This window comes from Phytophthora ramorum (genome assembly GCF_020800215.1).
Source record: "Phytophthora ramorum isolate Pr-102 chromosome Unknown Phyram_PR-102_s0001, whole genome shotgun sequence".
Classification (NCBI taxonomy): Eukaryota; Oomycota; class Peronosporomycetes; order Peronosporales; family Peronosporaceae; genus Phytophthora; species Phytophthora ramorum.
In genome coordinates, this window is record NW_027150647.1 from 5,036,542 (window position 1) to 5,243,833 (window position 207,292).

General features: G+C 54.5%; 71 protein-coding genes across 72 annotated transcripts; 33 read left to right on the forward strand and 38 right to left on the reverse strand.

Annotated features, from left to right (window-relative positions):
* Positions 1 to 23,960: 23,960 nt before the first annotated feature.
* Positions 23,961 to 24,312, reverse strand: KRP23_1283 (uncharacterized protein; the record flags this gene model as incomplete). The annotated part of the gene is made up of 2 exons (XM_067883360.1): positions 23,961 to 24,093; positions 24,146 to 24,312. The coding sequence occupies 2 exons, from the start codon at positions 24,310 to 24,312 to the stop codon at positions 23,961 to 23,963; spliced, it is 300 nt and encodes a 99-aa protein (XP_067751855.1).
* Positions 24,313 to 27,235: 2,923 nt separating this feature from the next.
* On the forward strand, positions 27,236 to 29,799 carry KRP23_1284 (uncharacterized protein; the record flags this gene model as incomplete). Its single annotated transcript, XM_067883373.1, has 2 exons — positions 27,236 to 29,275; positions 29,344 to 29,799. 2 exons carry the CDS (start codon positions 27,236 to 27,238, stop codon positions 29,797 to 29,799), a joined length of 2,496 nt encoding a protein of 831 aa, XP_067751856.1.
* A 526-nt stretch (positions 29,800 to 30,325) lies between these two features.
* KRP23_1285 (Serine/threonine-protein phosphatase 6 catalytic subunit) lies at positions 30,326 to 31,429 on the reverse strand (the record flags this gene model as incomplete). Its single annotated transcript, XM_067883385.1, has 3 exons — positions 30,326 to 30,382; positions 30,451 to 31,074; positions 31,148 to 31,429. 3 exons carry the CDS (start codon positions 31,427 to 31,429, stop codon positions 30,326 to 30,328), a joined length of 963 nt encoding a protein of 320 aa, XP_067751857.1.
* A 164-nt stretch (positions 31,430 to 31,593) lies between these two features.
* KRP23_1286 (Leucine-rich repeat-containing protein 74A) lies at positions 31,594 to 34,956 on the forward strand (the record flags this gene model as incomplete). Its single annotated transcript, XM_067883396.1, has 1 exon — positions 31,594 to 34,956. The coding sequence occupies one exon, from the start codon at positions 31,594 to 31,596 to the stop codon at positions 34,954 to 34,956; it is 3,363 nt and encodes a 1,120-aa protein (XP_067751858.1).
* Positions 34,957 to 35,021: 65 nt separating this feature from the next.
* Positions 35,022 to 37,016, reverse strand: KRP23_1287 (Threonylcarbamoyladenosine tRNA methylthiotransferase; the record flags this gene model as incomplete). Its single annotated transcript, XM_067883407.1, has 1 exon — positions 35,022 to 37,016. One exon carries the CDS (start codon positions 37,014 to 37,016, stop codon positions 35,022 to 35,024), a length of 1,995 nt encoding a protein of 664 aa, XP_067751859.1.
* A 926-nt stretch (positions 37,017 to 37,942) lies between these two features.
* Positions 37,943 to 41,448, reverse strand: KRP23_1288 (Ubiquitin-like modifier-activating enzyme 1; the record flags this gene model as incomplete). Its single annotated transcript, XM_067883418.1, has 3 exons — positions 37,943 to 41,121; positions 41,186 to 41,288; positions 41,356 to 41,448. 3 exons carry the CDS (start codon positions 41,446 to 41,448, stop codon positions 37,943 to 37,945), a joined length of 3,375 nt encoding a protein of 1,124 aa, XP_067751860.1.
* A 333-nt stretch (positions 41,449 to 41,781) lies between these two features.
* Positions 41,782 to 42,315, reverse strand: KRP23_1289 (uncharacterized protein; the record flags this gene model as incomplete). Its single annotated transcript, XM_067883429.1, has 3 exons — positions 41,782 to 41,994; positions 42,064 to 42,164; positions 42,231 to 42,315. 3 exons carry the CDS (start codon positions 42,313 to 42,315, stop codon positions 41,782 to 41,784), a joined length of 399 nt encoding a protein of 132 aa, XP_067751861.1.
* A 32-nt stretch (positions 42,316 to 42,347) lies between these two features.
* Positions 42,348 to 45,894, reverse strand: KRP23_1290 (Myosin ID heavy chain; the record flags this gene model as incomplete). Its single annotated transcript, XM_067883440.1, has 5 exons — positions 42,348 to 43,501; positions 43,565 to 43,874; positions 44,833 to 45,346; positions 45,411 to 45,787; positions 45,844 to 45,894. 5 exons carry the CDS (start codon positions 45,892 to 45,894, stop codon positions 42,348 to 42,350), a joined length of 2,406 nt encoding a protein of 801 aa, XP_067751862.1.
* A 184-nt stretch (positions 45,895 to 46,078) lies between these two features.
* On the forward strand, positions 46,079 to 46,596 carry KRP23_1291 (Serine/threonine-protein kinase Sgk3; the record flags this gene model as incomplete). Its single annotated transcript, XM_067883451.1, has 3 exons — positions 46,079 to 46,124; positions 46,189 to 46,330; positions 46,392 to 46,596. The coding sequence occupies 3 exons, from the start codon at positions 46,079 to 46,081 to the stop codon at positions 46,594 to 46,596; spliced, it is 393 nt and encodes a 130-aa protein (XP_067751863.1).
* Positions 46,597 to 46,770: 174 nt separating this feature from the next.
* KRP23_1292 (uncharacterized protein) lies at positions 46,771 to 48,165 on the reverse strand (the record flags this gene model as incomplete). Its single annotated transcript, XM_067883463.1, has 1 exon — positions 46,771 to 48,165. One exon carries the CDS (start codon positions 48,163 to 48,165, stop codon positions 46,771 to 46,773), a length of 1,395 nt encoding a protein of 464 aa, XP_067751864.1.
* Positions 48,166 to 48,548: 383 nt separating this feature from the next.
* KRP23_1293 (Protein-tyrosine-phosphatase MKP1) lies at positions 48,549 to 50,526 on the reverse strand (the record flags this gene model as incomplete). Its single annotated transcript, XM_067883474.1, has 3 exons — positions 48,549 to 49,873; positions 49,985 to 50,169; positions 50,258 to 50,526. 3 exons carry the CDS (start codon positions 50,524 to 50,526, stop codon positions 48,549 to 48,551), a joined length of 1,779 nt encoding a protein of 592 aa, XP_067751865.1.
* Positions 50,527 to 51,203: 677 nt separating this feature from the next.
* On the reverse strand, positions 51,204 to 52,162 carry KRP23_1294 (uncharacterized protein; the record flags this gene model as incomplete). Its single annotated transcript, XM_067883485.1, has 2 exons — positions 51,204 to 51,748; positions 51,832 to 52,162. The coding sequence occupies 2 exons, from the start codon at positions 52,160 to 52,162 to the stop codon at positions 51,204 to 51,206; spliced, it is 876 nt and encodes a 291-aa protein (XP_067751866.1).
* Positions 52,163 to 52,595: 433 nt separating this feature from the next.
* KRP23_1295 (Palmitoyl-protein thioesterase 1) lies at positions 52,596 to 54,031 on the reverse strand (the record flags this gene model as incomplete). The annotated part of the gene is made up of 7 exons (XM_067883496.1): positions 52,596 to 52,948; positions 53,015 to 53,077; positions 53,143 to 53,179; positions 53,257 to 53,400; positions 53,465 to 53,509; positions 53,584 to 53,715; positions 53,786 to 54,031. 7 exons carry the CDS (start codon positions 54,029 to 54,031, stop codon positions 52,596 to 52,598), a joined length of 1,020 nt encoding a protein of 339 aa, XP_067751867.1.
* Positions 54,032 to 54,221: 190 nt separating this feature from the next.
* Positions 54,222 to 54,902, forward strand: KRP23_1296 (Peptidyl-prolyl cis-trans isomerase H; the record flags this gene model as incomplete). The annotated part of the gene is made up of 1 exon (XM_067883507.1): positions 54,222 to 54,902. One exon carries the CDS (start codon positions 54,222 to 54,224, stop codon positions 54,900 to 54,902), a length of 681 nt encoding a protein of 226 aa, XP_067751868.1.
* A 665-nt stretch (positions 54,903 to 55,567) lies between these two features.
* Positions 55,568 to 57,181, reverse strand: KRP23_1297 (Isocitrate lyase; the record flags this gene model as incomplete). The annotated part of the gene is made up of 1 exon (XM_067883518.1): positions 55,568 to 57,181. The coding sequence occupies one exon, from the start codon at positions 57,179 to 57,181 to the stop codon at positions 55,568 to 55,570; it is 1,614 nt and encodes a 537-aa protein (XP_067751869.1).
* Positions 57,182 to 58,648: 1,467 nt separating this feature from the next.
* Positions 58,649 to 61,361, forward strand: KRP23_1298 (Pleckstrin homology domain-containing protein 1; the record flags this gene model as incomplete). The annotated part of the gene is made up of 2 exons (XM_067883529.1): positions 58,649 to 59,253; positions 59,324 to 61,361. 2 exons carry the CDS (start codon positions 58,649 to 58,651, stop codon positions 61,359 to 61,361), a joined length of 2,643 nt encoding a protein of 880 aa, XP_067751870.1.
* Positions 61,362 to 61,803: 442 nt separating this feature from the next.
* On the forward strand, positions 61,804 to 63,039 carry KRP23_1299 (uncharacterized protein; the record flags this gene model as incomplete). Its single annotated transcript, XM_067883540.1, has 1 exon — positions 61,804 to 63,039. One exon carries the CDS (start codon positions 61,804 to 61,806, stop codon positions 63,037 to 63,039), a length of 1,236 nt encoding a protein of 411 aa, XP_067751871.1.
* A 390-nt stretch (positions 63,040 to 63,429) lies between these two features.
* Positions 63,430 to 64,956, reverse strand: KRP23_1300 (Inosine-5'-monophosphate dehydrogenase; the record flags this gene model as incomplete). The annotated part of the gene is made up of 1 exon (XM_067883551.1): positions 63,430 to 64,956. The coding sequence occupies one exon, from the start codon at positions 64,954 to 64,956 to the stop codon at positions 63,430 to 63,432; it is 1,527 nt and encodes a 508-aa protein (XP_067751872.1).
* Positions 64,957 to 65,456: 500 nt separating this feature from the next.
* Positions 65,457 to 66,731, forward strand: KRP23_1301 (GDP-mannose 4,6-dehydratase; the record flags this gene model as incomplete). Its single annotated transcript, XM_067883562.1, has 1 exon — positions 65,457 to 66,731. The coding sequence occupies one exon, from the start codon at positions 65,457 to 65,459 to the stop codon at positions 66,729 to 66,731; it is 1,275 nt and encodes a 424-aa protein (XP_067751873.1).
* A 607-nt stretch (positions 66,732 to 67,338) lies between these two features.
* Positions 67,339 to 69,577, reverse strand: KRP23_1302 (uncharacterized protein; the record flags this gene model as incomplete). The annotated part of the gene is made up of 2 exons (XM_067883574.1): positions 67,339 to 67,351; positions 67,704 to 69,577. 2 exons carry the CDS (start codon positions 69,575 to 69,577, stop codon positions 67,339 to 67,341), a joined length of 1,887 nt encoding a protein of 628 aa, XP_067751874.1.
* Positions 69,578 to 69,953: 376 nt separating this feature from the next.
* KRP23_1303 (Thioredoxin domain-containing protein 17) lies at positions 69,954 to 71,057 on the forward strand (the record flags this gene model as incomplete). Its single annotated transcript, XM_067883585.1, has 1 exon — positions 69,954 to 71,057. One exon carries the CDS (start codon positions 69,954 to 69,956, stop codon positions 71,055 to 71,057), a length of 1,104 nt encoding a protein of 367 aa, XP_067751875.1.
* Positions 71,058 to 71,310: 253 nt separating this feature from the next.
* Positions 71,311 to 72,298, forward strand: KRP23_1304 (Ribosome biogenesis protein BRX1-like protein; the record flags this gene model as incomplete). Its single annotated transcript, XM_067883596.1, has 2 exons — positions 71,311 to 71,683; positions 71,754 to 72,298. 2 exons carry the CDS (start codon positions 71,311 to 71,313, stop codon positions 72,296 to 72,298), a joined length of 918 nt encoding a protein of 305 aa, XP_067751876.1.
* Positions 72,299 to 72,518: 220 nt separating this feature from the next.
* Positions 72,519 to 75,122, forward strand: KRP23_1305 (Arf-GAP with coiled-coil, ANK repeat and PH domain-containing protein 1; the record flags this gene model as incomplete). Its single annotated transcript, XM_067883609.1, has 1 exon — positions 72,519 to 75,122. The coding sequence occupies one exon, from the start codon at positions 72,519 to 72,521 to the stop codon at positions 75,120 to 75,122; it is 2,604 nt and encodes an 867-aa protein (XP_067751877.1).
* Positions 75,123 to 75,221: 99 nt separating this feature from the next.
* On the reverse strand, positions 75,222 to 78,245 carry KRP23_1306 (Voltage-dependent calcium channel type D subunit alpha-1; the record flags this gene model as incomplete). The annotated part of the gene is made up of 2 exons (XM_067883620.1): positions 75,222 to 77,288; positions 77,361 to 78,245. The coding sequence occupies 2 exons, from the start codon at positions 78,243 to 78,245 to the stop codon at positions 75,222 to 75,224; spliced, it is 2,952 nt and encodes a 983-aa protein (XP_067751878.1).
* Positions 78,246 to 78,711: 466 nt separating this feature from the next.
* KRP23_1307 (1-phosphatidylinositol 3-phosphate 5-kinase fab1) lies at positions 78,712 to 80,271 on the reverse strand (the record flags this gene model as incomplete). The annotated part of the gene is made up of 1 exon (XM_067883631.1): positions 78,712 to 80,271. The coding sequence occupies one exon, from the start codon at positions 80,269 to 80,271 to the stop codon at positions 78,712 to 78,714; it is 1,560 nt and encodes a 519-aa protein (XP_067751879.1).
* Positions 80,272 to 81,045: 774 nt separating this feature from the next.
* Positions 81,046 to 82,734, reverse strand: KRP23_1308 (putative 1-phosphatidylinositol 3-phosphate 5-kinase; the record flags this gene model as incomplete). The annotated part of the gene is made up of 1 exon (XM_067883642.1): positions 81,046 to 82,734. The coding sequence occupies one exon, from the start codon at positions 82,732 to 82,734 to the stop codon at positions 81,046 to 81,048; it is 1,689 nt and encodes a 562-aa protein (XP_067751880.1).
* A 1,110-nt stretch (positions 82,735 to 83,844) lies between these two features.
* KRP23_1309 (Phosphatidylcholine transfer protein) lies at positions 83,845 to 87,737 on the forward strand (the record flags this gene model as incomplete). Its single annotated transcript, XM_067883653.1, has 2 exons — positions 83,845 to 83,965; positions 84,037 to 87,737. The coding sequence occupies 2 exons, from the start codon at positions 83,845 to 83,847 to the stop codon at positions 87,735 to 87,737; spliced, it is 3,822 nt and encodes a 1,273-aa protein (XP_067751881.1).
* A 185-nt stretch (positions 87,738 to 87,922) lies between these two features.
* On the forward strand, positions 87,923 to 88,969 carry KRP23_1310 (Thioredoxin domain-containing protein 17; the record flags this gene model as incomplete). Its single annotated transcript, XM_067883664.1, has 1 exon — positions 87,923 to 88,969. One exon carries the CDS (start codon positions 87,923 to 87,925, stop codon positions 88,967 to 88,969), a length of 1,047 nt encoding a protein of 348 aa, XP_067751882.1.
* Positions 88,970 to 89,132: 163 nt separating this feature from the next.
* On the forward strand, positions 89,133 to 90,809 carry KRP23_1311 (uncharacterized protein; the record flags this gene model as incomplete). The annotated part of the gene is made up of 1 exon (XM_067883675.1): positions 89,133 to 90,809. One exon carries the CDS (start codon positions 89,133 to 89,135, stop codon positions 90,807 to 90,809), a length of 1,677 nt encoding a protein of 558 aa, XP_067751883.1.
* A 133-nt stretch (positions 90,810 to 90,942) lies between these two features.
* Positions 90,943 to 92,322, forward strand: KRP23_1312 (uncharacterized protein; the record flags this gene model as incomplete). The annotated part of the gene is made up of 1 exon (XM_067883687.1): positions 90,943 to 92,322. The coding sequence occupies one exon, from the start codon at positions 90,943 to 90,945 to the stop codon at positions 92,320 to 92,322; it is 1,380 nt and encodes a 459-aa protein (XP_067751884.1).
* Positions 92,323 to 92,476: 154 nt separating this feature from the next.
* On the forward strand, positions 92,477 to 94,069 carry KRP23_1313 (uncharacterized protein; the record flags this gene model as incomplete). Its single annotated transcript, XM_067883698.1, has 1 exon — positions 92,477 to 94,069. The coding sequence occupies one exon, from the start codon at positions 92,477 to 92,479 to the stop codon at positions 94,067 to 94,069; it is 1,593 nt and encodes a 530-aa protein (XP_067751885.1).
* Positions 94,070 to 96,224: 2,155 nt separating this feature from the next.
* Positions 96,225 to 97,904, forward strand: KRP23_1314 (uncharacterized protein; the record flags this gene model as incomplete). Its single annotated transcript, XM_067883709.1, has 1 exon — positions 96,225 to 97,904. One exon carries the CDS (start codon positions 96,225 to 96,227, stop codon positions 97,902 to 97,904), a length of 1,680 nt encoding a protein of 559 aa, XP_067751886.1.
* Positions 97,905 to 97,974: 70 nt separating this feature from the next.
* Positions 97,975 to 99,735, reverse strand: KRP23_1315 (Phospholipase D A; the record flags this gene model as incomplete). Its single annotated transcript, XM_067883720.1, has 1 exon — positions 97,975 to 99,735. The coding sequence occupies one exon, from the start codon at positions 99,733 to 99,735 to the stop codon at positions 97,975 to 97,977; it is 1,761 nt and encodes a 586-aa protein (XP_067751887.1).
* Positions 99,736 to 100,629: 894 nt separating this feature from the next.
* On the reverse strand, positions 100,630 to 102,408 carry KRP23_1316 (Phospholipase D A; the record flags this gene model as incomplete). The annotated part of the gene is made up of 1 exon (XM_067883731.1): positions 100,630 to 102,408. One exon carries the CDS (start codon positions 102,406 to 102,408, stop codon positions 100,630 to 100,632), a length of 1,779 nt encoding a protein of 592 aa, XP_067751888.1.
* A 1,290-nt stretch (positions 102,409 to 103,698) lies between these two features.
* On the forward strand, positions 103,699 to 104,193 carry KRP23_1317 (uncharacterized protein; the record flags this gene model as incomplete). The annotated part of the gene is made up of 1 exon (XM_067883742.1): positions 103,699 to 104,193. One exon carries the CDS (start codon positions 103,699 to 103,701, stop codon positions 104,191 to 104,193), a length of 495 nt encoding a protein of 164 aa, XP_067751889.1.
* A 323-nt stretch (positions 104,194 to 104,516) lies between these two features.
* Positions 104,517 to 105,879, reverse strand: KRP23_1318 (C-factor; the record flags this gene model as incomplete). The annotated part of the gene is made up of 3 exons (XM_067883753.1): positions 104,517 to 104,818; positions 104,924 to 105,086; positions 105,160 to 105,879. 3 exons carry the CDS (start codon positions 105,877 to 105,879, stop codon positions 104,517 to 104,519), a joined length of 1,185 nt encoding a protein of 394 aa, XP_067751890.1.
* A 135-nt stretch (positions 105,880 to 106,014) lies between these two features.
* On the reverse strand, positions 106,015 to 107,766 carry KRP23_1319 (Phospholipase D A; the record flags this gene model as incomplete). The annotated part of the gene is made up of 1 exon (XM_067883764.1): positions 106,015 to 107,766. The coding sequence occupies one exon, from the start codon at positions 107,764 to 107,766 to the stop codon at positions 106,015 to 106,017; it is 1,752 nt and encodes a 583-aa protein (XP_067751891.1).
* A 216-nt stretch (positions 107,767 to 107,982) lies between these two features.
* KRP23_1320 (Phospholipase D A) lies at positions 107,983 to 109,680 on the reverse strand (the record flags this gene model as incomplete). Its single annotated transcript, XM_067883775.1, has 1 exon — positions 107,983 to 109,680. One exon carries the CDS (start codon positions 109,678 to 109,680, stop codon positions 107,983 to 107,985), a length of 1,698 nt encoding a protein of 565 aa, XP_067751892.1.
* Positions 109,681 to 111,128: 1,448 nt separating this feature from the next.
* On the reverse strand, positions 111,129 to 115,161 carry KRP23_1321 (Phospholipase D A; the record flags this gene model as incomplete). Its single annotated transcript, XM_067883786.1, has 3 exons — positions 111,129 to 112,795; positions 112,851 to 112,917; positions 113,545 to 115,161. The coding sequence occupies 3 exons, from the start codon at positions 115,159 to 115,161 to the stop codon at positions 111,129 to 111,131; spliced, it is 3,351 nt and encodes a 1,116-aa protein (XP_067751893.1).
* A 532-nt stretch (positions 115,162 to 115,693) lies between these two features.
* Positions 115,694 to 117,917, reverse strand: KRP23_1322 (Glucosidase 2 subunit beta; the record flags this gene model as incomplete). 2 transcript variants are annotated; one of them, XM_067883798.1, is made up of 7 exons in its annotated part: positions 115,694 to 115,859; positions 115,928 to 116,100; positions 116,172 to 116,361; positions 116,429 to 116,678; positions 116,752 to 116,864; positions 116,935 to 117,563; positions 117,630 to 117,917. In XM_067883798.1, the coding sequence occupies 7 exons, from the start codon at positions 117,915 to 117,917 to the stop codon at positions 115,694 to 115,696; spliced, it is 1,809 nt and encodes a 602-aa protein (XP_067751894.1). The 2 variants fall into 2 exon arrangements, with proteins under 2 accessions (XP_067751894.1, XP_067751895.1); XM_067883799.1 differs by having other exon boundaries at positions 116,932 to 117,563.
* Positions 117,918 to 118,034: 117 nt separating this feature from the next.
* On the reverse strand, positions 118,035 to 118,915 carry KRP23_1323 (uncharacterized protein; the record flags this gene model as incomplete). Its single annotated transcript, XM_067883810.1, has 4 exons — positions 118,035 to 118,232; positions 118,305 to 118,404; positions 118,472 to 118,597; positions 118,668 to 118,915. 4 exons carry the CDS (start codon positions 118,913 to 118,915, stop codon positions 118,035 to 118,037), a joined length of 672 nt encoding a protein of 223 aa, XP_067751896.1.
* Positions 118,916 to 119,259: 344 nt separating this feature from the next.
* KRP23_1324 (MKI67 FHA domain-interacting nucleolar phosphoprotein) lies at positions 119,260 to 120,000 on the forward strand (the record flags this gene model as incomplete). The annotated part of the gene is made up of 1 exon (XM_067883821.1): positions 119,260 to 120,000. The coding sequence occupies one exon, from the start codon at positions 119,260 to 119,262 to the stop codon at positions 119,998 to 120,000; it is 741 nt and encodes a 246-aa protein (XP_067751897.1).
* Positions 120,001 to 120,689: 689 nt separating this feature from the next.
* KRP23_1325 (Protein 2 in picA locus) lies at positions 120,690 to 122,045 on the forward strand (the record flags this gene model as incomplete). The annotated part of the gene is made up of 1 exon (XM_067883832.1): positions 120,690 to 122,045. The coding sequence occupies one exon, from the start codon at positions 120,690 to 120,692 to the stop codon at positions 122,043 to 122,045; it is 1,356 nt and encodes a 451-aa protein (XP_067751898.1).
* Positions 122,046 to 122,269: 224 nt separating this feature from the next.
* Positions 122,270 to 123,412, forward strand: KRP23_1326 (uncharacterized protein; the record flags this gene model as incomplete). Its single annotated transcript, XM_067883843.1, has 5 exons — positions 122,270 to 122,478; positions 122,551 to 122,662; positions 122,728 to 122,820; positions 122,899 to 123,078; positions 123,146 to 123,412. The coding sequence occupies 5 exons, from the start codon at positions 122,270 to 122,272 to the stop codon at positions 123,410 to 123,412; spliced, it is 861 nt and encodes a 286-aa protein (XP_067751899.1).
* Positions 123,413 to 123,480: 68 nt separating this feature from the next.
* On the reverse strand, positions 123,481 to 124,419 carry KRP23_1327 (uncharacterized protein; the record flags this gene model as incomplete). The annotated part of the gene is made up of 1 exon (XM_067883854.1): positions 123,481 to 124,419. The coding sequence occupies one exon, from the start codon at positions 124,417 to 124,419 to the stop codon at positions 123,481 to 123,483; it is 939 nt and encodes a 312-aa protein (XP_067751900.1).
* Positions 124,420 to 124,668: 249 nt separating this feature from the next.
* KRP23_1328 (5'-3' exoribonuclease 2) lies at positions 124,669 to 127,674 on the reverse strand (the record flags this gene model as incomplete). The annotated part of the gene is made up of 1 exon (XM_067883865.1): positions 124,669 to 127,674. The coding sequence occupies one exon, from the start codon at positions 127,672 to 127,674 to the stop codon at positions 124,669 to 124,671; it is 3,006 nt and encodes a 1,001-aa protein (XP_067751901.1).
* A 180-nt stretch (positions 127,675 to 127,854) lies between these two features.
* KRP23_1329 (uncharacterized protein) lies at positions 127,855 to 129,437 on the forward strand (the record flags this gene model as incomplete). Its single annotated transcript, XM_067883876.1, has 5 exons — positions 127,855 to 128,032; positions 128,139 to 128,224; positions 128,304 to 128,895; positions 128,990 to 129,163; positions 129,247 to 129,437. The coding sequence occupies 5 exons, from the start codon at positions 127,855 to 127,857 to the stop codon at positions 129,435 to 129,437; spliced, it is 1,221 nt and encodes a 406-aa protein (XP_067751902.1).
* A 343-nt stretch (positions 129,438 to 129,780) lies between these two features.
* KRP23_1330 (uncharacterized protein) lies at positions 129,781 to 130,763 on the forward strand (the record flags this gene model as incomplete). Its single annotated transcript, XM_067883887.1, has 3 exons — positions 129,781 to 129,802; positions 129,877 to 130,256; positions 130,332 to 130,763. The coding sequence occupies 3 exons, from the start codon at positions 129,781 to 129,783 to the stop codon at positions 130,761 to 130,763; spliced, it is 834 nt and encodes a 277-aa protein (XP_067751903.1).
* Positions 130,764 to 130,894: 131 nt separating this feature from the next.
* Positions 130,895 to 131,856, reverse strand: KRP23_1331 (Stromal cell-derived factor 2; the record flags this gene model as incomplete). Its single annotated transcript, XM_067883898.1, has 2 exons — positions 130,895 to 131,508; positions 131,580 to 131,856. 2 exons carry the CDS (start codon positions 131,854 to 131,856, stop codon positions 130,895 to 130,897), a joined length of 891 nt encoding a protein of 296 aa, XP_067751904.1.
* A 193-nt stretch (positions 131,857 to 132,049) lies between these two features.
* KRP23_1332 (C-factor) lies at positions 132,050 to 132,745 on the forward strand (the record flags this gene model as incomplete). Its single annotated transcript, XM_067883911.1, has 1 exon — positions 132,050 to 132,745. The coding sequence occupies one exon, from the start codon at positions 132,050 to 132,052 to the stop codon at positions 132,743 to 132,745; it is 696 nt and encodes a 231-aa protein (XP_067751905.1).
* Positions 132,746 to 134,318: 1,573 nt separating this feature from the next.
* On the forward strand, positions 134,319 to 136,043 carry KRP23_1333 (Phospholipase D A; the record flags this gene model as incomplete). Its single annotated transcript, XM_067883922.1, has 1 exon — positions 134,319 to 136,043. One exon carries the CDS (start codon positions 134,319 to 134,321, stop codon positions 136,041 to 136,043), a length of 1,725 nt encoding a protein of 574 aa, XP_067751906.1.
* Positions 136,044 to 136,328: 285 nt separating this feature from the next.
* On the forward strand, positions 136,329 to 137,609 carry KRP23_1334 (C-factor; the record flags this gene model as incomplete). Its single annotated transcript, XM_067883933.1, has 1 exon — positions 136,329 to 137,609. One exon carries the CDS (start codon positions 136,329 to 136,331, stop codon positions 137,607 to 137,609), a length of 1,281 nt encoding a protein of 426 aa, XP_067751907.1.
* A 115-nt stretch (positions 137,610 to 137,724) lies between these two features.
* Positions 137,725 to 140,379, reverse strand: KRP23_1335 (putative DEAD-box ATP-dependent RNA helicase 29; the record flags this gene model as incomplete). The annotated part of the gene is made up of 1 exon (XM_067883944.1): positions 137,725 to 140,379. One exon carries the CDS (start codon positions 140,377 to 140,379, stop codon positions 137,725 to 137,727), a length of 2,655 nt encoding a protein of 884 aa, XP_067751908.1.
* Positions 140,380 to 140,550: 171 nt separating this feature from the next.
* KRP23_1336 (E3 ubiquitin-protein ligase Topors) lies at positions 140,551 to 141,453 on the forward strand (the record flags this gene model as incomplete). The annotated part of the gene is made up of 1 exon (XM_067883955.1): positions 140,551 to 141,453. One exon carries the CDS (start codon positions 140,551 to 140,553, stop codon positions 141,451 to 141,453), a length of 903 nt encoding a protein of 300 aa, XP_067751909.1.
* Positions 141,454 to 141,577: 124 nt separating this feature from the next.
* Positions 141,578 to 142,733, reverse strand: KRP23_1337 (Aspartate carbamoyltransferase; the record flags this gene model as incomplete). The annotated part of the gene is made up of 4 exons (XM_067883966.1): positions 141,578 to 141,808; positions 141,872 to 142,438; positions 142,501 to 142,576; positions 142,642 to 142,733. 4 exons carry the CDS (start codon positions 142,731 to 142,733, stop codon positions 141,578 to 141,580), a joined length of 966 nt encoding a protein of 321 aa, XP_067751910.1.
* Positions 142,734 to 142,912: 179 nt separating this feature from the next.
* KRP23_1338 (Thermostable carboxypeptidase 2) lies at positions 142,913 to 145,129 on the forward strand (the record flags this gene model as incomplete). The annotated part of the gene is made up of 1 exon (XM_067883977.1): positions 142,913 to 145,129. One exon carries the CDS (start codon positions 142,913 to 142,915, stop codon positions 145,127 to 145,129), a length of 2,217 nt encoding a protein of 738 aa, XP_067751911.1.
* A 120-nt stretch (positions 145,130 to 145,249) lies between these two features.
* On the forward strand, positions 145,250 to 146,546 carry KRP23_1339 (Deoxycytidylate deaminase; the record flags this gene model as incomplete). The annotated part of the gene is made up of 7 exons (XM_067883988.1): positions 145,250 to 145,727; positions 145,794 to 145,818; positions 145,881 to 146,007; positions 146,072 to 146,137; positions 146,207 to 146,257; positions 146,321 to 146,367; positions 146,438 to 146,546. The coding sequence occupies 7 exons, from the start codon at positions 145,250 to 145,252 to the stop codon at positions 146,544 to 146,546; spliced, it is 903 nt and encodes a 300-aa protein (XP_067751912.1).
* Positions 146,547 to 146,729: 183 nt separating this feature from the next.
* Positions 146,730 to 147,983, reverse strand: KRP23_1340 (GPI-anchored protein 52; the record flags this gene model as incomplete). Its single annotated transcript, XM_067883999.1, has 1 exon — positions 146,730 to 147,983. One exon carries the CDS (start codon positions 147,981 to 147,983, stop codon positions 146,730 to 146,732), a length of 1,254 nt encoding a protein of 417 aa, XP_067751913.1.
* Positions 147,984 to 150,752: 2,769 nt separating this feature from the next.
* On the reverse strand, positions 150,753 to 151,373 carry KRP23_1341 (Protein LTO1-like protein; the record flags this gene model as incomplete). The annotated part of the gene is made up of 4 exons (XM_067884010.1): positions 150,753 to 150,893; positions 150,953 to 151,013; positions 151,082 to 151,186; positions 151,252 to 151,373. The coding sequence occupies 4 exons, from the start codon at positions 151,371 to 151,373 to the stop codon at positions 150,753 to 150,755; spliced, it is 429 nt and encodes a 142-aa protein (XP_067751914.1).
* A 655-nt stretch (positions 151,374 to 152,028) lies between these two features.
* Positions 152,029 to 152,625, reverse strand: KRP23_1342 (uncharacterized protein; the record flags this gene model as incomplete). Its single annotated transcript, XM_067884022.1, has 1 exon — positions 152,029 to 152,625. One exon carries the CDS (start codon positions 152,623 to 152,625, stop codon positions 152,029 to 152,031), a length of 597 nt encoding a protein of 198 aa, XP_067751915.1.
* A 16,608-nt stretch (positions 152,626 to 169,233) lies between these two features.
* On the reverse strand, positions 169,234 to 170,964 carry KRP23_1343 (Phospholipase D A; the record flags this gene model as incomplete). The annotated part of the gene is made up of 1 exon (XM_067884033.1): positions 169,234 to 170,964. The coding sequence occupies one exon, from the start codon at positions 170,962 to 170,964 to the stop codon at positions 169,234 to 169,236; it is 1,731 nt and encodes a 576-aa protein (XP_067751916.1).
* Positions 170,965 to 173,762: 2,798 nt separating this feature from the next.
* Positions 173,763 to 175,133, reverse strand: KRP23_1344 (uncharacterized protein; the record flags this gene model as incomplete). Its single annotated transcript, XM_067884044.1, has 6 exons — positions 173,763 to 173,812; positions 173,879 to 173,962; positions 174,058 to 174,183; positions 174,268 to 174,425; positions 174,494 to 174,797; positions 174,866 to 175,133. 6 exons carry the CDS (start codon positions 175,131 to 175,133, stop codon positions 173,763 to 173,765), a joined length of 990 nt encoding a protein of 329 aa, XP_067751917.1.
* Positions 175,134 to 175,226: 93 nt separating this feature from the next.
* On the forward strand, positions 175,227 to 176,348 carry KRP23_1345 (putative oxidoreductase; the record flags this gene model as incomplete). The annotated part of the gene is made up of 7 exons (XM_067884055.1): positions 175,227 to 175,293; positions 175,357 to 175,575; positions 175,650 to 175,705; positions 175,770 to 175,994; positions 176,070 to 176,160; positions 176,220 to 176,262; positions 176,336 to 176,348. The coding sequence occupies 7 exons, from the start codon at positions 175,227 to 175,229 to the stop codon at positions 176,346 to 176,348; spliced, it is 714 nt and encodes a 237-aa protein (XP_067751918.1).
* Positions 176,349 to 181,999: 5,651 nt separating this feature from the next.
* On the forward strand, positions 182,000 to 183,147 carry KRP23_1346 (putative oxidoreductase; the record flags this gene model as incomplete). The annotated part of the gene is made up of 6 exons (XM_067884066.1): positions 182,000 to 182,069; positions 182,137 to 182,355; positions 182,426 to 182,481; positions 182,542 to 182,766; positions 182,850 to 182,940; positions 183,032 to 183,147. 6 exons carry the CDS (start codon positions 182,000 to 182,002, stop codon positions 183,145 to 183,147), a joined length of 777 nt encoding a protein of 258 aa, XP_067751919.1.
* A 30-nt stretch (positions 183,148 to 183,177) lies between these two features.
* KRP23_1347 (FYVE, RhoGEF and PH domain-containing protein 3) lies at positions 183,178 to 185,598 on the reverse strand (the record flags this gene model as incomplete). Its single annotated transcript, XM_067884078.1, has 1 exon — positions 183,178 to 185,598. One exon carries the CDS (start codon positions 185,596 to 185,598, stop codon positions 183,178 to 183,180), a length of 2,421 nt encoding a protein of 806 aa, XP_067751920.1.
* Positions 185,599 to 188,265: 2,667 nt separating this feature from the next.
* On the forward strand, positions 188,266 to 189,582 carry KRP23_1348 (Zinc finger protein CONSTANS-LIKE 3; the record flags this gene model as incomplete). Its single annotated transcript, XM_067884089.1, has 2 exons — positions 188,266 to 188,650; positions 188,768 to 189,582. 2 exons carry the CDS (start codon positions 188,266 to 188,268, stop codon positions 189,580 to 189,582), a joined length of 1,200 nt encoding a protein of 399 aa, XP_067751921.1.
* Positions 189,583 to 190,711: 1,129 nt separating this feature from the next.
* KRP23_1349 (RNA exonuclease 4) lies at positions 190,712 to 192,116 on the forward strand (the record flags this gene model as incomplete). Its single annotated transcript, XM_067884100.1, has 4 exons — positions 190,712 to 191,188; positions 191,247 to 191,293; positions 191,352 to 191,474; positions 191,555 to 192,116. The coding sequence occupies 4 exons, from the start codon at positions 190,712 to 190,714 to the stop codon at positions 192,114 to 192,116; spliced, it is 1,209 nt and encodes a 402-aa protein (XP_067751922.1).
* A 291-nt stretch (positions 192,117 to 192,407) lies between these two features.
* On the reverse strand, positions 192,408 to 197,185 carry KRP23_1350 (Leucine-rich repeat protein soc-2-like protein; the record flags this gene model as incomplete). The annotated part of the gene is made up of 3 exons (XM_067884111.1): positions 192,408 to 195,459; positions 195,529 to 195,689; positions 195,755 to 197,185. The coding sequence occupies 3 exons, from the start codon at positions 197,183 to 197,185 to the stop codon at positions 192,408 to 192,410; spliced, it is 4,644 nt and encodes a 1,547-aa protein (XP_067751923.1).
* A 252-nt stretch (positions 197,186 to 197,437) lies between these two features.
* On the forward strand, positions 197,438 to 199,917 carry KRP23_1351 (Serine/threonine-protein kinase Nek1; the record flags this gene model as incomplete). The annotated part of the gene is made up of 2 exons (XM_067884125.1): positions 197,438 to 198,910; positions 198,991 to 199,917. The coding sequence occupies 2 exons, from the start codon at positions 197,438 to 197,440 to the stop codon at positions 199,915 to 199,917; spliced, it is 2,400 nt and encodes a 799-aa protein (XP_067751924.1).
* A 317-nt stretch (positions 199,918 to 200,234) lies between these two features.
* KRP23_1352 (Cyclin-Y) lies at positions 200,235 to 202,676 on the reverse strand (the record flags this gene model as incomplete). Its single annotated transcript, XM_067884138.1, has 1 exon — positions 200,235 to 202,676. The coding sequence occupies one exon, from the start codon at positions 202,674 to 202,676 to the stop codon at positions 200,235 to 200,237; it is 2,442 nt and encodes an 813-aa protein (XP_067751925.1).
* A 1,478-nt stretch (positions 202,677 to 204,154) lies between these two features.
* KRP23_1353 (Inactive glycoside hydrolase XLP1) lies at positions 204,155 to 205,462 on the reverse strand (the record flags this gene model as incomplete). Its single annotated transcript, XM_067884150.1, has 1 exon — positions 204,155 to 205,462. One exon carries the CDS (start codon positions 205,460 to 205,462, stop codon positions 204,155 to 204,157), a length of 1,308 nt encoding a protein of 435 aa, XP_067751926.1.
* Between the last annotated feature and the right edge of the window lie 1,830 nt (positions 205,463 to 207,292).

Here is a 207,292-nt window from a genome sequence, read left to right on the forward strand (position 1 = left end):
GCGCGACATATCGCCTGCGACGCTGATCACACGCACGCAAGATAATCGCCGTGACTCGCACCTATTTTCCGTTACAGCTCCGTCTGCGAATATGGCGGCCGGCTGGCTGTACACATGACCAGACAACCAACTCCATCTTACCACCCATAACGAGCGAAGAGGGAAGCGTAAAAAGCGACGTAGCGCTGCAGTATGTTCTCGACCGCTGGCGAAATGACCGACTAAGGCCTATGCTGCCGAAGATTGGGACAAGATCATACCTCCCTCTATAAGAACACCCGCGAGAAGGCAACAAGCCTAGATATGTTGTCACAACCTGGTTATTCAAAGCCGCCCTCCCCCACTTCCACCACCACCTTCGCTTACCGAAACGCGTCTGCCAGACCGAACCCACACGGATCCCACGACACGACCTGTCACGGCTTGGTGGACAATGCGCAGCCCGTGTTGATTGCCAGTCACGCTTTCATCGAGCGCACCTGTTTCGACATTGATGCTACAGTCCGGCTGGGCCTCTCTACCGTGTGTGTTGGGTCTTTCAGGTCTGGCTTGCACCTTTCTGTTTCGGTCGTGCGTTGGTGTTCGCTCATCCAAGGAGTGTGGTATCTGGCGTAACACGTTGAGAAGAGAGCTGAAGGCATTGTACGCGCGGCTCGAGGCTGAGGAGATACAAGATAAAGTGTGGAGCGCACCCGATGGATGGGAAAGGATAGCAAAAGTGTGCGGGAGGAGTAAAGAGAGAGAGGTGAAAACGACCCGCAGGCGCCACCGCGAGGCCACGCAAGGAAAGCAAACCAAACGAGGCGTAGCGGGGAGGCTCCCTCTCGTCAACGAGATGGAGTAGGCATGTCAGCGGTGGGATTTGAACCCACGAGTGCGAACACAGTAGAACTTGAGTCTACCCCCTTAGACCGCTCGGGCACACTGACGATAAAAATTACACTGCCACCACAAAATCACACCCACACATTGACACCAACCGCCAACCATGACGACGCGGGAAACGATCCTACACACACACCGAACACCAACCAACAAACACCACACACCAACCAACAAACACCACACACCAACCAACAAACACCAACCACCAACCAACCTACCGCCTGTATCGTCATCTCACACGCAGCCTCACCCCGTGCGCCACACACACGCCAGAAGACAGACTGCCACGGCCCACAGCAAAAACAACTGCACATTAATTGCACCATCTGCTACCACACTCCAGCGACACCACACGCCTTTCGACATCCAATGCCAACTCGCCGAGGGCGGTAGGCGCGATATATCGCCTGCGACGCTGATCACACGCACGCAAGATAATCGCCGTGACTCGCACCTATTTTCCGTTACAGCTCCGTCTGCGAATATGGCGGCCGGCTGGCTGTACACATGACCAGACAACCAACTCCATCTTACCACCCATAACGAGCGAAGAGGGAAGCGTAAAAAGCGACGTAGCGCTGCAGTATGTTCTCGACCGCTGGCGAAATGACCGACTAAGGCCTATGCTGCCGAAGATTGGGACAAGATCATACCTCCCTCTATAAGAACACCCGCGAGAAGGCAACAAGCCTAGATATGTTGTCACAACCTGGTTATTCAAAGCCGCCCTCCCCCACTTCCACCACCACCTTCGCTTACCGAAACGCGTCTGCCAGACCGAACCCACACGGATCCCACGACACGACCTGTCACGGCTTGGTGGACAATGCGCAGCCCGTGTTGATTGCCAGTCACGCTTTCATCGAGCGCACCTGTTTCGACATTGATGCTACAGTCCGGCTGGGCCTCTCTACCGTGTGTGTTGGGTCTTTCAGGTCTGGCTTGCACCTTTCTGTTTCGGTCGTGCGTTGGTGTTCGCTCATCCAAGGAGTGTGGTATCTGGCGTAACACGTTGAGAAGAGAGCTGAAGGCATTGTACGCGCGGCTCGAGGCTGAGGAGATACAAGATAAAGTGTGGAGCGCACCCGATGGATGGGAAAGGATAGCAAAAGTGTGCGGGAGGAGTAAAGAGAGAGAGGTGAAAACGACCCGCAGGCGCCACCGCGAGGCCACGCAAGGAAAGCAAACCAAACGAGGCGTAGCGGGGAGGCTCCCTCTCGTCAACGAGATGGAGTAGGCATGTCAGCGGTGGGATTTGAACCCACGAGTGCGAACACAGTAGAACTTGAGTCTACCCCCTTAGACCGCTCGGGCACACTGACGATAAAAATTACACTGCCACCACAAAATCACACCCACACATTGACACCAACCGCCAACCATGACGACGCGGGAAACGATCCTACACACACACCGAACACCAACCAACAAACACCACACACCAACCAACAAACACCACACACCAACCAACAAACACCAACCACCAACCAACCTACCGCCTGTATCGTCATCTCACACGCAGCCTCACCCCGTGCGCCACACACACGCCAGAAGACAGACTGCCACGGCCCACAGCAAAAACAACTGCACATTAATTGCACCATCTGCTACCACACTCCAGCGACACCACACGCCTTTCGACATCCAATGCCAACTCGCCGAGGGCGGTAGGCGCGACATATCGCCTGCGACGCTGATCACACGCACGCAAGATAATCGCCGTGACTCGCACCTATTTTCCGTTACAGCTCCGTCTGCGAATATGGCGGCCGGCTGGCTGTACACATGACCAGACAACCAACTCCATCTTACCACCCATAACGAGCGAAGAGGGAAGCGTAAAAAGCGACGTAGCGCTGCAGTATGTTCTCGACCGCTGGCGAAATGACCGACTAAGGCCTATGCTGCCGAAGATTGGGACAAGATCATACCTCCCTCTATAAGAACACCCGCGAGAAGGCAACAAGCCTAGATATGTTGTCACAACCTGGTTATTCAAAGCCGCCCTCCCCCACTTCCACCACCACCTTCGCTTACCGAAACGCGTCTGCCAGACCGAACCCACACGGATCCCACGACACGACCTGTCACGGCTTGGTGGACAATGCGCAGCCCGTGTTGATTGCCAGTCACGCTTTCATCGAGCGCACCTGTTTCGACATTGATGCTACAGTCCGGCTGGGCCTCTCTACCGTGTGTGTTGGGTCTTTCAGGTCTGGCTTGCACCTTTCTGTTTCGGTCGTGCGTTGGTGTTCGCTCATCCAAGGAGTGTGGTATCTGGCGTAACACGTTGAGAAGAGAGCTGAAGGCATTGTACGCGCGGCTCGAGGCTGAGGAGATACAAGATAAAGTGTGGAGCGCACCCGATGGATGGGAAAGGATAGCAAAAGTGTGCGGGAGGAGTAAAGAGAGAGAGGTGAAAACGACCCGCAGGCGCCACCGCGAGGCCACGCAAGGAAAGCAAACCAAACGAGGCGTAGCGGGGAGGCTCCCTCTCGTCAACGAGATGGAGTAGGCATGTCAGCGGTGGGATTTGAACCCACGAGTGCGAACACAGTAGAACTTGAGTCTACCCCCTTAGACCGCTCGGGCACACTGACGATAAAAATTACACTGCCACCACAAAATCACACCCACACATTCACACCAACCGCCAACCATGACGACGCGGGAAACGATCCTACACACACCGAACACCAACCAACAAACACCACACACCAACCAACAAACACCAACCACCAACCAACAAACACCAACCACCAACCAACCTACCGCCTGTATCGTCATCTCACACGCAGCCTCACCCCGTGCGCCACACACACGCCAGAAGACAGACTGCCACGGCCCACAGCAAAAACAACTGCACATTAATTGCACCATCTGCTACCACACTCCAGCGACACCACACGCCTTTCGACATCCAATGCCAACTCGCCGAGGGCGGTAGGCGCGACATATCGCCTGCGACGCTGATCACACGCACGCAAGATAATCGCCGTGACTCGCACCTATTTTCCGTTACAGCTCCGTCTGCGAATATGGCGGCCGGCTGGCTGTACACATGACCAGACAACCAACTCCATCTTACCACCCATAACGAGCGAAGAGGGAAGCGTAAAAAGCGACGTAGCGCTGCAGTATGTTCTCGACCGCTGGCGAAATGACCGACTAAGGCCTATGCTGCCGAAGATTGGGACAAGATCATACCTCCCTCTATAAGAACACCCGCGAGAAGGCAACAAGCCTAGATATGTTGTCACAACCTGGTTATTCAAAGCCGCCCTCCCCCACTTCCACCACCACCTTCGCTTACCGAAACGCGTCTGCCAGACCGAACCCACACGGATCCCACGACACGACCTGTCACGGCTTGGTGGACAATGCGCAGCCCGTGTTGATTGCCAGTCACGCTTTCATCGAGCGCACCTGTTTCGACATTGATGCTACAGTCCGGCTGGGCCTCTCTACCGTGTGTGTTGGGTCTTTCAGGTCTGGCTTGCACCTTTCTGTTTCGGTCGTGCGTTGGTGTTCGCTCATCCAAGGAGTGTGGTATCTGGCGTAACACGTTGAGAAGAGAGCTGAAGGCATTGTACGCGCGGCTCGAGGCTGAGGAGATACAAGATAAAGTGTGGAGCGCACCCGATGGATGGGAAAGGATAGCAAAAGTGTGCGGGAGGAGTAAAGAGAGAGAGGTGAAAACGACCCGCAGGCGCCACCGCGAGGCCACGCAAGGAAAGCAAACCAAACGAGGCGTAGCGGGGAGGCTCCCTCTCGTCAACGAGATGGAGTAGGCATGTCAGCGGTGGGATTTGAACCCACGAGTGCGAACACAGTAGAACTTGAGTCTACCCCCTTAGACCGCTCGGGCACACTGACGATAAAAATTACACTGCCACCACAAAATCACACCCACACATTCACACCAACCGCCAACCATGACGACGCGGGAAACGATCCTACACACACAAACACCATACACCGAACACCAACCAACAAACACCAACCACCAACCAACCTACCGCCTGTATCGTCATCTCACACGCAGCCTCACCCCGTGCGCCACACACACGCCAGAAGACAGACTGCCACGGCCCACAGCAAAAACAACTGCACATTAATGGCACCATCTGCTACCACACTCCAGCGACACCACACGCCTTTCGACATCCAATGCCAACTCGCCGAGGGCGGTAGGCGCGACATATCGCCTGCGACGCTGATCACACGCACGCAAGATAATCGCCGTGACTCGCACCTATTTTCCGTTACAGCTCCGTCTGCGAATATGGCGGCCGGCTGGCTGTACACATGATCAGACAACCAACTCCATCTTACCACCCATAACGAGCGAAGAGGGAAGCGTAAAAAGCGACGTAGCGCTGCAGTATGTTCTCGACCGCTGGCGAAATGACCGACTAAGGCCTATGCTGCCGAAGATTGGGACAAGATCATACCTCCCTCTATAAGAACACCCGCGAGAAGGCAACAAGCCTAGATATGTTGTCACAACCTGGTTATTCAAAGCCGCCCTCCCCCACTTCCACCACCACCTTCGCTTACCGAAACGCGTCTGCCAGACCGAACCCACACGGATCCCACGACACGACCTGTCACGGCTTGGTGGACAATGCGCAGCCCGTGTTGATTGCCAGTCACGCTTTCATCGAGCGCACCTGTTTCGACATTGATGCTACAGTCCGGCTGGGCCTCTCTACCGTGTGTGTTGGGTCTTTCAGGTCTGGCTTGCACCTTTCTGTTTCGGTCGTGCGTTGGTGTTCGCTCATCCAAGGAGTGTGGTATCTGGCGTAACACGTTGAGAAGAGAGCTGAAGGCATTGTACGCGCGGCTCGAGGCTGAGGAGATACAAGATAAAGTGTGGAGCGCACCCGATGGATGGGAAAGGATAGCAAAAGTGTGCGGGAGGAGTAAAGAGAGAGAGGTGAAAACGACCCGCAGGCGCCACCGCGAGGCCACGCAAGGAAAGCAAACCAAACGAGGCGTAGCGGGGAGGCTCCCTCTCGTCAACGAGATGGAGTAGGCATGTCAGCGGTGGGATTTGAACCCACGAGTGCGAACACAGTAGAACTTGAGTCTACCCCCTTAGACCGCTCGGGCACACTGACGATAAAAATTACACTGCCACCACAAAATCACACCCACACATTGACACCAACCGCCAACCATGACGACGCGGGAAACGATCCTACACACACAAACACCATACACCGAACACCAACCAACAACCACCAACCAACCTACCGCCTGTATCGTCATCTCACACGCAGCCTCACCCCGTGCGCCACACACACGCCAGAAGACAGACTGCCACGGCCCACAGCAAAAACAACTGCACATTAATTGCACCATCTGCTACCACACTCCAGCGACACCACACGCCTTTCGACATCCAATGCCAACTCGCCGAGGGCGGTAGGCGCGACATATCGCCTGCGACGCTGATCACACGCACGCAAGATAATCGCCGTGACTCGCACCTATTTTCCGTTACAGCTCCGTCTGCGAATATGGCGGCCGGCTGGCTGTACACATGACCAGACAACCAACTCCATCTTACCACCCATAACGAGCGAAGAGGGAAGCGTAAAAAGCGACGTAGCGCTGCAGTATGTTCTCGACCGCTGGCGAAATGACCGACTAAGGCCTATGCTGCCGAAGATTGGGACAAGATCATACCTCCCTCTATAAGAACACCCGCGAGAAGGCAACAAGCCTAGATATGTTGTCACAACCTGGTTATTCAAAGCCGCCCTCCCCCACTTCCACCACCACCTTCGCTTACCGAAACGCGTCTGCCAGACCGAACCCACACGGATCCCACGACACGACCTGTCACGGCTTGGTGGACAATGCGCAGCCCGTGTTGATTGCCAGTCACGCTTTCATCGAGCGCACCTGTTTCGACATTGATGCTACAGTCCGGCTGGGCCTCTCTACCGTGTGTGTTGGGTCTTTCAGGTCTGGCTTGCACCTTTCTGTTTCGGTCGTGCGTTGGTGTTCGCTCATCCAAGGAGTGTGGTATCTGGCGTAACACGTTGAGAAGAGAGCTGAAGGCATTGTACGCGCGGCTCGAGGCTGAGGAGATACAAGATAAAGTGTGGAGCGCACCCGATGGATGGGAAAGGATAGCAAAAGTGTGCGGGAGGAGTAAAGAGAGAGAGGTGAAAACGACCCGCAGGCGCCACCGCGAGGCCACGCAAGGAAAGCAAACCAAACGAGGCGTAGCGGGGAGGCTCCCTCTCGTCAACGAGATGGAGTAGGCATGTCAGCGGTGGGATTTGAACCCACGAGTGCGAACACAGTAGAACTTGAGTCTACCCCCTTAGACCGCTCGGGCACACTGACGATAAAAATTACACTGCCACCACAAAATCACACCCACACATTCACACCAACCGCCAACCATGACGACGCGGGAAACGATCCTACACACACAAACACCATACACCGAACACCAACCAACAACCACCAACCAACCTACCGCCTGTATCGTCATCTCACACGCAGCCTCACCCCGTGCGCCATACACACGCCAGAAGACAGACTGCCACGGCCCACAGCAAAAACAACTGCACATTAATTGCACCATCTGCTACCACACTCCAGCGACACCACACGCCTTTCGACATCCAATGCCAACTCGCCGAGGGCGGTAGGCGCGACATATCGCCTGCGACGCTGATCACACGCACGCAAGATAATCGCCGTGACTCGCACCTATTTTCCGTTACAGCTCCGTCTGCGAATATGGCGGCCGGCTGGCTGTACACATGACCAGACAACCAACTCCATCTTACCACCCATAACGAGCGAAGAGGGAAGCGTAAAAAGCGACGTAGCGCTGCAGTATGTTCTCGACCGCTGGCGAAATGACCGACTAAGGCCTATGCTGCCGAAGATTGGGACAAGATCATACCTCCCTCTATAAGAACACCCGCGAGAAGGCAACAAGCCTAGATATGTTGTCACAACCTGGTTATTCAAAGCCGCCCTCCCCCACTTCCACCACCACCTTCGCTTACCGAAACGCGTCTGCCAGACCGAACCCACACGGATCCCACGACACGACCTGTCACGGCTTGGTGGACAATGCGCAGCCCGTGTTGATTGCCAGTCACGCTTTCATCGAGCGCACCTGTTTCGACATTGATGCTACAGTCCGGCTGGGCCTCTCTACCGTGTGTGTTGGGTCTTTCAGGTCTGGCTTGCACCTTTCTGTTTCGGTCGTGCGTTGGTGTTCGCTCATCCAAGGAGTGTGGTATCTGGCGTAACACGTTGAGAAGAGAGCTGAAGGCATTGTACGCGCGGCTCGAGGCTGAGGAGATACAAGATAAAGTGTGGAGCGCACCCGATGGATGGGAAAGGATAGCAAAAGTGTGCGGGAGGAGTAAAGAGAGAGAGGTGAAAACGACCCGCAGGCGCCACCGCGAGGCCACGCAAGGAAAGCAAACCAAACGAGGCGTAGCGGGGAGGCTCCCTCTCGTCAACGAGATGGAGTAGGCATGTCAGCGGTGGGATTTGAACCCACGAGTGCGAACACAGTAGAACTTGAGTCTACCCCCTTAGACCGCTCGGGCACACTGACGATAAAAATTACACTGCCACCACAAAATCACACCCACACATTGACACCAACCGCCAACCATGACGACGCGGGAAACGATCCTACACACACAAACACCATACACCGAACACCAACCAACAAACACCAACCACCAACCAACCTACCGCCTGTATCGTCATCTCACACGCAGCCTCACCCCGTGCGCCACACACACGCCAGAAGACAGACTGCCACGGCCCACAGCAAAAACAACTGCACATTAATTGCACCATCTGCTACCACACTCCAGCGACACCACACGCCTTTCGACATCCAATGCCAACTCGCCGAGGGCGGTAGGCGCGACATATCGCCTGCGACGCTGATCACACGCACGCAAGATAATCGCCGTGACTCGCACCTATTTTCCGTTACAGCTCCGTCTGCGAATATGGCGGCCGGCTGGCTGTACACATGACCAGACAACCAACTCCATCTTACCACCCATAACGAGCGAAGAGGGAAGCGTAAAAAGCGACGTAGCGCTGCAGTATGTTCTCGACCGCTGGCGAAATGACCGACTAAGGCCTATGCTGCCGAAGATTGGGACAAGATCATACCTCCCTCTATAAGAACACCCGCGAGAAGGCAACAAGCCTAGATATGTTGTCACAACCTGGTTATTCAAAGCCGCCCTCCCCCACTTCCACCACCACCTTCGCTTACCGAAACGCGTCTGCCAGACCGAACCCACACGGATCCCACGACACGACCTGTCACGGCTTGGTGGACAATGCGCAGCCCGTGTTGATTGCCAGTCACGCTTTCATCGAGCGCACCTGTTTCGACATTGATGCTACAGTCCGGCTGGGCCTCTCTACCGTGTGTGTTGGGTCTTTCAGGTCTGGCTTGCACCTTTCTGTTTCGGTCGTGCGTTGGTGTTCGCTCATCCAAGGAGTGTGGTATCTGGCGTAACACGTTGAGAAGAGAGCTGAAGGCATTGTACGCGCGGCTCGAGGCTGAGGAGATACAAGATAAAGTGTGGAGCGCACCCGATGGATGGGAAAGGATAGCAAAAGTGTGCGGGAGGAGTAAAGAGAGAGAGGTGAAAACGACCCGCAGGCGCCACCGCGAGGCCACGCAAGGAAAGCAAACCAAACGAGGCGTAGCGGGGAGGCTCCCTCTCGTCAACGAGATGGAGTAGGCATGTCAGCGGTGGGATTTGAACCCACGAGTGCGAACACAGTAGAACTTGAGTCTACCCCCTTAGACCGCTCGGGCACACTGACGATAAAAATTACACTGCCACCACAAAATCACACCCACACATTGACACCAACCGCCAACCATGACGACGCGGGAAACGATCCTACACACACAAACACCATACACCGAACACCAACCAACAAACACCAACCACCAACCAACCTACCGCCTGTATCGTCATCTCACACGCAGCCTCACCCCGTGCGCCACACACACGCCAGAAGACAGACTGCCACGGCCCACAGCAAAAACAACTGCACATTAATTGCACCATCTGCTACCACACTCCAGCGACACCACACGCCTTTCGACATCCAATGCCAACTCGCCGAGGGCGGTAGGCGCGACATATCGCCTGCGACGCTGATCACACGCACGCAAGATAATCGCCGTGACTCGCACCTATTTTCCGTTACAGCTCCGTCTGCGAATATGGCGGCCGGCTGGCTGTACACATGACCAGACAACCAACTCCATCTTACCACCCATAACGAGCGAAGAGGGAAGCGTAAAAAGCGACGTAGCGCTGCAGTATGTTCTCGACCGCTGGCGAAATGACCGACTAAGGCCTATGCTGCCGAAGATTGGGACAAGATCATACCTCCCTCTATAAGAACACCCGCGAGAAGGCAACAAGCCTAGATATGTTGTCACAACCTGGTTATTCAAAGCCGCCCTCCCCCACTTCCACCACCACCTTCGCTTACCGAAACGCGTCTGCCAGACCGAACCCACACGGATCCCACGACACGACCTGTCACGGCTTGGTGGACAATGCGCAGCCCGTGTTGATTGCCAGTCACGCTTTCATCGAGCGCACCTGTTTCGACATTGATGCTACAGTCCGGCTGGGCCTCTCTACCGTGTGTGTTGGGTCTTTCAGGTCTGGCTTGCACCTTTCTGTTTCGGTCGTGCGTTGGTGTTCGCTCATCCAAGGAGTGTGGTATCTGGCGTAACACGTTGAGAAGAGAGCTGAAGGCATTGTACGCGCGGCTCGAGGCTGAGGAGATACAAGATAAAGTGTGGAGCGCACCCGATGGATGGGAAAGGATAGCAAAAGTGTGCGGGAGGAGTAAAGAGAGAGAGGTGAAAACGACCCGCAGGCGCCACCGCGAGGCCACGCAAGGAAAGCAAACCAAACGAGGCGTAGCGGGGAGGCTCCCTCTCGTCAACGAGATGGAGTAGGCATGTCAGCGGTGGGATTTGAACCCACGAGTGCGAACACAGTAGAACTTGAGTCTACCCCCTTAGACCGCTCGGGCACACTGACGATAAAAATTACACTGCCACCACAAAATCACACCCACACATTCACACCAACCGCCAACCATGACGACGCGGGAAACGATCCTACACACACAAACACCACACACCGAACACCAACCAACAAACACCAACCACCAACCAACCTACCGCCTGTATCGTCATCTCACACGCAGCCTCACCCCGTGCGCCACACACACGCCAGAAGACAGACTGCCACGGCCCACAGCAAAAACAACTGCACATTAATTGCACCATCTGCTACCACACTCCAGCGACACCACACGCCTTTCGACATCCAATGCCAACTCGCCGAGGGCGGTAGGCGCGACATATCGCCTGCGACGCTGATCACACGCACGCAAGATAATCGCCGTGACTCGCACCTATTTTCCGTTACAGCTCCGTCTGCGAATATGGCGGCCGGCTGGCTGTACACATGACCAGACAACCAACTCCATCTTACCACCCATAACGAGCGAAGAGGGAAGCGTAAAAAGCGACGTAGCGCTGCAATATGTTCTCGACCGCTGGCGAAATGACCGACTAAGGCCTATGCTGCCGAAGATTGGGACAAGATCATACCTCCCTCTATAAGAACACCCGCGAGAAGGCAACAAGCCTAGATATGTTGTCACAACCTGGTTATTCAAAGCCGCCCTCCCCCACTTCCACCACCACCTTCGCTTACCGAAACGCGTCTGCCAGACCGAACCCACACGGATCCCACGACACGACCTGTCACGGCTTGGTGGACAATGCGCAGCCCGTGTTGATTGCCAGTCACGCTTTCATCGAGCGCACCTGTTTCGACATTGATGCTACAGTCCGGCTGGGCCTCTCTACCGTGTGTGTTGGGTCTTTCAGGTCTGGCTTGCACCTTTCTGTTTCGGTCGTGCGTTGGTGTTCGCTCATCCAAGGAGTGTGGTATCTGGCGTAACACGTTGAGAAGAGAGCTGAAGGCATTGTACGCGCGGCTCGAGGCTGAGGAGATACAAGATAAAGTGTGGAGCGCACCCGATGGATGGGAAAGGATAGCAAAAGTGTGCGGGAGGAGTAAAGAGAGAGAGGTGAAAACGACCCGCAGGCGCCACCGCGAGGCCACGCAAGGAAAGCAAACCAAACGAGGCGTAGCGGGGAGGCTCCCTCTCGTCAACGAGATGGAGTAGGCATGTCAGCGGTGGGATTTGAACCCACGAGTGCGAACACAGTAGAACTTGAGTCTACCCCCTTAGACCGCTCGGGCACACTGACGATAAAAATTACACTGCCACCACAAAATCACACCCACACATTCACACCAACCGCCAACCATGACGACGCGGGAAACGATCCTACACACACAAACACCACACACCGAACACCAACCAACAAACACCAACCACCAACCAACCTACCGCCTGTATCGTCATCTCACACGCAGCCTCACCCCGTGCGCCACACACACGCCAGAAGACAGACTGCCACGGCCCACAGCAAAAACAACTGCACATTAATTGCACCATCTGCTACCACACTCCAGCGACACCACACGCCTTTCGACATCCAATGCCAACTCGCCGAGGGCGGTAGGCGCGACATATCGCCTGCGACGCTGATCACACGCACGCAAGATAATCGCCGTGACTCGCACCTATTTTCCGTTACAGCTCCGTCTGCGAATATGGCGGCCGGCTGGCTGTACACATGACCAGACAACCAACTCCATCTTACCACCCATAACGAGCGAAGAGGGAAGCGTAAAAAGCGACGTAGCGCTGCAATATGTTCTCGACCGCTGGCGAAATGACCGACTAAGGCCTATGCTGCCGAAGATTGGGACAAGATCATACCTCCCTCTATAAGAACACCCGCGAGAAGGCAACAAGCCTAGATATGTTGTCACAACCTGGTTATTCAAAGCCGCCCTCCCCCACTTCCACCACCACCTTCGCTTACCGAAACGCGTCTGCCAGACCGAACCCACACGGATCCCACGACACGACCTGTCACGGCTTGGTGGACAATGCGCAGCCCGTGTTGATTGCCAGTCACGCTTTCATCGAGCGCACCTGTTTCGACATTGATGCTACAGTCCGGCTGGGCCTCTCTACCGTGTGTGTTGGGTCTTTCAGGTCTGGCTTGCACCTTTCTGTTTCGGTCGTGCGTTGGTGTTCGCTCATCCAAGGAGTGTGGTATCTGGCGTAACACGTTGAGAAGAGAGCTGAAGGCATTGTACGCGCGGCTCGAGGCTGAGGAGATACAAGATAAAGTGTGGAGCGCACCCGATGGATGGGAAAGGATAGCAAAAGTGTGCGGGAGGAGTAAAGAGAGAGAGGTGAAAACGACCCGCAGGCGCCACCGCGAGGCCACGCAAGGAAAGCAAACCAAACGAGGCGTAGCGGGGAGGCTCCCTCTCGTCAACGAGATGGAGTAGGCATGTCAGCGGTGGGATTTGAACCCACGAGTGCGAACACAGTAGAACTTGAGTCTACCCCCTTAGACCGCTCGGGCACACTGACGATAAAAATTACACTGCCACCACAAAATCACACCCACACATTGACACCAACCGCCAACCATGACGACGCGGGAAACGATCCTACACACACACCGAACACCAACCAACAAACACCACACACCAACCAACAAACACCAACCACCAACCAACAAACACCAACCACCAACCAACCTACCGCCTGTATCGTCATCTCACACGCAGCCTCACCCCGTGCGCCACACACACGCCAGAAGACAGACTGCCACGGCCCACAGCAAAAACAACTGCACATTAATTGCACCATCTGCTACCACACTCCAGCGACACCACACGCCTTTCGACATCCAATGCCAACTCGCCGAGGGCGGTAGGCGCGACATATCGCCTGCGACGCTGATCACACGCACGCAAGATAATCGCCGTGACTCGCACCTATTTTCCGTTACAGCTCCGTCTGCGAATATGGCGGCCGGCTGGCTGTACACATGACCAGACAACCAACTCCATCTTACCACCCATAACGAGCGAAGAGGGAAGCGTAAAAAGCGACGTAGCGCTGCAATATGTTCTCGACCGCTGGCGAAATGACCGACTAAGGCCTATGCTGCCGAAGATTGGGACAAGATCATACCTCCCTCTATAAGAACACCCGCGAGAAGGCAACAAGCCTAGATATGTTGTCACAACCTGGTTATTCAAAGCCGCCCTCCCCCACTTCCACCACCACCTTCGCTTACCGAAACGCGTCTGCCAGACCGAACCCACACGGATCCCACGACACGACCTGTCACGGCTTGGTGGACAATGCGCAGCCCGTGTTGATTGCCAGTCACGCTTTCATCGAGCGCACCTGTTTCGACATTGATGCTACAGTCCGGCTGGGCCTCTCTACCGTGTGTGTTGGGTCTTTCAGGTCTGGCTTGCACCTTTCTGTTTCGGTCGTGCGTTGGTGTTCGCTCATCCAAGGAGTGTGGTATCTGGCGTAACACGTTGAGAAGAGAGCTGAAGGCATTGTACGCGCGGCTCGAGGCTGAGGAGATACAAGATAAAGTGTGGAGCGCACCCGATGGATGGGAAAGGATAGCAAAAGTGTGCGGGAGGAGTAAAGAGAGAGAGGTGAAAACGACCCGCAGGCGCCACCGCGAGGCCACGCAAGGAAAGCAAACCAAACGAGGCGTAGCGGGGAGGCTCCCTCTCGTCAACGAGATGGAGTAGGCATGTCAGCGGTGGGATTTGAACCCACGAGTGCGAACACAGTAGAACTTGAGTCTACCCCCTTAGACCGCTCGGGCACACTGACGATAAAAATTACACTGCCACCACAAAATCACACCCACACATTGACACCAACCGCCAACCATGACGACGCGGGAAACGATCCTACACACACAAACACCACACACCGAACACCAACCAACAAACACCACACACCAACCAACAAACACCACACACCAACCAACAAACACCAACCACCAACCAACCTACCGCCTGTATCGTCATCTCACACGCAGCCTCACCCCGTGCGCCACACACACGCCAGAAGACAGACTGCCACGGCCCACAGCAAAAACAACTGCACATTAATTGCACCATCTGCTACCACACTCCAGCGACACCACACGCCTTTCGACATCCAATGCCAACTCGCCGAGGGCGGTAGGCGCGACATATCGCCTGCGACGCTGATCACACGCACGCAAGATAATCGCCGTGACTCGCACCTATTTTCCGTTACAGCTCCGTCTGCGAATATGGCGGCCGGCTGGCTGTACACATGACCAGACAACCAACTCCATCTTACCACCCATAACGAGCGAAGAGGGAAGCGTAAAAAGCGACGTAGCGCTGCAATATGTTCTCGACCGCTGGCGAAATGACCGACTAAGGCCTATGCTGCCGAAGATTGGGACAAGATCATACCTCCCTCTATAAGAACACCCGCGAGAAGGCAACAAGCCTAGATATGTTGTCACAACCTGGTTATTCAAAGCCGCCCTCCCCCACTTCCACCACCACCTTCGCTTACCGAAACGCGTCTGCCAGACCGAACCCACACGGATCCCACGACACGACCTGTCACGGCTTGGTGGACAATGCGCAGCCCGTGTTGATTGCCAGTCACGCTTTCATCGAGCGCACCTGTTTCGACATTGATGCTACAGTCCGGCTGGGCCTCTCTACCGTGTGTGTTGGGTCTTTCAGGTCTGGCTTGCACCTTTCTGTTTCGGTCGTGCGTTGGTGTTCGCTCATCCAAGGAGTGTGGTATCTGGCGTAACACGTTGAGAAGAGAGCTGAAGGCATTGTACGCGCGGCTCGAGGCTGAGGAGATACAAGATAAAGTGTGGAGCGCACCCGATGGATGGGAAAGGATAGCAAAAGTGTGCGGGAGGAGTAAAGAGAGAGAGGTGAAAACGACCCGCAGGCGCCACCGCGAGGCCACGCAAGGAAAGCAAACCAAACGAGGCGTAGCGGGGAGGCTCCCTCTCGTCAACGAGATGGAGTAGGCATGTCAGCGGTGGGATTTGAACCCACGAGTGCGAACACAGTAGAACTTGAGTCTACCCCCTTAGACCGCTCGGGCACACTGACGATAAAAATTACACTGCCACCACAAAATCACACCCACACATTCACACCAACCGCCAACCATGACGACGCGGGAAACGATCCTACACACACACCGAACACCAACCAACAAACACCACACACCAACCAACAAACACCAACCACCAACCAACCTACCGCCTGTATCGTCATCTCACACGCAGCCTCACCCCGTGCGCCACACACACGCCAGAAGACAGACTGCCACGGCCCACAGCAAAAACAACTGCACATTAATGGCACCATCTGCTACCACACTCCAGCGACACCACACGCCTTTCGACATCCAATGCCAACTCGCCGAGGGCGGTAGGCGCGACATATCGCCTGCGACGCTGATCACACGCACGCAAGATAATCGCCGTGACTCGCACCTATTTTCCGTTACAGCTCCGTCTGCGAATATGGCGGCCGGCTGGCTGTACACATGACCAGACAACCAACTCCATCTTACCACCCATAACGAGCGAAGAGGGAAGCGTAAAAAGCGACGTAGCGCTGCAGTATGTTCTCGACCGCTGGCGAAATGACCGACTAAGGCCTATGCTGCCGAAGATTGGGACAAGATCATACCTCCCTCTATAAGAACACCCGCGAGAAGGCAACAAGCCTAGATATGTTGTCACAACCTGGTTATTCAAAGCCGCCCTCCCCCACTTCCACCACCACCTTCGCTTACCGAAACGCGTCTGCCAGACCGAACCCACACGGATCCCACGACACGACCTGTCACGGCTTGGTGGACAATGCGCAGCCCGTGTTGATTGCCAGTCACGCTTTCATCGAGCGCACCTGTTTCGACATTGATGCTACAGTCCGGCTGGGCCTCTCTACCGTGTGTGTTGGGTCTTTCAGGTCTGGCTTGCACCTTTCTGTTTCGGTCGTGCGTTGGTGTTCGCTCATCCAAGGAGTGTGGTATCTGGCGTAACACGTTGAGAAGAGAGCTGAAGGCATTGTACGCGCGGCTCGAGGCTGAGGAGATACAAGATAAAGTGTGGAGCGCACCCGATGGATGGGAAAGGATAGCAAAAGTGTGCGGGAGGAGTAAAGAGAGAGAGGTGAAAACGACCCGCAGGCGCCACCGCGAGGCCACGCAAGGAAAGCAAACCAAACGAGGCGTAGCGGGGAGGCTCCCTCTCGTCAACGAGATGGAGTAGGCATGTCAGCGGTGGGATTTGAACCCACGAGTGCGAACACAGTAGAACTTGAGTCTACCCCCTTAGACCGCTCGGGCACACTGACGATAAAAATTACACTGCCACCACAAAATCACACCCACACATTCACACCAACCGCCAACCATGACGACGCGGGAAACGATCCTACACACACAAACACCATACACCGAACACCAACCAACAAACACCAACCACCAACCAACCTACCGCCTGTATCGTCATCTCACACGCAGCCTCACCCCGTGCGCCACACACACGCCAGAAGACAGACTGCCACGGCCCACAGCAAAAACAACTGCACATTAATGGCACCATCTGCTACCACACTCCAGCGACACCACACGCCTTTCGACATCCAATGCCAACTCGCCGAGGGCGGTAGGCGCGACATATCGCCTGCGACGCTGATCACACGCACGCAAGATAATCGCCGTGACTCGCACCTATTTTCCGTTACAGCTCCGTCTGCGAATATGGCGGCCGGCTGGCTGTACACATGATCAGACAACCAACTCCATCTTACCACCCATAACGAGCGAAGAGGGAAGCGTAAAAGCGACGTAGCGCTGCAGTATGTTCTCGACCGCTGGCGAAATGACCGACTAAGGCCTATGCTGCCGAAGATTGGGACAAGATCATACCTCCCTCTATAAGAACACCCGCGAGAAGGCAACAAGCCTAGATATGTTGTCACAACCTGGTTATTCAAAGCCGCCCTCCCCCACTTCCACCACCACCTTCGCTTACCGAAACGCGTCTGCCAGACCGAACCCACACGGATCCCACGACACGACCTGTCACGGCTTGGTGGACAATGCGCAGCCCGTGTTGATTGCCAGTCACGCTTTCATCGAGCGCACCTGTTTCGACATTGATGCTACAGTCCGGCTGGGCCTCTCTACCGTGTGTGTTGGGTCTTTCAGGTCTGGCTTGCACCTTTCTGTTTCGGTCGTGCGTTGGTGTTCGCTCATCCAAGGAGTGTGGTATCTGGCGTAACACGTTGAGAAGAGAGCTGAAGGCATTGTACGCGCGGCTCGAGGCTGAGGAGATACAAGATAAAGTGTGGAGCGCACCCGATGGATGGGAAAGGATAGCAAAAGTGTGCGGGAGGAGTAAAGAGAGAGAGGTGAAAACGACCCGCAGGCGCCACCGCGAGGCCACGCAAGGAAAGCAAACCAAACGAGGCGTAGCGGGGAGGCTCCCTCTCGTCAACGAGATGGAGTAGGCATGTCAGCGGTGGGATTTGAACCCACGAGTGCGAACACAGTAGAACTTGAGTCTACCCCCTTAGACCGCTCGGGCACACTGACGATAAAAATTACACTGCCACCACAAAATCACACCCACACATTCACACCAACCGCCAACCATGACGACGCGGGAAACGATCCTACACACACAAACACCACACACCGAACACCAACCAACAAACACCAACCACCAACCAACCTACCGCCTGTATCGTCATCTCACACGCAGCCTCACCCCGTGCGCCACACACACGCCAGAAGACAGACTGCCACGGCCCACAGCAAAAACAACTGCACATTAATGGCACCATCTGCTACCACACTCCAGCGACACCACACGCCTTTCGACATCCAATGCCAACTCGCCGAGGGCGGTAGGCGCGACATATCGCCTGCGACGCTGATCACACGCACGCAAGATAATCGCCGTGACTCGCACCTATTTTCCGTTACAGCTCCGTCTGCGAATATGGCGGCCGGCTGGCTGTACACATGATCAGACAACCAACTCCATCTTACCACCCATAACGAGCGAAGAGGGAAGCGTAAAAAGCGACGTAGCGCTGCAGTATGTTCTCGACCGCTGGCGAAATGACCGACTAAGGCCTATGCTGCCGAAGATTGGGACAAGATCATACCTCCCTCTATAAGAACACCCGCGAGAAGGCAACAAGCCTAGATATGTTGTCACAACCTGGTTATTCAAAGCCGCCCTCCCCCACTTCCACCACCACCTTCGCTTACCGAAACGCGTCTGCCAGACCGAACCCACACGGATCCCACGACACGACCTGTCACGGCTTGGTGGACAATGCGCAGCCCGTGTTGATTGCCAGTCACGCTTTCATCGAGCGCACCTGTTTCGACATTGATGCTACAGTCCGGCTGGGCCTCTCTACCGTGTGTGTTGGGTCTTTCAGGTCTGGCTTGCACCTTTCTGTTTCGGTCGTGCGTTGGTGTTCGCTCATCCAAGGAGTGTGGTATCTGGCGTAACACGTTGAGAAGAGAGCTGAAGGCATTGTACGCGCGGCTCGAGGCTGAGGAGATACAAGATAAAGTGTGGAGCGCACCCGATGGATGGGAAAGGATAGCAAAAGTGTGCGGGAGGAGTAAAGAGAGAGAGGTGAAAACGACCCGCAGGCGCCACCGCGAGGCCACGCAAGGAAAGCAAACCAAACGAGGCGTAGCGGGGAGGCTCCCTCTCGTCAACGAGATGGAGTAGGCATGTCAGCGGTGGGATTTGAACCCACGAGTGCGAACACAGTAGAACTTGAGTCTACCCCCTTAGACCGCTCGGGCACACTGACGATAAAAATTACACTGCCACCACAAAATCACACCCACACATTGACACCAACCGCCAACCATGACGACGCGGGAAACGATCCTACACACACACCGAACACCAACCAACAAACACCACACACCAACCAACAAACACCAACCACCAACCAACAAACACCAACCACCAACCAACCTACCGCCTGTATCGTCATCTCACACGCAGCCTCACCCCGTGCGCCACACACACGCCAGAAGACAGACTGCCACGGCCCACAGCAAAAACAACTGCACATTAATTGCACCATCTGCTACCACACTCCAGCGACACCACACGCCTTTCGACATCCAATGCCAACTCGCCGAGGGCGGTAGGCGCGACATATCGCCTGCGACGCTGATCACACGCACGCAAGATAATCGCCGTGACTCGCACCTATTTTCCGTTACAGCTCCGTCTGCGAATATGGCGGCCGGCTGGCTGTACACATGATCAGACAACCAACTCCATCTTACCACCCATAACGAGCGAAGAGGGAAGCGTAAAAAGCGACGTAGCGCTGCAGTATGTTCTCGACCGCTGGCGAAATGACCGACTAAGGCCTATGCTGCCGAAGATTGGGACAAGATCATACCTCCCTCTATAAGAACACCCGCGAGAAGGCAACAAGCCTAGATATGTTGTCACAACCTGGTTATTCAAAGCCGCCCTCCCCCACTTCCACCACCACCTTCGCTTACCGAAACGCGTCTGCCAGACCGAACCCACACGGATCCCACGACACGACCTGTCACGGCTTGGTGGACAATGCGCAGCCCGTGTTGATTGCCAGTCACGCTTTCATCGAGCGCACCTGTTTCGACATTGATGCTACAGTCCGGCTGGGCCTCTCTACCGTGTGTGTTGGGTCTTTCAGGTCTGGCTTGCACCTTTCTGTTTCGGTCGTGCGTTGGTGTTCGCTCATCCAAGGAGTGTGGTATCTGGCGTAACACGTTGAGAAGAGAGCTGAAGGCATTGTACGCGCGGCTCGAGGCTGAGGAGATACAAGATAAAGTGTGGAGCGCACCCGATGGATGGGAAAGGATAGCAAAAGTGTGCGGGAGGAATAAAGAGAGAGAGGTGAAAACGACCCGCAGGCGCCACCGCGAGGCCACGCAAGGAAAGCAAACCAAACGAGGCGTAGCGGGGAGGCTCCCTCTCGTCAACGAGATGGAGTAGGCATGTCAGCGGTGGGATTTGAACCCACGAGTGCGAACACAGTAGAACTTGAGTCTACCCCCTTAGACCGCTCGGGCACACTGACGATAAAAATTACACTGCCACCACAAAATCACACCCACACATTCACACCAACCGCCAACCATGACGACGCGGGAAACGATCCTACACACACACCGAACACCAACCAACAAACACCACACACCAACCAACAAACACCAACCACCAACCAACCTACCGCCTGTATCGTCATCTCACACGCAGCCTCACCCCGTGCGCCACACACACGCCAGAAGACAGACTGCCACGGCCCACAGCAAAAACAACTGCACATTAATTGCACCATCTGCTACCACACTCCAGCGACACCACACGCCTTTCGACATCCAATGCCAACTCGCCGAGGGCGGTAGGCGCGACATATCGCCTGCGACGCTGATCACACGCACGCAAGATAATCGCCGTGACTCGCACCTATTTTCCGTTACAGCTCCGTCTGCGAATATGGCGGCCGGCTGGCTGTACACATGATCAGACAACCAACTCCATCTTACCACCCATAACGAGCGAAGAGGGAAGCGTAAAAAGCGACGTAGCGCTGCAGTATGTTCTCGACCGCTGGCGAAATGACCGACTAAGGCCTATGCTGCCGAAGATTGGGACAAGATCATACCTCCCTCTATAAGAACACCCGCGAGAAGGCAACAAGCCTAGATATGTTGTCACAACCTGGTTATTCAAAGCCGCCCTCCCCCACTTCCACCACCACCTTCGCTTACCGAAACGCGTCTGCCAGACCGAACCCACACGGATCCCACGACACGACCTGTCACGGCTTGGTGGACAATGCGCAGCCCGTGTTGATTGCCAGTCACGCTTTCATCGAGCGCACCTGTTTCGACATTGATGCTACAGTCCGGCTGGGCCTCTCTACCGTGTGTGTTGGGTCTTTCAGGTCTGGCTTGCACCTTTCTGTTTCGGTCGTGCGTTGGTGTTCGCTCATCCAAGGAGTGTGGTATCTGGCGTAACACGTTGAGAAGAGAGCTGAAGGCATTGTACGCGCGGCTCGAGGCTGAGGAGATACAAGATAAAGTGTGGAGCGCACCCGATGGATGGGAAAGGATAGCAAAAGTGTGCGGGAGGAATAAAGAGAGAGAGGTGAAAACGACCCGCAGGCGCCACCGCGAGGCCACGCAAGGAAAGCAAACCAAACGAGGCGTAGCGGGGAGGCTCCCTCTCGTCAACGAGATGGAGTAGGCATGTCAGCGGTGGGATTTGAACCCACGAGTGCGAACACAGTAGAACTTGAGTCTACCCCCTTAGACCGCTCGGGCACACTGACGATAAAAATTACACTGCCACCACAAAATCACACCCACACATTCACACCAACCGCCAACCATGACGACGCGGGAAACGATCCTACACACACACCGAACACCAACCAACAAACACCACACACCAACCAACAAACACCAACCACCAACCAACCTACCGCCTGTATCGTCATCTCACACGCAGCCTCACCCCGTGCGCCACACACACGCCAGAAGACAGACTGCCACGGCCCACAGCAAAAACAACTGCACATTAATTGCACCATCTGCTACCACACTCCAGCGACACCACACGCCTTTCGACATCCAATGCCAACTCGCCGAGGGCGGTAGGCGCGACATATCGCCTGCGACGCTGATCACACGCACGCAAGATAATCGCCGTGACTCGCACCTATTTTCCGTTACAGCTCCGTCTGCGAATATGGCGGCCGGCTGGCTGTACACATGATCAGACAACCAACTCCATCTTACCACCCATAACGAGCGAAGAGGGAAGCGTAAAAAGCGACGTAGCGCTGCAGTATGTTCTCGACCGCTGGCGAAATGACCGACTAAGGCCTATGCTGCCGAAGATTGGGACAAGATCATACCTCCCTCTATAAGAACACCCGCGAGAAGGCAACAAGCCTAGATATGTTGTCACAACCTGGTTATTCAAAGCCGCCCTCCCCCACTTCCACCACCACCTTCGCTTACCGAAACGCGTCTGCCAGACCGAACCCACACGGATCCCACGACACGACCTGTCACGGCTTGGTGGACAATGCGCAGCCCGTGTTGATTGCCAGTCACGCTTTCATCGAGCGCACCTGTTTCGACATTGATGCTACAGTCCGGCTGGGCCTCTCTACCGTGTGTGTTGGGTCTTTCAGGTCTGGCTTGCACCTTTCTGTTTCGGTCGTGCGTTGGTGTTCGCTCATCCAAGGAGTGTGGTATCTGGCGTAACACGTTGAGAAGAGAGCTGAAGGCATTGTACGCGCGGCTCGAGGCTGAGGAGATACAAGATAAAGTGTGGAGCGCACCCGATGGATGGGAAAGGATAGCAAAAGTGTGCGGGAGGAATAAAGAGAGAGAGGTGAAAACGACCCGCAGGCGCCACCGCGAGGCCACGCAAGGAAAGCAAACCAAACGAGGCGTAGCGGGGAGGCTCCCTCTCGTCAACGAGATGGAGTAGGCATGTCAGCGGTGGGATTTGAACCCACGAGTGCGAACACAGTAGAACTTGAGTCTACCCCCTTAGACCGCTCGGGCACACTGACGATAAAAATTACACTGCCACCACAAAATCACACCCACACATTCACACCAACCGCCAACCATGACGACGCGGGAAACGATCCTACACACACAAACACCACACACCGAACACCAACCAACAAACACCACACACCAACCAACAAACACCAACCACCAACCAACCTACCGCCTGTATCGTCATCTCACACGCAGCCTCACCCCGTGCGCACAAGAGTACGTACACACACGGTTCTTTGACCATGATAGCAGAAGCAATCGAAGGATTCGCAAGTGAACGTACTGGTATTATAGAAAGAATAGAGCTAAATGCATTGAATTTTGTTTGGAAAAGAGGGCACATCAGATAACATCAGGCCGAAAATTCTTGCAACATCGTCCTAAGTGGCGTCACCGGCGCTCTCATCCACAGCTTCATCAAGACGACACTTCTCCTCTGCAGCACTGCCACGACCGCCCTCCACCACCGTAGATTCGTCAGGTGCATCTTCACCCTCTGCAAGAGCGTCGAGACTGTAACAACGTTATGATCGAACTCTACCTCCATAACAAACCTCCCTCCTACCGAACTGCGCCGCAGCCACCCTCCATCTCCGTACCAGTAGCGTCACCGTCACCTTTCTCCGAGACATCGTCATCTGCGCGATCCGCTGCATCTTCTTGTATCTTATCAGCTAATGGAGACGCCCTCTCCTCATTCAATGGCCTGGCTTCTTGAAGGGCGGTAATCATCTTGCAAATCCTGCGGATATCGAACGCTCAGTCCATCTGGGGTAGACACTAAAAAATATATGTTAACATGTTGTATGCGTGCTGCCTACGCGAAGCCTTTCTCAGTCAGGTCCTTGTGGCTGCAAAAGAAAATCTGCGTCCACGTACTGGTTGGCGCCACGACACTTCTGGTGGCGGAAGAGGGGGATTAACCCCCATATAAAAATCAAGACTGATTCAATCTATAGTCTCGATCCTATTAACTCTGCTCACTCTGTTTCAGCCTTGCTGAATTTGGTTTCTCGCTTTGGCTGGCAAATCTCTTAGCTCCTTTGTGCCCAGATCCGGCGATCGTTTGAATTGGAGGGAGAATGTCGGTCTCCTCAAGATCTTCGTCGAGTTGTATTTGAATCCAGGTGTCCTCACATCCATACCCCTTGATATATGACTCAACATTGTAGCATCCATCGCATGCTCTCCAGTCCGTCGAACTTGATTAGAGCAGCAAGCAAGTGCCGACATGGAAGGCTGAACTGATGAATGAACGAACACGTGCACGTTCTGTATTCGATGTTCACTCACTTGTGTCGAGCATTCGTACGACAGTTTGACGACAGTGCTAACTAAGTGATACCATTGGTCAAAAGTATCCGGCAAGTACGACAAAACTGAAGCAGAGCGTTCAAGTAAGTGCATTTATGCTTGGCGTCCTCTCTTCCTCATCTAAATGCTACGTTGTTGTTCTGTTCATGTTCTGTCTCCCTAACTAGACAAAGCATTGTCGTGATCTTGAATTGTGTTATCCGACGAGAGCGACGAGAAGAGCTAATCGGCAGACCGTTCACCCCAGTAATACACAGCATCGATGCCTGCTGTACAGTCTTATAGGTAGGTGGTTGCGCTCCAGTCTCGCGTTCAATTGCTACAGAAACGTGCTGCATCATAGTTCGTCATTCTGAATAGGTTTGCCGCTTCCTCCTCGTAGATAGATCACCTGTGCTGACCGACTTCAGCGGAGGATATCCAGCGCTCTCATTGTCAAACCACCAAAGATGTCATGCGTGAAGCACATCTGTGCTGGGGAATTCGAATGACTCGGGAAGAGTATGCACCTTGCCATCACTCGGCCCGAAGGAAACGGTAATGCGAGTCCTGTTCCATGTGGCGATTGGATGATGGTGGACTCACATAACTGGCTGCTTTCTCCGATCACACGACGTAACGTCATTTCGAGCTGCTGCTGCGTAATTCCGCCTCCGCATATCCCTTTTTCTCTAATAACTTTGCAAACCGAACAGCAAGAGATTCCGGCAGAGCACATACTGTTGCATGTATCTTCTCCTGCAGTCCAAGCATTACCACTTGAGGCGGGATCCCAGTTGCTGCCACCCAGGGGAGTTGACATGCACAAGCTGCGCTTTCAGACGCTCCTCCAACCCGTCATCTCTAAAAAGAGAGATAATTTGAAGGGAATGCGTAGCTGGTAGTGATGCTTGTAGATAATCGATATGGAAGACCAATGACGCTAGGCATAGCTTCAGAATAGGTACCATGCTGCATTCCGATGCCAATGCTGGAAACACGATCTCGATGCCTTCTCGAACAACTGGATGGGAGCTGTCTTTAAAATGAGGTGGAAGGACAGAGAATTGAGCGTCATTCAGCGGAAGTTCTGCGACCACTCTGTCAAGAAACTGATCGCCAGCTGCCTCGTATCGGAAGTATATATCCTGAACGCCACCAAGGGACCAACCGCATCGCAGACAAATGCTAACTATCGATGGACCCTCGGTATTTCCGTTGCACGCAAATGTCGCCACGACCTTTCGCACTGAACGAGTTCCATAATTTTTGTCACCGTCGCCATGGCTCACGACACGGGCGAAAGCCTTTTGAAATCGGTTGCGCTGAAGCGATTCGGAAATAGAGGTCCCACACCGAGGCGTGGGCGGTACACCCAATAGATACCAAGCGCAGTAATACAGCACGTCCATGGCGAAATGATATGTCTCGGATCTTTAAGTCCTCCTCCATCCTGGTTGGCCTTGCTTTTATGAAATACTAATCCAATACTGCCGTCTTCGTTGCTGAAATGTCCGGTATGAATAGTTTCAACGAACTGGGAGCGACACATCAGACTCCACTGCAATATCAGGAACAGATGCACGAAGCCGTCATCATCGAGCGTCGCCATCTCCTTACATGCCAGCACATACACAGACTATGGCAAAGTCATTTTACCTGCCATGTTTGCTTTGCCTGCTCCTCCCTGGTTGCGCTCAGCTTCGATGCGCTTCAACAGTTAATGGTACCCCTTTGTCAACTATATATTTGTTGGCGCTACCTCTTCTGTCTTCTATTTTGGGAGGTGGTGGAGCTACCACTTATGACAGCGGCTGTCCAGTTTTGCCCCCCCCCCCCCCCCCCCCCCTCCCTCCAAATGGCCACCCCCTTTTGGCGAAAGTCTGTTCTGGGACATCTATTTTGGTAAGATAGTTTGGAAGCGAGTAAATTCAAGTCTCAAGCTGACCAATTGTTTATTGTTGCCGGTTATTTATTTTCTGGATGACGATGAAGTTCACTTTTCTCTTCATTGTTTCCAATCGATATATACTGTTTTTTCGGAGTGACGAGCTAAGATCACTCTTCTATAACCATTTTGCTTACACCAGCACCAGCGCCGTGGCCGCTTTCAACGCCCTACAACCTGAAGAAAAATGATACTACAGTAGTACGTGATTCAAGCAGTTCACTAATACACAATTCGTTTCATTTGAATTTCAGAGCTCACCGGGATGTCGAGTAGAACCCTAGAAGCTCAACAACAATCGAAACAGATTTCAGTACCAAAATTGCCCCTTCAAAAATAACCGAGCACCACGTCCGAATAGACACTACCTTCACAACGGTAAGACGAGCAATAGGCCTCTCGAGTCTCGGGAAAATGGAGACTTCACCGCCACCGGGGATGGCGGTCTCAGGGCTCATGCAGCAGCTAAAAAGTGGCGAAATTTCCAAGATGCAGCTCTTCCAGCGACTTGCCAAGCTTCAAGCAGCAGCAAGCACCGGTAGTTCTAACGTTGTGGCTTCCCCCACTCCAACGGCGACGAACAATCAGGTGGCTTCACTACTGACTAATGCAGACGTCAGAGAGTTCCCACAGGAACCCGGAGCAGATGCAACGTCAGCTTTCTCATCGGCGTTTTCATTTTCCGTGGCTGGTAGCCGTACACCTGCTACCATGGCGCCTCAGTTTAATGCTGCCCAACCGCCAGCTGCTCCTACACAGTTTTCGTTTGGTGCCGCCGTGACGCCTACGCCGTTGCTTCCCCAACCAGCCACCATCGGTGCCTCACGTTCCTTTTCAATGCCCCCGGTGCCAGACCCAGCTGTGATGCTCTCCAAACAGGGAGCCACAATCGTGGAAAGTGACGCAGAGTTCCTTACGACGGGAGTATCACACGACAAGGCTAAGCGATTCAGTGTGCAAGAGTGGATGGCTAATAAGACGCGAGCTTCTGCTTCTAGCCAAGTGAGCAACGCGCTGCGACTTCATTACCAGCAACAGGTTCAAGCACAGGCAGAAGATTTCCTTGTGGCGGACCCACAGTCAATGCCCTTCGATAAACGAGACGAAGAACTTCGCGACCCTCTTGGGGTTGGTGCGTACGAGAGCAGCACTTTTGCACCATATCTACAGCCGAAGGAAATACCAGTATCAGATTTCGGAGAAGCTGACGTTTACTTCTCGAGAGAACGAGACGAGAATCGACAGATCTATTCGTACGCGCCACATGGCAACCCATCAGGCCACGCACAGCTTGTTGACGACGATCTTTGTTTCGAAAGAGGAGGGGAACAGCAGTATCTCGACTTTACTGAGCAATTCCGTGACGAACTTGATGATGGTCACACACGCAGCGGCAACAATGGGGGGAAAGGTGGTGTACCCGGAGGCAACAACAACAATGACGGGAAGTTCCACGCCCGCGTAACTCGCTGGAAGTCGCAGAAGGATGCAATTCGAGAACAGATGAAGCAGCAACTACTGCAATCGGAACTCGACGAATGTACGTTTGCACCTAAGATTAACCCAAAGTCCACCAAAGTTGTCGCGAAGTTACGTGGGCGGCAGTCCGCGAGTGTTTCCAATCAGAGCCTGGGCGTATTGCAAGCTGTCTCCGAGCGACTGTACCAGGAAGCGGATAACTACAGAATTCGAGAAGAGCTCGCGACAAAGCTGAAAGCTGATGAAGAGGCCGAGATCGAGCGCCAGTGCACGTTTAAGCCAAAGATCAACCACAGTGAGAAAGTGAAGGCGAAGTACATGGAAACGAAGACAACCTCTTCTCCATCGCTGACTGTGGCCTCTCGTGAGGCCGCAGCGAAGGAGCTGGCTGAGTGCACATTCTACCCCAAAGTGAACGGGATTCGATCCGAGATGGTATCTGCACAGCTTTACCTGCAGCAGAATATTTACGATCGCTTGAGCAAACCGTGCTGTGGGGACCCGGAGGACGGGAAATCTCCAACTATAGGGCGTAGCGGCAGAAGGAGGAGCTTATCCCTGTTTGGGGATGACGAGGACGAGGAGAGGAACAACTTGGATGTGGATTCCCTGCAGTCAAGCCAAGACGATATATCGGTCAGGCCTGGTGGCAAAAGTCGACGTCGATCATTTTCAGGTGCACGAGGTGGGCAGGGACCCCGTTCTGTGGACACCGAGCAGGCCCAAGAGGGCAAAGAAGAACGGACACGCCAATTCAAAGACTTCATTGAGCGACAGAGGTTTCACGAGCAGGCACGCCACAAGCGAATTGAGCTGACCAAGCAGCAGTTGACTCCGGGCTACAAGCCTACCATCAACAAAAAGTCGCTTGCCATGATGGAGAATGGCCGCAAGGGCGACTTTCTTGAGCGCATCTCTACGTATGCACTGCGTAAAGAGCACGACAACGTCAAGAAGAAGACTGTGCGATCGTCGGTAGGTGATGCTGTTGCTTGCGTTTGTACGGTGAGTCATGACCAATGCCTCTTTATTTGCATGTTCAGGACCCAAATTGCACGTTCAAGCCGGCAATCAACCAGGCGAGCATAAAGAGAAAGCCCCGCTCCATCACGGAGCTTAGTCGTGGAGATCTGCTGCGTCGAGAGACGACACAGCGACTGATGAAGCTCAAGATGGAGCAGGAGGAGATGGCGGCATTGACCTTCCGACCGCAGTTGAACCGCGTGTCGGAGCGTCACGAGGGGCGACTGAAAATCCTCACGTGCCCCGACACGTACTTGCAGCGCATCCAGCAGCAGAGCCAGGCCCACACCATCAAGCAGCGTCGAGCTATCCAAGAGAAGGAAATCGGCGAATTCGCCGAGTGCACCTTCAAGCCGCGCACGATCGAGGCCCCCGCATACGTGCAGCGCATTGCCAGAAGTGTGTCACTCACGAAAGCTCTACGTTCCCAGCAACAAGCAGCAGCTCAGGCGAGAGAGAAGCCCGACTGGAAGTAGCAAGTCTGTAGAATGAACACTAACATGCATCAAGTTGACTCAAATTTCAAAATTGCAGGGTGAGTCTTGTATCAATGCTAACGTCCCAGCTGACACTGATTCAGTACTTCCGTACTGCCTGGTACGTGGACTCATCTGCTGTGCTCATGAATGTACGACTCGGTTGGTTGATCTACATGCTAATAGTGCCGCCTGCACATAATTCTTGGCGTTGATATGATCAGCCAGGACGGCCGTTCTCGATGGACGGAATCCGCTGTCTCCGCGCGAGTAGATGGTTAAAATACGTATAAGGTGAGCACATGGAAGAAGAAAAAGCATAGTTAAGGATCCGTCCGATCAAGCTCCCGACAGGATATCTATCTACTAATGTCCTTGTCCCTTTTCGATGTGGAGAGAGTATAAGAGCGACCCGCGTGACGAGCTCAAAAGCAAATGAATGAGGTAGGCAGGAAACACGCAAGGCACTGCTCGCAGCGCATGAGCGCGCGTGAGACGTTGTCGACGGCCATGTCCAGCTGTCACTTTACAGGAAGTACGGCACCAGCGCGCGCTGGTTGAAGCCATCCGATGACTCGGCAACCTGAAACAGTACGAAAACACGTCCGTCAGACCAAGTGCACACCGAAACAAACCCACACCAAGTCTTACCTCGCGGAACAGCTTGAAATCACGCTCGAGGTTCTCGTCGAACGACAGGATGGCGGCCACATTACCACACCGGTAGCAGTAGTTAGGCGCCGACCACACCGTCACGAGGCTATTGTCGAACATGTACTTGTAGCCTTCCTGCACGAGCTGATGCGCACGACAGATGAGGTCCAGTCCGTTAATCTGGTTGAACTCCTGCGTGACCTTGGCGCCGAAGAGGTAGCCGGCACCTCGCGGACTCATGGCCCACGTCTCAATATCCTCGGGGTCGGACCACATGAGGTCGCAGAACGATCCTTCATGGGGGATCTCCTGCTGGCGCTCTATTGTCCGGATCTGGTCCAGCGTGCGGAGCTCGGGCGACAAGCCGCCATGCACGCACAGCACTCGGCCATCAATGATGGCGGCCAGGTTGAGGTAGTCGAACACGTCCGTGCAGTACTTCCACGGGTTGGCATTGCCGTACTTGCGCACGCACTCCTCGTAGAAGCCGTAGACCTGCGTGATCTGCCGGCACTCGTGGTTGCCGCGCAGCAGCGTGATGCGGTCCGGGTAGCGCGCCTTGAGGCACAGCAGCAGCTCGAACGTCTCCACGCTGTTGTGTCCGCGGTCCACAAAGTCGCCCTGCATAAGAAGAAGTTGAGAGAAAAAGTCAGAATTCCTCCCGTTCTGCCTCGGTAGGGCGCGCTTAGCCTACCATGAACACGTAGTTGGTGTCCTGGATGTCCCCACCGCAGCGGAAGAGCTCCAGAAGGTCAAAGAACTGGCCGTGGATGTCTCCGCAGACCGTCACGGGGCTGCTCACGGGTTGCACGTTGGACTCCTCAATGAGCAGCAGCTTGACCATCTCGCACACCTGTTTGAGCTCCAGCTCCGTCAGAACTTGGCCGTTGCGCAGGTTCTCGATCCACTGGTCGGGGCCGCTGCCGCTGCTCGCGGGCTTGACCTCCTCCAGCGCCACGTCATTCACGCTCGTCATACTGGGAGACCTTCCTTCGTTATCAACAATAGACTGGACGTCGCCGTCTCCCCCCTGTGTTTGGGATGGGACTCTTGAAACACAATGTTCACACCATATTACGTCACATCACACGAAACAAGAGTGATGGTCACTTCAACTTTCTTTACTTAGATGCAGACGCCATGGGGACCAAGCAGCAGCAGCCCGCACGGCCTCCGCGTGGCGGCGCAGTGAAGCCGTCGCCGCTGGCAGCGCGTGCGCGACGTGGGGAGGCGTCGTCGTTCCCTCGCGCGGACCTCTGGAGCTGGACGGACGATGGCGCCAAGGACGAGCTCATCGAGAGCATGTTGCGCGAGTGTGTACCACCTGTGGCGGTACCTGCGACGCCAGCAATGAGCGGCAATGTGCCTTTACCTGGCAACAACCGCTCGCTGCTGATCTCCCAGCGTCAGAGACTCGCGACCGCCGGTCAACACTCGCAGTTAACAGGCCCACAAATGCCCAGGAAAACGCAGCAGACGAGGAACTTGCAGTCACCTCCGACGTCGCTGCCCCCGCCACAACTCCAGCCAATGTCCTCCAAGAACTTGGTGGCGGTAGCGGCGGCTTCTACCGGGCAGGATGCATGGAAAGCCTTTAAAGTCGCACATCGCACCAACAAGATTCTAGCCAAGACACGGAAGGTGATCAACATGTTGACTCGACAGAACGGCTCCATGAAGAACGTGAACGATGGAGAAGATACGTGTGTGCAACAGGATGACGATCTTGACAGTGCAACTGAAAATGATGCAGATGCGGATGAAAACGACGAAGGGGGCGAAGAGGCTCGAGCTGCAGCGGTGGGGTTGGCCAAACTGATGGAGGCCAAGTCAAAGTTTCAACGAGAAGTGCTAGACGACGATGCTGCGGATTGTGCTCACGCGAGTGGTGGCTCAAATGGCCTTGGCGACGCACAGAGTGGGGCTGAGGACTTTTGGAGGCTCTACAAGGGCAGTACGACGTGCAAACGACCGGACTCAGCACGAGGTCGCTACATTTCAAACTGCCAAGGTTCCTCGCTGCTGGTACTCCCTGTGTTGGACCTTAAGCGGCCATCCAGGTATGAGCGTGCAAATCAAGCGCTCTGCTACGATAATTACTACTTCGGCGACAAGCGGGCAGAAGCGCTGGGCGATGCACTTCATCTACTTCCCGTACCGGTGCAGACGTTATCGATGAAGAACGTGGGTGTTTCTGGTACTGGATCATCCGCCATCCTGAGCGGCATACCCATGAGGCAATTGAAGCACCTCAACTTCTCAGAAAACCGACTAGGCGCAAAGGGAATCCTCACCATTCACAAGACGTTGGAGAACCCGCAAATTCACCTAAAGTCACTGGATCTTGGCAACAACCAGCTGGGCGACCAAGCAGTGAGAACATTGATGCAGTGCTTGCTAAATCGCTGCACGCTGGAGCACTTAGACCTTAGACGCAACCAAATTTTCAACGCTGCAATTTCGATTGGAGAACTCCTGCGCATTACAACACCACTCACGTCGCTCAACCTATCCTGGAACAATATTCGTGGGGAGCCAGCTCAGCATTTAGCGCGATGCATGATGGAAAATCTGACACTTACTCACTTGGACCTGTCGGACAACTCTTTGGGCAACAATGGAAAAGCAGACGCTGATCTTGGCGCGTGCTTAGCAACAAATAGGTCGCTGCGATATTTGGACATTTCGAGTAACCACGTCCAAGCCAAGTCCGTACTGATCTATGTGAACGGCCTTCAGCAGAATATGGCCCTGGAAACACTCGTAATTCGTGGCAATCCAATAGGCGTCTTGGGAGGGGAAGCAATTCTGCGTTCGATAGCTTCAGGGTCGATTTCAAAGTGCCAGATCGATATTGGCGATTGCAATTTGGAAATACTGGATAGCAACCTCGAGGGCACGGTCTACGGGGGAGGCACGTTCAATTTGAATCTGAGTGAACGATCTGACGGCATTTTGCTGAGGGAATTGTTGCAGCTTGTGTGGAAAGGCAAATCAGAGACTGTGGACACCATGCATAATGGAGCACCATTCAACTTCAACAGGAAAGACGAGAAGGCGATGATGACGTCAATTCCATCGCAAGGGTATATGCAGATAAAAGTCCAACCAAACTACGACTGGCACGAAGAGCTGATCTCCACAGGTGGCTTTGACAGAGTCGTAAGGCTGATGGATCGGTCGTTCGGTCACTCGCACGACGGTGCCAAATTATTTTGTATCCGCATCTTGGCAGAGGAGTATACATTTACAGTGGCTGAGGCGAATACCCTCTTGTCACTTTTCGAGCCGCACACCTCCCAGGTTGAGAAGGCAAACGCTGCAGCTGCACTAATACCCCAAATCCTTCAGACTCCGTCTGCGCAAGCCAAAATCGCACATGCCGCCACAGAGGAGATTTACGACTGCGCTTCAATGGACACTCCCAACGAGTTTTTCGAGGACAAAGATGCAGACGGGAAAATCGATGTGTGTGGCGATATTTGTGCAACAATCGGATTCGAGAATCTCTCTGACATTGAACAGAGCCACGTTGAGCAGAAGGTGGGGAAATGGATTTCGTTTAACGTGAACAACCCCAGTGGGAGGTACCAGCTAAACATGGCGAACTCAATTGACCGTTGTATTCTCATGAGAATACTGGAAGTAAATAAGACAGAGCGGAAAATGAGGCAGCAGCTGAAGCTAATGGACACCTCGCAGCATGGTTTAGTAGCACAGCCACTTCAAGGCGGTTTTCGGAATATGCGGTTGAACCACTTGGCAATCGTAATGGGGACTTGCTGGCAATTCCCACGCTTGGGAATTCTTGAGTTCGACTTTGTCATGACGCGACGGCCGTACGCAATTTGTACAGCACTCAATGACGGCGCGTTTGAACAGTTCCTGAAAGAGTTCAAACAGTTGCAAGTGACGGCTGAAATGAAGCTTGTCGGCTTGCGCTCCATCTCGACTCTGTATTATTTCACATGTAGTCAAGCACAGCGCATCATGGAACACTTCGGCACGTTCGAGCGCGACCCAACCACGGGTTGTCTCTTTCGCGGTGAAGTGTTCATCGTGCTCTTCAGCAGAATAGTTGACGAGTGGAACCTAAGCGAGACACTGTCGCTGCTGGATCTCACCACGAAAACGCAGGTGCTGGATCGACTGGGTGTGTTGAACTGCTTCCACCCACTGCAGCAAATCGAAACGTACAGGCTGCTGCAGTTAAATGCGTTTGACCACCGCCAACTAGTTTTGCTGCTCATCAAGTTAGCAGCAAGTGGTGAGGCAGAGCTAACGAACGCCCAGCTCAACGGAGACTCAATCGAGTCTGATGTGTGGAAAACTTGGACAAGCGACGACAAGCTGCCTGCTCAGGGCGTGCTGAGCTGCTCAATGCGCGCGGTGAACGCTGTTCAATCAGAGGCACAACTACCACCGACAAGTGTGCGCAAGAAACTTCTGCAGTCTTTATTATTCAAGCTGGAGGATAAAGCCCATGAGCCAACATTGCTGTAGACAAGATGAAACGCGGTGCTAACGGAAATGTGATCTAACGCCTACCATCGTACGAGTAGGCTAGTTTATCCGTGATACTTGCGCGTGACCAAACGGGCTGCCACAAACGATGCCGATGCCACCAGCGTGGCAAGTGCAGCAAGCGCCACCTTATCATCACGCACTCCGTTCCACTTCGCTGCCAGGGACGTCTTGATTGTTGATACCATGCCAATTCCAGTAGCTGCACTCGATTTCGCGTGCACCTTCTTCCGCAAGGGCTCCTTGGGCGCTGTTTTCTTCTTCTTGGTCTTTGTGCCACACTTGCCGCCACAGCCCTTACCGCCACCACCAGAAGAACTACACGACCCGCTGCCACCGCAGCACCCACCCTCACCATGGTGATCATCTTCCTCGTGATCGTGGTCATGATCGTGCGTGTGGTCGTGGCCATGACTGTGGCCATGACCACTACCGTGGTCACCACAGCTGCCATCACCGTTGCAAGACGAAGAAGCCGTCGCCGCCTTTGCCTTAGACAAAGCCTTGGATCGATCTGCTGCCGACAAATCCCCCTCCGTGCGAATCTGCTCGCGAATAGCTGCCGCGGCTAATGTAGCGGGCTTGGAGCGTGAGATCACTTCACCTGTGATGTGGAATCGAGCCGCGGTAAGGACGCTTACCTCCGCCGTGCACCCGATGAGAGAGTCGTCGCGTGGAAGAAGGACCTTCGTATAATTCTTCGTGTGTGCCACCGTGTACTTCTTATCGTCGGATACCTCCGTGTTCACCCATACCTTTTGCGTGGTGCCCACGAGGTGTGTGTACGGCTCAAACGTCTCGAAGAGCTTCGTGAGCTTACGACTGCGGTTCTTCACCACCTGTGTCGGAACGCGTTTCATCTTAGCCGCGGGCGTTCCTGGGCGAGGATAGAACTGAGAAATGTTCATAATGTGGAAGCGGTACTTCTCCACAAGCTCCATCGTCTCATCAAAGTGCTCCTCCGTCTCCGTGGGGAAGCCACAGATGATGTCGGTCGCAAGCGTAAGATCCGGTACCTTGGCGAGCAGCTCGTCAGCCACACGCCGGAACTCGCCCGCCGTGTACTCTCGGTTCATGGCCAGCAACACGTCGTCACTACCAGACTGCACAGGCACATGCAGGAACGAGTACACTCGTTCATGGTTCAGTACTTCAGCAATAGCCTCCAGATGATCCAGGATATACGGGGGGTTGGTCATGCCAACACGGAGCATGACACCAGCAGGCACCACTTCCAGCAACTTGCGCATGAGCGTCGGTAGGTCAGTGCCAATATCAATTCCATAAGCTCCGGTATCTTCACTCGAGAGCCAAATCTCCGTCACACCTTCATTAATCACCGTCTGCGCTCGCGACACGATCGCGTCGGGTGTGTAGCTGCCCAGTTTGCCACGTGCATGACGGGTCTTGCAGTACGTGCAGGCTCCCAGACACCCCGTGCTCAGCGGGATGATCTCCACCATGGGGTTCTTGCGGATCTTGGGCAGATCCAGCTCCGGCAGCCGGTTCTTGGCCAGCAGCCGCACCGTGTGGCCCTTGAGCGTCTCCTCCACGACTTCCACGACTCGGTCCACCTGCTGGATGCCGACGATGCTGACCTCCTCCAGCCCCTTGAGGTGCCTGTCCGCCTGTGGCACGCAGCCGGCCACGACGACGGCCTTGTTCTGCTTGCGGCCCTTGACGGCCAGGTGCATGAAGGCCGCCTGGGACGGGTCCTTGACCGTGCAGCTGTTGAGCAGCCAGAGCTGCGCCGCATCCGGCTCCTGCGTGAAGCGGTAGCCGTAGCTGGCCAACACGCCCTGCATGTACTCCGAGTCGCTCACGTTGTGCGAGCAGCCGTACGTCTTCATCCAGATGAGCTGCGTGCCCGGGACGCTCGGCTCCTTGGCGTCCACGTCGGACGAGCTGCTGCTGGTCGTGCTGTTGGTGGCCGACGCCTTCTGGAAACGCGGCTTGGGCGCCACCATGGGAGCGCGCACGGAGCTCACGCCCGCGCGGTCCAGCTCCTCCTCGCCGATCATGTCCTCAATGTCGTCCATGGCTTATCTCGAATCGCGCAAATCCGCTAATGAACGTTCGAATAAGAAAAAAATGGTCCGGTGGTTAACAACGCGAAATACAAACCTCCATATAACGATAGTCATATCTCGCAAACGCGATAGTAGTGATTGGAGCTGTGTTTACTATGTAAAATGAAATTATCAGTAGGGTTGTATAGTGAAGAGGCTGGGACATACCTCTTTATTCAGGTAATATGTCGTGCGGCTTGGAAGTGCATTGAGTATGACCGCGTCCAGTTCAGCTGAATGGTGGACTTATTGTTGCCGCGTTGAAGCCAAACGGGCTCTTCTGGCTCCGAAGGCGAGCGCTGATTTGCACGACTGGGAAATCTCGAGCTTGGGGCTGGAACTTCCAGCTCCAGTGGAAGCGTCCCGGTGTTTTCTGATCCAATGTCGCCGGATCCGCGGTTGTGCTTCGTGCTGCAAGTTTTCAACGCCAGGTTCGACAAGATTTCACGACTTGGTTTTCGGGGCATCAACAACTGCACTTGAGTGCCTCGTTCTGCAGATCCGCACAGGATACACGGCTCGCATTGACGAGACCAGTGCATGCGCACACGTCCAGAAGGCAGCGGCTTGCATCAGTCGCGCGAGATGGCCAGCTTGACTGTTTCGGGAGTCGGAACCGCCGCAACTAGCTCCGCTCTTGTTCGGATAAGGCTCCTGTATGCACACACACACGAGCAAGACTGCGCCACCACAGATATATACGCAACACCAACAGATCGTACCCGTCTTGGAAGGCAGACACTTGCTCGCTTGGCTGTGTTGTCGCCTTTTTCAATGTTGTCTGTTACACACTCAAACATGACAGAAATCTACGCCTCAAACGATGCAGACTCCTGTCTGGAGAATCACTTCCCGTGCAGCAGCTCTTCTCTCATTTCTTTTCTGGCTGGACCTCTTCAGCTGAACTTGCAAATGACTGTCGGCACCCTGAACACGTTTCCGTCGTCATCGGAGCACGACGTCTGCAGCTCAATGTACTTGCGGCTGCAGTCCACGAGTCCTTCATAGCGCGATTCCACGAAGGCTCGCAGAGGCTTCGTCATCTGTTCAGCGTACAGCTCCTTCAGCGCCTTGCCGTAGGCGTTGCGGTCGTACAGCATCAGACCGCTGACGGTGCGGTAGCGCAGATCCTTATCTGCCGCGCCAGTGCTTCCCATTTCGGCGACACGGTGGAACAGCAAGTCGCAGTTCAGCTCTGTCTTTTCCTTGAACTGAGTCAAGAAGTCCTCCAGAGTCGAAGCAGATGAAAACTCGACGAGCGTCGAATCCCACTTCGTGAACCCAGGCGGCTTACACTTAACCTCCGACATTTCCACCACGTCGTATTCGTCCTTGGCACGAGCGGGCTCCGCTGGCTCTTGCATCAGGTACATGTTCAGACCTAGAGAATTGGACGAGTCCTTGAACGCCTCCAGCTCCTTGCGCTGGACCAGCTTAAGCATCTCCAGCATTGCCAAACCCGTCACGGATGCTGTCGTCGTCGCAATGGCCGGAATGATTTTGCCTGCAATCATCTTGCATTTGTGGCGCGATGCGTCGTGGATGCGGTAGTTAAAGGCCCGCAAGTTCGACGCCGCGTAGATGAAGTCGATGTGGAAATTCATGTCCTGGTCCTTTTCAAAGTCCGCTGGCTCGAACGAGGCACCCGAGAGGTCAAACGTCTCGAGCTCGTCAAGTAAAGCCACAAGCTCATTCTTGTCAGAATCGTTCGAGTTCTTGATCTTCTCCTGCTCCAGGCGCTTGATTTCGTCCGAGTCCGCTGCAATCTTCTCGTTTGATGGCTTCCACGTCGGCGGAACATACTTGCTGCCGAGCTCCTCATACGTGGACTGCTCACGCCACTTGGAATCAGCAGGAACCAGCTTCTGCTCAGGTGGCGGCTGGATACCGTAGCAAACAGCCAATATATTGGCAGTGGCGCGCACGAAGTTGAGGTGCAGCGGGTTCTCCGGGTCGAAACTCTCCGCTGCTTGAGGGAAACGCTTGGCGCCAGACCAGAACTTTTCGCCCGAGTTTGTCAGGTGGTCCTCCGGGAAGTTGTGGATCAGCTGCAGAATACGGTCACGGAAGCACGACGTCATGAGCTCAAACGCCAGTGTCACGCACTTGTCAAACGTGATACCCTTCGCGATTTGCAACGTGGCGCGCAGACCTCGGAGACGCTCAAGTTCCTGGACAATGGCTGCAGAAACAAGCTTCGGGTTCGGGTTTTCCAAAGTAGTCTTCTTCACTTGATCCAGATAGGCTGCGCGGTCTTCCACGAACTTCTTCGCCTCGGCGGAAGGCACCACAAAGAGATCCTCGAACTGCGCGCGTGCCCACTCAATGCAGTGCTCAATAAGAGACGGAAAGTTTCGCAGCGTGCACATCGGGATGCCGTCACCCTCCGCGTCCTTAGGGCCATCCGCATAGCTTTGGGTTTTGTACGGGATCACCACTTGCACGTTACACTTCGTGCCTAGCGTTCCGCTCTCCAACAAGGGCAGCTTGTGGAAGACGCACTTGCCGTCCACGTACAGACGCGCCTTCACGTTATCCAAGGCGTTAGTGACCACGTCCAGGTCAGTCCAGAAATCGTCGTTGAAGACATTTTCCGTGTGCGGGGCCACCAACTGTTCGAGAGTCTTAACCTTCAGATCCGCGTTCATCTGATGCACGGCAGCGGTCGCAGCCACGGACTTGGGTTGACCCACATTGTGCTCCCGGAAGAGGAATTGACGGTTCAAGTTACTCACTTCAATTCGGTCATTATCTGTGACCGTCACAAGACCCTTTTCACCGCACGCAATACCAATCATAGCGAAATTCTTCAGGTATTCGCACCCAAGCGCACCGCACCCCACAAGGAATGTGCGAACGTTGCCTAGCTGCTGCTGAAACGACAGACCGAAAGCCATGATCATATGGTCGTAGCGCGAGCCGATCGGCTGCGTGTCGATCGGGCGCTCATCAGGCAGTACCTCGAACGCATCCAAGTGTAGCCATTGCTTCAGCGGTGTGAACTTGCCCGTGAACTTGACGATTTCTTGGGCAATAACGCCACCATAGAACGCGGCAAGAGGGTGCAGCTCAACAGCAGCATACAGAGCCGCCTGGCGCACCAACTTCTCATCCAGTTCCTCGAGCTGCATAATCTCCTGCTTGTTAGCACCCTCACGAGTGAAATCCGAGAAATGTTGAATACCCAGTTTGGCAATAGCCACCACTTCATCCGCATCCGCGTCGTTGTGCGGCTCCGGATAGTGGCCGTGACGCTCCTCGAACTCCATAAGACTCCACGTAATAATGTGAAGCTGCTCCGCACGGCCAAACTTGGCTCCATCGGTGAACATAAGTCCAAAGTCCCCGGCAGGCACCGGCGCCACCAGCGATTCCTCTAGCGACTTGAAGTTCACCGTAAATGGTTTCTTATGCTGAGTGAAGACGCCTCCACCTTCGTACGGCGTAAACTCCGACGTATCACCGATCTTCAGACGGTACGCGTCGAAGACTTCCGCCTGCTTTCCATTTCGGAACACCTTCTTGTTAGCAAACTTAATACGACGCGGACCCATCGTGTTGATGGACTGGTTCGGGTCCGCCTTGAGCTTCATGCCCTGCACGTCGCTGATCTCGATCCATCCGTCGTGGTCCGAGTCCGGCATCTCGTGCATCTTGCCGTCCTCATCAGGGCCCAAAATCGACAACATGCCGTCCTTGTCGTTCGTAATGTCCGTGATGATGCGCGTGATCGGCGCCTCACCCGTCGCGTCAAAGCCCTTGAACTCGTCTCCAAAGTCCGTGAACGCGTAGCCAAAGGCACCACGGATGTCGCACACGATGAAGCCGATCTGGGGCGACTGCTGGCGGCAGAAGTGGTTCCAGCGCACGAGCTCCTTGCGGCTCGTGTGCGAAAAGACCACCACGTTGTGCTTGGCCACCACCTCCTCACTGAGCGGGCCCTTGTACACCGCCACCGACACCATCTTGTTCAGCTCCGCGAGCTTGTGCGCGACAGCGGAGGCCCGTGGGTGGCCTACATCCTGCTCCGTCAGGAAGAAGTTCGTACCCAGGTCCTTAATCTCCGCGATGCCATCTACACAAAAATAGGCCCCTCCAATGAGTACAAGTATACACAAATAAGAAATAAAGTAACCCACCGTCGTGCAGCGTGATGGCGCCCGGGCCGGCGAGGATCAAGTTCTTGGCGCACTCGATGCCCACGCCCTGCAGTCCCACGACGAGCACCTTGAGCTTGACCAACTGCAGATACACAAAATTTAGTCCGCGCGACCATCACTCTCTTTCAAAATAGCTCTTATTTGCGCACTTTGGCCATGGTCTCGAGCCCGAAGGCGCCGATCTGGCGACTGTACTTGTCCATGAAGCCTGCATCCTTCTCCAGCTGCTGTGCGGTCTCCATAGCGCCGTCGTTCGCTTTGCGTCGCTTGCTGCTCGGAGCTGCTCCGTGGCCCTGGCCGCGTCCGTCGGGGGGCGCTGACCGCTTCAGCTTCGTCCCTGATTCCCCTTGGCAAAGTCCAAAGGAAAAATGAGCCGCAGATCTTTTTTTTTAAAACATTCAGAAATTTGGGATCGGGAGCAAATTTTGGGGTTGAGCACTTCAATCAAGTCCAAAAAGGCTTCGAACATGTTTTTTGGTCCTCATGTATACAAAATGCAATGTGTCTTGGCATCGCTGTCGGTCTAATGGTACGCTGGTTTTTCTTTCTGATGATGATAATCGTGATACGCGCGCTCACGAGTAGTGCGCGTAGTGCTTGCAGTCGAAGCAGAAGCGGCCGTTCCAGGACGAGTTGGACGGCGCGCAGTCGGAGCAGCAGACGCGCCCGCAGCGATCGCAGTGGCACTTGCGCGAGAAGAAGAACGGGAACGGCTCGAGGCAGACCATGCACTCGTTCACGTCGGTGTCAGGGATCCATGATGGGGTCACGCGCAGGTAACGCAAGAGCTGCAATCATACATAGAATATAGAGGTTAGTTTACGACCGACGCCAAATATACAGCAAAAGGTACTCACGCCAGTAGCCTTGGGGTTCGTCACGACGCGCAAACCCTCTCCATCGGGCAAATTCATATCCGCTCCGTGCTTCATCAGTAGCACGGCCTCGTCCTCCATATCTACAGACAGTATACAATCCAGTTAGCAAAAGATTGACATTATTCTCGCGAATGATCAACACATACCTTTCTCCATGCAATAGTGTAGCGGCGAGCGTTTCAGGAAGTCCACCTTCTTTGGATCCGCCTTGTGACGTAAGAGCGTCTCCATAAGCTCACACGTTGCAGAACCGCTGCGCTTGATCATGCCCACAGGTGCAATGGGGTTTGCTTCAGGAAGTTCACTGCATTTGCATCTGCACCAAAGCAAAGCAGTAGCTCTAGCACGCGCGAAGCAAATTTCACCTGAAGTTGAGTCGCCAGGTGCAGTGCCGTATTGCCCTCACGGTCACTGAAATCCAAGTCGAGATGTGGCAGCACCTCCGGTCGAAAGAACAGGCTCACCATCTCGAAGTTGCCACCACGAACAGCCAGATGCAGGGGTGAACAACCTCGCTGCGTCTCGGCTTGCTGTAGCATCTCTAGCGCACCACTTGTTTCGTTTACAAGAAGCGCGCACGCGAGCTCCACGTTCCCCCCATCTACGGCTTGGTGGAGCACGGTGTTACCGTATCGATCAATCCTGAGGTTCGACGTATTAAGTTGTCGCCATGAGAAATCGCTGTCACCACTAGCTCCACGAGTGTAACGGGAAAGACCTGCAGGTTCATCAGCAGGCGATGTTCGAGTCGTCATCAAGGCCAGAACCTCACTAGATTCTGGACGGAGGTCCTGGCCAGAAAAATGCGACAAAGCAGCTTCAGCAGCCTCTGCCCTTCGGCGGAGCCGCTCAACCTCCTTAAGCGCCTTTTTGAGCATTGCATTCTCACTATCAGAACCACTTCCAAAGTCGTTCATGCGTCCGCGCAGAATAGCTCGCCGCACTGGATCTAAAGGCGAAAGCTCGACATCTTCCGAGTACGCACTCGTACCGACCGAAGCTGTTGCAGTTGACAGTACGTCATCCTCTTCCAACGTTTCGACAGTGAGCTCACTTTCACGGCCACCGTAGCCTAGCGGATCCGCAGACTTATCCTCTTCCCGCGAAGCTTTGGCAGCAGCTTCATCAGCTGCAGCTGCTCTCAACGACGCAACGTGTGCTTGGTGCCACCTTCGGAATACACGCTGGATGAGTATTGCGCTCTGATACCGCCGGTTTTGAATCACCTGCACCCAGCAGCGCATTGCACGATGAAGCACCTTCGCCGCCTTGTTGCGTCGGGCAAGACGCCGCTTCTTCTCTAGAATAGCCTTCCACCGCACTTGGATACTCCATAGCACCTGCAATTGTCGAACGTACCCTCGTCGCTGCTGTCTACCACGCCACGAACTCTGTAGTTTCACCGCGGACTCCGTGACTGCACTTTCGCGTCGTTTTTCCAGTTGTCAAATGCCTGCTGCCGCAAAAACACACGTCTTACCAAGCTCAGCGTGGCTAACCTGCAGGGTTTTTATCAGTTCCGGAGCCGTCCACACCGAGCCAGAGTTTTCTTGGCTAGTTGCAACTAGAAGCTGGTACTGCTTCACAAAATCAGCATGGCTCATACGAACTGGAAACGACTGACGCATAATCTCCACAGCTTTCAGCACACCACCATAGCGCAGCTGGCTCGAAACTTTCGCCATATCAAACTTGTTGTTTGCACTCTCGTCGTTTGGTTTAATACACCGGATATAATGCGTCTGTGTTTGCTGCACAACATCCAACAGGCTGGCCAACTGCTGCTTGAACTGAGAGCCAATACCAACCGCACTAAGTACCGACGATCGCCGTCGTAGTTTCGGCTGGCTATTTTGAAGTTGTGCCACCTCGCTTGCTTTGAAAAAATTGAATAGCTCACGCAAATGAGCATCACTCGTGTTTCCCAGCACGCTAAACAGCTCGGCATTGGGTTGGTCCTTTTTTCTCGCAAAAACCTTCGGCTTGATAGCGAACATTGCCCGCATAATGATGAATTTGAAAGGCAAAATCGGCCTGTTCAGTTCGTGATGCACTGAAATTGCTGTGTTCTTGGAGTCGCTGGTAGAGTTTTCGCGCAAAGCCCACGTCACTGCCCTTTGGAACAACACATTCCTCGTCCAGCGAGCGAGAAAATGCCACTGGGGCGCTGCTCTACCATTTCCAGACACGATGAGTTGTCTTCGTAGTCTACAGCGTTCCACTTAATCCCCTCTTCAATATGGGCCTGTTGTTCGTGAGCAGAATATCCTGGATAAACTGATACTGCAGCTTTTCGTTCGCGTAATTAATGCAAAACTGTTCGAACTGATTGATCACAAATTCTTCGAAGCCGAAGATGTCCAGAACTGCAATACATGGTGCTGCGTCCCTGTTCGTTGTTTTATTGGCAGGATTTGTAGGTGGTGCGACTTGTGGCGAGGCTGAATTTACTTTTGAGACCAAGAACTGGAAAAGGAACGAGTACAATGAGCGAGCCATTGCATCTCGAGCATCTCCACACTGCGCGAGGCTCAGATTTGAATGGAAAGTTTCGCCACCAACACTGATTTTTCGGGTCGTGAGCGCCGACACCAGCTCTTCCTGATCCACAGCAAAAAGCCTTGCTACGATATCAAGATGCTCCTGAACAGTAAGCGACGAAGGTGATGAAGAGGCGAGTCGACACGGTGCTGACGCCGTTCCATTATCGTCCTCTCCCTCATCCTCGCTCGAGGAAACAAACAATACATTTCCAAGATGTAGCAGCGCACTCAAGATTTTCCAGATTGCTCCTCGCTCAACGTCCGTGAACCCCAGCACTTTCATCGACTGGAGCACCAACTGGAACTGTTTATCATCACGCACGCCGTCGTTGCGCTGGAAGCATTGTCCACCATTGATGTACTGGAACTCCTGCGCTGAGAGGTTTACGAGATGCAGCTCGCTCTTCATAGCATCATCCGCCCCAGCCAGCAGTTCATAAAACACGTGGAAATTCCGCTCGCCGTCATTCTGATGCACCACGCGCACCTTTTCCAAAAGGTACGTCTCCACGGACGTGCCCACCATCCTCAGGGACGCATCCAACTCGTGTCCATCAAAGAACATGCGTACAAACTTTCCAAATCGACTACTGTTGTCGTTCCTCAGCGTCCGTGCATTGCCGAAACATTCTAGAATCGGGTTCGCGCTCATCAACTCACTGCCACTGATCGCCCGCTTCCTCTTATACTGCTGGTCGCTGCTGAGTCCCGACTGCTCTCTGCTAAATAATTCATGATAAACTTGGTGGTCTCTGTCTTGCCGGCGCCGCTCTCGCCGCTCACGAGGATCGTCTGGTTCTTCTTGCTTCTCCAGGCTCGTGCAGTCGTCGCCTCAGCGACCGATAAGCTCCTTCTGCAATAGAAAAAACGTGTGGGGGTAGCGCCGTCCAGCCGGGCATCTCATCGTGGTATTTCTGCAGGTTGTAGAGACCCTCGATCTCTTTGAACGGGTTCACGGCGATGAGCACCGCGCCTGATCGGCAGTACACTTGGTCCACGCCGTAGCGCTGCGCCAAATAGTCCACGAAAGCGGGTTCGTGCAGGTGCGTGAGAGCGTCCAGGTTCTCCACGTCCGCCAGCGTCTGGCCCGCCGCGAGCTCGTTAGCCGTGCGAACGTCTTGGACTTCGTCGGCCTCCACGGTCTCTTCGCTGTCGTTGAGCTGCACCAGCACGCGGAGGCGTCGTGCTCGAGGCGTCGCAGCACGCGGCCGCGTACCCACTCGTAGTCGGCCTCGGCAGCGTCCTGTACGCGCACGTAAACCTGCATGTCGGAGAGAATTCACGTTATTCCTTCTTCCGTGCTGGCAGAACTTCTACTTCTCCTCGACGTTACAATCGTTGTCGCACACAGATGGCTATTGGGTGAAAAATGGAAAGGAAGAGATCAGATTGGTTGATATTTGACTGCATAGAAGAGGTTGATTGAATCAGATACAATTGCCAATTAGGATATGTCGCTAGTGTATCTGCCTGAGAATGCGTGGTCCTTGCGCTACGGTGCGTGCTGCTCGTAGTTTCTATCGTCCACTAGTCCTGTCCTGATTGTGTCTATCTCCTGCAGGCCCGGACTACTTCACGGTGGCCATCATCAAGTACCTCGTGAAGGAGGACGAGTTCGCGTTGTACGAGCTGCAGATCCAGAACGGCCGCCGCAACTGGAAGGTGCTGCGTCGATTCAGCGAGTTCGACAGTCTGCAGGCGAGGTACAGTAGCGAGCAACGAGCCAGTCAATCGTCGAGGGTGAGAGCTGACGGTGCCGTTCAGTGTGCGCTTCAAAGCAGGCGACCGACTGCCAGAACTGCCGCCTAAGACTTACTGCTGCCGAGACCTGAACCCCGACTTTCTGGCCAGACGCAAGGAACTGCTGCAGGTTTTCCTTCACCACATGCTGCAGATACCTGGCATCGCTGACGACGACCACGTGCGCCAGTTCCTGGGGCTCAAGCTGTCCACGGAGCTCTACGTGTGAGCATCAGTCAACGCTAGACGCGTATCAAGCTACGTAACGCCACATGTTTGCATCAAAAGTGTGTGCGCCCACCGCGAGAAGGGCCTGTGAAGCACACCGTTGCTATATTCAATAACTAATTACACGGCACCTACCGCGTCGAAGGCAGAATCAAGATCGGGCAGGGCGAGCCTATCAAGCTTTGAATTTCTTCTTGCCTTTCTTCTTCTTACTCTTGGACTTCTTCGACCGGTTGCGGTTGCGGCGGCCAGGCGACGAACCGCCACTGCTCACAGGTGAGCTCGTGTCCTTGTTTTCTGCCGGGGCCTCACTGGTTTCTGCTGGGACGTTAATCAAAAGGGGCTCAGAAGATTCAGCGCTTTCCGCCGGGGTGTCCAGCGATAACGGTGCTGCAGGCTCTTCGGCAGGGGTCGACGCCTTCACCACTGGGCTGGATGTGATAGCTTCCCACGATGCAGACGGTGCGCGCGGGTTCTTAGGGGAAGCCAACGCGGCCAACGTCTCCGGCACCACAGCTGCTTCGACGACAGGTTCAGAGCTTGACGACTCAACCGAACCGACTGCAACCTGATCCTGTTCTTCCTCCACAATGCTCTCCTCATCTTCCGTCGCTGCTGACGGGAGAGTATCCTCATCCTCGTTCTTCACCGCAGCATCTTCGACGTTGATAAGCTCGGGGGTGCTCTGCGAAAGTGTCATCGACTGCGTCAACTCCACTTGGACGTACTCCTCCTGATCTAGCGCGATATTCTCAAGCGATTCCTGGAGCAGTTCCTCCGTGAAGGCTGTCGCAGTTTCAGATACGGCTTGCGTGAAGACAAAGTCCTCACTCAGCTTCCTTGCTACAGCATCTGATGCCGGTTCAGCAATCTTCTTCGGGCTCTCAACGACCTTCTTCGGGCTATCAGCGACTTTCTTAGGACTCTCAGCGACCTTCTTAGGGCTCTCAGCGACCTTCGTAGGGCTCTCAGCGACCTTCGTAGGGCTCTCGGGGGTCTGCGCACAGCTTTCGGACGTCTTGTTGTGGCTTTCAGACGCCTTTATGGGGTTAGCAATAGCCTTCTTCGACAACTCAATCACAGCAGGCCCCGCCTCCTTCTTAGGGGTTTCAGGCACCGTCTTCGGGCTGCTGTGGGCCGGCTTAGGAAGATCAAGGACGGGCGGCTCCACCTCCTCCTTCGGGCTATCAACGGTTTTCTTCGGGCTGCTCTTGGGGGTCTTCTTGGGGCTAGCTGCAACCTCCTCCTTGGGACTAGCTGCAACCTCCTTCTTAGGACTAGCTGCAGCCTCCTTTTTAGGACTAGCAGCAGTATTCTCGACAACAACGGGTTCCTCCACCTTCTCAACAGGAGCCTCGAGATTCGTCTGCACTTCCTTCTTTGGGCTCTGAGCCACCTGCTTCAGACTGGCTGCCTCGGGCACGCCCGCTTCTTCGCCGTCGTCGGTGGACAGCGCGCGCGGCTTCTTGCTGCTCATGTGCAGGTAGTAGTAGCCCATGGCGGCCATGCTCACGCTGAGCAGCCCCGTCACGAGCAGCAGCGTGGCGCTCGAGTTGCTGGCGGTCGTCATCCTGGCTCGTTCCGCTGGTGATGAGTGGCTCGGGGCGAGGGAAACTGACCAAGTGCTGGGCCAACGGCCAAGCTGCTCGCTGCCAATCGCCGTTGCTTCAAGGCAAGATACCGGTGATACCGCTGACCAATCACAAACGAGCAAAGCCACCGGAAGCGCAGAGGCAACGGAGTGCATGCTGCCAAGAGCTCGGAATCGGAACCGCTGCGTCTATCCATGCAGCACATGCTCGAACAACGCACGGCCAAGACGTAAGCTACGCAGTAGGAAGACAAATATGTGCATAAGTTCTTGAGTCGACCGACCGGACGTGTCCGTCACTCTGCTCTGTGCGCCTCTTAGACTCCTTTCAGTCCTGCTGGCTTACCATGTACTACACATTATCAAACTTCGCCGCCGACGAGGTCCCAGAAGGCCACGGACTCCTGGCCTTGCCGCACCGTGTCGCACTTGGCCGGGAACGCCTCGTAGCGCTGAAGGATCTGCGCGCCGCTCTCGGCGGCCTCCACTAAATCTTCGGTGACGTCGGTGCCACACCAAACGGACATATACTCAGCGCACGCCACGATCAAGCACAGCTCGCCGATATCCTTGGTCGGGTCGCGGAAGTAGCTCTCGCTGATCCCCGCGAGCGGACCCACGAAGAGAGGGCTCACAGCGCCATTGCAGCTGCTGCTCTTGTCGGCGCTGTTGTAAGCCACTTCCACGCGGAAGACGATCGTGCGCTGGAACTTGATCCGGCCTTCCGGATGAAGCTGCTCCCACTCGGTCAGCTGGAAGATGAAACCAGCATTCGGGTCCACGATCGGACGCGACTGCCGAACAAAGTCCAGCGCCTTGTACATGCCAATGTTCTTGTACCACATCAAGTACGCGATTGCCATCGTCGGCGAGCGAGAAATACCCTTCACGCAGTGCAGAAAAATCCGTCCGCCGCACTCGCGCGCACGCTCGATGAAGTCGAACATGCTGTAGAAGTGCCGCGCGATGTCCTGCGACGAGTGGTCCCGTAGTCTGATGTTAAAGTAGCAGAACTCGTCCGGAAAGGAAGCTGGGGCCACGCTGGCAGCGCAGTTAATGACGTGCGTGATGCCTGTCTGGATTAGCATCGACTTGTTCTTCGCAGCAACGGCACCACCAATGTATAGAAAATCGGTTAGCTTGGAGCACACCGCAGCTTGGTCGTTCCGCCGCTTCGAGGCGCCGGTGGCGGTGGTGCACGGATCAATGTTGGCCTGGTCTACCTGCGATAAGTCCAACGACAAGTTGCCTGGGTTCCGACTGCGGCGTTGCTGAGGCGGGTACATTCGCTTTGGTGCGCTAGCGCTGCCTCGAGGCAGCACGGCGACTGATGGAGCTGACGAGGACGACGAGCACGAGGACAGTGCCCCAGCGACGGCAGTACCCCGACTCTCCAGATTCATCTCGATAGACAACGACGCCCGCTTGTCTGACAGAGACGCACTATCGAAGTGAGATGCATCAGACGCCCCCAGAGAGCGTTTTCTCGCCTGCGTAAGGGAAGGCGCCCAATTGCCCGATGAAGCAGTAGCGCCTGCCTTGCTCTGCGTGAAGCCCTGCTGGCTGCAGACCCGCTTGTTCGGCGTCGGTGGAGTAAACATCACACAGCTGTGGCCCAACTGCCGCGGAGGTGTCGTGTTGTTGTTGTAGCTCTTGCAGACGAATGCTGGTGATGTAGACGTCGGACCTAAGCAAATGACATAATCCACACGCAAACGTACACGATCGTCAGAGAATGCAATGCACATTGCCACCGGATTCCAGCATTGGATTTTCCGGTCGTCGACTTGCTCTTTACCTCTCGAGACGCTCAATGGCCAGGTCTCGTCATCCAGGAACGGATTGCGGTGCAGCCCCGGCGACGGACAGACGCCGTCTCGTGGAGACATGCTCTTCTTCTGCGACGTAGGACAGACCTTAGCCGGCAGCCCCTGGCCGTCCGCCGCCTCTTCTGCAGTTAGCAGCTCTCCGAACGCCTTTGAGCTAGTCGTCAAACACCAAGAGTATCATTAGCCCAGTCGATCCGTAGACATACTAGAAAGGTACTGTAGAGACAAAACTGAAAATTTACATTTTCCCGTCCGAGTAGCAGCGTGTGAGTGACGGAGCCCCCGTGGTAGCTCGACGTCGCACCTTCGAGTGCGAATCCAGCGGCGGCAGGGCGTCTGCGTTGGCTCGAAAAGGTTTGTAGCTGTTGGACGCGGCGGTCGGGGAGCCCGAGGGCGACGACGTTGCCGAGAGCGAGAAGAATGAGTGCGGGCTCTCGAGCTTCCGCTTGGCGTTGGAGCCCTCTCCTCCGCCTGCGCTCGCTCTGCCGCTGAAGGGAGCGGCGAGTTCCATCGTCTCCGTATCCAGGGGAGCAATCTCACTTCTGGGAGACAGGGCTTTCTCTCTCCCTCTTGCTCTTCTTAGTCGGATCTGGTGATGCTGAGCGACGTCCCAGGCGCTAAAGCAAGTGTCTTGGCGGTGGATGCCGCGTGGGGCCAGCCGAGGAGTTTTGCTTTCGAAACGTCGTGGAACGATTTCAAATTAGTGCCATTTAGACAACACAAGTGAAAAGGGGCACTCAACGGCCTGGGTGTTGAAGCCAACAGTTTGCGGTTTAACTGCACCCCGCCAGCGGAACTTCCGCAGAAGACATCACGCGATCTCCGCTACCGTTATTTTCGAGCTTGTTTTTTTACAAGTGCCATCGTGCATGCGCGAAAGAAGTCACGAGGCTCCAGCAATGGTGACGATACTTTCTAGCACGACAGGTGCCAGCAGTCATTTCCTTATGATACAGACAAAACAGCGTGTAGCAGCTACACTGTAGCTTTCCCTTCTTCATTCCTCGTCGTACCAATTTCTTTTCTGTCCATCGTTACACGCCCTTGCGATTGCAAAACGACGGCACCCAGGCCACTCTCACCGGCCTCTTCACACCCTCCTCAGCCCCAGTTCCAGCAGCGCTCCTTAATCTCCTCCGGTATTCAGCATTCTCACTAGCTCAATTGGAGTCGACACTTCCGGATAACTCATACTAATCGTAGCATTCTCCGGAGGTCCTGAGTCATGGATAGCTCAATGGACATCGGGGCTGGAGTCGACACTTCTGGAGGCACAGGCATCGGTGGTAACGGGGGTTGAGACGGCAGCGGTGGTTGGGATGGAGGTGGGCTCGGAGGAAGTGGGGGTACAATTGGCACGTTCACATGCTGAGCAAGCGGCGGTGTTGGTGGAAGTGGTGGCGCTGATGCCGCCGACAAAGTACCATTTCCCAATACCCCACCCGGCTTAGTGAGGAACGGCGGCATCGGCAGCTGAGCGGGGTCTGGTGACGACTGGAACGCTGACCACGCCCACTTGCCCGAGGCCGACAATTGCTCCTTTTGCTTTCCATTTCGCGGCTGCTGGATGTTGTTTGTTTGAGCACCACTACTGTTCGTGTTGCCACCTTTGCTTTTGCCCTTTTTCGCATCTTCACCCCCCTCCTTGTCCTTCCGTCGCCGTCCTGGTGTGTTGGAGCGAGTCTTCTGTTTGGATCCTCGCTTCGCCGAGCTACTGCGTGTCGGAGCGGCATCTGCGTCGAAGCCCGCAGTGCATTCAAACCAAACACGAATATTCAGTTTCAACAAGCACAAGGCAAGCATTGCAGTAGTATACCTGTGGTAGCTTGCACGGGGTTTCCGTTCGCAGCCATCGAGTTTTCAGGTGCGCTGCTTGGCAGCATCATGGAAGGTGTGAGCAGCAGTTTGCTGCCGCTGTCCGTCCGAGACTCCCGGTTTGTCTTGGCAATAGCCACGGGCTTCGACACTGCAGCCTGCTGCTCCGACGGGTACACGAAGTAGCCGAGCTCTTTATCCCAGACGCGTGCGTCCACGTCCATGTCCTCCCTCTCGTCGTCCCCCTCTGCCAATTGCAGCGAGTCGTTCACGTTCTCGTCGCAGTCGAAGAACGGCACCAGCGGGCGTCCCACCAGATCCCGCGACGTCATTGGCTTGGAACAGTAGGAAAAGTAAAACAAATGTACAAACTGAAGCTACAGTGGCTGCTGCGACTTGACGCGTGGGAGCAGCTCCGATCGACTTTACACGGCTGGGTTGTCGTCTGTAGACGTTGGATTCAGGATCAAAACTCGGATTCCGACGCGGTAGGATCTCCTGCGTCTGGCGTCGAGCTTCGAATCGGTCGGGGGCGAGCGGGGGCGGCGTGCACAGCGCTGTCTTGAAGTGTCGATCTGCTCTGCTGACTTCCCCTTTTGGACTGAGAGAAGGCGGCCAGGTGGTTTCGGTATCTGCCTTCTGATTCGCCGAAAAGAGCAAGGTCTCAGGTGCAATGGAGAAGTGATTCCTCGAGGATCTCCTTGTTACTTGGCCGGGGAAATGGAATTTAACTGCTAAGATAATTGCTAACATAGTTCAGTCCAGCTAAGCACCCAGCTTAATTTGTGGATGGAAATACTTGTCCACAACGCCCAGCAGGAACTCAATGGAGAACCGCAGGTGGTCTCCGTCCGTGGAGAGGAAGTGCACCTTGCCTGCCTTGTCCAGAGTCTGCAGTCCGAACAAGTCTTCCTTGTACCACCTGGTCTCGTTGAAGCCCAGCACGGTCTTGTACGGGTCACTGTCTTGGTATGCACCGAACCACTCCGACTCTTTCGGGAAGACCTGCGTATCCTGGTTCGCGCGGACGAGCACGAGGTTCTGCAGCTTTGTGAAGTTGTCCTTGTACGTCTCGTTCGTAGACGTCTTCTCATTGTTGAGGTCGGGCAGAAACTCGGCTGTGCAACACGCAAGTTAAGCACAGCAAAAGGGCTTGGGTCGGCCACAACAATAGGGAAGCTTACCATGTTTTAGAAAGGCTTTGATACGGAGAGGGTCGCGAAAGTAATTTGCTTGGGCAATGCGCTCTGCAACAAGAAATATATGTCAGCAGCAGGTACTACAGCAACGTCTCCTCTCCATAATCGTGTACCTTGAACTCGTTCAGTATACACTGCTTCTCCGATAAGCTGACCAATACAGCAACAAAAATCGTTAGATGTTCAGCCTTTCACATGATCAAGAACCCCCTCGTGACAAATATTACCTTGTCAATTTCCTTGCAAATAAAGTTGAGAGGCGAGCAGCGTGGTAGCCCACCCACACCAGCAAGTGGTCCGTGAACAGATAAAAAATTGTGGACCGGCGGGTCATTGAAACGCTCGATGTACGCTCGGATCAACAAGTTGCCCTGAAAGTCATTGCTCGTGTTAGCATCCAGACAGCGCACACATCCCTGCGCTGCTCGCACATACCTGAGAAAATCCTGCTGCATTGAATCCATTTGCCAGACGCGGATCCTGCAAGGTGAGGTCCATGTAACTTCAGTAAATCAGCAGTTGATTGACGTCTGAGACGATCGTCTCCATCGCACCTCTCGGACGATCTTGGCAAACATCTCCGTCTGGTTGTCCATCGTGATGAAGAAGCTGTTCTGCACGTCTTCCGTCACCGAGGCACCAAGCTGCACGCTAGCCACATACACTCCGAGGTGTTGCGCGATCGCCTGTCATTGCCCAACGTCACAATCGTCAATCACAGCGTCGCCTTGCAGCCAACACCACAGTCGCCACTACCTTCTGAATGCGCTTCATGCCTCCATTGCCTGCAGCATCGCCCATGCCGTGCATCAGCACCACTGGCAGCGTCGTCGTTTGCTCGAACACGGGCGTCTTCTTCTCCACAGCCACCTCCTCCAACTGCAGCGCCACCTCCTCCTCAAAATACGACGCCGACTCTTCACTGATCAGCACAAACTGCACCAGCACCAGCACCGCCGTGACGGCCGCCACTGTGAGCAGCATTCGGTTGCCTCGCGCCATCGCTATCGGCTCCCTCGATCTCTTCTTCAAGTCAAACAAAAGTGGATTTGTCCAACCTGATAAGTTCGCGCCGACAGCCTTAGGTTCGCAGTGAGCTTTTCCCGCTAAAGTACGATTTAGGGCGTCTGGCTGAAAATCGCTCGGGGGCTGGAGCATAGCTCGAGGTGCGGACGACAGCGACCCATTGATCATGTCTGCGTATGCCCACTCGAAGCTGGTGCGCGGCGCTGGCGACGCCATGTCTCGCGGCGGTGCCCGCGGCTGGGGCTGGTTCCACCGGTCGTTGGCCAAGATGAACGCTCCCGAGGCGGCCGCCGTTGCCTACGATGCCGTGGTTCCCACGCCCGCGCAGCCGCGGCCGCGCGCCTTCCTGGACGTGAGCATCGGCGGCGCCAAGCCCGAGCGCATCGTGGTGGAGCTGGCCAAGGACATCGTGCCGCAGACGACCAGTAACTTCCTCAAGATGTGCACGGACGGCTTCAAGTCGGCGGCGCTGGGCTCCGGCTCGTACAAGAACACCAGGTTCCACAACGTGACCAAGGGTGTGTACCTCGTGGGTGGCGACGTGCTGAAGGGCGACGGCACGGGCGGCCACGCCGCGCTGGAGGAAAACCAACGCTACTTCGACGACGAGAACTACGCGCTGCAGTTCACGGAGGAGGGCGTGCTGGGCATGGCCAACGCCGGCATCAACAAAAACGCGTCGCAGTTCTTCATCTCGCTGGCGCCGCTGCCGCACCTCAACGGCCGCAACGTCGCGTTCGGCAAGGTCGTGGAGGGCAAGAATGTGTTAAAGAGTATTGAGAGCGTCTACTGTGTGAAGCACAAGCCGCTGACCGAGGTGGAGATCGTCGACTGCGGCGTGTTGTAAGCAGCGAGACAGGATCATGCTTCCTTGCATACACTAGCGAGAATCAGACAGGCAGACACAGGAGATGGAGGGTGCCGACGGGAGGCTGGGTGGGGACTAATAGAAGAAACACGATGCGTGGCGGCGCTTGAGCTCTCAGATGTTGGTATTGTATGTGTTTTGAGTTGGATTGAAGTGCAAGGAGTGGGAACAGCAACCGATGTCCAGTCGACATGCAACTAGCGCTGCGTAAGCTCGAAGTGCTACGTGCATGAGGTTCTCATCTGCTGGCGCGGGCAGTGTATCTCATTGCATTTGTACATGTACTTCAAGTGGAGGCTGCGTCAACAGCAGGCACGCGTCGATTCCGCAGCACTGATTGCGAAGGCAATTAAGGGCCCATATCCTGCAAAACCATGCTCGAAATGCGTCGTGCGGTACCAGGGCCACAAAGAGACTGCGTCTCCTGCCACTCTTGAGGTGACTGGTCTCAGCAAAGCAACCACAACACCGGACACCTTCAGCTTTCGAACTCTTTTGTTTTCGTTTTAACTTTGTAAAATACTACACGCATGGAAAAGATCAAGAGCGCCAACTTCCTCCTCGCCGTCACCGCTCACCACGGCGCGGCCGCACTATTCAACCCTAGGCAGCTCCTTGGCGAAGATGTCGTGCTGGCAGCTTTCTTAAAACTGCGATTCCGTGACACCATGGCCCATCGTGTTCGTCGACGACAGACCGCCCGTGATGGTGTTCTGCATGGCGTCCACGAGATCAGTACCCGACCAGCCCTGGTGCTTCAGTGTCTCAACGCCCTCGTTGCGCTCAGCACGCTGCACACCCTCGACATAAGCGAGCATGCCGCGCTTGGCGTAGTCGCGCGCGAAACGCGTGATGCCCAGAGAGTCACTGTGGAAGCCAGCGAGAGTGATGAACATCCAGCAGAAGCCCATGCGACCCAGGTCCGTCACGAAAGTCTCGATCTCCGTGTCCGACATGCCTGCGGCGTCCCAGTTGAACGACGGCGACAGGTTGTACGCCAGCATCTGGTGCGGGACCTTGGCCTTGACACCCTCAGCAAAGGTGCGCGCAAGAGGCACACCCGGCTTGGCCGTCTCCATCCAGATCAGGTCGGCGTACTCGCCGTAGGCACGGCCACGAGCAATGCAGTACTCCACACCGCCGCGCACGCGGTAGTATCCCTCCACCGTGCGGGCCAGGTCCCAGTCAAAGGAGATGCTGACACCGAGCGACTTGGCCAGGGCCTGCAGCTTGGGCAGGCTCAGCTCGAGGCACTGAGCGTTCCACTTGGCCAGCGCGTCCGAGCGACCCGACTTCTTCAAAACCTCACGGACAGCCTCCGGGTAAGTCGTGGCGTGGGCACGCTTGTCCCAGTCGCCCTCACGGCCAGCGTGGGTGGCATCAATGTACGACTCCACGTTCAGGTTGGTGGCACCAATGATGAAGGGGTGGTCGCGCGGGTCGATGTTGTTGTCCAATAGAGTGGCGGCCTCGGCGTCCGTGCGGGCCACAATGACCAGCGGGCTGCCAAGGATATCGGCCTGCAGACGGGCCGCGATGAGGCGCTGGATGTGCTCCTGCACCGACACGAGCACCTTGCCGCCCATGTGGCCGCACTTCTTGGTACCGGGCTTCTGGTCCTCGAGGTGGATGCCCGAGGCGCCGCGCTCAATGAACATCTTGGTCAACTTCATGACGGCGGTGAGACCACCGTGACCAGTGTCGGCGTCGGCCACAATGGGCCGCAGGAAGTCCGTGGGCGGGGTGCGAGCGCGCTCCTCGGCCGTCATGCGGCGCCGGGCCTCGTACTGCTTGCGGTCGTGGAAGAGCTGCGCGCGGAAGAGCTGGTCCACCTTGTTGGGCACCGTGTCCATGGGGTAGTCGGCAACGTCCGGGCCGGGCTCGTTGGACGTGGAGGCTGTGGACGACGATTGCCAGCCGCTGATGTAGACGGTGGAGAGGTGCTTGGCCATCTGCGTGACCTGGATCGTGTCCAGCGCGCCGAACGTGTGGCTCGTCTTCTTGGCGGCCTGCAGCTCGCGCAGCATCTTGTAGAGCTTGCGCGACACGGCCGCGCCCACGTTGGCGGCGGGGATCGTGCCCTGGAGCTTCACCACGTCCTCGGCGCCGTACGGGCGCTTGACGTAGCGGAACCGCTCGTCGTTCAGGAAGGCCTCGGTCTGCTTCACGCGCTGTGCGTAGGCGCTCTCCTCAGCGCGCGGGTCGTGCGAGCTCAGGTGGCTGGCGATCTGGCTGATGCGGACGTGCGGCGCGCTCATGGTGTTGTAGCTGGATGCGGCTTGGCTTGGCTGGTGCGGGGCAGGCGGCGAATTGGGAACTAAGCTCTCGGTGCCAGGAACTGAAGGCGACCGGTGACGCAAAGATCAGAGTCGAGGGGACCCGCCGCGCTATTTGTCAAAAAGCTGTGATTGCGCTACTACGATTGGTTGAAAAGAGAAAACCGAGCCGCTTACGCACGCGTGTCATCCACGCGTTTGGGTAGAAAACCTACGGTCCTATACTGGGGCCAAGTCACGTCGGTTTGCCGCGGCCGAGTCCGTATTGCGCATCGGGCGCCCGACGTGGAAGTTTCGCGCAGATGTTGAAGCAGTTGAAGCAGGCATTGCGAGTCAACCGGCGCTGTAAGTGGCAAAGCCTCAAATTGGCGCCATCTGAAGCCTCTGTAATTGGTGTTGCGATGCGAGACTTATAAGGTGGTGTTCGGCTGGTTGCAACCGAATAGGAGTAGCGATACCCCAGTGTGGAGCAAAGCAGTACGCTCTTGGTTACTGACGGTAGTTCACACAGGGCAGCCGACTCTCGACCGTGTTGAAAGTGGCAGACTCCTTCTCTAGCAAGTTGCCTTTTTCTTGCATTGCAAGCCACATTGCGAGTCGCGTCCCACCGCATTTCCCATTGGCGATATTCCCATCTCAAAGGCGAAGGGTCCAACCGTGACCAGGCTGTGTCGACGATGTTAAATGCCGAGTGGTACGTGGCCAGCGTGCCGCTTGCACAAACCCTGCCTTGCTCGTTCATGTGGGCCGAGTCCAGCAGGCGCTGCTTGGAAATCGCTTGTCAATTTCAGCTGGTTCAGCGCTGAAGCAGCGAGCGCCTCGAGCGACGCCGGCTTGGGCTCAGGATGTCACGCTAAATGCCGAGTTGCTACAGCCACTGAAACGCTTCACCAGACACCGGAACCGCGCCTGGACGACAATTGCTGCGTACACTGACAGAGAAAGCAACGGACTCCTTGTGGCGACAACTGCGTCCGTTCCTATCTGTCGTTCTTGCACGCCGTTGTTCTGCGCCGTCCCAACGGCCGCTTTAAGTCTCTGCATTTTGTGGTGCGACGGACAAGCACCACGTTTGCATCGCAGCGTCCAGTTGCTTGGACGCGCGAACAGTTCGTTTGCACAGTCACACGAGCTGTTTACAAAAGCTATCATCGATATAATAGTAGCGTTGCACTACATACAAGCTACATGTAGCTTGTGTACGTCATCGATGTCTGCAAGGCAGCTACATGTATCGGGCTCCCAGTCGGATAAAATGTGTCCTCGCCGTCGGGCATCCTACATCTACACAGCATTACTGCTTGAAGCCGCTGTTCAACGCAACTTCATTTCACGAGCCATTTTAGCGCTCTTCAACTGTCGGTCCACTCTGTTTCCCCCATTCCACCTGGGCTGCGCTGGCTTTGCAGTACGGAAACCTTAGGACGCCGGCGGCTACACGACGCGGCCATGGCGACGCCCAAGCGCCGCCAGAGCATCGAGGTGTTCCGGCTGCGGCTGCGCGAGACGCTGAACGAAGGCGGCGACGACGGCGAGAGCGTTGCCAGCAGCAGCCTACAGAGTCTCCCGGAGCAGGAGCCGCTCACACCCCGTCCGGAGCCCAAACAGAGACGCGAACAGCCCGGCAGAGCCAATAAACCCGTCGCGAGGCAGCACATGCGGCGCCTCGTCCGCATGGACGTTAACATCGATGAGGACGGCGACGAGGAGTTCGCGGTCGGCCAGGAAATCAAGATCGACGACGATAGCGACGACGACGACGAGATTGATGGCCGCGAGCCGAGCGAGCGACTCAGGCCCTGTTTAGTGGCGTCGTCGTCTTCAGGAGACGACGGCAGCTCGCGGACGATGCGCTGCAGTTTGGATGCAGCAGATGCTCGAGCGATTGAAGCGGTGGCGCAGCTGGACGAGAGAGTTGACACTTCCGAGCAGAATGAGGAACCGTTGGATAAGGCGGCAGTGCAAACGCGGTCCAAGTCGCCTTCTGTGGCTCAGGACAATGACAGCATCCGCGAGTCGCGGCGTGTCGTGCTGGTGACGCGGCCGAGCCAACGGTACGCTCCCTTTTGGTAGTTTTGGGGGAGAATTGTGGATCTAACGGATAGGATGAATGTGCTGGTGCAGTGATATTGAGATGTGGACGGAGCGCGCCACGAGCACGATGGTCAAGTCGACGGAGAGCAATGCAAGACCCACACCTACTAGCGCACAGAGCCGGCGGTGGGTGCTCGAGTACAAGCCCGTTGTTCGACACTCTGGCTGGCTGATCAAGCGCGGCCATGGTCTGCGAAATTTCAAGCGGCGGTTGTTCTGCATTGTGGACAACGAGCTTATTTATCACGACACACATGACGCCACGGAGGTGCGTGGCCGACTGGATCTTACTCGTAGGAGCTCGGTCCAGTGCATGTTGCACAGCGGGTTCAAGTTCGCACAGGGCAACTACAGCATGGTGCTGTACGCTATGGACAACCACGACCGCGACGTATGGATCCGCAAATTGCAGGAGCATAACGTGCAACTGTTGCCTGAAGGTGCCAAGACTGCAAAACTTATGAAGCAACACAGCGATAATGCTGACAAAGGCGGCCCCGTTCTCTTCTCCGGCTGGCTGCGCAAGCGCGGTCGTATGGTAAAATCGACGAAGCGGCGCTGGTTCGAGCTCTCGAACGGGACGCTTTCGTACTTCTCTCACCCGCAGGGAGGCTCCCGGAAAGGCTCAATTGACGTCTCCCATGCGCGGGTATCATCTGTAGACACCCTAAAAACGGGTGAGAGCCACAGTTTCCAGATCTGCACTCCCAGTCGCAATCTGTTCCTGCATGCTGATAGTCAAGAAGAGCGATCGCTTTGGTTGGCTGCGCTCGCTTCAGTCGGCGCAGGAAGCTCCAACACAATGCACTCCGGTGCGACTCCATCCAAGCCTGATGCCAACGATTTCGCCATGCCTACTAGTGCATCGGAGCTCGGTCGAATGTGCAAATGTGGCGCGATGGACGAAGGCGGCGCTGGCGCGGCTATTGACGGTGTTTGCCGTCGCTGCATGTCCTCGTTCATTTCTAACACGGAAGACGCGATGGTCGATGTGACACGTGAAGTACAGCTACTGCTGGCCTCTCCGTACTCTCCTGAGGGCTGCACGTCTGCTGCATTCCTGAAGGAGCACACTAACCGTCCAGTTTCAAACGCGACGGTGCGGGAGTTCATGACGGGGCTTTCCGACTACTTGGTCCATACCCGCTTGAAGGAGCTCCTGATGCTCGCAGGCGTCGCACAGCCTGACAGTTCGGACAGCGACTCGGACGATGATGGAGCTAAAGAGAACGCGAAAGCTAATGCGGCCCACCGGCAAGATGCTGCTGTGGTCAGTGAGATCACCAACAACGTTCAGACGATCGTGCACGAACAGATCGAAGAGCGAGTATTATTTCCGCTCTATCGCGCGATATTGACTAATGTGCGCGCTCAAACTCGGGAGGATTCAAAGGTGCTGAAGGGGAAGATTGAGATCCTACGCAGCAAGTCTCAGGCATTCTTCGGCATCGGCCCCGACAGCGTGTCGTCTTCTAAGTGGTTCTCAGCGTGTGCGAAACTGCGAGAGGTGGACAAGGTTAGTCTTCCGTACATGAAGCGCGCACAGCTTCTGGCAGCCTGCAAGGAGATTTATGCTGTCTTCCACACCGAGCACCCAACGCAGCCGCCCATGAGCGCCGACGCGTTCATTCCTGCGTTCATCTACGTGCTGATTCACTCGCATCTGCGCGATCCGGTGGCGCTTAAGGAGCTGATCACGTTTTTCGATTCGGGCAGCCAGCAGGGGGAAATTGCGTACTTCGCGACGTGTCTGGAGATCGCGCTTGAGTACATCCGATCGCTGCTGACGGCGTGCACCGTAGTGCTGTCTTCGTCGCGCAAGCTCGGCATCGAGTTCTCCAAGCATCCTGACGCCGACGTGGTGGTTGTTCATCGACTGGTTCCGGGCGAGCAGGCCCAGCAGAGCGGCGCGATCAACGTCGGTGATGTGCTCGTCGCCGTGAACGGGCTGCCAGTGTACGAGATGGAGCTGGCAGACGTCGTGAAACTCTGGCGCGGCGTGGACGGCGAGGCCGAGTTCTGCTTTCTGCCCATGAACGAGTATGTGCGGAAGTACGGCACGTCTTGAGCTGGGGCTATTTTGTTATTCAGAGGCAGTTGTCTACCACCTCGAGCGCCGATAGGAGGCGAGCGAGTGCATATTCGTCTTTGACGTTGTGTCGTTTTACTATTAGATTAATCGACCTTGAAGTTGTTGAAGTTGTTGCGCTGTGGTTGACTGCAGATGCTGAGGAATAGCCAGACGTCTAGACGCAAAGACTGTAGTACGATGCACGCGTAGTGCTGGATGGCTATTCAATCGCGGCTCCACCTGCTCCGAGACCGTCTCTATGAAAAATCTAAATCATGATCAGGAGGCGAAGCTGAAGGCACCAGGTGGCAAAATGCCATGTATGACCAGCCCCGTCCTCTGCCGGTATCTCGTACCTCTACATGCGTGAGCACATTGCATCAACGTGCCCTTCGACTGGCCAGTGCACGCTGGCATAAACCAAAGCGAGGCAAGACGAATGCTGGGCTCGAGCGACTTCCTGCGCGTGAAGAACCTGTGGCAGACACGCATCAGCCGCTCGAAAAGCAGAGAAAACGCAGCAGCTCAAGAGGAGACGCCAGCTCCAGAGCACGAGTATCGCGAGTCGGTCCTTGAAAATAAGGTGCAACCTCAGACGCCTCACACGCCGGCCATCGACGCAGACTTCCACAAGTACTCACTGGGGTATGACACCAAGCCAGCAGCAAACGAGGAGGTGACGCCTGTATCACCAGCCTCGTCGTCTTCTACCACAGCATCGACGGGGTCGCCATCGTCGTCCCCCGAGAAGGCCACAACGAACTCGGTAACGTCCATGTTCAGGACTTTCTCGGATGTGTGCGTCTTCCCGGGCATCATGGGGAAACCTCCTCCTCCTCCTCCTATGACGTCTTCGTCGGTGTCATCAACGCTGCTCTCTTTTGCACCGACCCCGTGGAGGACAACCCGTTCGTCCTCAGACAGCTCCAACCCCTCGTCCTTTTCATTCGCGTCAGTGAGTTTGACATCGGCGCTGCCACCGCGGGAGGCTGCCGAGAACGCCATCAACAACGTCCACACCGTGTGCTCACGGTGTCGGTCTGCAGTGTCCAGCAACGTATCACGGGGAAGTCCGTACGGCGAATTGGTTGTCGTTGATATCGTGGAAGCCCGCGGCCTCGCTGTCGACCGGGACGAAAGTGGCGCCGATCTTCCGTTCGCCGTCACGATGCAGCTCGGTAGGTCGAGTCGCAAGACTAGGCCGGTGGGCCGTGACAACTGTATGGTGAACGAGCGCTTTGTCTTCTGGCTGGCGTCTTCGCCCACCATTGCCCAGCGCACGCTCGACATCTTCGTGCATGGCCATGACCAGCGAGACCTAGGTGAAGTGCACCTGAGCCTGGCGATGCCTGTGAATGAGACGTTTGCAGACTGGTATCCGCTCGTGTGCAGAGCTGACGGAATGAAGCACGGCTCGGTGCGAGTGGCGGTGCGCCGACTTGTGCTCACATCGTCGCCGATGCTTGAAGCGGGCAAGACGCTCAGCGAACGGGAAAGCTGCCTATGCTTCAGCGACAGCAAGCGCTACGGAGAACTTCTGCCTGAGCTGTGGAGCTGCTTTCCCGGTGCCGAATCGGAAGTGACCGAGGCATCGTCTGGCCCAAATGAGGAGGATATTAGCAGCAAACTCGGTCGTTTGATCGGCTTCGAACAAGTCCAGCGAGACGTCTTCTGATCCCGCACCCTGTGGTGTTGTGTGCCGTAGGTCGATCGTAAACCTAGCGTATTATTCAAGTAAACAATTGACGTTCATCGCTGCATTTCCGCCATGCTCAAAACTTACAAATCGCTCTAATGTTGAAGTTGCTGTGTGGTTCAGCATCAAACAATGCAGCACCACCACGAAACAAATGGACTGGACAATTTCGTCGGGAAGAACGATGTCTATGTATTGGCCTTCATTACCATGCAGTTTTCGGCTCGACTCCCAGCCACGTGCTCGGAGGAGTCATGGTCATGCTCAGTGACTGCACTATATACTGTAGATATAGAAATAGCGGCGACTTCGCTACGCACGATGTGGATTGATCGCATGCATAGCAAACTCAACAAACCACCTGGCTGCTTAGTACAGACGCTTCTCGTACGTGTACAGCGAGTGCACGTTGCCCTCACGCTGGGCAGCCGGCGTACGCAGCTCGAAGCGGAGCTCGCCGTTGTGCAGGGCCTCGTGCACGTTCTCGAGGCTGACCTGGCCCAGGTCCTGCAGGCCGTGCTTGATGCCCTGCTGCAGGTACGGGACGTACTTCATGAGCGAACCCTTGTCAACGACGGCGCCGCTCACACCCTGGGCGACCTTGACGGTGGCGTGGGTAGCGAAGTAACGCTTGGACGAGCCGGCGGTCATGGCCTCGATCGAGCCCATGCCACGGTACTTCTTAAGACGGACGCCGTCCTGGAAGTAGTACTGGCCCGGGGACTCCTCGGTACCAGCGAAGAGCGATCCGCACATGACAGCCGAAGCTCCGACGGTCAGGGCCTTGACGATGTGGCCCGAGCTGGCAATACCACCGTCGGCGATGACAGGCACACCGAACTGACGCGCGTAGCGGGCGGTGTTGTACACGGAGCTGGCCTGGGCACGGCCCACAGCGCACACCTCCTGCGTGGTACAGATGGAGCCGACACCCATGCCGACCTTGAGACCATCAGCGCCCGCGTCGATGAGACGCTTGCACTGCATGCGGGTGACGACGTTTCCGCCGATCACGTCAATGTGCGGGTACGTGGCCTTGATCCACTTGATGAGGTCCACCTGGAACGTCGAGTCGCCCTGCGACGAGTCAATGACGATGAGGTTCACACCAGCCTTGACGAGCTCCGTGCAACGGTCGCGGTCGTTGGGGCGCGTGCCGATAGCAGCACCCACCAGCAGCTGCTTGTTGGCGTCCTTTGACGCGTTAGGGAAGTCGCGGTTCTTGACCAGGTCACGACGCGAGATGAGCGACATGAACTCGCCGTTGGCGTTGACGATCGGGAGCTTGCCCTTCTTGCTCTCGCGCAGGATGCGGTTGGCCTCCTTGAGCGAGACGCCCTCGGGGGCGGTCACGAGGTTGGTGGACATGACCTCCTTGAGCTTGGTCTGGCGGTCCTCGATGAAGTCGATGTCGCGGTTGCTCACGATGCCGACGAGCACGCTGCCGACCTTGCCGCTCTCGGTGATGGGGATGCCGGCAAAGCCGAACTCGGCCTTGATGCGGTCCACGTCGGCCAGCGTGTCCTCGGGCGAGAGGCACTTGGGGTCCGTGATGAAGCCGTTCTTGAACTTCTTGACGAGTCGCACCTCCTTGACCTGCTCCTCCACCGTCATGTTGTAGTGGATGATGCCGATGGCGCCGTGCAGCGCCATGCCAATGGCCATGGCGTGCTCCGTGACCGTGTCCATGGGCGAGCTCACGAGCGGCAGGCGCAGCGAGATGTTGCGCGAGACCTTGGTCTCAAGCTTGACGGCGTCCACGCCGAAGTTGATGTGGCCCGGCATGAGGATCAGGTCGTCGTACGTGTAGCCTTGGCCCTGGTTCTTGTTCACGAAGATGTCGATGCCCGAGCGGCCGTCCAGCAGTTCGGGGTCGATGGTCGGGGTGGAAGCCATGGCGCTTGCAGAGGTTTCAAGTCGGGACGAATAGATCGGAGCAAATGCCCAAGTGACGGAAGTGTCGGTTCATGCACGTCCGGCACACAGCAACCGAAGGCCAATGGTTTCAGGATTTGTTTTGGCCAATCACAAGAGTGGAAAGGCGGAAGACGCAGCCAATTGGAGCGCGCCGACCGAGTATGGACTCGAAAAATAGGACCACCGCTTTCTCGTGTTGGGTGATGCGAGTGCGGTAGGAATCAACATCGCGAAAGCGAGAATCGCATCGGTGCTTATGCGGCAGCGTACATGTAGGCAACCTAAACGAGAAGGGAAAACTCACGACTAGCCCAATCGTCGTCTTTGACATCCACCCTACAACTTATCCACGACTCTATAACTTTCCGTGCTTCAAACGCAATAAAAAAAAAAGCGAGCTAAACCAGCTTCAACTTCGAAAGATCGCCAAAGGACGCTGAGGATATCCTTGTCAAAAGTGAACGGCACCACCAGGCACCATGACCCGCGCATCAAGCAGCCCCGAGCCCCCTTCTGCCGTCCATGGCAAAGCGACAGTGGATCTTGAGAGCACCACGAGCGACAGCAGCGCCGCGGACAGCTGCGGAAGCCCCGACCGTCCCCGAGTGGCGCTCATCACTGGCATCACGGGGCAGGACGGGTCGTATCTGAGCGAGCTGTTGCTGACCAAAGGCTATACGGTGCACGGCCTCGTGCGTCGGTCGTCGAACTTTAATACGGCGCGACTGGAGCATCTGTACCGAGACCCGCACGACCGCGGCGTCCGGCTCTTCCTGCACTACGGAGACCTCACGGACGCGTCGAATCTGTGCCAGATCGTGGCGCGCGTCCAGCCCGATGAAGTGTACAACCTGGGCGCGATGTCCCATGTTAAAGTCTCGTTTGAGATGGCCGAGTACACGGCAGACGTCGACGCGCTGGGAGCGTTGCGTCTGCTGACGTGTTTGCGCACGTGTGGGCTCGAGCATTCGACGCGGTTCTACCAAGCGTCTACGAGCGAATTATTCGGCAAAGTGCAAGCCACCCCACAGGATGAAGACACGCCGTTCCACCCGCGCTCACCGTACGGTGTAGCGAAGCAGTTTGCGTTTTGGAGTGTGGTGAACCACCGAGAAGCCTACGGGATGTACGCCGTGAACGGGATTCTGTTCAACCACGAGAGTCCGCGACGCGGACCAACCTTCGTGACCCGCAAGATCACGCGTGCGGTGGTGCGCATTCGTGCGGGGATTGAGAGGTGCCTCTTTGTGGGCAACCTGGACGCCAAGCGTGACTGGGGCCACGCCCGTGACTATGTGGAATGCATGTGGCGCATGCTTCAACACGACACGCCGCAGGATTTTGTTGTTGCCACCGGAGAGTGTCATAGTGTTCGTGAGTTTGTGGAGCTCGCATTTGCTCATGTAGGGCTAACCCTTGGATGGAAGGGCGCGCGGGGCTCGGAGAACGAGGTTGGCGTGATCGTAAACGACGACCAGGACCCGCAAGACGCTGACCTACTGGACGCGGATCGAGTGGTGGTGCGTGTGGATCCGGTGTATTTCCGCCCGGCAGAAGTCGATTTGTTGTGCGGCAACGCGGAGAAGGCCCAGCGCGAGCTCGGCTGGACACCAACTGCACGCTTTCAAGAGCTTGTTGCTGAAATGGTTGCGTCAGATGCCCGAGAGCTGCGGCGCGAGACTCACGGGAGTGTGAAATTCGACTACGATGAAGCCCCAACCCAATTTCTAAGCCAGGAATTCCGTGGTGTTTGACGGAGTCATTACTTTTTGTCACGAAGCGCATGTAGATTGTTAACATCATACAGCTAGCGCTCCGATTCAAGATATTATTCGCTTTCAAAAGTGGAGTCAATCTAGAGACTCCTGCGTTCTTGGTAGCGGCGCAGCAGTACGCGGCGCTCAAGCTCCGGCTGAGCTGCAACATGACCTTCGATTTCAAGAAGCACAGGGCCTTGCAAGCGTGAGAGCAATTGTGCAAACGTTGGACGACGCGCAGGGATGTCGCGCAGGCAATCCTCAATGAGTTTGCGACGTTCAGGCAAGCAACTGAACGGCAACGATGGCCGCAAGCCCTTGTGCGCCACGCGCATAAGCACTTTTAATCCAGTCTCCTCTTGATCGTGATATGGAGTGCGCCGTGTTTCAAGCTCGGTGAGTACGATACCGAACGAATACACATCAGCCTCCGGCCCATACCGCTCGCTACGAATAATCTCGGGTGCGAGCCAGAACGGTGTGCCAACAAGAGTAGTGAGGGCGTCCACGCCCTTCTTGTACCGACGACTAAGCCCGAAGTCACCCACTTTGCAACCGAACGTGGCCGAGCACAGGATGTTCACACTTTTCAGGTCACGATGCACTACAGGTCGCTCCTGCGAATGCAAGTAGAGCATTCCCTGCACAGCATCAACTGCCATCTTGAGCAGCGGATCAGCCCACGTGAAGTTCTTTCCCAGTCCTGAGTGTAGCACGCTATGCATGTCGCCGTTTTCAAGATACTCCATCACGATGCACAGATTCGATGCGTTATCCCAGCTTGCGCCGATGAACTGCACGATATTCGGGTGCCGCAGACACGACATGAGCTCGATCTCGTCGCGAAAACTCGCGAGTGCGCTGTCTCCATTTGATGCGTCTCGGTTCCCATTTCGATTTCGACCGGCGCCAGACTCCACAATGTGTTCACGACGCATTCGCTTGCATACGACAATGGTGCCAAAATACCTGGCTTTGATAACGTCGCCCATTGAGCCACGGCCGATAGCCTGCAGGAATGTTAGGTCAGCGAACGGGATGTGTACCATCTCGAGATGACGCATTTCCGGCGCAGCTAGCACGCGTGCCACCGCGCGCTCTTCGTCAGCGTGGGCAGCGTCATTCTGTAGTGCAGCCTCAGCTTGCTTGAGCGACGATTTCAAATTCTCGTTCTCTTTCTCAACCAAAAAGTTGGAGAGGAATGAGCGCCGATTGGTGCGGTCCGAAGAGTACGACAAGATGAGCAGCAGCACGACAGCCATGCCGTAAGTGAACGTGATGAGCCACTGCAGCTGGAGCCCGAAGGCACTCACAACAATGGCGTAGATAGCACCCCCGGTGACTGCCACGACCACGACTTGGACAAACTCCAGACGAATAGATATCACGAACAGGAAACTGAATAGCGAAGCAAAGCTGACAAGAGTTTGCACTAGCGCGTCCGAGCACATGTGAGTCACGCTCAAAGCAAGATTCCTCTGCTCGTCGTTTAAATAGGCAAGAGCGATGTTGATGGTGGAGTTGCTCAGACCTTCATCACTGCCACTTGGACTTTCGTTTAAACCAGCAAAAGTTGACGTGAGCTCTGGATTCGAGGTTTCACATGACAGGTAGTCAGACACGACCGTCGTGTACGCATTGGAAGCCAGTCGACTAGCGTCCGCCAGCCATACCTGGAATATCAGGTTGAAGAAGATGATGATAAGGCACACCCAACTTCGCCATCTCGTCTGGAACGGATTGTACTTGTTGGGCAGCGCAGCAAACGGCAGCGCGATCGGGATGTAAATCCACTGGAAGATGGTCGGCAAGGAGCCATAGGAGAGAATGAACTGCTCCATTCCGGTGAAGCCCGAGCTCGGGAGCGCGTAAAACACCAGATTCACAAAAACATGCACAGCCATCCAGACCCCGACATGCCAGCGCGCACGTCCGAACCAGTAGATCGCCGTAAAATCTTGATATAGCGTCTCCAGCTTCGGATCCAGGAAGAATCGCGTGTACTTGTTGAAGACCTGCGGATCCGGTTTCACCAACACCGCGTCGATATACTGCACCGTAGCGTCATCTACATCCAAGAGCGTGGCGCCCTTGTCCTCTTCACTATTTAACCTTCGGCGACTGGCTTTCTCCTGTCGACGCTTCTGTCGCTCTTCTCGCCGCTGCCTTCTCCTCTCCCTCCGTCCGTCTTCGTCGTCCTGCTGGCGATACTCGCCAGTACTGAACATCTCAACGTGTTCACTGCCCGTCACTTGACTCGGGGACAAAACCGACACAGGAGGAAGCGAAGGCGTAGCAAACTCCACGCGCTTCACGCCACTTCGTGGCCGTTTCCTGTCCTTAGCCCTCGTCAAGAAGTGGAAATGATCGGGTCTCTCGTCGTTCTGCTGCTTGTTTTCAACCTGAATAGACTCTCGCAGAGCCTGATGAGTGCAGCGAATACCCTCATTGTCTGAAGTTGCTGCAGCTGTTGAGAGCGGCGCATCGAATGCTGGCGGTGTCGCGCTACTGTCGGTCTCAGAGGATCCACGGGGCGCTGCGGGGCCTGCAATCACTTGAGATTTACGTCTCGACACCTCTTCATACACTCGCTCCATGCGGTATTTGGCGTCCTGCTCGTGGCGCCCTCCAGAGTGAGACGAAGCTGATCTGGCTGGGAACATTCTGTGCGCAGGAGATTGTGCGGCTTCTGCTGGGCGGTTGGAAAGCGTAGCGGACGCGACGGGAAGAGGAGACACTAGAGAAGACACTGCAGCATCGGAGTCGGCGGCGGAAGCCTCCTCGTCCGCCTCCTGCCGTTGGTGGTCGGCCAGCAGCGCCGCCAGCGCGCTCTTCCGGGCCATGCTGAGCGATGTGCTGACTTTATCCGGTAGTATTTAGAAAATCTTCTTTTCAGCCAATGGAGACGGGGAAGAAGTCGAGTTTCAGCGAATGAAAAGATATATACGGACTGCTTTCGGAGACCCTCAAGACCAGCAAGCTTGCACCACCTCTCCAGCAATGCCGCCTACATGCACTACATGTAGCTCATACTACGCAGTATGCTTGCAGTATGGATAGTGCCACTCACACCAGTATGGGCGCTTGGCTAGCGTCTTACCATTCTGACTACCGACATATTTCCACCAATCAAAACATGTCAAGCATTACCAATATGCTGCTTATCCCAAGCTCACCTCCTCGAGGCCCCAGAACGGATCTGCCCTGCGTCCAAGTGAGATGAAAGCGGCCAATAGTCGCGAGGCACCCGCCGCCGCGCGGTCGCTGAACCCCGTGCGCTTCATGCAGTTAGCGCTGGCCTTGACCATGCTGCTCTCCGTGTCCTACATGTGGCAGTTCACAGCGGAGACGGTGGTGTCCCCCGCCTCGGACGAGATCGAAGCTACAAGCGCCAAAGACGCCGCCGCCAAGCTCGTACAAGCTGCAGATAATGCGATGGCTGTCCAGAGAGACCGATCCCACGCACACACGCAGTACGTGGTTCGCGGCTTCGAGGAGGCGCACAAGTTCGTGCGCGAGTATGACGTGGACGCCATGGGTCCGCTCTTTATGCTCTTCATGAGCGACACGGACGCCAACGGGGCGTACTGGTTCCAGCCCTGCCAACTCGTGAAAAACGCAGTGGATGAAGGCTTTAAACGCGCTCCTAGACGCTCGAGGCTGCTGGAGATTCAGGTTGGGCCGGAGAAGTACTGGAACGACCTCATGAACCCGTTCCGACAGAACCAGCTCTTCTACATCGACTACTTGCCGACGCTGATGCGGTACGACGGAGGCGGCAACTCGTCGGCGCTGCTTGCTGGCCCCAACTGCTTGAACCAGGACCTGCTGGATGTGGTGTTCGGAGTGAGCAAACCAGCGGCTGGAGAGCCCAACGCCAACCGCCTTGTGCACATGAACAACATGAAGCAGGTCATGGACTTCCTCGCGCTCTACGACTACTCGTTCCCGCTCTACATGTTCTTCGTGTCGGGCGTGCACGCGTTCAACAACCGGCTCTGGTGTCCGTTCTGCGATAAGGCCGAGGTGCCAGTCATGCACTACTTCAACTACACGGCGCCGGCCTCGGCGGTGCTGATGCGTATCGTCGTGGCGCGCGAGCCTCGCCAGTGGTTCGACGAAGACAACGATTTTGTCGGCCAGGAGTTCAGCGACAAGGTCGTCGAGTTCGACGGCGTGCCGTACCTGGGCTTTGTCGACAGGAACCAGACGAGCAAGAAGATCAAGCTGCGGGAGTTCGTGCACGGCATGGACCAGCACGGCAAACTGCAGGACTTTTTCCGCCAGAAGGCACCGGCTGTCGCCAACGTCCCAGCAGCATAAGCAAAGCAAGGAATACAGTAGTGCATCAACTTCGTCAAATAGAGAGAAACTGCAATGTACATGTCCTGTTGCCGATAGTTAGGGGCGAAAAGGGTGTGGGTATTCTGATTTTGCGTCTTATTTTGAGTAATTGAGTGTATGTGTAACATAGCCGGTCCATTTGCATGTTGGCACTGCGCACCAGCCATTAGTTTTCACACAGTTGAGCAGCTCCAGTGGCAGTTCCTACGCCTTGTCCTCAGCAGCATCAGCCATGGCCATGATGAAGCGGAGACGCGAGAATGAAACCGGCGCGCAGGCGGACGCGGCCGACGAGGCCAAGAAGCAGAAGCTGGCCACCGCGGGCGGCAGCAAGTACATCAACAAGCAGCGCGTGCTCGTGTTCTCGTCGCGCGGCATCACGACGCGCTACCGCCACCTGATGGACGACTTCCGCAAGCTGCTGCCGCACCACAAGCGCGAGGTGAAGCTGGACGCCAAGGACTCGCTCCACGTGGTCAACGAGATCGCCGAGATCAAGGGCTGCAACACCACCATCTTCCTGGAGGCTCGCAAGCGCCAGGACCTCTACATGTGGGTCAGCCGCGTCGGCACGGGCCCCAGCGCCAAGTTCCTCGTGCAGAACGGTCCGTACCATTGTTGACCTGAGTTTCATTCGTCTATTGTCCTTTATGCTGACTATTTACTATGATGCAGTGCACACCATGGACGAACTCAAGATGACGGGCAACGCGCTGGCCGGTTCGCGTCCGCTGCTGACTTTTGACAAGTCGTTTGACGAGGCCCCGCACCTCCAGGTGATCAGGAAGCTCTTCACGCAGGTGTGGGGCACGCCCAAGGCCCACCCGAAGAGCAAGCCGTTCATCGACCGCGTCATGAGCTTCTACTACGCCGATGGCAAGGTCTGGTGCCGCAACTACCAACTGGCCGATGACGCTGACACCAAGAAGGCGGAGCTGGCGGCGCTGCACCGCGGCGAGGATCTCGTGCAGCTCATTGAGATCGGGCCGCGCTTCGTCATCACGCCCATCCGCATCTTCGACGGCAGCTTTGGCGGCCAGACGCTGTACCAGAACGAGCACTACGTGTCTCCGAATGAGAACCGCCGCGACGCCAAGGCGGACAAGCGCGACCGCTACGTGTCTCGCAAGTCTGCGCAGGTCGATCGCAAGGACCGCCAGCCTGACCGCGAAATGCCTGAGGACCAGTTCGCTGATGTGTTCGCCGGTGCCAAGCAGTAAAAAACTGCATGTCCGTCAAGAAAAATGGTCTCACGCAGGCAACCAACCTCCCGCTGCAGGAAACCATTGCCCAACGAGCTGTACGTGATCGACAGATAACTTTATAGACCTCTTTTTCACTTCAACACGTTGCAGTCTTCTCCTATTGGTTAAAAGTCCAGTCAGATCTTCTTCTTATTGGGTCAAAATTTCATAACGGTTTTGCAGGAAGAGGCAGCACATGAAGGCGTTCAACGCCTGGCGCGGCGGCGACGCGGGCGGCAAAGGGGCCAACGACGCGGTGACGGAGCTGCAGCAAGTGATCCTGAAGAAGGATCTGATGATCTTGAGCCTTCAGACGGAGCTGGACGCGTACAGGACGCGATTTGGCGCTCTACCCGCCGAAATTTTGGACCAAATCGAACAATCCGAGCCTATAACGGAGGCTAAACAGCCGCGTAGCAGGGAATTGAGTGCCGACAGGAGAGAATTAGCAGTAGCGTCCAATGGGGTCGAAGAGCCCAAGCCAGAGAGCAGGAAACAGTCGACGCCGCGCCTTGGAGCTGCGTCACCGAGGCTCCGAGCCGCCTCCGACGCAGAGGAAGCCGCCGTGAAGGTGCAGAGCCGCTCCAGCAAGAACGTGGTGCTGGACTTTGTGGAGGACTCGCCCATGTTCCGCAGACAATTGGAGGGCTTCGAGGAGTCCATCACGGGCCTTCGAGCGCTGCTGAAGGAGCTCGTGGCCCACTCGAAGGAGTATTCAGCTGCAGGGAGAAACTTTGGAGAGGAAGAGACGGCGCTCGCGGACGAGCTGGTTCAGCGTAAACACGCGCGCGCGATCTTCTCGACGAGTTGCTCTGAGTTGGGCAGCTTGTCGGAGCTTTTTGGGGAAATGCACGACACGTTGGCTCAGGTGCAAAGCTCGCGGGTGAGTATGCTTCTGGGCGTGGAGTCGCTGCTAAGCAGGTCGATACAGCAGTTCTCCGACAAGGAGTTGCTGAAAGAGGCGGGAGAACTAAGGAAAGACGTGTCGAGGCTCGGAGACGAGTACGAGACGCTGCTGGGAAAGCTGCTGAGCAAGTCTAGACAGCCAGGGCAGCCGTCGAACGGCACGGGGACTCCTACTGGGGGAGGAGACTCGGTTGGAATGCTGGGTCTAGGCAGTCCGGCGATGCCGATGGGAAACTATAATGGAGTTGGTGAAGGTTCCAATATGGGGACGCCACCGGCCTCGGCTGCTTCCGGAGGTAGCAACAGCAATGTTCTCAATTCAGATTCAGCAAATGGAAACGATAAACAACAACGAGCTTTGGAGCGAGACGTGGTGGTTGCACGTCGACGCTTCGAATTGGCTCGCTTCGATTTGGTTCGCTACATGAACCGAATCGACTGCATGAAGAAGTTCGTTTTGGTGGAGTGCTTTAACTCCATTTTGTACGCACAGCTGGGCCACTTCCACGCATGCCACGAGCTCGTAAAGTCTGTGGAGCCCACTCTTCGCAAACGTCAAGAAATGATGCAGGTTTCGCGCAAGGATCTTGAGCAAGACGAACAGATGTGGGTCTCACAGCGACAACTACTCGACAAGCGCTTATCGCAAGACGTGGAATTTGTTAGTTCTGCCTATGGCTCTGGGAATATTGGTAGCGAATCGCCAGCAACTGGGAGCGGACTAAGCGTCGAGACGGCCATGTCCAGCGAAATGTTCCCGTCGCTTGACTTGCCTGTGGAGGTCATTTCGATGGACACGTGCAGTAGTCGACAAACCGTGGCCACTTCTCCCGGTGGAGTTGCTAAGCAAGGGTATTTGTTTGTACGCAACTCGCTTTTCCCAGCTAGGAGTTGGAAGCGTCGCTGGTTCCAGATCCATGCAGGCAAGCTTTTCCAAACAACATCACGTAATGGAGCAGGGAAGCATCCTACTGAGAGCAGTTTGACCCTCGTGTGTGACCTGTTGCTGGCTCGGGTGCGTGAGCTCGAGGGTTCGAGTTTGCCCTTTTGCTTTGAAGTAATTGATGCGAACCGCGCAAAACTTTTACTTCAGGCGGCGAGTGCTCGCGATATGATCGAGTGGATCGAAGCAGCGCGTCGAAGCACTGAGAGCGCATTAGAAAAGCAGAGCCATCGTCAAGAGGTGCATCCAGAGCAGCAGTCAGTCATTGAAGAGCTTACGGAAGCAAACCCGTGCTGCGCGGACTGTGGACAGGAGCCAGCTGAATGGGTGTCGATTAATATCGGGTGTCTCTTGTGTATTGAGTGCTCAGGCATTCATCGAAGTCTCGGCGTGCACGAATCAAAGGTTCGATCACTGACCCTGGACTCGTGGGATATGTCGCTCCTCGCGCTGCTGCGAGACGAGCTTGGAAATGCTGCTGTAAACTCTGTATGGGAGCACACGGTGCCTGATGGCTGGATTAAACCGACACCGCTCACACCACGAGAAGAAAAGTCTCGGTTTATTAAGGCCAAGTATCATTTTCATGGATTTGCCGAGCCGGACGAGACCCTGAACGCCCTGGAAGATGACGACAGCGCATTAAAGAAGGAATTGGCCAAGCGGTTTATAGCTGGGGCTTCAGAAGGAGATTTGAAAGAGCTGATGTGGTGCCTGGCGCACGGAGTGGATGTAAACGTACGCGCGGGTGAACAAAATGAAACGGCACTTCACGTAAGTGCTGCGGCGGGGGCTGCAACGTGCTGCGACTACCTTGTGTTAAACGGTGCTAGCTTGACTCTGACCGACAAGCGGGGTCGATTGCCCTACGATGCCGCTAAAGCAGGTGGATTTGAGAACATCAAGCTCACTTTAATGCAAAAGATGAGTCTGGAGCAATACCAGTCGTAGAGAGAAGAGGTGGCGTCAAGTACCCTAAACGTATGGAGATGCCATGATTCTGCGATGCTTTGTATTTTGCTCTAACGATGCAACGTGTGGAGAGATCCCTCATCCTGATGGAATAATTTTACTTGTTGCGCGCCCAGAACGCGGCCGCGGCTGAGCTGCTTGGGGCAGTAAAGCGCTCTCGCTGTCTTCTTCGGAGTGTGCATCGACCTCAAGTGCGATGCTTGATTTTCTTGGATGCGTCACGTTGGCGTCGACGTTGGCGTCCTGAGACTCATTGTCAGATAGATAGGGCACCACGAGGCTCCGAGGCGACAATGTAGGCTGGGGTGACGACCATGATCGGTTTGGGTCCTTGGCACTTGTCGTGTCAATGTCGTTACCAGTTGGGTAAGTGGCAGGCACCCGAACCTCACCACCATTATTTTGATCAAGGAGAGCAACTTCCTCTTTTCGACCGTCGCTTCTGGGACTGACAGGTGCCTCTGCATTACTGGAATCGCTCTCCCCACTAGCTGCCAGCTGTGCAGCCTCAGCTTTCGCAGCTAGCCTAGCCTCTTGTTGCTGGTTCGACTTTTGACGGACGTGGATCATGAATTCGACAAACTCGACAATGTCAATTTGTCCACTGCCATCTTCGTCAACGATGTCCATCATCTCCTTGAGCTCCTCATAGCTTGGGTATTTGCCGATAGCTGCCAGTCCTGTACGCAGCTCAGCTTCTTCTACAGAGCCACTCTCATCCAGGTCTAGCATTCGGAAGACCTGCATGTACGAAGCTACAACCTTGGGGTCGATGTCATGCTGCTCTCTAAGAGCTTCGACACGACGAATGAGCTCTTTCTCAGCCTCCATTTCCTGGGTAGCCTCATCCATACTTGTGGTGACCACACCGATGAATAGTGTGATGAGTACCATACCTCCCAGGACGATGAAGGAGCAGAAGTAAAGGACGGCAAGGTAGCCACCAGGTTGATTCTCGCACTCATAGCCGAGAGCGCGATACTGATCGTAGCCGTACAGGTCGCAGCCGTAGTAGTTAATATACAGGACGTCGCTCCATCCATCCATTGTTGCCATTTGAAAGAGCGACAGCATGGCGAAATGCAGATATTGGAAGTGGAATGGGTCATTTTGAGAGAAAAGCATGTTGCCCACGATGCCGAAGACGTAAAAGCACAACAGTAAGATCAGGCCAATGTAGCCGATAGAGCTCACACCTTTGAGCAAGGCGGACACAATCACTTGGAGCTGTGGGAATGCCCGTACTAGCTTGAGCACACGTAGCAGTCGTAGGAGCCGCAGCATGGTGAGCATGCCACCGGTTCCTCGTGTGAAGCTACCGACCACGATGATGAAGTCAAACACGTTCCAGGCCGTTCGAAAGTACCCCCAGGGTTCAAGACCTTCAGCTAGAATCTTCAGGACCACTTCTGCTGTGAAGACGACAAGAATTGAGGTGTCGAGGGCAGTAAGCAAAACTCCAAGCACGTCAATGACCTCCTGCGATGTTTGTAGACCCACCATGACTCCAGCCATAATGATCACACCCGTGACGAAGAGCGAGAACTTCGGGTGCTCTACAATTTTCGCCGCGACATTGGAGAGCTTGATGTAAGCGCCTTTGATGCTCTTCGTATCACCTTGCGATTGGGATAAAATGTCGGTTAAATCACAGTCGTCCCATGTCTGCATGAGCACCTCGCGCATCTTTTGCCGCTCCTTGCGCTCAGCTGCAGACAGTTTCCCCTTCTTGTTTGGGTCCTGGTCGTTCTCTTCTTCCTGTTTGCCGGCCGCACGCTTTTGCTCCAATTCGCGAGCGCGCTGCTCAGCCTCCAGAGCTCGTTTGCGGGCCTTTTCAGCTCGTTTTTTCATCTCAACTTCTTCCTGCGCTTTCTTCATGTGCTCCATGCTCTGCGTCATGCTCATGGTGATGGCACCGATAAAGAGCGAAAGCATGACGAAAGCCGAAATGAGGATGAAAGTGATGAAGTACACCGTCGCCATGACCTGGTTCAGCGCTCGTTGCGAGGTTAGCTCACTGTCCGTCACGTTGGCACCGTAAACCCTGGTGACGTTGCAGTATTGGAAACTTGCCGCACTCGCAGGATCCGTCGAGTAGTAGCCGCCATCGTAGCGATCGCATCCAAAGTAGTTGATGTTCATAACCTGTGCAAGGACAAAGGCACCGTGAGTGAATCGAACAGCAAAAAAGACAGGTTTGATAAGTAAAAAACTCACAGCCGACCAGTTCTCCAGCGTGCTCATGCGAAATAGAGTGACTATAGCGATCGGCACGCTGCGGAAGTGGAAGCTGTCGTTGTCTTGCCAAGCGTACATGCCTGAAATCGCGTAGAGGTAAAACACGAGAAAGAGTAACAGCATGATATAGCCGATAGACTTGAGCCCTCCAATAAGGCCCATGACGATCATGTAGAGCTGCGGAATGCGCTTGACAAGTTTCATGATGCGCATAAGTCGCAGCATACGTAGAATAGCGATACTGCTACCGCCAAGCGCTGATCCCCAGATCGGCAGACTCATAACAATAATGGCGAAATCAAAGCAGTTCCACCGCATCTCCTTACCTGAGAAGAATCGCCAGGGAAGCAGCCCTTCAGCCAAAATTTTGATGAGTGCTTCGAGGATAAACACCGCAAGAACGGCGAAGTCCATGTCATTGAGAATAATACTCTCTCCAAGCGCTGGGTATGTCTGTAACCCCACGGATAGCGAGGCCCATGAAATACACAGCATGACGAGCGAATTGAACCACGCATTGTTGAGTGTCGAGATGGCCCCGTTGGCAAGGCGAACATAGCACAGCTTAAACCCAGTGAGTCCGGTCAATGGGATCTGGAGAATAAAATCACTATCTTCCGCCTCGGTATTCTCGGCACTTTCTCCATTCGAGTTATCAGACTCAGCGCTGGGGGTAGCTTTTGCTGGAGTTTGCTCTGGTTGTGCTTGTTCTGTTGTATTTCCAGCAACCTCGGTGACAGGAACTTCGCCATTTACAAGTTGCTTGTCGTCATCCAAGTCATGCACCACATTCCATTCGCTTGCTTCCGCCTCGCGCTTGGCAGTCGCTACCTTCCGACCCGCAGCAGCTCTCGCTGCGAACATGGTTATGCCGAATAGTGGTCGAGTCTTTCGTGGCGGTGAATGTGGTGTGTACTTGTCTGGAAGTGGTTCTCGCGCCGAATTCTAAGCCACCACGGCCTTTTCACCGCCAAGGCGGACCTGGTCTGGCACTTTTTCAGCAAGCCGGGAGGTGATAGCAACGCAACGCCCGGGTTGATAGACAGACAGCTAGTATGTGCACAGCATCAACTGGGAAGCGCAGGCCAGCTCTAAATTGAGCTCTGAAGAATGAAGTTTAAATATATGGTGCTGGACGACCGTTTTGCTGTTTGGATGCTTATGAGCCGGCCGATCGAGAGAAATACATTTGCAACAAGGGATACAAATGATCGTACTCGAATGTATGCTATCTTGACTTTCAAACGCATCCGACCAGGTGAGAATTACTCGTTGAACTACGTATTCTCTGCTTCATGCTAGCAAGCTGATCGAAGTTGGCCCCCACCAGTTAGATCGCAACGATTCGGGTGACCCTGTCGTTGCCGACAATCATCTTTTCCTCGAAAAGTTCGGGTTCGGTCTTATCACTCGCAACCGGGATACGGCGCGAAAGCCCTCGGAGCCGGCAGAACGAATTCGAGTGCAGCGAATCAGTTGACAAAGTCGACCGCAAATACTTGCTTGAGCCGTACGAATAGGAGCCATCCCCGTCCTTGTGGTTAGGAAGCGAAATCGAGTCCGTACTCTTGTAGAACGCGAAGAAGGCACGCGGATTCGAGTCGTGCTCGAGGAACTCTTCGAACGTCCCTGCCGACGAAGACATGCTATTGGTGCCGACGTTCGGTGACAGCATCTTCGAGACTTGCGGTGAGAAATTGGCAAATCGCTTGTCGATACTGCGCAACCCCATCACGCAGCGGAGACAGAACTTTGTCTGGCAAATTGCTGTAGCCTCTGCAGTTCTGTCAGCACGACTACTTCCACAGGGCACGGAACGATTAACGTAGCAGGTCTTGCAGATCACGTCGCCACACATCCGGCAGTGGTGTCGTCGCCGTGCCACGAAATGAAACTTGCGACTGCAAATGGTGCAGGACGGACTACGCTCATCAGGTACCCAGTTCTCGCGGAGAATCGGCGTCTGTTTTACGAGGTTCTGAGAGTCGATCACGAGTGAAATGTCGTTGAGTACGGCCATGTTGAGCCGGTGCTGAGCGTGCGCAAAGATTGCCGACTGGTTTGCCTCACTAGCTCCCATAACGAAAAGCTCCGAGGTCGCCTTGAGAGCGCCTGGTGTTGGAACGACTAGCATCGTGCGCTTCATTCGCACACGTTTCAGTTTGTTAGACCCCGACAGCTCAGGACACTCTGGCACATCCACCGAAGCGAAAGCCACGAATCCAACCTCGTGGCCTTGGTTGTCGGTGGTGTAGCCCACCATCTCGACGAAGCAAACATCGCGCTTGCCGGAGAAAGTGTCCTCGACCAGCCATTTGATGCCCAAGTAGCTGTCCTTGGTTGCACGGATTGTGCGAAGTACGACACCATCAACGATCGATGGAGACAGCAATTTCTGCTGTTGGGCAAAGTCGGCCGAGTTGACTGCATGGTGCAGACCTACAATGTCGCGGTAGTTGCCCTGGACGTGGCCGAAACAGCGGAAGGATTCCAGTGGGGGATTCTGTGGCCCCCTGTGGCCACAAATGGCGCCAACCGTTTGGCGCAACGCAGGTTGTTTGGCTCGGCGAGTCCTCGTACTCCGTCGACTTGCGGCTGTGGATCTGCGCTCGTTCAAGTTGCACGCCGTTGCTCGTGTGGTCTTTTCTAGAGTGGTCGCCCATGACGAAGTTGAGCTGAACGGGTCGGCTCCACGGCGCTTGAAGGTCTTCAGGTGGCCGAGTGATCCGACAAAGCGCCACTCCGAATCTAGGTTGTCGTCTTTGGCTGTTTGGACGGAGCGGGCCAGAATAGCATCTTGCACCTGCTGCTTCATCATGTTCTCGAGTTTCTGCGCCTGGTGTGACGACAGCGACACCGCAGAAAACGCCTTCGAACTGGAAATTGGCATGATACTTGCACTGAAGTCGACGTTTGACAATGGCTACCCTTCACGACCCCAATCGTATTAACAGGGGGTGTGCTCGTGCTCATTTGTCTGCGTCAGAAGCAGGTGGTCCAGAAAATGAGGGCAAGTGGGCTTTGCATCCAGAGGGGATCAGTACACATGGTAGAAAATGCGTGGCCGCTAATAATACGGTAGAGCAACATGCTTTGTGACAAACTAGGTAAACATCACGTTGAAGTATTTGGCACAGCAGTTTGAATGATGACCACCGGATACCTCTTCTTTGTGCAAAGGCACACGGAGGCGATTCAAGCCACGAAATAATGGTTTCCGATACTTTGCCGTGGTTGAATGAAAGTGTAACATGCCACTGCAGTTTTTGAGCCATCTATTTGATGTAACTTGCCACTGCAGGCTCAAGAGACCCTAGGCTTTGTGTAAGCTTAGTCTACATAGGCTGAGCCAGCTAATGTTCACTGGATCACCTAGCAAATCATAGATTTTGGAGGTGCAGCTCCAGCACTCGACTCTGCAGAACTTGGTTGCAGCATCCGTACGCTTACGTTCATCATACCGTGAAGTGCATTTGAGGAATTGAAGGGTTGCATTATTATAGCTTCACGGGGCTTGCATCCGCCCACATCTCCTTCAACTACTAAACTACCATCAGCCCTACTCTGCTTCTTTCACAGGGGCTGTAAGCAATCCGTGCCCTCGGTTCATAAAGCTGCGTTTGGTACCTTCCTTTGGTTACCCGCAGTTTGCCTGAACAATCCGTCAAATCGCGACAATCCGGCAGAACTTGTCCATGTTGATAATCACCTTCTCCTCAAACATGTCGGACACGCTACCGAGGCTAGCAGTTGAGCTGTGGCGACTCAGTTGTGATAGCCCCCGAAGTTTGCTGTACGAGTCTGAATGCGACGGGTCCACTGATAACGAGAGTCGCAAATACTTGGAGACTCCACAGCCATACGAAACCAAAGACCCAGCGACGGTGGCTCGATTGTTGGTGTCCTCTGTCTCGTTATCGGTCTCATTGCTGGAGTGATTTGGCTTCGGGATCTTATAGAGTTGATCCAGATCCAAGGTGCGCTTCTTCTTGGAGCCGCGCTTAAAGTACGTGATAGAGGAACCGCGAAGGTTTGACGTTGGCGACTCGTGCTCGACATTCGCCTTTGACGAATTCAAGCTGTCCACATCAAGTGAGAGCATCCTGGATATTTGCTGAGCGTACGTGCCCAACCGTTTGTCCACGTCACGGAGGCTCATGACACAGCGCACACAGAACTTTGTCTGGCAGATCACCGGTTCATCGGTAGGCTTACAGCTGTATCCATCATCCATGTCCACGCCAGGCACGGCGCGGGTAACGTAGCAGGTCTTGCAGACAACATCGCCGCAAAGTCGGCAGTGGTGCCGCCGCCGGTACATGAAGTGAAAGTTGCGACTGCAAATGCTGCACGAAGGACGACTCTCGTCAGGGACCCAATTCTTTTGGAGGGCCAGCGTTTGCTTTGAAATGTTCTGCGAGTCGATCACGAGTGAAATGTCGTTGAGAACAGCCATGCTGAGTCGGTGCTGAGCGTGCGCGATGATTGACGACTCGTTCACCTCACTGGTCCCCATGATGAAAATCTCCGATGTTGCCCTAGGCGTGTCCGCAGACGGAATGACTAGCATCGTGCGCTTCATCCGCACACGTGTAAGTTTCATCGAGCTCGTGAGCTCTGGGCATTCGGGCATATCAACCGAGGCCATGGCAACATAACCGACCTCCTTCCCATCCGTGTTAATGGTATAGCCCACCATCTCGACGAAGCACGTATCGCGCTTGCCTGCAAACGAGTTTTCTGCAAGCCACTTGATGCCCAAGTAGCTGTCTTTGGTCGCGCGGATCGTGTGTAGTACTGCTCCATTGATCACCACCGGCGATAGTAACTTTCGCTGCTGGACGAAGTCAACCGAGTTAGACGCGTAGTGTGCGTCCACGATATCACGGTAGTTGCCTTGAAGACGACCAAAGGTGCGGTAGGACTGGAGCGGTGGGCGGGGGTCGAGTGGGTCGCGGCGTCCTACCGTAGCTCCAACGGTACGTCGGTAGGTAGGCGAAAGCCGTCCGTGGTGGCTACGAGCGCTGCTTCTGCTACGCATTGACCAGATGTATGGTCCAGCACTAATACGGTCGTTCACGTTGCAGGCTGTTGCCCGCGTGCTCCTCTCCAGTGTTGTAGCCCACGACGAGGTCGAGCTGAAGGAGTCTGCGCCATGAGTCTTGAACGTCTTGAGCTGGCCAAGAGAACCCACGAGGCGCCAGTCCGAGTCCAGCTTGTCATCGTTCGTGACTTGGGCAGTGCGGGCGAGCAGGGCGTCCTGCACCTGCTGCTTCATCCTCATCTCGAGTCTTGTTGCTTGGGACTGAGAGAGCGACACCGGCACGAACGCCGCCGAGGTGGTGGTCACCATGACGAAGGGCTTTGTCACTTGCTGCACCGAGCTCGAAAGTTAGGAAATGAGACAACAATGTGGTAGCACGGTCTCATTCATGGCCGAGTGGAGAGCGCTAATAAGCGTGTGTGTTGTTGGGCCTGCGACAACGGCATGTCGCCTCAAACGAGACTTGGCCGGAGGCTATCTACAAGACACATGGCAGGATGAGTGGCGCTGCTCAGGGTGCCGGATTACCCATGTTGACGTGCCCGCGGTGTCGACCCGACACTGCCAGCAGTTTGGACGCAGCCACAATGAACCCTTGACCGAACCACGATATATGTCGGAGAGGGGACTTTAGATTGATCGCAGATTCATGTAAAATCCTCCACTTCAAGCGCTCGACACCATCACAGTCGTTTTCCCATGGGCCATCTCGATTTGGCGCAGACTGCGGCGTGTTGAGTCACAACTTCTCGCGTGTTCCTCGGCGTCGTTGATGCGTTGGCGTCACCACAACGTAGCGGGTATCGCTGACACGAAATCTCCATTTTCCGGACTTGAGGCCTTCATCTTGTGGAAGAGTGCACAGCCGAACACAAGTAGCCGAGTCTGAACTCTATCGCTCCTACTCGATTCTTTTCACAGCGGAGCACCACGCTTTGCTATTGGTGCTTGGATTGCGTCCTTTGAAGCTCTTGGAATTCATTGTTGTCCGTTCGACCTTCGACATTCAAGCCTCCGTAAAAGCGATCGGGTGCCAAGATGTACGGCGTGGTGCCGACATATCCACTGCCCATATTCTTTTGTGCGATGAGTCCTCGCCCTTGAACCCGCTGGCAAAGCATATTATAGCTAGCTCCATTGCAACCCATGCTTCCTTTTTCTTGAGAGGGTTCGCGATGTGAAAGCGGATGTGCTTAGACTGGAACGCGATCGGGCATCACTACTGGATAGGTATTGTTCCCCTGAGCAACTTGCCTGTCTTCGAATCTCTATTGTTGAAGTTTTCATTATGTTCCGCACATGACATTGATGTTCGTGGCACTAATTGGTGTTCTTGTACATTTACAAGGTGGCGATGGTTTCCTATTAATAGGCGATCGGCGATCTCTTGGGGCGCTGGCACACCCAAAGCCGCTCGCCATGAGCTCGTTCGAGGCTCCTAAGCCCGCGCACTCCGGTCCGCGCGTGGCGGCGCTGGGCAAACGCCCGTCGCTCATGCACCGCAGCTCCGACCCCGAGTTCAGCGACGCCGAGCTCGACGGTACGAGCGTCTCGACTAGCAAAATGCATTTAATCTTTCGCGACAAAAGCTAATTAATTTCTGTTCTCTAGACGCCGTAATTATGGGCGAGAACGCCGTGTGGGCCAACCTGGTGGAGCCCATTTACGTCGAGAAGGACGTGGAGATCTTCCGCCCGACCCTAAAGGACTCGAGCCTGCCCGTGTACTACGCCAAAGGTTGGCTGCCGTTCTCGGCCGATACACTGTTCGACGCGCTCATGGATGCTCGATATCGCAAGTCCTGGGACAAAAACGTGCATCAGGTGCACGTGGTGGAGCACCAGCACGTGAGCGACGTCCTGTACTTCGCATTGAACCTGCCGTGGCCGCTGGCCAACCGGGACTACGTGTATCGACGCCGAGTCAAGTTCTACCCGGACCAAACGGCTTTCGTCGTGCTGTGCCAGGCCGCGCACCACGCCAATGCGCCGTCCAATGACGTCCGTGTGAGGGTGGAGACCTGCTCACTGCGATTGTGCATTCGCGGCGTTTCGAGCTCGAACAACGCCTGCGACTTCCACCTTGAGTACGAGGACGACACCAACTTCAGCATTCCAAACTATGTGGTGAACATGCTGCTACATACGATGATGCCTTCGTTCATGACGGAGCTGCGTAAGGCTTGCTCAGGATACGCCGACTACATCAAAACGTTGGACGACAATGGCGTGCAGAGCATACCATCCCAAGTTGTGCGTCATCGAAGTGCTGTCACGGCTGCTGCTTCAGTGACGGGCAGCGTAAGCTCCGTTGGGAGTAAGAGTGCGATCGGTGCTTCTGTGACTGAGGAGCGAAAGCCTACGAGAACGAGCCCGCGCCCGAGAAGCAGCTTGTTTTTCCGAAGCAAACGGCCAAAGAGGAAGCCTGGGCTTGTGCGCCGGGAAACGGACGAGCATAGCAGCATGAGCGACGATTGGGATGCGGACGAAGCTCCTCGCAGTGAGCCACCTACCACTCGAGATATCCGGCCGTCCTCCATATACAGGTCGCTTTCGACAGATGCTGAAAGCAACGGCCTAGGCTCTCACCTCAACCACTTGCCGTCCTCCAACAGCTTCAACTCGACGTTGCGACCCAATGGACCATCCTCGGTGTCTGAGTTTTCTCGTGCCAGTTCCGTGGCATCCGCTCGAACCGCCTCGCGAAGCGTAGATGGTCTATCCACAGTCTTGGATGATGACTTTGCCGTCACGTTTCATAAGCAGAAAATCGGTCTGCACTTGGAGACTGACCTCTTTTCGAACAAGGTGCTCGTAGCTTTCTGCGAGAAAGAAAGTGAAGCAGCGGGATGCCGCGAGCACATCGAACCAGGATTTCTCGTGACTTCCGTGAATGGCGTGTCAGTGAGCGACTTCAATTTTACAGACATCCTCGGTGAGATCCAGCAAGCGCCACGGTCACTCACGCTGGGGTTTACTCACCCAGACCGGGAGTCGTCTCTTCAATATCGGCGCTTCAAGGAGCCCCACAATGTGTTGAGATGCCTCGTGTCTCGAGACGAGAATGATTTGCTATGCGCGTTACGCCCACTGGATGAAGACGCGGCGGTGAGCGCTGTTCTCAAGTGCGACTTTGTTGCACCTACTGCCACACCTGCTCCTTCCAAAGCAAAGTTGACTGCTTGTAGCAGCAGTCCAACACTTTTGGTATCTCCGTCCTCGGAACACACAGCACCCACTCTACATCCTTCTGCGTCCTTGCCGCAGCCAGGCCCAGAACGGGTGCTCGTACCCGCGGGGTACTTAGTCTACGAGATTAATGATTCGTACGTGTTAGATGTGCCTTTTGCTGAAATTGCCCACTTGCTGCGTCGCAGTGGCGATGCTTGTGTGGTGACATTCAAAGCGGCTATGGCAGTTGTCGGCGGGAACAAGCGGCGCTCTTTAAAAGGCCGACACAAAATCTCCAGGCGGCTGTCGGGCGTGTTCAGGAGGAAGCGCAGAGTGTCCGACGCAAGCATCACAGCCAGTATGAGCTCAAGTTCGTCGCGAGAGTGGGGAAGCGGGAGGGGTCTATCGTCTCGACGTAGAACTGAAAGTTCTGACCATGAAGCAGCACAAGCTACTGATGCGAATGCGGACGCCTGTGGCTTGAAAGATTATTCCTCGGTCGTAGTCACAGCGGAAAACATGGACTGGGTGTGGCAACAGGTGCAGCTTCTGAAGGCGACGGAGCGCATTTTCTCTGCTGCCCTCCTGATTGATCGCCTCGAGGCTTTCTTGTCCGATACTGGCAGCGCCAACAAGATCATTGCAGCCGCTAAGACAAGGGTATTGCGGGCGATGCACGATGAGCTCGAGTTGCTTGAGCACATCAAAGAGCGGCGAGACCAAGGTGTAAAGGCTCTAAAGGAATTCAGTGATAAAGAGGGCGACGATGAATGGCAGTTCGGGCAGACAATGCTGGGTGTGACCACCTCCTGGAAACCCGACGAGGACGGCTCGGTATGGATCAAGTTGGAAGGTCTCGTTGACGGTGTGGACATATTTAACACCATATCTGTCATCCGCGAGGTGGATCTGTACAGCGTGTGGACTCCGTTTTGTGCACAATCGCTGCTGCTGCAAAGTATGGGCCATGTGGAGCTAGCGGCATATTTGGCTATCTCGTCTCCGTTTCTGCAGCGCGACGCCATCATTCGGGCGTTCGGTATCAATGCTGTCTATGAAAACCGCTGTCTTTTGCTGCTTGGAGGATCCGTGGACGTATCGTCGGTGGCAAGCTCTGTCCCGGTTCCTACGTTGCAAGGATGGAGCGCCGGGCGTATGGAGATTAAAGGGTTCCGCGCACTAATCGAGCCTCTCACACGAATGCAAGCTCGCGCGTGTATCGTGGCCAACATCGATCCGAAGTGTGCGATTCCAAAGCCTATGCTGAATTTCGGTATCAAGAAGATGGCTGGCATTCTGCTGTACCTTATCCGAAAGGAGGCCGAGAAGATTGAGCACGATCTCAACAAGCCGTCCGCGAGCGCCGCAAACGAGCATCTTCGTCGCATTAACAATGACCCAAGCGGCTTCTACACGTGGCTGAGGCCCATCGTCGACAAGTACTTCGTCGACCAACGCAACGGCGATCTGCCAGAACCCCTCTCTTTGACGACGGACACTTCAGGTGAATGGACGACGGATGCTGATGCTCCTCGCTCAAGCGGAAGTAAAAACACAAGAACTGGCAGTCCGCGCCTGGCAAAACGACGAAGCTCGACTCGGATCGCCGCGTTCCAGCGTCACGCCGTGAGCGCTGCATCCATCAACAACGCCGCCAACTCTGTCGAGATCCCTCCCACCTCTTCTAGCAAGTACTACTGGAGCGACTACCTGCACGACTTCACCATTTGGCCGTACCTACTGCTATTTATCTTCGCCAAGACGTCTGCGGGGCTACCTCTGCTGTACGCGTGCTTGCTCAAGTTCGTCTTCACCTGCACCTGCACGTGGCTCGCTGTGCCCGGCGCGTTCCCTCGAGCTACGCGGCAGTGGAAAAGAGCGCGCAACGACCTGGAGCCGCTGCGGCGGCAGTGTGTCGTGCTGGCCGCCATCTGCGACGTACTGAGCTCCTACGCACTGCGCGTCTGGGCCCGCTGGGTGCAGTGCTATCTCAGTGCTCTGATGCACGGCTCGGCCGCCACCGTGATCTGCTTTTCTCGTTCACCATCGGAAGTGCGCGAGTCCGAGCAGTTTGCGCTGCTGGCCTTCTGCTTTCTCTACGCCAGCGCCATCGTCGGCGTGCAAATAGCAGTCAACATCTAACTTGTCCATCTTGAAAATCAACGCCGAACGAACTTCGTACAGCAACAACTTCAACTTCAACTATATCGCACTTAAACGAACAATTTGTAGCGTACTTAAACGAGTACTTCTACCACACGACGATCCACACTACACTTAGCGGACTATTAGTGCCAGAAGTGCGGTGCTTATACATTGTCAACAAGATGGCCAAGGGCGAGTCGGCGCCCGCTTCGGGCTGGAAGCTCAGCCCCATGCGCTTCATGCAGATGGCGCTGGCCACGACCGTGCTCTTCTCCGTGGCCTACATGTACCAGTTCGTGAGTGTGAGCGTGTCGCTGCGCTCATCAGGTGACTCGGAGGACTCGGAAGGCGGTGGCCTCGTGCGCAACCGCGTGCTGGGCCACTCGGTGCTGCATCTGCAGGGCTTCGAGGCCGGCCACAAGTTTGTGAGCGAATACGACGTGGAGGCGCAGGGTCCCCTCTACATCCTCGTCATGAGCGACGTCGACGCGGACGGCAAGTACTGGTGCCCGGACTGCGAGCGCGCCAAGAAGCCCGTCATGGACGCCTTCAACCGTGCCCCGCGAGGCTCGAGACTCGTGGAGATCCGTGTGGGACCCGAGTCTTATTGGGCCGACTACATGAACGACTTTAGACAGAACCAGCTCTTCTATCTGGACCACATCCCCTCGCTCATGCGGTACGAGGGCGGCGGCAACTCGTCCACGATGCTCACCGAGTCCTTCTGCACGGACACGGCCTTGCTGGACTTTGTGTTCCGCGTCAACAAGCCCCTGGCGGGAGATCCCAACAAGAACAAGGTGCTGACCATGTACTCGCCCGAAGAGGTGATGAGTTACTTGGGCACGTACGACAACTCGTTTCCGCTCTTCCTCTTCTTCGTGTCTGGTTACCACGAGTTCAATGGACGTCTGTGGTGTCCGTACTGCGACCGCGCGGACGTGGCCGCGATGCACTACTACAACTACACGGCGCCCGACAACGCCGTCATGGTGCGCGTCATGGTCGCCGACACGTACAAGAAGTGGAAGAAGAAGAAGAACCCGTTCAAGCAGCCCGAGTTTCAGGAGAAGGTGGCCCCCGTGCGGGGCGTGCCGTTCCTGGGCTTCGTTAAGAAGGACCTGGCCGCCAACAAGATCAACGTGCACCAGTTCATGCCGGACTACCCGGAGCTCGGCAAGCTGCAGACTTTCTTCAAGAACAAGCCGCGCACGGCACGGCCCACGTAGATTCCAGCGGGCAAGTGACCCCGAGTCATTGGTACTGCAGCGGTCAAACATCGATTAATGCCCATACTAAAGAGATTGTTGAAGCGTGTCGGAGCAAGTTGCAAGGTCTTATTGCTGTTAGAAATATATCACAATCGTTTAGAAATACGCGTCAATTGCACAAATGGCTTCGAGCAGCAATACTCGGCGGGGCTCACATGGCGGCGTGAGCCTTTGGCTGCGACGCAACGTGTGGCTTGTGGCGGCAGCGACCTTTGTAGTCATCTACTGTGTCTTCATGGTGCGCACCACCATGTGGGCGCACGCGTTCCAAGAGCAGGAACAGGAGCAGAAATCCGGTCAAGTGGTCGGGGATGGCACCGCCATGCGCGAGGCGATGGCTGCGCTGAGGGATATGGGCGCGTTGAGAGCGGAGAACGCGCAGGAGGAGGCGGAAGAGCAGGCGGAGGAAGCGGCGGAGGACGGACGCGAGCAACTGGTGAAAGGGGGAGGAGAACAGGAGGCCGTGGGCGAGGAGGAGGTGCACAACGCACACACAGCAGCGACGACGGGGCCGCGACTCCGTACGGCCGAGGAGGAAGACACAGTGGCGTACGATGACAAAGTCCCGCTGGAAGATGCTGGAGAAATCCCGATGGTTGGGGCCACGGCGGAGGTTGAGAAGGAAACACCGATGACGGACCACAGGTGGACGGCGCTCGATGACTTGCCGATTGCTACAGAAAACACGGGACCTAAACCGGAGACAGCGTCGATGAAGAACAACAGCGGTCACTTGTGGACTGATGTGGACAAGCTACCCGTGGCCGGAGAAGGCATGAAGCCGCAAAGGCCACAAGTACCTGGTGCGATTGTTACAACTGATACAGGTGCTGCAACACAAGAGAAGCCGATTGCGTCGACATCGAGACGCTTTGACAAGTCACGACTCGTCTTGGAGACGCTGCAGCAGTCGAACAGCTCCATCCCGTTTGAGAAGCGACACCACACACTTTTCGGGTTCAACGCCACCATGGCATACTTGCAACTTTATACCAAGCCTGTTGGTTCACAGGAGCAGCTTTTCCTGTTCTTCACATGCAGCGACGACAAGGGCGGTCGAGATGACTGGAGTCCCGTGTGCACGGAAGCTCGCGAGAAGGTGTACGCTACGTTTGCCAAGTCACCTTCTACGAATCGCCTCGTGACGATTCACGCGGGACCACTCGAAGACTGGAAACATGGGAACGCTTTCACTGACGACAATGATCTTCGTCTCAAGGCCATTCCTACCATAATGCGATGGGATGGCGGTGCGCCCGGATCACTGCGCTCGACGTGGGGTGTACTAGTGGACAAGTCAGTCTTGTTCGAGCCGCTGCTGCGCTATCTCTTCCGCAACGCCGACGAACAGGACCAGCTACTGGCGAAGCCAGAAGTGGACACCAAGGAAATCGTGACGCTGAGGGGATACCCGCAGTATCGAACGTACATGGAAGCTTACGCTAAGAACGGAACGCCGTTCCCGCTCTTCATGATGATGGTGTCAGGCCGGTTCCAGCGCAACAACCGCCTTTGGTGTCCGTGGTGTCGACAGTCCGAGATGCCGGTGGAGTACGCATTCTACGCTTACGCGCCGCCCGATGCCAAGCTCGTCCTCGTGGAGACCTACGACAAGTACAGCGAGTGGCGGGATCCAGAGAACGAGTTCAAGAAGGACCCGCAGCTTGCGATGAAGGGCGTGCCATGGTTCTACCGCGTATACCCAGGTCCGCCTGGTCAACCACTTACATACCAGCGAGTCAAGCAAAAATTCTACATGCTTGAAGCATTGCAGCGCGTCTTCGAAGACTCTAGGTGAGCGACATGTTGTAACGTTAGCGGAGACTCTGGTGGACCAGATACTTAGAAATTGTAAAGGCGCAAATCAAAGCAGATGCCGATTGTGCGGTACGTGGCAGGCGAACCGAACACTTGCTCGTCAGCGCTCAAGGATGCCGCCGAAAGCGGGAGGACTGCGCCGTGCCGCCAGCAGCGCCCGGCGGCGGCGATGGGTGATGGTCGTGGGCGCCGTGTTCACGCTGTACTGCATGTTCCTCTTCCAGGTGCGTCTGTGGTCGGCCGCGAGTCACGCGGACCTGCGAGCCAACGTCATCAGCGCTGAAAGGGGTCCCGTGGTCATTGATCGACCGCCAGTTAAGCAGGACGAGGACTACCGGCGCGAAACGACAGAAGACCAAGAAGGCGACGTCGACATACAGGTTGGCAACATTTTTCAGACGGCGGAACCAACCCCTGCTGCCGGTACAGAGGAATCGGTCGTGAACAAGCAGCAAAATCTGCGTGGAGACCTACTGGCAACCCCAGGACCTATTATCGTTTCGACGCCGGAGCCCACTGCTGCACAAACCGTGACCCCAGTGCCAACGTTTGCAGCTCCAGGTATTCCAGTGTCAACTGCAGGAGCAGTTCCTTCTTTTTCGAGTCGTCACGACGTGGTGTCTGGATACGATGCTGCCATGGCGTATTTAGCAAACTACACGACACTCGAAGATTCCGATGAGAAGCTCTTCCTGTTTTTCGTGTGTGGCAACGGACAGGACCAGCAGACGACTTGGCGTCGGGTTTGTGTGGACGCTTCGGAGCTTGTGTACGATGTGTTCGCCAAGTCTCCGTCGCAGAACAGACTGCTGACTATTCACGCAGGGTCGAAGCAGGACTGGTCGGCACCAAACCCATTCTTCAAAGACAGCGATTTAAAGGTCAAGATGATCCCCGCACTCATGGAATGGCACGGAGGTTCCCCTGGGGCGAAGCGGGCCACGTCCGGTATGATCATTGAAGAGAGCTTACTGTACGAACCGCTGCTCCGATATCTGTTCGAGAACCAGGACGCTCCGGACCCGCTGCTCCTGCCGGAGAATACAGCATCAAAAGAGATCGTCTTGCTAAAGGGATACAAAAACTACCGCCACTACATCGACGCTATCGCTACTGGAGAAGACTCGTCGCTCACTCCTCCTGAAGGGCCGATGTTCGTCTTCCTGATTGCAGGCCGACTGGAAACCAACGACCGTCTCTGGTGTCCATACTGCCGGTACTCTGAGACTTCTGTCGAGTATGCATTTTACGCCTTTGCGCCTTCGGGCTCAAGGCTAGTGAAGGTGGAGACGGTGGACTCGTACGGGATGTGGAAGAACCCTGCGAACGAGTGGAAGCAAGACACGGCGCTGATGGTGCGTGGCGTGCCGTGGATGTACCGCGCGAACCTCGACACGGAAACGAAAAGTTTCACCTTCCAACGAGTGAGTGAGCGCTTCGACCACCCGGACGCGCTGCGAGGCATCTTCCAGGGCTGGAAGAACCCCGTTTAGCATAGACTTCAATAATGTAGTCGTGCCAATGCAGCAATTTAATGTAGCCATGTTGGTGTCGTTTCCAGGTGGTCGTAGTATTTCTAATGCCATAATCTATTTCTAAACGGCGGTCTCACACAAGTTCAGTCGCCACTCTCTGACGTACGAGCTCATGGCGTCGCCTCGCTACGGACGCGACCGGCTGCGGCCCCACCGCCGCGGCGCACCCGGCGGCAAACGCATCAACCTGTGGTACCTCATGGCCGGCGGCTTCTTGGTGCTGTACTTGCTCTTCCTGGTGCGCTGGCGCTTCGGCCACGTGTCGGACCTCGAGGGCTCTTCTCCCACCGAGCAGCTCAGCAACCTGCGCAAGGCCAGCAACCCCGTGCACGTGCAGAGTGACGATGCGCTGGACGTGGAGATCGCGGCGCAGATGGAGGAGCAGCGCAAAAGTGTGGAGCGCGCGCGTCAAATCCCCATCAAAGTGGTGCTCTCGACGACGGTCCCACCTACAGACGCTCCAGTGGCGACTACTGCTGCTGCTGTTGCTACAGACAGCCCCAGACAACTGGAGAAGATGGCGGCAGGGGAGGAGCTAGAAGGACGCGTGCCCGGGATGCCGGTACACCCGGAGGAAGAGTCGCAAATACAGGTTACGGAGGCCGCGGCAGCACCGGAACCGGAAGTGGCTATCGCCAATGCAGTTCCGGTCCAGATTAAGGAAGCCGCAGCAGCACCAGAACTTGAGGTGGCTGTCCCCAATGCAATACCGCAGCAGGTCGTCCCGGCTGAGGTGGCTACTACCAACGCTGTGCCGGTGGAGGTCAAGGTGGTCGCAGCGGCACCGGAGGTGGCCGTCACTAATGTAGTGCCGGTGCAGGTCGCGCCGGGGGTTGTTCCTTCTGCTACGAGGCAGCAGGAGGTCTCGGGATACCACGAGACGATGAGGTTCTTGGAGAACTACCAGCACAACCCCGACGAGTCGTTGTTCCTGTTTTTCATGTGCAGTGACGAGCAGTTCAAAGCGAATGATTGGTCGCAGGAGTGCGTGCAAGGCAAGAAACACGTGTACGACGTGTTCTCCAAGTCCCCGGGACGTAACCGATTGGTGACGGTGTTTGCAGGCTCGGAAAAGTACTGGAAACACCAAAACGACTTTTACAACGACGCGGACTTGCGCGTCAAGGGTTTGCCATGCTTGATGCAGTGGGAGGGACGCAACGGCAGGACGAGCGGAATGCTTGTGCAGAGATCGTTGTATGACGAGCCGTTTCTGCGATATCTGTTCAGGAACACAGACCAGCCCGACGTGCTTTTCCCTGCTGACGATCTGAAGAACAAGCAGATCATCACTGTCAATGGCTATGATGCCTACGTGGACGCTATGGTTCGGTACGAGCACGAGGAAAACCCGGTCCCCACGTTTTTGATGATGGTCTCAGGTCGATTCCGGAATAACAACCGGCCGTGGTGTCCGTACTGCCGATACTCCGAGTTGCCGCTCGAGTACGCTTTCTACCACTACGCTCCGAAGAACGCTCGAATGATTCGTGTAGAAGTCGCCGACTCGTATTCGGAGTGGAAAAAGCGAAACGACTTCACCCGCGACGAGAACCTGCAACTCAAGATCGTGCCACTGATGTTCGCGATCGAGCAAGCCCCCGCTGGAAGTCCAAACGGCACCAAATCGATCAACTTCACGCCACACAAGATTCGCTACGATGAGCTAGCTCCATTACGCCAGTTCTTCACAAGCTTCGCATAGATTCGTGATAGCACCAGGGTGTATATTGAGTTCTATAGAGCGCAACATTTTGCTTGTATTCTATCGTCATCCACGTCTAAGGGCTTCATCGCCTACCGCCTATGTAGTTGGCGTCCGACACTGCCCGATCATCTTGCTGTCGTCGTAACGAGAGTCTTTGCCTTGAAGACTCGGACATTTGGTCGACGATTCCACGCTCTCCGAGGAAACCGAGATACCTCGTGAAGGTGAGACCCAGAAACTCCTCGATCATTCGCAACGCAACACTGATCTCGCAAGCAGTGTCGTCTGGTAGTACTCGGACGTGTTGCCGAAGACTTCTAATAGTAACCAGACACATGCGTACGAACTCTTGAAATCTAACTTTGCGTTCATCAATCATTTCATCTTCGAGCGTGTCGAACGAAGAGCTGGAGAAGAGGTGCGAGCCCCACAAGTGCCGCGACGGAACGATGGTGTCCACGATCGAGGCCAACACATTTTCACAGATCGGGCAACGCGGCGCGCGACGGCGCTTGCCACGACTGAAATGTTTGATGAGCTGTTGGCGGAGAGCTCGGAACTCGGAGAAGCGGTGCACCACACGCCACTGCTGCTTGCTCAAGTGCACTTCAAGTTCGTAAAACACAACTCCGTCCTCGGGTCGCTCAATGTGCTGCCCGGTGACATGTGCCGATAAATAGTCCGAGTACTCGGCCTCTTCCCGAAAAAGTTGGATGTCCTCGCTGCTCTCTCGCAGCAGAACCGTGCTTGACCGGGCGGTTGCAGTCTGCTCTCCGGATGTAGTCCGTTGTCGTCTGGAGCTAGTTTCTGTGGTCGTGGAGCATCGTGTTGCCGTTGAAAACAATGAACCATAGGTATGTCTCCTTGCGCTGCTTCTGCTCGGGCCTTCGCCGCTTCGATCGCGGGATAGTAAGCTACGCGCTGACAAGTTGCAGCGCCATAGAAGTCTTGGGATCTTGCCAGTCCTCCCAGGCGCGGCCGATGCTCGGGTCTCGCGAGTTCGAGAAGGCGTCGGTAGTCCAAATGGGTCTGCAGGGAAAATGGACTGCCGCATCGCTTCTTCGACCGAGCTGCACGTGGACGCAGTCGATCGCATGGGTGAGCTGGCGAAGCAGGCCGCGTCGCTCAACCTCATGCCCGAAAAGAAAATGAAAAACTACCGGACAGTGCGGTTCGAACGCAGAATGAGAAGTGCCAGTGATGGAGGCTAGGCGAGCTTTTCAGCGAGGACAGGTCTTGGTTTCCGACGCCACGCTGGACTGTTGGGTACGCATCGCACTTTTTTTCGAGGATGCAAACATGGCTAACATCGGACGAGCGAACATCAAAGTGGGGATATGAATAGCGCCACTGGATCTCATATGCGCCACCAGCAGGGACGGATCGTGAAGTCTCTTTGTAACGAGGACAGAAAATAGCGTCGGCGTGGTCAGGCAAAGAACGCCTCTGCACTATGCGTGCCGACGTCGTGCACCGAGTCGCAGGGGCTTGTCCTCGTTCGCCTCGACTGCGAACTATCCCGCGCTTTCGACTGCGGTGATTCGAAACGGGCGCTCTGGAGTCATTTGGCTGCTCGTCCGGATTTTCGGCTGGTTTATCCTGGGAACGCGCAACTTTACACGTTGACGAACGTGGGCGTTGCTGTAGGCGTTGCTGTAGGCGTTGCCGACGCCATCGCAAGCGCGTGGTCAGCTCGACCTGCACGAATCAGCGCTTCTGGCCGATATCCACGTTCTTTCCCGCGTCCTGCGACCAATTGAGGCCAGCCAGGGAAACGGATCCCTTGGTGCTTGAGCAAGCATCTCGACGCGAAGTTGCTGGACGTGAGCGTGGATGGAAGAGCATATCCGCGCGTCCTCCACTGGCCATCTGTGGTGCGGATGGTGAGCTTGCCCACCCTCGATCTGAAGACCTACTGGCGAGTACTCGATGCATCCACTGATCGATCTGCAAAATGGAGAGCATTCACTGTTTCAAGGCAAGCGCAGTAGTAGCTACTGGCCAGCGACGCAATTGCCTTGCCGCATTGCAGCTCTAGAATCAAGCGCATCACGTCACATGGCTACACTCAGAACCCCGTCAAACACGATTCCCAACCGTTATATCGAATTGCAGAGCCACAGTCTCCGCTACCATCAGATCTGCCTTCAGGATGCGACGTCGATTTCTGCTGCCCCCAGTGCGGCACCCGCAGCTTTTGGGGCGATGGCAATCTAGTATTTCTGCGTCTTCGTCATCTTCCTCATGGCAGGATTGGCGTCAAGTCGTGGCGGACTTCCAGCGAAAGGCGACTGACACAAATGTGTCCTTGCTGCCCCGCGACGTCGAAAGCGTCGTGTGCGTGTGCACGCAGAATGACCGCACGCGAGAGGCGCTGGACGCGATCCACAGAGGCGAAAAGCGCGGCGTCACGGCTCCGTTGCAGTCGCACGTGCAAATTTGCTGCGCGTTGGCTCGAAAGGGCCAAGCAGATCGAGCGCTGGCTCGGATGCCACAACTGCGCAAACGCTTTGGCGAGCAGTTCCAATTAGCCTCAAAAAGCCACTCGAGTGTCTACGATCCGTTGCTGTCGGTGTTTAAATTGCAGGGCGATTGGCGGAGCACCCACGCTGCCATTGCACAGATGCACGAGCTAGGGGTGGCGCCTACGCTGCGTGCTTTTCGAGTGCTTATGCTGACGTCTGCTAAGGCGCGTCGAAAAGATACCTTGTTGACGACGGTGGCGTTCGTGGAGAAGAAGTTCCCTGGCGTTTGGACGGACGTGGCGACGCTTACTGCGATGTGCCAGGCGCTTTTGGGCGTCGACGAGCCGAATCGCGTGATGGAGCTCTACCGCAAGCTTGATGACGACTGGATCGACGAGCAAGCCAACACTCTGCTGTTTAACCAGTTCTTGCTCGCTGCAGTTCGAACGGGAGATACCAAGACTAACAAAGGAAAGAAGCGTGCGAGCCAGGACAGATCGTCGGATATGCAGATTGCCATGAACATTTTCGATCGGATGCAAGCAGCGCAAACTGCTGCTCCTGATGATTTCACATTTGCAACCTGCATGATGGAAGTGGGCAAGCGTGGCCAATGGGGATTAGTGCTCGACTTGTTTAACACCATGCTGGACACCCAGACTCGCGCACTAGCCGAGAAGGCGGCAAAACCAGTAATTAACGCGCTCTCTTGTTCGACCGTCATCCGGGCACTCCACAAGATACACGAAGCCAACCAACCCGAGAAACTGAAGTCTGTAGACCAAGAAAACGACACACAGTCTTCTCTTGACTCACCAAGGACATCGAAAAGCCAGCAATTCAAGCTGAAACAAGACTTGGCGGTCGTGCTCAAGCAGCTTGACTCGGTTGATCTTCGAAACATTGGCCATGCGTCGACGCTGATTGACACATTGGATGAGTTTAAGCTCTACACGGCAGCACGGCAGACCTTCAAGCGGGTCTTGGACGAAGGTATCATCCAGAAGACACCGTGGCGACTCAAGGACGGCTTTGAGATCGACTTGCACACATTCTCTCGTGGTGTTGCAAAATGCGCCGTTGTGTCTGCGTTCGAAGAAATCACGCGTTCCCAGCAGGGAGTGAGCGATGTGTCCCTCCCGGGCAACGCACCGTTGCAGGATCTCCGTATTATTACGGGTGTTGGAAAGCGCAGCGAAACATTCATGAAGCCGGTGCTAAAACATGAAATCACGGAGCTTCTCACCAAGTCGTGTCGGTCTCCACTGTGGCCGTCTTCGCACCCGACAAACCCCGGCGTCTTGCTCGTCCGCCATAATGCTCTTCGGAAGTGGCTCAAGAAAGGTGGCACTGTTCGATACTTTTGAGCGCGTCCGTAGATACAATTCTAAGCAAACAAACGTCTGCATGACAAGTACCTCTAGCTAGATAACCGGCCTATTCTGTCTTTTCAATGCTACTACTACCGCTGTACGTACAGGTATCCTGTGGGTCCGACACTTTTCGGATGGCGTTCGTAATAGCGACGAAGTACGTGTGGCTCTCGATTTCTAAGTTGCCCATGAAAGATGTATCGTCGTCGGCAGCGATGGGGAGCTTGTCGGCAGCCTCAATGAAAGTCATGGCGTCCAGCTCCTCGTAACTGAGTCCAGTTATCTCCACAAACTTGCGAATGCGGAAGTCACGCGGGATTTTGCCTACCGTCACCCCATCGGGGGACTCGACAGTGTCAGTGTCCACAACATCTGCGTTGAGCTCGGAGTCCGACGTCATACTACGGCGATTCCAGTTGGCAGAGCCGATGGTCAAGAACACGTCGTCGATGATCATGAGTTTGCTGTGGATGTAGATCTTTCGGTCTGGTTTGGTTGTGTAGAGCTTGAGTTTGTTTGGGTACTTCTCGCGAATGGGGTGAACCATTTGATACAGATATTTGATGTAGCCTGCGTTTGTGAACGGCCCTGTTTCCTCGTTTGCAATGACGATCAGTCGCTGGATCGTAGGCATCACTTCCATGATCGCGTCAAGCAGCTCTGGAACCAGAACGAAATATTGATCTTCGATGTAGATGAAGTTCTTTGCGTTCTTGATCGCCTTGATGTGAGCCTGGAACAAAGACGTCTCGCCGCGCGGAGCAAATTCCTTGTAGTGCTCGTACAAACAGCTGAAGGTCCGCACGATCTGGACACTCTGCTTACCAATACTCGCCGTAGTGTTGCTGCTGGCGTAGTCCAGTGGAGGCAGATGGTCGTACTTTGGGTTTTTGAAGTGGAGTAAATCGTCCTCAAGGCTTTGACACGGCAGGTAATCTGAGTTCCATCGGTCCAAGAAATTCGTGGCGACGTCTTTTGCTGCTGGTCCGTGGATGCGAATGTGGCCGTCCATCCAGCCTTTCTCTCGGAAAGTAATATGTCCCTCGTCACGGATCGCAGTAGCGTTGTGGTAGATGGTATCCCATCGGTCGTTAGCGAGATCAACTCCGCCCACGTATGCCACTGGCTGATCAACAGCATCCGACGAGCTTCCTGCAGCGATAACCATATTTTTCTGGTGGTGGGAAGACAAAGCTTTAGGAAGACGGTCGTCGAAGATGAACACCCCTTTCGCGCCGTTAAGTGAGGACGGTGGAATGCTGTTGATGGCATCGCGAGCCTTGACGATGTATGGTGTGTACCCAACTCCAATGTTCGTCCAGGCTAGAACGCTGACATTGCCTCCTCGATCCACGATACCAGTGAATACTTCCTTGAAGCCTGTGGTGGCACCTGTCGGGTCCACGTCAGGCTTAAGCGGGACGAGAGCTGCCAGCCACGCAGCAAGCATCACCCGGTCGTTTTCTTTGGTTGTGCTGAGGTCATCGTAAACCGCATTGAAGAATTCATCGGACACGGTGTAGGACGTCACCTTGTTACCTGTCGAGTAGACTGCCATGCCATCTCGTGGTATTCCACCTCGCGAGTCGGTGATCTCCTCTTCGGTGAGGAACCATTTCTCGGCATCCAGGATAGGCTGCCGGGGTTTGATGTCGGATCCGTCCGAGAGGTCTGCACTGCTGTTGCCACCATCCGTACTCGCGCTCGATGACTCTATGGTGCTACCTTGATCACTTGAGGTGTCGTCGAACAGAGACTTGAAGGAGAACGCCGTTGAAGGGTCCGACGTGAGCGCCAACGCAAAAACTAAGACCTCGAGAAGCATTACGCCTATCTCTCAGAGGTTTCAAAAAGTAGTAGGTCGATGTCGAGACTCTCGAGTCGAGGCGAGAGCTTTCAAGCGAGAGGATAACTTGGGATCCGCATGATAGCAATTTGGGATGTGAAAGTTGGGCTGATGATCTGAATGGGTTTTGCTGTAGCAGTTGCTTTGGTGCGAACATACCGTGCACCTCGCCCTCGGAGCGATACGATTGACATGTATTTCAGACCCGAACTCGTTAGCAGCGAGTTGAAAGTACACTTGCTAGTCTAATTTGAACAGTGTTGACAACAGTATTCAAGACTGCAAGAGCGGTAGGCTCCCAATGTCAATCTGAGCAGGTGCCTTCCTGTTGAGACGGTACCCTGACAAATGTTTTGCAGACTTCCCGAACATCTACGGCGGACTCTTATTTATCTTACACATAAAGCAGCCTCGCGCTGCATGTATTTCTTGAGAATGGCGACTCTCCGATCACACGTACTGTTTGTGATCTTGTTGTACCTCCAAAGTGCAAGCATTAAATGAAGGTCGATATCCCAAATGTCATCGAATGAGCCTCAGTCTTGCTGAGGTACCTCTACATGTAGTACATGTCATGTACTAATCAGGTAAACTGTTATGGCGAACCGCAGCAGTGCAAAAGACAAATCAAAAGACGTTGTTGCATTTCTGCTTCATTTAATTCCTACATCTGCGAGAAAAAGTCGATACATGTACGAACTGAATTCCAAGTCTGCAATTCTGTCATGCGTAGGCTTATCTAACGCTCTCTCACGCGGACTAAACAATGATTAAAACCAGCTTCGGGTACGCACTAGTCAATAAAAAACAGTGGTGAAGATACATGTAAATGCCCTCACGCAAGAACTGACACTCGGCAGATCACATTCGAATTTACATCGTCTTCCCAGTGCTGCTGCTCCCACTGTATGTGCATGTGTCCTGCGGGTCCGATACCTTTCGCATGGCATTCGTAATAGCGAAGAAGTATGCGTGATGCTGAATGTCGTTGTTGGCCAGGATCGTCGATTCATCAGCAACGGCAATAGGGAGCTGGTCCGCAGCCTCGACAAACGTCATAGCGTCCAGCTTTTTGTAGCTCAAGCCTGTCATCTCCACGAATTTGCGAATGCGAAAGTCGCGAGGCAGTTTGCCAACAGTGACGCCTTCTGGAGACTTGACTGTGTCCGTATCCACAACATCCGCCTGAAGTTCCGAGTCCGACGTCATGCTGCGGCGGTTCCAGTTGGCCGAGCCGATAGATAGGTACACGTCGTCCACGATCACGAGTTTGGTGTGAATCAAAATGTCGCGCTCTTTCTTGGTTGTGTAGATCTTGAACTTATTCGGATATTTTGATCGGATAGGCTGGACGCTCTCGTAGAAATACTTGATATAACCTGCGTTCGTAAACGGACTTGTTTGTGGGTTCGCCACGACAATCAGGCGCTGGATAGTCGGCATCACCTCCATGATCGCGTCCAGCAGCTCCGGTACGAGGACGAAATACTGGTCTTCGATGTAGATGAAGTTCTTTGCGTTCTTGATCGCCCTGATACGCGCCTGAAACAGCGAAGTTTCACCTCGGGGGGCGAACTCCTTGTAATGCTCGTACAAGCAGCTGAAGGTTCTCGTGATCTGCACGCTTTGCTTCCCCAAATTGGCCTTAGTGTTGCTGCTGGCGTAGTCCAGAGGCTCAATCTTGTCGTAGGTTGGGTTCTCAAAATCGAGCAGTGCATCGTCGAGCCCCTGACACGGCACATAGTCCGAGTTCCAGCGAGCTACGAAGTTGCTCGCGACATCCTTCGCGGCCGGGCCATGGATTCGGATGTGGCCGTCCATCCAGCCCTTCTCTCGGAAAGTAATGCCGGCAGCATCGCGGATAGCTGTGTTGTTGTGGTAGATGGTGTCCCATCGGTCGTTGGCAAGATCATATCCGCCCACGTATGCCACTGGCTGGTCGTTGGGGTCTGTGGAGCTGTTGGCGGCGATAACCATATTTTTCTGGTGGTGAGAAGCCAAGGCTTTGGGTAGGCGATCGTCGAAGATCAGTATTGCTTTTGCGCCGTTAAGTGAGGACGGTGGAATGCTGTTGATGGCATCGCGCGCCTTGGTGTTGTAAGGAGTGTAGCCAACCCCGATGTTGGCCCAGTTGAGGATGTTGACATGTCCTCCTCGCTCCACGACTCCAGCAAACACTTCCTTGACGCCGGTCTCGGCTCCTGTGGGGTCAACATCCGGTTTGAGCGGAACGAGGGCTGTCAGCCAAGCCGCAAGCAGTACCCGGTCGCCCTCCTCGGTGGCGCTGAGGTCCTCATACACTGCGTCGTAGAACTCGTTGGCCGCGGTGTAGGATGTCACCTTGTTGCCCGTCGTGTACACCGACATGTCGTCGCGAGGGATGCCACCTCGCGACTCCGTGATTTCCTCTTCGGTAAGGAACCACTTCTCGGCATCGAGGATAGGCTGCCGGGGCTTAATATCCGTTCCATCAGAGAGGTCAGCGTCACTGCCAGTCTGCGCTTCCGTACTCGATGAACTGTCTTTCGCCGAAGAACCGTTGTCGCCGTCAAACAACGTCGAGAATGAGAAGGCTGACCCAGGGGTCGGCGCCACCGCCAACGCGATCACGAAGGCAGCATGGACAATTAAAGTCGTGCGTTGGCTGGTCATCTCGAACTCGAAACGTGGAGTGCCGCGGGGAGGCGACAATTAAGTCGACGAGATACTGCCACTTCTACTCCCCCATTCAACCATCATCTGTCTGTCTACGACCCGCCAGGATAGCAAACCGAGATGTGATGTCCGTAGTTTCCGCTCGCATGGGCCCGTCCATGGGAGAGTAAGGTTCACCGTAAACCGGAATTCAGTTGAGCTGCAGGTATACAGTGCTACCCCCTCGTTATGCGCACCTCAATACTCCAATACCCCTTTATATCCGATAGTATGTGAAAGGAAAATGCTGCCAAAAGAGTGTTTTATTATTAATACCTCTTAAATCGCTTTGGTGAACGCACTGTGCATAACGAGGGATAGCACTGTACTGATTTGCGATTGTTTTTTACTATATTATAAATGCAATAGACGATGATTTATCATGAGTTGCTGACGGTTGTAACATGTGACGCTACGGTACGACCTCACTACCGTTACGGTAGTGAGGTCCACTTAAAAAAGCACTGACGTTCATCAAATGTGAGTCCTGAAAATTGGTGAGCCCGTTGCATTCGCGTTCAAGCACCAACGCACAAAGGAAGACAGGCAGAAAGAAAAGATGAGAAAATCGAGTTGAACTGTTCATCACTCAAATGAATTTATTGCGGTGAAAGACCCACTTCTCCATACTGAACTACCAAAGGCGGTAATGCCACTGTCGTAGTAAGCGGATGCGAGGAGCGTAGCTGTAGCAAACCCGAGCGGATTGTCCGCGAAGCAAGGTGGGTCCAGCAGTGAGCTCACTAGTGAGCGTTGCCGCGACTCGAAACAAGTTTTTGTAGAACAATATTTACACATTTAAAATAAGTATTTACAATATTGTTTACTTCCTTTGCCGGGGGATTCTGTACATGTAGTTGCAAGCAACACTGCTTCCGGCTGCAAAGCAAACATATGCACATCAAGACTGCATATGTTTGGGTATTTTCCAGATACTTTTAATTTTTTTATTTCTATTTTTAGGGAGGTCATAACCCAAATTAACAAATCACAGGCCGTGGTTTTTGGAGCGAATCCGTTCGTATACATGCATGACCTTATATTTTGGTATGAACACGTACATTTTCGTATGCCTGATGTATTCGCAGTCTTAGGAAGGTTTTTGTATTATCGAGGGCGTGATCCTGTTCTTCTATCATGAACCAACCTTGGTAGCTGTGCGTGGAATATCTTTTTTCTGCATTTCTAATGCTCCTTCCTAGGTTCCTACGAAGAAGCATACCGCACACCCACGATTTTGGCGCGAAAATGCTGCGAGAGCTTGGCTTCTGGTGCTCGGAGGAAGAGCTGTCGACGCAGGAATTGCTGGACGTTGGCCGGCCGAACCCAGTCTTGTTAGTGGACGATGCCTGGTTTGCCGAGTGCGATCCGAGCTTCATGGATAAAGTCGAGTGGTACCTCACCCAAGGGGCTTTCGTGGAGAGCCACGAGCTCGCCTACAGCTTATGCAGATTTTCAGACTGCTCGTTGGCCATGGAACAACCTCGAGTAATGGGAGCGTGCACTATGACCGACGGAATTTATTGCTGGCCAGAGGGATATTGGCACTACGTCAAGCACCACCACGTCAAGCCACCGCAGGAATTTCTAGACCACCTGCTGGAAAGATACGACACGATGGTTGAGATGACGGCTGAGAAGAGGTTGTGGCTATGGGACGAGTTGGAGCAAAAAGCAGTGGGTATGCCCAGAGCTATGCAGGAGTGGATCACCAACTACACAACCATCCAAGTCGATCCGTGATGGTTTCTCCACGAGAAAGACAGACGGTAAGCTACTGTAGCTAGAAGCGTCACACTATTGTTGCGTGAAAGCTGATGTGCGATAAATTAACCAGATTTCCCAGAATGGTTGCAAAGGCGACTTTGATAAATTGACCGAGTCGAAGAGAGTGCAGTCGAACGGACCGTCCTCAGCCGCGACTCGGAACGTGTGTTTTCTTTGTGGGGGCCTGGGAGGAGGACAATCTTCAGTACACACTCCTTGCTACCATTGCGGACCAAAAGAAATAAATGCTGATGCATTTGTGGCCAATTGTAACCCCGACGGACACCGCTTGGTCTGTTTTACCAGTCGATGACGTCACCCTTTCCGAAATGCCGAAGCAGCAGGGGCTCCCCGATCTTCGCTCGCGCAATAATACGCGCCATTCCCTGGACGCTTTCCTCAGGTTCGACAGCACCCCGAAAACTACTGTATGCAGTGTTCACATTTCCTGGATGCAGCAGCACACAACCAATTTTCTGAGGCTCCAAGTCAATCGCCAAACTCTTCGTGAACACGTTCAGTGCGCCCTTCGACGCACGCTGAGCATACGCCCCGCCAGAACTGTTGTCTGAAATACTGCCAATACGCGACGTGACTTGGGCTACAAACGCAGTACCTCTCGCGCCCACCGCCAGCTGTAGATTCGGCAACAAAGCTCTGGTCACGAGCAGCGGGCCCAAGGCGTTCACCTGGAACTGACGCATACAGTCTTCTGCCGTCGTATCAGCCAGGTTGTGTAATCCCGACGAACCAGCATTGTTAATCAACAAGTCAATTGGCACTCCAGTCAGCATCCTCGCCGCCTCTTGGATCGATTGTTGCTCCGCAACATCCAGCGGCATCAACCTCCACGGCATCGACACTCTCAACTACAGCACACAAATCAAATAGACACTAAATGACCCACACTATCAACCCCGTAAAAAATACACCACAAGATACCTCTTCTGCTTTTGCCACATCTCTCACCGTCGCGATGACATTCCATCCCTCATTCATATAGTGCCTCACAAAAGCCAGACCTATGCCTTGCCCCGCACCCGTCACCAAGACCACCTTCTTCATCGGTTCTACTACAATATCCGTCCCCCGTGCAGGGGTGACCGTCGGGGTTTCTGTGTGGACAATCTGTCTCCCTGGGGTATCTCTCGCCAGCGCCAAATGATCTGTCACATCTGTCACCGTCCTCTGCGGTTGTCCCTCATTATCCCCCAATGAATTGTCTTCCGTCCTCCTGCGCCGAAACTGTCTGAATCGGATCCCGTGCCTCGCCATGAAATTGGTCATCCAGCCCACCGACAACCCCAGCTTGGGACGTCTGTCCGCCGGCAGCTCCATGAGAATCTGCTGCGCCTTTTGTACCAATAGCTTGCGAGATAGCCGCACTTCTTCAGCCCCGCATTGGTCTACGAATCCCTTGAGCATCGTCTCCAGCTCGGGGCTCACGACGTCTCGGCCGCGTTTCGTGATTCCCTGCCGGTGCTTCTGCTCGATCTCCTCCGCCGCCTGAAGGACCTTCTTGACAGTGTTAGCGGACGGCGCGCGCTCCAGGTTGAACGCGGCTTTGGCCCATTGCGCCAGCTTCACCTGCGACAGCGCGGGGCTGCGGCGGTGCTTGGCGATCACCTCGTACTTCTCCTCGATGGTGAGCCACTTGCCCATACTCGAAAACTTTCAGGAATGGCGTCATTTATTTTTGTTTTTTTGGACCAATCGCGTGGAGTTTAAATGATAGAAAGTTGGATGTTGTGATGTTGACAGTTCGACATGTATAACAAATGTTGAAGATCCATGCACTCAACTATTACTACTACCAGCGATGCAGTCGTACTGCGGATCCGAGACCTCCCGCATTATGCCCGTGATAGCGATGAAGTATGAGTGATACTCGATATTGAGCTTGGCCAAAATCGTTGACTTCTTGCCAGCGGCAACCACAAACTGATCCGCGGCTTCAACAATAGTCATGCCATCCAGCTCGTCGTAGTTGAGCCCCGTCCACTCCATGAACTTACGAATACGGAAGTCTCGAGGTAATTTACCTACCGTTAGCCCCTCAGGAGACTTGATCGTGTCACCATCCACCACGTCTGCGTTGAGTTCCGAGTCGGCCGTCATGCTTCGACGGTTCCAGTTGGCCGAGCCGATGGACAAATACACATCGTCAATGATCACAAGTTTCGTGTGAATGAGAAGTTTGCGGTCTGCCTTAGACGTGTAGATCTGGAACTTGTTCGGGTACTTTGACCGAATAGGCTCGACGCTCTCGTACAGATACTTGATGTAGCCTGCGTTGGTGAAGGCGTTGGTCTGCTCTTTTGTGACGACAACAAGGCGTTGGATTCGTGGCATCACCTCCAGCAGTGCGTCACGTAGTTCTGGCACGAGAACGAAGTACTGATCTTCGACGTAGATGAAGTTCTTCGCGTTCTTGATGGCCTTGATGCGTGCATGGAACAGCGAGTTTTCGCCGCGTGGAGCAAATTCCTTGTAGTGGTCGTACTCGCAGCTGAGCGTCCGCGTGATTTGGATGCTTTGTTTGCCAAGTTTGGCGGTGGTGTTGCTGCTGCGATAGTTGGGCGGCGGGATATCGTGAAACACAGGGTTCTTGAAGTCAAGGACGTCATCTTCGAGGCCTTGGCACGGTAAATAATCCGAATTCCAGCGAGCTACGAAGTTATTTGCAACGTCTTTCGCTGCTGGGCCATGGATTCGGATGTGACCGTCAATCCATCCTTTATTCGTCTTGTAGGTGATCTTGCCTGCATCCCGAATCGCAGTGTTATTGTGGTAAATGGTATCCCATCGGTCGACAGCAAGATCCAGTCCCCCCACGTACGCCACTGGCTGATCAGCTTTACCGGAGGAAATGTCTGATGCGATGACCAGTGTTTTCTGATGGTGCGAGGCGATAAGATTCACGCGGTCGTCAAAAATGTATGTTGCTCGGGCTCCGTTGATCGGGGACGGCGAGATACTGTTGATGGCGTCTCGAGCCTTGATGTTGTAGGGCATGTATGAGCCAGCAATGCTCGCCCAGCCAAGGATGTTGACGTTTCCTCCTCTCTCCACGACTCCAGCGAACACTTCCTTGAAGCCCGTCTTGGCTCCTGTCGGGTCGACATCGGGCTTCAACGGAACGAGCGCAGCCAGCCACGCAGCAAGCATGACCCGGTCACCCTTCTCGGTCGTGCTGAGATCGTCGTAGACAGCATTGAAAAATTCATTCGCTACGGTGTAAGCTGTCACTGCGTTTCCTGTCGTGTAAACAGACAGATCTTCACGGGGAATGCCAGCTCGTGAGTCCGTGATTTCTTGCTCTGTAAGAAACCAATCCTGAGCATCCAGGAGCGGCTGTCGGGGTTTGATGCTGGAACCATCAGAAGCGCCTACGTCTCCACCCCCGTCTTCTGTGATACTGGACTTTGAACCATCTTCGTCGTCATCGCCGTCAAATAACGAGGAAAACGAGAAGGCCGATGAAGGAGCTGGTGCTATCGTTAATGTCAGCAAGAAAGCGATAAAGAACACTCTGCTGGAAGTTCTCATCTCGGAGTGGAGTGTGGTTGTCTACGGTTGGCCGTCTCGATCAACTGCAAAGACTGCCCCCGCGAAAGTAGATTGTATGGAGCTCATGATCATGATCATGAGCTGCATAATCCTCGTATTACACTTTTTCCCGTACCCTTTTGAGCCCGTAAACGTATGTAGGCAGGATTCCCTTCACGATGTGTACATGTAGTGGGTATGCAAAATTCTACCTTTTCAACTCGTGTCAACGGTGCACGTGTCTTGGGGGTCCGATACCTTTCGCATCGAGTCGGTGACGGCGACAAAATACGCGTGGTGCTCAATGACATTGTTGGCCAAGATTGTTGAGTCGTCCGTAGCAGCCGCTTCAAACTGGTCCGCAGCCTCGACAATAGTCATGCCATCCAGCTCGTCGTAGCTGAGCCCCGTCCACTCCATGAACTTACGAATGCGGAAGTCTCGAGGCAATTTACCTACCGTTAGCCCCTCAGGAGACTTGATCGTGTCGCCATCCACCACGTCTGCGTTGAGTTCTGTGTCGGCCGTCATGCTTCGACGGTTCCAGTTGGCCGAGCCGATGGACAAATACACATCGTCGATGATGACAAATTTGCTGTGGATACAGAGGTCTAGCTTTGCCTTGGTCGTGTAGAGCTTGAACTTGTTCGGGTACTTTGACCGAATAGGATCGACGTTTTGGTACAGATACTTGATGTAGCCTGCGTTTGTGAAGCCGTTTGTTTCTTCTTTCGTGACAACAATGAGGCGCTGGATCCGCGGCATCACTTCCATGAGTGCTTCCAGCAGTTCCGGCATGTACACGAAGTACTGATCCTCGATATAGATGAAGTTCTTCGCATTCCTGATAGCTTTAAGACGTGCTTGGAACAGCGAGGTTTCTCCTTTGGGCGCGAACTCCTTGTAGTGTTCGTACTTGCAGCTGAATACCCGTGTGATCTGAATGCTCTGGTTGCCTAGATTAGCCGTGGTGTTGCTACTAGCATAGTCCAGTGGTGGGAGAGCATCGTACGGAGGGTTGTTGAAGTCGAGCAGGTGCTCTTTTAAATTCTGGCACGGCAAGAACTTGGAGTTCCAACGGGCCAAAAAGTTGCTCGCAACGTCCTTCGCTGCCGGACCGTGAATCCGAATATGGCCGTCCACCCAGCCTTTTTGCTGGTACGTGATGTGACCTGCGTCTCGAATTGCAGTGTTGTTGTGGTAAATAGTGTCCCATCGATCGTTGGCGAGGTCGATTCCTCCTACGTATGCCACAGGCTGCTCATCAGCATTCGACGAGCTGCTCGCAGCAATAACCATGTTTTTCTGGTGCTGGGAAGAGATGAGCTTGACGCGGTCGTCGAAAATATAGGTTGCTCGAGCTCCGTTAATCGCAGATGGTGGAAGGTTGTTGATGGCATCGCGAGCCTTGATGTTGTAGGGCATGTATCCGCCTGCGATGTTGGCCCAACCCAGAATACTCACGTTCCCTCCCCGCTCTACGATGCCAGCAAACACTTCCTTGAAACCGGTTTTGGCTCCTGTGGGGTCAATGTCGGGCTTGAGCGGAATCAGGGCTGTTGTCCAGGCGTTCAACAAGACGCGGTCGCCTTCTTTAGTTGTGCTGAGATCGTCGTACACCGCGTCAAAGTATTCGTTGGACACTGTGTAGGACGTCACTTTGTTGCCTGTCGTGTAAACCGACATATCGCTGCGCGGGATGCCGCCTCGTGAGTCCGTGATCTCTTGTTCTGTGAGGAACCAGTCTTTCGGGTCCAGAAGTGGCTGCCGTGGAGTGATGTCTGAACCATTGGAAAGATCAGCACTGCCGCTGGAACTGGGAGTTGATGAGTGCTCAAACAGCGACTTGAACGATAACGCAGAGGAAGGAGCTGTCGATACTGCCAACGTGAAAACTAGGGCGACGAGCAGCATCTTGAGCACGTCCGTCGGCTGCGAGGATGAAAACGAACTGATGGGGGCAGTCTGCAGGCAAGTGCGATTAGTTTTCGAGAGCTTGAACCACGAGCGAGTAGCGCAAGAAGGATACCTTTGATCATGATCGCGTTTTGTGATGGGGTGTGCATTTTTTTCACGTGTGTTTTTGCAGGTGTCACGTGGATTGATAGATCTACCCTTCAGTGATTGAGGGTTTATTTATCACGTGGATTGAGGTTTTCACGTGCGGTCTGCAGCAAATACTAACTTGCTACAGCTAGATTTTCTATCAACTGTCCATATGCGCGAAGGTGTTCACGTCACTTCGTACTATAAAGCACTAAGCGATACAAATGTTTGGACGCCATCTCACTCATCAGTAAATCTGAAGAATTTGAGTGTACAGCTTAACGACTATAGCTGGTGTTTCATTTGATATTGCTTGTCATAACTTTAAAGGACTCGTGCAGCTGTGATTCTTAAAAGGCGTGGCGTATTATCAATGGCCGATCGATTTCTACGAAGACGAGAACATCACGGTTGAGCTATAAGACATTCAAGAGCTTATAGAGATGCTTAACTACACGCATTACCCAGGTTACGCCATTGTCTCAATTACCCAGCTACTGCAAGCACGCAGGCAACAGTATTTATTAATAATACATTTCCTTTTAAGTGGAGCTGAGCACACGTGAAAAACTGGCGCCCATACGTGAAGATCACCGCATGCGTGATTTCCTACAAGGTTTTCACGTGTACATTGAAATCTCTTACCACACGTGAAAACCCTTCAAAACACGCGTGAAAAATTGCCCCCCTTTTGTGATGAGTTTTCATGACGGCCTGGCATGGAAGTAGCCAGGACTGTGTGTTTTTTTCGTTCTAAAGTTTGTTTGAGTAGCCAGGAGATGATGTTCAGATTTGGTTCTCTCCGAGCAGTTGGTATCACGCTCCTGTATCCACAATATGAATTTACAGTAATATTACCGGTACGGGAAAATCGAGGCTATCGCGGTTCGCTTCCCTCGCGATATGGAGATAAAACCTCCTGGCGAATACAATGCGTGGCTCGCTGTGGAACTCGCCGTCGCACCTTGGCTGTATGCTGTACCACATATCTGTGGTACAACTCGGTATGGACAACAAGCATTAATACATGCATTTATGTTGAGCTGCACGGATGCAATTAAGATTAATGGGATTTCACAAAATGTCACGAATACCGGCGCTTGAACGGAGCAAACCGTTCGTATTATTAATAATACTGCTGACAATCATGCAGTTGGTCACCTTCATTGCGCTCGACTAAAGCACAGACTGTTACTGGTACTGAAGTACTTCGAAGTACTTCACATTTCAAACGAAGACAAACCTGTTTATCAAAATAGACTCCAAACCTCCAGAGTTCTGCAATCTTCTTGGAAATATTCAAACTCGCCCAGCCATCAGTTGTTGTTGGCGCAAACGTCTTGGGGGTCCACTTGCTGGCGGATGAGGTCGGTAAATGCGACATAGTATACTTTATAGTCGATCTCCAAATGCTGCAGTATGGTCGATGCATTCGTGGCGGCAGCTTCGAACGCAGCAAATGCTTCAGTCAAAGTCATGGCATCCAACTCTTCGTAACGCAATCCCGTCATTTCCTGGAACTTGCGAATGCGAAAGTCTCGAGGCAGTTTGCCTACCGTAACGCCGTCAGGGGACTCAACTGTGTCCTGATCCACGATATCAACGTTGAACTCCGAGTCGGAAGTCATACCTCGTCGATTCCAGTTGGCTGACCCGACGGACAAATACGCGTCGTCGACGATCACGAACTTGCTGTGAACGTACAAGTTCAGGACTTCTTTTGTCACGTAGATTTTGAACTTGGTCGGGTATTTCTTTCGGATCGGCTCAACCATGTCGTACAAATACTTCGGGTACCCCGTCAACTTGTACACACCGTTTTGAGGGTTTACCACAACGATTAAGCGTTGGATCTTCGGCATCACTTCCATGATCGCGTCAAGGAGCTCTGGGACGTAGATGAAATACTGGTCCTCGATGTAGATGTAATTCCTTGCGTTCTTGATGGCTTTGATGCGCGCCTGGAACAGCGAGTTCTCACCTTTTGGGGCAAATTCCTTGTAGTGCTCGTACTCACAGCTGAAAGTTCGCGTGATCTGGATACTCTGCTTACCCAAGCTCGAGGTCGTGTTGCTGCTGGCGTAGTCTAGCGGGGGGAGGCCTTTGTACGGCGGATTTTTGTAGGCGAGCAGATCGTCGTCAAGTCCGCGACACGGAAGGTATTTCGAGTTCCATCGTGCTAGGAAGTTGGCTGCCACATCTTTCGCTGCGGGGCCGTGGATCCGCACATGTGCATCGACCCAGCCTTTACGTTCATACGTGATGCCAGCTGCATCCCGGATAGCGCTGTTGTTGTGGTAAATAGTGTCCCAACGGTCATTGGTGAAGTCAAGTCCACCCACATACGCTATGGGCTGGTCATTCTTCGAGGTTGAACGGTTTGCTGCGATGATCAGCCCCTTTTGGTGGTGCGAAGATGTCATTGTACGCACCCGATCGTCGAAAATGTATATCGCTTTCGCACCATTAACTGGGGACGCAGGGAGATCGTTGATGGCGTCGCGAGCCTTGATGTTGATTTTGCGGTGCAAAATGTTGGCCCAGCCGAGGATGTTGAAGCTCCCTCCTCGCTGCACAACACCAGCGACAACTTCACTGAAACCCGTCTTGGCACCCGTAGGATCAACATCAGGCTTTAGCGGTACAAGACTCACTTCCCAAGCAGAAAGCAAAATGCGATCGCCCTCTTTCGTAGCAATGAAATCGTCGTAGGTCGCGTCGTAGAATTCGTTCGTCACCGTAAGAGGCGTCACCGCATTACCAGTTGTGTAAACCGACAGGTCACTGCGAGGTACACCGCCTCGAGAGTCCGTGATGTCCTGCTCCGTTAGAAACCAATCCGTTGCTTTGAGAAGAGGTTGCTGTACTTTGGCGTCCTGGACTGTGTCAGCGTCAGTTGCTACCGAGGCTGAAGCTGAAGAACCACCGTCGTCGCCATCAAACAAAGAAGCGAAGGAGAAGGCTGAAGCTGGGGTCAGCGCCACTGCGAGTACGCAGGTCAATACCAACGCTGGTGCCGTCAGACCGCGACCACTTACCTTTCGATGCAGCATCTGACCCAGCGCGAAAATGACCAGTAGGGCATCGCAGCAATTTACAGGAGGACTGTGATGGCCGAATAACAGCAGGGGAACGACAGAGATGCCAGTTGGGATGGGAAAACACACCAAGATCCTGGTAGGCGCTGGATGGTAATCGAGGGTAGTCAATGTATCCAGAAAGCAACGTGCGTACCGTAATGAGCGTCAACCTGCAATGTCCTATGTATACCAATTTAAGCAGGTCAACAAAGTTTAGCTGAGGAGACCTAAGACAAATTTCTACACTGCCCAAATCAATTCTATTCTGTATTAAAAGGCTATCGGTTTATTGTACTGACACATATTACTGTACTGCGATTACTCAGTACCGCGGATTGCCCGTTCGAGCGTTCCACTAGAACGGGTAATCCGCTGTGTTGCAGTGCACGATTTTGCTGCTCGCCGATCCGCTGGAACCGTGGTGTGCAGTACGCTCCCAAAAGGAGGGTACATGTACTGCTCGACGGGGAATTTGCATCGTCGATGAACTTCACATGCCACAACGGCTGTAGGACTAACTACAGATAAGTTTTCATTTCATGGTTCAATCAGATGGGCAAGTGTCCTGGGGATCCGAAACCTGTCGAATGATGTCGGTGATCGCGATGTAGTACGCATGATACTCGACTTTCAAATGTTGCAGTATGCTCACCTTGTCGGAAGCTTGTGCAGCGGCCTCGAACTTGTCGGCACTTTCACTAAATGTCATGGCGTCCAGCTCGTCGTAGCTCAACCCCGTCATCTCCTGGAACTTGCGGATACGAAAGTCCCGAGCCATTTTCTTTACAGTGACACCGTCAGGCGACTCCACCGTGCCACCATCAATGACATTTGCAGCAATCTCCGAGTCGGACGTCATACTGCGGCGATTCCAGTTGGCCGACCCCACTGACAAGAATACGTCGTCAACGATGAGTAGCTTGCTGTGAACACAAATCTCTCGCTCCGTCTTCGTCGTGTAGAGATTGAATTTGTTCGGGAAGGCCTCGAGGAGGGGCGTAACCATCTCGTAGCTGTACTTGACGTACCCTCCGGTGCCGAAAACCTTGGTCTGAGGGTTTGTAACCACGATCAGTCTCTGGATTGTCGGCAAAACCTCCAACAGTGCGTCCAGCAACTCCGGCACGAGGATGAAATACTGGTCCTCGATGTAAATGAAGTTCTTCGCGTTCTTGATGGCTTTGAGGTGGGCTTTGAAGATCGAGTTCTCACCGTGCGGGGCAAACTCATTGTGGCTGTACTCACAGCTGAAAGTCCGCACGATCTGTACGCTCTGATTACCGAGGTTGGAGCTAGAGTTGCTGCTCGCGTAGTCCAGCAACGGCAAATTTTCGTACGGCGGGTTTGCGTAGTCAAGCAGATCATCGTCAAGGTCTTGACAGGGCAAGTGTTTCGAATTCCATCGAGCCAAAAAGTTGTTGGCCACGTCTTTCGCGGCAGGTCCATGGATACGAAGGTGGCTGTCATCCCAGCCTTTGTAGCCGTTCGAGACGTTGGCTGCGTCGCGAATTGCCGATGCATTGTGGTGCATGGTATCCCATCGACCTGTGGTGAAGTCCATTCCGCCCACATATGCCACCGGTTGCTCTTCGCTGTCTGAGGAGCTGTTGGCTGCGATGACCAACGTTTTCTGGTGGTGGGATGATAATGGGTAGGGGAGGCGGTCGTCCAAAATCATCACCGCTTTCGCCCCGTTAACTGATGATTCTGCAATCTCGTTGATGGTCTTGCGAATGTCGATCACTTTGCTGCGATGCTGAATACTGGCCCAACCGAGGATGTTGACACTCCCCCCTCGCTTTACGACATCAGCCATGACTTTGTCGAAGCGAGTCTTCGAACCTGTCGGGTCCACGTCAGGCTTCAGCGGAACCAGGGCGACAACCCAAGCTGCAAGCAGAACACGTTCGCCTTCCTTCGTCGACGCAAGGTCGTCGTAGGCTGCATTGAAAAAATCATTCGGCGCCGTGAAGGAGGTCACCGCGTTGCCTGTCGAGTACGTGGCCATATCACTCCTAGGCACACCACCCCGCGAATCAGTCATTTCCTGCTCCGTTAGGAACCAGTCTGCGGCATCCAAAAGAGGTTGTCGTGCCGGCACGTTCAGGTTGTCTTGGTTTGCTTTGTTAGAGCTCGTGTCATCAGCAGAGTCGTCGTCATTGCCAAACAACGACGAGAACGAGAAGGCCGACGTAGGAACCGGGGCCAATGCTTGTATCCAGCAGGTCAAGGCGAGGGCCAGAATCGCGCTTCTGCGAGTGCGTACCATATTGGCTGGAAAAACTTGGACTGAGAGGAGACGGAAGCATGGGCAAGATTACGACAACCAGGGGGGTCGCCCGGACACCACGATTCTAGTGGACTAGTGGACACATGATGATAACACGGAGATGTGAGGTGTTGTGCATTGAACAGTGTGTAAGTGCACTTGCCCTCTTGGGAAGTTGAACTCGCTCGAGAAGTTGTAGCGGATGTGAAGGCTGGAATCCTGCCAGGTGAAAAAGCGAGAGTGCTGCCGTTAACCAGCAAAGAAAGCTTCCTGAGCTGGTTGCTTTGACAGGATAGAGTATCTACCGCTTGCAGGCTGGAAAGTGATATCTACCCCACTCTGTGATATCGTAAGTTACGTTATGAATCGTAACGTACACTGCTCGAGAATTGAGATCCACGTGGCCTGCACGATCACCCGATCCGATAAGAAGTGGTGCAAAAAAATCCACAATGTTTCTGACAGCCTTTCATTGCCAATTTTTCTCTTTCTGCATTGCCAGCTTCTTTGTAGATCGTGATCTGTTCTTGGATTACTGTCTACGTGTCCAAAACTCCACGTCTTTCTGAGCCTTGGCAAGGACCTGAGCCGTACATGCCAATGGCGAGCGCACAGTCATCTCATAAACACAGGTGGAGGGCTCATCCACACTCAAAATCTCGTTTTCCTCGCCACAGTTAAGATATACAAACACGGACCTGTACACGCATACAAAATGTGTCAGTCCTAAACTTAATAGCAATTACCAGTCAAACCACCATCATACCTTTCCGGGCCCTTGTAGCACCTTTGACCCTTTGAGTATCGCATCTTCGTGTGATCTATTTCGCCCTCATTCGAAGAATCATTGGTCTCATCGACTGCCCAGCCATCCCACTTGCCAAGCCTCGTTCGGTCTTGCTTGACTTCACCAAAGGCGCAGAATTTGTACTCATACTTCTGCTTAACATAATCAGTAACACTCAACTGAGCAAAACATTTTTCAGCACAGTCTGTAAAGCACAACGAACCTCAATGCGCTTCTCGATACACTTATCTTTCAAAGAAAAGTAAGCGCGGTCTGGGCCATAGTCCATTTTGGCAGCTTCACGCTTTTCGTTTCTCTCTTTCTCCAACTTGGTGATGTCCGTATCGATTTCATGCAATACCTTGCGCAACGATTCCGCTACAGGGAGTTTTACCTCCTCATCCAGCTTTGGGCTTCACAAATGCAGAATATATCATCAGCAAGGGCTTACAGTCCAGTAGCGAACAATAAGCAACTTACAATAAATACTGATACGCATAGATAGGTGCGTCCCAGACAACTCGAGCACCCCACATCACCGAGCTGTACGAATCATACACACTGCCTCCGCCGAGTTGACGGAACCAAATCGAACGTGATGGAGATGGAAAGTCCGGCAGCTTGGCGATGGCAGAGCCCGCAACCTCAGGAGTTGACAGGACTCCCCACAGTGTTCTTGGAGAAAACAAAACCAACTCCACTAAACCGCGGACAGGGGAAATGACGATACCTTTTTCGCAGAAAGTTGCTGCAGTTAGAATTTATAGTAAACACATAGCCCATTACATTTGATGCACTCGTACCAATGACTCGCAGACCGTACAGCCCAATCTTCTTCCTTCCTTCAGCCCCACCATTAAAAAGAGGCCCAAGGAAATCTTCGCGCCGCATTTGCTCCGCCGTACGCGGCACTCTTCTGCAACAAACATATTTTAGTCAGCTTCAAGAACCTAACCGATGGGTATACAGAGAAAAGCGCGCACAACTTCTTGGTGGGGGATTGCTTGCTGTGATCCAAGCGCAGGTAGTCTGCGAGTGAAATCCGGGTGCCGTCCGGCAACTCAATCAAGCTCTTGACAGTCGCTCTCCTCGAATCCAGAACCTCTGATGCACGTTCGTCTTCTTGCGAATCCACCGGAACCTCGTCGTCCGCCACTCGAATGGCATCAAGACCTTCGAACTCCAACGCCTCAACGGCCTCTCTCTCCGCTGCATCTGAAAACTGCTGCTTGCCGGACTCCCCACTCTCCACAGCACTGTGTCCCTCCACGTGCTTCTGCCTCGCCACCTCCATACGATACTTCTTCTCCCTCAGCTCCTCACGGTCCTTGTGCACCGTCACTCTCTCCTTCAGCAATACCAACTTCTTCAGCTCCTTCTCCGTCGTCGTCTCCGCCTGCTCTTCACCGTGGAAAAAGTTCGCAACTTCCCCGTCGATCGCCGCTTGTCGTTTTCCAAACCCAATTGTCACAACTTCCAGTCTCTGCTCCGCCTCCTGTTGGAAGCTCTCGGCCGCTGTCGCACACGTGCTCGGACACGGCGATCCACCTCCAAATTCTTCGTCCGACCCGTCACAGCAGTCGCAAATCCCGTCATGGACCCGTGACGTATGAATCTACAAAACAACCAACATTTTAGTATGTCTACCTTAAAAACTCATGACACCTTCACTGCTTCTCACTTTTCCTGGGAAAAACCCGTCATTTTCACAGTAGAATTCACTGCTGATGAGGTGCGAGCAGGCGGCGGTGCCCGGTTCGTCCTGGCCATCGTCGCAGTCGCAAAAGTCATCGTTCACGCGCCGGATTGGCAGATCTGTGGCTTTCCCGCCCACAACGCACGAGAACTCGCTGGCAAGGAACTTTCCCTGGTCGGCCGGAGCGACGCCACGGATCTTCACAAAGGAGGATCCTCTGGAGGCCGCAGGGAGAAGGCTCAAGAGCAGCAAAGTATGCACCACGCGCGTCATACTGATCTCTGATTGAAAAGTGAAGTGAGGGAGGAGGGGATTGGCTGATAATATTTATTTTCAACCAATGCGAAGGCGTTTTCAAGTTGAAGACGATGGAGATGGGCGAGGAGGACGCTAGTCGTCCTCTTCGTGGTACATGTATTCGTCGTAGTCTTGTTCGTCTTCGCGTTTGCGGGCGTTGGGCTGCGTGCACATTGTGGCGCCCACGGCTTTGAACTTGGACATTTTGAAAGGCTCCGAGTGCTGGACCCTCGGATAGTTGCGGATGTCTTTGGCCACAGAGCTGTTGGTCTCTCGAGGCAACGGGAGTTTCTGAGAGGCGATCAAGCAGATTATGTTAGAACGATGCCATGCGTTGTAGTACAGTCACAGTTGGTGACGTACTCCTTTGGTCGTCATGGTACTCAAGTCCGGGTAGTCGGCGTTGTCGTTGCTGAATGACGTGTAGCGCGCTTGCACCAGGCCCCAAATGTCTTCGGACGCCCTGCAGTGCACCAATCACCCGTAAGATAAAGCCAACTGAAACCAACTTGCAGGGTCCATAAACTCACTTTGACTTGATGCCGTAGATCGTGTCGTTCGTGGGGACGAAGCCGCCTTTGCATTTCGCCGCGGGCTTCACCACGATGTCTGGATGCTCGTTTGCGAACTTGCGTGCTTCGCCTGCGCTGATGTAGCTGCAGAAAGAAAGGTCATGTGAGTTCATTGCATTGGGCTTGGAGAGCGCATTGCCCGCGTCACACGCACCCGTTCACGATCGCCTGGCGGTTGGTCTCAATGAAGCTGCGTCCGGTCTTGGCCGGAGGAGACGGCACCGCCTGCACCCACTTGCCAATCACTTGCCCCGCGTTCTCCGGATCACGCTGAATCTCGTAGCCGTAGACGTGCTTCGGGTCCTTCGCGTCCGGCAAGTCGTACGTCGTGCGGCGCACAGTGCCCACGGTGCTCTTGATCATCGTCCGGCGCAGGTTCTGCGGGTGGTGCTCTTTCGCCATCGTTTTCTTCTCAATCAACAGCACGCCGTACAACTTTTATCCAAATGTACGATCAGATCAGGAAACAGCGTAGCCTGTCACCACCCCGCTAAAACCAGCGCAAGACAAGGACTGCAAGAATAGCTCGCCGCCCAAAAAAAGCAGCTTCAAATGTAAATGTAGCCATGCCTACCAAAAATAGCCATCTGTCTGTTAACCTGTGTACGCCACACAACCATATATAAACTGTGCTCCAGTCGTTCCTCAACGGCTCAATTGCCGACTGGCTGGTCAAGAAGTGATACACTCGAGCGCTAGCAAAGCAGCTCCCCACCTCCCACCACCTACCGTCCACGAGCAACAGCATGAACAAGAAGATTGCGGCGCAGCTAGAGAAGCTGCAGGGCGACGAATGGGACTCGGACAGCGACAGCGAAGCAGCGCCGGCGTCGGCATCCTTCGCGCCCAGCAATGACCTCGTGACGCTTCCGACGGCCGCTGAGGCCGCTGCCAGCGCCTCCGTGGCCGGTAGCAAGAAACGCAAGAGCAAGATGCAGCGCAAGAAGGAGGCGGCCGTGCTGGCCCAACAGCACAAGGCCGAGAAGGCCAAGAACCAGCCGTCCAACGTTATTTATCTCGGCCGCATCCCGCACGGCTTCTACGAGAAGCAGATGATGGGGTTCTTCAAGCAGTTCGGCGTCGTGCGGCGTGTGCGGCTCTCGCGCAACAAGCGCACGGGTAACTCGAAGCACTACGCCTTCATCCAGTTCGACGAGCCCGAAGTGGCACAGGTCGTGGCCACCACCATGAACAAGTACCGACTGTTCGACCACACGCTCTCGTGCCACGTCGTACCCGCGCACGCCGTGCACGAGCGCATGTTCGTGGGCGCCAACAAGGACTTCAAGCCGCTCCCCCGACAGGCTATCAATCGTAACCGCCACAACGCCGAGAAGACGTACGAGCAGACGGTCGTGAACAACAAGCGTCTCGTGACTAAGGAGCGTCAGAAACGCAAAGTACTCCAGGCGCTGGGCATCGACTACGAATTCCCCGGCTACGAGGCGCAGGTGCCTGCCAAGAAGCAGCATATCGCCTTCACATAAGCGCAGAGATGACACGCAGACGGAATGCACAAAAGGCGACGTTCGCCTCCTTTTGGTGTGTATGCCGATCTACCAACTTTCATTGCTTGCATTTTCTTCTAAAACCGCGGTTAATAGATTGTACTTCCTGTCCACAGGACTGGTGTAGAAGTGCATTATCCACGTAGTGATCGTCGAACCTTCCCAGAGTTTGTCCAACCGGCTATCCCGCTCTTGTGAAAATTGTATCCTGTACGCTGTACATGTACCCAGTCTGGCAACGGAGCCTATCCGTCTCAATGAGGCTCTCACGTGTTTCCCAGCAGTATTACATGTGCATATTCACAGCCAGGATTTGCGTGTCATACGGTACAGACTGTGGTGGCGAGCTCTGCTCAATACCACACGAATTGTGTGTGGGATTGAGCTGCACAGTCTGTATTGTGTGCCGTGCAGCTGTCGTACAACCTGTTCGTCAGCTTGACCGTCAGCCTGACCGTCAGGGGCTGTCCTCGGACATTTCCTGGACAGTGTTCAGCGCTTCCGCCTACCCCTTGCTTTATCATCTGATGCGGGCAGGCTTTGCTGTTCGAGAAGCGGACTTCCTTTACGCAACTAATCCCGACGATTTACTACTGCCTGGCCGCGCAAGCGCTTTGCAAGGTGGCTTCATTGTTCAATTGTCCGCCAACCAGCAAAGTGGAACCACAATGCTGCGGGATACGACAAGTGGTTTACCAAGCCAGCACTTTGTTGCTTCCCCTGCAGAAGCGACCGAGCGGAGCGCGACCAGGAGCTCGGACGAAGAAACCTTGCTATCGACTTCTGGAGCGGACGACCAGACCATCGAGGTCGGAATCCAAGACGCCAAGGCCAAATCGTTGACCAATGCATCCCTGGACACTAAAAAAGCGTCTTCGAGCCCGCCACCTCAGACCAAGGTGCTGTTCCTCGACGGGTTACGCGGTATTGCAGCCATGCTTGTAGTCGTCCAGCACTCGGAAGGGTTCTATAAGGATCTCCACTTCGGGTCGTTCGCTGTGGATATCTTTTTCGTGTTGTCGTCGTTCCTGCTGACGTGGATCTTCATGAAAAAGAGCATGAAGCTACTGGCCCAAGGTGCAAGTCTCCGGACATGGGGGTTCATGTTGGCCGACTACTTCCAGAAACGGTTCTTTCGCGTGTACCCGCTGTTTGCAGTGACAGTTGTTGTACTAACTCTTCTGTCTACCGAAGACAAGCGCCACTATTTCATCGTCTCAAACCCAGAGGATTATGATATCTTCAAGACGCTCACGTTCGAGTACGATCACCGCTACCATGTGCTGTGGACACTGCCGTTGGAGATCGCGTACTACTTCGTGATTCCAGCCTTCGTCTTGCTGGTGCTGGGCGTGCGACGCTTTTGGTGGTTAGGCGCGGTACCATTATTCCTCTGGACGGTGAGCCAGGGCATCTACGTCTATCGAGCGAGCCACATGCCACTGCAGCCTCACTTGTCGACTTTCGTGACCGGTTCTCTTGCCGCTGTTGTTTTTGTGAAGCTGGACATGTGGATGAAGAAGACCGACCTGCAATTCCGCTGGTGGCATACGCTACTTCTCCGAGTTGCTGAAGGTCTGGCGATAGCCATGACTTTGAGCGTGTGCTTCAGGGGGATTCTTTTCGACTGGGTGGCCGCAAACCCAGCTCCTCCTCCGAAAGGGTTCCCGTACACCAGCGCGTTCCTGGGGGTGATTATCATTGTTGAGATGATTCGTCCGTCGTGGGTGTCCACGACGTTTGAGTGGAATGTGTTCCGCTACTGGGGCAAGATCAGCTTCTCAGTCTACCTGCTGCACACGTTCATCATTCTCAACCCGACGCTGAACCAACAGCCTAATCTTTTCGACCGGTTGGTCTCTCGATTTGTTCTCATCCAGCTCCTGGCCATGACGACCTACTATCTGGTCGAGTACCCGTCGCAGCTGATGGCGCAACGGATTTCGCGGACTCTTGCAGCCTTAGAAAAAGAGGGTGAATTGCCACGCTTCACGTGCATGGAACGCATCAACGCGAAAAAGTAGATAAGCAACAATACCATCAGTTTGTGTTGAAGTCGTGTCATAAAAAACTTATACAACACTCTAGGTTTCCTATCCAAACGCATATTCCGCTGTCGCAAGGGCTCACTTCGCTTCCATTCCAAGTCATTTCCTATCCCACGCGCTCTTTCTAACGTCATATATTATTCTAGTTGAACCTGGTTAATCAGACCGAAGTGTTTGGCCTCCACGTATCCAGCAGCTCCATGAAGGGCGAACGCCTGCCGCTGCTGCCGCGCGCGTCGACGGTGGAAGATGCGCGGCTGAGGAACCTGGGCAAGCGCGTGAAGCTGCACTCCAAGCGTCTGCGGCAGTTCTGGCCTCGTATCGCCGCCTACCTGACGCCTCGGGACGTCGCGTCGTTGGGTTCATCCTCTCGTCGTCTGCAGCGATTGATGGACAACGATCGCGTCTGGTGCGGAATCTACAATAGTATTGCAACTATACTGGCAAGTATTGTGGAACTTACGAGGTCTGTGGGCTGCAGGCAGAGCCAATACGATCGGGTGCTGAATCAACATGTGACGAGGCTGCTGCTTCCACATCTAGAGACGCGGTTCGACGCTGAGTTGCCGACTAAAGAGAAACTACGACGAGTGGTGGGCTCCACAGATATCGTTTGTGTTACTACGAGTGCTGAGGATTGACTTTTCGTTGTCTGTAGCTTCATGCGCGGTATGTGCATGACCCTACGAATGCATTGCAGCTGCGGCTTCGCGAGTCCGAGCGCGAGGTATTTCGGCTTGAGCTGCGGCAGGTTAGAAGATGGCTGGAGGCTTTTGGCTGAAAATACTCGGTACTGATGGATATGTGTTGTTTCTCGATGTCATTGCAGCACAAAATGCGGAGTGTGGTGTGGATGAATGTGCCATTGGTGTTGGCACTGTGCTGTCTGAGTGTGTGGAGCTACAATATTGTGAGCGCAGAAGCTGATTATTCGACTGACACTCCTTCGCAGCTGCGGGGAGCTGGAAGTGGCTCCTCCCAGCCTGTACCTGTCAACCCTGTGAAATCGGTGAGCACTTACGCATGCGACTTGTTGGAAACACTGTCTTCTGACACTGTTCGTTGTCGTATTGCAGTTTGTACTCGTTACAGATCTATTGCTGTTGGTCGCTGTAATGGTCTTGGGCGTTGGAGACTTGGCCGGCAAAGCGCTGTACACAGTTGGCGTCCTTGCTGCGATTGAGGCGGCGGTGATGCTGGCCGAGTTTGTGGCATGGACTTCACCGCTACAAGTCGCCCATTCGTTCCTGGTGCTCGCGATTCTATTGTTTAACATCGTGCTTGTGGCTTGGAAGAAGAGGGACTACGCTCGCGAGCTCGCGGCCTTCTTACCGTCATACTAAACATTCAAAAGTCACTCCAAGATATAGTGCTCGTGCAATGAAACAAATAGCATCTATGTTAGCATGACTCAACACTCGTACTTCTCAAAGCAGCATCCAGCCAGTCCTACAATTCCGCTCGTAATCACCGGCAACTGGGATCTTCTCATAGATCCAAACGTAGCATTCCGCGCTGCATCTGCCTCGTCGTACAGTACACCTGATCGCAGCAGATCGCTAGCGGTCGTACGAAACAACGTCTCTCTCAACCCCCTCTCCTCAGGTCGTTCAAGTGGTCCTTTCGGGCGATTCGAAGGGTCCTGTCGAGACTGCACCCACTTGGCATTAAGCTGCTTCCTCACCTTCCTCTCGCTCGCTCGCGCCAATGCACTGCTGTCTCCATTCATCACCGCTCCGTCATTCTCTCCATCTTCCTCTGCCCACCTGCACTCTCTCGCCGCTTGCCGAGCAGCTTGCACCAATTCACGACGTCTCGCGCTGGCCTCCGTGGCAGCAACTGTCCTCTCCTCTTCGTCCAACGGCACCAACACCGGGGCCTTGTTCAACTCCTCTGCCTGTCGTTGCATTTGCAATGCAATTGCTCGACTGGAATGCTCTGTCTCCACCGCAAACGGGTTGTCGCTCTCCTGCGGTTCCTCGGCTCCCCGTTCCGTGAACGCCTCGACCCGAGCGCGATTCAGGAACGTCGGGTCCAGCCTCTTGCCCGACGCAATTGACCGTCGATGTCTGAAGAGCTTCTGACTGCTGTGGATGGCCATGCCGCCTGCCTCCTGCTGCAACTTGACGTTGCGCGCGCTTTCGTCGCTCAGAGCCACGAGCGGATGAGTGTGCGGAATAGGAGGAGACTGCGGCGTCAGGAGCTCGTCTCCGTCGCCTGCATCGTTGTAGCGGGTTCTACGGTGTGTGCGTAGTATGGGGTGAGCGTGTGAAGGCGCCTGCGGAGCTGGCGGCGGCGGCATCGGCTCCAGCTTCTCCTCACTCATCTCTTCGTCAAGCCATCGAGACATGTTGGCGTTTGCTTCGCGACGGACTAAATTGCACACAAAATAGGTAGAAATAGTCATCACAAATAGCAAGTTCATGGTGAAGTACAACATGAAATGCTGAATGCAAAAATGAATAATAGTATGTCGTCGGGTGCTTGCTGCGCTGTTACTTTTCTTGCTAGCGTCCGTCACGGACTCTACACTATCAGGTTGTAGACGGGGGAAACCGGTCGAGTGAGACTGACCCCGTCACAGCCGTGCCCGATCGCCTTAGCGATCGTAGCGGGTGGTATCGCGGCCGGGCGGGCCGTTCGGGTTGCCCTGGCGCTGCTGGTGCATGCTGCGAAGACCTGCCTTCAGAGCTTCGAGGCCTCGCGGGGCAGGGGCAGCAGGGGCCGCCGAGCCAATGTGGTTCGACGGGTACGCCTGCGCTGGCTGCAGGCTGCCTCCAAATGCCGACTGAATGGGGGCCCCACGACCTCCTCGGCCTCCGAAGCCGCCTTGGTATCCCCGACCACCATTGCCGCCCTGGTAACCACGACCGCTGTTGCCACCTCCGTTGTAGCCACCGCGGTAGTCCGAGCTCGGTCGGCCGTACGATGATTGGCCTCCGTTGTACTGGTTGTACGAGTCATTGTACTGACCACGCTTATTCCGCGGCTCTTGTGAGCCCCAGTTGCCGTGTCCGTTGGCCATGTACTGGTTGTATTGCTGCTGTTGAGGAGGGCCACCGTACCGATCCACATTCAGGTTGTTGTTGTAGCGCTGGTTACCTTGCTGATAACCCTGCTGACCGCCGCGGCCTCCACGGCCTCCACGACCGCCGAATCCACCGCGGCCACCGCCTCCGCCGTTGTGGCGCGACATATAGTTTTGACGCACATTTGTGTGGTGTGTCGGATCGCCGGCCAAGTCAACAATGTTGATATTTGCCTTCCCGAAGAACGGGATAGTAATACGCTTGTCGTTTTCAGTGATGAGCACGGGGCTGGGAGGCTGGGCATTGTCCAGGATTTTCGAGAGGTGCGGCAGCGTAGGCGGCAAGCGATACTGGAAGCTGTAGCACTGATTGTTCGGGATGTCCACCAAATACCTTTGAGCCTTTTCGGGGCTTGGTACAATCCCGCCGATGGGGAAGTACAGCGCTTCAATGTAGACGAGCGTGCCATTGAAGGACTGGGAGATTCTGGGGTCAGCTTGCGCTTCTGCAAGCTCTGTGGTCGGCGGATTCGCTGTCACGGGGCACTTGGAGTGGAAGAAGACCACCTCCTTGCCGAAACGTGCATTGCGCTTCTGTTCAGCTTCAGTCAGCTTCTGGTTAGGCTCCTTCATGGCTTCCAACAAACGACCCTCGTCAATGAACGGTAGCAACACCACCCATAGCCACGGCATAGCCTTGCCATTAGGGTCGACTGGGATATCCTTCGGGTAAAAGTCAATGATGGGCGACTCCGTATCAGACATCAGCCACCGGTACGGCTTCGGGATAGCGTGACCACTTCCTGCAGGGAACACACCCATCAGTTGCTCGAATGGGTGGAACGGAAGACCCTCTTCAAACTTGATCTCGAAGCGGTCGATGTTGCGCAGGTCGGATGCGAACGGGGCGTAGTGGAAGGGGTAGAACCACTGCCACGAAGCGCACCCTGTGTAGTAATATCGCATCACCCAGCACAGTCCCTCGATGTAGGCATGAAAAACGCGTTCACGACCGCCGCCAACCTCGATATCATCTGCTTTCAGTTTGTCACTGTAGTATCGGGTCTTCCAACCTGGCTCGCCGAGACGAACGATGTCCTGCACCTCCTCACGATACTGTTCCAGTTTCTTCTCCACACTTTCCTTTACGCGCGCTTTCACGGCCTCCTCCGCGGTCAACCCCCCGTATTTCTTGTCTGCAGCAATAGTATCCTTGTCGATACGGCGCTTCTTCAGAATCTCGGTAGCTGAGTCCTTGGCTGCCGCAGCACCAATCTGGTCCCTCTTCTCGTTCGACAGACGGGATTTCCGTCTCCTCTCGTTTTCCGCCTGCTTGATAGCACGACGCTGGAAGATCACATCTTCCACCTGACCAACCTCGGCGAGAATCACATCGACGCGCGAGAGGTTAACGTGGCCTCCATCTGCAATATATCCGCCCATAGCTGGCAGCAATTTTGCGTAGATCAAGATGAGGAAATCGAGAGCGCCATCACGAATGTCGAGCGACGGCAAATGCGGCAGGAAATCGTTGCCGACGAAGAAACAGAGGAACACAAAGTCATCAATCACACGCTCGAAGTCGTATTCGAACGGCAGCACGCGTGACAGCGGCTCAAACTCCACCTGCAAGTATTCACGCAGCGTCGCAATGTGAAGGTACTGGAGCGGCTTGAGATCCGACGCAACCAAGTCGGCATCGTGTTCGCCGAACTCTCCGCGTTTCCTCTTGCCAGGCACTCCATTGGCGTCCAGCACCATCTGCTGCTCCTTCTGGCGTTCGCGCTCGTACTTCTGCTTGCCAAACAGCACTTCTTCACGCAGGATGGAGAACTTGACTTCGTGGGTGGCAAGACCCAGCATGATCAAGTCGGCGTCCAGACCGTGCAGCACGTGGTGCTGGTTCGGGTCGTAGTCGGGCTGTGAGCGCTGCACGCGGACGTACTCCATGAGTTTGTGCTCCCCCTCTCCGGGCACGCCGGCGTCCGAGAGCACAACCTTGATGCTCTTCCACGTTGCGTTGTTGTTGACCCTGTCACGGATGTAGAAGCGCAGGTGCTTGGCCAGCTTGGCCATGAACTTGGTGCCGGGTGTGATGACGTTCGAGTCCCAGGGCTTCTCCTGCTTGGACGGCACTTTGTGGCCCATCGCGCTCATGTACTCGAGCGCCTCCTTCTCCACCTCCACGCGCTGCTCGGCTTCCTGCGCCGCGCGGAAACGACGAGCGCGCTGCTGGTTCATCTTGGCTCGGGGCGCGACGCCGTCGATGGCCAGGTATAGCACCCGGCGCGGCCGCACGGCGGCAACCAGGCGGTCCACGTAGGCCATGACGCGGCGGTACATTTCCTCCTCGGTCTTAGGCGCCTCGCCGCTCTCCGGGTGCGCGCACGGGTGGATGAGGCCGTTCATATCCACGTACAGGTTGTCCACCTCGAAGCCGTTCGGGTTGGGGCCCGTGGTGTCCGTGAGCTCAAAGTGGCGCTCGCCTTCCAGCACCACGGCGCGGCTCTCCACGCAGTCCACGACGCATTTCGGGTACTTCTCCAGCACCCAGCGGTAGAAGGCCGGCACGCCCATAGCTCCGCTCTTCCTGTGTAGCTCTGTGCGGCTCTGGGAGAAGAATGGAACAAATCGATTGGTCAGCGCAATAGGGTACGCCACATAATTCTAATGTCTACCACACATAAATATTTGTTATGCGGTTGGATGAGTTTGTGATGTATCGCTACGTAGTGTTCGAATCAATATTTGGACCGGATGGTGGCGTCAGAGAGTCGAGGCGAGCGGCAGATCCACGTGCTGCTGACGCTGCTGGACGGCGAGCGGTCGTTCGGCATGTCGCTCGCACAGAAGAGCCCCGCGCTTGGGCCCAAGTACACGGTCGTGTCCAGCGTCTTCGCCAACTCCCCAGCAGCCCGCGCAGGCGTCCGCCAAGGTTCAATCGGCCCTTGATCGTGCGCGTTGTGCGTGTGCAATGACGGCAAGCGTAGAACCCATTGGACTGAGCATTTTGCATTGCTGGTGTGGCGGGTTATGGACAGGTTATGTCGTGCGGTACATCAACGACAAGCCCATGGGCGGTCTCACAGTCGCGCAGGTCGCCAATAACTTCCGCAACGTGGCGCAGGTGGGCCGAAGTTATAGTGATTACTGCAGTAGAAGTGGACGTGTGAGTGACTGATGCTTTTTGATGTGTTGTAATGCAGGCGAGCATCACGTTGGAGATTGTCGACACAGTGTCGCCGCGGACTTCGGCGTTTACAGCGGCGGTGACCTTCGGAGGAGTTTCAACGAACCAAGCGGGCGGTGGGCAGCGATCGGTGGCTCCAGTGACGGGGTTCTCTGTTGTTTCGTCGGGTAGAGCAATTGCGGCTCCTGGGACAGCATTGGCAGGTCCAAAGATTGCAGCGCCCAAGCAGTCGGTGGTACGATTTGGAGCAAAACTCGCTGCGAAAACGACTACAGGAATGGCAGGTTCTTCTAATGTAAGTGGTAAGGGTGGCGTAATGTCGGATGCAGACGCGAAATTACCGAATAGTGCGAGGCACACTAGTTTGAAAAGCAAAGCGGTGGCCCCAGTACTTCGGCTGGGACCCACACTGAAGTCAGTGCGGTCTGACATTGCCGCCCAGAAAGTAGCTGGTAGTTCTGCCAAACAGGATGCCCCCAAGTCTGCAGCAAAAACTGTTCCAGGATCCTCTGTTGCGGAAAAGGGGGATACCAGCAGTAGAGTACCGCGAAGTCCTATTCAAGCGATCGAGACTCCCAAACGTTCTCCTGGTGCTCAAGCCGAGAAAGGTTTGTTGAGCAGGTGGGCTACTTGGGAAACCGCATCTTTTGACTGACTTCAGCGTTTGTGTTACTTTTATTCTATCGCCAACGAACACCACAGCGGAACAGCTGAAGAGGGTAGCAGCCCCTGCTAAAGCATTCGTTCCTGTGCCTACGCTGGCAAAGTTTCTAGCAACTAAATCGGCAACATCACCGACAACATCGAACAAGCCTGCCTCGGCACCAGCTACACTCCCAGTGAAGGCAGCTCCTGCTGATGTAGTGACGCCTACAGGTAACGCTGTGTTGTCCCCTGCAGTACTCCCATCTACATCGGTGGCTAGTTCTGCTTCTCAAAGGAGTGCGTCAGATACACAGGGGTCAACCACGGCTTCTCGTGCAAATACACAGTCATCAACAGGTCCAGCAAGTGCTGTGAAGGCCTCAGCAGTGACGAGAAACACAAATTCAGCACCAGCAGTACTCGCTCCACAGCCCGTGATGGCTCCATCGAGAAGCATCCCAGCACAGATGACAAGTGTACCAGTGCCTACAGCAACACTAAGTAGTAGTGCGGTTCCAGTACCAGCAAGGAGTCCACCGAAACCCACTGCTGTATCAGCTAGAAGTGTACCTCCACCACCGGTTGTAATTCCACCAGCGCTTCAATCGCAGCCAGCAAGGAGTACGATTGCGACCCCGGTCCGAAGCCCTGCCCACGCAGCTATAGTTGCACGATCAGCGCCTGCTCCTTCTACCTCCCCAGCAGCACCAGCTCCAACAAGTACTTCCGCCAGAACAAATACGGGTAGAAAGCGCGGCAGGCCACGGAAGAACCCAGTAGTGACTACCTCAGGCAGCAAAGGAAAGGCAAAGGCAAAGAAGCCACAGAAGCAGCAGGAAGATGAAGCGATGGATTCCGTAATGGATGACGGTACGTGGAAAATCGTTAAACGAGGTATCCTCTGCAAGCGGTGATCACTAACCACTGTGTCGCTGGTCTTGAAGACGGCACGTTTGGATTGTTTGCATTCTCTTCAGACTCGGATTTGGAAGAATCCCCTTCGAAGAAAACTGCACAGCGTACTGGAAAGGGTCGACGTCGAGGTGTTACTGACCGCACTCGACATAGCCTTACTATCGACCGCCTGCTTGGGATGGGCTTCACGCAGGAAGATGCGGAAGCTAGCGTGAAAGAAATCGGTGATGACCCGGACGCCTGCATGATTTGGATTATATCAAAGATTGAGGAGAGAAGTTTCAACGAGGACCTGAACAGAGCATCCATTCAATCCGAGCAGTCGAAGCGTGACGAGGAAAAGCGTCTGAAGAAGCTGGAGAAGGAGACCATTGCGCATGCCGAGAAGTTCATGTCAAATTTCTCAACGGTACCGTTTCTTCTTCTAGCTCATCGTGTTGTGTTAGATGTACTCACATTGATGATGTATGTTCCTCTGCTGTAGTCCTACATCGTTAGCGCCGATTCAAGTGCTGCACACTTGAAGATCGTTTTGGAGTCGACAATTGACCAAGTAGATGCAGATAACTACCTCCGCGAGATCCTTACCAAACTGCTGACACTTGAGGGTAAGTCTATCCGGTGGTACAAGCAAGCCACGAGGTCATACATGTTGGGGCTTGCCGGGCGACTAGAGACTGCTTTGGGGTCCCATGATGTGATGACGTGCTGTTCACGCGCTTCCGCAAGTGATGCCAGCTCTTCGAATGGATCGTGCGCATTTGTGCGGAAGATTCTGGAGGAGGAGAAGGAGCTGACAAAGGCTCTCTTCGAGATGCCAACCAACCAGGGGGGCGTTCCCCCGGTATTTCTTGAGTGTGATGAGGCGACAAAGTTTGATCTTGAAGACGACGGGTTTGAAGTGGTCGATGAATGAACTGACCCGACGACATACAGTTACCACCACTGCAAGTAGTGCGCCAAGGATTGAGGCGTCGCGTTTAATGTTAAGGACCGTGTTGTCGGATTCTCGACAGTCCATCTACTCTCACCCACTCACCTTCTCGTTTATTCCGTCACGTAGATCCCCTCACCAGCGAACCAGAGCGTGTTTTCGTCGCGCATGGAGGTGGCGCTCACTTCCTGTTGGCCGTTGATGGGGCAGTGCGGACAGTTGTTGTCGTTGAAGCGCGCCTTCGAGCTGGTGTACAGCAAGTGGTTCGTCGAGCGGTGGCGTAGACGCACCAGCTCTCCCCGTTTCCAGAGTCCATCGTCTTCGCACTGGCCCTCCGCCGTGCACTGCTGGTTTTCCTGACACTCGACGATCCACGAGTCCATCCTGTCTCCTTCTCCGGCCACTCCAAAGCCGCTGACCTCCAGATGCTGCGACGACAGCGGAGCCTTGAACATGTGCGAGTGCAGGTTGCGTCGCGTCTGCATGTGCTCCAGGCGGATCGTGGCGCCGCACTCAATGGGTTTACCCACTTCACACACAGGCTGCCCGTCGCCCTCCTTCACGAGCCAGTAGCCGTTGACGTCATTGCGTGCCATGTGCGTCGTGACCGACTGCTGGCCACTGCCGCTGCCGTACGCGATCTCGTGCGAGTGCAAACGGTAGCGACTGGGCTCGTGCACCAGTTTAATGGAGCTGCCGCACGTCACGTGCTCGAAGCCTTGCGGGTCTGCAGCCAAACAGCACAAAAACAATTGTGAGCAGCTACTTTCTACAGTCACTCACTGTACTTGTCCTCACAGCTGAGGTCAGCGGACGAGTCCTCGGCGCAGGCCTCTTCGCACGTGAACTCGTGGTGCTCGCACTCCACTTCGCGCACGCGGCGGCGGCCGTCGCACTCGCAGAAGCCCGAGATCCCCGACGAGATGCGCGCAGAGCACGCGGCGTCGTTGTGCGGCTCCCGCTGGCCGTGCGGGTCGCAGTTGGAGGTCGCGCGCCACTTGACGCAGTACGTGGCCGACTCGGCTGTACACGAGGGCAGCGCGGCCAGCAGCAGCAGCAAACCGGCGGCTCGCATGATGGCAATGACGCAGTGGAAGTGCTTGCGTGGAAGCGTATCCGGGACGTGGTGTGGCATACATAAATATTCAATACCGTGATGTATATCTCTTAGGATCCTTTCTGCGTGGATCGTTTCGGTGAACGCTTGTCACTTCAGAATTCGTCGCAGAGAGCTCAAGTGTAGGTTCGACCACCGAAAGTTTGTACCAATGGCGACCAAGACGGTGTTGATTACTGGCAGCAACCGCGGCATCGGCTTGACCTTCGCGCAGCACTACGTCAAGGAAGGCTGGAACGTGGTCGCCACTGCGCGCAACGTGGACGCCGCCGAGGACCTCAAGCAGCTCAACCCCTGGAAGGTCCTCACGCTGGACACGGGCGACGAGCAATCGATCTTGTCGGCGGCCAAGACTCTCGAGGACGTGGCCGTGGACCTGCTCATCAACAACAGCGGCATCTCCATCGGCGGCGGCCTGGACGTCACCACCAAGGAGGACATGCTGCGCCAGTTCGAGGTCAACACCGTGGGTCCGTTCCTCATGACGCGCGCCTTCCTGCCCAACCTGCGCCTCGCGGTGGCTGCGCGCGGCCAGGCCTTCGTGGCGCAGGTCACGTCGCGCATGGGCAGCATTGCCGACAATGGCTCGGGCGGCAGGTACGGCTACCGCGCGTCCAAGGCGGCGCTGAACATTGTCACGCAGAGTCTGTCGCTGGACCTCAAGTCGGAGAAGATCGGCTGTCTGCTGCTGCACCCTGGCTTCGTGAACACGGCCATTGTCAACTTCACGGGTGTCGTGTCGCCTGAGGACAGCGTGGCCGGCATGGCACGCATCATCGAACGCGCCAAGCTCGAGGACCCGCTGCAGATGTTCCACTTCGAGAAGGGTGACGCGCTTCCTTGGTAAGCCGCTTGTAGCGTAAGTGGGCTGAGGATGGTAGCAGCATGAATGAATTGAGCTTGTCTAACCAACAAGCTAATCTAGCTTCGAAAACAGCAAGGCCGTTGTATTCGTTCTTTGGCCTCAAATCCTCGCTCTCTTGGATTGCTAGGGTAGCTGTCAGCCAAGTTACCAATCAACAGTGTCGAGTGTTGTTGGGTGACTGTCAGCGCGTGTAGTACACGGTGTATGGCACGCGTCACGAAAAAGTTTTCCCTCAGAGAAGAATCACCTCTCGGCAGATTGCTGACGAGGTGAGCTATGATGTCTGTATCGCTCAGATGCTTGGAAGTGTACGATGGTATATGTGTGGGATACAGTGGGGAGTGTTACGTTGGCTCCTGAGCTCTTCTGTTGTGTCAATAGCACTTTCCTGCGGCAGAAATCCTGCCTGCAAGCGCTAGATACTCATTCCATTGTGATGACATTGCAACCCAGGAAAATTTCTGTGCTCTGGCTCACGCTTTTTTACCAGCCTTCAGATGCGAAACAACACCTCGACCGAGTCCTCCGTAATACAAGGGCAAGTGACCTACAGTACAGACTACAGACAATCCTCTCCTTTGTGATAGCGTCGGGAACCACCACATTATCACTCGCTGGAGTTATTACAAGGCAGAAATGTGCCGTAAAATTGGTACATTTGAACTTAACAGCTCTACAGCGTCGACGTACAGCAGGCAGTACTGTGGAGCATCGAGAGCTGGAACGCCCTGCTTCCCAGCGTCTTCAGTAACTGCTGGAAGAAGACTGGCTTGCTTGACTACTACACGTGCGAGTACGCCGAGCCGGGCGTGGAGGATGACATCGTGAACGAGCTGGCAGAGATGCTGACGCGTCTCCACCCCTCACCGGACGAGAACATCCTCGCGGATGAACCAACGGACGAAGATTTCTGCCGGGTCGAGTCTTCAGAGCGCGAGAATGGGTGCGGTCAAGATGTCGGTGATGGCGGTATCGAGGACGAAGAAGAAGAAAGCACTTCTTCAACCTATCCAACGCCCGAAAACCTGTCCACAGAGGAGCTGAAGGAGCGTCTTCAATGGATAGCACAACTTTTCGTTACCGCCGGTGCGATGGGGGTCCGTTCAAGGGACGTTATCGGGCTTCGAACGATGCAGCGAGTATTTAGAGAGGAGCTTGCGTGTAGACAAGGCCACAAGCAGCAAAAGTCGATGCTCGACTTCTTCGGACGTCCTGCACCAAATGGACCTTAGCAATAGTTAAGCACCTTTGAATAGTGATAATGACGTGTTTTGTATCACAAACCAGTAACTAGAGGGTAGAGGTATATTTGACTCGTGCTTGTATGGTGACGGTCATCGGGAGCCCTCCCCATATCTCTCCGTGGAGGGTATCACTACTCAGGATATCACGACCGAGAGGATTGTCTGTACAAGTGACCTACTCAAGTCGCAGGGATTTGCCTTGTCAACTTGGCAGTCACATCCCAGGTGCTATCATGATGTTACGGTAGAATCACGACCCCTAATCTTGCCCATGCTTCCGTCTCCTCTCAGTCCAAGTTTTTCCAGCCAATATGGTACGCACTCGCAGAAGCGCGATTCTGGCCCTCGCCTTGACCTGCTGGATACAAGCATTGGCCCCGGTTCCTACGTCGGCCTTCTCGTTCTCGTCGTTGTTTGGCAATGACGACGACTCTGCTGATGACACGAGCTCCAACAAAGCAAACCAAGACAACCTGAACGTGCCGGCACGACAACCTCTTTTGGATGCCGCAGACTGGTTCCTAACGGAGCAGGAAATGACTGATTCGCGAGGTGGTGTGCCTAGGAGTGATATGGCCACGTACTCGACAGGCAACGCGGTGACCTCCTTCGCGGCGCCGAATGATTTTTTCAATGCAGCCTACGACGACCTTGCGTCGACGAAGGAGGGCGAACGTGTTCTGCTTGCAGCTTGGGTTGTCGCCCTGGTTCCGCTGAAGCCTGACGTGGACCCGACAGGTTCGAAGACTCGCTTCGACAAAGTCATGGCTGATGTCGTAAAGCGAGGGGGGAGTGTCAACATCCTCGGTTGGGCCAGTATTCAGCATCGCAGCAAAGTGATCGACATTCGCAAGACCATCAACGAGATTGCAGAATCACCAGTTAACGGGGCGAAAGCGGTGATGATTTTGGACGACCGCCTCCCCTACCCATTATCATCCCACCACCAGAAAACGTTGGTCATCGCAGCCAACAGCTCCTCAGACAGTGAAGAGCAACCGGTGGCATATGTGGGCGGAATGGACTTCACCACAGGTCGATGGGATACCATGTACCACAATGCATCGGCAATTCGCGACGCAGCCAACGTCTCGAACGGCTACAAAGGCTGGGATGACAGCCACCTTCGTATCCATGGACCTGCCGCGAAAGACGTGGCCAACAACTTTTTGGCTCGATGGAATTCGAAACACTTGCCCTGTCAAGACCTTGACGATGATCTGCTTGACTACGCAAACCCGCCGTACGAAAATTTGCCGTTGCTGGACTACGCGAGCAGCAACTCTAGCTCCAGCCTCGGTAATCAGAGCGTACAGATCGTGCGGACTTTCAGCTGTGAGTACAGCCACAATGAGTTTGCCCCACACGGTGAGAACTCGATCTTCAAAGCCCACCTCAAAGCCATCAAGAACGCGAAGAACTTCATTTACATCGAGGACCAGTATTTCATCCTCGTGCCGGAGTTGCTGGACGCACTGTTGGAGGTTTTGCCGACAATCCAGAGACTGATCGTGGTTACAAACCCTCAGACCAAGGTTTTCGGCACCGGAGGGTACGTCAAGTACAGCTACGAGATGGTTACGCCCCTCCTCGAGGCCTTCCCGAACAAATTCAATCTCTACACGACGAAGACGGAGCGAGAGATTTGTGTTCACAGCAAGCTACTCATCGTTGACGACGTATTCTTGTCAGTGGGGTCGGCCAACTGGAATCGCCGCAGTATGACGTCCGACTCGGAGATTGCTGCAAATGTCATTGATGGTGGCACGGTGGAGTCGCCTGACGGTGTCACCGTAAAGAAAATGGCTCGGGACTTTCGTATCCGCAAGTTCCAGGAGATGACGGGGTTGAGCTACGACGAGCTGGACGCCATGACATTTAGTGAAAGTGCCGACAAGTTCGAGGCCGCTGCACAAGCTTCCGACAAGGTGAGCATATTGCAACATTTGAAAGTCGAGTATCATGCGTACTACATCGCGATCACCGACATCATTCGAAAGGTTTCGGATCCCCAGGACACTTGCCCATCTGATTGAACCATGAAATGAAAACCAAGCTGTACGTAGTACTGATAAATATATATGTATGTATGTTATACAACCGGTATGCTCTTTTTTGTTGTTGGAGACATACGAGTAACGTTAGCGCCAACGATCAGGGCTCATTGAAAACTGCAACTGTGAGTGCGCTGCTCGTTTAAAATACCCACTTTAATATATGCTTAGGGCAATTTTTTAGATTTTTGACAACTCGACAAAGTACGTTTATTTCGATCCGTCTACCTTTCGCGCCAGTCCGCAAGTACCGTTCCCTCTGCCATTATGGTGCAATGGATGACGGTGGCGCAGAAGTTCGAGCTCATCCAGAAGCACCGGCAGAACCCGTCGCTGAGCACGCGCAAGCTGGCACTATGGGCACATGAGGCCTTCAACTTGCCTAGCGGCCCCACGGCCGCCACCGTGTCGCGCGTGCTGAAATCGGCCGAGGACATCGAAGACAAGCAGCGTCTGGGCGTGACGCGCAAGGGCCACGGGGTGTCCTGTCCCGAGCTGGACGCGGCGCTCAAGGTCTACGTGAACGCGTGCGTGGCCAATCAGGTGCAGCTCACGCGCCGCCTGCTAGTGGACCGGGCGCGCGAGATCCTTCGCGAGATCCCCAACGCGCCGTCCTTGAACCTGTCGGACGGGTGGCTCACGAGCTTTATGCGACGCCACGGGATGGGTCTGCGGCCGCGCTCCATGCAGACGGACGGGGAGGGCGGTGACGCCGAGCTGCACTTCGAGCCGCAACTCACGCGGCCCGAGATGACGCGCGGACGCAAGCCCAGTACGCAACGGCGGGCACGACCGACGCAGTTGGGGCTCGTGACGACCCCCACGGAGGCCAGCCAATCCCCCGAGCCAATGTACACGGGGCCCAAGAGGACGGTGCTCATCACTGGAGCGGACAACAGTACGGGGGTGGCCTTCGTGGAGCACTACGTGAAAGACGGGTGGAACGTCATCGCTGCCTGTCCCGAGGGGGAACTCTGTGCTCAGGTTAACCAGTTGATGTCGTGGAAAGTGGTGGCTCTGGATCCAGGCAGCAAAGAGTCGGTGGCCTTGATGGCGGAGACGCTGAAGGACGTGCCTATTGACCTGGTGATCAACAATGCACGCGTCTTCAAGAAGGGCTACATGCACTCGACGTCGCCGGAAGACTGCGTGCAGCAGTATCAGGTAAACGCCTTGGGCCCGTTCGTCGTCTCGCGCGCGTTGCTGCAGAATCTGAGACTGGCGGTGCGCGATCGCGGCATGGCGTTCGTGACCAACGTCTCGTCGCGCGTGGGCAGCATCTCGGAGAACGTGACCGGAGGCTCGTACGGCTTTCGCGCGTCCATGAGCGCGCTGCACATGTTCACCAAGACGCTCGTAGCGGACCTCCTGCCACACAAGATTGGATGCTTGCTGGTGCATTCGGGCATTGACGACAAGCCAGATGGAAGCCACTGTGTTCGACCCGAGGAGAGCGTGGCCGGCATGGCGCAGGTCATTGCTCGCGCACGCTTGGGAGAACCGCTTCAACTTCGCCACTTCGGAAACGGAGACGCTATCGACTGGTAAGGTGTTGGTTGGTCTAAGTGAAAGCAAGTCGTCTATATTATTATTTGGCGTCACCACGCACGGGTCCAGTGAATGGAGTTGGCGCTGGACATCCAAAGCCTCATCCGCTCCAAGCTTATCGCTTCTTGATGATAGCTTTGCTGCGGGTAGGAGCGCCGTGGCTCTTGCCCTTGATGTTGCCCTTGCCGCGTTTCGATCTCACGCCCGAAGTCACCTTCACTCCACGCGAACGAGCCTTGCGCTTCTCCTCCTTGCGAATCTTGCCCTCGCTCATCAGCTCGTCCTTGGCGTTTTTGTTCACGCTGCTGCGCTTGCCCATGACGGCAGCACCACCACGCGGTTTCCTGCCGTGGCGGTAGTCCAGCTTACGACTGCTAGTGTCGTCGTCGTCCTCGATCTCGACGCCTCCGCCGGCCACGCGCTTGTGCTGCTTCTGCTGCCACTTGCGGTAAACCTCACCCACCTGCTGTTTCTTGCGCACGTTGACGCCGCTCTCGTTGCGGCGCTTGAGCGTACCCTGGCTAGTGAGCTCACCTGCGGTGGTCTTGACGAATTTCTTCTTGCGGACATCCCAGTGGAGGATACGTCGCTTCTTGTTCATCTCGATGGCCTCGTCCGGGTTCACATCCAGGATGGCCTCCTCCAGCCGCGCCTCAGCGAAGGCGTTCACCTTACCGCCGTCAGCGTTCTTGGAGAGGAAGCCCTCCGTCGTGTAGTCTCCGTCCTTCATGTAGCCGATGTAGTTATCGTCATCCTTGAACGACTGGGCGGCATCGCCCTCCTCCTGGTCCTCATCACGAGCAGCATTGCTCGCTCCCTGCTCCTTGGTGGCAGCCATCGCCTTCATGACTTCCTCCTCCTTCTCACCAGCAGCCACGCGCTTCTTGAGCTGCTTGCGCTCAAACTTGGATAGGAAAAACGCCTTCTTCTTCTGGGCCGGAGCGGCTTCCTCGGCATCTTCCTCGTCGTCCACCTTCTGCTTCTTCACAGCCGTCAATCCTTCGTCAGCAGCGTCGGCAGCTTCCTTCTCATCCGCCTCAGCGTTAATAGTTGCTGCCTCTTCCTTGGCCTTAGCCTTATCCGCTGCCTTTGTTATCTCCGTAGCAATGATCTTTTCGTGCAACTTGCGCTTCTTGACCATCATTTGGACACCAGGCGACGAGCGCTTCACCGACGAGTGTGCTCCCGAAGCAATTTCAAAGATCGTCTGCGGAGGACGGAACGTCTGGAGCGAGTCGATGTACGCAACCTTGTCGGCCTTGGTCTTGTCGAACACGTATTCCTGCTGGAAAAGAGGGTGCACCTTCTTCACAACCAGCTCCTTACCACGGCGAATCGACAGCTTCGCCGGATCAGCGCGTGTACGCGCATACGCCTTGTAGGCGTTATCGCACACCTTCACTAGGGGCGAAACCTGTGGATGACTACGCACCAGCTCCTGAATGGACTCATTCTCCTGGTCAATCAGCTCGTTCGGGAACGCGCCGTAATGAATATCCTCCACGCGCATGGTGCTCAACGAGTATGGCTTCGTGCCAGCGCTCTCCTCCGGAGACGAGTCTTCGAGACGACGTCCGATGTACAGGTGCAGGTCCACCATGAACGGTGTTTCGTCCGGGTCCACGAAGCTGAAAGCCGTACCGCTGCGACCAGCACGGGCTGCACGACCGACACGATGCACGAACAGCTTGGCCGTCGGCGGGAACGAGTAGTTGAGCACGTTGTTCAGCAGCGGGATATCGATACCACGCGCAGCAACATCCGTCACAATAAGCAGGTTGGTCTTCTTGGCGCGGAACTTGCCCAGGTTAATCTTACGCGAGGCTTGGTCCATGTCACCGTAGGCGCAGGAGGCCTCAATGTGGTTGGCCGCCAGCAGTGCGTGCAAAAACTCCACGTGGTGACGCGTAGCCGCGAACACAATGGTCTGGTCGTCCTTGGGCAGGAATTCACGCACCATGTACAGGAACAGCGCCGGTTTGTCCAGCGACCTGACCGTGAAGAAGGCCATTTTCAAGTTCTCTGAAATCTTGTTCTCCACATCCAGTCGGATCAGCTCCGGGTCGCTCAAACCAGCGCGTGCAAACTGCACCAGCGCCTTGGGCAGCGTCGCAGAGAACAGCAGCGTCTGTCGACTCGTGGGCATGTTCTTGAGGATCTCTTGCAGTTGTTCCGCGAAGCCCATCTCGAAAATGCGGTCGGCTTCATCGAACACCACGTACTCCACGGCCTTGAGATTGAAGTCCGGGATCTCCTGCAAGAGGTGCATCAGTCGGCCGGGCGTGGCCACCAGCACGTCCGGGTTGGCCGCAATGGCCTCGAACTGCTGGTCCATGCCCTCACCACCGACAATCAGCGCCATCTTGAGCGTTGTGAACTTGGACAGTTGCTTCGTGAAGCGCAGCGTCTGCACCGCCAGTTCGCGCGTGGGTGAGAGCACCACCGCACGGACGCCGATCTTGGTCGAGTGCTCCTTGAGTTTCTCCACCATGGGGATGAGGAAGGCCGCCGTCTTGCCGGAGCCTGTTCGGGCCATGGCCACGCAGTCTTTTCCCGACAGCACAATGGGCAGCGACTTGCGTTGGATGGGCGTGGGCACCTTGTAGCCCATGGCCATGACGCCACGGAACACCAACGGACTCAGTCCCAGGTGCTGGAAGCCACCCACGCCCGCGCCTTTGCCGTTACTCTTGCCATGCGTGGTGCCTGCATCTGCGCCACCAGCCGCGCCCTTCTTCTTGCCTTTCTTGAGCAGATCGTCGCTCGCCATCGCTGCGGAGGAGGAACGTCAAGTGGTCGAGCAGCTCTTCGACCGAAAAGCACTGGAAGGCAGCCTCCAGGCAAATTGGGACCAGTGATTGGATGGAACGATTGTTCAAAATCGACGATTGGCTGAAAATATCGTGACATATAATATAGTCATTTGGTCTTCTTTTTGAGCATGTCGATCGGGAATCGCGGCGATCCTGAGGAGGCGGCGCAGGACGAAGGCGACTGGGCTGTCCGGGGCGACGACATAGCGGTATTGACTTCATCAGATGTGCAAGATGCTGTAGCACCTCCTGCATCTTCCAGTGGCCAAGTGGGAACTTCCACAGACGCGCAGGACGACGATACAAGGGCCGCCGATCTCGCGGTGCTGGGCGATGCGTGTCCCATTTGTCTGCAGACTCTACAGGACCCCGTGATGCTCACGGTCTGCTACCACGTCTACTGCTTCGAGTGTCTGAGCACATGGGCGCACAGCCTGGCGCTGCATGGCGTGGAGCTGCCCACTTGTCCGCTGTGCAAAGCTGCGTTCCAGGACGCATACGCCAATGTGCGCAGCGAGACGGACTTTGAGGTGTTTCGCTTCCAGGGGCGGCACATTCAGGACCAGGAGAGCAGAAACAGACAGAGATTGAGCTGTGACGGCAACCGGCAACGGTTGAGACGTCGCTCGCTGGTGTATCGACGGCGAATGAGGCTCGTTCGAGTCGCTGGGGTGGACGTTAATGGCGAGTCATTCCCGACAATGCACAAGGTCAAGAGCGAGTACGAAGGGTGGCTCGAGAGAGAGTTGAGGGCGTGTATTGGACGGGATATTGACCTCACAGTGCTGCTGGCGATCATCCAGTGCTGCCTCAACAAGATTGACCAGTGTGGAGCCAAGAAATGCTACGACGAGCTGAAGCAAGCACTCACGCCGTTCCTGTACGAAGACGCCAAGCATTTTGTGAGAGAGCTGGCGTTCTTTTTGGGCTCGCGACTGAACGCGCAGGCGTATGACGCTGCGGTTGAGTATCGCTGCGAGAACGCTGCTGAATGTACAAATGCGCTGTGCTGCGGCGGCTCACTGAGATGAGTCATCATGATGTAGATAAGTGTAAAAAAGCATTGCCGAGTCGTGTCTACAACCAGTTGGCTACCAGCGCAGCGAGCATAACCTTTGTGCCAGCTACTGCCGGTATTCACTGTGCAGGAGCTTACTATGCCTTGCCCAGCACGAGAGCAAGCAGTGCCATGCGCACGTACATGCCGTTCTCCATCTGGCGGAAGTAAGCGGCACGTGGATCGCTGTCCACCTCCTCAGCAATCTCTCCGACGCGCGGAAGCGGGTGCATGATGATCAATGTAGACTTGGCGTTCTTGATGGTGTCCAGTGTGATGTGGAAGCTGTCCTTCACAGCGTTGTAGTCAGCCTCGGAGTCGAAGCGCTCCTGGGAATAGCAAATCAGCATGAGCGCTATGCACACATCACAATAACTCAACGCAGGACTCACCTTCTGCACGCGTGTGACGTAAAGCACGTCAGTTTGGTTGATCACCGACTCCAAGTCGCCCATCTCGTTCTGCTGGATGCCCTGCGCAGCCAGCTCGTCGTACACATAGCGTGGCATTTTCAAGCTCTCAGGAGACACATAGTTGAAGGTCGCGCCGTACATCGCCAGCAGCTTGGAGAGCGAGTGCACGGTGCGGCCGTACTTGAGGTCGCCTACCATGGTGATGACCTTGCCCTTGAGGTTCTCAAGGTCACCGAACTCGGTGTAGATCGTGTACAGATCGAGCATGGCCTGGGATGGGTGTTCACCCACGCCGTCACCGGCGTTCAGCACGGGCTTGGCAGTGGCCTCGGCCGCCACGAGAGCGCTACCTTTGACCGGATGGCGTAGCACCACGACGTCGGCGTAGCACTCGAGGCAGCGGATGGTGTCGTGCAGCGTCTCACCCTTTTTACTGCTGGATGAGCTCTCATTAACGCACACGACGCGGCCGCCGAGTCGCATCATTGCGGCCTGGAACGAGCTGCTCGTGCGCGTGGACGGCTCCATGAATACGTTGGCCAGCAGCTATCAAAGCAGCAACAAGTCACTATTGGACACTGTGGACCCATTGCCTTGTGGTTCTGTACCTTGCCGTGGAGCAGGTCGCTCATGCCCTGAGTCTTGACCATGGCCTTCATGTCGTCGGCCACCGTGAGCACGCGTCTGTCAATGGACAAGAGTGAGTGAGTGAAAGCCGATGGCGTTGCAAATGTCAAGCGTCCACTTACTGCGCGCTCTCCTTGCCGAACTGCGCGATGGACAGAATGTCCTCCCCCTGCCAGGCGCCCACCGCCGTCTTACCGTCCAACGTGTTCGCCATCGTCCACAAGTCTCCGCTATCGTCCAGTCAACGACTAATTACGCTGGACGAGTCGTCGCTTTTTGGCTCGAATCTTGAAGCCACTTTACTCCGCTCCTTCATTGGTTGAAAACAAAATCTATATCAACCAACCACATGTCTGTATCTTCATTTCTATCCATCACCAGTAAACCGCCGCCATGAGCGACCAGGAGCAGGAGCGCGAGGATGACACCAAGGAGGAGGAGGAGCACGACGCCAGCCTGGATCTGCTGAAGCGCTGCCGCAAAGGCGCGGGCAAGCGCCTGAACGACAAGCAGCGCGTGGAGATCATTCAGATCGCCGAGAACTCCAAGATCTCCAAGCGCCAATTGGCCGAGCGCTTCGGCGTGTCGGAGGCGGCCATCCGCAAGCTGCTGCTGCAGAAGGATGACGTGCTCAAGCGCTACTACGAGACACCCGAGGAGATCCGCGACCAGCGGCTGCGGGGCAGCAGCTACCACAAAGAGGTCAACTTGGGCTCCGTCAGCCTCACGGCGCTGCTGGCGGGTCCGACCACACCCACACCTGCGGCCCGGCCCGCTGCCGCGACGGGCGGACCCGCCCCGGTGCCGCAGTTCCAGACCATGAAGAGCGTGTATCCGCCCGACGACCCGTGGAAGCTCGGGCTACTGACGCTGGTAAACAAGATCACGCCGTTCCTGCGCAACTTTACGCTGGGCAAGAGGGCGGTGCAAATAACGACCGCGGAAGAGTTCGCGCCAATACTGGCGTCGTCTGTTGCTGTTCCTAGGGTTCTGTCGGTGGGGGAGATGAACGATGAATCGAGTGATGAGGACGATGAGGAGGAGGCGCCTCCTGGTGAAACGACGAGTGGGAAGGCTAGACGGCAGAAGGACCCGCCGACGGACTGGTTTGGGTTCGCGCGCTTGTTGCGCGACGTCCGACGTGCGTTCCACAGATACCCGGAGACGGGGTACCAGGAAGTGAACGCGCAGGCGTTTATCAAAAAGTTCTGCGAGCAGGGGCTGAATATCCCGGGGAAGAATATCCGAGAAATGGCGTTGACAGGTCTCGTGGTGGATGTCTACCATAGGAATGGAACGGTTCCGCCTGCAGACAAGCGCAAACTGCCTGTGATTGCATTCCGTGCAGACATGGATGCGCTTCCGATTGAAGAGCTGAACGAGAACCTGCCGTACTGCTCCACGCAGAAAAAGGGGACCAAGGAGCTGCGTAAGCGCAAAAAGCGACGGTGCTCCACTCCGTCCTCGTCGTCGAAAGCAGCGAACAAAGCGACTACATTCGGCAGCAACGCTGCTGCATCCGATATGGCCATAGATGAACCACCTGTCACTAACTTGCTTCCAGCGTCGGCAACCATTACGACCCAGACCATTGGTGCACCGCCCGCTGGCGATGGAGATGATGATGACAATGAGTTCCAAGAAACTACCGCTGCAGCGCACATGTGCGGTCATGATGGTCACATGGTGATGGTGCTGGGACTCTGCGCTATGGTGGTGCGTAACGCCCACATGCTGCCCGAAGATACGTTCGTACGCTTCGTTTTCCAGCCTGCTGAGGAGGGTCCTGGTGGGGCCATGAAGATGATTGAGGACGGTGCACTTACGGATGTAGACGAAATCTACGGGCTGCACAACGCGCCATTCCCACTATACAGTATCCACGTACGCCCTGGAGCCGTCATGGCTCACGAGGTGGAATTCTCGATCGATATTCACGGCATCGGTGGCCACGGGTCTGCGCCTCAGCAATGCGTGGATCCGATTCTCGCTGGGTCGGCAGTTGTGCAGGCACTGCAGTCTGTTGTGAGCCGGTCTCTGTCGCCTACGGACACGGCCGTTGTGTCTGTGACGCAGTTCCGCGGCGGCGATGCCAACAACGTGATTCCGTCCCGCGTGCATCTTGGCGGAACAATCCGCGACTTCGACCTCCAAGTAGCTGAAAAAATCAAGGATCGCGTGGCTAAGCTGGTGCACTCAACATGCGCGGCTTACGGTGCCACAGCGACTGTGCACTTTCTGGACGGCTACGCTCCGGTGATCAACCCGCACGTGGAAACTCGCCAAGTACAGCAGATCGCCCTGGACATGGGCATGTACACGAGCGAGGACGGTCTGCCGCTCATGGCCGCCGAGGACTTTTCGTACTTCCTGCAGGAGCGCAAGGGCTGCTACTTCTTCCTAGGCACGAAAGAGGAAGGCGACCACGAGGAGACGCGCGCGCTGCACTCGAACCACTTCGACTTCAACGACAAGGCCATCCCGCTGGGCATCCGCATGTTCGTGGGCATCTTGCAGTCCCGCTTCAACTGCCCTCTCTACACGCCTGAAGACCTCCAGGCCTTCCAAATCGCTATGGAGCGCCTCATGCTCAACGTAACCGTAGTGTAAGACCTCTGATACGCTGGTGAACACTTACCAATAAAAAAACTTTACCCTTATCCCATTAAAACCCAAATAATATGTTAAAACCCAAAAAGTCGTCCAAAAAATCCCAAACAAGGCACGATCATGGCGGACCGGAAGCTCAAACTCAGCGGACGGCAGGTGCTGGAGCTGTTCTACACGGAGGTGGACCGTGCGCCGCCGGTGGATGGAACCGAGGAGGAGACGGACGCGGCCAGCCTGTTCCGCTGCAAGTGCGGCAAGACACGGTCCCAGAAGCTCCGCTACGGGTACACGAACCTGGTTCAGCATGTGCTCATGAAACACTCGGACTGGGTGGAGGCCGCGACGCGGGAGGCGCATCCGAGTTCGTCCCCAGCGATGGCCAACAGTGACCAGCCGTCAAAGGACAAGAAAAATGCCAAGATTCGAGTCCAGGCGGTGAGTGGCGACGTAGTGACTGTTGGTGGAGCGGTAAAAATCTCGATCGAGGAGGAGGCACAAGACGCGCCCAAAGCGGCGCCAGTGCAGAAACGTTCCGACTATTTGTCGTGGGATGACTATTTCATGAGCGTCGCGTTCCTTAGTGCCATGCGCTCGAAAGGTTGGTACTTTTGAGCGAGTTGAAAAAAGGTGTCCTGATGAAGTTTTGTTTTTTGTGGGTGGGTAGACCCTTCGACGCAAGTGGGTGCATGGTGAGGTTGCGCACTGTTTGGGTGTAGAGAATGTGAGACTGACGAGGTGCTGTGGGCCTTAGTATTGTGAGCCCTGAGCGCAAGATTGTGGGCATCGGCTACAACGGATTTCCAAATGGTTGTGGCGACGACGAGTTGCCATGGGCGCGTGAGAGCGCGACCGATTCGCCGCTGGATACCAAGTACCCGGTACGTAGGAGTGGTGGGGGCACCGTCTTCCTGCCAGATCCATGGCTAATTTCATTTTGCACAGTATGTTTGTCACGCAGAAATGAACGCCATCCTGAACAAGAACTCCACTGACGTGAAAGGATGCACTGTACGAATATTTGGGTTTTGATGTGGGTTGTAGGTTGCTGCCCAATCTCACTGTTGCGTGCTCGTGCAGATTTACGTGGCGCTATTCCCTTGCAATGAATGTGCCAAGCTCATTATCCAGGTACTGAAGTGTCATGTGTGCAGTTACTTCAGATATTCGTCTAACTCGGTTGTGTTTATGCAGAGTGGCATCTCGCGGGTCGTGTACTGCTCCGACAAATACAATCACGAGTATGTGTGCTCACTGGAAGATGCAAAGATGATGGCTTGATCTCTAAACGGTTTGTTGACTCACTTGCAGTTGGAAGTTCGTGGCATCTCGCCGGCTCTTGGACATGGCCGGTGTGAAGTACTCGCAGCACAAGTTGCAGAGTGCCAAGGTCGTGATCGACTTCACGTCGGTCCAATAAAAGGAGCGTTTGTTTGTCCACGTTTCATGGCCGCCATCACGCGACAGCAAATAGACAATCATAATACAAGAGAGAGATGTTCCGACGTCAAACAACTCTATTGCAATCCGCCCTGCGATCGGGGAACGTGACAGCTTAAAGCTTGTTGAGGCTATACACAAAAAGAGGAACTCAACAACGAGTTTACTCGGCGGCCTCCCACTGCGACACAACGTCGTCCGTAATGGAGCCGCAGCTGAAGTCGAAGTCGTCCGCGCCGATCGCGAGCACCTTGACACCGTAGTCCTGGTCGACGATGGTCACGTAGGTGGCCGGGCCAGACGTCGGGCGCTGGGCGAACTGGTCGTTACCCGGGTTGTACGTTCCGTCGTAGAAGTAGAAGTGCGTGGCCACGAAGCTCGTGTCCTTCTCCAGCACCTCGGCGATGTCAAGCTCACCGCAGCCACCGGCAGGGCCGACGCCACGGCAGTTGCAGCCGTACTGGCCCGAGTGGGTCACCTGGTCAGGCAGCATCCAAATAGCAGGGACATCGGGCGATCCGCCGTTCTCCATCGACACCTTCGTGACGAAGATCTTCTTGCCTCCGGTCCAGCCCTGGAAGGCCGTGCCGTCCGTGTCGTAGGCGCCCTCGCACTCGACGTCCACACCGCACTGGTTCTCCGTCATGATGTGCACCTCAGCACCCGTGGCCTCCGAAGCGAGGATAGCACCACTCTTCGGGTTGGTGGCCGCCGCCAGCGTGCCGGTGAACGGCGTGGACTGCTGGGCGACACCAGCGCCGTTGGCCTCGCAGAAGCCCTCAGGCGAGCCGGCACCCGTGTAGTCGACGTTCTCGTTGTTGAGGAAGACCATGTTGGTGGCGGCACCGCCGTTCTCGTACGACGACACCTTGCTCCACGTGCCGTTGTTGCCGTCGAACACCGCAATGTTCGAGATGGTCATGGGGCCACGGAAGGCGAGCGTGACTCCAGAGTCCAGAGGCGACACGGGGCTCGTCGTCGTCACCGACGACTTGGTGCACGAGCCGATGTCCGTCACCTGGTCGTACGAGCCGGGGCCACCGCAGTTCACGCCTGTGTACGAGTACGCGCTCGAGACAGTGCCAGCCGACGACTGGGCAGCACCCGAGATGGTCGACTGCTGAGTGGTCTGCTGCGTGGCGTCCGAGCCCTGGGTGGCATCACCCGAGCCCGCGACCGACGTGTCGGCCTCACCGGCGACGTCGGTCTGCTGGGTGGTGTCATCCTGGGTCACGGGGGCTTCGGTCTCCGTCACCGGGGCCTCAGTCTCAACCACCGGGGCCTCCGTAGCAGGGGTACCAGTCGTGGCCGCCGGGGTCGCGACCGGAGCGGGGTCCATATCGCAGATCTTGCCGGCGCCGGCCGACACGGCGCTGGCCATGGCCGCGGCCATCAGGAACATGCCGTAGACCTTCATGTTGCTAGGTTAGTTGAGAGGAGGAGAGGGTGCTGAAGACCGAGAGCTGGTATCTGCTTGCAAGGAAGCAAATTGATGAATGAGACAGCGGAAAAGGCTGGCCACCGCGCTTGGATAAGAACCACAGGACTGAAGGCATAGGGCATCCCGAAATGGTGCAGAGGTGTGGCAGCGCGCACGAACAGACAAGCAAGACGTGCACTTGGTGCCGTCCGCCCTTACAGCGACCAAGTGGTTTCGCCACGAGGGGGGGACTTGACCGTCAGCTGGTTTGCACGTACCCACGAACCCGAACAGCGAATGTCCACCTCCGGCAGAAACCGTCCACCTCGTCTGTAGTGACGGCGCAGTTTAATCTGGCTTTTCGGACACCGACAAAGCTTTCGCTGAACAACGGGACGGCGCTGCGGGCATCAAGCAAGCGGAGCTTTGGGCGGACTTTTTGTGGCCATTTCAGACTCGACATGGAGGGCATCGCCACGACGATATCTCAGACAACGCTACGCCGCTGAAGCGAGCCTATCCAAGCTGTGGGGCAACGTTTGACATGCGGGAGGCGCCTCTGATCCTTGTGTGCTGGCTGCCGCGTCAAGATCGTCTGTCTGGAGAAGCGCAGATCGTCGCAGTCTCCGTGCAGGCTTGCGAGAGCTCTGGCGTGTGCGGTGACGCAGGTTGGGACAAGCTATCGCCGTCGGCTGAAGTCGAACACACGGCAATGCAGATAGGCTACAAAGTTCCTCATACAGGCCAGGCCTGGGGTAACTTCAAGGCCTTGCCAAGCTGAAAAATATCGTACATACCCATCTATGTACTATTACATGTGCATGCACGAGTTTTCACTAAGGTTAGTGCTCTCTGAAGTGAGCGAACCGTGCTGTTATCAACGACTCGCAACGGTGCAGCCCACAAACTCTCGGTGCGAGTGCCACTAACAATTGTGAACTCACCGAAAGAATCGAGACGGCAGTAGCAGCGCTCTCTGCTGAGTCTCCCGTGGTGCTTGCAAATGAATCATTTGAAATCATACCAGTGCAAATTGAAGTGGACCATAACATAATTGCAACAGCGTCAAAAGACCTGCCACAGATATGAGCTGATGCTTTCCTTTATGACCGATGAGCTACATGCACGTTCGTGATTTGCTCAAACCCAGCGAAAGCAACTATACTCGCTACAGTGTTTGATCGCCGACTAAAGGTGACGAGCACGAATGCTAGCTAGTGCCTCTTTCTCGGGGATCTGCACCTTGTAGTCCACCGCCGAATCGATGCGAGCCTTGATCTCCGGGGTGATCTTCTCCACGAAACGAATAGCATCCAGGTTCTCGTCCAGCTGGTTCCTCGAGCGAGCCCCCAGCATCACGGTGGAGACGTTCGGGTTAGAAGCGCACCAGGCGACGGCCATCTGCGCGAGCGAGCAGCCCAGCTCGTCGGCGATCTTCGTCAGTTCCACGGTCTTCGCAATATTCTCACGATAGTTCGGCATCAGCTTGTCGTAGGTCTGGGCAGACGAAAAACGCGACCCCTCTGGGGTGCCCGTGATGTACTTGCCGGACAGCACACCATAGGCCAAGGGTGAGTACGTCGTCAGACCCAGCTTGTACTTCTTGAACAGATCCAAGAAGCCGTGCTCCACGCGAGGGCGATCGAAGATGTTATACTTCGGTTGCTCCACAACTGGGCGGATCAACCCAAGCCGGTCGGCGATCTCACAAGCCTCGACAATATCTGCGGGCATCCACTCACTGGTCCCCCAGTAGAAGGCCCAGCCTTGTTCGATGACGTAGTTCATCGCGCGGACAGTTTCCTCGATCGGGGTGAAATCGTCGGGACGGTGGCAGAAGGCAACGTCGACGTAGTCGAGCTGAAGACGCTTGAGCGAGGCCTTGAGGCCTTCGATGATGTGCTTGCGGCTCAGTCCCTGGTCGTTCGGGCCTTCTTTCGTCCCCAGGCAGATCTTGGTGGAAACGACGAGATCTTCGCGCGACCAAACTCCCTCTTTCATTCCCTTTTGGATGGCACGGCCCACGATCTCTTCAGATTCACCGCGAATGTACATCTCGGCATTGTCGTAGTAGTTGACGCCGCACTTGAACGCGTGGGTCATGATGTCATACCAGGCGTCGTCAGTGCACCGTTCATCTTTTCGCATCCAGGCACCGAGAGAGATCTTGGAAACTAGCAACCCAGAGTCGCCAAGGAAGCGGTAAGTCATTTTGGTAGGAGAAGATTCCATTGTGAACAGAAGGGGGGAGAAAGGAAGCAGGTCTTGGGCCCACTGCAAATTGCGAATTGAGAAGGAGCTTGAGTCTTCCTGATGCCGCCTGTTGATCCAGGCGCTGTTGAATCAACAGTGTTGATGCAGACCCACTGCATCATCACTCATGCTGCTGAAATCTGAAGTAATCCATCCATCATCCACGGATTACTTTAGTTTTCTGCTTATGCCGGGTATTGTGAAGATTGGGAGTGCGATCAGATCCATGAGGCCCACGCGAGACAGAAGAGTAAATACACCTGGACAGTTATGCCTTCATTGGGAAACCCAGCAGTATCCGAAAAGCGCCACATCCAGTCCTCCACGCAAGTACGATCAGCATTTGCAGTTCCAATTACTCGGTATGGTTGCTCTGGGGCAACGACACGGGAGTTGCTACACAGCGGATTCCCAATCTAGTATACGCCAATTCTTGGCGTTCATCGAGCTCAGAACTTCAGCCGATTCACAGCGGTTCGCTCAAATACCCAACCTCCTAATACTCGACCCTCCTTAGAAGGACATATCCTTGTGTGCCTTGACGTCCTCCTCGCTGTACACCAATCTCTCTCGCAGACCTGCGATGGCTGAAATGACCTTAAACTTGGCTCGGATCCGCAGCAGCTCCTGTACCATGTCCTCATCCACCACGTTCTGCCCACCCAAAAGTCAGCAACCAAAAGGTGCAATTCCTCTCTGATGCTGGCGCGCACCTTGAGTTCAAACGCCCCCAGCAACGCGCCGAACGAAGTCACCGACTTGGTAGCTCGAGCCCTGAGCGCCACCGAATTCACTAATCAGTTATGCACAGCAGGCGATCGATTGACGAGACCGCCACGTACGGGAGTTTGCTCTTGAGCTCTTCACTCTGCAGCATGTGGTTCCAGACCACGTAGCAGCCCTGGTAGAAGCCCAGCTCGCTGCCGATCTCCGCGCCCTTCATGACGCTATGGCAGATGATCAGTTTAGTGCATGTCTACCGACTTCGTGCATGGCTACTGTAGGGGCGTACCCGAGCTCGCGGCCTTCCTCGATGCCTAGTTCGCGCCCGCGCTCCAATCCCAGGGCCTCGCCCTGCGCTACAAGCGTCTCCTCGAAGCCGGAAATGGCGTCAAAGGCGTCCGCGATGTCCATGGTCGCTCTGATGTTACGAACGCCCAGTGAACTGGTGCATACAAATCCCAAGTCAAGGGCCGTGGCTGGAGCAGAGAGCACCTCGATCTTGCACAGTCGCGATCGGATTCAGGCAGTGGAGCCTTGGTAGATGAAAACCCTCCAAGCACCAGATGCTTGCTCCTATTAATACATGTAGGCTGCATTGTAGCGGCAGTGAGGACAGTGCAGCCATCTGCTGGCGCTCTTTGTCAGGACCAGGCAACGCCCTTGGGCCATGTTGAACCTGGCACCGAAGAACTGTCACCTTGCCGCTGCAAACGGCAACCCGCCACCTCAATTTTCCAGCACCAGTATGGACAGGCAAGAGTTTCGCCACGAAGGCAACACCAAGAACTTTTGAAAAGGCACGTTTCTCGGTAAAAAGCAACCCAGGATTCCTGGGCCAGGAATAGATCAACCCAGGATTCCTGGGCCAGGAATAGATCAACCCACGAATCGTGGGTGCGCTGATGCTGGCGACAGCAAGGGACGCGAATATGGCGGTCACCACTCAGGTGGAGAAAGGAAAAGCGCTGTCGCATTATTATAACCGTAGTAATTAAGTCTGCTAGAGTACAGGCGTCGAGCGCGCGAGCAGCGAAGCTATAAGGGGGAGAGAAGGCGACACCCGCCTCTACTGCGGTTGCTGCTGCGCCTGCTGGGCTTCCACCACTGCAGCGGTGAGCGGCTGCACGGTCTTGACGAAGCGGCCTTTGACGCGCGGCCGCGCGTTGGCCAGCGTCTTGCGCACGCCGTAGCGCACCTTGTGCTGGGACAACCTGCGCGCGCGCTTGGTCATGTACTTGTGCAGCAGCGCGCGGCGCGCCGCGGGCGAGTAGGCGCCGATCATCTTGACGGGCTCCGTGATGTCGTCGAGCCGCAGCGGCGTGAGATCGCGCGGCAGGTTGTGCACGCTCGTAGGGCTCACCTCGTCCACGCGCTTGCTCTTCGTGGGCGACTGCGGCTCCACGTCCGAGAAGTCCTCGGAGCTGGGCGTCGTGTAGCCGTCCGAGTCGGCGGCGCGCTGCCACTCCATGACGACGCTCAGAAAGAGCTCCTGCGAGCTCAGGCGCGCGCGCGACAGCGGCCGCGGCACCTCGATGCGGGGCAGCTGGCGCAGGTTCTCCAGCAGCCAGCGGCCGTCGCCGCTCGGGCGGCGCAGCACAGGCAGGGACGGCTGCTCCATCTCGCGGCTGCGCTTCCTCGACTGTCGCAGTATGAGCACGTTCATGATTCTCTTCTGGGCTTGGGCGTTTCTCCGGAAAAGCGAATGTGTGGCGATGGACAGCTTCCGGCGACGACGTTTCCGGCCGGAGCTATAAAACACCCTGATCCAATCGCCAGAGATACGCGGCACCGCCAGGACGGTATTTTTATATTCTCCCTTCATTTGTTATATCGTAATATAGAACTCCCTTGCTTTTATTGTGTCTGGACAGGTTTCGAGAGCACGTCTATGAACTTTAGTATTACATTGAATTCTGTAGTCACAACAACCTGTGATACTGGATTGTTCATAAATACTTGTTTTATGACAGGTAAACCTTCCGAGGCCGGCGCGCCGATTCAGGATCCTGCCTCGGCTCTGGCTCGATTTGCGGCTGCTGACGAGATTTTGGTGCTTGGTGCGCGCGTCAAGGTCGAGGAAACGCGCGCCAAAATGCACGCAGCCCAACCCCGCGAGCTAGCCGCGTTGCATGCTAAAGCACCCCATCATGGGGCCCATGTGGAGGATGCCCGTATTGGTTGGCCAGCAGCGGTGCATGGCAAACAAGCAGGGTGGCGGACTTTGCCTCGCTACGAACGCCCCCGCAGAGTCGGCGCGGGGATTGCAAGGTGCAATATCTCGGTCAACGAGGACCGCACACCTCCGGTGCATGTATCGACACTCGCCGCCGCTGATTGGGAACACGTTGCAGGCGCATCGACACGACCGACGCAAGCGCTCTGGACCGAGGTTGAGCTGCGACCATGCTGCATGCTGGCAGGAGCAGATCTTACAAACAGACTCATTAATCTGCAGGCAAGCACAGCCGCACGCTGGGCAGGAGAGCAAAGATGCCTGTCACAAATTGGCTGCCCGATGCTTGCTTGTCGGACAAGTGGCGCAAGGAGAGGAATCGACAGCGGCATGCACAGCGCCGCCATATAGACGCGCGGGGCCGAGGCTCCTCCGCATAGAACCGAGGCGGCAGATGTCGCTCGCCACCTTGTGTGATTGCCGCCAAGACAGCCTCCATTCATTGGTCGGGGCCAGTGACGTACTTGAGCGCCACGGCGAGTGTCGGCAGCATGGGTGGACTCAGCACGATAAACGTGGGCCAGAGCGGCGCGTGTCAAGAACGAAGTGACGCGAAGCAGACAGGCTAAGCTGCTTCGTGCTTGGCCGCTTGACTTGCATAGCGTGGGCAGCGAGCCGATTTGCAGTCCCACGCGCGCTGCAGTGTCGACTCGAGCCTCAATGATGCAGTCGCCGAAGTCGAAGCGGTCGAGAATCCAAGCGCAACGGGGAGGCTCGGTCTCGTTCGAGCGCGGGGGTCCTGTGTGTGGCGGACAATGAGCGACAGCTTCATGGGCGTCACAAGCAACACACGTTTCAGGTCAAGAAATGTTTCACATAGAAGCAATTCTTCAATACGGCGTATTTTATTTGGGGGAAATTAAAAAAACTGCGATAATTTTCATGCTATCAAGAATATATTTTAAAGTTATAGCAACCAATCAAATACCTCCAACTTTCTCAAAGATTCAAGCTTGGACATATTTGGTTTAGGCGTAACAACACAATGGCATATTCAATGGACAGCAACGACAGCAGTAGCTCTGACGACGAGGAGCTCGCGCTTCTAGTCCTTCTTAGGCGCAGGGGTAGCCAATGCCAATCTGACCGGTTTAATTTCGAGCAGCCCGCATCTGCTGGCTTTTGGAAGTCGGAGTTTCGTTTCGAGAAGAACGACATTATTGCTTTGGTCACACATTTGCAGCTACCGGGCCCTTTTCCTACACTGCAGCGCTGTCAAGTCTCCGCCTTGGAAGTTCTGTGCATTTTTCTCCGTAGGATGGCATATCCAGCCCGTCTCGAAGACCTAGAAGATCTATCTCCCCATGCTCCTACCGCTATCTTCTCGATCTCAAACGCCATGCTCAACTTTCTCTACCAGTCGTTCTCGCATCTCTTGCCGTTCGACACTCACCGCCGCAAGAACGCTGTGCCGCTGGTCTATGATAGCGCTATCTACGACAAGGGAGTTCAGCTAAGTAATTGCGTTGGCGTTATTGATGGTACGGTACGTGGAATATGCCGCCCAAAGGAAGAAAAAACAGCAGTACGTGTACAATGGCCAGTGTGAGGCATTTGATATGCTGCCAACACTCTACCTTTGCTGTAGTTGCCTTAGAGGGAACACGCAGTTAAGTATCAATCGATCTTTGCCCCCGATGGCATTATCATTCATCTCAGCGGACCCTTTTTGAGTACTCGTCACAAAGCACTTATCCTGCAGAATAACCGCCTACTCGAAAATTTTCTCCACTCTTACCATTGACAGCAAGAACTACGTCTTTTAAGGATGCCCAACTTACGGGCAACAAGACCACGTTGTTGCACCCTTTAAAGGTGCATCGCTGAGCAACGCCGAGCAAGAACTCAACACGCGAATGAACAAGGTTCATGTTAGTGTGGAGTGCGGCTTCGTCAAAGTGACACTCTACTGGACGTTCGTAGATTTCTCCCAGAACCAAAAGCTTCTTATGCCGAGGTTGGGGAAAATATATGTTATGGACGCACTACTAATGAACGTGGACACGTGCCTATATGGCAGTCAAACCTCGAAGGTTTTGTGGCTTGCACTTTCTAGTGTACAGATTATTGACATAGCTCGCCACCTGATGCGTGAATGAAGCTTTCGATTCTTTTACTCCTTGTGTGAGTGATTGTCTTCATGAGCTTTGCCATCATGGTGATGAATCTTTCGTTACGCTCGCGATCGAACTCCAGCTGTTGCTCACCAAGAGCAAGTCGGCGTGCTTGTAGGTCTAGCTGTTGCTTCTTTTCTTCAGATCGGCTGCTCCGCACAACTGCCTTCGTTTCGAGATAGTGATCAATCGGCTCCGTGCTTGTTCGTTTTGAGCGTATTGGTGCTGGTGTTGAAGGTGTCTCACTGGCCGAGTCAATCGAACGGGAGCGACGCAGCCTCGTTTTCGCATCTCAAACTACTTCTGCTGACGCGGCTTCGAGCCACTCCGCTTCTCGCTTTCCTTTCCAGTTTTGTCTGATTTCCCCTGCATATGTGCATTATACTTTACAATGGCAAGTTAGTACTATGAGCATATCCGCACAAAGCATTACAGTATGGAAAAGGTTGGTAGGCGAACCGCCAGACGAGCGACGCTGGTATAGCGGTTGAAGAGTTGTACGATGATCAAGCCAACGGGCGGGCGGCTGTCCCGAACGAAGTGAGGTCTTAGTGGAAAGATCGCCCACGTAGGACACGCAGGGGGTGGAGACCGACGAGATACAGAGAATGGCAGAATCTAATGTATCAGAGGAAGCAAGTCCCCAACAACCAGGTGACCGAAGTAGTTGAAGGGGCGACGCCGGGAGCCGGCCAAGTCAACAGAGTGAAAAGCATTGACTGGGGACGGCAGAAGACCGATGGGTCAGCTGCCGAGTCGATACGAGTTGGCGAAGCGAGTGCTGCACACTCGGAAACGGAAGGAAAGGCGACTGGTATGTCGACAAGTTTGCTGTACGCTGCGGTGTTATGATAGGCGTTAGTGGGCATACACACAAGTGGTTAAGGGAGCGTTGCCGGAAGTGCCTGTGTAGGTAGCGATAGTTTTGCTTGCGACCAGTAGTTGTTGCACGACAACGACGAATACAAATAAGTGAGGAGCTTAGACAAGTGATCTACCGGCGCGGGGGACAACGGTTGGTTTTCTGAAGCCATTGCAGATTCAGCTGACCACGTGGACAAAGCGCTGAGTATACGGACCAGCCCAGCGTGTAGGGTAATTGATAACACGTTACAGGCACACACTTACCAGTGATGCAATGTCTGTCAGTAGCTGCTCTCATTCGGTGAAGTCTTCTGTCGTAGCTTAGGCACGAATTGGCTCCATCACATTGCGGGGGAAGGCATCTAGCAAGGCAACCAACCAGCGGTAGTATACCTTTCCGTCATCTGAGCACGTCGATAAGACAATTATTCCTGTAACACGAATGATTGCAAAACTTTACTGAACTAATAGCATCTGTGTGGGACTCGAAATTTTCATTTCCCATGAGGTTGTGATGTACGCATTGACCCTAGAAACAAACATCGACAAAAACAATTAGCACAGTCACAAACGCAGTGCTTTGAGTACCATTGGGTAACTCTAACTACATCATTGTAGCAAGATGCACCCCACAACCACCAACACTACTTACATGTCCACACACATCGTTGGTCATGAACGAGTTTTTGTACCGCGGTTCGTTTGTGTTGTGCGTTGCGTCAACAAGTAAAACCAAGGGAAAGGCTTGAACCAATAGTGTATTTGACGCGTCTGTAGCGTAACGGTCTGCGTCGTCTTAGCGTCATCAACGAGCACTGTCACGCGATTATCTCGGCACATACAAGCTGTCGCAGAACCACTTCCTGACGCCTTTCCGTAGTGGCCCCTCCTCCTCGTTTCTCTCTCATCTTAGCAGCCATGTTGTGCACATCGCGCAGCAAAACATTCTTGCCTGTATATTATACAAAACGTTCCGCTTTCACTATCGGTTGGGAGTCACAACCCGCTCGTTTTTTTTCTTCGTTGAACGGAGTCAGTGACCCGCACCTCTGTATGAGATCATTTTTGCTGACAGTCCAGATCCAGTTTTCCATCGATATGAGTGTACCGCTCGAATGCGCTGATCTCCAATGTCTGAAGCGCTTTATCGCGAGGCGATCGACTCCGGTAATGTAGAGAGCTGTTGCTCTACCGCTGCCCATCGATTGGGTGCAGGATCCTCGCCGGCCGCTTTCGCAGCTGGTTTGATCGCCTTTGTCGTGTCTGAAGGCGTGATATGTTCATGTTGATCTACACTGCAGGTTGGTGTGTTGCCAACCATTCCATTGTGCTTTTGGTGTTCAGTCAGAAGCCAGGCGACCCGTGCAGGGCACATCCATCAGATGCCTGACCGCCCTAGAATTATCGGTTCTCAATTGCCGCTCTGGTCCATCTTACAGCCTTTAAACTTGATTTGAACAGAAGCCACATCATATTTCTGACTTACTGGTCTTCCATTTTGAGTTCGGCATGTCATGTCGGAACGTCATAAAATGTATAATTTCACCCGTCCTCTGTCTTCAAGGTACTCGTTTCACCGCAACATCAAAACGTAGTCCAAGAGAGCCCCCCCCCCCCCCCCCCCACACACACACACACAAGACGCAATCGTGGGTGTTGTTGGTATTACAGTTTCGGCGTTGGAGTTGAAGAATGCGTGATATGGTAGGTTCTTTTTTGCGTGGGAGGCCGTTGCATTGCATGTTGGTGCATAGCGTGCAGCCCGACTGAGACCCCTCGACATTGGTGATGATACCATGACATTTGGCTGAGCTTGGCCATAATGGTTGTGGCAGCATTTCCGCTTTGGTCATTGCGATGTAACCATCGCCATACGGCGAAAAGAACCAATCGCAGGGAGTCGTTGTTGCTGTCGCCGAGTAGCCATGGCGAGAGCCCTTGCTTGTTGCACCAGCTGGCCCATTCATTGCATGCTTCCTGGTATTTCCTGTGACTATCGACTACGAGTGAATTTGATTGCAGGTCAGCTAAAACGTTGTGTAGATATGCCGTATTTGGTCTGGAATTTCGTTTTGTGTCCATGAGCAAGTGATGTTAGTTCATCTGTTGTTGTAGGGTGCTGTCCACGCGCGTGATCCGACATTAACAAGGAGCTTGCAGGCTCCAGGATGGTGACCGACGGATATACAAAAACCGAGTGTGACTTCAGCAAAATCGATCGAACGAATGAGTTCTTGCGCGAACGAATTACTGTTGTATATATTGTTGATTCATACTGCGGTACTTGTGTGGTCCGTCCACGCCCTAACGTGAATGAACGATCCACCATTCCCCTTCGAGTAAGATCCCCAAATCCATGTTGCTAGGTTACCCAGAATTGCTCCCAATCATTGATGTTGAACCCGTTTAGCCGAGCGTTGTGTTCAATCTATTTTTCTCCCCCTCGTCGTATTTCAGCATAACACAGCAAGCAGGATACAGTACTGCGAGGCGCATATTTCTCGAGTTCGTATACAAACGGATATCGATACTGAGTTTGCGCGAAATATCGACATTGGCAGCGACCACCAGCGGCCCTGCGTACAAATCGCGTCGCACCTCTCGAGATGTTGTTGCAACAGCTTGTCAATTGGGATGCTTCCCCATCGCGAATCTGTGTTCGATGCAAACTGAAGCCGCTGGAAAAAGGCTTTACTCTTCAAAGACACATTGCTACCTGTCGAAGGTTACCAATCAGGCACTGCAGGTTATGGTTTGAGATTTTTGGCTTTCTGGCTGAACGCTTCACTCGGCCTTGAGCTTTTGCGAGTTTTGCAGTCGGTATTGATACAGTCCGCAAGTTTTCTACCATTGTGGCAGGGCTCTAGCGCCCCAGGAGACATGATATCGCGCCTCCAAATGCTCCATAAAAGCAGATGAAATCGTCCAACCGAATGGGGCTGCCATATCGATTATTAAAACCCCGAGCTGCTTGACCTTGGCTCCCATCCACTAAATATTCGGGGAAATCATCATCAAGTATCGAAAGGCGCGTTTTACGTCACCTTTGAGAATGAAGATAATGACGGTCGAGTTCTGTTCATGACATTCTTCGATCCGTCTGGCAATGACCGCTACATGGTGATAGCGCATCTCTAGAAATCAGCATTTGTCCGAAGCATCGTGTATTGAATTTCTACTCAGAAAGGATAGGACGTGGATCAGTCTGGTCTCGAGTTGGGGGGGGGGGGTAGCTTTTCGTACTGCTCCCATCGGACTGATCTGGCTGTTATTCAATTTCTTCACCGCGCGGCCGTCCAGCACCAAATATTGACCTCCATCTTGGCCTTCGAGAATGCTTTTGACGATCGTATTGAGGTGACGGCCGGCTGGTTTGTGATTCGAGGGGACACGTTGCTGATTTGGAAGCTCAGGGATACATTCTTGTGAGGCGAGGCGGGTGAACGCCTTTGTCGTCCAGGGTGTATAGCGCACGCGCGCCAGAAGACTCGGCCGATCAGGAAGCTTAAACTTCGCCTTTCGGAAAGCCCAACGGGGTCAGACTACCTCCAAAAGTACGGGACCTCCGGAAGTAGCTTGGCGTGTGACCTTGTGTAATCCCTATAGGTGTCGTTTGTCTTCGGAAGACCGGACTCCACCTGATGAGTTGTTCCTACACAATCAAAATGAATACAAGAATACAGAGTGCGTACGTTCACTTCTCGACGCAATTAGTACAGCTGGGGTTAGACCACTAGCAAAGCCTTCCCAGATGACCAAATAATACAGAGAGTTATACACATTATACAGCTGCTACTTATTCTTTTGGACCCTTGAGCAGTGGGTCCGTACACCAGTCTATTCGTGTTTCACCTGGAAGACTGGTCACTTCCAGATGCACCCTTGTTGCGCACCACTTCCAGTAAGGAGGATTTATAACTCCTTCCGGAAGATAACTTTCAGATATATCCAAAAGGAAAACTACTTCCAGATCACTCAATTTGCAGTCCTATCACACAGCAGTCTATTCGATCAAATTCCGGGGGGTGACTCCTGAAACGGCAATTACTATGAAATGGGGGGTCTAGAGGACACACTCCCAACTGAAATATGAAATAGGACGGATCACGTACAAATGCGCGTCACTCGGTCACCGCCTAATTTTGTCTTGAGCCTTTCGGAGAGTTCCACGGCGGTCTTCGCGATCACGACGCGTCCAAACGCAGGCTGGGTAAACCCGGGTCCCCGGAAAACACGGCGGCTTGTCCGGCGTTATTCCAGCGTGCTTCCAGGCCAACTGATAAGGGTCCTGGAAAACACTTGCGCCCTTGGTGGCAAAACGAACTCCTGTTATTTTTAGTCTCTGCTAGAAGTCTTCTGTCAAGGTCTCTGCTGGAAGTCTTCCACGTGCACATTTGTCTTGGTTTCACTATAGGGTTCTTTGGCGTAATCAGCATCCGGGAGGCTGACACATCCTGGTCGCAAGCCGGATCTTCGTGCATAACATATCCGGCTGGTCGTCTTGGTCGGTCGCTAATATCTTGGGCTTTGTATACTGGAAAATTGGAAAGGTCTTGGTGGGTACAAATCAGGAGCGTCTGGTCGGCCTCCGCACCCGGAACATCTGGGTCATCTGCGAGTCGCATCAGAAAGGAACTTTCGGAAGGCACACATGACTTCCGGAAGTAACTCGACATTGGGAGGACTTCTGGAAGTCACTTGGTCTCAGTATGCTGTGGGAACTTGTACTAGTTCTCCGTTCGTCCTTGTTCTTCCCTGTCGCGTGCACTTCTGGACCAATCATCACTGCGAGTATTTCCATGGGAAATGGGAAACGACGCTCGGACATTTTACGTCCAGTCGCCACGTGTCACTTGATTGAATCCAATCTACGTAGCATCACAAATTATTTTGCAGTACTTGTATCCTGCAAACAATTGCCAAAGTCGTTGTGGCAACAGCGCTATATTGGGACGTGGGGGGGGGGCTCTATTACTTGCTGTAGCGTGAAGACATGCATGATAATCAGATTAGACATGGCATGGCATGCTGTATATTTGCATTGAGCTGAAACGTGATAGCATTGCCATCGTAGCTCGATGGTTTGGCCGTCGGACTTGACAGTGGTATGTCATAAAGCGATAGGATCGCTGCCGTACGATGGTCAAGTATTCTCTCGGCTGTCTGCAATTGCTTCTCCAGTGCGCGATGGACGTAATTAGCAGTGCCTACAGGTCTGTATTGATGATCGTGAAACATCATATGGCTATGGATGGCATGTGACATGGCTCAGGACAGGGCATCTTGTGCCGCTGAGTTTTGATAGCGCTCCAAAGTAGTATTGATTCACAGAACTAAAGTCGGAAATCGTCAGACCGTCAGTGATTCCATCCTTCCAGTTGCAGGACAAAACTACGGCAATCTGGATAGCGATCGGATCACACATATGATTGGAGTACTGCAAGTAACGCTCGTAGCTGAGTGCAGCTGGGCCCAGGAAGTCATAGTGGGGGCTGGTGATATTAGTAAAATCACTCATACCCACTTTGCCTGTTGCTGCCTTCCGAAGTCTGTCAAGATAGCCGGTACTACCAATATGACCGAGTGATAACCCCTTTGATCCAAAGCAGCATATCTGGGTGAAGGTCAAGAGGCAGTGACGAAGTTGTGAGAAACTCAATGAACCCCTCTCCACGTGAACCTCAGAGTTACCACTTGGTGAGCTCGTTCTTGATCTACCGTAGCAATAAGGGTATGTTTGCTGCGCTTGTGAGGTGCAGGCCGCTGATCCACGGCGAGCACGATCAGTTGTCGCTTGCTGGACCAGAGTCTGTGTAGCCGTGAGTTTAGAAATGGTCGAAACAACTGTGGCTTGTGTTCTCGAATGAGCTCGACGAGTTCTAGTTCAGTTGCCGATTCGCTATTGATGGCACCTTCATCGTGCAGCTGAGATGCATTTGGGCGTGTTTGGTGCCTGTTGCTACCGTCGTCGTCGTGGCGGAGCTGCAATTTATGGCTGGCCGACGCCGCGGATGCCTTTTGTTCACAGCTGTGTGACCTCCTTCGGACTCTTCAGCATCTGACATCGATGCTAGGAAGTCGCGTGTAGAAATATATTCTACTTGGGTCGTATTACCGGTGCTCGTAGTGATTCCTCGATCAATCCATGATTGAAAGAAATGGGGTTTGTCTGTCGGCGATCTACCTACATGACTGAGTAAACTGATGACGGGGTGCCAGGCTGCTCATAGTAGATCACAAACGATAGCGCGTGTTGTAGTGAAAAGAGCTGAATGATCCGGACGATGTCTCCCTCCATTCGACCTGATCAGTTCCGGAGTGACTGGCGGGAACTTGTGTAGTCATCTCGCTCAGCCATTCCCTCACTGTTGGCGACACTGTTACCCTCCTCCCAAAACCTTCCAGTTTGCTTGTAACACTCTCGTGCAGTGTCAATACCCGTCTCTTCAGCCAAGTCAGTTTGTTCCAGGCTTGTAATCCCAGTGTCAATGCGAGCATGGGATGAGATTCGACAGCAAATTGACGGCGGGTAACTAAACAATCTCCTTGTGCTGTCCAGATGTTTAGCCGATGACCGGAATAGCGTCGGGCTTCGCCATACCGGTAGCAGTCGTCACCCCCCTTCCACACAGCGACGCGGAGCCATACGTCGAGTTGATGTCCAGTTGCTTCCGACCTGGGAACTACGCGTAGTTTTGCGGCTTGTAATGGCACTTTGATGGGCTCCTTGGGGTGCAACACCTTGGTCGAAACATTGGTTCTATTCACACCGGTTATGATCGCGTAGATTGCACAAATTCTGGGACCGTTTGAGTTTTCCGGGCGTAAAAGCAGGTAGGCGCCAGGATGAAGTGTTGTGAAGGGCATCGTGCGAGGTCGGCGAGTTGAAGGCAAGCTTGTCGCCTAGTAGGAAAAACTACGACTGAGCTGCAGTTGTTACTCTGTCTGCTTCTCTAAGACCTGCACCTTGAGTTCTTCACATTCGATGCACCATCACTCTGCGATAGTGGATTGTCGTTTAGGAGGTCTGGTCACCGCCGTTGACACTTCGCAACCTAGTCGTTGAACGGAAAACCGATTTCTGCCTCCTAAAGCCGACAGAAACCTCCAGTTACATACCACCTGATAACATTTGCACCTTTGGAAAACGCACCCATCTTCTTGCGGAGATATTGCAAGATTATATTTCGTTTTTGACCCGGTAGCCCGGTGCTCGACCACGATGGCGAGCATGTTCGGGTATTCCACACGGCGGTTCAACGCATGATTTTCAATCATGGCTTTGGCCACGTTGTGGTTGTGGCTGACGTCGAAATTGGTCACTCTCACCATAAACTCCTTGGCGCTGTCAGCGTCGTTCCACGCGACTGCCGCCTTGGCGTTTGTCCTGAACCATGTAGAGTTCTCGAAATAGGACTTGCGTATCACCTTCCTATGACTTCTTCGCTTCCGGTCATGCGTGCAGACCAACTTGACCCAGAAGTTGGTGGGCTCTTCTGGAACGAAACGATCCGCATTAACCACAACTACATCGTCCGCCACATCTACATCAATAGTATCCCTACGTTCACGTGTAGGTGTATTGGTCCGAGAAGGTCTTGCGCAGCCTTCTATCTCCACATTTTGTTTCTGTCCGAACGTAGATGTGCGCTGGCGAAAGATCTGGTGGGTGGGCGGACATCTGATACTCTTCGATATAGGCACAAAAACCATTCCTGTCTTCATGCCACTCGACCTCTTCCGGCGGACACGTCCAAGATGAGTCTTCGGACAGCAGTTGCCGCGTAGGCTCGCTGTTGCTCATGAGTGTGCTACAGCCTGATAGATACAATCCAGTATGCGTCAATAAACCTCGGCTTCGCTTAGAGATACAGAGATATGTACGTACAGATCTACCGACACCTGCACGGATGTCCATTGCGAGTCTGACGAAGTGAGCTTCCCAAATGAAAGGCTCAGAGCGGTAGAGCATGCGGGGGTCTCTTTTCAGAATTCCTGAGATTCACCATTTTAAACGGCTGGTATTATATTGGCGTAATGTTCGATATGACTACCGTGAATTACCGCTTAGATACGATCCTACTTGATGACACTAACCAGATCCTTAACAGAGGTTCTCATCACGAGATGTGACAGGGAGGCCAATTTCTCTAGTTGGACTCGCTTAAGGAAATGGTATCTCTTCCAATACTATGGAACTTCACACACATAAAGATTAAGCCACAACAAAACAGATACCGACGTTTGGTTAGATAAGCTGCAGTAGTTTGCACACACTTCGCTCTGGTGTCGATGAGCCACTGCTCATATGTCAAGTTAAAAGGTACGAATTACCATAACAAGGGCTAAATCGCTTTTCGTCTTCCTTGTCACACCTGACGTCTTTGAGCTCTTTGTCGAGTCAGCGGAACTGGTATTGGTAGCTATACAACACCTTGCTGAGGTGCAACCGCTCGTCGGTTAGTGATGTCCTGTAGCAATCTTACGTAGCGCAGAGAAAGATCACCTATAATACCAACAAACCGCTAGACTTGGATGAAGAGCGGTGATTGCAGCATTCAACTCGCGGTTAAAGCGCTCTAGTGGATTGTTAGTTCGACTGACGACGTGCAAGTCCATTACATGTACAGTCCACACATCAACGGGGAAGAGACCCAGCCATGTTCGCCAAAAATAGGACCAAAATAGGTCCCACCGCTCTGTCGAGTATTGAATACCTTCCTCGCAGCAACGGCGATGAATTGCTCTTTCCACAAACAGTATCCCTGCAGGTTTTACTTCGTTAGGTGGTACCACAGTCAGTATATATAGCACGCCAATCTCCATCGCAATCCTAATCTCAGCCTGAGGCAGGCTGAGGGCAATCATTCGCCCCGTATTGCCTGTTTCCAGTGGAAAAAGCACCCAATTACGCGTGCAGACGGGAATTGTTCACCCACAGAATCAATCAGGGCTTGATCAAAGTCCGCAACAACTGGGTCAGGTCGAAGCTGTTGACCGACCGCATCATTTATGAACCTGAGCACCCTGTTGAATGTTGAAAAAGTCCTGTTGGTAGTCAGCATGTAGACCACCAGAACGAATACGCGACTAGCGGCATCGCGCACCATTAACACCACACACTGGTGAAATGACCGAGGAACTGACCGAAACGTTCCATCGACAAACAGCTGAGATCCGGGATAACTTAGCAGCTTCACCAAGCGAGGATGTGCCCATCCCATAATACGTTTCGTCTGACTGTTGTTGTAGCAAATATGACGATACTGAAATAAATTCAGGTCCGCTCCTGCGACTAGTGCAAGAGGTGGGACTTCAACGTTGTTCCTACCAGGACTGCCTTGAAAACCCTCATTTTGAGGATTGGCGTATCCAGGACGAGGTTCTTCGCCTTCAATTTGAGGATCTGGACGATGATCATTTTTAAGTTGATGGCCTCTAGCCTCAATGAAGTGACAGACATCCTCATTTTGATCGTCGGAATCGAAGTTGTCGGAGTTGTCGCCAAATTCCCAGTGGTGAGGTTCGGACTGGAGCTGTAGCTTCCATCGGTAGCTGCGTCACTCATCACCAAAGGTTGGGAGGAAGATACGGTGCATGGGGTGGCGTCGTTGTGGGCCTCAATTGAAATTAAAGAATGGTGCATAAAGATGAACGTGTCTTGAGCGCACTCCACAATCGCGTGTTTAATGTATTCTTGTATTGCGTGTTTAATCTCATAGATCGCATCAAACGCAGCATCATACGCATTATCATTGAGTGCTGCAGTCCAATCACGGTGCTGATTGCAGCATTAATAGAACACTTCAATATCATCTAATATATTGTGGCAGTACCTGACACCATCCCATTGTTTCCCTGAGACCATGTATTTCTTCCTTTTTATCACTCTTTTTATTGAATTTGTCACAGTTGTAGTAATTCTCCGTGAACCAAGGTGAGTAATGTTTAGTTATCATGGTAAGTAAAGCTCACAGACAACTACTACAGATAACCAGCCTTATAGCGCACACAGCCGAAGCTTGACGAATCACTCACACTGCAATGGAGTATGCCATTAAGACACAGACGGCGACGCTTGTGGTATGAGGTCCACAATGCTTAGACCCCCCCAATCACCAATCCAAAGCAAATTAATACCTCAGCTATGTTATTTACGCCGTAGAAACTTTTCACGAAATCGAAGTGAGTCTAGAACTTGATCCTGTATGACTCGATCGATAACGTACATATGCGAGCTAAACACTCTCTATAAGGTAGGTAACTCCATACGCTCAAATATTGTTTGCCATTTCATAGGCGACCAGGAATCACGTGTGCCAAAAGACAAATATACACAAACCCATTTGATTTTGGCAGGTCTCATTCCAGGTTCCCAAATTGGTGACCCAATAGGGGAACCCATGCGAAAGTTGTGCCAACGTTTACGAGGGTCCTGGACCACGCGGACCCAAATAGGACCAGGCCCACCGGTGACCCCAAAACAGGTTTACCCTTCCGTGGAGGCTGCGTAGACTGGGCTCGACTAAAACTCGACTTGCGGGAGGTTTGATTCATCGTGTACACTTTCTCTAAATTGACTAGTGGAAGCGGGAGTGCCTCCATGAATTGGGTAAACATCCTTTCAACCTTGATTCCCTCCGTCAACAACCCGTCATTTTTTATGCGGTGATGCGGCTCCCCCGCACTATCGTCAGGGCTAGTTCGGCACTGCACCACTCCCGGCTTAGAGCTTTCCATAGTGAAGTCAGAAACTACTGAACAGCAACTAATGCCTTGTAGCTCATGAAGATATCCTCGTCCCGGGAAATGCGAACAGTAGTGTAGTTGGACAGCAAATCACCGGTTCAGGAACGGCCTGGACGAGCAGCGGCTGGCGGAGACAGTTACGATTGACTTGACGAGTGACTAGTGGGCGAAGGAACGGTGACGGAAAATGGCGACGAGGGCGAGTCGGTGGCAGCTGCAAGACAGTAGGCTCCGGGTACCGATTGCCCGAGGTTCCGGGTACCTTGAAATTGCTGAATGGCGACGATAGAAGATCGCAAGGAGGGCGACAAGGGACGAATATCGACGGATTAGCATGGACGGCGGCGAGACGACGGCGAGATGAGTGGCGTGCGGCCAGGAGGCCGGGGACAGCACCCGAAATGAGCAACGATAAGAGGAGGGGACAGATCTATAATTAGATCTAGTCTAGAGACTTCGAGGATATGAGGGGCAAGGTCTGCGGCTCGACCCGCAGTCAAGATTTGGTAGTGAAGTGCTAAGTTGAGACTAACACGAGTAGTAAGCGACAGACGAGGTTGTTGGTCTGAAGACGAAGCCAGACCGACGCAAAACACGTAAGGTAAGCTGAGTAGCCAGGGAGAGTACGGGGACGGCTGAGTTAGTAGGCTGAAGAGGACCGCGGAGAAAGACCGTGGGGGCTGCGGCGCCTATTGATGGCGCGAAGGCACCGCGCAGTCTAGTGGTTCGCGCGAGGCGTCGTCCATGTGTCCGTTGCACATTCCATACGGGATTGGTGGAGAGCAAACCGTGGTTTTCCCGAACCGCGGTCACCAAACCGCTTTCTCCTCGACGGTCCTACCCCAAGATACCTCAAGGGTTGTGGGCCAGATTAGGCTGGTGACAACGCTCAGCCTCGCTCCTGGACAGTTACCCAATGTTTCCTAGCGTCTGTAGGCTGAACCTCGTGAATTGACAGTGAAAGTTTGTCGACCAAACTGGGGAGATAACTACAGTAGCATTTGATGCGGCTGCGGTCTTCACAATATTAACGATGTGATCCATAGTCAAAAACCCTGTTGTGAAACCTTCTCGAATTAGACCAGCAACCTTCTGCTGCAAATCGATCTCAATCATAGATTGATACTTATGTCCTCGTCTTCATCGCTGGTGCCCTCCATAATCTCAACTGTGAACTCTGATTCTTCCTCTTCCATAGTAGCCTCTTCTTCGCCACTTCAATTGTCGTCAGCGCTGTCATCAGGTTCGACACTCCCGCCCTCACTACGCTCGTCCTCAGGTTCGCTGCTGTGGCTCTGGAACGGGTTCTCAGCGTCTTGAGCAAGCTGAATATCGTCTTCGCGTGCAGCGGTGGTAGACGTTTCACTTGGGGACAGAGGGACCAATGTTAGACAGTTCGGCATGGGTTGATTAGCTCTAGGATAATCTCGTGGGGGACTTGTTGATGTGCGGCTTGTCGACATGGTGGTGACAGGCAAAGGTGTTTGTTCTGTGAGCGTGCATGCTCGGTTTAGTGTCACCTTGGATATTCAAAATACAAAGGCCGTCGTTTTGTAAACTTAATTTAAGTGCGAAAAACAGCCACTCAACTTTAAAGGCGATTATCTCGGTAACTCTAAAAGGAGAATTAGTACCATTAGTGGATTTCAACAGCCAATCAAATCAATTTGTGTGTCGTTAGTTCCTGCAAAAAAAGAGGAAAGTATGGAGGGGCCTAAATAATTAGTTGTGATTGAAAAAATGGTTGTTTTCTAACGAAGGTTTATTTTATCGGCTAAAACTTACGTTGAGACCCAGCCAGGGGTGACTGGCAGATAGCTGCAGAAAGGTGGGGTACTCACGGTTGGGAAATGAAGGATTGCTTTGATTGGTTCTTGCTGTTTACTTACTTCCAAACGGCGATAACTATTGTGCCACACAAATAACCCTTCAAGTTTCGTACCTAACTGAATATCAAACATATGTGAGTACCTTTTACTCGCTGCAAGTCGAATAACTCCTATTTGAGTTTTTACAAGATCATTCAGATAATATACGAATGAAAAAAAGAGGGAATATTGCCTCCAAGGGATCGCCGAGGTGAAATGTACCCCATTTTGAGGGCTTGAAAATAGAGGGAGATTTTCAGGTGGCCATCGTGCATCGAGTATTTCGAAGCAACCAATAGTTTACAAGACACACGTCTTTCCAATGGTATGCTTAAATCGCGATTCGTACTGGTTCGTGCTTCTTATTTGAGCACCATATTAAATTAAATGTACGGTGGTCGCCCTACTGAAAATCGCTGTTAGTCACTGAAAATCGCTGTTAGTCAGTAACACGTGAACTCTGGATCCGAAACTTTGCGAATGGTGTCGATGATCGCCACGAAGTAGGCATGATACTCGATCTCTAGGTTTGCCAATATTGTCGATTCATCCATAGCAGCCAATTTGAACTGGTCCGCGGCCTCGACGAATGTCATGTCGTCCAGCTTCTCGTAGCTGAGTCCCGTCATCTCCTGAAACTTGCGAATGCGGAAATCCCGGGGTAACTTGCCCACGGTCAAACCTTCAGGGGACATCACTGTGTCGCCGTCGACGACATCCGCGTTCAGCTCTGGATCGGCTGTCATGCTGCGACGGTTCCAGTTGGCCGAGCCGATGGACAAGTACACGTCGTCAATGATCACGAGCTTCGTGTGAATAAGCAGCTTCCGGTCTGCCTTGGTCGTGTAGATCTTGAACTTGTTCGGGTACTTCGATCGCAGCGGGTGGACATTTTGATACAGATACTTGATGTAGCCTCCATTTGTGAACGCGTTTGTCTGCTCTTTCGTGACGACAATAAGGCGTTGGATCCTCGGCATCACCTCCATCAAAGCATCAAGCAGCTCGGGCACGTACACAAAGTACTGGTCTTCAATGTAAATGAAGTTCTTCGCGTTCTTGATGGCCTTAATACGTGCGTGGAACAGCGAGTTCTCGCCTTTGGGCGCGAACTCTTTGTAATGCTTGTACGTACAGCTGAAGGTTCGTGTGATCTGGATACTCTGGTTGCCGAGGCTCGCAGTGGTGTTGCTGCTGCCATAGTCCAGCGAGGGTATGTCCTCGTACGACGGATTTTCAAAGTTAAGCAGCTCGTCATCGAGACCTCGACATGGCAAATAGTCCGAGTTCCAGCGAGCTACGAAGTTGTTCGCGACATCCTTCGCTGCTGGTCCATGTATTCGGAGGTGGCCGTCCACCCAACCTTTATTGATGTATGTGATGTTTCCTGCGTCGCGAATGGCGGTGTTGTTATGGTACATGGTATCCCATCGATCAATGGCGAGGTCGATGCCGCCCACGTATGCCACAGGCTGGTAGTGTCTACCCGCGGAGGTGTTCGCCGCGATGACCAGCGTCTTCTGGTGGTGGGACGCTATAAGGTTGATGCGGTCGTCAAAAATGTACAGCGCTCGGGCTCCGTTGATGGGGGACGGCGGGATACTGTTGATAGCGTTCCGAGCCTTGTAATTGTAGGGCATGTAGCCCCCGGCAATGCTCGCCCAGCCCAGGATGTCTACGTTTCCACCTCGCTCCACAACGCCAGCGAACACTTCCTTGAATCCTGTTTTGGCTCCTGTGGGGTCAACGTCAGGCTTGAGAGGGACGAGGGCGGACAGCCACGTAGCAAGCATGACGCGGTCGCCTTCCTTGGTTGTGCTGAGGTCATCGTAGACTGCGTTGTAGAACTCGTTCGTCGCCGTGTAGGATGTCACCGCGTTGCCAGTCGTGTAAACCGACAAATCTGTCCGCGGTACGCCACCTCTAGATCTGGTGATTTCCTGCTCGGTGAGGAACCATTTCTCGGCATCCAGGATAGGCTGCTGTGGTGTGATGTCTGATCCGTCGGAGAGGTCATCGTCGTCACTTCCGCTCTCACTCTGGCTTACTGGTACTGTGCTGCTTTCTTGAGAACCGGGGTCGTCATTGTCGTCGTTAAACAAATTCGAGAACGATAAAGCCGCCGACGGAGTCGGCGCTACTGCCAAGACGCCGGCGGAGGCGAAGAGAAGCATCGCCCTTCTGCGGTAGCTAAACATCTTGCGTTTACCAAACTGGGAGAGTTAAGAGTCTCTCAATGGTAGAACACGTTGTGGCCGCCGAGATCCAGTACTGTACATTGATTCGGTCCATCACTCGCCCGCAGGATAGACATCGGGATGTGTTTTTCAAATGAAGCAAACCTTAACTGCTATTATACATGTACTTAGCAAATCGCTGCTGGCTCACTATTATTACATTATTATTATACATATGTATTATAATGCATCAGGAGCGATTTGCAAGTACGGCTTATTGGATATTTTGCGTTGTGGTCAGCCAAGCGTACCTCGGTTTCGCAACGGTGGGGCGCGTTATTGTGCTCACAGGTACATGGCCTCGCTCGACTCGAGCTCCGTCGAGCTCCGCAGGGTGACAAACCACTTGTGCGTGTGCATGATCGACTGCACCCGGTTGATGCCGTGGTTCGTGGACTGGTAGGCGAAGATGGTGCCCACGAGAGGGACCCCCACGGTGGCCAAGCTGCGGTACGGATGATCGTACACGAAGTTGGCTGCTCATTTGTGCAAGGGCATCTACGGTCGAGCCGCCGTGGTGGGCCTACTGCTGGGCTCCACGACTACATGGCCAAGCGTGGCCACTTTGAGGAGAACGATGAAGACGCGCCCGAGATCCAGGAGCTCAAAGTCTAAAGCCTTGTCGAACTCCCACTCGAACGGTATCTCGAGAGACCTGCTACAGTCTGGTGAGCGCGGTCTAGCAGAACGGAAGTATTGATGCTAGACCACGTTCACCAGGCTGTAGCAAGTACACGGAAGTAAAGTTGTGTACTATGTAGTACATATCCCCATAGTGTCGGTTTGGGGCGATTTCCATAGACTTCCCATTTAGATTCAAAAGGGTACGGTTTTCAGAATGCCCCCATTGGCAGCACCCTGGCGATTTGAACCTTCCACTGCTGCGAAGGCAATCTCAAAGCACTGGAATCACGTGCCCATGTTTATCTCGATTTTCTCTAATGAAAGGTGGCTTATCGAACATGTTAAATAACACGGCGGGAGGAGCACAAGCGCGTGCCTCGTGTACTAGGGCGAGACTGGGAAGTGCTGATAAAGACGTTTGTACAAAAACTAGGTTTTCTTATCGCTTTGTGATTTATTATATTTGATGTTACTAAAATTTGAAATAGTATATTTGGTGAAGTTGTGTTTATAACTCCCCAAAAAGGTCTGTATTATTACTAAATATGGGTCACGCAATACTAATTTATTATAGCATATCCCAAAAAAGAACGCCTCGTCCATTTTATGCCGAAATAGTTGGTCCTATTTACTAAAAATTTATGGATGGCAGTCACGACAACAAATTGTTGAGGAAACGCCTCACTCATCAAGATTCTCGCAGCATCTGGCTTTGCATCTGAAGTCGAACAGGATTTGGTGGATCCTCAGTTCCATATGTACTCTGGATTCAACGCAACCGGGTGTTTTTAAAACATTCGGTGTAACCGAATTTCAGAAACGCTTGAGCCCTGCCGCGCGTTGGCAACACGCGAACGAAGGAGACCACACACCATAATTCAGGGCACACGATTACTCAAATGCCTACGACTTCTGTCGAGGCAGTCAAAAGAGGCACCACCGTCGGTCATGAGTCACGTACAGCCACCGGATCGCGTACCGGCGTTGCTGTCCTGACTTCGAAATTCTAGACATCTTGTACTATAAAGTACGCCGTAAAGTTAAATAGATAAGTCTGACCTCTCTCTCTCTCACTCTCTGCATCGCCAATTTCAGGATAAGTTAAGCTATCAAGAATCTGATCGGACGCTAGCGTAAGGCTTATGGTAAGGTGGGTGGTCTGACCAAAACGTTGAATACATGTATTCATTGACTGCAGTTGCAGTATCTGTACATGTAATTGAGCAAGCGGCTGTCCTGACCAATGTTTCGCGAGCATTGATGACCAACATAAAAACCACGGATTTCCATTCCATAAGGTGTCGTCCAACCGAGAGTATTACTAGTATAATTCAACTCTCTACATGTATCAATAACAGAAGCTGGGTTATTACAGTTAGGGGATCAGACTGTCTATTGAGCTACTTTTCACTACTTCAGATGTCTGTGCGGAAACGCCTTGGTCTTCTACCATGACTGGATCATTCTCCTCCTCGCTGTCTCATTCTGCTGTCTCGATACTTTGGGCTTCACGGAGGCCACTCCTCGAAGGGCACGTGGGTCCGTTGACCAAGTCCGGGACTAAATTAGTGCACACACTTGACCGGATGACTAGGCTGTTCACGCATTCGGAGCAGTCCGCTTGCAGGGGACGCTGCGTTGGTACGAGTGTTCGTATTTTTGGCCTGGAGTGTATCGTACGGTACCGGTAAATGGTTGCTGCATTTGAACTCATAGGTGAAAATACGAAATACCAATAGGCCTCATAGAAGACGAGGTGATCTAATAGCGGCGAGGCTGAAAAGCCAGAGCAACCCAAGTAGCGAAGTAAATGAAGTCGAGACCTTGGCTCGATTCGGCTAGCAAAACTCCACCCATTCCCTGCAATAATTATACAATAGACATTGCCCCTAATATTTTCCCCGAAAATATAATCGAAACCACCAAACGTTCGTTGATTCATAGCACTCGAGGCGCCCCAGGCTAGGGTGCACCAATTTGCAACTTGAAACAATCTGTTGCATGTAGTGTGCTGCAATCGCATCGACGTTTTCTCATTTCGATGGTCACAACGCAGTGTTTGACGGGGAAGTCGCAGCAAAGGTGCACGACAGCTGAGCTCTGTTCACCAACTACGTCTTATTTCTTGGTAGCTGTGGACACTTGCTTCGAATGTGCCCCGCTTCCCCACACAAGAAACAAGTGAGGACTTTCTTCTTCGCCTTCGTTTTATGGGGGGGTTCTTTACCAGCAGAACTCGTTTTGCCCACGCCAGTTCCACGGAGGTTGACAGCGGCGTTCAGTGCCAGTGATAGAGAGTGATTCCTGAAGCCTGCGGCAGCAAGAGAAAATCATGGTGCATTAGCGCGTGTTAGTCAGACTTTTCAGCGCGTGGAGCAATTGTCAAGTATCAGCGGCCCAATTTACCTGACAGCACGCCCACAACATTCGCCGGCAGCGGCCCGTGCTCCACGTTGCTCGGACTCACGATGATGACACGAGACCGGATAAGCTCGAGTGCGTGAACAATGAACGGTGACTGGCTGAGGCTGACTGAGAAGCACAAACGAAATAGCGCGAGTATCCACCATCAGAAGACATACTATTGCGAACGCGGACAACTATGCTGAAACTTACTGTTCCAGCACAAGACGACAACTTGATCCTCACGCGCTTCGAGTAGCATCTTCAAAATGATCGTTTCCGAGTCATAGTTGCGGTTCTTGACCACAATTTCCAGCTTGTCGGCTAGATCCTGAATTTGTTGCTGCAGTTCCTCCCTCTTCACGTCCCCGCTGTGCCGCCACACAACTCAAATTCAGTATTGCGTATGGACTCTTCACCCTCAACCCTGTGAACTCACCCGGTCCAAATATTCCTCACAAAGCTGCACGGACCCTGCAGCAATAGCACGTCCACCATATGATCGCTTTGTCCACTCACCTTCGTCTCTCCACTCGAAACCTTCGTCTCCTTTCTTTTCTTCGGCTTGATCTCTTTCTCCTCCTTCATCAACACCGGAGGCTGTTCCACCCTGACACTAGCAGGTTCCGGCACCACAACCTCCTCTGTGCTCTGTTCAAAGGCAGCCACAGCGTCCTCCATACGGGGCGACGAGTTGTCTGCCCCATACTCGGCCACCTCCTCCCCAAACAGACTTGACATCTCTGCACCGCACGCCAAAATGTCCATTAAACCCCAACAACCCCAATTCATTTATCCCACGACGCAGTACCGTCATGCAGCAGGTCGATTTCCCGTTGCGCGACTATTTGTTGTGCCACTGCCGCTCGCTTCGCGTCGTCCGCAGTGAAATTCTCGGTGGTCGATGTCGGGGTTTGCAACGCGTTCAGGTCGATCTCGAACGGGTTGGACGGCGGTTTGCTCGCTGTAGAGGACAGTGCACGCCAGGGCAGCGGCTTACGTAGGATAACCTGCGAGGAGAGGGCCACGCGGCGTGCTCCAGCGTTCGTTAGCGCCAACAGGAGCCGAGCCGATCTCATGCTTGATGCGCTTCCAGCACACTGTTGTAGGTATTTGTATATAATACATAGAAATTTGTATTTTAATACAGTTTCTGACAAAGGTCTACCGGCATGATGAGTTGCGCACTGAGCGACAAGGTGGCCGTGGTCACGGGAGCCTCGGGAGGCATCGGCGCCGGTATGTATCGGGTAGATATCTGATTATTGTATAGGCATCTGTTATAGCTGAAGTTGGTTGTAGCAATCGCGTTAGAACTGGCGAAGGCAGGCGCAAATGTGGCGATTGGCGCGCGGCGGCTGGAGGCGCTGCAGAGTGTCAAACAGGAGATCGAGGAGAAGATCAGCACGAGTGGGAGCATCCTCGTCGTCCAGGCGGACGTGACGAACCGACTGGAAATGCAGAACCTTGTGGACACTGCGGAGGACGCCTTCGGACCTGTGGACATCCTCGTCAATAATGGTGACGACGGACTTTGAAGACTCTTTTGGAGCAGGTGCTGATACTGGGTGTGTGGTGTACCGGTATCCTGATAGCTGGGGTGATGCACGTTCAACTCATGAAGAACGTGAACCAGGAGAGTTGGGACCGGGTGAGGCTTCGGGACGGTAAACAAGGATATCTTTCTCATGTGAAGATTTTTTGTGGTATTGCAGATGATCGACATCAACTGCAAGGGCACGCTGAACGGAGTGGCGGCGGTGCTGCCCAAGATGCTGGCTCGCAAGAGCGGCCACATTGTCAACATCTCGTCGGACGCTGGACGCAAGGTTTTCCCTGGCTTGGGCGTGTATTCGGCGTCCAAGATGTTCGTGGAAGGCATTTCACAGACGCTGCGCCTCGAGAACGTTGGCAGCGGCTTACACGTGACCTCCATCCAGGTAGGTAGAAGCTTTCAAGACATCTACAGGTGGCTATCGACTTACTCGTTGCTGTACAAATGCCCTTGATTGCAGCCCGGCGACGTCACTACCTTTCTGGTGGACCATGCGAATGCTGTCAGCGGTGAGGACGAAGAGGCCACCGAAATGTTCGAGGCGGAACCAGGTACACCGCGGTCTCCAACAGTTGCTGCACCTTGAATAACATACGTCTACTACCTGCAGAATGCGAAGAGCTGCAACCTGAAGACGTTGGTCGTGCCGTGCTGTACGCCGTCACGCAACCCGCAGATGTGGCAGTGAACGAGGTGTTCGAAGTTGCACTCGATCCGTATAACCAGGAGTCTGCACTAGGATGGAAAAGAAAAGAAAGTAAGATTGAATCGCTATCGCTACAGCTCCTAAGCGCTAACGATTCTTAAGCGGGCTTGAGCCCCTTCCCAAGTAAAAGACCCGCATATCTTGGTCTCACTATGCTCATCACAGATCTGCTAAACTGCCGGGTCCACACATAGTCACACGGCAACATAGTCACGGTCGCCGTGATTGCAATCGGAATTCCAACACGCCTCCCTCGAAGTGTCAGCTTCGACTAATCTACACCTCCGATGCCAGCAAGTGCCAGCATCCGCTTGAGACGTAACTTGTCGAGGGGCTTCGTAAACGTGTCTGCCGGATTCACATCACCGCACACCTTGTGCAGTTCAATAACACCCTTTTCAACTTGCTCGCGCACGTAGTGCCATCGTAGTTCAATATGACGAGTTCGCCGACTGTAAGTAGGATTGGTTGCCATCACATGTGCTGCCTGATTGTCTATTCCAATGCGTAGTTTCACATCATGCTGCGGAAGAATTTCCTGCAAAATGTTACTCTCCGAAACTGCCTCCATTGCAGCTTCACATGCAGCCACATACTCGGCCTCAGCTGTAGACAACGCTACAATGGTCTGGCGTCTTGACATCCAAGACACTGCCCCACCAGCCAGAGTGAACACTAATCCAGTAGTACTCTTGCGTGTTTCGGGATCATTTCCCCAATCACTATCGCAATAGCCCTCGAGCACCATACTCTTCGACTCTGCTGTCTGTCGTGTATACGTAATTCCATAGTTCTCCGTTCCTGCGAGATACCGCAGTACTCGTTTCAATGCACCCACATGCTTGTGAGAAGGCTTCGCCACGAAGCGGCAGAGTTGGCTCAGTGCAAATGCAAGATCTGGCCGTGTACTCGTCGCCAGGTACATCAGCATTCCTATGGCTTCACGGTAGGGAAAGCTAGTATCGCTATCCTCGTTCTCACCGAGGGGTTCAAAGCGAGCATTCACCTCCATCGGGTTCCCAACCGGATGAGCCCCTCCGTACCCAAACTTCTCCACAATCTCGTGTGCGTACTTATGTTGCCGAATGACAACGCATTCATCGGTTTGCTCCACCTCTACACCAAGGTAATGCTTCAACAAGCCCTGGTCCTTGATGCCGTATTCCTTGTCCAAGTCCTCGAACAATTTGTTCTTCTCCCCTTCAGCGTTGGTCGCCACCAAGATGTCATCTACGTAGACTAACACCAGCATAGTCATGTCACCCTCGAGACGGAAGTACAAGCAAGGTTCAGTCATTGATCGCTGGTAACCATGATCCATCATCCACTGGTTCAGCTCTGTGTTCCATTCTCGTCCTGACTGTCTCAATCCATACAATGCTTTCTTCACCACATAGAGGTGTCCATCGACTTCGCAAGGGAATCCTTCAATCGAACTCACGTACTGCTTGATTCCTAGACCCGCGTTTAGATACGCCGTGTTGATATCTCCCCCAAATAGTTTTAGATCCAGCTCTGCAGCTAGCCCAACCATCAATCGGAACGAAGACATACGCGCCACGGGTGAAAACGTGTCATGAAAGTCGATTCCTGGGCGCTGATAGTTCCCAAGCGCTACGAGTCTCGCCTTAAAGCGTACCACATAGCCTAGACTATCCGTCTTGGTATCATATACCCACTTAGTCTTAATCGGCTTTGCGCCCTCAGGAACGTCCTCGTATATAATTTCCTCCAGGACATGGCGAGCCTTCAATGCTGCCATCTCTTCCAGTTCGGCTTCACAAAAGAAGTTGCAATACTTGCTACGCAAAGCTGCTCGACGATTCTTCGGGATTCTCACATCGCTACCCCGAATCGGCCGGCCATTCTTATCGAGTATGCGTGTTGTGCGCTGCGCTACATTCATCACATAGTCATCGAAGTAGGCAGGCCTCTTGCGCTTGTGATATTCGCGAAGCCCTGTCCGATTGCGCTTCGGTTCCTGCTTAGCCGCACTCAGCTCCACGCGAATCTCCTCAGAAGGAGTCTCATCACGTCGACGCTTTCCCATTATTTCTCCACACACGCTCGCCACGACAGACTCATCGTCGTCTTCATCTGCAGGTTCTTCATTTTCCACGATGAGCTCAGCATCATCAGCTGCCGTGCCACATACACTCACAACCGATTCACTCCCATCACATCGTTCCGACGCCGAACACCCAGTCTCATTATCGTCTCCATATTGTAACACTTGCGGCTGATCTGTCTTCATCTCCATCGAAGTTTCTCTTCCTGTCGGTAGACTCTGATTCTCATCTTGAACATCAGTTACGGCTAGTTCCTCACTCTGGTGACACACAGACACCTGTTGCGCTTCCGTTTGCGCACTCGAGACATCGACTGTAGTGCGTACCATCGTCTCCACACTTGGCAATGCGGCAGTGATACCACCTAGATCTGCTGTGCTCGCCTGGCACGTGGTCGCGCGCATTTCACTAAGCTCGACATGTCGTTGTGCAGAGCGAGTCGGAGCTGCGTTTGGAGCTGCGCACGCCTCACTTCCCTCGAGATCCATAGTCATACTGGCCATGGTCTCGTTCGCCATAGTAGCAGCGACAGTGTCATCATCATTACACGATGTCATGGTAGGTGCATCAAGCGTTGAGTCAGAATCACTCGGGGCGGGCGTCTCCGCGGCACGCGTGAAGTGCAGAGACTCCAAGTCTTCGTCTTCCAACGATACGCCATGCCGGTCTCGGTACACCACGTCTTCCGTGACACGAAGATCCGATACAAACTTTGCAGTTCGATTCTCAGGGAAATAGACCTTGCAGCCTACCACATCCTCTGCATAACCCAAAACGAAACCCAATCTTGCGTTATCATGATGTTTCTTCCGCCCAGGATTGACTGGCACGTGGACGTACGCGAGAGCGCCGAACTTGCGGATATGATGCAAATCAGGTTTCACAGCAAAAATCATCTCGTAGGGAATACCTTGTGTACCCTTGTTATATGTGCGGTTCTTAATGTACACTGCATTCCGTAGCGCATCTGGCCAGAGGCTCCGTGGAAAGCCAGCATCATGCATGGTTGCTTTCGTCATCTCAACCAGAGACTGATGGGTGCGCTCGCATAGGTTTAGCTGCGAACTCTTTGGACCCACGAGTATGTGCTCGATTCCATGCGCTTTATACCAGGATTCGATGTTTGTATTCACGAACTCACCACCTTTATCTGTCTGAACTTGATGGACTCTGTACTGCAGATTCACCTTCCGCGTCAGCACTCGCTCAATCTTGTGTCTCCCAGCTTGACGCTCTGCCCACAAGACATACTCCTTCATGTGCTGGTTAACAACGGTACTGGATTTGCTCTTCAGCAAGTGAATCGTGACAAACCGCGAGTATCCGTCCATAATTACAAGGACTGCCTCGTACTTGGTTCCGTTGTCCTTGCTCGGAATCAGCAAGTCAGCATAGACGACTTGATTCGGCTTCGTGATGTTTCGGTTCAGCTTCTTCCGGTGTGCTCTTTGCTTCTGCTTGCCAATGTGACAGGCATCGCAGGCTCCCAGCTCCCGCCGGCGCAACATCATGCCACGAACAAGATCTTTGTCAACCATCACTTTCAAATACTGCGGGCATATATGGCCCAAACGGTCATGCCATACTTTCATCGATGCCACTCCCTCTGCAGCAGTGAAGTTACACAATGCACTATCTGGCGGCGCAACCAAATCATCACTCATCGGATGTGTCACTTGAAATCCCCATGTTGCATCATGGGGTGTTGCAACAATGACGGTTCGCCCATCTTCGCGCACTCTGAACGATCGCACTTGAGGGTAATAGTCAAAGTCGAAACCCTGCTCTGCGGCCAAACCAATCGACAATAACCCGTGGGTAGCCCCAGGCACGAAGAACACATCATTCAGATAAACAACAGCGCGTTCGCCATCGACATTTGTAACTAGCTCCACAGTTCCTACTCCAGCAATTCGAGAAGCTAAAGCCGGGGTTACTCCTTGCACATGCTGAGATTCATGGGAATCCGGAGTGAAAGTCACATAGTCCAATGGGTTGCCCGTAACGTGAACATTAGCTGCGGTATCAAAGTACCACCAACTACTCCGCGAATTACTCCCTGCCTCTTCGTGATCACTTTCACCATCGCTGATCCCATCATATTGACCGTCAACGAGGTTCCCTACATCGCTCGCGCTGCCATGTTCGTCATTCTGGACGTCGTCTGGCGTTCCTGCGTCAAGCAGCAGCATGTCAAGAAGACTGGTAGCTTCGTTCGTTTCTTCATCCTCACTAGATGAGCCTCCCAACTCGCTATCCTCCCGCCGGGTTGTCATGTTCGCACGCGGCTTCCGCTTCTGCTCAGCAGCATTAGCTCCACCACCTTCCGAACCTTTCGCTTTCTGGGGGCAATTATTCCTCAGGTGCTCAGTGCTATCACAGATGTAGCACTTCTTCACTCGCTTCTTCTTCGAGTCCTTGCTCTTGTTTCCATACTGTTGTCCTTCTTCAGTCTTCGGCTTGCTGCTCTCTCCCCCGTTGCCACCAATCTTTGGTCCGCCCCGCTGTCCACCTCTGGCTACCTGGTAGGCCTTTTGGCGCGAATCAGCGACGCGAATCAGTTCTCGGGTGCGCTCCGGTGTGATGAAGTTGTCCGCACTATTGTACCGAACTCCACTCTTCAGACTCTCAAACTCGTACTGATGAGGCAAACTATTCAGCATCAACTCCACCATCGTAATGTCATCAAATTGATAATTCAACGATAACAATTCAGTTCTCAAGTTGAACATTTTACTCAAGTGCTTGTTAACATCTCCACCTGGGGCCAACTTCAACATCTCAAGCTCGTGCCGAATGCTTTCTGCTCTATGAGCCATGGTCGTCTTATTTGCCCTGCTCTCATAGATTACGCACAACGCCTTCCACATGTCGGTTCCCGTGGTCTTGTCTCGGACTTGATGAAAAATATCCGCTGGCAACGACATCCCAATAAGTTGCATGATCGTTAACTGCTTGTCATCAAAATCTGCTTCAGTCTCTGCAGACGTCAGCATGTCTCTCGTCACGGCGCCGTCCACGACGTCGACGAGCTTCTTCTTCCTGAAGACAATCATCATCGCCCACTTATACTGCTGCCAGTCTTTTCCGTTCCAGTTCTTTGGAACCCCATCGCTCGTGTACTTCAATGGCTCCGTCATCTTGGATCGCCTTCACGCAGTCGAAAGTCCGCAGGCTACCTCTTGGCTTGGGCTCAGAACCCTGTTCGAAGTTGCACTCGATCCGTATAACCAGGAGTCTGCACTAGGATGGAAAAGAAAAGAAAGTAAGATTGAATCGCTATCGCTACAGCTCCTAAGCGCTAACGATTCTTAAGCGGGCTTGAGCCCCTTCCCAAGTAAAAGACCCGCATATCTTGGTCTCACTATGCTCATCACAGATCTGCTAAACTGCCGGGTCCACACATAGTCACACGGCAACATAGTCACGGTCGCCGTGATTGCAATCGGAATTCCAACACGAGGTTCTCGTACAGCCTCGAGACAGATCCGTCTAGGTGGCTTGCAGTCCTCGTACATTTTCAAGTGACTTTCAACTTATCGGATACAAACATGCAGCAGCAGTTAAATCGAACTTAGTACATGTTTGCTGCAGGACACGAGATCATTATTGACGATGAGTAGCAACGCGCCGTTGAGTGGCAAAGTGGCGGTGGTCACGGGCGCCTCGGGAGGCATCGGCGCCGGTGCGTCCTGTATCATCACGTGCGTATCAAACTGTTGTGTCCCTAATCCCTTCGTGATGTTGCGCAGCGATCGCTCTGGAGCTGGCGACAGCGGGGGCGAAGGTGGCGCTGGGAGCTCGACGCCTCGAGGCGCTGGAGACGGTCAAGAGCCGCATCGAGCAGCAGATCGGAACGACTGGGGACGTTCTCATCGTGCAGACGGATGTCACCAACCGCCAGGAGGTGCAGAGCCTCGTGGACAAGGCGGAAGCGGCTTTCGGAGCTGTGGATATCCTCGTGAACAATGGTGGGGAGACTACAGTACCTTCTTTTGAGAGTGGTGTCTCAATGCTGAAGCTTTTGTGTATTGAGTGCAGCTGGAGTGATGCCCTTTGAGCTGCTGAAGAACGTGAACCAGGACAGTTGGGAACGGGTGAGTGGGTCGTGATCCTGTTGAAAAGAAGATTTTTAACGCGGTGTTGGTGCTGCTTAGACTATTGACATCAACTGCAAGGGCACGCTGAACGGAGTGGCGGCGGTGCTGCCCAAGATGCTGGCTCGCAAGAGCGGCCACATTGTCAACATCTCATCGGACGCTGGACGCAAGGTTTTCCCTGGCTTGGGCGTGTATTCGGCGTCCAAGATGTTCGTGGAAGGCATTTCGCAGGCGCTGCGGCTTGAAAATGTTGGCAGCGGCTTGCGTGTGACGTCGATCCAGGTGAGCTGCAGGTAGATGAGAATCGGTGGAAGACGGGAACTCACTCGTCAGATCGGATCGTTGTTTTGTGTTTGTGTTTGCAGCCGGGGAATGTCGCTACGGATCTGGTGAAGCACGCAAACGCCGCGAGTGGAGTGGATGAAGAGGCTATGAAGTTGTACGGAGGACCGTCGGGTAAGCCAGCTTTCGTGTTGCAAACTGCGTTCTTTATTTACTGTTGCGCGGTCTCTAATGACGTTTATCACCGCTGAATACTCTACAACAGAGTGCGAGGTTCTGAAGCCTCAAGATATCGGCCGCGCTGTGCTGTACGCTGTGACGCAGCCGCCATACGTGGCTGTCAACGAGATTCTGGTGGAGCCGCGTGATGAGCCCATTTAGGAGATTCCCTGTCGTTTGTCTCCACCAGGACTAGCACAACTCCAGTCCGTGGACAAGACTCTCCAGCTCGTCCTCCATGTAACGTGCTGCGTTTTCTAGGATACGCAAATCGTAGTGAGACGCCGCCATTTTCCCGTCTTCGTCTTCACTTAAACTCTCGTCGTCTTGCCCAAATGCGCACAGGCATGCCACTGGGAGGCCACGCACACAAACGCTGATACCGATGAAGAACCTCATTCTCAGGTGCTGCACCATCGGGATCTCTCGTGTCCGTGGGTCGGCGAGACAATCGAGCACCACCAAGGGCTGGTATGGAGGCTGGACGAGTACGAAGTCGCATAGCGACTCACGCCGCAAGATTTCATCCTGCGCTGCTAAATCGCGAGTGCCGACAGAGTGCTCTATCAGTACGTACTCCTCGTCGACCCGCGCAATGAAGGCGGCAGTCACTCCAAAAGCTGCGGCAGCAACCTCACAGCTTCGATGCATAATGGTGCGATCGACGAGCGTGCATGCAGGCGATACGATCACTTCGAGAAGCTTGAGCCGCTCTTCTTCACGCTTTCCTTCCAGCTTGGGCAGGAAGTAGCCTTCGTCTGCGATTGAGTCCTGGTCCAGCAGGCCCACAGTCGAGCTCATCAGCGACGTTCGGCGATGATCAAACCTCCTCAGCTCTTCTTCCTCTCGCTCCTTTGAGTCAACTCCAGTGTAGGAAGACAAGAACGATCGGTCCGCCGAGCTGTAGCTACTTGACTCAGCCGCAATGCGAATCGGCTGGGCTTTCCTCCGCGACCTAGAGGCCACCGCTGCCGGGTGTAGGAACGACCTGGAAGCGTTAAACCCAGACTGGGAGGTATTGACCCCACCACTACCTCCTGCTTCACCCCAGCCAGAGGAATTCACGCTGGACTCGACGCTGTTCGACTCGAGCGCTTGAAGTGACCACATGCTCTTCTTGCTTGACGTTGTTGAGGACGCCGGCTGCCAGAAGTGCTTGGTGCTGCGCGCGATAGACTTGATGGAAATGATCTTGCTCGTGACAGTGGCCACCAATCGATCAGGTAAATCTCCGATGTAGCCCTCGTCAGCATCTTCGAACTCGTTGGTACTGTTGCTGGTTTCGACGTCTTCCAACATCGCCGGTTGTGTCAGCACGAAATCTGCTGAAGGTGGCGGAGGCAAAGCGAAGTCTCGCCAGCCGTGACCAGCCGCCACTTTCATCCCCGATAGTAATTGATAGGAGAGAGGAAGCTCCGAGTCGTACTCAAGCTGCGCGGGATGAGCCTCCCGGTCCTGACGGGACCGCGGGGCTCTGCTGCTGTGCTTTTTGCTGGAGAACGCGTGCGTGTTGGACTGGAGTCGAGCTTTGTGGTTGCACAGGTGGCAGATGCGTGTCTTCTGAACCTCCTTCGTCTTCACGCTGACAATGTTAATACTGCGCAACGAGCTGCACGAGCCGCAAATGACCTCACCACAGAGGCGGCAGTGGTGGCGCCGACGGAAAATGGCGTTGAACCGTTTCCAACAAATGACACAACTCGCACGCTCCTCGTTCTTGACCCACTGGTGCGGCGCCACCAGTTGACAGTCGCCGATGCGAGACGCCGCCACAGCCGACTCCAGTTTGCCAACCGACCGCAAAGCCATTCGCCGGGCGATGGCTCGTGCAGCCCGATGCGAGCCAGCCACAGGGCCGTCGTTGTCGTCGTGAAATGAGCTGGTGACGCACGAGAGCCGCAATCGGTCAGGAGAAATCTCCTCGACGATCAACGTGTACTGCAGATCAACTTGTTGCGCCGTCTCGATCATTGCCTCGTGCGGGCGCGGAAACGGCAGCCAGCTCAGCGCTAAAGTGCGCTTGTGCACGCCTTCGTACGGCCGAGCACTTAACCCAGCCATTGAGGACGCCGCCGACATGGACGTCGCTGCACTGTGATAGTCGTTTTCATGCTGGTGCTGGTTGTCGGGCAGGAAAATCTTGAGCGTCTGGAAAAACGTCAGGTGCTGCTCGCGCAGCAGCACCGCCTTGCGGTGGTCCTGGTAGATGAACCACACGGCTGCGTGTTGAGTGTCCATGGTCCAGTCGCTCACCGAATGCTCTTTCGTACGCGTGGACAGCAACGCTCCGTCCTTAAAGTCGCGGCCGTGCAGCAGCTTCATCATGAGGCGGAACTGCGCTGTCGAGTCGAAATGCAGCAGGTCGAAGGCCTCTTGAAAGCCGCAAGAAGCCTCGTTCACGGCTAAATAATACACGGACGAGCCGTTGGTCATGCCCGGGTCGGTGCGCTTGGCGTACAGCTCCTGGTGCTTGTCGCGACGCAAGCACGTCCAGTGCTCCTTGGCGCGCGTGGAGTTGAGACAGACGCCCAGCACGTCCGTGATTTGCCTCATGGCGCGCTGGTGCATCCTGCGCGTCTGCGCGCGGTCGCGCGATAAATGCGCCGACGACATGCCAGGAATTACGTCTCCGCTATTGCTTTCACGGAAATATGTCGTCTCTGCTGGTTGTGGTGGCGAATTGGTCTTTTAGACAAGCTGGTAGACAAAGTAACGCGACGAACCGGGAGAGACTCGCTGGTTGTGCTAACTTGCCCGAGAATGTCTGCCAGATGGCTGCGCTAGCCCTACAGCGCGAGTGGAGCAGCACGTGATGGTGTTCTCTGGCCTGTTCCTTCAGACGGCAGAGGCGACTTTGGTATCTGTCGCTGGTCGCAACGGGATCAGCCAGCGGACCAGCTCAGCCGCGTCCACAAATTCGGGGGCCGCGTTTGTTGCCTGCGCAAACGACTAGGATAGTCGAACTCTACCTGAGCCCGAGGCCGGTTTTAGGCGTCGGGCTTCGAGCGGCAAAAAGCCCAGCTGAACAACGTTAAAACCCAAGGCGGCTGCAGTTTCGACCGCTCCGCTCCACCATGGCGACTACAACCAACCTCGCGGCACTACCGGTACCGGCAGTCCACGAGCTCCTGCAGCACCTCCGGATTCCGGATTCCGGGCCGAAAGCCCTCCTTCGTCCCATCTGATGCGAGGGAGCATGGCAACTTTTGGTGCTGTTTGCTGACTTCCTGCAGTCTGCACTGGGTGCAGGGGTCCTCGAAAGGCTGTGCAAGCACCGCTGGCTGAAGTTCACTGGCGTTTGACTGTGGCACCGTGAAACGCAAACCGTGACTCGGAAGGTTTGAAGTGCCTGCCCCGTTCCGGTGGTCGCTTTCATGCTTTTGCCGTTTTCGTTTACTGGTAATTGGATTTGAGCATGACTCATTGCCATTGCTTCAGCACGTTTCGGAATGCGCATCGCAGCGCAATGAAGAACTTTGCTTCTCGCGCGTGCACACCGTGTTGCAGTCGGACTCCGACTCGGAGATACCTTTGTGTGCGCGAAATCCGTGCGCGAAATCCTCTTGGACATCGCGGCAGCTTCAGTATGAGTGGGATGAATAGTCCGGCTTTGATAGGTGCGATTACGGCCGCTATAAAGTGCTTTTTTCCTCAAGTCAGGACAACTTGTCCGACAAGGCTGACTTCGCCACGTGCGACTAGCAGTGGATCGACGGCGAAGGTGGCGGGGCAGGTTTGAAGTGCCTCGGCAAAGCGGGAACAGCGCTTACATGTATCAGGCTGGTAGATGTAGTGCCAGCCTGCCAGCCCCGCCACTGGATCTCAGATAAAGCTGGTAAGCGAGTGCGATGCAAGATGATGGCCGGGCAGCCCATCACCGGGCTTTCCGTCGGTGCTTTTTCGGAAACAATCTGCTTTTTTTGCAGTGCTTGACTGGCGGTGAGCCCTTCTCCGTCTCGTTTCACCCCAGCAGCGCAAACGACTCGATTGCGCCTGCTCCTTGCGGGTTGCACCCGAGCCCGCCCGACGAGTGCAAGTTGACGAGGCCGACGCTCGCTCGTCCAATCTTCAGTTTCTCCGGCGTACGGTGTACATACAAAAGTGCTTTTCACGAGTGCTCAAGATATCAGACCACGGTCTCCGCAATGGGGCCCTTGCATAGTGTTGTGTGTCGGCACCGCCGGCTGTCAAACATTTCTCTGCCGACGCGGATACAAATGCAATGAGGTCGGCCGGCACAACCACCGCGACAAGCTCTCAGCAGCACCGGCAGCCCGGTCCGGCAGTGGTCACGCGCGAGCGGGTTCGTGGGCTGCGAAAGCCGGGGCGCGGGGCCCATAAGGGCGGCGATGGCCGCTCTCGCGTCGCCAGTTGCCTTCCCGCCCTGACGCCGAGCGTCGGAAATTCAGACCAGCATGGAGCACTGCCATCATACATGCAGAGCAGCAGGCCTGCCACTGGCGCTCTCTTTTAGCTCATTTGCGCGTGAGTTAAACGACCAGCGGCATCGCCCACCGGGATGAAGGAAGGCCAAGCTGGACGTGGTCGGCAGTCGGACCACCAGAGCGGGCCCCGTTGTTTGCTTGCTTGCGAAGGGTTTCACTTTTTCGAATTAGGACCACACGCCCGCTCTACGCGCAAATTTGCCTCCCGTTAAAGTAAATCTTACCACCCGTCCGACCTTGTCCAAATACAAAGACAAAGTTCAGAGTCGCTTTTTATGGGTAAGGCGAGTAACGAACGGAACTTAGTCGGGAGGGCGTCTGTTGAACTTCAGCCGGCATCATCCGGTGAAACCGTTTTCGTACGGTTGCGAGATTTAGTTTTGTCCAATCATCGATTGGGATCCTCTTTTCAGCCAATCGGGTAGCGGATCCGCCGGCTTGCTTTTTATATCTGTTCTTTTGCCAAAGATGTGCTTTTTTCCGCGAGCCTCCCGGCCAGCAGTCCATTTTGAAATCCTCTGCGGCAAGAGAACTCGGCTCCGAGCGCGACAAGCTACTTGCAGTGGGCGAGCGGCTACGTGATCAAGCAGCCGACGATCTTCCATCTCTCTCGTTCTCCACCGTGCTCTTCTCCCACCTTCGCGCGCTGCGTTTGCATTTGCATTGCAACTCTTCCTCGCTCGAGCACCACTGAACGGCGTCAACTGGAGACAGCGACGCTTCACGACTAGCTAGAAGACGCTGTCGGCTTGGTGTTGGACCACTGCCACCCACTGTTGCTCCTGTTTGGGTCGACCCGTCGTCCCAGTTTAGGATCCACTCTAAAAAGATCGCAATGATGCTGAGCCCCATCGAGGAGAGCAAGCCGGCCATGTGCGTGTCCCCCCAGGAGAAGCTCGCGCAACGCAACAAGCGCTCGCATGCAGCGGGTGTACTGACCGCCGCCAGTGACGCCAAGAAGGCGCGGCTGGACGACATGTTCAAGAACGAGTTCGAGCTCGATCTGGACGGCTGGATCAGCGACGACTACCTGCGCGCCATGGACTTCGACGACCGCCTGAACCAGGACATCGATTGGGTCGTACACGACGAGGTAGACCTGTCGCTCAGCATGGACGACCACTCGACGAGCGACGACGTCAACGACTTTGGCTTCGGGCCGTCGTTCCTGCGCGGCGGCTTGACCTTCGAGGACCCGGCGGAGATGGCTTCGACCTTCGGTTAGTTCCTTGCTCTTTCTGTTTGTTGTTGCACCTTGCAATGCGAACCGAAACCGACACAGCTGAGACGAACGCGTGCTCATCCTTTGCCGTTTGATGCGTTGATTGCGCCCACAGTTGATCCGGCCTACATCCGCTTGGAGTCAAGCAACACCAAGGACGCCGAGAAGCTCCTCATGAGCTTCGACACCATGAACTTCAAGATCCCGTCGCCGACCTGCACGTCCAGCAAGAAGCGCAGCAGCATCTTCTCGGACAAGGACGCGAAGCAAGCGGACGCCAAGACCGCGGCTGCTACAGATGCGTCCGCGACCTCTTCGTCGGCTCAGGTGGCTGCGAACTCGGCTGCTGCTGAAGAGCTGCGCAAGGAGCAGGCGCGCGTGTCTGCAGCAAGCAGCGCGACGGCTTCGCTGTCGATCAGTGCACCAACGGACTCGCTCCTCAGCGTCCTCAACGTAGGCTCGCCGACCTCGAACTCGACGGAGAAAAAGATCGGATCGTACAGCCCCGCGGCGCGCAAGCTGCGCCTTCAGAAGTTCCACGAGAAGCGCAAAAACCGCACCTGGAAGAAGAGCATCAAGTATGACTGCAGGAAGAAGCTGGCCGACGACCGTCCTCGGATCAAGGGTCGCTTTGTGCGCGTGCTGGAGAACGCCGGCGACTCGAAACCTGCCACGGCGTCTCGCAGTCCCTCGTCACCGCCGAGCTGTGCGTCCGCTGGGTATGCGTCTCCGACGTCTCCCACCGGCGCAATGGCTCCGCCAATGATGGCTCCGAAGGCTGTCGTGCCCCGAGTGGCATCGTGTGCATCGACTCTGGCCTCGGGTGTGAAGCAAACCTCCGCTTCTTCGGTGACCAAGCCCTCGCCCGTAGCAGCGCCGGCAACAAGTGCAGCAGCACTACCGTTTGCGCGCATGATCGCGAGTGTGTGACGTGCCCCGCGGCAGTTGTATAGGGGTTGCCGAGCGCGAGGGAGGAGCCTGATGTATTACAAGCTTCGCAATGGAGGCGAGACTAAGTATGATATGATAGTGTAGACAAAGCTGGTTTTGGCGCAATGTGGCCGAAGCTGAAGACATCGCGGACGAAAGAAATATACCAATCGCAGAGGTGAAAACACACCACGCCTGCTGACCGCATCGAGCGGTCAGCAGCTAACGCGTGTGCAATGGTCCCGGGCGGCATCAACTGCAGCAGCAACAGATCGGCCGCCAGGAACGCAAGACCACCAGAACGCACAGCGACGTGAGCCATGTCGAGTCGGTGGCGGTGCAAATCGACACGCTCGACGCTGCACGACACGCACAGACCACCGGAAATATTGTTGATCGAGTCGAGCATTGCGCTTAGGCAAAGCGGCTTTGCAGAGACTTTGCCGAGTTCGGTAGAGGCTCGACACTTGCTTGAAGCCAAAAAAGCACTTTCGACAGAGGCGACGTGGCAGCCAAAAAACACCTTTTTTCAGGTGGCCATCATCATAGACACGCGGCTCCGGGAAAAGCACTTTATTCGGTCCGACTATCCAACGGTTGGTCACCGATCTTCCCGCACATGATTTCTGAAGAAAGCGCTTTTTGGCGAAGTGTGCACCACACAATCTGTGACGTGGCGACAAACTCGAAGCTGATCTTGCTCTGTTCACTGCAGCGCCGTCGTTCGCGACTCACAGCTCAGCGTGATCTCCGCCAGACTTCGCACTTGTGATAGAGCATGACAGAAGTTCTCGCTCGCTCGCAGCGGGAGCAAGCGCTTGCAACGATATCCCTACGCTGTAGTTAACGGTAACAAAGTGCAGGATCGGAGTAACGACACCTTCATCCAGTCCTTACAACTGCAGTACCCGCTCTCCAAGTCCTGCGCTTCAACATCACCTGCTCAACCGCTCAGCCGTCTCAAAACCCAGAACCAAATGCCCCCACCACCTGCCAGCACCAAGACCCCCCTCATGGCGCTCCCTCTGCATGTCAAACTGCCCCAAAACTCCAACTTTTCGCTATCGCCTCCTTAACCAATCACACTCCGTCTTTCGGAGACTTGACCACGCACTTGCCATCCGTCGCCATGGCCTGCCGCTTCTTCCAGTCGCCCCAGGGCTGCTTCCGGGGCGCGTCCTGCACCTTCCGCCACGACGCCTCCAGCGCCGACCTGCCGCTGAGCGCCGCCAACCCGTACGCGAACGGGGCCATCCCCAGCTCCCACCCGCCGCGTCCCTGCCGCTTCTTCTCGTCCGAAAGCGGTTGTCGCAATGGCAGCAACTGCCCGTTCGTGCACGCGGCCATTGACCCAATCGACGACGCGCCTGAGTTCGCAGGCTACGAGGAAACGAGCGCGCCCCCGCTGCCCCACGAGTTCCCAGTGGCGGTCAATGGCGCCGTGTTCTACAACCACGTGGGACTTGCCCCGCCAACGGACACGGACAATTCAGGGGACGAAAGCGCAGCTGGCCCCAAGAGGAAGCTGCAGATCCAGGCCAACCCGCAGAAGAAGGAGACGATCAGCGAGATTCTACCGGTGTTGACTCGGGACATTGAAGGACCGGTACGGGGACGAGGTTCCAAGAGGGGGGTGGGTGGGGTACTAATGCTTTTTATTTTAGTTTTATGCTATAGACGTCGAGTGCGTCGCTACGGGGAGCGGTACCAAGTAAGTGACGAACTTTTTGGATTGGGGAATGATGATTGACTTTTTTTGGTGCTGGTAGTGACCGTGATGTGGCGCGGATTGCCGTGGTGGACGAGGACGAGGAGGTGGTGTTCGACCAGTACGTCAAGCCCACGAAGCCCATTGTGAGCTACCTCACACAGCTCACGGGCATCACAGAAGAGTGAGTAGATGGTTGTACAGTAGTTTTTAGGTTGTTGCAGGTGGGGTGAACACTCACTCGCTGTTGTTTTGCCTTGAAAGCAACCTAAAAGAGGCACCTGGCCTAGATGAGGCGCTGGTTCGGCTGAAGGCTATCCTGCCGGTTGAAAGTGTCATCGTGGGGCAGTCTATTAAGAAGGACCTGGAGTGGCTGACGCTGCAAAAGCCGACGGACTACAAAGGGGAGTTCGATGTCGCTGACCTCTTCCGACTGCCCATGCAACTGACGAACGGAGTGGTGCGCTATCGCTACTTTTCCCTGCGGCACGTGGCCAAGTATCTACTTGGACACGACATCCAGGAGGCGGACCACGACCCAGTCATTGACGCTCGGTATGCGATGAAAGTGTTCAAGAAGTTTCGCTACCTGCACGAAAACCCGGGCCGGCGTGACGCGGTGTTGCAGACGTTACTTAAGACACCGCGTACACCTTCATTCGCAGAGCGGTACCCGGTGATCGATGGCGTCTCTATGCGTGCACCACGGAAGCGAAGTACATCACCGTCAATCCGAAACGCCAATCGAGTTGCTGCTGAACAAGCTCAGCACGCTACCAATGGGGGAGGCTACTATCAGCAGGGACAGCAGCCGTTGTATTTGTGAGAATACCATCAAGTGGATCAATTCAAGCATGTCAATCGAACCTCAATTTGAAGCAGTGCAGCTTCAAGCCCCGTGTCTAGGTGGATGGTGTTGGAGAAGGAGTGGAGCAGAAATTGGCAACCGGTCTTCATGCTGGGTGTCGGCGTTTGTCTGCTGGCTTCGTGTTCGTAAGGCTGTGTATCGAGTTGAATTCCTGACCCACGCTTGTATTCGAAATAGATGTTTCGAGCCTCGTTTTGTCTTGTCAAGCTCAGGTCCTCACTTGTCCTCAGTGTGTTGTGTGTCTGTGCGTTATAGGTCGCTGTCCTCCGATTCGTGTGGCTTACCGTCTTCGTCGTCATCGGAGCTGATGTCGTCGAGATCATCCGCCGCTTCCTCGGCTTCCAAGGCCGCCATGGCGGCAGCTCGTGCTGCATCAGCGATCGCAGCGCTCTCCTCGTCTTCATCTTCGTCATCCTCTTCATCCTGTCCAGTGTCTTGGAGATCACGTGCCATATTCGAGACCAAGTCAGCATATCCGTCGAAGGACACGTCGCTCACCTCGCTGTTGTCGTCGCTTGCCACCGCGTCGTCATCGTCTTCATTCTCGTCGTTCTCTTCGCCGCTGGGGTTTGCTGTCTCGGTGGCAGCTTTGCCTTTGGAGTCAGGTTTGAGCACACTTTTCGGTCCGCTATCTGGTGCTGCCCCAGCCCCCTCCTCATCGACCCCGCCTTGCTTGTGCCGCAGAATTTCCCGCTGGTAGCGTGTGAAGGCGCGTCCGTCGATGCCATCCCATGGACGGCGCCAGCCCATGGCAAGGGCTTTATCGCGTTGCTGTCGTACAAGATGCTGTCGCACTGTGGCGCCAACTTTTTCAAGCAAGACGCGCTCCACTTCTTCTCGAAATGCCGCGTGGCCTTGACCAAGCCTCGCCTTCCCTCGCTCAAGTTCCTCCGTGTCTTCTCGAACGCGAGTCTCGGCGAATTCCAGTTTCTCGCGCTTGGCAACCCGCGCTTTCAACTCTCCGAGCGTCTCGGCTCTCTTCAAAGGGACCTCCTCGCCGGGCTTTTTGGACTTCGCCGCTTTCTGAGTGGCACGCTCCATCGTTCTCGCCAACTTCTCTTCGCGGTCATGAGCTTTCGCAAGGGGTTGCAACTTGGCACGATGACGCTTGAGCTGCTTCTTCATTGCTCGAAGGTGCGCGCGCAGAGCTTCCTTCGCGATTCGAACCTCCTTCTGGAATCGCTTCTCGCCGTCAGGTGTCTCGAGGAATGCGCGGATCTGGGGGAGAAGTGCATCTTGCGCTTCGCGTAGCCTTCGTTCATCAAGTTCCCGTCGCGCGACCTCCTCGTCGGTGTACAGTACGCGGACCATTGTCCAGCCTGGTTGCTCGCAGGGATCGTGCATTTTCCCAAAGCGCAGCAGCTCATCGCAAGCACAGCGCATGGGGACGTTGGAGTGAACTACTCCGACCGGACCATAGTGACCAACATACTGGTCCAGCGCACGTTCGACGTCACGCAACGTGCGTTTGTTTTCGATGAATGGTTCTGGCGGAAACCCACGCTGTGTCCTGGTTTCGATGACTCGCAAGATGCTCGGAAGCTCTTTGCCCGGACTTGGTGGGGGTCGAACGGTTTCATCGGCAGCTTTGTACTCGTCAGGGAAGAGCACGGCACCGCGTATCATGTAGACGCTGACCTGTTCCCCTCGTCGTCCCCAAGGCCGCAGCATATCGTACCGAAAATCTGTCTTGTCGGCCCAGCGCTTCTCTCGAATGTGTGTGAGCAACTCGAGGAGCTCTTCCAGGATAGTACGGTGATGGCGTTGGGCCAGCTCGAAATGCGTATTCAGCAGCAACTCATGGAAAATGTCGGCGCCGCGGCGAAATTGCGGCCCTGCACCGAGAGGTGGAGGTGGAAGATAAAAGGCGCCGTTCACGTAGCGGTCGACAGCTCGGTCAAAGGCTACGAGATGCTTCGAAGTCAGGAAGGGAAGACTTGTCAACGGCACCCCTGGAGGAAGTAGACGACGCATGATCGGCTTGTCGAAAGCTTCGCGGTCGAAGACAAGTCCCAGAGCACTCAGTAGAGCTGCAAGTTCTTCCACACGCTCTTCGCGTTTGTGCAGGTACAAGCGGATGGCTGTCGCCCCAAGACGCATCACTTCGGCAGGAGGAGAGCGGAACGGGTTGCCGTCGCTCTCTACAATCTCCAGTTCCGGTAGTGCAGCTCCAAAGCTCATGGGCAACCGCTCGAGGCGATTGCTTTGCATTTCGAGCCGCTGCAGTGTTGCACCTAGCAGAAGCACTGCCGGTGGGAATTCTTGTAGCATGTTGCCAGCAAACGTTAGTTCGCGGATGGGCGGAGGTTTTCCTCCGTCGGAGACCCCCACGCCACCTAATGACATCGGCAGCTCCGTGAGTCGATTCCCACTCAGACGCAACACCTGAAGCTGAGGTAGCTGCGAGAAGTCCACGTCATCGAGTGCTTCAAGACGATTGAAAGACAGGTCCAGTCGTTCCAGTGAGCGCAGTGCAGCTAGTGCTGGTGGTCCGTTTACTAGCTGGTTGTGCGCGAGCTGCAGGTCTACCAAACTGTTCGCTAGTCCGACCAGTGAGTCTGGTAATGATGCGATGACGTTGTGGCTGGCACGAAGAATTTGGAGCTTCCCGCAGTTTGCAAACGTGTCTGGCAGAGCCTCCAGTCGATTGTAGCGCAGATCCAGCGACTCCAAGCTAGCAGCGATGCCCAGCGTTGGCTTGGTACTATCCGCAATCGAGCCGAAAACTTCAGGCGCGATAGAACGGATCTCGTTCTGGCGCAGTTGCAACAAGCGAAGCTTGGTAAATGCTCCGAAACCTGCGGGCAGAACATTGAAGTTCTGTCCTGAGAGTCGTAGCTCACACAAGTCGGATAGTGCCGTGAAGAAGACGCGAGGGATCTCAGGGACCTCGATCCCGCGCCAGTGCATTGACAACGTGTGGGTTTCTTGCGCAATTTCCACGGCGCGAGCGAATTCACGGTTCACATGCAAGTCGGTGCTCCAGCATGCAGCACCAATGCCTATCAGTCGAACTCGTGGCTCTGGAGGACGTGATCCGCCATGCTTTTCGCACTCAATCTGGTGTTCCAGCTGCCATCGAACTTCGGCCAGGTTTCCGGTGCGCAGAGTCTCAGCGGCGAAGCCAGCACTTACCAGTGATGCATTGCCCGAGAGCCTCAACGTAACAATTCTCCGCAAGGCTAGGAATGAGCGTGGGAGCTTTTCCAGAGCATTTGCACTTGCGTCAAGCACACGAAGCTGCTGCAGGTCGCCCAAAGCCTCCGGTAGTTCTCGCAATCGATTGAGCTTCACGTCTACTCTACAAAAGCACAAACACACAAGTTTGATGAGTACTTTCATGGTCACACGTTGACAATGGATGGCCTACTCTGTGAGACTCGCTAACTTCGCAAAGGATGGAGGAAGTGCTGCCAGTCCATTCATGCCCAGCTTGACAGTCTCAAGTGCAGTAAGGCCGTACAACACGTCTGGAAGAGCCAGGATCTTGTTGTTCTCGGCTTCCAGTCGCTTGAGGCGTTTGAGCTTTCCCTGAACACGCACAGTCAAGTCAGCTTCCCTGTTGCGAAACTACGGCCACTTCAACAAGGTCTTACAATGGATGGTGGCAAGTCTAGCAGCTCGTTGCCTGACAGAACGAGGTAGCGCAGGTGGTCCACTCCATCCCAGCGATCGAGTGCAGGCGGAAGCGTTGAAAAGCTTTCGCCGGTGCAGTGGTTCACGAATTGCAAGGCTGTTGAAGTGTCTGCGGGACCAGGCAAGACAATCTCCCAACCATCCGGATAGCGCTCTAACAGCGCGCGAGTGTCTTGCTTTGGTTGAGTCTGATTGCCAGACAATTGAAGCTTGGGAACGCGCACTTGAAAGCATTTGGGCTTAGTACGGCTCACGCGCTTGGACTGCAAGTGGTAGTACACGACTTCGTGCGTCGCTGGGTCCTCCTCGACGCGCCACTGCTTGCGAGCAACGTTATTTTCTTCCTCTGTGGGCTCAGTGTTCGCGCCTTCTTCATCTTCTGGATGAGCTGCAGCGCTCCGTCGAATCAATTGTGGCCTTGTTGCAAGCGACACGAGTCGATTGCCAGCGAGCGTCAGCGTCTGCAATTTGTTCAGCGCTGCAAGTCCACAGGGCAGCAATTGAAAGTGGTTGTAGCTCAGGTCCAGCGTGACGAGGCGGTTTAGTGCATGCAAGTTTTGGATATCTTGCAATCGGTTGCGGCTCGCGTCTAGCGTCTCCAGCGTGGTTGGTAGTTCAACGGGGAGTGCATCGAGCTGGTTACCCGACACGTTCAACACACGAAGGTGTCGCAGCTCACCTAGTGCACGAAATGGTAGTCGCGCCAATGCGTTCTCCTTGTAAACCAACGTCTCGACTTCTGGAAACGCACGGACGAAGCTCTCGGGGAGCTCACGCAGCGCATTACGGGATACATTGACCGTTCGGATGGAGCGAGCAAGCTGCATGAGAAGCGTCGTGAACACGGCAGCTCGAGGAATATGCACAAGCTCTAGGGATTTCAGGTCAAGCTCTTGTGAGCCGTACGACCGGCGAACCGCAGCTCGGACCTGCGTGCTAAGCTGCTCACGGTGTGCAGCCTCTCGCAATTTCTTGTTGGTGGGTGGCTTGGTCGGCGATGCGTCGTTCGCTATGGCTTTTACCTGCGCGCGCTGTCGCTCGATGCGTACGCTCATTGTGTTGAGGGTTGGTACGCCACAGGTGGCGAGTCTCGTTTCGGCGAAGTTCGCCGTAAACTTGCGGCCTTGTTGCTCCCGCACAAACGCTTCTTCTTGTGCAATCTGCAGCTGGCGATGTCTCTCGTTGAGTGTCGTGATGGTGGTTCTAGCTGCGCGATAGCTTTTTCCAGCAGCTTCGTACTCTCGGTTCATATCCAGATGCGGTGGTTTGCGCTGGAACCCTTGGCTGCCTCCACCGCGCTTCACGATGGGGGTCGTACCGCCCTTAAAGAGGAATCCATCACCATTGTCCTCGGCACTCAACGCGTGTGGATAACAACCAGCCATCGACATCGGTGAATCCGTGACTAGTGCAGGAACATTGTACTTTTTGGCTACTGAGCTCGAAGAGGAATCCATGGTTTACTCGCCGTCACCTCGTGTCATTCAGAAGCCGAGGTGCAGCGTGGTCGCGCAGCTTCATCGGGATGGGAATGGAAGTACGCATGGGATACTGCAGACCCAAGTTTTCCTCTATTTTTGCAGTTCTGCTCAATCTCTTGTTGGACTTTCAGCACTTTCAAGCTAACCTGGTGCCTTCCATTCATGGACAAGTACGTGAAGGTGCGCAAAATCGGCCAAGGCAGCTTCGGCTGTGCGTACTTGGCAACTCGCAAGGCTGCGGATTCGAATGAGCACCTCAAGAAGCAGGAGTTCGTGATCAAGGAGGTCATTTTGGACCCTCGTGACCAAGCCAATGCCCAACGGGAAGCTCGACTGCTAGCAGCGCTGGACCACCCGAACATTATTGCTTGCAAAGAGAGCTTCGTGGTGCAGCCGTCAACTCCAAACGCCGCCTTTCTGGGCCACTACCAGCAGCGCCCGACGGTGTTGTGCATCGTGACCGAGTTTGCAGACGGTGGCGACTTGAGCCACGAGTTAGCGCGGCGCTCTAGTCGTCGCGCGTTTTTCGATCCGGATGAATTACTGGGGCTGTTTGTACAGGTCTGCTTGGCTCTGAAGCACCTCCACGACCGCAAGATTCTCCATCGTGACGTGAAGCCGGCCAACATCTTCCTTACCAAATCGGGAGTCGTGAAGCTCGGAGATTTGGGTGTTGCTACGGTGCTGAGTCATACATTGGCCTGCGCGCAGACTTCCATTGGCACACCGTACTACACGGCACCTGAAATTTGCCTTGGTAAGCGCTACAACGCCAAGGCTGACGTGTGGAGTCTCGGGTGTGTTCTGTTCGAGATGGTCTCCTTCATACACGCCTTTGAGGGTCGAAGCCAACGTCAGCTCTTTGATAATATCGTACGTGGGGTGACTCCGCAGCTTCCGGCATGTGGAAGTTTAAGCAGCATCAAGCGCGAGTTGCAGACTTTAGTGGACGATATGCTACACAAGGAGCCACGTGCACGTCCTAGTGTGAACCAACTCATCCGACGGCCTCTGGTGCTGGCGCGTATTCAAAGCTTCTTGTCGGCCCGAGCGTTGGCCTCCGAGTTGAATCACACCGTACTCCATGGAGAAAATGTGTTTCGCAAGAAAACGATGGGAGAGGACAAGGCTCCACCGATCGCTCTTCCAGCTCAACACATTCGCCGCGCGGAGTTTGTAACCAGGACTCCCGCTTTGAAGGCGGCCATCAGACCACCACCTCGTCAACCCCAGCAAAAGTTACGAAGAACTCCACCTCACGTCCGGAACGGGAAAGCAAGAGTTGGGTCTCTACTAGCTGCTAGTCGAAAACCTCGAGGGCTTCCTCATGGTGCTCTCAAACGCAGTCGACCCCTTCCGAAGCGAGTTCAACCAGCTCGAGTGCCTGCTAGAGTTCCTGCTAATAACGTGAACATCGCCAAGCAGCGTGCAGCACCTACGCGAGCTAAACGACCCGAAGCATTTGTGTCGGCACAGGCAAAAGCCAAGTTGAAAGCCCAGCTCAAAATGAATCAGGACGCTGCTGCCGCTGTTGCAGCGCTCCCAGACCCACCAAGCCCACCGACAATGGTAGAACAGGCAAGAGCGAGACCTCCCGGCAAAATCTCGGAACGCGTTGCGGCGTTCAATACGAAGGTACGCGACTGCAATGTATTGAGTTTCGCCTGGGCTATCTGTATGTACTAACCCCCATCAATGTGTCGTGTGCCAAGCAGTGGGCAGCCCAACGAGAGCAGCTTGTACCACCCCCGCCTCCTGCTAAAGTAATTGCCAAGAAGATTGATGTCTCCAAGAAGCCGAAGCAATCTGCGCGAGCGTACCCGAAGCCGGTAGTCATTGGTGTTGAGGGGAAGACTCTCAGCACACCGCCACCTCCAGCTCCAGTAGGCATCCGTCGTCAACAAGCAAAGCAAAAAACTCCATCACCAGCGCCGAAACCGCGCGGCCCCGCAGTCCGTGACAGTCAGCCATCACTTCGCGAACACAGACTTGAGTTCCAGCGAAAGAAACAGGTAGAGTTAGCATCTGCTGGTGCAAAACAATCGCCAAAGGCGTCTCCGCTAGACGACCCGATTATCCTCGTCCAGCAGCTATCAGATTTCAAGCATCCGTCCACCCAAAAGCAGGTTGCAGTACTGCCTCCTCCAGCTCCAACGACTTTGACGTCTTCGTTACCGGAATTTGCTGACAAGGATGCTGGTGTCGTAGAGCTAGCAAGCGATTCGATGAACGACGACGAAGAAGAAGACCACGAGCTGACATCCTTGCCACTGATGGCAAATCTTGAGTTCGAGCGTATGGTGCTTCAGCTGAAAAGCGTCGTTGAGTCGGACATGACACCCAGCGATGACGAGAACGACGATGAGGACGAGCAGCCAGAGCCGCTGTTCGATCCAAACACACCTCCGCCGCCGTACTCGCCACCCACCACGACCCCATTTTCGTTGGAGACACTTAGCATCTCGGTGTTGGAAGACCCAGCGTTCCGTCTTGCACTTCAAAAACGTCTTCTGCAGCACAAGTCAAACGGAATAGCGTCACTTGATACCGAACAAGGTAACGAAGCCGAGCAGTTAGTTGTGGACCCAGCTCAGCAAGCAACACTCACCTGGATGCACACCTACATCTCCTCACTCACGTAGCCTGGCAGAGCGCTATGGAAAGAGACTCATAACTCGAACGACAATTCCAAACATTTGGCTTTTTTCTGGTACTTACAGTAGCATCCAGCTTTCGTCACTCAACACATTCAATTCTTTCTCTGCATCTTGAGGTCGCTTGCTTCGTCTCACGAATCCTCCTCCAAGAAGTTCTTCCAACAGCTACAAGGCACTGCACGAATCACTACACTCACCATCAAATAAAAAGACACACCATCGCCACTTCTCTCCTTGCCGCACTCTTGATTCCGCTTTCTTCATTGGCACGTTGGCGGCATGGACAGTTCATCCCACGTCGTTCACTGCTTCAGCATGCTGTTCGTCGACAAGCGGTGCATTGACGACCCAAGCGAGCTGCCCCCTGCAACGCGCATCTGCATGTGCACAAGCTGCTCCAGGCTTGCGGCAGGCGAAGCCTTCGTTGATTTGGACCGAGCTCCGTGGACCGCCGAACGACCTGCGTTGGCACCAGCCTGCATACTCTCAGTAGCCGACGTGGACGTAATCGTCACGCTGCGGCGGCGCGGCACCGGCATCAACTTCGAACGCTCCTGGTATTCCTCCGATAGCACCTGCATCTTGCGCGCGCCGTCCAGGTTCAGCGGCGCACTCTCGTCGAAGGCTTCCAACAAACCCATTGTGGCGCACATGGAGCGCAGGTGGAAGTAGTACTTGGCGTACGACACGGCCGACACACGGACATTGTACTCCACGGCACTAAGGTACACGAGCTCCAGCTCGTTGATCTGCTTGAGCGAGAGCTCGGGCCAAATCTTGGAAAAGTCGGCGTTGGTCATGCTCAGGTCGTCCCACACCTTCGAGGCCATCACCATGGAGCAGAACACCAAGCGACGCCAGTTCTCTCCGCGCAGTTGCAAGAAGCCGCTCGTGGCTTTCAGGAGACGCTCCACGTACACGAGGCTCATGATAATGCACTCCGACTCCATTTGAGCTCGGGAAAACACGTGCTTGATGAACGAGCCGATTTCAGACAGAGTGGGGACAACATCCAGGATAACATCTTCGTCCTCCACATCAACAAAGGTAGACGCTTCAGCATCCAATTCATCCGCAATGGACGCCAACGTTTTGCGATCACGAGCTGTCACAAACACGTCAAAGCGCGGGTCCGAGCGAATCGGCTCCTCCATAGCCTCCATCATGTGCGCGCGCAACACAGTGGCCACACACTGGATCGTGGCAGCTTGATCGGGCGCGTTCATCGTACCCATACGCAGATAAATGGAGTTGGTACTGTTGGACCGGCGTCGCTGCGCACGTGGCTTGTCAACGCGGGCCGCACCCTTGTGTCCAGGACTCTTAGCGTTCATCAGAGCTGACGCCGAACTGCCTCTTCCTGCTGCTGCCACTCCCGGGGCTTGTAGCGAAGGTCGCCCTTTGCCATTAGCCGCTCTCACAGCACGAGCGTAAGCCTCCAAATCTGAGGCTCGCGGCACCAAAGCAGCCAGTCGAACACGCTCCTGGATAGGCGACGGCACTCCGAGACCGGTAGGAGCATTGGCGCCGACCTCGTCCACATCCAAACCATCGCTTCCTTTGCGGAACGAAGTCATCACTGGTGTCTCGTACGACGACAGCGTCCTGAACAGCGAAGGACGCTTCTTGCCAGGGTCCTCCGAGTCGCGGTCCATGGCTTCAGGCTCCTGCTGAGGCTGGTTCTCCCCTGGGCTCAGATAGGGCACACCCATTCCCTCGGGCGTTGTAGGCAGCGAGCGCGTAGCATTCAGGATCAGCTGGCGCGCAGATCCGGGCAACGACCGACCCGACCCACTCGTGTACGAGTTGAGGCTGCTGCGTGCACTGCCACAGCTCGCAGTACTGGCCGACGATCGGCACGTCGGCGACATCTCGTGGGGCTTGTGGACCGCGTCAGGCGTGCTGTGGCTCGAGTTGGACGTCTCGCTGTCGCGCGTATAGTAGCCGTCCCGCAGCTTGAGCCGAATGTTGTTCTCCATGACGGAGAAGAACTGGCGCTTCTCGCGCGTCTCGGCCGCGACCAGCTCGGCCGGTTTCTTCCACGTCGTCTCGCGCGTGATCGGGTGGTAGTAGTACGGCTTCTTGGACTTGGGGTCCACGGCCACGCGCCACGCCACCGGGTCCGCCGGTACCGACGTGCGAACCGGAGCCTGGTTACGAGAAACCGGCACCGACGTACAAACCGGAGCTGGAGTGCGGGCAGACGAGCGCACACCAACCGAATTGTTACTGCGACTCAGAGGCTCCACACTGCTGGTCATCGAGCGATTGCGACTGCCATTCCGGCTCTGGTTGTTTGCAGCATTGGCGGGCCTGCCGCTCCTGCAGTTCCCTGTGAAGTTCCCTGTCTTGCTGTTGCTGCGGCTTTCCTCGGTCGGCTTCTGGTGGCTGCGGTGTCGATTGCGCCGCACGTCGAAGGGCAGGTCGTCCTGACTCATGGCGATCATGGCCGGGCGTCCTGCGAGGTCCTCCTCCCTGTCCATCTCGGTCCTATGCGGTCTCTGGTTCTGATTCAGAGTCGGGTTACTCCGCTGTCTCGAAGACGACGCCACTCGCGGCTTCATGGACTGCTGGGGGTACCCTGTGGCGTAACCTGCGTAACCCTGCATCTGCATCCTGCTCAGTCCTGCGTCATCCTGGCTGGCGGGCAGCGCGGCTTGGCTTCTGCCGCGGGTGTGGCGACGCTGCGCGGGACCGGAAGTCGTCGTCATGTTCATCCGCAGAGGCGACGCCACGCTGTTCATTTAGGGCTCCAAAACTGGGCGGTTTTGTCCGAAATAAACCGAGAAACGAAAGCACCGCGCGCTCTTATCTTGCGGTCGGTTCTGCCGGGGGCTGGTTACTGCCTTGGTTACTGCTGGTGTCGTGCTTCCTCCCACTCGCTCGCGTCTCGGGAGAAGAAGCCGCTGTGAGTGATTGGCCGGGTGTCCTAAATGTCGCGTTTAGGGTCCAAAATCGCCCTAGGCCTGACCTTTCCCCGGTCAAATCGAAACCGCACCGAATTTGTGCCGACATTCTACTGGGCATACTGGTGTTACTGACTGTATAGTTTTAGAGATACACCTAATCACCTGCCATATCAAATGTTTATCAATTTTTAAAAATTAGGGCCAAACTCGGCAGAGCTACCCTGTCAGAACGCAAGCCCTGCCAAACTCGGCTGATTAGTGGATCCCTAAGAAGCCACTCACTGTACTGGTAAGTGAATTCTTGAATCCGGCAGAGTGGCAAAGGCAACGGCGCGGACCAAGTTTTGCGGGTCGGCGCGAGCCAATTCTCGCGCAGGCCACGTAAAAGCGAGAGGCTTGGTTGGGCGCACAACCTTGAGCCTGCTCTGGTCACCCATCCCGAACTCGGTCTTGACGAAGCCAATTGTCGACTTTCTCGCCAGGATTCTCGTCACAGCGGAAAACAGCGGGCCGCAGGGAAGCCTTGGGCACCGAGGCGATTGGCGCGAGCGAGCCCCGACAGATCGAGTCAGTGTGTGTAACCCCACCTCAGCCACGGGCTCCGCTCGTCACGCACGAGCGGTGGCTGCCAGGCAAGCCACCCGAGAGATAGGAACAGCTTTGCGCCTCGGTGGCTAGTACGTGGACTTCGAAGTATCAATGGTAGCCTATGCCGCCACCAGGTCCGAACTGGGCGGCCACTGCGAGATCAAAAAGATCTGGTGGCATCCTCCCAGCAAAGCCTCACCCAGCTTGGGGATCTCGCGCCATTTTGCAGCCGTGGCACCTTGCGCTACACACGTGAAGGTGCTCCAGCTGGTCCAAATGACCGTACCGATTATCGCGGTTACTGCGGCAAGCAAGCAGGTGTGCGTGTGCCTTGGTTCGCCGCCTTGGCATCATTAGTTCCATGTCTGATCTGTCGTCACATAGCTGACACTACGACGTGATCTACTTGTCGACCACCGAGACAAAGTGATCAAAGCGAGGTTCTTGTCTGGCGTTGCGCGAGGCTTGCTTCAGCCGAGGTTTCCTCCGCGATCGGCACAATTAATAGGGAGACCTGTTGAGTTTTTACAGGAAGGAAGCGTGCTCTCTTGGCTGCTGGGTGAGCTTGCACTGCATCTACTCAAGCTTAGCACCGGTCAGGTCGGAAGGAGTGTCCGCAAAATGCATCAGAACTTGACATTCAACATTAGAGAACGCTCACACAAACACTACTGCATGCACTCTAAGCTTGGCGTCGCTGCAGCTTATTGGCATGGAGATCACAATTACTCGCGACGGACGCGGCGAGTAGTGCACTTCAGGCCGGAGGCGGGGGTGCTCGGTGCAGTGGTGGACTCTGCCTGGCCGGTGAACGAACCCGTGCTGGATGTGGAAGGAGTCTCCTCGCTCGAGGACGAAGTGCTAGACGTGGAAGGCGCAGTAGTCATAGACGGCGTGCTCACGTCGCTCGAAGCAGAGGTGGTGGTCTCATCGCCCGAAGAAGAGGTGGTGGTCTCACCCGAAGACGAGGCGGGGGCCTCTTCACTCGAGCCCGTGCTGGACGTAGCAGGGGTCTGCTCGCTGGACGAGCCCGTAGAAGGGGTCTCTGCGCTTGATCCCGTGCCGGACGTAGCAGGGGTCTGCTCGCTGGACGAGCCCGTGGAACTTCCACTGGAAGGGGTCTCTGCGCTTGAGCCCGTGCTAGAGGTAGAAGGAGTTTGCTCACTGGATGAACCCGTGGAAGGTGTCTCTGCGCTTGAACCCGTGCTTGAGGTGGAGGGGGCAGTCGTGGTCTGGGTCGACGAGCTGCTGTCGCTCGATTGCGCAGTCGTAGACGAACCCGTAGACGAACCCGTAGTGCCACTGGCGCCACCAGTGTTGACGACCGCCGAGTACTTGGACACGGTCAAGGTGACGTCGTCGCCGAGGAACGGCTCCGTACCACACTCAACCTTGATCAAGAACTGGCTGGTCTTGAAGCTTTGGCTCTTAGCCAGGTAGTTGAAGAACTCCATGAGGTCACCTTCAAAGTTCTCGACCTGCTTGGGGGCGACAAACGAGTACACCATCATCTGTCCGTTGGGGCCGCTGTAGACGCTCCACTCGTTGCCCGCGATGGTGGTCGTGTCGATGGGCTTGCCGGTGCTCGAGATCGGGCCGGCGCCGCCGATGGCAGCCAGCCAAATCATGATCTCGAACTCCTTCTCGCCGTCGGCGGTGGAGCTAGTGAACAGATCGTAGGCGACATCAGCCACGACGGTGCCGCTGTACTTGACCGTGTACTGCATAGTCGACGGGATGGACTTGACGCTGGTGAGCGGCACGGGGTCGAACTCGAGCGCGGCGTTGGGGTAAGACTTGACCTTCGCTTCGCCGCCCTGGTACGACCAGTTCGTGTGCCAGGAGATGGTGTCGCCCGAGCCACTGGTCAGGCCCGTGCACTGCTTGGCCGTCGTGGCATCTGCTTTTCCCCACATATTGTTGTAGATAATGTAGTCTCCCGAGGTCGTCTGTCCCCACTGGTCGCAGAAGTCCGCGGCGTTGGCCGCCGACATGGCCGCAGCAGCCAGAGCAGCAGCGAACGACGTCTTCATGCTTATCGAGTTGTGGCGATTGGAATTGAGGGCTCGCGGCAAATCGGTGAATGGTGAATGGCGAGTGGCGCGCTCTGTCCGATTGCAGCGCTGGTCAACAACACCAGCGTGGCTCCTTTGAACCGAAACGTTGCTGTCCGTGAGTTTGTGCCAGCAATTGTCCGCTCGTACGCATCCGATGCTGTTTCCTGCACGGCAGATGGGATCTCTTGATTTGGTTGTGCTGGCGTTATTATGAATACCTGCGGCGGGGAATAATCATGCTTCTGCTCAGCGAAGAGCATGTAAAGGAGCAACCGCATTCAAAAGGCAAGGCACGCGAACTGAAGCTTATCAAACGTGGACTAAACTCACTTTCTTTGCCTTAGCAGAAATGTTCCTCTTCGGCAGCGCTGTTGTAGCTTCAGCGTTGACTCAGCACAACGCCCCGCGTTGTGCGATCTCGGAAGTTGCCGTGTCAGTACTGTACGCGAAGCTACTACGGAATTATTTTCTAAGTACATGGACGCCACTACAGAGCCAGCCCTGGGCGTAGCGGGGCTGAGCGTCCATTCTGGTCTTTCGCGCTACAGGTCGCCTTAGGCCGTTGATGCTTGCGCTTCAAGTTTCTGTTTGATCCTCTTTTGAAATCGTTATCGCGGGAAGTGACTTATTACAGGTACATGTATACAACATGTAAAGGTAAGTTACATGTGGGTCATGGTCGAGATTTGGTGGCGCTGATGTTGGCATTTGCTGACATGTGAAGACAGCATTGCGGCATTCAATCCTGTCCGGACGAATGCGTCGCACGACGGTTTACTGCCTCAAGCTTTCCTGCTTCACTTGATAGACTGTCTCCATCGCTCGATCTGCTGACAGACCAAGTTGATGTATTATTAATAGTAGTTCTACTTGCATTCGGTTCACTGTGGTGAATGCGGCACGGGCACTTTTGCGGCTGGTGGGTGCCGGCTATCCGTCTCGCGGATATTCACAGGAGTCATGGCCTTCCTGTGGCATCATCTCGTCCCGTTCCCCGAAAAGCAGGGTCACTGCAGTCACTGTGACGCACTAATTCTCAAGTCACCTCATGCAATTGTACGCGTCAGCGAAGATTGGACCAAAGCTTATAACATGCCACACAAATGGCAATAGCTCTTCGAGTTTTTATCCGATCAGATTAAGACGGCCACAACACTGTTCCTTAGTGCGTTGTACGTGCATTACAACAACTTTTACTTCGCTAGCAACATGTCCGGGTCAAACACCACGGTGCTAGAGCTGACCTCACGTCAGAAGGACTATGTCGTACGGTGTTACGAGCTCATGACCATATCGAAGGAAGAAGGGCTCTTTAGGGGGCAGTGGACCCGAGACCTTGTAGCTGCGTGTCTGAAGATTGCTCATGGCACCGTTACGATCGTCATGGACGAATACAGAGCCGACAACACCACCAAGTTCGACCATATTCCCGACGTCAGCTCCTTATCAGGTGTTTACTGTTAACCTGTTAAACATTATATTAGCACCCAAGCCAAGCGAGCGTGGCAAGGAGCGAGGACAAACTACCTCTGTAAAGTTATGTTCAATTGAACGATTTCAGCACCTGGTTACAATATCTGTGGATATGTTTTTACTATATTTGCACTTTCGCCTGGAAACCCGTGTGTATGGCCCCCTCCTCCAATCAGAAGTGCCCATCAAGAGCAACCCGTTCTCCCGAAGCCTCTGGAAAACTGACTCGTAGTGCAATAAGTTAATGAATAACGGCTGCGATTTAGCCGATTTTGACTTCGTTTTTGAAACCTACATCTTTGCAGGTCCAAACTGGTGCTACTCCAAAGAAAT